Here is a 271,341-nt window from a genome sequence, read left to right as displayed (position 1 = left end):
CCGTCTGCTCCGCTACAGCCTGCCCTTCCTTCTGGGTGCCTCCAGACACCGTTCCCGTGCTGTTTTGTGGTACCTTGCTGGTCTTAGGCGGTCCACGGCTCATGTTGCCACCTCCGGCCTTCTGTGCGTAGGTGGCAGCCCCTCGTCTTGGGCAGGCCTTGGACATGTGGCCCGCCTCTCCGCACAGATTACAGTTCTTGGCCTCCTTACAGTCCTTGGTCGGGTGGCCTTCCTGCTTGCAGTTTCGGCAGACGGTCACCTTACAATCCGCCATGTGACCTGACCTCCCACAGGTTCGGCACACTTTTGGCTGCCCTGTGTATGTCAGGTAACCTCTGCTCCCTCCGATGGCAAAGCTGGAGGGTGGGTGGAGGATGTTCCCACTGGCATCGGCCCTCAGGGTTACCCTGACCTGTCGTTTGCTGGTCCAGATCCCGAAAGGATCGATCACATCGGTACTCTCTCTCCCTCGACCTGGACGTATCTTCTCAAGAAGGTCAGGACATCTGCTGCTGGGACGTGAGGGTTGTACATCTGGATTGTAACAACCCGACTCCTCTGCGCAGGAAGCACACACAACGGGACCGCCGACAAGATGGAGAACAGAGGTTCCCCTTCCTTCTCCTTGAAGACCTTCAGGAGCTGCTCGCAATTCTTCACGCTCCTGATGGTCACATCGAAATAGCCTGCCGCAGGGAAATCCTGCAGGCAGTACACGTCCACTGCTTCAAACCCACAGCACTCCAGCAAAATCTTCTTCACAAACACCGTCCGATCGACTGGTGTGTGCTCCTCCACCTTCTTCACAGTCACCCTGACTGTGAGAGTTTGCAATACAGTGTCAGGTTAGATACGGATGCTGGATCAGTGGTGCTGGAAGAGCACAGCAATTCAGGCAGCATCCGAGGACAGGCAAAATCGACGTTTCGGGCAAAAGCCCTTCACCAGGAATAAAGGCAGAGAGCCTGAAGCATGGAGAGATAAGCTAGAGGAGGGTGGGGGTGGGGAGAGAGTAGCATAGAGTACAATAGGTCAGTGGGGAAGGAGATGAAGGTGATAGGTCAGGGAAGAGAGGGTGGAGTGGATAGGTGGAAAAGGAGCTGGGCAGGTCGGACAAGTCCGGACAAGTCGAGTTGCTGGAGGTTAGAAACTAGGATGAGGTGGGGGAAGGGGAAATGAGGAAACTGTTGAAATCCACATTGATGCCCTGGGGTTGAAGTGTTCCGAGGCGGAAGATGAGGCGTTCTTCCTCCAGGCGTCTGGTGGTGAGGGAGCGGCGGTGGAGGAGGCCCAGGACCTCCATATCCTCGGCAGAGTGGGAGGGGGAGTTGAAATGTTGAGCCACTGGGCGATTTGGTTGATTGATGCGGGTGTCTCTGAGATGTTCCCTAAAGCGCTCTGCTAGGAGGCGCCCAGTCTCCCCAATGTAGAGGAGACCGCATCGGGAGCAACGGATACAATAGATGATATTAGTGGATGTGCAGGTAAAACTTTGATGGATGTGGAAGGCTCCTTTAGGGCCTTGGATGGAGGTGAGGGAGGAGGTGTGGGCACAGGTTTTACAGTTCCTGCGGTGGCAGGGTACGGATGCTCAATTCTGTGTGAAATCTGAGCTGAGAAGGATTCTGAGTGTAGCTTCCACCCAGAACTATTTAAGTATTGGTTACAAAACACACATTGGGTTGAAGCTTTTCATCATATGCTCTTCAGGATATTTGCAAGAATACCAACATAAAACAGAACAACAATTTTATACTGTATGAGAAGAGCCTGCTGATCGGTTGGCAAATGGATGCTGATTGGTTGAAATGTTACCATAGAGAATTTACAAGTTCAATGATGACTGATAGTCAACTGATGAGTTTTGTTTAATTGCAAAACAGGCAGATTGAGTCTGACTGGTCAAGGTAATATCCTGAGAAATGCACCAGACAATGGCAGCCATCTATTTTTTGAGTTTAAATAGGTGCAGTTTGTGCATATATATGCAAAGGAAAAGGCCCCATGTGTTAATAGATGTAACCTTCTTTATGCACAGGTGTGCCACACTGAAAAACCCAACTGACAATCTTAAGAGTGCAAGGCAAAAAAGCCTTCAACAAAACGTATCTTTTTGTCATCAATACTCAAGTTACATACTAATAAGTGATTATGTGCAATTTAATTTTATTATAATGTTGACATTGCATTAAATGGTATCCACTGACTGGGCAACAGCATGTATTCATCATATAAATCATGGATGCTGCATGTGATGAGCTTTATTTTAAATTTAGGATAATGCTGGCAGTCGTGTGGAAAATGTTCCATTTCTCAGAAAAAACATGTCTCATCTTGACAAGATTGGAAGATAATTGAAATGCACTGCTTGAGAGGATGGTAAAAGCAAATTTAGCTGTAATTATCTAAATAGAATTGTTTAAATTCTGAGGGTTAAATATTTCAAGGCAATAGGAAAGAACAGAGAAAGATATAAACAACTAACTGGAAAGGTCTTTCAAAAAGCAAGCCCAGGCAGATTGAGCCAAATTGCCTCATGTGTTGTATGATTCTATAATCATGAAGAAAGGATAAGGTAGCCGATTTGTCTCATATATATTACAATTGCTACAATGCTGAAGGAAGTCATTGAATCTGTGCTGGCTCTTTGAATGAGCAACACAGTTACACCTGTTCCTCATAATACTACACATTCTTCTGATTAGATTCCCTACAGTATGGAGACAGGCCCTTCAGTCCAACAAGTCAACACCAAAGAGTAACCTACCCAGACCCATTCATTTACTCCTGACTAATGCACCTAACACTATAAGCAATTTAGCATGGCCAATTCAACTAGCCTGCACAACTTTGGATTGCGGGAGGAAATCCAAGCAGACATGAGGAGAATGTGCAAACTCCACACAGACAGTCGCCCGAAGCAGGAATCAAACCTGGTGCTGTGAGGCAGCAGTGCTAACCACTGAGCCACTGTGCCACCCTTTTGCAAATAACCATTTTACTGCCTTTTAATACTTCAGTTATGCCTGCCTCCATCACAGTCTCAGACAACACATTCTAAGCATTAATAACTCACTGTGGAAGTTTGTCTCATCATCACTTATTCTGTCAATTATTTTCAATCTGAAATGGACCGAGGTGTGGCAGATGGAGTTTAATTTAGATAAATGGGAGGTGCTGCAATTTGGAAAAGCAAATCAGAGCAGGACATATACATTTATACACATATCCCTCCAAACCCTTCCTGTTCATTTACCCATCCAGATGCCTTTTAAATGTTGCAATTGTACCAGCCTCCACCACTTCCTCTGGCAGCTCATTCCATACACGTACCACCCTCTGCATGAAAATGTTGCCCTTAGGTCTCTTTTATATCTTTCCCCTCTCACCCTAAACCTTTGCCCTCTAGTTATGGACTCCCCCACCCCAGGGAAAAAACTTTGTCTATTTACTGTATCCATGCCCCTCATGATTTTGTAAACCTCTATAAGGTCACCCCTCAGCCTCCGAAGCTCCAGGGAAAACAGCCACAGCCTGTTCAGCCTCGCCCCGTAGCTCAGATCCTCCAACCCTGGCAATATCCTTGTAAATCTTTTCTGAACACTTTCAAGTTTCACAACATCTTTCCAATAAGCAGGAGACCAGAATTGCACACAATATTCCAACAGTGGCCTAACCAATGTCCTGTTCAGCCGCAACATTACCTCCCAAATCCTGGACTCAATACTCTGACCAATAAAGGAAAGCATGCCAAACACCTTCTTCACTATCCTATCTGCCTGCAACTCTATTTTCGAGGAGCTTGAGCTTGCACTCCAAGGTCTCTTTGTTCCGGAACACTCCCCAGGAACTTACCATTAAGTGTATAAGTCCTGCTCTGATTTGCTTTTCCAAAATGCAGCACCTCACTTTTATCTAAATTAAACTCCATCTGCCACACCTCGGCCCATTTCATATTGAAAATAATTGACGGAATAAGTGATTCTGATCAATAAAGGAAAGCATACCAAACACCTTCTTCACTATCCTATCTGCCTGCAACTCCACTTTCAAGGAGCTATGAACCTGCACTCCAAGGTCTCTAGGACCTTACCATTAAGTGTATAAGTCCTGCTAAGATTTACTTTCCCAAAATTCAGACCTCTCATTTATCTGCCACTTCTCAGCCCATTGGCCTATCTGATCAAGATCCTGTTGTAATCTGAGGTAACTTTCTTCGCTGTCCACTACACCTTCAATTTTGGTGTCATCTGCAAACTTACTAAATATTCCTCTTATGCTCACATCCAAATCATTTATATAAATGACAAAAGGTAGTGGATCCAGCACAGATTCTTGTGGCACTCCACTGGTCACAGGCCTCCAATCTGAAAAACAACCCTCCACCACCACCATACCTTTGAGCCAGTTCTGTATCCAAATGGCTAGTTCTCTCTATATTCCGTGAGATCTAGCCTTGCTAACCAGTCTCCCATGGGGAACCTTGTCAAACACCTTACTGAAGTCCATATAGATCACATTTACCGTTCTGCCCTCATCAATCCTCTTTGTAACTTTTTCAAAAAAGTCAGTCAAATTTGTGAGACATGATTTCCCACACACAAAGACATGCTGACTATCCCTAATCAGTCCTTGCCTTACCAAATACTTGTACATCCTGTCCCTCAGGATTCCCTCCAACAACTTGCCCACCACCGACATCAGGCTCACCGGTCTATAGTTCCCTGGCTTGTCCTTACCACCATTCTTAAACAATTGCACCACGTTAGCCAGCCCCTAGTCTTCCGGCACCTCACCTGTGTCTATCGATGATACAAATATCCCAGCAAGAGGCCCAGCAATCACTTTCCTAGTTTCCCACAGAGTTCTAGGGTACACCTGATCAGGTCATAGAGTCATAGAGATGTACAGCATGGAAGCACTTCCTCCTCTGAAATATGGACATTTTTCACAATGTTACCATCTATTTCCCTACATTCTATATCTTCCATGTCCTTTCCACAGTAAATACTGATGCAAAATACTCATTTAGTACCTCCCCCATTTTCTGCAACTCCACACAAAGGTCTCCTTGCTGATCTTTGAGAGGGCCTACTCTCTCCCTTGTTACCCTTTTGCCCTTAATGTATTTGTAAAAACCCTTTGGATTCTCCTTAACCCTATTTGCCAAAGCTATCTCATGTCCCCTTTTTGCCCTCCTGATTTCCCTCTTAAGTATATATCCGCAACTACACTGGCCCCACCCCCCATCTTTTTCTTCGCTACATTGATGACTGTATCGGCGCTACCTCGTGCTCCCACGAGGAGGTTGAACAGTTCATCCACTACACTAACACCTTCCACCCCGACCTCAAATTCACCTGGACAGTCTCGGACTCCTCCCTCCCCTTCCTAGACCTTTCTGTTTCTATCTCAGGCGACCGAATCAACACGGACATCTACTACAAACCTACCGACTCCCACAGCTACCTGGACTACACCTCCTCCCATCCTGCCCCCTGTAAAAACGCCATCCCATTCTCCCAATTCCTTCGTCTCCGCCGCATCTGCTCCCAGGAGGACCAGTTCAAAATACGTACAACACAGATGGCCTCCTTCTTCAAGGACCGCAATTTCCCCCCCGACGTGGTCGACGGTGCCCTCCACCGCATCTCCTCCACTTCCCGCTCCTCCGCCCTTGAGCCCCGCCCCTCCAACCGCCACCAGGACAGAACCCCACTGGTCCTCACCTACCACCCCACCAATCTCCATGTACAGCGCATCATCCGCCGTCACTTCCGCCACCTCCAAACAGACCCCAGCACCAAGGATATATTTCCCTCCCCTCCCCTATCAGCTTTCCGTAGAGACCACTCCCTCCGCGACTCCCTTGTCAGATCCACACCCCCCACCGACCCAACCACCACTCCCGGCACCTTCCCTTGCAACCGCAGGAGGTGCAACACTTGCGCCCACACCTCCCCCCTCACTTCTCTCCAAGGCCCCAAGGGAAACTTCCATATCCGCCACAGATTCACCTGCACCTCCACCCACATCATCTACTGCATCCGCTGCAGCCGGTGTGGCCTCCTCTATATTGGGGAGACAGGCCGCCTACTTGCGGAGCGATTCAGAGAGCACCTCTGGGCCACCCGGACGAACCAACCCAACCAACCTGTGGCACAGCATTTCAACTCCCCCTCCCACTCCACCGAGGATATGCAGGTCATTGGACTCATCCACCGCCAAACCACAACAACCCGACGGTCGGAGGAGGAGCGTCTTATCTTCCGACTGGGAACCCTCCAACCGCAGGGGATGAACTTGGACTTCACCAGTTTCTTCATCCCCCCTCCCCCCACCTTGTCTCAGCCGGATCCCTCCAGCCCGGCACCGCCTTCCTGACCTGCAGTCTTCTTCTTGACCTCTCCGCCTCCATCCTACTCCGACCTATCACCCTCACCTTGACCTCTTTCCACCTATCACATTTCCAACTCCCCTCCTCCAAGTCCCTCCTCCCTACCTTTTATCTTCTCCTGCTGAACACTCTCTGCTCATTCCTGAAGAAGGGCCTGTGCCCGAAACGTCGAATCTCCTGTTCCCTGGATGCTGCCTGACCTGCTGTGCTGTTCCAGCAATAAAGTTTCAACTTTGATCTCCAGCATCTGCAGACCTCACTTTCTCCTCCTATATACTCCTACTGCCTTTATACTCTTCTAAGGATTCACTTGACATATCCTGTCTATACCTGACATATGCTTCCTTCTTTTTCTTAACCAAACCCTCAATTTCTTTAGTCATCCCCAGTATTCCCTATACGTAGCAGCCTTTCCTTTCACCCTGTCAGGAATATACTTTCTCTGGATTCTCGTTATCTCATTTCTGAAGGCTTCCCATTTTCCAGCTGTCCCTGTACCTGCGAACATCTGCCTCCTCAACCAGCTTTTGAAAGTTCTTGCCTAATACCGTCAAAATTGGCCTTTCTCCAATTTACAACTTCAGCTTTTAGATCTGGTCTATCCTTTTCCATCAGTATTTTAAATCTAATACAATTATGGTCGCTGGCCCCAAAATGGATTAGAAAGAGTGGAAGTTGTTTCCGTTCGGTGGGGAAACTAGGCCCCTTGGGTTCAGCCTTAAAATTACAGGGAGTCAATTTAGAACGGAAATGAGAAGACATTTCTTCAGCCACAGAGTGATGGCCTGTGGAATTCATTGCCATGGAACGCAATGAAGGCTGGGAAGTAAAATATCTTCAATGCAGAGATTAATAAAGTTGTGATCTCACAAGGAATTAAGGGCTACGGGGAGAGTGCAGGTAAGTGGGGTTGAAATGCCCATCAGCCATGATTAAATGGCAGAGTGGACTCGATGGGCCGAATGGCCTTACTTCCTTTTCTGTGTTTTATGGCCTTATGGCTGCCTGACTATGAAGCTAAAGTCGCCATTGCCTTCGCGGACTAAGCTGCTTTCTGATGAGGGTGAAACACAGCTGGTGTTGGTGTAACCTGAGGGTCACCACGCCTCAGGCGTCCAGACAACTGAGCTAACCGCCCCCAGATGATAGAATGGATTAATGGAATAATTGATTGAAAAATTTCCGGATAGCAGAAACTATAATTTACAGTACTGATCTACAGTACCCTTTCCCCAGCTCCCCACCTCACATTCGGCTCCCGCAGTTGTTATTGTGACATTGGTTAACATACAATTAAACCGATCATATGTCTCCAACCGGTCTAAACTGTCAGCCAGTGCTTGAGAATTGAAAAGATTGAAAGGGAAAACTTCAAATCTGAACAACAGAGCAGCAGAAAATGTCGAAAGAAATAGAACGAAAACCGCTGGAAACACGTTATTATGTAAACGGTCAAAATCCTCAGCTGAAGCTAAAAGGACAGAATCGGAACTGTTTAAGCTGGAAGAAGGGTTATAGAAGGTAAGAGATTATTTTGTTTGCATTTATACATTTAATGAAAAAATTGTAAAATTAAAGGACCAAAATATACGCCCAACGTGGGGCTCGAACCCACGACCCTGGGATTAAGAGTCCCATGCTCTACCGACTGAGCTAGCCGGGCTGCTAAATGTTAGTGCCATCCATTCTGGTTGGTAAATGGCTTCCTATGTGTTTAGTATGTTTTCTGTAGATATTGCTGTGAGAGGGGAGTCAGAAACACAGGTTTAATTTCCCCTCCCGAGCCCAGTTTCCGAGTTTCCCGCGCTCGCACTTCCGCCTGTCTGCTCACGTGACTCGAAATGTAACAATGCAATGTAACAACAGGGGCTGCGCGCGCAGCAGGCGGTGCTCGACCGAACGTGAAGGAATGGACTTCGAAAATACAACCACAAAGTACTGGGGGAACTCAAGTTCCGAAGAAGACTCGTAAATACAAGATTGTAGCTGCTTGTGGGACCAGCATTTGTAACAAGGTGCAAGGGCAATACAAGAGACTGATAATGCAAAGAGCCATTACAGCCACGATGGGCCAAATGGCCTTCTTCTGGATCAGTGGTGCTGGAAGAGCACAGCAATTCAGGCAGCATCCGAGGACAGGCAAAATCGACGTTTCGGGCAAAAGCCCTCGGATGCTGCCTGAATTGATGTGCTCTTCCAGCACCACTGATCCAGAATCTGGTTTCCAGCATCTGCAGTCATTGTTTTTACCAAATGGCCTTCTTATTGCAATGTAACGCTTGTATTTTTCTAGCACTCTTTCTTTTAAATTTCAGGTCATCAGCATCCACAATATTGAACAAAGTGAGAACTTTTAAAATATATTTTTATTGAGAAAATGATTTTTTTTGTTTAGAATATTACAGCAAATACAAAACCAAACAATTTAAAGCAATATTTTAAAAAACAAACCCACTAATTACATAAATAAATAATAACTAAGCTAAAAAAGGAGAATCTTAATAATAATGACGATAAAAGCGAGAACTTTAAGAGATGCTGTTTCTGATGTTGTTTCTGACCCGCGAGAGAAGGAAAATCCAATATTCCGGTATTACTCACGCCAAAAGACTCCGCAATCAGAAAAATATTGGTACAACTGTCTAACCTCATCCTCAATTGAAAGCCTTCCACCCCATTTTTGAAATAAAAAATCGATATTTACTTCAAAGACTTCAGTTCAGTTAAGTTACTTTTTTTTACTCTGTATGCCGCATAGCAACAGGGTTACATCTACTTACAAAGCGTGTCCACGCCCTCAAGTGTTCATTTTATTAGGGGATATTTGGAGATTTCTTGTGGGTCCGTACCTCTGAGCCAGGAGTGCGGGGGCTCAAGTCCCACCTGTCTCAGAGCTCTGCATCTACACATGTTGTCGAGAAAATATCGTGACGTGGAGCACCCCCTCCACCCCGGACAGCGCAAACGGGACTGAATGAAACACACGGTCAGTTAGTTTATATTGGTGGCCAGGCCTCGCTGCTGTCGTTTCCACTTTGCTGAGGGCAGTGTGGTAATTTCTTGCTTAATATTGAGTTCTAACTGTTAATCAAGCAGAAGTAGCCCCAAGACGCTGTAACCATTCCTTATTGATGTTGGGGGCAGGGACTAGATTACATACAGTTAATTGAATTAAAATGCTTTTGTAAGAATCGATCATGGTGCGTTTCCACCTCAGGAAGGATCGCACTGTAAGTTTGAACTAAGGATGTTGACATTGAGGAAATTGTATAAAACTACATTTATTTATCTGTCCCGAGGCCAAACGTTTTGTTTCATTGACCAGTTGTCTCTTTGCCTCTCTGCTGCAACTAGCAATCTTTGATCTAGTCAGGAGGCTGTGGGTTCAGGACCATACATTATTTTTCTTCAATAAGATGTGGGTGTTGGTGGTAGGGCTATCATTTTTTGCCCATCCCTAATTGTCCAGAGGGACAGACTTCCTGCCCTACGCAATGTGGTTAACTCTTAACTGTTCCCTGAAATGACTTCGCACCAGATCTATAAGCATCCACCACCGACCCTCAGTAGCAGCAAGGTGTACCATCTACGATATTCACTGCAGAAATTCACCAAAGATCCTTAGACAGCAGCCCCCAAAAACTGCAACCATTACCATTGAGAAGGACAAGGGCAGCAGAGACAAAGGAAGACCACCCTGGGCAAGTTCCCTTCCAAGTCACTCACCATCCTGACCTGGAAATATATCATAATGTGGAGGAGCCAGTGGGGTGGACAAAGTTAAAAATCAGAGCTTAAAAATGTGTTGCTGGAAAAGCGCAGCAGGTCAGGCAGCATCCAAGGAGAAGGAGAATCGACGTTTCGGGCATAAGCCCTTAATCTTCTGAAGAAGGGCTTATGCCCGAAACGTCGATTCTCCTGTTCCTTTGATGCTGCCTGACCTGCTGCGCTTTTCCAGCAACACATTTTTAAGCTCTGATCTCCAGCATCTGCCGTCCTCACTTTCTCAAAGATAAAAATCACACACCAGGTTCTAGTCCAACATAGTTATTTCCTGTTGGACTATAACCGGGTGTTGTGTGATTTTTAACTTTCGAAATATATCACCATCCTTTCAGTCTTGCTCACATCCATGAATTACTTTTTTTTTAAAAAAAACACCATTCAGTTCAAGGAATGGGTAACAAATGCTGATCTTGCCAACAACACCCGCATCCTATTGAAGATTAAGGAGAACAGGAATAAAGGCGAAGGGTTGAAGTCTCCTGATGGATGAGGATGCTGGAAGAGAGCTGTTGTTCCGCCAGAGGGCTCTGAACGGGCGGCCTTCAATCCCAGCCTGCAGTCCCACTGTCCGAAAATAAAGTCACTTTGCACACAGCGAGTGGAAAAATTGAGTATTTTCCTGAAAGTTCACGACAATTAAAACAAAATCTATTCACATACAGAATTGTGACTTTTTTGTTGGAAAGGCTGAAAGAATCCTAAACAAAAACAGAGGTTGCTGAAAAAGCTCAGCAGATTGGCAGCACAGTGCAGAGAAATCAGAGTTAACGTTTTGGGTCCAGTGACCCCTTCTCATTCTGGCTCAAAAGTCAAATATTTTGAACTCCGAGAATTGTGGTTACACTGGGGTTTAAAAAAATCCAGAGTTCTCAACAGAGCGAAAATGCTGAGAGTGATTTCTTTATCTACTGAAAATTTAGCTTTGCAGAATGGTAAAGCACAGCAGCGGTAGGGCTGTCGTCAGTTGTTTCATTTTATTCTTTAATATTAAAAAAGGGGATTGTCACAATCGATTTCTTTCGGCGCATTCTCAATGAAAAAGTGTGTTCATGAAGTTACATGAAGTACATCCACCTTAACACACAGTTAGACATACATCAGAAACCGTGACTGTCAATAACGGAAATGTACAAGAGGTAGCGCCACGTCGGCCAAGTCCTTAAATATTCCACAATTACTTTCTTAAACTCGACAACGAATTCCAAAGCAAATCGTTCAGTTTCTAAACATCATACAGTTAATTCCACAGCCGCTTTTGGCGAATCAGTTGCTTAACATAAGAAATTCGAAATGTTGCCACAGGAATGGGAGAAATGAATAGTCCGAGAGTTTTTACAGCACGGCAGGAGGCCATTCGGCCCCTCATGTCCGCTCCAGCCATCAGACATTCAGCTCCTCTGATCCCACTCATTGGGGAGAAAGTGAGGTCTGCAGATGCTGGAGATCAAAGTTGAAACTTTATTGCTGGAACAGCACAGCAGGTCAGGCAGCATCCAGGGAACAGGAGATTCGACGTTTCGGGCACAGGCCCTTCTTCAGGAATGATCCCACTCATTGTCATCCAGATCATTAGAAAGAAACTCTGAGGCAGAGGATGATGATTGCCCGCCGGGTAATGGCTGGAGTAAAAGGTCACGCGATGGAAGCTCCCCTTTCTATCCCGGGTATTTAAATCCACCATCAACCAGATCAACCCGCCCCTCCCCCACCTCCAGGGAGGCTGGGTTTGATAATCAGGGAACGACCTGCTAATGAAAGCCCGCTGCCCGATAAAGACTCATCAAATCCTTCCAAACAAAACGGGAGAAACGATTCGTGGTCAATGCTGGAAAGGCGAGTGATCCCTGCTTCGGGGGGAGCTCAGCTGAGCCGGTGCTTTGTGAAGTTGTGTCTCTTTCTGACTGCCTCAGGGACACAGTTATTCCCTGACCCTAACGCCCGTACAGGGGCAGACCCAACACACACACACCCACCACCCACACACACACACACACCCACACACAGAGACACACATACACACCCATACACACACACACAGACCCACACACAGCGACACCGACGCTTACCCACACACAGACACACACCCACACACAGACAGACTCAGACACAGGCACACCCATACACACACAGACACACATACACACCCACTCACAGCGACACACACTCACACCCCCACACACAGAGAGACCCACACACAGCGACACACACACACACCCACACACCCACACACAGACAGACTCAGACACACACACACCCATAAACACACAGACACACACACTCACACAGACACACATACAGACGCACGCATACACACACACCCACACCCACTCACACCCACACCCACACACACACACACACAGAGCGCAAGTTTACTTGGAGTTTTCCTGGAGGCTACACTTGGACACAGCGCCGCCCCCCTGCCTGGTACACTGGGAGGCTGACTGACAGCGCTCTCCATCCCTGGTGTTTAGAGGGATTCCCACCGGCAGCTCGGCTTTGAAAGGGCCCGAGTAAGGTCGGATGGCGCAGGCGTGGCTCAGGCCGGGTGAAGATATCTTCCAGAATATCTCCCTCAGGGACTGGCGGAAATCTCTCCTCAGTAAGCAATACAGCACCGGGTTCAGGCAACTGTTGGTGTGTGCCAAGCAGACAGTGACTGGGAACACATAGGCGTGTAAGGTGTAGTAGGTTTTGTCCCAAGGCACCGCGTTGAGTTTAACCAGGACCCCCCAGAGGGTGATAACGTGGTTGGGAAGCCAACACAGAAAGAAAGCCAGCATGAGCACGGTGATGGACCTGGTGACTCGGGACTTTCTCTTCGGGTTGTTGGTGCTGATGTGGTGCTGAGCCAGGATTCGGAGGAGGAGAAGATAACAGACTGTCAGCGTGATCATGGGCAGGACAAACGCCAGCGTGATCTTCTGGATGTGGTACAGCGCAAGCCAATACTGGCCATCGTCAGGAAAATTCAGCAGGCACAGCTTCTCGCCGTTCAGGGACTTGGTGCTGGCAAACACGGCGGTGGGCAGAGTGGCCACACTGGCCGCCAGCCAAAGCAGCAAGCTGACCCATCTGACCGAGCACCGCAGCCGGCTTTTCCGAGATCTGAGAGCCGAGGCCACCGACCAGTAACGGGCCATGGCCATGGCGGTGAGGAAGAAGACGCTGGCATACATGTTCATCACGGTGACCGACAGGATGATCTTACACATGGCGTCTCCGAAGGGCCAGCTAAAGTCCAGAGCCGTGTCCACCGCCCAGAACGGCAAGGTCAGCACGAACTGGAAGTCCGTCACCGCCAGGTTGAGGACGAAGAAGTTGATGGTGCAGTTCTTGCGCCCTTGCTTCGCCCTCATCAGGAAGAAAACCAGCAAGTTGCCCACCAAGCCAATGGCACACACGATGGAGTAGGTGATGGAGATGCTGATTCTCAAAGCCGGGGAGCCGTTCCCGGAGACTTCATCCTCCAAAACACTGGAGTTCCGTGGCCCCAGCATCATGCTTGAGTTGGGAATCCTTGCAGCTGTAGCATTGGTCCCGGCTCCATCCATCACCTACTGCTCTGGCTGAACGCAGTGGTACCCTGCAGAGACCATGCCACTGCCGGGAAAGTTCCCCAACTAAAGCCGGACCCCGTCCACCTCCCTCCACCACCCCCTCCCCCCCCCGCTCCCCTCCCCTCCAGCTCTCAGCCCCTGGTGTGAGTTGAGTTGACCCAGATTGACCCTCCCTCTGGATGGAGATACCTGGCACCCGGGCTGCCTCCTGCTTTCTCTGCTTTGAACAACCCAGCGGCCGCGGTTCGAATGAACCAAACTGGCTGGCCCGCCCCCTCCAGCCTCCCATTGGCCTGCCCCCGGTCGTCCCTCCTGCTCCAATGGTCGCTGAGCATGTCAATCATAGGACACGGCGCAGCCCCACCCAGTGTGCGCCTGCGCACACCTGCTGTCCAAGGTGCTGAAACAGAAGGTGCCTTTGAGCGAGGAAAATGTGAAAGGACACGTTCATCAAAGCGCATTGTGGCTGGGTTGGACGTACCCCGTGTATTTATTCTCACTGATTTGTATAGTGGGCCAGCCATTAGTGAGATCATTATGATTGTGAGATGAGTTGAAAGGCAGCTCATGCTGGAGATGGAAGTGTAAAATGTTCTGGTAGTGGTGGTGGTGCCTCCAACAGCTCTGCAGTTCACCCCCTCCACCAAACCCTCCAACTTTTTGTCCCATATTTGCCCCCGGAAGACAGTCCTAAAACTCAGCTGTCTGATCAAGACCACGGTCCTCTTTGTTTGACTAGTTTTGTAATGCCTCCGCTGGATATTTGGGGTGTTTTATTACGTTATAGGCGTTATATAAATGTATTGTTGTTGACATTTGATTTCCGTGCGTAAGGATGGAACCACGAAATATAAATATTGCGTGTTCGTGAATAGACTGCCTGTGGTGGATAAGATTGGTGAGCTACGGAAGCAGATAGCCACATGGAAATATCAGGTTGTGGTGATAACAGAGACCGAGATCAAATATGAAGGAACGACGTTTTAAATACTCCTGCTTACAAAGAAAAATTAGGAGGGGCAGGAAGGAGGAGAGATGACAGTATTTAATAAGGAGAACATCACAGTACTGGTGAGGATGTCCCAGAGAGACCAAGGAAAGAATCTATTTGCCTAGAACAAACATAGGTGCAATCACATTGTTCATCGTTATCTGTGGCCCACCAGCTAGGGGGGGGGGGGGGGGGGGGGGGAATGTAGAGGGCAAACATGTAAGAAAACTTCAGAAATACAATATTGCAGTGTAGTTATAGTGGGGGACTTCAATTATCAGGATACAGTCTGCGATGGCAGTAATACAAATAACAGAGGAGCGAGTATTCCTCAAGTAGTTCAAGAACATTTTCTACAGCAGCACATTTCCAGTCCAGTAAGAAAGGACGGACTGCTACACCAAGTTCTTGGGAATGAGGCGAACCAAGTGTTAGTGGAAGAACGCCATTGCATCATAAAGTTTATGCTGGCAATGGCAAAGGATGAGGAGCAATTCAGATGAAGTATGATGCATTGGGAGCAAGACAATTTCAATGAGGTAATAATAAATCTGACAAAGATTCAAAGATTAGCAAATCTGCAACTCAACTCAACTATGGCTGCTTTTAAATAAGACAGTGTTCAAGTCCATTCAAGGTATGTTCCCACAAAGGAAAACACTAGAGCAAACAAACTATCCCAGAGTTCCCTGAATGGCAAAGGGGAGAAAAGTCAAAATGGAGCAGAAGATGTGTTCTCATGACAAATATTAGGTGAATACAGCAATTATGAACCAGGCTGAACATAGAAGAGAAGAATTGAAAAGCAGGTGAATTCCTCCTTCAGTGGATGAGCACAGATGGAAAAAATTGAGCTCCTTCTGCTCTGTAACCATCTATGAACTTAACCTTACATCCCAATGTGGTGGTTGCCTGTGGGTTGTATTACACAGGTCCAGATATATTCTTAATTAGGGCATTCACTATCAACCAGATACCAGAATCATATATTTTAATTAGTCTGCTCAGACATGCTATGACATACTTCTGGAGTAGATGAGATATAAGTTGGGTGTTCAGGCTCAGAGGTAGGGATTCTACAACTGTACCATAAGTGTCCTCTATACTAGAATTATTTTCACACCCACTTCCTCCTCAATTATCAAATAGCTGGAATGAAAGGTTTAAGTAGGGAATTTTCCTTTTGAATTAAATAATCAGGAAGATTCTGTATGCAGATGACTGGTTCTTAGCTGCCCATAACAAAGAAAACATCCAACCTAAAAGAAATTTTCAATTGCGACCAAGCTGCTTGTTCTTCAAATCAGTGACTCCAAATCTGAGATTATCACTGAGCCATCACAAAACATGTGCTTTGATGTATTAGACAAAAAAACTTGTTTGGAAATAAGTACAAATGGTTTTATGCTTGTATATGCCATTTTCGTTCATTATACATTCATGGAATATTGGTGTTGTTGGCAAGGTCATAATTTGTTTTCATCTTTAATTTCCCTTGAATCAAGAGCTGGCTAAGTCATACCAAAAGTCAGTTGAAAATCAGCCACGCTGCTAAAGGTCTGGAATCGCATGTAGATGGATTGGATAAGGGTGGCAGATTCCCTTCCATAAAAGGGAATTTGGTAAATCAGATGGGCTCTTAAAACAATCAATACGATTTGTCACAACATCATTAGCTTTGAATTTTATTAATTGCCTTCAAATTCCATTCACTGCAATACTTGTCCATATTACCAGTCCAGTAGTAATGCCACTATGCACCATTATCTGAACACTGATGGGAGGGAGGTGATATTTTATTTTGCCTGCTGTGTTTTTAACTTCTGAATTTGTAACTCATTAGATTATGTAAGGTGAGGTAAAATAACAATTAAAAAGGCTACAGTCTACAAGGTAAGGCACCAATGAAAGAAAGATTCTGCTCGTAGTGGGCATTTCAGCAAAATGTAGGGAAAGAGCAGCATGAGCAATAGGAAATCTGTTCATCTGTAGTTCGCAATTAATTTTATCTTAATTTAGTAGTAGCCATAACGAAGATTTGTACAAAACTGTACTACATTTCCTTTTACGGTTAGGATATTGTCTTATGGAAAAATTATTCCATTAATAATCTTGTTTTTATATCTTTATTCATTCTTGGAATATGGATATTGTTGGCAAGACCAGCATTTATTTCCCATCCCTAATTGCCCTCGAACTTAGTGGCTTACTCAGGCATTTTAGAGGACAGTTGCTTGCTGTGGGTCTGAAGTCATGTGTATGTTAATCTTAGTAAGGATGGGAGATTTCCTTCCCTAAAGGATATTAGCAAGCCAGATGGGTTTTTATGATAGTTTATGATAGTTGTCATGGCCATCATTACTGAGACTATCTTTACATTCCAGGTTTATTAATTAAATCTAAATTCCACCAGTTCTTTAAATTGTAACGGCCATAATGGGATTTGAAACTTACTCCTGAGGATAACAAATAATAACTCATCTGCTTCCCTAAAGCCTGTCCACCATCTACAAGGTCCATATCAGGAGACACTGTGCAGTAGCCACTTATCAGCACATCCACCATCTTCAACATTCACTCCCTGCACTACCATAGTGATGTCCAGGAGCAACAGTGTGTACCATTTACACAGTCAACAAGGTTCTTGAAGCAGTGTCACCTAAATCTACAACCACTACCACCTAGAGGATAAGTGCAGCAAATGCATGGGAACAACACCACATGCAATTCCCTACAAACCAGGTACCATCTTGATTTGGAACTATATCACTGTGTCAAAATCCTGAACTCCTTTTCTAATGGCACTGTAAGAGTCACTACACCTCAATGACAGCAGCAGTTCAAGAACCACAACTTATCTCCTGGGCAATTTGAAACTGGCAATATATGTAAGCCAGTGATACCCACACCCCATGATTGAATAAAAATAAATTAACTGGGCATCTGGATCAAGAATCCAGAACATTATCACAAAGCCACCATGTCTCCCCTTAATTCATTTGTAATGTTGCAAGTTTCACCCTGCAGCACTAAATAAGACAAGAAGCAAGAAATAAATGCCTTTCACAAAATCAGCCTATTGCTCAGAAACTTGTTTACTTGAACATCCCCTAGAACAGAGAAGGAATTCAGTTTCAGTGTGTGTTGCATCCTTTGTATATTCGTAACCATGGATATCATTTTCAATTGAATCACAATTCAGATTTTGACTTATAAGTGACTGCTCAGATGATAAACAGAAAATAATTGGCAGGATAAAATTCCTGGAACTCCCACCCTAACAGCATTGTGGTTCAACCTACAGCACATGGACTGCAGCGAACATAGAACATTACAGCGTAGTACAGGCCCTTCAACCCTCGATGTTGCGCTGACCTGAGAAACCAATCTGAAGCCCATCTAACTTACACTATTCCATTTTCAACCGTATGCCTATCAAATGACCATTAAAAGCCCTTAAAGTTGGCGAGTCTACTGCTGTTGCAGGCAGCACATTCCATGCCCCTACTACTCTCTGAGTAAAGAAACTACATCTGACATTGGTCCTATATCTGTCATTCCTCAATTTAAAGCTATGTCCCCTCGTGCTAGCCATCACCATCCGAAGAAAAAGGCTCTCACTGTCCACCCTATCTAACGCTCTGATACGTCTCAATTAAGTCACCTCTCAACTTACTACTCTAACAAAAACAGCCTCAAGTCCCTCAGCCTTTCCTCAAAAGACCTTCCCTTCATACCAGGCAATATCCTAGTAAATCTCCTCTGAACCCTTTCCAAAGCTTCCACATCTTTCCTATAATGCAGTGACCAGAACTATACGCAATACTCCAAGTGCAGTCGCACCAGAGTTTTGTACAGCTGTAGCATGGCCTCATGGTTTCAAAATGCAATCCCTCTACGAATAAAAGCTAACACGCCATATTCCTTCTTAACAACCCTATCAACCCAGATGGCAACTTGCAGGGAACTATGTACATGGACACCGATATCTTTCTGTTCAAGAATCATACCATTAGCCCAGTACTCTCCATTCCTGTTGCTCCTTCCAAAGTGAATCACCTCACACTTTCCACACTATGCCGACCAGGTATCCTGAATAGTACTTGGCCCCCCATACCACTATAACCCTTCCTATTCATATACCCATACAGTTGCATTTTAAATGCTGTAATTGTACCAGGCACCACTCTTTCCTCTGGTGGTTCATTCCATTACATCACCCTCTGTGTGAAAATGTTCCTTCTAGGCCCCTTTTAAACCTTTTCCAGTCAGCTTAAACCTATGCTCTCTAGCTTTGGACTCTGCTACCCTGAGGAAAAGACCTTGTCTATTCACCATATCCATGCCCCTCAAAACTTTATGAAACTTTATAAGGTATTCCTCCACCTCCAAAGGTTCAGGGAAAAACGCCCCAGCCTGTTCAGCCTCTCCCTGTAACTCAAATCCTCCAACCCTGGCAACATCCTTGAAAGTCTTCTTCAAACCCTTTCAAGTTCCACAACATCCTTCCTACAGCGGGGAGACCAGAATTTAGTGCAGAATTCCAAAAGTGGCCTAACCAGTGTCATGTACAGCCTCAACATGATCTCCCAACTCCTATATTCAATGCACTGACCAATAAAAGAAAGCAAACCAAATGCTCTCCTGTCCATCTGTGACTCCACTTTCAAGGAACTAAAAGCTTGTTTTCAAAAAAAGCGTCAGAATTTTTAGTCTCAATAGGACAGCATTTTATTTTTGTTCTCTCAAGGGATGTGGGTGTTGCTGACAGTACCTGATTTCATTGCTCATTCTGAATTATCCCTTGAACTCAATAGTTGGTTAGGCCATTTCAAAGGACAGAGAGTCAACAAAATCACTGTTACAGGTAAATAAATCACAGCCAGACTAGGGAAGGATGATCTAAAGAATCTTAGAGAACCAGAAAGGCTTCTATAACAACCTAATGTTAAGTTTCACAATTACCATTGCTGATAGCTAACTTTCAACTCCAGATTTTATGAGTTATTTCACCACAGGGTCAGCGTCCCTATAGCAATGCCCTGGGCCTCACGATACTGGTGACATTGGCAATGCACAACTATCTCCCCATTGATGATCTGCTATTTAATATATTGAATATTGTGACTACATTATTTCCTATTCCCACTCTGAGAATTTTCATTATTTTTACATAAATCATGCTTACTAATGTTCTTCCTACATCTACGTCAATATAAAATACTTGAGAGTTAGAATTTTTGCTATACAGATGAATAGATATTTATTATGAGTGGATTAAGGAGCTTGAAATTACATTCATGCCACACAAGTGGGTATGTATTAAGTTGTATGTTATTTAATAGTTTATGCATCACTATCTGTTGGCTATCAATATAATTAAGCTGCAGCTTTCCATTTCATAAGGCAATGGTTTGCACTGAGTGTGTTACACACCACTTTGTGTGCTTCAGGAGCTTCACTCCAGCATGGCAATCTCTGGTGTATTCACAACACAGAGAGGCAGTGTTCTAAGGGGCATCGATATACAAATAAGTATGGAAGAATAAGAGGAATTTAGAAGGTGTAATTTTAGAAGTCATGAAATATGGCAGTGATATAGCCTTTGACTTAGTGCTAACATTGTCATTTCTGGAGTGGAAGCTGCACTCAAGATGGTCTGGTGCCTGGAGGCAGGAACTCCAGCTTGGAGTTCTGTGATAATATGCAGCAGATACTCACGTATGATATATCCCCCACCTCTTCAATACATGGGCTGGGAAAACCTCCTGCCATTGAGGACAGCCATCCCCCACTCTTAACTGTTATAGAGATGGTTCCAGCAGTGGGAATACTATTCACTACTTGTCAAATTTTATAATCAGGCCGAAAATCCCTCCACTCCTTTAAAATGTGTCTTCAGGAGGAAATACAATGTTAGCAAGAAGCATGGCATTGACTTGATGTCTTTCTGGTGACAGTGTGACTTATATCTCAGGATGAATTCACAAATCCAACTGGAAGTTATATTGGAAAGTAGTCTGACTCCAATAACAGTCTGTACAATATTTATATCAAAATCTTTGTTTTGTTGTGTTTCAAGTGCAACTTCCTCACTGAGTTTGCAGGATTGGAAAATTTATTGCAGAGACTGAGGGATTTCTGGAAATTCCACCAGTTTCCAATATCATCAACTATGGCACAGAGGAATTGCACCAAGCAAACTTTAGCACCTTTCTCCTAAAGGAGGCAGCTAAACCTTGTGATCCCACGTGCAACGGAAGTCCTCTTCAAGTGCATTGTTACATTCCATACAGCGTGGGGGTAGGCCTTTCAGCCCAACAAGTCCACACTGACCCTCCAACCAGTAACCTACCCCTGACTAATGCAACTAACACTATGGGCAACTTAGCATGGCCAATTCACCTGACCTGCACATCTTTTGGAATGTGAGAGCAAACCCACACAGACACAGGGAGATTACGCAAACTCCATACAGACAATTCCCTGAGGTGGGAATCAAACCTGAGTCCCTGGCACTGTGAGGCAGCAGTGCTAAAACCACTGAGCCACGGTGTCACCTTGCCACCCGACAGGAATGCTACTTTTCATTAAGCCCAAGAGGCCTGTGAATAAAATGCAATTGATTCAGATCCTAATCCCACCTTGCCAGCTGACTGCTATAAAAGTGCAGTGTTCTGCCACATTCAACGCTATATTTCATGAACAGAGGTTTAAAACATTCTAAACAGATACTCAAGAATTGGACTGAATGCTTGGGAGTGATTCCATTCTTTAATTTAATCAAACGGTTCAGATGGTTTGCATTTAACAATGGATATTTGGCAGCAAATGCCAGGTAGTAATCTGATCATATTTAACATCACATCTATCCTATCCCTATTTCAACCAGATATTTATCCATCATCTTTCTCTAACACTGTCTGATTATTTCAGATGTGTGCCTTTTCAGCATGTCCATTTTCTTTGGGGGGGGGGAAGGATATTTCTTCTACACTTTCGTCCATCTGTAGTCCACTAGTTCTTGGCCCGAGGTGTAAAGTTACCAAACATTAGGAAAGATTTTTTTATTAGCTACCAGGTGTGAGTTTGCATTATACCAGTGAGAACCAGAGTCCAATAGGTATGGATCTCTGTTATATATCTGTTGGGTATTATATAAAGAGAAGAGATAAAGAGAAGAGAGGGAGAAATTTAGAAGGTTAATCATGTATGTATGACAACATCATAAACCATGGCAATAGCTGTGTTATTTACAAAAGATATTACATCCCTAAAGTTCAGTGATTGCCTGCTGAAGATGTTATTTTCTGTAACAATCACTCTACAAAATGTCCTGCTGCCACTCTTTAAGGGATTGGCTTTTTGCTGGACTGTGATTTCAGGGAGACACCTCAGAGATACCACAGTCTGGGCATAGCTCCTCATTGTATCCATTGGTTGTATTCTTACCCAGCATGAGAGGTGAGAGGAAATTTGAAAGAAAAGGTGAATTTCAAGGACATGAAAGTAAAGGATGCTTGCAGGCACTGTGGGGCAACAGAGTATTTTAGCCCGGTTAATCTTACTCGATCCAAGGAGCGAAACTTACTTAATTCTAGCTCAGAGGTGTGTTCAGCTTTGTGACTTAGTTTGCCACACAAAAATCTCACTTTTTAAATATAAAATACAAATCAATATTGCAAGTAGTTTGTACACATCTCAATTTCCAATACTCATGTTTCATGTCTCTCCTTTAGAGAGATCTATCTCTCAAACACAAATTAATTGTTTTCTTTCCCTAACATATCCATCTTGATAAAGTCCAGAATATTCCCTCTCTGGCTAAACAAGCTCTTCCCAACAACCATAAAATAGAACAACTCAGAAGGAGTCATTGGGCTCATCAAATTAGTGAGGTAAAAACAATGACTGCAGATGCTGGAAACCAGATTCTGGATTAGTGGTGCTGGAAGAGCACAGCAGTTCAGGCAGCATCCAAGGAGCTTCGAAATCGACGTTTCGGGCAAAAGCCCTTCATCAGGAATAAAGGCAGTGAGCCTGGAGCGTGGAGAGATAAGCTAGAGGAGGATGGGGGTGGGGAGAAAGTAGCATAGAGTACAATAGGTGAGTGAGAGAGGGGATGAAGGTGATAGGTCAGGGAGGAGAGGGTGGAGTGGATAGGTGGAAAAGGAGATAGGTAGGTAGGACAAGTCATGGGGACAGTGCTGAGCTGGAAGTTTAGAACTCGGGTGAGGTGGGGGAAGGGGAAATGAGGAAACTGTTGAAGTCCACATTGATGCCCTGGGGTTGAAGTGTTCCGAGGCGGAAGATGAGACGTTCTTCCTCCAGGCGTCTGGTGGTGAGGGAGTGGCGGTGAAGGAGGCCCAGGACCTCCATGTCCTCGGCAGAGTGGGAGGGGGAGTTGAAATGTTGGGCCACGGGGCGGTGTGGTTGATTGGTGCGGGTGTTCCAGAGATGTTCCCAAAAGCGCTCTGCTAGGAGGCGTCCAGTCTCCCCAATGTAGAGAATTAGTGCTGCCCCTTCTGAGCAGCCATCTTGGACTGAGTATGTGTTTGCTGGGTAAGAAAGTGTAAACCTTTAATTTATTTGTACTTTAGTTTATAGTTGGAATTAAACTGAAGTCTGCAGTTTAATTTGTGAAAGTGGGAGTTTGGGCAGTTTATTTTTCACCCAGACAAAGAAAGAGCAGATTAATTAAGAACCAGCTGAAGTTGGACGCTCATTAAGTGACTCAGGTCACTTTTTGTTGGGAGTGGAGAGAAGGAGCGAACTTAGTTTGACTTAGTACTTGAGTTCTGAAGTTGAAAGTCTCAGGGAGTTAAACAGAGGAAGAGAATGAGGTGTTTGGTTGCTTTTGCCTGAACAAAGCAGCTGAATGGTGAGTAGGATTGATGATTCTTTCTGGATTTAAAGTGAACAGAAATTCCTCAGTTTGACTCCAGTCTTTTGTTTCGTATTTTCTTAAAAAAAAGCTTATTAAGTATAAGATCGATACTGGATTCAAAAAAACAATAATGGGTAAAGTACAGGAATCCTCGAGAGATATATTAAATAAAATATGATCCATATGCCTGGTCAGATAATGTGTTGCTGCTGCAGCATGTTGGTGCTGCTGGACACCAAGGGCGAACACTCGTGTAGTAAATGTTTGCAGCTGAAGTAATCCTTCAGATCCAAGTCCAAGCTGCAGACTGTGCCCCATGTCATGGACGGGACAAGTTACCTGGATGCTTTGCTCTAGGAGCTGGCCACACCTCTTGGATGAGGTACAGATTTGGTCAGCAATCAGGGACAGGAGCGAGTGTTTGCAGGTAAGGCAGGTATGAGCACCCAAAGGGTTAGCTTTCAAGAAGCTTCAGTCCCTGCCATTACCAGCAGTTATAAGTCTTGCAAGCTCATAACTGCAGGTGGACAAGAATGGAGAGTGCAGGGAGGAAACGCAAACTGACCACAGCACAAGGTACAAGGAACCACTTAAGTTTGGGGAGGCTTTAAGAATGTAGTTGTAGTCAGGGTATAGTATAATTAGGGAGATGGATACTGTTCTCTGCAGCTGTGAACAGGAGTCCTGAAGCCTGCCCAGTGCCAGGGTTAGAACAACTCGACAAGGTTGGAGAGGATCATGGAGAGAAAGAGGAGGATCAAATTGTTGTCCAATGACATTATTTAAGATTAGAACTGAGGTTCTATTGAAAGATTTTGAATGGTTAGGAGCTAAATTATAAAGCAGAACATCCAAGGTAATGAGGTTGGGATTACTACCTGAGCCACAGGTAAACTACTGGCATGTGGCAAATAAAGTCAAGGAATTAAATGCTTGGCTTGAAGGCTGGTGTAGGAGGAATGGATTTCAGTTCATATTGTACTGGCACCAATACTGGAGTAAGAGGCTTCACTTGAACCGTGCTGGGGCCAGTGTCCTGGTGAATTGAATAACCAGGGCTTTAAAGAAAGCTTTAAATTAAATAAAGAGGGGAAGGGTTCTGGAGAGACAATGCATTGGCTGAAATAGCAAGAAGATATTGCAGCATTAAAGGGTAACTAACCTGGTAACCAGAATAGGACAGGAAGGGGGAAAATCTACAAACGTACAATTTCAGCTGCAAATAGGGTGAAAGGGGGAAAATGACAGGAAAGCAAAATTAATGACTTACTTAAATCCCTGCAGTATTCAGAACTCAATAAATGAATTGACAGTATTAGTATAGGGTAAAGAGTATGTTCTTAGAGCCATTGTGGAGAAATGATTACAAAGAAATTAAAGATGGGAACTAAATGTTCAAGGAAATGTCATTTGTCAAATTTGAGACTGAGGTGAGGAGGAATTTGTTCTGTCACAGAGTAATTAATCTGTGGAACTCTTTACTCCACAGAGCTGTCAAAACTGGGTTGTCAACTATCTTCAAGACTGAGACAGACAGATTTTTAATCAGTAAGGGGAATCAAGGGTTATTTGGAAAAGGCAGAAAAGTGAGGATTATCAGATCAGCCATGATCTCATTAAACGGCAGAGCAGACTCAATGGGCTGAATGGCCTAATTTTGCTCTGACCTATGGTTTTATCCCGCACTCACTATTTCCACATGTCTCTATCTCTCTCTTCTCCCTTAAAACCTACATATTTGATGAATTTATTGGTCGCCAGTCCTCATATCTTGCACAGCGTAGTATCAAAAGTTTTGTCTGACTGCGCTTCTATAAGTATCTTGGGATGTTTTGCTATGTTAAAGGTGCTATATAAATGTAAGTTGCTGTCATTCTCTGATCAGCTGGCCCAGATCATCTGTAATTGAAAAGGACAAGAACTGAACAAATTGATACTTGTGCCTGAACATTTTCATTGTGCAGGAGGATGGTTATGCATTGACTCTAAGTAAAATAAGGTTGTATTTTGTCAAGTGCCATATCTACATGCTGTCTGTTCACATCCGAAAAATGTGGGGAACAGAATGGCTCCAGACACTTTTTTTGTTATTTACACGCTGCATCATAATTCAGTTTAGGCTGTGTGTGGGTTTCAGAGAGAGGGAAAGAGCGCGTGAGAGAGGAAGTTAAACACATAATAAAATATTAAAATAATGTCGCACAGCAACGATGTACTACAGCAAACAACAGATGTGTTGGAAAGCTACAAATTTCTAACATAAGCAGGAAGCTTCAAATTACCTCCTAAAACTGTAAAAGTGCAAGTCCTTGTGGAACCCAATCTGAACTCTTTGACTGTGTCACACCATAACTCACTCTGTGAACCTCTTCCCATCATGTGGATAATTTATTAAAAAGTGTGTTTTGACTATGATGAATGATGAGGTGGTTGGTTAAGGAGAGGGAAAGGCACATTTCCAACATTAGACTCAGTGTCGAATCAGTAGAACACACGTTATAGAGTCATAGAGTCATGGTAACAGACCTTTTGGCCCAACCTGTCCATGCTGACCAGTTATCCTAAATTAATCTAGTCCAATTTGCTAGCACTTAGCCCATATCCCTCTAAACCCTTCCTATTCATATACCCATCCAGATGCCTTTTAAATGTTGTAATTGTACCAGTCTCTACTACTTCCTCTGGCAGCTCATTCCATACCCACACCACCCTCTGTATCAAAAAGTTGTCCTTTAGGTCTCTTTTAAATCTTTCCCCTCTCACCTTAAACCTATGCCCTCTAGTTCTGGCTCCCCCACCCCAGGGAACAGACCTTGGCTATTTACCCTATCTATGTCCCTCATCCTTTTATAAACTTCTATAAAGTCACCCCTCAGTCTCCGATGCTCCAGGGCAAACAACCTCAGCCTATTCAGCCTCTCCCTATAGCTGAAACCCTCCAATCCTGACAATATCTTTGGAAATCATTTATGAACTCTTTTGAGTTTTACAACATCCTTCCTGTAGGAGGGAAACCAGAACTCCTGACAATATTCCAAAAGTGGCCTTTTAGACACAAAAACAGAGAAAATGGTAAAAGAGGGGGCAGTGTGGCATTGTTGGTCAAGGACAGTATTGCAGTTGCAGAAAGGATGTTTGGGGACTCGTCAACAGAGGTAGTATGGGCTGAGGTTAGAAACAAGAAAGGAGAGGTCACCCTGTTGGGAGTTTTCTATAGGCCTCCGAATAGTTCCAGGGATGTAGAGGAAAGGATAGCAAAGATGATTCTCGATAGGAGTGAGAGAGACAGAGTAGTTGTCATGGGGGACTTCAACTTTCCAAATATTGTCTGGGAACACTATAGTACGAGTAGTATAGATAGGTCAGTGTTTGTCCAGTGTGTGCAGGAGGGCTTCCTGACACAGTATGTAGACAGGTCAACAAGGGGCGAAGCCACATTAGATTTGGTACTGGGTAATGAGCCCGGCCAGGTGTTAGACTTGGAAGTAGGTGAGCACTTTGGTGATAGCGATCACAATTCTGTTATGTTTACTTTAGTGATAGAAAGGGATAGGTGTATACCACTGGGCAAGAGATACAGCTGGGGGAAAGGCAATTACAATGCAATTAGGCAAGATTTAGGAAGCATTGGATGGGGAAGGAAACTGCAGGGGATGGGCACATTAGAAATGTGGAGCTTTTATTCAAGGAAAAGCTCCTGTGTGTCCTAGATAAAAATGTACCTGTCAGGCAGGGAGGAAGCTGTAGAGCGCGGGAGCCGTGGTTTATGAAGGAAGTGGAATCTCTGGTCAAGAGGAAGAAGAAGGCTTATGTTAGGATGAGATGTGAAGGCTCAGTTAGGGCGTTTGAGGGTTACAAGGTAGCCAGGAAAGACCTAAAGAGAGCACAGAAGAGCCAGGAGGAGACATGAGAAGTTGTTGGCGGATAGGATCAGGGTAAACCCTAAAGCTTTCTTATAGATATTTAAGGAATGCCCCAATATGTGGGTGTAATAAAGATAATGGATTTGAACATAAATACATAATTTGCCGAGAACAACAATGCTCTCACCCTCTATCCTCTCTGAAACCTCTCTTATCAAGATTTATCAGTTGTAAGTCCACTGGAAAATCTCATCAATACAAGTGAAAAGCCCCCAAAAGAAGAATGTAAATCTACACAACTGTTTCCATAAAATTAAATTCAGCAAGTCATAGCTGATCCAGGAAGACCCACCAGTGCCAACAACTTGTGTGCAAAGTGACTTTGGTTACAGGCCTACTTTTGGACAATCTGTGAATACTTCTTTTACTAAATGAACTGTTACTGGGTCAAAGTACTTTTAAGGCATTTTTGCCAGATTTGGAGGTTGTGTGTAGGTCTCTGTGTGTTAGTTTTCAAGAAGGATAGTTGTATATATTTTAACAGTTTAAACCTTTTTACTAATAATCTTTAGATCTTTGTTTGAATATATTTTATTTGTAATAAATAAACTCTTTATTTGTTACATAAGATATCTGGATGTCGGTTTGAGCTTTCCAAACATATAAATAGAAAGCAGGCTACACCACCAGTGCTTCATCCAGAGGCTCACTAAAGATGTTACCTAGTATGGTGACGAAACATCTGAAAACAAACCTTCCAGCTCAGCGAGCAAACCTACATCCAGAACCTCAACCTGAGCTACAAATCTTCTCAAAACTTGCTCACATAAGATATCCAGTTGACTTGATGCTGAAACTGAGCTTTATACTGTATGATACTGTATAATATATTTGTCAAGTTGACAATATCACCTTCCATTTTTAAATTCAAGCTTTGTTCTGACCAGTAAAAGAGTGGAACAAGGAAATGGAAATGATTCATCCCTCCTAAGACTGTGATAACATCATCATGTACCACCATTCACTGCCATCATACATTCTATGACAGGAGTATCTCTGACAATGCATTAAACATTAGGATTAGTCAGACATTCATAGATCTTACCAACACTACAAGGAATATGCTAATATATCTTCATTGTTAATACCTTGAATATGTGAACAGCTCTATATAAATGCAGGTTGTTGTAACAGCGTTCATCTGGGCTGCTACCTTCCAAAGTGAATTAGTTTCCTCTCTACCTGTGATGTGGGTGAATGTGGGATCCAGGAATTGGTAGCTCAATGCTTGTCATAATTCCTTTTTAAAAATCGAATCAAGGGATGTGGGCATTGCTGGCTAGGGCAGCATTTACACCAGTTTGACATCCCTTGTGCCACAATCTGCAGGTACTCCTCACATTGCAGATACACAGACTGAACTCATTCCCATGGTGTCTTAGTGGTGCTGGTTAGATTAAAGTAATAAAAGATCACAAGAACCTCAGTGTGAATTGCAAAGAAGATGAGAAGTAGTGTTTTTAACAAAAGATTAATAACTATCTAAATTATTTACCGGTATTTTAATTTTCTAAGTCCTATCCATGATTTCTAAAAGTTTTCTATTATCTAGCAATCCTGGCTGCTTGTTTAGAATAGGGATCCTTTTTTAACGAACTGGAGGCACCAGTATTATGCCCTAGCATTTCCAAATTAATTATGAACAAAAATTAAATGCTGACCTTTTACGAATCAGACACGTACATCAGGGTGTGTAGCAGTGGCAAGTCTTCACTGTATTTCTGAATGTGGATGCTACAATATGTTGAACGTTTGGGCAGTAATGAATGGACAAAGAAAACCTGTCCTGAGTGATAATAAGATTTTACTGGTGGTTAATGTCAAATTGAACTGGTGAAGAATAGAATATTGGAGCCTAGACTTTATTCATTCCAAGCCATTATTTACAGAGACACATGTTGCATACCTTGTCCTGTAAGGAAAAAAATCCCTTTCAACCTGCTCCTCTCCCCTCTCAACCTGTGCCTCTATTGGGCTGTCACAGTGGCTCAGTGATTAGGACTGCTGCCTCACAGTGCCAGGGACCCGGATTCAATTCCACCTTTGGCCACCTGTCTGTGTGGAGTTTGCACATTCTCCCTGTGTCTGCATAGAGTTTCCTTTGGGTGCTCCGGTTTCCTCCCATGATCCAAGGATGTGCAGGTTAGGTGGATTGGCCATGCTAAATTACCCCATAGAGTCCAGGGATGTACAGACTAGGTGTGTTAGCCATGGCATTGGGATGGAGTGGGTCTGGATGGGATGTCCTTCAGATGGTTGGTCTGGACTTGATAGGCTGAATGGCCTGTTTCCACACTGTAGGGATTCTGTGATTCCTATGCATGTATTATATGTGTATATACAGATGTAAGTGAATCCACAGTTATTACTCACTATCTGAGTACAATGCATTGCAGCAACTCACCTCGGGTTGTAAAACAGCACCTTCCAAACTCATTACCTGTACCATCCAGAAGGACAGAGGAAGCAGATGTGTGGAAATGGCAGCACGTACAGAGTTCCAAGACACACATAACACTGACTTGGAATTATTTTCATTGTTTCTTCATTGATGTTGGATCAAAATGCATTGCACTCCTTTCCTAACACCACCAAAGGTTTACATATACCACATGGACTGCACCAGTTCAAGAAGGCAGTTCAACATCACCTTCTCTAAGGCAGTTAGGTAAAGGGCAATAAATGCTGGTCTGGCCAATGATGTCCACATCCCATGAGCAAGTAAACAAAAAGTGAATATACCAAATTGATGCACAAATAACAGTTCGTGCTGAATGCTATCCAACTGGACAGCGTTCTGATCTAGATTAGGGTCCCATACCAGCACTTTGGGTGCTCTCTGTGATACTGCGCGACACTGCTGTCCAACATTCACCCCTCAGGCAGGTGATCACCAATGGAACTATTGAGAAATAAGAAGCAAGAGTAAAGGATATCACTGGGAAAATATTGAAGGGGAGAACATTTGCCAGTCTAAGCGAAGGAACAGAGAAGTAAATTTAATTAAATAGTTTTTTTCAAAAAGCTGTCACTTTTCTTTGGTCAATTCTTGACATGATGGTCAACTAAAATTTTTTTTAATGGTTTGACATGAAATTTGACATACATGACAACAATTTAAATATAAAACAGCCTTTATAGAATGGATGTCCTGGACAGCTTGTCTGTTTTTTAACAATAGATATATGAATGAGCAGTCACAATTTGTGCAACACCTCTGTAAGGAACCTCTAGCCTTATTAAACTCTGCACAAATCTATCAGTTTAGCAAGACCCTAATGATATCCTACACCATTCCCAGGAAGTCTCTCAGCTAACCCAAATGTCTGACCATAGCAGTCTGATGATACATTCTATATTTACATGTTATTACAATCACAAATCTTGTATGGATCCACAAATAATCATGTTAACAAAAAATGTGTATAATTAACTCAAACATTCTTTGTCTTCATTAATAAAATGCCATTTTGGAATACTTATTGGCTTATTTATTATGTTTAAAAAAACTTATGTCTACACATGCAGCCTCTCAATTTTTCCAAAAATGATTCCTATGTCTACATTGATGTTAGAAATTATGTCTATAAACATGACACGTCGTAATAATACACTCCCACCAGCAGGGGTGTTGCAGTCTCTGTTTTCTTTCGAGAAACCACATTTGCAAAACACCACTGAACTTGGACAGAGAACATTTGAGACTGAAGCAAATAGGAAATTGGTGATTGTTCAATGAAAAGATTGAGTTTTGAAATTCTGTACCCTGTAGGGGACAAGGAAGACTTATGGAAGTTCTGTAGCTATGAAATCCTTGAGTCAGAATAGAAGATGATGTGATGTGTCATAATTTCATCACAGGGAGCATACAGAAGGGATAGTTGGAGATTAGAGAAATATCCAAAGGATATCTGACTGTGTGTATGATGAGAATAAAAGTGTTAGGATACAGCAACATAAAGAGAGAGGTTGGAAGCTGAATGTTGTATCGAAAAGGATTATTTGTTAAATAGTATGGGTTTTTGTTTGATCCTGTACGAGTGTGTAAGAAAACTGCAAGCGAAGAAACATACAAATGTAGCCTGGAGTCAATTCAGTCTTGCTGGAGAGTTATAAATTACTTAGGGGAGGTGATATTGGTGGTATTATCACTGGACTGTTAATCCAGAGATCCAGGTCATGTTCTGATGAACTGGGATCAAACCTGCCACAGCAGAAGTTGGAATTTGAATTCAATAAAAATCTGGAATTAAGAATCTACTGTTGACAATGAAACCAAGATGGGATTGTTGGAAAAACCCATCTTGTTCACCAATATCCTTAGGTAAGGATAATATTATCCCTGCTGAAAATGTGTTGCTGGAAAAGCGCAGCAGGTCAGGCAGCATCCAGGGAACAGGAGAATCGACGTTTCGGGCATAAGCCCTTCTTCAGGAAGGGCTTATGCCCGTTCCTGAAGAAGGGCTTATGCCCGAAACGTCGATTCTCCTGTTCCCTGGTTGCTGCCTGACCTGCTGCGCTTTTCCAGCAACACATTTTCAGCTCTGATCTCCAGCATCTGCAGACCTCACTTTCTCCTCTAATATTATCCTTGCCTGGTCTGGACTACATGTGACTCCAGACCCATAATAATGTGGTTGACTCTTAGCTTCTCTCTAGAATGGACAATAAATGTAGAATGGTCAATAAATGTTGGTCCAACCAGCGATGTCCCCATCCTGTGAATGAATAAAAAAAGACTTATTCTGTTTGTCTGCAATGTAGAATCACATTGTAGAAATGTGTAGAACACGTTTCCCCCCAAAATGCATTGAGCCTGAGGTCAATTGAAAATTTAAAACTAAGATGTTCGGATTTTCATTAAGCATGAAAGGAAGGTGAGTATTTTAAGAGACAGTCAGTCATGAATGAGATAACAGACTGAAGAGGCTGAATGGCTTCTTCCTGTTTCCATGTTCTTACACTCTTAGGAAAATCAATGTCATCAAGCCATTCTTACATAAGCAAAATGAAATGCTGCAACCTCAAGAGCATGGAATAATCTTTGTACTGACAAGTTCTCATATGTAAGATTATGATTCTTATAAACTTCTAACTAGCTTGCTTAACATAGCAATCTGGGCTCTTTACATCCAATTAATTATTCAACTAACAACTCAATTTAAAGAAAGAGGCGGAGGTGCATATCAAAAAATGTCTAATTCCTAGGAAGAGGTGAAGTCTTGTTAAAATCTCCACAGCAGATCCAACATAACGCTCAGACAGAGCACTGAAAGCAAAATGGCAACATTGTAACCAGGCTCTTGGTCTTCAATGATTTTCAAGTGTTTTCTCCGTCAGGAATGGAGGTTACAAGGGCACAACACAGGGGCAGAATTACAGTCTGGTATTTGCAGTGTTCCAGGACTACGTCAGGCTTGAAAGTTAGGTATTGTCAGTTCTGTGATGGGGTTGTAGGGGAGAGGGAAGGTGGTCAGGGAGGGCTAGCAGAGAAAGATGTACATTTACATAAAATCTTTACAATCACCAGACATCCCCAAGTGAATTTATGATCAAATAAGTACCTTTGAATTTTTAGATTAGATTACATTACAGTGTGGAAACAGGCCCTTCGGCCCAACAAGTCCACACCGACCCGCCGAAGCGCAACCCACCCATACCCCTACATTTATCCCTTACCTAACACTAGGGGAAATTTAGCATGGCCAATTCACCTGACCTGCACATCTTTGGACTGCGGGAGCACCCGGAGGAAACCCACGCAGACACGGGGAGAATGTGCAAACTCCACACAGTCAGTCGCCTGAGGCAGGAATTGAACCCGGGTCTCTGGCGCTGTGAGGCAGCAGTGCTAACCACTGTGCCACCGTGCCACCCATAAAGCAAGGAGCAATCTGACAGACCCGTTTTACCACAGAATGAAAGATTTATTTCCTCAATTTATCCCAGTGCCTTACCTTTAAAAGGCTGTTTACAAACCACAACACTGCAATGGCCAGGAATCGAACCCGGATCAACTGCTTGGAAGGCAGCTATGCTCACCACTATACCACCATCACCCTAATGTTGTAATGTAGGAAACAGGGTAGACAATGCACAGTAAGATCCCACAAACAGCGATGTAATAATGACCACATAATCTGTTTTTGTGATTGGGTTGAAGGATAATTAATGTCACACCATCAACACCAGGTCCAAAAGATCCTCTGTCTCAACTAGAAGGGCAGTCCTAGCATTGTCAGGGACCCCTCACAAACAGAGCCCACAGTCAATGAGACCACAGCTCTGTTGAGATGGTTGTGTAGCTTGGATGTCAGATACCCAGCTTTCAAAGCAGCTTCACTTATCGCAGCACAAGCAGGGCAGAAATACCAGAGCAAGAGAGAAGAACGTGCTGAAAGCTAATATGAAGAAATATAATATTGACGCCAATTCCTGGGAGAATATTGCTGTAGACTGAACCAGGTGAAGGCGAAGTAGATGCCAGCATTTTGAGATGATAAAATGAAGTGAAAAAGTGAGAACAGTAAAAAGAGCAAGCCTTGACAACATCAACTAAAAATACACAGCCAGGCATCTTACGTGGCAGCATATGTCTGTTAAGCTATGGCGTCTGCAGATCCCAAACTAGTCTCAATCACAGTCACCTCAAGACTCATCAAGACAATTATCCTCACCTGCAAAGGAGAGCCAACAATGATTTCTCTGCACACAGAGGAAGATGGCCATGCTCATCATCAAAATAGTCCCATTGGATCTTTTACCTTCTTGTTCTTTCCCACAACAAATAGTTTATTCATAAAATGAGTAAAAGTACAAGACAAAATATTTTGGCTTGGACATTACAGAATTTTATTTGTCTCCAAAAAACAGGTTGGACTCCAACTACTAAAATCGAAAAAATTGCAGATGCTGTAAATCAGAAACAAAAACAGAAATTGCTGGAAAAGCTCAGCAAGTTGGCAGCATCTGTGGAGAGAGATCAATGTTATCATTTCAGGTTGAAATGTTAACTCTGCTTTCTCTCCACAGGTGCTGCTAGACTTGCTGAGCTTTTCCAATAATTTCTGTCTTTGCACTCTAACTGCTGTTATACTACAACTATAACAGTCTTTATATTTACAACACACAGTCCCTGACAAGCAGACAACCTGATAGCAGACACTTTGACATACCTTAGCATATTTTAATATTCTTGGTGTTCACATAGCACATTGTAAAGCAAACAGCAAACAGAGTTCTACGTTTCGCAGCCCCTCAGTGTACTATGGATGAAAGGTCAGAGAGAGTTACCTTTCCCCATCAGGCACCACAGCAGTTGCCCCAGTCACCAGTGCGTCCATCAAAGCACTGAGTACTTGACCTTAGAATGAGCCAGTCTGCAACACTCAGTGCATAACTAAGTCAAGCAACTCTTTGCATTGGAAAGCCATCAGTCAGCCCAAAGAGCACCTTTCACTGAGTCGATGGCCCCCCAAATGAAGTTGCTGCTTGTCTCTGTGTGTATTCCTGGGAATAGCCCGTGGAGCACAGTGCCCTGAATCTCAATGGAAGCAGCTATAACTCTGCCAGACCTTCTTCACATGTTACCTAGAGCTGGAGGGCAATCGCTTTCCCAGCACAGCTACCTTGAGGGCAATGTGTGACAGGGTGAGGGGTTCAAGACTTTGCGTGTGTCAGAGGAATCTAACAGGAAGGGCTTTTCTCATCACGAACCCCTTTTACCTCCACTTTCTTCCCCAAAACATATTTTATTCACAATGTTTGTAAACAAAAACGCCACACAAACATGTCAATTTGAACAGTACAGGATTTGTAAACAAACTCAGTATATACAATTGTAATTATCTTCATATCTGCAGCTGAGAGAGCAGGCAGGACCTCAGTTTAACACCTCAATTAAAAGATAACGTTAAAAATTACACAACACCAGGTTATCGTCCAACAGCTACTCTGAAAGCTAGTAATTCCAAATAAACCTGTTGGACTATAACCTGGTGTTGTGTGATTTTTAACTCTGTCCACCCCAGTCCAACACCAGCACCCTCCTCATCACAGCTAAAGGATAGCAGCTCCCACACTGCAGCACTCCCTCAGTGCCACACTGCAGCACTCCCTCAGTGCCACACTGCGACACTCCCTCAGTGCCACACTGCGACACTCCCTCAGTACCACACTGCAGCACTCCCTCAGTGCCACACTGCAGCACTCCCTCAGTGCCACACAGTGGCACTCCCTCAGTGCCACACTGCAGCACTCCCTTAGTGCCACACTGCAGCACTCCCTCAGTGTCATACTGCGACACTCCCTCAGTGCAACACTGCAGCACTCCCTCAGTGCCACACTGCAGCACTCAGTGCCACACTGCGACACTCCCTCAGTGCCACACTGCAGCACTCCCTCAGTGCCACACTGCAGCACTCTCTCAGTGCCACACAGAGGCACTCCCTCAGTGCCATACTGTGACATTCCCTCAGTGCCACACAGAGGCACTCCCTCAGTGCCACACTGCAACACTCAGTGCCACACTGCAGCATACCCTCAGTGCCACACTGCGGCACTCCCTCAGTGCCCCACACTGCGGCACTCCCTCAGTGCCACACAGAGGCACTCCCTCAGTGCCACACTGCAACACTCAGTGCCACACTGCGGCACACCCTCAGTGCCACACTGCGGCACTCCCTCAGTGCCCCACACAGCGACACTCCCTCAGTGCCACACAGAGGCACTCCCTCAGTGCCACACAGTGGCACTCCCTCAGTGCCACACTGCGGCACTCCCTCAGTGCCCCACACTGCGGCACTCCCTCAGTGCCACACAGAGGCACTCCCTCAGTGCCACACTGCAACACTCAGTGCCACACTGCAGCATACCCTCAGTGCCACACTGCAGCACTCCCTCAGTGCCACACTGCAGCACTCCCTCAGTGCCACACTGCAGCATTCCCTCAGTGCCACACAGAGGCACTCCCTCAGTGCCACACTGCAGCACTCCCTCAGTGCCACACTGTAGCACTCCCTCAGTGCCACACAGCAGCACTCCCTCAGTGCCACACTGCAGCACTCCCTCAGTGCCACACTGCAGCACTCCCTCAGTGCCACACAGTGGCACTCCCTCAGTGCCACACTGCAGCACTCCCTCAGTGCCACACTGCAGCACTCCCTCAGTGCCACACTGCAGCACTCCCTCAGTGCCACACAGTGGCACTCCCTCAGTGCCACACTGCAGGCTCAAGCTATATTTTGTGCCGAATAAATGTTTGTACATTTTGCTGAAAGAGGATCAGAGACATAATCTTCAACAATTCTCGAAAACTTGGCACAAAGTCAATCGGTCTTCACCACATCCCATTCCTTAAATGCCCCCCACGGGATTCCGCTCTCGCAGCGTGTGTGTGTGTGTGGGGGGGGGGGGGGTTGGGGGTGTCTATCGTTATCTGCAGTCTCTCTCTCTCTCATTCTCTGTTGTTCTGGTATTAACCGCTATGTGGCCCCAGAACACAAGCCGAAAGAGCGGATTCTGCGCTTGTCCAGACCCTCCCTCAGGACTTGGCGAAAAAACCGCACGTTTCAAACATCTTTGTAGCAGCCACGACATTAACTTTGCGTCCAATTTTATCTGATTTACGTTAAAAGCCGCGTTAAAGAGTACGGGCGTGCTTCTTTATTCCAGAGGCAGGGAGTGAGGGAATAAAGCTGGGGCTGGGATAGAGGGACTGGGGATAGAGGAATTGGGATAAGAGAGACTGGGATAAGAGGGACTGGGATAAAAGGGATTGGGATTAGAGGCACTGGGATAGAGCGACTGGGATAAAAGGGACAGGGATATGGGATTGGAAGACTTGGAATAGGATAACACGGACTGGGAGGATAGAAATGGGGATAGTGGGGACTGGGATAATGGGGGCTGGGAGAGTCGGACGTGGATAACACGGACTGGGATAGTGAAGATTGAGATAACAGGAACTGGGAGGATGGGGGTGGGGATGGGGATAGAGAGGACTGGGATAACGGGGATTGGGATAACAGGGAGTGGTGTCCTGAATTCTTGGTTCAGTTTGGGTCTTGCTTGGTTCCTGCCTGTTTACACAGAGAGAGAAAAGCCCATTTAAACATGTCTGGGAGCAAGGAGACAATTAGCACTAACACTGTGTCTGTGCTTGAGTGTCCAAGTGTGTCATAGAGTTGTACAACAAGGAAACAGACCGTTCGGTCCAACTCGTCCATACCGACCAGATATCCTAAATTAATCTAGTCCCATTTGCCAGCACTTGGCCCATATCCCTCTAAACCCTTCCTATTCATATACCCATCCAGATGCCTTTTAAATGTTGTAATTATACCAGCCTCCACCACTTCCTCTGGCAGCTCATTCCATACACGCTGTTGTCTGATATTTGAGTGTGTTTCTTTGAGTTTATCTGGGTGTCTGTGAGTGTGTCTCTGTGCTCCTATCTGAAAAAAAGTGTGTGAATTTCTCTGTGAGTGCCGGTGTGTCTGTAAATGTGTGTGTCTCTGTGACGGTTGCTAAGGCTGTGTGATTTCTCTCTCCCTGTGTCTCTGGGAGTGTTTGTGTCCCTGTGATAGAGGGAGGGAGGGATGTGTGGGCAGGAGCTGTATGCAAATAGATGGAGCTGAATCCAGCAGATGAGAGAAGCGGAGCAGCCCAGTCTGTGTGTTTGTGTGTGAGTGGGGATTGTGCAGGACCAGCGGCTCAGCCCAGACAGAGACAGAGTTCCTGGGGCAGGATTTTGCCAGCTCCCGTCCCTGCTGCGCCGTTCCAGCGGCACTGAGTTTATTTTGAGAGCCGGGACATGTTGCAGGATCCGGGCTCACAGCATCGCGGGGAACTTTTTAAACACAGACGGTCTCCAGAGCAGCGGAAAGATGCAGAGCCCGTGGAGCGGGAACGCTAGCAACTTTCTGCAGACTTTGACAACTTTGATTGTCTTTGTACTAACGGAGGGATTCACTGAGGTTCAGGGTAAGGGGCAGAAGCGGTTTAACCTCCAAGGTAAGTGCGTTCTGGGAACATAACCCCAACCCAAAACCCTAACCCCAACCTTAAACCCTAACCCCTAACCCAAACCCTAAACCCTAACCCCAACCCAAAACCCTAACCCCAACCTTAAATCCTAACCCCTAACCCAAACCCTAAACCCTAACCCCAAACTTAAACCCTAAACCCTAACCCCAATCCTGACCCCTAACCCCAACCCTAAACCCAACCTTAAACCCTAACCCCAAACTTAACCCCAACCCTAATCCTAACCCAACCCCAACCCTAAACCCTCACCACTAATCCTAACCCTAAATCATAATCCTAAACCCTAACCCCAACCCTAAACCCTCAACACTAACCTTAACCTTTAACCCTAAATCCTAACCCTAACCCCTAACTCGAGGTAAGTAAGCTCTGGGAGCCTAACCCTTAACCCTCGACCCAAACCCAGGTAAGTCTGCTCTGGGAGCTGAAACTTAACTCTAAACGCTAACCCCTAACCCTTAACCCTAATTCTAAACCCTAACCCTTAATCCTAACCTAAGGCAAGTCTGCTCTGGGAGCCTAACCCTAACTCGAACCTGAAACCTTAACCCTTAACGCTAACCCTAGCATTAAACCCTAGCCATAAATCATAACCCTAAACCCTAACTCTAACCCTAACCCTAACCCTGACACAGAGAGGCAGATGCTGTCAGTTCCTGCAGATTGGAACAGACAGGTAACAGACAGGTAACAGTGAATTAACTTTTGGGGAATAGTCAGAGGACGAGGAGTCTCCACATGTCCCCTTTCTCTATAAGTTGCATTGGGTTAGTTTATGTTAAAGGGGCGAATGGCCGCTGGTCCAAATGGTTGGGAATGATCCCTCTCTCTCTCCCAGTGTATGAGGGAGGCTGTCCCTGAGGAAGACTCCATGGGGATGGATCTGTGGAACTTGCTGCAGCGTTTGGGACATTTCTCCAAGATCTGGGGCTGTTGCACTCACTGATGGATTGGGGGTTTGGGGAGAGACTGTGGGTTTTGTGCCCCTGGAAGCTTTCTGACACCTTCCTTGTTCCCTCCGCAGAGCTGCGGGCCCTGCCTGAGCTGGAGCTGGAGCTGGTGCACCCGGTCAGAGTGGATCCCCTGGGCCGATTCCTATCTCACCAGCTCTCTCAGCGCCTGAGGAAGCGGTCCCGCCGCCAACTGGAGCCTGAACCTGAGCCTGAGGCCGTCCACTACCTCCTGTCCCTCCGGGGCCACCTGCTCCACTTCAACCTCACCATCAACCGGCCCCTGCTAGCCCCCGGATTCCTGGCCGAGCGGCGCTATGGGGGGGTGAAGGGAGCTGCCATCAGCCGGGCCCAGACCAACCGCTGCCACTTTGTGGGCACAGTCCAAGCTGGCAGTAGCGGGATGGCAGCTATCAGCACCTGCCAGGGCCTGGTAAGCACCATCTGGCAAGCGGCTACATTTCCAGCACTGCCCAGAATGGCCACCGCTTTCCTCACATCTTACTCTGTCTTGTTTGCTCTACATCAAACACAATCATTGTGGACCACAATCATAGAATCTGCACAGTGTGGAAGCAGGCTATTCAGCCCATTGCCCTCCAAAGAGCATCTCACCTAGAAAGACCCTATCCCTGTAACCCTGCATTTCCCATGGCTCACCCACCCAGCCTGCATATCCCTGGACACTATGGGCAATTTCCCATGTCTAATCCACCTTAGCCTGCAGATCTTTGGATTGTGGGAGGAAACCGGAGCACCCGGAAGAAACGGAAGACACGAGCAAACTCCACACAGACACCTGAGGCTGGAATTGAATCCAGGTCCCTGGCACTGTGTGAAGCAGCAGAGCTAACCACTGAGCCACAGTGCCACATTAATTACATCTTCTCCAGATTATGGGACCCACTGCATCCCCCTCCCCATTCAACACTGCAATGCGTTTATGAGCCCAGCAAAGACCCTGTTCCACCTCTGTTACCTCACCTGTCTCACCCCCTCTGGCAGCCCAGTTAAACATAGAATGATGGAAGAGCACAGAATGAAGCCATTGGGCCCATTGTGTCTTTACCAGTCAAAAGAAAAGCCCTAGTCTAATTTCATTTCGAGCTCTTAGTCAGTAGCCTTCAGTTCCTCAAATATATACCTAAGTCCCTTGTAAATGCAGTGAGAGGCTTCTGTCTCAATCCTTCTCTCAGACAATGAGTTCCAGATTCCATCTTCCCTCACACCACCCCTTTAATCTTTCCAATTTAAATATATGCCTCCAGTTACTGACCTCTCCACTTCTGTGAATAGATCTTTCTGATTCATTCTTGGCCATTCACAATTTTTACACCTCAATTAAATCTCTCCTGTGCTGAGGAGAGGAGAGAGTGTATGCTGAGGAAAATAACCCCAGACTGTCCAGTCTTAGCTAAATTCTCCATTTTTAGTTGTGATTTTGTCAATGTCTTCTAAATACTCTTGAGGGTGATCATTCCCTCCCTCCAATACAGTGAGCAGAATTTGTTCCATGGCATTGAGGCTCATTCCTGATGAAGGGCTTTTGCCCGAAATGTCAATTTTCCTACTTCTCGCATTCTGCCTGACCTATTGTGCATTTACAGCACTGCACTAATCTTGATTCTAATCACCAACATCTGCAGTACCCACTTTCGCCTCTTCCAAAATGTTGCTCCATGGACTGTATGCTGCACAAAGTTCCAATCACTGTTCGCTCCTCTCATTGCTGACCTCCACTATATTCCAGTTCCCCCAGAATCCCAGCTGTAAAATTCCCATCCTTGTGTTTAAATTCACTCATCATCTCATCAGTCCCTATCTCTCCCAGCCTAACAATATTAACTCCAATCTCTCAAGCTCTGGTTCCACAAGGTTCGTTATATCGGCTTTCTCTTCACCTCACCACGGATTGTTATACCTTCAGTTAATAGACACCAGAACCCGGGATTCCCTCCCTGAAACTCTCTAAGTTTCCAGCGATTACTTAAGGCTACCTCTTGAACCAAGCTTTGGTCATCTTTGCTAACTGTTCCTTTTTTGATCAGTGCCCATTTCTCCTTACTGTTCTAGGACACATTTCTAAGCTAAAGGTGTTATCAGGAAGCATGCATCACTTGCATGGGTACAATAGTGTGACCATTTGTGCTACAGGACCAGCAACCCAGAGAACAGAAGTTCAAATCCCATCATGGCAATTTAAAACTGAAAATCTGTAAAAGTCATGTCCATATTATAACAGGTTCACCACTATCCTTTAGAGACTGGAATCAGACATCCTTACCTGTCTGATATATTCTGGTAATTTCAATCCCATATTAATATCCCTCAGCTGCTCTCTGCAGTGGTTTAGCAAACCAGCTGTAGAAAGAATAATTTGATGTCCTCAACATGTGTTTAAATATTAACTGGCAGATCTCACCTCATTAGTAGCCACAAATACCCCTATTTCTCACATGCAGCAGTGTTTAATCTGCTGTTACCTTTAAAGCTATCTGCAATGGAGGAAAGTGATCTACTCCATTCTTCAATAAGATTGGCACAAATTTTCAGGGAATGTTTGGTAGATTACTGCTGTTTTTAAGTCTCTTAGAAATAAGTAAAGTTATCAATGTAGGATATAATTGGCTTTCTTTTAGTGTTTGACACTGAAATATGATTTCTGATTTGTAATAAACCGAGAAATTCATATATATGTAGATTTGCCTTTCTGCTTTTCAGTTTTTATTGTTAATCTTTTCACATGATTATTGTTTTTGAACCAAATTCAATTATTTATTGTTCCTTCGTTTATTCAAATAAGGTCAAAGCTCACAAAAACTGGTGTCTGAAATTTATCAACCAGTGGCACTACTCTTAATAAGCACCGAGATCATGAGACTGAGAGCCAATATTATAGATAGGTATCTTAACGCAGTGTCACATTGCAGATTGGATTTCCAATCCCATTTTAAGGCATTGGAACTCAGAGATACAGTGAGTTAAATACTATTTAGATAATTGCACCTACAAATAAACCTAGTCTATAGTTGTGTTATATTTCCTGTACTTATATGCTAATTTTATTACTGGCTGCAACATGATTCAACAAGTCACTTGGTTTATTTTCTGTAAAGGACCAAAGTGCTTTCTTAAAGTTGACATTTATAATCTCAGCTGCAACAAAAAATTAATTTCAAAAGCAATTTGTTTGGAATACTGCAACATTAACGTCATAGCTGAGAGAAAGAACGTGAAAAATATTGGAAAGTGGGATTAGAATGAGCAGCCAGTTTATTCAGCGAACGAAGAAATGATGGGCTGAGCGGCCTGTTTCTATTGTCTTTCTACAGTTCTGTGATGAGCAGAGGTCTGTCCTTAAATAGTAGCTTTCAATCTGGACTACAGACATAAATTCACTTGGTAGCTTATGCTAATTATAGTTGGGAAGTTGATAGAAAAATATGGAGAAAGCCCCACAGGATTTAATGAAAGAAATGGGCCTGTGATAGCAGAGGGGCTGTTACTATCAGAAAGCTGAACAAGCTTGGGCACTTATCTCCAGACAAGCGAAGGCTGAGGGGTGACCTGTTCGAGGTCTTTATGATTGCAAATGTGTTTTATCGGACAGAAATAGAGAAGATGTTGTCACTCCTGTGTGAAACCAGATTTACGGGCCATAAATATAGGATAATCTCTAAAGCATCCAACAGGGAGTTGAGCCAGAAAGTGTCTAGCGTATGGAATGTACCACCCATAGAGTTGGGTGAGACAAATGGTACTGATGCATTAAATGGGAAGCTAGATAAACACATGACAGAATGGAGGGATATGTTGTTGGCGTTATATATAGAAAGTGGGAGGAAGATTGTGTGGAATATAGACAATGGTCTGGAACTGTGTCTTGCTGTAAATAATTGAATTGAATTAGGTTTATTGTCACATGTACACATGAGGACAGTGAAAGGTTTGCAAGTTGCCACTTTCGGTGCCATTTAGCAACAAAGCAAAAAAGTAAAGAAAACAAAGTTAAAAGGTAAACAAATAGCAATATCATCTAATACTGGGTATACTGTCCAGCACTTCTCATCTCTTTTGTTTTAGTATTTAAAACCCTGTTCCGGTATTGAAATCATGGATGGTTTTGATAGAGCAAATAAAGTGAAACATTCACTGGTGCAGCAAGGTCAGTAACTTAGAATCATAGAGATGTATAGCAAGGAAACAGACCGTTCGGTCCAACCCGTCCATGCCGACCAGATATCCCAACTCAATCTAGTCCCACCTGCCACCCAGCCCATATCCCTCCAAACCCTTCCTATTCATATACTCATCCAAATGCCTTTCAAATGTTGCAATTGTACCAGCCTCCACCACTTCCTCTGGCACCTCATTCTATACACATACCACCCTCTGAGTGAAAAAGTTGCCCCTTAGGTCTCTTTTATATCTTTCCCCTCTCACCCTAAATCTATGCACTCTAGTTCTGGACCCCTCAGAGGGACATTATTTAAGGTGATTGGTAAAAAAGACAAGAGATGCCTTGAATAAATATTTTCAATATAGTAAGCTCTTGAGACTTGGAATGCATTTGTTGAAAAGCTATTAGAGCAAATTAAATGTAAATTTTAAAAGGAAATTGGATACAGATTTGAAAGGGAAATATTTACAAGGCTGTGAAGAAACATTGCATTATTTATTTGGAGAATGACTGCAGAAAGCTACAGAACAGAGGGATTTGGGAGTCCTCTTCCATGAATCACATAAAACTAGCATCCAAGTTCAATGGGTAATATGGAAGGCAAAAGGAATACTGGCGCTTATTTAAAAGGGAATGGAGTATAAATGTAGGGAGAGTTTGCTAAATTTATACAAGGTACATTTCAGCTGCAATACTCTGTAATTTTGAGAACCTTATCAATGGAAAAGTATACTGATATTGAAATCAGTCCAGAGAAAGTTCTTTAGTGTGATACTAGCTATGAAGGGACTGACTTCTGAGTAGAGGTTGAGTAGATTGGGCTTATTCTCATTGGAATATAGAAGAATGAGAGGCAATTTTATTGAAACATGCAAGATTGTTAGGGGACTTGACAGAGTGGATGCAGAAAGATTGTGGGAGAGTCTAGAATGAGAGGGCTTAACCTTGGACTGAGGGGTCACATGTTTAGGATAAAGATGGAGGAAGACGGTTGTGGTTGTTGGAAGTCACTCATTTCAGCTGCAGGACATCTCTGCAGGAGTTCCTCAGGGTCCTGTCCCAGACCCAACCATTTTCAGCTGTTTCATTCCATCATAAGGTCTGAAGTGGGGACCTTTACTGATGATTGCACAAAGTTCAGCACCATTTGGAACTCATCCAAAACTGTAGCAGTTCATGTACAAATGCAATAGCATCTGGACAATATACAGGCTTGGGCTGACAAGTGGTAACTCACAGAAATGCCAAGCATTGACCGTCTGCAATAAAATGCAATGTAACCATCACTGAATCCTCCACTATGAACATCCTGAGGGTGACCATTGACCAGAAACTCAACTGGACTCGGCACATAAACCCAGCAGTTACAACAGCAGGTCAGAGGCTCGGAATACTGTGACGAGTAACTCACCTCCTGATTCCTTAAAGCCTGTCCACTGTCTACAAGGGACAACTCAGACGTGTGATGCAATATTCCCCATTTGTCTGGTTGAATGCAGCTTTAAACAACTCTCAAGAAGCTCAACATCATCCAGGGACAAAGCAGTTGGTTTGATTGGTATCACATCCACAAACATCCAATCCCCCCACCACTGATGCTCAGTAGCAGCAGTGTGCACTATCGACAGGATACACTGCAGAAATTCATTGAAGATTCTTAGACTGCACCTTCCAAACCAACAGCAATTCTATCTGGAAGAACAAAGGGCAATAGATACGTGAGATGTCCATCACCTCCAAGTTCCCTCCAAGCTATGCATCCTGCTGACTTCACTCTCACTGAGTCAAGATCCTGGAACCTGCCCAAAGGGCATTTTGGGTCTATCCACAGCACATGGACTGCAGCGGTTCAAGAAGGCAGCTTACCCCCACCTTCTGAAGGGGCAACTAGGGACGGGCAATAAATGCTGGCCCTGTAAGTGATCACTGCGTCCCATGAACGGATAAAAAAAACTCTTCACTTGGAGAGTGAATTCTTTACAGCAAAGTATTGTTGGGCCCATTAAGTATTGCTCAAGGCTAAGATTGACAGACATTTAATCAGTAAAGGAATCAAAGGTTGTGGGGAAAAATGGAATTGAAGACCATGAGATTTGCCATGATCTCTTTGAATGGTAGAGCAGGCTTAATGGGACGAATGGCCTAATTCTGCTCCTGTGGCCTTACAAGGTAACAGGATATTAGGATTCATTGTACATCTATATTAAACAGCTGACACAGTCTTGATTGGTTCAATGGCCTCATCATCTGGTAAAACGACCAGCTGTCTCGTGGTGTCCCTGGACTTCACACTATGAACAGGAGTAACAGGAGCCCAACTTACAAAACATTATCCCACTAGGTTTTCCAGGATTTTCAAAGCTTTATTTTTTAAAATTAAGATTAATCTTCTCACTGCAGCTGTGATAAACCGCAAGAAAAGAATGATAGAGGCATCAACATTGTGCATCATCTTCATTTTTTGCACACCACTTTTATTTCTTAGTTATAAAAATGATTGGAGATGGGGGAATAACAACAGTTCATATGATGCTAACATTTGCAAATTATGTCATAAAAATTGGGCATGTCGAAGGAAAATCTATTGAATAGCTTCAGGAAGAATTGGACGACGCATTGGGAATTGCAGGGTCCTTTAGGATGAGTGAAATAGTGTAAGCTCAGTGATCTTTCTCATTCATAGCTATCGTAGCTGTGGCCTCGATGGAAAACACTCACGTGTTATTCTCGAAGTAGGAACAAATGATTGCAGATGCTGGAATCTGTACTGAAAACAACCAGTGCTGGAGATCACAGCGGGTCAGGCAGCATCCACGGAGAAAAAGCGAGCTAATGTTTCGAGTCCTAATGATTCTTCATCAGCACTGAAGGGTCATCGAGGCTTGAAATGTCAGCTTGCTGTCTCTTCATGGATGTTGCCTGACTCGCTGTGATCGCCAGCATTTGTTGTTTTCAATTTTATTCTTTTCAATTCCTGCTCTAGAGGTTTCAATTCCATTATTCTGATGGATATTCCTGTTCCAATAATGAGGGAGGGCTGGACTATTACAAGTGTTGTTCTTAGGCCTTTAACTTTTATGTATTAGATGTTAAGCCAAGGCTGTGATTTCCTTCTTTGACTCCCTGTTATTATAGTACTGCCAGTGGAAGGCTCTTGCTGTGAATAAATTGGTTGCCATGTTTTCTACATTACATTCGTATTTCCGATGTCCTTCATTGGCCTGAGATTGGACGGCCTTTCTTTCCTTAAGATCCTTTGGGAGATAATCAGCAAGTTGCTCACTCCTGACTTGTAATTCTCCCAGTCCTGTACTGAGGTTCCTGTACTCCCCCAGATCCTTTGTCCTGTAATGAGGCTCCTGCCCCCCCATCCTGTCCTGTAATGAGGTTCCTGCTCCCTCATCCTCTGTCCTGTAATGAGATTCCTGCTTCCTCATCCTCTGTCCGGTAATGAGATTCCTGCCCTCCATCCTCTGTCTTGTAATGAGGTTCCTGCACTCTCCATCCTCTGTCCTGTAATAAGGTTCCAGACCCTCCATCCTCTGTCCTGTAATGAGGCTCCTGCCCCTCCACCCACTGTCCTGTAATGAGGTTTGTATACTACCCCATCCTCTTTCCTGTAATGACATTCCTGCCCCCCCATCCTCTGTCCTGTAATGAGGTTTGTACACTCCCCCATCCTCTGTCCTGTAATGAGGTTCCTGCTCCCTCATCCTGTCCTGTAACGAGATTGCTGCACCACCCATCCTCTGTTCTATAATGAGATTCCTGCCCCTCCATCCTCTGTCCTGTAATGAGGTTCCTGCACCCCCATCCTCTGTTCTATAATGAGGTTCCTGCTCCCTCCCCATCCTCTGTCCTGTAACGAGGTTCCTGCTCCCTCCCATCCTCTGTCCTGTAATGAGGTTCCTGCACCCCCATCCTCTGTCCTGTAATGAGGTTTCTACACCCCCATCCTCTGTTCTGTAACGAGGTTCCTGCTCCCTCCCCATCCTCTGTTCTATAACGAGGTTCCTGCTCCCTCCCCAACCTCTGTCCTGTAACGAGGTTCCTGCACCCCCATCCTCTGTCCTGTAACAAGGTTCCTGCACCCCCATCATTTGTTCTGTAACAAGGTTCCTGCCCCTCCATCCTCTGTCCTGTAGTGAGGTTCCTGTTTCTAGTCCACCTCTAATGAGGAGTTACCACAGAGAGTCTTCTTCTTTCTCAATTGCTGGTGTATTTGTAAAGCTTCCAATTTTTATTTCAGGTTTGTAGTTGTGTTTAGCTTCCTTTTATGTGTTTCTGTTGGAAACAGATGTTGGTTTCTGCACTGGACCAATAAAGTTTAGTGAAGATTATATTGCTTGGCATTACAATAACGTGCACAGTGTGCAGTTCTGAACTCAATCAAGGCTGAATCCTCTCCAGGCTTCAGTCACTGATCCAATTATGGCTTCAACAGAAATCTTGGAACATTGTTGAACTGGCTCCAACTCAGTAAAATGTGTCTCTCGAGCCAATAAAGCTTGCGTTGTTTTTCGAGTAGAAGTCAGGATGACACCTAGCCCACTTCCTGTGAGTCTAACAAACTGTGATTGGATGTGACTCGATGTGCAAGAAAATCATTTAAAGTGACACTGACCATTAAGCCATTTTCTGGGCCAAAAAGAGAGAAAAAACATGTGTTGGTTTTGGGTTTTCTGCAGCCTTGACATGCCTCAAAGTGTTTTATTAAAAGTTATGTACTTTTTGAAGTGTACCCATTTCTTTACCAAGGGAATGGCAGGAGTCATTTTGTGCACAGAAAGTTCCCACAAAAACAGTATGGAGACAATGATCAGATGATCCTGTGATGATGGTTGAGACAGCAAAGTTTAGATGACCTTATATTTACTGAAAATGTGAAGCAGGAGGCTGATCCATAGTCTTTGACGAGACATGTCTGAAAGTAATGAAGGCATGCTTGAAGACTTAACATAGAATGGTCAATGAACAGAGTAAGACCTTAATTTGTAATAAAAACTGAAAACTCTGGAAATAATCAGCGGATTAAACATCCTCAGCAGTTTGCTTTTGATCTTTATTTATAAACTTGGCTTTACATTATCATTTCCCTTTAGAGAAGTGAAGTTGAGAGAAGATTAGGTAGCAGTGTTTGAAATCAAGAGCAGCCGAGATAGAGTAGGTAAAGAAACATTGTTGCCGTTGGCGGTAGCATCAAGAGCCAGAGGACACCAATTTAAGGCAAAAGAAACAACAGTGAAATTTCGAAGGACATTTCCATGCAGCAAGGGGTTCAGGTCTAGAACACAGTGTCTCATTATTACAATGTCACCTTTTGAGCTGGAGGAGATTACAGAGATAGGCAGGGGCAGAGCCATGGAATGATATGGAAAAAAAAGATGAAAGTTTTAAACTTGAGGCACTGTCGGCCTGTCGCCAATATGAGTCATCAAGCATAGGATGGGCTGGTGGATGGATAAATTGATGTGAATCTCAAAAGTAACAGATCAACCAATAAAACCTGCCATGTCTGTCCCTAAAGTCTCCTGGTGTCCCTCACCCATCATTTATTCCTCAATCACAGCCAAAAGAAGATTAAATGCTTGTTGCTTTATGGGATGCTTCTGTGTATATTATTTACATCATATCAGCATGTGCACTTTATTCCAGTCCTCTGACAAGATGCCTCATAACGGAGAAAAAAATTAACTGAATCTCTTGATTTGCTCTTTCAGAAAGGTGTATTCCGATTGTCAGATGAAGATTACTTCATCGAACCTTTGGAGGGATATTCCTGGGATGAAGATAGAGCACAGCCTCATGTTGTTTACAAACGGCACGCTCCAGAAACAAAAGGGTTGGAGCCTCACTGGTTGGATGAATTGATGGAAAGGCCGATTAACAAGGGTCCTGAAGAAAATAGAGTGTGTGGTGTGTCAGGTAAGTTCAACAATAGATTTCTGCAGTGCAAAGAGTTCCTCAAGTCTCTGTTAACCGTGAGAGACAGGTATCCAGTGTGAAGGTCAGATGTTGGAAATGTCGCTGTTGTTTGTTTCTATTGGGTACTCTTTGAGAAGTTGCAGCTGACAGCAATACAGACTTTCCTGCTCTCAACTGCACTCTTGAACATAAACCATTAAGTTTCTAAGAATGAGGGTCCATCTTTTTATAATGTGCTCAATTTCCAAACCCCTTAAATCTAAACACTGTCCTGACTTGGAAATATATCACTATTACTTCACTGTCACTGGGTCAAAAACCTGGAATTCCCTCCCAAGGATCAAAAGCACATAGTCTGCAACAGTTCAAGAAGGCAGCTTACTAGCACCTCCTACAGGGCAACTAGGGATGGTCAATAAATACTGGCCCCTCAAGTGAACAAGTGAGAAAAGACTGATTGCCTCAACCAGCCAGTAACTACATTATTGTTGTATAATGTGACTACCAGGATAACAGAAGGCAAATTCGATCAGAATTAGGACGCTGATCTTTTTATTTCCAGCAATTCTTATTTTTTAAATGCATTCAAGAGATTTGTTTGTCCTTCTGAGCCAGATTACCTCTTGCCCGTCCCCAGTTGCCCTTGAGAAGGTGTTGGTAAGCTGCCTTCTTGAACAATTATAATCCATGTCATGTATGTATGCCCACAATGCTTCTAGAGTGGGAATGCCATAATTTTGGCATTAGCACAGTCTACTACTTGAGGCAATGTATTTGTTTATTCTGAATTTCACAGCAATAAAGCTCCAGTTACAAACCTGCTCCCTTCTACCCACTCCACACAGCTGTCTCCCACTAACACTTACCTCCAATCCTCCACCTCCCACCCAATCCCTCCAACCTTCTCCAACCGGCCCTCTTCCTTCCACCTTCCCCTTAAAACTCTATTTCCCCTTCCCTCAACGTGCTCCCTCAGACCCATTTGTCTCAGCCAGTCCCCCTCTCACCCTCTCACCCTCACTCTTACTCTCTGTGCCTGTTTCTTTAATTCTGTGCAACTCGTCAAGATGAGAAAATTGCATTTCCTTTGTTCACTTCTCATGTTTTATACTTCCTTACCTGCTAGCACTTGCCTGTGTTTAATCCCCTACATTCTTACTGGAGATACCAGTAAACCTAGCTCTAACATGAACTTACTTCAGAAAACTGAGCCAAACTTTAATGAGTCGGGATGCAAACCTCATTTCAACTGAATACGAATGTTATTTGTTGTTAAAGTAAGTGTACAGTCTCCTCCTCTTGTATTTGAATCATACTACCTTCTTGTAATTATGTTAGATAAACAGAGACAGGAGTAGGCCATTCAACTCCTCTATCTAATTCCATCATGTAGCAGAGAGTTGAGGACATCACAGCATTCAATCTATTCATTTACTCTGCTACTGGTCCCTACCTCACACCAAGACCAGTTCATCCATCACACCCTGAGCTTTGACCTTTCCTAGATCCTTTTCAACAGATCCTTTTCACACAGAACATCTAATTTAATTGGGACTGATCTGTACCATGACCCCAAATACCTCAGCCTATCAAAAATCAGTCAATCCCAGCTTTGAAATTTTCATAAATGTCAGCAAGTATTTTGGGAGTGAGAGCTCCAGATTTCCAGAACCCCTTGTATGAAGGTATGCTCCTCTGGTGGCCTGGACACTTTCACATTTAATACTTCCATCACTCCCCTATTGGTGGTCTGTCATTAGAGCTTTAAGCTCTGGAATTCACTTTTTTTCTCTGACTATCTACTTCTGTCTCTGGCTTTAAAATACTTATAGGCTGCATCACTGGCCAAATCTTTGCTCATCTGCCCCTGTTTTGCCTTGTCGTAGAATTCCTACAGTGTGGAAGCAGGCCATTTGACCCATTGAGTCCACACCCACTCTTCGAAGAGTATCCCATCCAATCCTCCTAGCCTGCATGTCCCTGGACGCTATGGGAAATTTCCCATGGCCAGTCCACCTAACCTGTGCATCTTTGGATTGTGGGAGAAAAACCCATGCAGACACAAGAAGAATGTGCAAACTCCACACAGACAGTCACTCGAGGCTGGAATCGTACCCAGATCCCTGGCACCGCAGGGCAGCATTGCTAACCACTGAGCCACCGTGCCACTCCAGCTTAATGTCAAAGTTTATAAAGTGTCTAAGGATGTTTTGATGCATTAAGGAGGTATATACAGGCACTTTGTTGCTATTATTGTTGAGGTTGTTGTTGAAAGAGGAGGAAAGAAAATCAGGGGTACACCAGAGGCCAGAATCAGCCATGTGCAGAGATTGCAGAGGGTTGTGAAGTTTGAAGCTAGGACGGGTGAGGCCATAGGATGATTAAATTAGACATTCTGGTGAAAAGGATCCAGGAAAGATCAAAGCTCATGGATGAACTGGTCTTGGTGTGAGGTAGGGTACTAGTAGCAGAGTAAATCAATAGATTGAATGCTGTGATGCCCTCAGTTCCCTGCTACATGACAGCATATATTCTGGATTAGGGAATACGCTTACAACTTCACTTCTTGTATTTGTGGTACATGTGCCACCTCCTCCCTCTCACTCTCATTGCAAGAGTGAACAACAAACACAAAGACGATGTAAAATCGAGAATCTGTGGCATGTGACCCAGTCAGTACTCGTCATCCTGGAGTGTACAAGAAGGAAATGACAGCTGTGTTCTGATCCCGCTGCTATCATCAAGATAGGAAAGCAAAGAAAATGTTCAAAATCATTTTATAAAGATGTTAATAAATTAAATTAAAATGATTTTTCATTAGTTTGGCACAAGGCACAGTCAATGATCAGATTGAATGCTCAACCGGCCTATCTGACCAGTCTGCCTTTAATACCTTCAAGCTCATAGATCCACCATCTGAGTTCAGAAAGAGAGAAAGAGCTGATTATCTCGCCAGCCAGCTTTTCATTGCAGAGGTTGCTGAAGGGTCATGGTGTGACTAGCTGCGGTGTGACCAGATAGTGCTATCAGCCTGAAACAGAAAATTCAAAGATGACCCTGGAGGTTTAAGTTTGAACTCCTGCCTGTCTCCCTGGATCAGTTTTGGTTGCTATCATTCAGCTGAGGTATAAACCTGAAGCTCTGGCCAATATCTCTCAGAGGGATGTCAAAGATTCACGGCCCTCAGCAGTTATCCCTTGGCCAATGCCAAGAACAGATGCTATGGTTGTCTATGTGTGGGAGCCTGCTGTGTGTGAATTAGCTGCCACATTTCCTATGTCACAGCCAATGATTACACACTTCAAATGTCAACCATTGGCTGTAAAGCCTTTGGGGTGTCTTAAGATCATGACCATAAAGATTGATGTGTTATCCCGCCACACTGACATTGTGCATGTGTAATCTCCTGGGTGAGTCAGAGAAACACAGAGCCAAAATGGGGGAAAGGAAATGCTTTGGGGAAATGGTTTCTGACCCCTCTCCTCAGGAGATTGAAATCGAGGCAATCACACAGACCAAGTGTTACCTATAAAAATACACTCACCTTCTATGTGATGCAATCTCCATTCCAGTCAGGAACTGGAGTTTAGATCCGAGGAGCAGAATGCTGCCTGACCTGCAGTGCTTTTCCAGCACCACTCTAATCTAAACTCTGGTTTCCAGCATCTGCAGTCCTCACTTTTGTCCAGTCAGGAACTGGTCAAAGTCCCTCTGGAACTGACCAATAGCACATTCCAGAGGCTGATGACTCTCTGGGGCTGCGAAGATCATGTTCTCACTTTTCCAGAGTTGAACCTCATGCTTCCTGGACCTCTTTCATCATTTACACTGTAATGATCTATCAATAGGGATGCTATCTAACACTTTAATGATTTGTAGACCATCTTTTCATTCAGTAATTTTAGCAAAACAAACGTCACTTGTAGAAATAGATCTCACCCTCCTCTGATGGAGACAAAATTGGAGATTTCAGGAGGTGGGGATTTGTTCTTTCAAACATCGCTAACTGTGCAAGAGGGAAAACAGTGCCTTTGGAAAATATTAATGATTCTCTTCAAATTAAAAAAAAACTTGCCTCAGAGAAACAACAAAGCTACAATATGTGTATCGAGTTGTAATTTACGTGTCAGCTTCTTTGCTTCTCTAGCACGTTACTCTTACAGGAGATACAAAGACAGAAGTTGGAAGGAGTTCAGCCAACTAGCAGCTGTTCCTATTTTCCATGGATAGGGCTACACCCAGAATAGATCTCCAGATATCATCTCATTTCTTAACCCTATTAATGCTGAGGCTAATCGAGTTGGAGAACACATTGTAATCAGTCACTCTCCCTAATGGGATGCACCAACAGGGTTTAGCACCAACCTTTCCCCTCTCTTTACCTCTTTTTCCACCTTTTGTGATCTGCATGGCCATTAACAAGCTTTACATGTAAATTAATCTGTTGGAAAACACAACTGATTTACTGGTGATGGTTAATAGATGAAACACAGGTAATTTGGTGATGGTGATGAGAAAAGCATTCAGTTGTGTGCAAGAGCAGTTCTGGATGTAAGAAAAGACACTGCTAATAGGTTACTTTTTGTGGCACAGTGATCATACCCTGACCAGGACACCCATGTTCAAGTGACACCTGATCCAGAAGTGTGTCATAATATCCCTGAATAGGTTGGTTAGAAAATATCTTTATTACTAACAGTAATGAACAGCTTATTTCTGTGCTGTAAACTCCATTAATCCGGATTTATAGTCAGATACTTTGAGAGACAAAGGCATTTATTTGTCTATCTATTGGTGTTTTATTTTCTTGGTGAGCAAGTGTACCCACAGTTAGTGTTGTTATTTGTATAATGGTTATATTCATTACCTCCCTGCAAATATTACTGTACCATACATGGAAAAAAATAACATTTTTGGAGAGTCTCAATTCTCCGCGACTTGCCATTATCCAGGATGGCCCCCTCCGTTACCGAGGATAATGGACTCTCTGTGTACTTAAAATAATAACAACCTGCATTTACAAAGAACCTTTAATGTAGCAAAACATCCCAAGGCACCTCACAGAAATATTATCAGAACATGAATTTGACACTGAGCCATGTAAGGCAATACTCATACAGATGGTTGAAAGTTTGGTGAAAAAGGAAAGTTTGAAGGAGTGTCTTTTAAATGAAGATCAAGGTGGAGAGGTTTATAGACAATAGGTGCAGGAGTAGGCCATTCTGCCCTTCGAGCCTGCACCACGATTCAATATGATCATGGCTGATCATCCTTAATCAGTATCCTGTTCCTGCCTTATCTCCATAACCCTTGATTTCACTATCCTTGAGAGCTCTATCCAACTCTTTCTTAAATGAATCCAGAGACTCTGGGGCAGAGCATTCCACACAGCCACCACTCTCTGGGTGAAGATGTTTCTCCTCATCTCTGTCCTAAATGGCCTACCCCTTATTTTTAAGCTGTGTCCTCTGGTGCGGCACTCACCCATCAGTGGAAACATGTTTCCTGCCTCCAGAGTGTCCAATCCTTTAATAATCTTATACGTCTCAATCAGATCCCCTCTCAGTCTTCCAAACTCAAGAGTATACAAGCCTAATAGCTCCAGTCTTTCAGCGTAAGGTACTCCCGCCATTCCAGGAATTGACCTCGTGAACCTACGCTGCACTCCCTCAATAGCCAGAATGTCTTTCCTCAAATTTGGAGACCAGAACTGCACACAATACACCAGGTGTGGTCTCACCAGGGCCCTGTACAGCGGCAGAAGCACCTCTTTGCTTCTATACTCAATCCCTCTGTTATGAAGGCCAGCATGCTATTAGCCTTCTTCACTACCTGCTGTACCTGCATGCTTACCTTCATTGACTGGTGTACAAGAACACCCAGATCTCTCTGTACTGCCCCTTTACCTAAATTGATTCCATGTCGGTAGTAATCTGCCTTCCTGTTCTTGCCACCAAAGTGGATAACCATACATTTATCCACATTAAACTGCATCTGCCATGCATCTGCCCACTCACCTAACCTGTCCAGGTCATCCTGTATTCTCCTAACATCCTCCTCACATTTCACCCTGCCACCCAGCTTAGTATCATCAGCAAATTTGCTAATGTTATTACTAATACCATCTTCTATATCATTAATATAGAGGGACTTCTATAACTTCGGGCTGGTTGTGAAGTGATTAACATTCGGCCTCTGCAAGAGGCCAGAGTTGGAAAGACTTTGGGAGGGTTAAAAGAACTGGAGGAAGGGATGGTGAGGAGAGGGGCCACAAAAGGGAATTGAAAGCAAAAAAAAGTAAAGATGTTGCTGGATTGGAACTGATGCTAATTCAGTAACTACAGGGGTGATGGGTGAAAGGGAATCTTTGTGCCTTGTGGACTCACTGGACTAGTGATGAAGAGGGTCAGGTGAATGTATTGGGGCCACGTGTTCACATCTCAGTGTAGTTATTAAATCTGGAGTTGAAAGCTATATTATAAATCAAAAAAAAAATTAATTATTGTTCAAAAACCCATATAGTTCATGCATACCCTTACCTGGTCTGGCCTACACGTGACAACCATCTGATGAAGGAGCAGCACTTCCAATTATACCGGTTGGACTATAACCTGGTATTGTGTGATTTTTAACTTTGTACAGCCCAGTCCAACACCAGCATCTCCAAATCAGACCTCAGCAATATTGTTGACTTGCTTAACTGCCCTCTGAAATGGCTGAGCAAGCAAGTTCAAGGGCAATTAGGAATGGCAGCAAATGCTGCCCCTCAATGGAATAGCTGAGTCTCCAGCTTTGACAGAAGCAAATATGTGCACAAGTGCCAATCGGACTGAGCACGCTCTGTGTCTGAATAAAATATGTTCTTCCTGTCAGCTGTTTACAATACACACAGGGATGCAACCACACCGAGTTTCTATTGTAATGCGGAATGTCATCTTCCTGCTGTGGGATGTGGCTAAATTCCCAGGAGGAAATCTCTGAAAGGTAGAGAAACCACTTGAGAAAATGACTGAGACTATCTGTGAGTTTACTGACCAATGATCAACATGAAAAAAATCGTATCTCAGAAATATTTGGCTCATTTCATTGTCCAAATATCATCTGGCATAAGATTTAACACAAAAACAGAACTTGCATTTATATATCACCTTTTCCGTCCTCAGAATATTACAAAGTACTTTATAGCCAATTAGATTTCTTTGAAATGTGGAGAATGCTGTGATGTAATAAACAACAATTTAAGCATAGCAAGTTCCTATACCAGCAACTTGATAATGATCAGATAATCTTTTTGTTAAGTGATGTCGATTGAGGATTAAATATTGGCTGGAGACCAAGGTAAAATTTATTGCTCCCTGAATACTGTATGTGCCATGGCAACTTCTAGATTCACCCGAGAGAGCAGAGGGGGCCTCCGTTTAATACCTGACGGGACTAGTCAGTGCAAGTGTGGCGTTAATTTTGATTCTTGTAATTGTTGTAGCCACTTCTATTTATGAAGCTTGTTTGTGAATGACCAAAAGTAAGAACTGAAGGAACTGTTTAATCTTTTGTGCCTGTAAGGGTCAGAATACTTTACAAAGGTTCCCAATCCTCCAGAATGGAGTCTCCAGGAATTAAACAGAATACAGTAATTTAAAAGAAAATCTTCAACAGCATTTAAAAAAAAGTATGATCTTATAAAATCTCTTTCCTTGAATGCTTTTTGTTTATTAATTATGGAAGTAGAGGTTTGAAGAGGGGGAGAGGAAGGGATGTTTGACAACTTGATTCGCCGAATTGAGTGATGCAGAGCCAGCTCATTTTCCTGTTGGCTGCAGGAGGCTGTTGTATCATGAGGATAGACACAATGGCCAATCAATGGCAGAATGGGAGGAGGGCAGTGATTGGACGGTGGGGATCACCCCAGTGCCAGATTTGGCAGCACAGAGTTCATTAGAATGAACGATCTTCGCCTTATCCCAAAACCTGCTCAAAGTTAGTCAAACACAATGGAACATATCATCCCTGTTTGTTGCTGTTTTTTTCATGACCTTTAAGCCTAAATGTCAGCTTCCAGCTGCAGGACTGCAATATCCAACTGGGCAAAGAGCCCAGGAAGGGAGGGATTTAATCACAGCTTCAGCAAGCTGAACAAATAAAGTTGCGTATCATTGTCTGTTTCTGGTCCTTCAGTATGTCTCCTGTATCCAATCTCCTCTGACCTCTTGTGACCTCTCTTTGGCCTCGTGACAAACTCCTCCTATAGAACAAGGGACGATGAAAGAGGAGCCCATTCAGTCCCTGTTCTGACATTCATTGGTTGATCTGTTTCCATTTCCCTCAAGTACTCTTGTCTAACAAGAATTTACTAATCACTTTCCAGGTGGTTGTGTTGTATTCCTTTTCTTCTTTGAAGGGTTAATCAGCTCCCATTAAAAATAAAGCGATAACTTTAGGGCAGAGTGATGGAATATTTGCAAACAAGAGCTCAAGATGTTTATAGAGTTTTACAGCATGGAAACAAGCCCTTTAGCCTATCGTGTCCATACGAGTCAAAGAACATCTGTCCATTCTGATCCCATTTCCCAGCACTTGTCCCACAGCCTTGTGCGCTATGGAGTTTCAAATGTTCATTTAAGCATTTCCTAAATGTCTTAAATGTTCCTGTCTTTACCATCCTCACAGGCAGTGAACTCCACATACCCACTGACCTCGGAGTGAAAAAGGTTTTCCTCAAATCCCCTCCAAATCGCCTGCTTCTTCCCTTAGCACTGTGCCCGATGGTTATTGACCCATCAAAGGTTTCTCCCTCTCTAAGCCCCACATAGCAGTGTAGACCTCAAGCAGATCTTCCCCTTCAGCCTTCACTGCTCTAAGGAAGAGAACTCCAGCCTATCCAGTCCCTCTTCATAGCTGAATCACTCCAGCACAGGCAATATCTTGGTGAATGCCCTCTACACCCTTTCCAGTTCAATGACATCCCTCCTACAGTGTGGAGACCAGAGTGATCCAGCTGAATTTAGCCAAACACAGGTTAGAGATATCATTCCAGCTCTGTGACTGACATCAATATATTCCAACGCGTACAAGTTTTCACTGCTCATCTGTCTATAAACCTTTGGGGTTTAAAGAACCTGATTCTGCTTTAGATTCAAAAGACAATTCAATGACAGCATCTCCTGAAACTGCAACCGTTACCATCTAGAAGGTCAAGAGCAGCAGGTACATGGGAACACCACCCCTTGCAAGTTTCAAGTCTTAGCGAGTTTTGAGAAGATTTGTACCTCAGGTTGAGGTTCTGGATGTAGGTATCTTCGCTCAAGGCCCACTGAAGATGTTACCTAGTATGGTGATGAAATGTCTGGAAATGAACCTCCCAGCTCAGCGAGCAAACCTACATCCAAGTTTCAAGTCACTCACTATCCTGATTTGGGACTACATCACCATTTGTTCACTGTGGCTGCGTCAAAATCCTGAAATTACGCCTCTCCCACCACCACCGAACAACATTGTGGATTAACCCACAGCACATGGGCTACAATGATTCAATAGGGCAGCTCACCACCACCTTCTCCAGAGCATTTTGAGATTGGCATTTGATTAAAACCCTATGTTTGGCCTTGGCCGGTGAGAGTTAGTGGACTGCAAATTGGGCTTGTGAGTGTCTATGTATTCAGGAAAGATAGGAGAATATTAGAGGGATTGTGGACAATCTCAGGACAATTATTTTCACAATTTGAGGGAAAAAACCCACCAAAATGACACTCAGCCTAAGGGCTTGTTTGGATTCCAAGATTGGTGCAAGACACAAAACTGGGGCTAAAAGGTGAAAGGGCAGGTTTCATAGCGAGGATTGTATCCCCTTCAGCATCTAACATAAAGAGTGATCTAATTGAAATGCTGACAGTGATTAAACAATTCGAAAGGGTAGATAGAGAGAAACAGGTTAATGCGGGGGAAGGGAGGATGGAGTTCTGAAAAAGGGGGCAGAAATCAGAGTAAGGGTTTTTAGGATGAAATCTGGAGGCACTTTATATAAAAGATCATGGAAATATGGAACTCTGTTCCCCCACAAAGTTGTTGATGCTGGGGATGAGTTGATTGTTTCAGAGCTGTGAATTTATTTTTGGCAAGGACATTAACCAATACAGTGGAGAGGGGGGATGCGAATGGAAGGGGTGGGGGGCTAAATGTGCTAAAAGGCATATCGGCCATGACTTAATTGAGAGTTGAATAAGGCGGAAGGGGCTGAATTGCCTCCAGATAATGGGAGGTTTCTCTCCCAGAGCAGCGAGAGAAGCACAGAGCACCACAATGATCAGTGAGTGACTGCAGCAATGGTGCTGCTGCTTGTTGTGTTCCTTTAACTTAAATCTGGGTGGTTCCCTCTGTGATCAGGTTACATAACAAATTTGAAAGCCAGTTTGTAAATGTTCTTGGAATAAATACCCTTCATGCCAAGGGGCTGTGCATACGAGTGGAACAAATGAACATTGAAGCCATCGTGAGGATGCCAAACCATTCTGCTTTCCTATTGGAGCATTTTTCAGGCATGATGTCAATGACATGCCTCACAAATGTTAACCGTCCATTGATGCCAGATTCCAATTACAGTATGAAGCTGGTTCAAGCAGAATTGAAAACAGAAAACACTGGAAACACTCAGGGGATCAGGCAGCCTCTTGCAGCGTTGACCTGATGAATTTACTCTTTTTCTCTCTTCGCAGACACTGCCAGGTTGACTGAGTATTTCCAACGTCCCTCTCTTTGTTTCAGATTTCCAGCATCTGCCATAATTTACTCTGGGGTTGATTGGAGCTGTGTCAGTTACAAACATCAAGAAGGAAACAGAAATAGGGGCAACACAGCGGCTCAGTAGTTAGCACTGCTGCCTTACAGCAGCAGGGACCTGGGTTCGATTCCAGCCTTGGGCGACTGTCTGTGTGGAGTTTGTACATTCTTCCCATGTCTGTGTGGGTTTCCTCTCATGATCCAAAGATGCGCAGGTTGGGGTGGGTTGGCCATGGGAAATTGCTTATAATGTTAGTGCATTATTCAGAGGTAAATGGGTCTGGGTGGGTCACTCTTCAGAAGGTTGGTGTGGACCTGTTGGGCCGAAGGGCCTGTTTCCACACTGTAGGAAATCTAAAACAAATGTTTTTGGCTCAGTGGCAGTTGGTTTGAGATTGGTGGATGGTTATTTACCACAAGACCCCAAGTGAGATTTCACGCTGTAGCTTATCAATCCCACCTCATTAACTACCTAGCCCACATTTTGGCATCCACTTCATCCCATTCTATTCCCATCTTACCACATGCCATTCCTGGATCATCTCTCTATTGCTGGGATATCATGGAATTGACCAGGCACCTTAAAAGCCAGTTGTGCACACCTACAAACACAGTCAGTCCGGGGCTGCCCTGCCTGGTTTGGTGCCCCTCTGTGTGGTCAGGGAGCTGGAGCTCCAGCTGGGATGAGGGTGGGGCTGATCTGGGATGTTCTCCTCCCCCAGGGACCAGCAGGGGAGATCCCAACACCAGGCCATGCCCAGCCCTGAGGTTCCCTCCCCCCTGCACGAACAGTAACAGCTGTGCCACCCCGTTTCCATCTCCATTAATACCCACTTCTTTCTTATTCCAGGGGCAAACCAGCTCCAAAAGGGCAGGAAGAGCCCCGCTGGGTAGTGGTTGGCACATATCAGATGCCAGTGTCCAAGGACATGGGGGTGTGTGGCCAGTGCTCATAGATCATGCCGTGAGAAGTTGGTGCCCAGTGCCCACCATGGAGATTGGCTAACCTTATGAAGAGAGGTTGACTAAACTCGAACTTTTCTCTCTGGAGAGAAGGAGGAAGAGAGGTGACCTGATTGAGGTATACAAGGTAGTGAGAGGCATGGATAGAGTCAATAGCCAGAGACATTTCCCCAAGGCAGGATTGGCTGGCACAAGGGGTCATAGTTTTAAGATATTAGGAGGAAGATATAGAGGAGACAGACGTCAGAGGTAGGTTCTTTACGCAGAGAGTTGTGAATGCATGGAATGCGTTGCCAGCGGTGATGGTGGAAGCAGAGTCATTCGGGACATTTAAGTGACTGCTGAACATGTACATGGATAGCAGTGAGTTGAAGAGTGCGTAGGTTAGGTTATTTTATTTTACATTAGGATTAATCCTCGGCACAACATTCTGTGCTGTACTTTTCTATGTTCTACGTTCTATGGAAGTTTTTTGGAACAAGTGGTGAGCTGAAGATTCCAGGTCCCTGGTCTGAATTCCATGTCAAGCTGCTTCTTCCGGTTTGGTTAGGGAGGGAAGCTGAACATTAAAGATGGGAGTTAGGCTGTTAACTTGGTGTTTAACAAGCTTTAATTCCCCCTTTAATTGGCAACTCACTGCTCTCTGTGCCCCTCTGCAGATATATGAAAAATGGAGTGAGGTACTCCTGAGATTGAGATGGATGTCTTGTCTCATTCTGCCACAAATCTTGCCCACACCTCTCAGACCTCTGGAGGATTCTAGCCTTTGTTTTATGCACAGCTTTTCTAATCTCTGCAAGTCCCAAAGTGTTTTGCAGCCAATGAGGTACCTGCTGGAGTGCACCCAGCAGGATGTTCACCTCTGCCAACAATTCCCTGGTACAGAGCCTGCGTCCCATAAATGCCAGCAGTACCTGGCACTGATGTTACTGAATCTGTGACATTCTGACTCCAACAACACACAGGAATCGGAGCAGGTGCCAACTGCTTTGTCCTCCTGAGTTTTCTCCGCTGCTCACAACGATGCGGTCCGAGCCTGTACCAACTCCAGCTTCCTGCACTATCTCTGTGTCCCTCAATTTCCTTAGCACACAACAATCTATCAATCTCTGACTTGAACATCCTCTCTGACTAAGCACCGACAGCTCTCTGACGTGTACAATTCCAGAGGTTCACAACCCCAGGAGGGAAGCAATTTCTCCTTGTCTCAGTGTGTTATTCCGAGTCAATGAAATGGCCTCTGAGCAGCTGCCAAGAGAAGTTGGTGCTACTTGTTGTGTGATGGCACTGGGGAGGTGGAGGAAGGCTGTGCTGAAACCCTTCTCACCCACACGATGGTGATTTTGATTTTAAACATTTAATGAAACATGTTTTAGACTGACAACCAGCTAAAGTAAGCTGAGACTTTTGGCAAAGTCAATGTGTTTGTCTTTCTCAGCCCCATACAGTCCGATCTCTGATTTAAACAGAATTCAAGTGGATATTGGGGTCGGTTTAAGATCCTTGCAAGGCAATGACTGTGTCAAACTTTCCCCAACATTGGAGGGTATGCATTCTGACTTTATAATTCCAGTTAACACGGTCAACTCTCCCTGACTCAGTAACAAAATAAATTGCTTCTGGTCAGGAAACCCAATACTTGCTGAGAGGTGATAGTGAGTGTGGAAATCTCAGCTGCCGGGGAGATTTGCTGCTGTGCACTCCCCTCCTTTCAGAGATTCATTGTATTTTATGTTGAATGTCTAGACTGGCTTCTAAATATTCTCCGTCCTCTCTTGAAAGGGTTAGAACCTGGGGTTATAGGTCAGTGGAACAATTACCATTTAATAAACAGCTGTCATTTGTGTCTGGGCCTGGACTGCGTTGCATGGCACTTTGACAATGGGAGCATCACTGTTGAGTTTGATGGAGTGCTTTGGCATCTAACTTCACACTTCACCCTGTGGAGGCAGGAGCTATAACTTCAGCAAAGTTTACACACACTCCTCCAGCAGCTCTTGCAAATCCAGCTATAACCAGTTCACTGAGCAGAGACTGTAACTCGAACCCAGCATTGATAGGATTAAAGAGCAGTTGCTAAGCAAGGTAGGGGGTTGGGGGTCAGCAGTTGTGTGATTGTATCCATTCCCTATTTGCCTATGCTGTAAATGGTGCATTTGTCCTCTGAGAAAGAGGCTCAAGCTGTGAGCAGAGAGAACTTTCAGCACCAGCTCACATGGGCAAATGCCACACCAGATAACATATCCCATGTCATTCTTCATTGCTGCAACATTGTGTGAGACTGATGCCTGGTGCTTCACAGGCCTCCATCTCTGAGCTTCTTGTTCAACTTTTATCTTACATTTCCCAGCACACTCACACTGAGGTCACAAACTATCAATTATTTTCCCTGTGTCTCTCACTCTTTTAAATGCACTCAGCTCTTCTTCCTAATGTATCTCAATGATAATTTATAGAGTCATAGAATCATACAGTGCAGACTTGGTGGTACAGAATTAAACAGTACTATAAAGAGACATGAAATTAAAGCTTTTTGTCTTACATTCGTCAGGACTAGAACACAAGAAACTGATCCTAGAAAGGGAACTATGTTGTTGCACAAGTTGGTGTTTTCTTTCAATTTTGGACTTTTGCTTGCCAATCCTGATTAACAAAGAGGTGATGTGGAGTACCGGTGTTGGACTGGGGTGGACAAAGTTAAAAATAACACAACATCAGATTATAGTCCAGCAGGTTTATTTGGAAGCACTAGCTTTTGGAGCATGCTCCTTCATTAGGTACATGTGGGGCAGGATCATAAGACACAGAATTTGCAGCAAAATATTACAGTTTCACGCAACTCAAATGATATATTGAACAAACCTAGATTGCTGTTAAGTCTTTCATCTTTTAGAATAGGTTACGGGTTACGGTTCATTAATATGTAAATCCCAGAATTTCATTTAAGTCACATTCTCGAGATATGTTAAGGTTTGATTAAAAAAAGGTGACAACTCAGCTCAGACAATGCATTAAAGGTTTGAGGTTAGAGTCTGTCTGTGTCCCAATCTTGAGTCAGACTGGTTCTATTTACAAAGTAGGACTTTATAAAATGCGAGATGGATTGACTGCCTGTAGGTTGTATGCCAGTAGAATGTATCAGCAAATACAATTCTGCAAATGCAAATACACTCCATTGACCTATATGTGTGTGTGTGTGTGTGTATATGCATGAGAGAAAGTGTGTGTGTGTGCATGTGAGTGTCAGTGCGCATGAGAGAATGTGTGTTTGCATATGTGTGTGATTGGTAGATTGTGTGCATAAGTGTGATAGAGTATAAGCCTGAGAGGGTGTGTGTCTGAGTATGTGTGTGTGTTTCTGTGCGTGTGTATGTGCGTGTTTGCGCGAGAGTGTATACAAGCACACACACGTACTCTTAAATACTCACACACTCACACAGACCATTTCTCATACACACACACATACAACCCCACACACACACTCAGGCTTATACCCGATTACGCTCATGCACACATTCTACCAAGCACGCACACATGCAAACTTGTGCACTCACACTTACACGCACGCACTCACAAAAACACACACTCTCTCTCTCATGCACACACACACACATATAGTTCAATGGGATGCATTTGCATTTGCAGAATTGTATTTGCTGATACATTCTACTGGCATACAACCTACAGGCAGTCAATCCATCTCGCATTTTATAAAGTCCTACTTTGTAAATAGAACCAGTCTGACTCAAGATTGGAATACAGACAGACTCTAACCTCACACCTTTAATGCATTGTCTGAGCTGAATTGTTACCTTTTTTTATAAAACCTTAAGTTATTGTGAGAATGTGACTGAAAAGAAGTTCTGGGATTTATATGTTAGCGAACCAAAAAAATGAAAAACTTAACAGCAATCTAGGTTTGTTCAATATATCATTTCAGTTGCGTGAAACTGTAATATTTTGCTGTAAATTCTGTGTCTTATGACTCTGCTCCACAACTACCTGAGCAATGAAGGAGCAATGCTCCAAAAGCTAGTACTTCCAAATAAACCAGTTGGACTATAACCTGGTGTTGTGTGATTTTTAATTTTGGTTAACAAAAGAAAAGAAGTTTTGAATTCTAGGCTCTTTTCAGCAATGTTGAATTTCCAATGTATCCTTCAATTGAATGGAGGTCTTGCTCATACCTCACCTGGAGTATTGCACTATAATTGGATTCCAAATCCCATGAGAGAGAGAGAGAGAACATGTATATTCATCAGAACGATGCAGATAAAACATGCAAAAGTGGAACTGAAGATGAGATAAACCTGGGGATGGCATTGTGGAGAAACATACATGTGGGGAACGTGGCTTTTTGCATGTCGACCATTGCAGTACTGATGGCGGAAGTGAGGACTGCAGATGCTGGAGATTAGAGTCGAAAATGTGGTGCTGGAAAAGCACAGCAGGTCAGGCAGCATCCGAGGAGCAGGAGAATCGACATTTCACGCAAAAGCCCTTCATCATGAAAGGACTTTTGCCCAAAAGGCCGATTTTCCATTGCAGTACTGATGTCTATCTTTAAATGTCACCACCGCATTGAGTGGGTAATTTTAACTTGTCATAACCGGTGAGGAATTGGGGGAGGTGGTGCTCAGATCCCAGCCCACATTTAAAACTAGGTGCCAACTGGGTCCCATTGGGTTGCTTCCAGGCAATTTGTTTAAAGTGAAGCCCTCACTGCACCAACTCACATCCCAGTGATGTCACCATATGGTGCAAACTGACCCTGCAGTGGCAAAGTGGCAGTCTCCTAATTGTATGCAGGGAGTTAAGTGGATTTAGTATCAGAGGTTTAAAAGTGATTTAATCATTTTTGACTGTAGTCTACAATTCACAAGTGATGCTCCTCTCACCCCCTCCAGACCCTTTGTGGTTTTGAACAGTGATGTGAATTTCTGTTAAGTCTATGACTTTAATAAGATAGTTACAGAAGCTGATAGTGACTCTAGGGAACTGCAAACTGAGGGGTGTGAGATCAGATTGAATTTCACTAGCTTTCCTTTTCCATTTATTTGAGGCCAGACTTTGTAACCTCTAAATGTAGTTCCAGATGGAATATTGTGACACCAGCTTTAATATGCCAATCCTAGCATCGTGGGATTAGTGCACTTTCATTTTAATGTGAATAAGTAATGGTTAGGGGAGATGATAGAGGACTGAAGAATTGCAAACAATACACCTTTCTTTAAATAAAAGTGTGTAATTATCAACCCAAAACTACAAATTCCATGGCAAGAAAACATTTAGAAAACATAATCTCCAACAAAATGAACAGTCACTTGGACAAGTATATGTGGAATATATGAGTAAAACCAGAATGGATTTCATAAACACAAATTATGTGGAACTAATATGTTGTGTTTATACTGTCGTACAGTCATACAGCATGGAAATAGACCCTTTGGTCCAACTAGTCTATGCCAAACATAATTCCAAACTAAACTAGTCCCTCTTGCCTGCTCCTGGCCCATGTCTCTCCAAACTTTTCCTATTCATGTACTTATCCAAGTGTCTTTTAAATGTTGTAATGGTACCCACATCCACCACTTCCTCAGGAAGTTGATTCAACACACAAACCACCGTCTGCGTAAAACATTTACCCCTCATGTCTTTTTAAAATCTTTCTCTTCTCACATTAAAATGTGCCCCCTAGTAATTTGATAGTTTTCTTTGATGAGCTAACAACATGATGCAGGTGCTGGAGTTGATGTAGTGCAGGTGATGTGATGAGTTTCATGAAGAGCCGCATCATGGATTTATCAGTGAAGTAAAGCCTATGGAATAAAAGGAACAAGGGCAGTGGGGATACAAAGTCTGCTTCATATTGGTGAGTCGTTAAAGCCTGTGTTTGAGACTGGAGGAAGATTTACAGTGGAATTCTTCAGGAATTAATACCAGGACTACTGGTTTTCTTCATATCTTCAAGCTTTCTTCAAGCTTTTTGAGCGCTGCTCTGTCATCAGGTGAAGGATATGACCTTCAAATAAACCTGTTGGACTATAACTTGGTGTCATGTGACTTCTGACTTGGTCCACCCCAGTCCAACACCAGCACCTCCACATTATGAAAACATAAGCACACAGTTTTAGCAATAAAGCAGAGGTTTCTTGCACAAAAGAAATGAAGAATAAAATCGAATAAACCAAACTATTTACATAAAATTTTCAAAACACATGGTAAAATACAATCCCATTAATCCTTACATCATTCTTTTACAGTATTCAAACTCCACAAAGATGATTCCCTTCTGTATCACAGATAGAGTTTGATTTAGCTGTGGCCTCAATCCCCTCATCTTGAAAATCTATTTCCCTCTTCCTGGAATCTTCGTAACAACGGAGCTTAGATTTTCTCAGCTTCAGATACTTTAACTCAATACCTTTTTGAAGAAGTAACAAAAAGGATTGTTGAGGGCTAAGCGTGGATGTGATCTATATGGATTTCAGTAAGGTGTTTGACAAGGTTCCTCATGGGAGACAGGTTAGCAAGTTAAGATCTCATGGAATACAGGGAGAACTAGCTGTTTGGATACAGAACTGGCTTGAAGGTAGAAGACAGAGAGTGATGGTGGAGGGTTGCTTTTCGGACTGGACGCCTGTGACCAGTGGTGTGCAACATGGATTGGTGCTGGGTCCACTACTTTTCATCATTTATATAAATGATTTGGATCTGAACGTAGGAGGTATGCAGGTAAGTTTGCAGATGACACCAAAATTGGAGGTGTTGTGGACAGCAAAGAAAGTTATCTCAGAAGACAATGGGATCTTGATCAGAGGGGCCAATGAGCTGAAGAGTGGCAGATGGAGTTTAATTTAGATAAATGCAAGGTGCTGCATTTTGGAAAGGCAAATCAGGGCAGGACTTATACACTTAATGGTGAGGCCCTGTAGAGTGTTGCTGAACAAACAGACCTTGGAGTGCAGGTTCACAGGTCCTTGAAAGTGGAGTCGCAGGTAGATAGGATAGTGAAGAAGGCATTTGATACGCTTTCCTTTATTGGTCAGAGCATTGAGTATAGGAGTTGGGAGGTCATGTTGCGGCTGTACAGGACATTGGTTAGGCCACTTTTCAAATATTGTGTGCAATTCTGGTCTCCCTCCTATCGAAAGGATGTTGTGAAACTTGAAAGGGTTCAGAAAAGATTTACAAGGATGTTGTCAGGGTTGGAGAGTTTAAGCTACAGGGAGAGGCTGAATAGGCTGGGGCTGTTTTCCCTGGAGTGTCGGAGATTGAGTCCCTTATGACCTTATAGAGGTTTATAAAATCATGAGGGGCATGGATAGGGTAAATAGACAAAGTCTTTCCCTGGAGTGGGGAGAGAGCAGAACTACAGGGCATATGTTTAGGGTGAGAGGGGAAAGAAAAAGTCACCTAAGAGGCCAACTTTTTCACGCAGAGGGTGATGTGTGTATGGAATGAGCTGCAAGAGGAGGTAGTGGAGGATGGTACAATTACAGCATTTAAAAGGCATTTGGATGGATATATGAATAGGAAGGGTTTGGAGGGATATGGGCCGGGTGCTGGCAGGTGAGACTAGATTGGATTGGGATATCTGGTCGGCATGGATGAGTTGGACCGAAGGGTCTGTTTCTGTGCTGTACATCTCTATGACTCTATGATCTCTGGTCTGAATAAAAAACAAATGAACTGCAGATGATGTAAATCAGGTACAAAAATAGGAATTGCTGGAAAAGCTCAGTAGGTTGACCCAAAATGTTAACTTTGATTTCTCTCCACAGATGCTGCCAGACCTCTGCTCTAAAACTCTAAAACTCTAAAACTAACTTCTTTGCAATGGGGTAATTGAATTCTTAACACTTATAAACCATCTCCTTTCTTTAGGAACAACTATTTCACACGTCCAGCTGCAGCCAAGACTCGTGCAAAACTGCCAAACTGAAATCCTAATTTTTTTTTAATTCCCTTTCACTCTCAAGCCTTGATGTAGACATTGTGGGGGGGGGGGTGAAGTATGTAAGTTTGCTCGTTGAGTTGAAAGGTTTGTTTTCAGATGTTTTGTCACCATACTGGGTAACATCATCAGTGAGGGTGTCTGGTGAAGCACTGGTGGCAGGTCCTGGTTTCTTAAGGTGGGTAATGTCATTTCAGGTTCTTTTTTTCTAGGGAAGGTAGATGGGATCTAAATTGATGTGTTGGAAGGGAAAACAAAATTCAAACCCTACAACTCCTCAAAATGAGATGACTAAAATAATGCTGATGTTTGGTAGGTACAAGGGTCATACACACAAGCTCTGTTGTTGATGCTTCTTACCAGGGGCATGTGAGACCCAAATGTTCTTCATTTTCCTTCTGAAATTGCTTTGGGAAAGCAAAAATGGTCAGAGATCTCTGCCAGGCTGCATTAGAAATAGTAACTGAGCAGTTATGAATGACTCTGTGTTAACATGTTGGGATACAATGCAACACTGTTTTAAATGCAATCAGGAATTATGTTCACTACTTAAAGGCGTCTGACCTCCAAACAAAAGGGGGGTTCTCAAGGCCTTGTTAATTCCTGACTTTATATTAATGGTGACTGACCTTCACATTGTTTCGGTGGAGTCCAACTCAAATCTTCATGGAGGTTCCCAATGGACATGGTACTGAGGATAGTTTATCCCTGGCTTATTGTCTGGTCAAATGTTTACATCTTTATTTAAATTAGACTGAATTAGCGTTATATCAATGGCTGCAGTTTACTAATTGGAGGCTGCACTTCCAAGCTATTGGTCTTCCCACTGATCTACAGAGTGTTGTTTGAATGTAGTTCATGGTTTTGTTCAAGCACAGTGATCAGAGTTAGATTTTAAGACAAGAAAATTAGTCAAGTAATGTCAACCACACGTTAGTGAGTACACACACTCACTTTTGTTCTCTCACACACAAAACACGTACACACTCATTCTCTTATTTAAACACATTGCGGCAAATTTTTGTGTCAAATTGGAAAATGGGTGAGAGGGGGTGGGATACCTGTTTTACATTTCATTATTTTGAATGCCCCCACCAATCTACTTTCATTCTCCCTTACATTCCAGCTAAGGTAATCTCACATTCTTTCTGAACTCTCTTTGTGTGTGCACTGTCCCAGACACACACACCCTCTTACATCTGGTGCTGGTACGCACACTCTCACATTGCCCTTTACTTTCCATTGTGAATGGGCTCACACGTGGCCTCACATAAACAGTCTCACATGTAATCCCTTGAACACAACCATTTTGACTTTCCTATGGGCATTCTGTCAATCCTCTGACAGACATAGGCACCAGATATAAAACACATGCTCAGTCCCACACCCACAAGCACATGCAGTTCAATTGGGCACAAACATATTCATAAACACATTGAAATACTTAAAGATAGTCAAACAGAATCACGGAATTGAGCATCTCACTTTAGTTCCATTTTCTTGTCAACTTCCTGTAACTCTGTACATTCTTCTTGTCAAACCAGTCAGACTGCCAATTGAAAGCCTCCAGTGTACCTGCCCTCCATCACCCTCTCTGGCACCACAGTCACTCGCTGCAAGAACTAACTGTTCCTCATATCACTTCTATTTCTTCTGTTTTAACCTCTGCCCTCTCATTCTCATTCATTCTGATGAAGAGTCACCGGATCCGAAACATTAACTCTGCTTTCTTCCCACAGATGCTGCCAGACCTGCTGAGTTCCCCCAGCAGCTTTTATAATAAAAGTAGGCTATTCAGCCCATCCATGTCTACTCTGCTACTCATTGAGATCATGGTTAGAAGGGTTACACCCAAACCGTTGACTTCTCCACCTCCTGATGCTGCCTGGATGCTGTGTTCTTCCAGCCTCCTGCCTGTCTACATTCAATGAGATCATGGCTGATCTGGTAACCCTCAACTCCACTTTCCTGCCTTTCCATTGCTTCTATTACTGATTAAAAATCTTCTTATCTTAGTCTTTATTATCTTTAATGACCCAGCCTTGATAACCTTCTGTGGTACAGAATTACTCTCTTGGAGAAGAAAATTTAATCATTAATTCAAATATCTAAAATTATTTGGGAAGTCATGTTGAGGTTGTACAGGACATTGGTGAGGCCTCTTCTGGAATACTATTTGCAGTTCTGGTCGCCCTGCTGTAAGAAGGATATTAATAAATTGGAGAAGGTTCAGATGTTGCCAGGAATGGAGGGTTTGAGTTATAACAATAGACTGGATAAGCTGGGACCTTTTTCATTGGAAGGTAGGAGATTGAGGGGTTAACTTATTAGGTTAATAAATGGGGCATAGATAAGTTGAATAGCAAGAGTCTTTTCCCTAGGAAGCATATTTTTAAGGTGAGAGAGGAAACATTTAAAAAGGACATGAAGGGCAACATTTTTTATACAGAAAGTAGTTAGTGTCTGGAATGAATTGCACAGAGGAAGTGATGAATGCAAGAACAGTTACAATGTCTAAAAGACATTTGGTAAGTACATGAATAAGAGATGGAAATGTGTTGCTGGAGAAGCGCAGCAGGTCAGGCAGCATCTAGGGAACAGGAGAATCGACGTTTCGGGCATTAGCTCTTCTTCAGGAATCCTGAAGAATCATTCCTGAAGAAGGGCTAATGCCCGAAACGTCGATTCTCTGTTCCCTAGATGCTGCCTGACCTGCTGCGCTTCTCCAGCAACACATTTCCATCTCTGATCTCCAGCATCTGCAGACCTCATTTTCTCTTCAAGTACATGAATAAGAAAGGTTTGGAGGGGTATGAGTCAACTGCAGACAAGTGGGATTAGTTTAGTTTGGGACAAAGGTCGGGGTGGACTAGTTGGACCGAAGGGTCTGTTTCCATGATGTATGACTCTATGATTCTATATTGTTAGTTGCATTAGAGCTGTAATGAATGTCAAGAATTGTCACACAATTAATTCACCAAAATTTATTCTTGAACTCGTGAGGAGTACAAGTTTGGTGATCCTGCAATCTTGTTGGGTCTTGGAGTGAGATAGGATTTGTAACCTTGAATCCCTGTCCCTCTCAGAGTGCTGCATCTGCAGATTTGCTGTATAAGTTTTACTGGTGTGAATTACTCCTGGTGTCACAGTTTAGCAAACCAGAGATCACGTGAAGTGGCTGGAGTCATTACAGTTGGCCTCAGGGTTGCTGATGGAAGGAGGAAGGCAGAAGAGATGTCACCTGAGGTTCCTGATACCGAATGTTGTCGCTGCTTGAAAGTTGTGCACAGATTTACTGACTCTCCTTCTTTGCTGTGGAATAGTTTCTCGACATTCACAGTTGTGAAGATTGAGCAGCAATTGCGGGAAGCACCAATGAACAGCTGGTACCTGTGGTACAGACTTTCAGGAATTGATTAGATTAGATTCCATACAGTGTGGAAACAGGCCCTTCGGCCCAACAAGTCCACACCAACCCTCCGAAGAGCAACCCACCCAGAACCATTCCCCTACATTTACCCCTGACTAATGCACCTAACACTACAGGCAATTTGTCATGGCCATTCACCTAACCTGCACATCATTGGACTGTGGGAGGAAACCGGAGAAAACCACGCAGACACGGGGAGAATGTGCAAACTCCACACAGACAGTTGCCCGAAGCTGGAATCGAACCTGGGACTCCTGTACTGTGAGGCAGCAGTGCTAACCATCGTGCCACCAATTATTGGAAGAATGAAGCACAGAAGGAAGCCATGCAGCCCATTGTTGCAGTCCTGACTCCTTGAAAGTGTTATGTGTTCAGTCCTAGACAGTGCATTCCACATCACAATTCACTGCATCACTTTCTCTCCTTCAAACCCCTTTGCTTCTTTGCCAGTCTCCTTTAATCAGCATTGCCCTCGTTATCGATATTTCTGCCCTTGGGAAAAGTCCTCCTTCTTTAACTCAATCAAACTCTTCATGACTTCAGCACAGCTATCAAATTTTCCCTCCAACATTTCTGTTTCTCCATGTAGCCGATGGCCCTTATCCCTGGTACCAATCTGATGAATGTCCTCAGAACTATCTAGAAGGAGTTTTTTGCCCCTTCATGTGTATGATGCCCCAGAATTGGACAGCATATTCTAGCAAGGACTAAGCCAGGCTCAGAGACAAGCAGAGGGTCAGATTTTTTTAACAGAAATATTAAATACAACATTCGAAAAGGAGATCTAGTAAATTGCCAGTTTTTACAAGCTGTTTCCCTGAATTAAGTTTTTACGTTAAATTTTTCTCTTTGCTTTCTGTGAAAGCACCAAGGCTGTGACACTACACACTGGGGGAGGGATAAGGGTCATGTATTTTCAAAGGAGGAGCTAATCTGAATTAAAATAAATAGCCTGGAAGAGTTGAAAGAATTTTCAGGCAAAGTCATTAAATATTAATGACCTGAGTACCCCACTGTCTCACGTCAAAGCCTGAAGCTGCTGATGCTTTCGGAGACTAAAGCAGAAAGGAATGTTACACCAGAAATGTGAAATGAGTCAAGTGCAGGTCAATGACCTGGCCAGAGTCAGTGAGTAAATTTGAAAAAGCACTTCATCAAATGGGCCTGAGTATTAACGCTTTGAGAGCTGGAAAGCACAGCATATGATTTGCAGTGATGCTGGTTGTTTTTTCAATATATTTTGGTCCACAAGACATTTCTGTAGGGACTAACTGTTTAAAAGGTTATGATATCTCAGACTTTTTGCAAGCAGTCTGGGTTCTGTAGTTACTGATGTTACAGCACATTACACAGCAATGGCTAACTGACTGAAGGTACAAACCTGACTCCACGGCATTGGGACAGTGACTACAGACAAGGATGGCACTTTTATAACAGAATGCTGCGGTGTCACATTACTCTGTTAAAGGGGCGGGCCAGTTTCAGGGTCTGGAATCTAAACCATAATATAACATATGCTGTCTTCATTCTCAATTGTTCAGCCTGTTCTCTCTGAGCGGAATTTTAACTTGACATAAGGGAAATGGTTTTGTGTGAGTTTTTCTCTGTCTGTCTTTGCCTGCTCCTCTTTGTCGCTCTCTGTCTCTGTCTTTCTCTCTGATTTCTCTCAGTGTCTATCTTCTGTCTCTGTCTTTCTCTTTCTCTGTCTGTGTCTCTGTCATTGTTGTGCTGTGATTGCTCCCCATGGTCAGATTTTACACTTAAACAAACTTAAAATATTTTTAAGTGACATACATTTTGCAGATATACGATATATGCCTGTTAACTGTGTAGACAACTTGAGGGAGTGTGGAGTTGATGTGTGGGTGACTTGATATGGGAAATTCTTTGTTTTTATATCTCTATTTTAAATTTCTAAAAGTCCATATGGGAAATGGAAACTGTTGAATGTAAACTTGTCACACTGCATTTACAGCCTCCTGCCAGTAGTGGTGCTGCAATGCCTCCTCACAATAATTACTATGTGACATATTTACATGGGGATTTCCCATTTTAAAGGTGAGCATAGGAATTGCGCACAGAGGTAAGTTTTTTTTAAACTAACTTACATACATAGAGTGAGATGGGGTTCCTCCTTTGTTTTGATCTAATTAAGTAAAACTATTCTTGTGTTTTCAGAAAAGTTGAAGATTTAGGACTAACTTAATCGACATTTTTAAGGATTCTGAAAGGAATTGATATGGTACAGTGAGAGATAATTTTTTTTCCTACTACTGAAGAATTGAGAGCAGGGAATTTCGTAGTCTTAAAGTGAGAATGATACCATTTAGGAAAAGATTTGGGAAAAAGGCCTTCACACCAAACATGGTAGCAGTGTAGAAATTCCTCCCACAACAATCATCAATGGTAATTCAATGTATCATTTTAAATGTGTGATTGATTGTTTTAATATGAAATGGGGAATTAAGGGAGATGAAGCCAAGGAGCAAATCAACTGCCCCCTTTAAGGATGAGATCACATTGTTATGGACTAGGCCAGACCACTCAAAACATTCTTAAGCAGGCAGCCCAGACCATAACTTTGCGATTTGTTTTGGTAAGTGTACAGTGAAAATTACCCGGAGTAAGTTAGCAAGGTTGACTATGAGATTTTTAAAACAGACAAAATCTATTCACAAAATTACAGAATGAAACACAAAGAACAGAGTAAAGCACACCTACAGAACTCAGTCTATCCAAACTAAACTTGATTATGCTGTTTCGAATGTACACAACAGCCCCAATGAGCAAACCCCCTTAAAAACAGTAAAAATGGAACAAAGGCTTACAGGTCAAAGTTAGAAGGGCAGAAGGAGAGACAGTCCAGCAGCCTGTTTCCACACAACACCAGGTTATAGCCCAGCAGGTTTAATTGGAAGCACTAGGTTTCGGAGTGCTGCTCCTTCATCAGGTGGTTGTGGAGTCTAAGATTGTAAGACACAGAATTTATAACAAAAGTTTACAGTGTGATGTAAACCTGTTGGACTATAACCTGGTTGTGTGACTTTTAACTTTGTACACCCCAATCCAAAACCAGCATCTCCAAATTATGTTTCCACATAGCCCATTGCTGAACTGCTAACTCAAGTTCTGAACTAAACTGCTCAAATGGCCACACCCCCTTGACATATACAGGTTACTTCTAAAAACATAAAAGTTTTCGCCTGAAGTCTCATCTGTTTACGTGTAAACAAAAAGGCCTCCAATACCCCTTTTGTCTCTGTACCAAACCCAGCCATTTCGGAACCTGAAATGTTTCAGGACCCCTCTGAAAGACAACCAAGGACTCAGTATCCTTGAGAAAAGGAACAACTTTTAGAAAAAAAGGAACCAGATTTGTGACAACACCTCCAAACTTGTGCTCAGCTTCAGAGTTCCCTTACTGAAGCAAGGATGTAAATGCATTGGAAGTGGTTAAGGGGATGTTTCCAGGATTGATACCTGGAATGAGTGGGTTGTTTTCTGAGGAAAGGTTGGACAAACTGAGTTTGTTTCCACTGGAGTTCAGGAGAGTGAGAGGTCAACTGATTGAACTGAATAAGATCCTGAATGGTCTTATCAAGGTGGATGGGGAAAGGATGTTTCCTCTTGAGGATGGATGTTTATAAAGATTAAGGTAAAGATGAAGATGAAGAGTCTCTCATGTAAGACAGAGATGAGGGATTTATATTTTCCTTGAGGAATGCATGAATTGTGAAAGAACTCTGCCTCAGAAGATGTCAGTGGTGAAGCCACTGAGGTAAATATTTTTAAGGCAAAGGAATCAGAGGTTCTCAGGAGAAGATGGGAACAGGAAGCTGATACAATATTATTAAATGGTGGAACAGACTCAAGGAGATGAATAGCCTCCTGCTCTGTGCCTTGATTAACTCCATTCCTACTGAGGAACAGAGAGGAGTAGCTTTGGCTCCACTAAAATTCTCTTCCTTTTCATCCAATGTTTAGATTCCATGAAGAACCTGCAGTACTTGGAAAAGAAACGGGAAAAGTGGGAAAAAAAGAAACAGCGAAGGAGACGCATCAAACAGCGCTCGATCAGCAAGGAGAAATGGGTGGAGACTCTGGTGGTGGCCGATTCTAAAATGGTGGAGCACCACGGCAGTGAGAACATTGAAGCATATGTTCTCACCGTGATGAACATGGTAAGCAACTCATATTTATTCAACTCCTCCATTTGGTGTCATTCTGTTTAGCACTGCTGCCTCCCAGTACCAGGGACCTAAGTTTGATTCCAGCCTTGGGTGACTGTTTGTGTGGAAGTTGCACATTCTCCCTGTCTCTCTCGGGTGCTCTGGTTTCCTCCCACAGTCCAGGGATGTGCAGATTGTGGGTGGATTGGCCATGGGAAATTGCCCATAGTGTCCAGGGATGTGCAGGCTAGGCGGACTTGCCATGGAAATTACAGGGATGGGTGGGTCTGAGTGGGATACTCTTTGAATGGTCAGTGCAGACTGAATGGGCTGAATGGCCTCTGCCAACACTGCAGGGATTCAATGATTCTAAAGCTTCCACAAACAGCAGTGCAATCAATCCCCAGATAATTTATTTTGATGATACAACTTGAGAGCTAAGTATTCTGTAGGATTCCCCAGATCCACTTTGAATTGTGCCAAGCAAAGATTTTACATTATCTGAGAGGACAAACAAGAGCTGGTTTTAACAGCTTAGTTTGAAAGCTGTGCCCCAGACAACACCATACTCCCTCTATACTGCATTCAGAATGTAGCCTGGATTACACATTCCAGTCACAGGAGTGGGAACTGAATCAATAGCCTTCTGGCCCTGACCTGAGGATACTACCAACTGAGTTACACCAAATTCCTATTCTGCTATTGGAAATTGAATAACATTTATCTTTTCTCATCACTTGGAAATCAAAACCCTAATATTAGCTGTCATATATTTATCAAGAAACACTCTAACCCGTGAGCTCAGTCCCACAGGCTTTGGGCAGCTGAGTGTTGCTGTGACAGCACATAATAATTCAGGAGATATTTGCAACAAAAGCAATTTAAAGCATCAACTGGACATTTTGGGATTTATGGCCCACACACTATGTTTGGCTTATTGCTGAGTTATCAGTTTTCTAATGAAAGTTAGTTCAGTCAAGAGAGAGCTAAAAGGACTGTGAGGAAACTGCTCCTCAGCACAGTCCAACAATATTTTCTACATCTACCTGAGTAAAGTCTCTTCCAAAACACGGTCTTCCAACAGTGCAGCACTCCCTCAGTGGAAACATCAGCCTGGACAACTCTCTGCAAACCTCTGATTAAGAGCTTAGAGTTCTACCAACTAAACCACGACAGATGCCCATTGTCTAATTTGGAAATTTTGTGTTAAAGTGTCATCATATTGCTGTTTGTGGGAGCTAGCTGTGCATAAATTGATTGCTGATTTTCCCATGTTACAACAGTGACAACAGTTCAAAAGTATTCAGTGGGTGTAAAGCACTTTGAGATGCTCTCCAGACATAAAAGAGGCAATCTAAAGAAAGGATTTTCTTTACCTAGTGACAGAATGAAGCACTGCTAGGGAACAGATACACAGCAAGGCTCCCTGTACCTTATTCCCAACAAAAAGGCCCATCTGCATGCTCGGAAGAGTATTGACTACGTATCAGTGTATCAGCTCCGTTTTACAGCGCGCAGCTCTTCTCTCTTGTTTCTATTGACACCAATCCCAATCCTTTCCCATGCACCATTCCTCTCCTATGAGCCTTGACAATGAGTGTCTCCAGGACATTTGAACATGAGTGGCAGTATTGTTCCTGTCCTTCACTGATGTTTCAGCAAGGTGCAGCTTTCAATGTTATTTGTTCCCATCACTGACCCTGAGTGAGAATCACAAACACGTTGTTTATCAGCTCAACCACTGACACTCATGAAAGCTTCCACCTTAGAAGGAGGCCATTTCAATCCATTTGTGCTGGCCTTTTGAAAGATGTGGTCATGTTGCGGCTGTACAGGACATTGGTTAGGCCACTGTTGGAATATTGTGTGCAATTCTGGTCTCCTTCCTATCGGAAAGATGTTGTGAAACTTGAAAGGGTTCAGAAAAGGTTTACAAGGATGTTGCCAGGGTTGGAGGATTTGAGCTACAGGGAGAAGCTGAACAGAGCTGTTTTCCCTGGAGCGTTGGAGGCTGAGGGGTGACCTGATAGAGGTTTACAAAATTATGAGGGGCATAGATAGGATAAATAGACAAAGTCTTTTCCCTGGGGTGGGGAGTCCAGAACTAGAGGGCATAGGTTTAGGGTGAGAGGGGAAATATATTAAAGAGACCTAAGGGGCAACTTTTTCACACAGAGGGTGGTACGAGTATGGAATGAGCTGCCAGAGGAAGTGGTGGAGGCTGGTACAATTGCAACATTTAAGAGGCATTTGGATGGGTATATAAATAGGAAGGGTTTGGAGGGATATGGGCCGGGTGCTGGCAGGTGGGACTAGATTGGGTTGGGATATCTGGTCAGCGTGGACAGGTAGGACCAAAGGGTCTGTTTCCATGCTGTACATCTCTATGACTCTATGACTCTATAACTCCATGCCCTGGCTCTTTCCCCAAAACACTACAAAATGTTCTTTTTCAATATTTATTCAGTTCCCTGTCAAAAGTCACCAAGGCATTTCCTTCCACAGTGAATTCAGGATTCTAACAACTTGCTGAAGAAAATGCATTCTCTTTATCTCCGCCATTTTTCTTTCAGCCACTTTTCCTGACTCGGTGTCTGCCGCTTACTGATCCTTCTGCTGCTGGATACCTTCTCCTTGCTTATGCCATCAAAAACCCTTTGTAATTTGGAATGCTTCCATTAAACCTTCCCCTGAACCTTCAAATCTCTGTGCCTCAAGTCTCTCTAAGGAACTGAAGTCCCTTGTCCATGGTATCGTTCTAGTGAAAATGATATTCCATTGGTGGCATGGTGGCTCAGTGGTTAGCACTGCTGCATCACAGCGCCAGGGACCTGGGTTCGATTCCAGCCTCGGGTGACTGTCTGTGTGGAGTCTGCATGTTGTCTGCACCGCTTTCTTCAGGGTGCTCCGGTTTCCTCCCACAGTTCAAAGATGTGCAGTTTAGGGTGGATTGACCATGCTGAATTTCATACTGTGTCCAGGGATGTGCAAGCGAGGAGGGTTAGTCATGAGGAATACAAGAATCTAGTGGTTCTGGGTGGGATGCTCTTAGGAAGGTCAGTGTGGACTCAACGGGCTGAATGGCCTGCTTCCACACTGTACAGATTCTATTATTCTAACTCTCTTCTACACTGTCTCCAAGGTGAGGAATCAACATCGACAACTGCCAAATTAAAGCAGAATTCTGAGCAATGGTCAAAACCAGCTAATATTGTGTCACCCGTCTTTGTTGCAAAGCTGGAAAAATATCTCAGAAGAAATAGCTTTGAAGGATACATAGAGCCAGAGGTAACCAAGTGTTCTAGGAAGCCAGATGTTTCCTGTTGTTCTGAGAACAGATAAAGCAGCAGTCTGAATTTGAATACTGAGATGGTCAGAGTCAGGGTAGGTATTTGGTAACTGACATGAGCGATTATGAAGATCTTTGTTATTCCATCTCTCAGGGAACTGAGGAATGAGATTGGCTGTGCAAAAGGCCCGAGTCAAGTTTAAGTCATAGAGTCATAGAGATGTACAGCATGGAAACAGACCCTTCAGCCCAACTCGTCCGTGCCATCCAGATATCCCAACCTAATCTAGTCCCACTTGCCAGTATCCGGCCCATATCCCTCCAAGCCATTCCTATGTATATACCCATCCAGATACCTTTTAAATGTTGCAATTGTACCAGCCTCCACCACTTCCTCTGGCAGCTCATTCCAGCCACATACCATCCTCTGAATGAAAAAGGTGCCCCTCAGGTCTCTTTTATGTCTTTCCCCTCTCGCCTTAATCCTATGCCCTCTAGTTCTGAACTCCCCCAACCCAGGGAAGAACCTTTGTCTATTTATCCTATCCATGCCCCATATGATTTTATAAACCTCTATAAGGTCACCCCTCAGCCTCCGATGCTCCAGGGAAAACAGCCCCAGCCTGTTCAGTCTCTCCCTACAGCTCAAATCCTCCAACCCTGGCAACATCCTTGTAAATGTTTTCACCTGCACTTTTATCCCGATAAGGAAACTGAATTGCCACTTAATGACAGTGTTACCTGCGATTGTGAAAGAGTAACGTTGCCTTTCCATTGTCTCCATCCCAATCTGCTGATTGGCTGCTTCCAACCCAATACCCGAGGAGATGGGAGTTCTAATGAGGTCATCCAAATTTTACTATCAATTTAGATATGGAGCTGGAAACTCAACTCTCTGGCCATTTTTGTTTCTAAATTTGTTCACTAGTCTTTACTGCACATCCCACTGTGAGGTTGAGGAGGTGATGCTCAGTCTGGCTCCTGAATCGATGGTATTCCTTTGATGGTCTTCATTTTTTCCATCCCTAAACTCTGGAATTCCCTCACTAGGCCTCTCCGTGTAGCTCTCTATGTAAGACGCTCCTTAAAGCTCATCTCATTCGCCAAGCTTTTAAAATCTCCTTTTTATTTTCTCATTAATATCTCCTTTTGACTGGATTTTATGCTCTTCTCACTAGCGGTGTCTTGTAAAGTCTGACAAGTGATCTCCCCAGCCCTGACTCTGGTAAAATCCCTCCCAATTAGCTTTATGCCTGATTCCCAGTGATAATCTCCATTGGGCACTGCCTGTAGTTCCAACATTGGCCACCGCTCCTCCCAGGTGCTGTCAGCAGAAACCCTGCCTCTGGCAAATTAATAGCCAAATGATTTGAGAGGGGCAGCCATTCCTCCTTGGGAGGTATCCTTGACTATCTTTTGAAGGTGGGGAGAATCAGGCAATATTACATCCTGAAAAACCCAATCATTTATGTGACTCAGTCCCAAGCTTTGTCTGATAACACTCTGGTGAAGTAACTTTGGGTATCTCACTCCAATAAAGCTGCTATATTAATGTAAATTTTTCTTGTTATAGAGGTTAGCTCATTGTAGACATTGGTCAGCTCAGTTGACTGGATAGCTGATTTACAATGTAGAGTGACGCTAATACTGTGGGTTCAATTCCTGCATAGCTGAGGCTATCATGAAGGATTTATCTTCTCAACTACTCTACTCACCTGAGCTGTGGTGATCCTTGAGTTAAACCATCACCACACCCCTCTGTATCTCATGAGAGAGCAGCTCTGTGGCAACATTACTTTTGTAGAAATGCCACATGTTTCTGCTTACTCCTCCCACCAGCTCAATATTTGCATTTATTTCTGCAGGTTGCGGGGCTGTTCCGTGATGCCAGTATTGGGAACTCTGTGAACATTGTCATCGTTCGTCTTGTGCTGTTGGAGGAAGATGAGGTGAGAATCAACATTGGATTGAATCAGGGGAACAGTCCTCAGAATTGTTCCAGTGCAGATGGAGGCCATTCATCCCATCATCACTGCACCAACTCTCCAAATGTGCCATTCCCTGTCATCTTCCTGAAACCATACAATTTGTTCCTTTTCAAATAATCATCCAATTCCCTTTTGACTTGCTCTATTGAACCTACGATCTCAGACAGTGTGATCTGGAGCCCATCACTCATTGTGTCAAAAAGGATACTACCCTTTTCACTTTTGGTATTTTTTACTAACTACTCAAAATCTCTCATTCCTGATCCTTTTCGAATGGGAATATTTTGTCTCTATTTACTGTGTCCGTACCCCTCATGGTTTTGAATATGTTAATCAGATCTCCTCTAAGTTTCATCCTTACCGATCTATTCTCAGACAGGAAGTTCCTCGTCCTGGGACTTGTTCTTGTGTTTCTCTCTGGTGCAGGGTCAATGGGCTGAGGAGTGGCAGATGGAGTCTAATTTGAATAAATGCAGGTGTTGCAATTTGATAAACTAAACCAGGGCAGGACATTCAATTAATGGTAGGGCGCTGGGTAGTGTTGTAGAACAGAGAGACTTGGGGGTTCGGCTACATAAATCTTTGAAGTTTGCGTCTCATGTAGACAGAATTAAGAAGGTGTCCAGCGCACTTTCCTTCATTGCTCAGAGCTGGGATGTCATGTTGAGGTTGTGTGGGACATTGGTGAGGTCTGTTCTGGAGTACTGTGTCCAGTTCTGGGCGCCCTGTTATAGGACGGATGTTATTAAATTGGGGAGAGTTCAGAAAAGGTTTACCAGGATGCTGCTGGGAATGGAAGGTTTGAGTCACAAGGAGAGGCTGGAAAAGCTGGGACTTTTTTCACTGGAGGTTGAAGGGTGACTTTACAGTGATTTATAAAATCATGAGGAGCATAGATAAGATGAATAGAAAAGGCCTTTTGCCTAGGATGGATGAGTTGAAAACAAAGGGGCATAGTTTTAAGGTCAGAGGAGAAAGATTTAGGAAGGACACGAGGTTCATGTGTGGAATGAACTGTCAGATGAAGTACAGTTACAACATTTAAAAGACATTTGAATAAGTTCATGAATTGGAAAGGCTTGGAGGGATGTGGGCCAAATGTAGGCAAGTGGGACTAGTTTAGTTTGGGAAACTTGGTTGGCAGGGATGAGTTGGACTGAAGGGTCTGTTTCTGTGCTTTATGATTCAATGGCTCAATGGCTTTCATACCCTTCCTGAAGTGCACACCCAGAACTGGACATAATCCTCCAGCTGAGGCTGACTCATTGTTTTGTACAAGTTCAGTATAACTTCTGAAAACAAACACAGAGAATGCTGGAGAAACTCAGCAGGTCTGGCAGCATCTGTGCAGAGAGAGGAATAGCGTTGATGTTTCAAGTTGGGAATGGAAGATTCTGAAGTAGACTCATACTGACTCGAAATGTTACATCTGTTTCCCTCTCTGTTAGATACCATCAGAGCTGCTGAGTTTCTTCAGCATTCTCTGTGTTTGTTTCAGATTTCTAGCATCTGCAATATTTTATATTTCTTAAAGGAATTGATGTTTGTCTTTAAATATGCAGCTCAGTTGAATATTCAGATAGTCACCGCTGGCAACATGTTGCATGAGCTTACAGTGCCAACAGCTGATTGGGAAGATTACTGACATCATTCCCTTATTCTGGCTAGGTCCACAGGGTCTCTTTGGTCTGAAGTGTTAAGGAGAATTCACCTGATGCTCTAACGAAAAGAGGTTCTTGTCTTAAACAAGTTGTACTTTATTGCACAATTGTATCAGATGCAAGATAAAAGAGTAACTTTGTCTCTCAGGACAAAGCAGCCTGCTTGAATGGCACTTTGTCTGCCACCTTCAGCATGCACTCCCTCCACCACAGATGTTCAGTCACAGCAGCATGTACAATCTACAAGACGCTCTGCAGAAATTCACCAAGGCTCCTTTGAGAACATTACCTCAACCTCCTAAAAGGACAAAGGCAGTGGATGTATTGGAACACCCCTGCTAGCAAGGTCCCTCCATGTCACACAGCAACCTGCACAAGTACATGAGGAAAAGGAACAGGAATAGGCCATTGGCCCTTCAAGCATGCCCCACTATGTAACAAGATCATGGCTGATCTGCCCCTTTTTAATGCAGGTTCCTCTTGGCTCTCAGGTCCATGATATTTCAATAACCTATCGACTCTCTCTTTAAATACTTTCAGTAATCTATTCTCCATCATTCTCTGAGGTGAAATATCCAAACGTTCACTGACTTCTGAGAGAAGAATTACCTTAGCCTCTCAGTTTGAAATGAAAGTCCCCTTAAGAACTTTATCAGCCGTTCCTTCACAGTAACTGGGTCAAAATCCTGGAATTCTCTACCTAGTGGTATTGTGGGTCAACCCACAGCACACTGACTGCAGCTGTTCACCCCCACCTTCTCCAGGTTAACTAGGGATGGGCAATAAACGCTAGTCAAGCAAGCAACACCCATGTCTCATGAATGAATAATGTAAAAAGCTAAGGTAGATGTTGTTACAAAGGCTTTGAGGAGGCCAAGGTGACAAGGGTGGCTTTCTCGAGATTAGAAGTTGTTCAGCCTTTTCCCAACCAACTCCCTAACGACACTATCAGTGTGGGTGGAGTTTAATGCGGTCTTCAACATTAACCCTTTCAGAACCATTATGTTATGCAACAGAGTTTTGATGAGAGTCATTGATCTCGATGAATTGAGGGTGATATTAATCTTAGCAGCTCTGGCAGGATTTTGGTGTAATTGCTGTTTTAATCCCACTCAATATTAACCTCAATGAAGAATAAAACTCAGCCAGGGCGTGAAGCCATATTGCTCCTGATCCTGTCAGTTCCTTACAGCAATGTCCTCATTCACAGCAACTCTCACTGACCCACAGTGGTTCTTAGTCAAGCAGAACTTTGATTTTAAAGTTCTTTTCCTTGTTTTCAGATCCCTGAATGACTTCCTTTCTGCTGTCCCTATAACCTCCTATAGCCCGTTAGCCTTCCACGATCTACACACTCCTTCAACTTTGGCTTCATGCACATTCCTGGTTTAATGCATCATTGGAAGCCATGCCTTGAGTTGCCTAGAAACATGCTGGAGGCAGGTTCAATTGAGGCATTCAAGACGTCAGTTGGATAAAAATAATGTACAAGGGTATGGGGGAAACAGCAGGAAATTGGCACTAGATGCTAGTGCTTATTTAAAGAGGTTGTGCAGGCGTGATGGGCTGAATGGCCTCTTTTTGCACTGTATTCCATGATTCAATAATTCTGTCTGGGCCTGAAGCTCTGTGATGACCTCCCTTCACCTCTTCCTTCCTTTGGGTCACTCCTTAAAACCCTGCCCTTGACCGATATTTGGCCATCAGTCCTGATAACTGTTAATGTGGCTTTACTGCCAAATGCTGTTTAATAAAATGCTTGTGAGTCATCTTCAGATGTTTCCCTGTCCAAAAGCTGTGGTATCAATGGAAACAGTTCCTTTGTGTTTGTTGCAAACATTCAAGGCACTTTGTTCACCCTTACTGCAAGGCTTGACATTCAAAGGAGGCCATTTATTCATTTTTGCTTTTCCCCTCTTCAAATTAATATGAAAGCACTTGGATACAGTATTGAAGATAAAAGTAACATGTTGGCAAACAGGAGGCAAAGGCCAGTAGTTTCTAAAGCTTTGCTGGAGACCGTTCAGTACGACTTCAAAGTGAAGTTCCAAAGGCCTTTGTTAATTGTTGCAATTTATTTCAGAGATTGTCACAGATTCGATGATCTCTGTCTCTAGGACACTGCAAGTGTCATGGTCAGTTTAATGGGTTCATTGTCATCTAGTTGACATTGTTACTGGGGCTTCAGGGAGGTCACACAACTGTAAGCTACTGGACACGACTGTGTAGAAACTCTCAGCTGTGGTGCCTCACATGGCCTAGCCAGACTGACTCGCATAGGTGATCTGTAAGGGATATATTCTGATCCTCCTGGATCCTGTGTAAATCCGAACACCAACCACCTCCCCACTCCCCCACTCCCCACTCTCCCCTCAGCGACCCCAGTAAATACCAACACACTGCTGAGAGGGAAAGGGTCTGTAAATCCTAGGTCATGTGAAGGGACCCCTGCTATATACTGACTTCTTGTATCCACTGACACTCTCCCAGCGATGACGTGTAGCTACGATCTTCCAGATTATAGTAACATATTTCTTTGAAAAAATATTTCCTCATCTCCCTTCTGGCTCTTTTGCCAGATGACTTAAATTTGTTTCCCCTGGTTACTGACCCTGCAGCTAGTGAAAATAATTTCTCCCTCAAAACTCTCGTTAAAATTCCTCTGATTTTCAACACCTCTATGAAATATCCCCATAACCTTCTCTGCTCAAAGAACAAATCCAGCCTTTCCAGTCTCTTGAGGCAGAGTGACTTTCAGAAGCGGATGTTAACACTGATCCTGGAATCGATTGTGGCCAGTGGCCTTGTCACATTTGGACATTAAAGCTTTTTAATTACTGTCTCAGGAGGACCTCAAGATAACGCATCACGCTGACAACACGCTGATGAACTTCTGCAAGTGGCAAAAGAAGATCAACACAAAGGGGGACAATCACCCCATCCACCACGATGTGGCGCTTCTCCTGACCCGGTAAGGAGATAGAGCTCGATTTACAGTGTACTGCACTGACAATTACACTCGTTTTTCCTTATCTTTCTGCCTTTCCAGCTCTAACCTGGTGTGATCTGTGTAAGTTGTTACCTGTGCTGATTTTTTTACACTGTCCAGAACTTGCCCTGCAGATAATATTTCACACAAATCTCTATTTATTGTACTTTTTCTTTTTGACATTCTTAACAGTGTCTTAACATTTTCTTCCAGGTGGTAGTTAGCAGTGACAATATGTTGAATAAAATAAATAATCTTTAGAAGAGCTGTGATACCAAAAGAGATTTTCATCGCTAATCCCCACACTGGAAATGTTGCTGAACCAGTTACATCTCAGACAGTGAGATGGTGGTTGCTGCTGGGTGAGCCTGGCTCAGGGACTGATTTCTGTCTCTGAGACTACACTGTTGCTTCTGCACTCCACTCTGTCAGACATAGCAAGTGAACCAGAACATGAGCCTAGGATACTGGATCCAGCTCCATGAATCCGATGGGTTTGATTATTCTTTTGCCTCCTTCATCCACATATTCCAGTCCCTTCCTAACTCTTTATAACCTCCACCCTGAAAGGTAGGTGTTGAGGGATAACTGATGGTGCAGTGGTGCTGTCACAGGATCAGTAATCTAGAAAGGAGAGCTAATGCTCTGGGAACATGGGTTCAAATCCCATCAGAATAGATGGTGAAATTTGAATTCTTTTTAAAAAATGAATTGGAGGAGTGGGGTGAGGGGAGAAAAATTAATTAGCCTGAAACCCGAGTCCCAGAGCAACGCAACTTACCTTGGTGCAGCTGAGTGCTGGTGTGTAGCGGACTGGAGGCTGGAACAGAGCAGGACAGTGTTGGACTGGGGCCTGTTGCAGGCAGTCAGACCACATGCTGAGCTGCTGCTATTTGAAACTCTTTACCTGATTGTAATGTCAATCCTTTAACTATGTTATAACTACCTTAGTTCTAACTTATTTTTTGAGAAACTGTAAGTGGTGCTACTACTTTTCCTTTTATTCCTCTTTTGTATCCAAGATTTGGACCTAGGTATTTTCAACTAAGATGGCGCCATTAGAGGCAGCTGTAGTAAAAACTTTTCACTGTACTCCTGTGCTGGAGTACACATGACAATAAAGGATATTCTATACCATAGTCTGATTGCTGCAAAATCCTAAATGCTTCACTGATACCCTTCAGGGACGACAATCTGCTATCTTTAACTAGTCTAACCTACATGTGACTCCAGACCCACCTGGTCAGATCCACGTCCCCCTACAACCCACCCTCCCATCCTGGCACCTACCCCTGCCGCCGCAGGAACCGTAAAACCTGCGCCCACACCTCCTCCCTCACCTCTATCCAAGGCCCTAAAGGAGCCTTCCACATCCATCAAAGTTTTACCTGCACATCCACCAATATCATTTATTGTATCTGTTGCTCCCGATGCGGTCTCCTCTACATTAGGGAGACTGGGCGCCTCTTAGCAGAGCGCTTTAGGGAACATCTCCGGGACACCCGCACCAATCAACCCCACCGCCCCATGGCCCAACATTTCAACTCCCCCTCCCACTCTGCCGAGGACATGGAGGCCCTGGGCCTCCTTCACCGCCGCTCCCTCACCACCAGACGCCTGGAGGAAGAACGCCTCATCTTCCGCCTCAGAACACTTCAACCCCAGGGCATCAATGTGGACTTCAACAGTTTCCTCATTTCCCCCTCCCCCACCTCACCCTAGTTCCAAACATCCAGCTCAGCACTGTCCCCATGACTTGTCCGGACTTATCCTACCTGCCTATTTCCTTTTCCACCTATCCACTCCACCCTCTCCTCCCTGACCTATCACCTTCATCCCCTCCCCCACTCACTTATTGTACTCTATGCTACTTTCTCCCCACCCCCACCCTCCTCTGGCTTATCTCTCCACGCCTCAGGCTCTCTGCCTGTATTCCTGATGAAGGGCTTTTGCCTGAAACGTCGATTTTGCTGCTCGTCGGATGCCGCCTGAACTGCTGTGCTCTTCCAGCACCACTAATCCAGAATCTGGTTTCCAGCATCTGCAGTCATTGTTTTTACCAAAGCAATACAGTTCACTCTTGGTAATGGACAATAAATGCTGACATAGCCAATGACACTCATATCCAATGGATGAATTAAAAAAAATACTGGTAGAGCAATGGGCTTATTTGTCGATAGCCCTTATCTCCTGTGGTGCAGTGATTATGTCCCTGCCTCTGGACCAGGAGATCCAGGTTCAATACTCACTTGCTCCAGAATGCATCTGAACAGATTGATTAGAAAGTCTCTCACCTTTCAGTGCCAGGCTCTGTCAGCTTTGTTGATATTGTGGGTGTAGCAAGCATTCTTCAGCAGCAACATCAGTATTGCTCTTTCAACAAATTCAGCGTCGATTTGCCGAGAATACCAAAAACAGATTATTAAAGCTGTGGGCAGGTAACAATCGTTCAATGCACAATCCGTTTTAATCATTTATTCAACAATCCAATCCCAATGAGAAATCTTGAGGCTAAGGATAAATACACAAAATTTGGTTGGGTGTTTAAATCATCGTGCTCTCTCAAAATACTGTTGACAGAATCTGCATCATATTTCAACTATTCAGCATTAAAAATACTAATGCTTTGATTCAGAACCCAGTGCAGAAGCAGTCTCTCTAATATATACTGGGCTTTAGGAAAACAGGAATTCTATCAAACTAAGAGTGATGAGTGAAAGTCAAAACCATGGGAATTTTGTCCAGTGGGAGTTAATAGGAAAGGGTTGATCCACTGGAATTATTGACCAAGGAATTAATTAATGCCTGAAGCAGATGATCAAAATGTATAGAAAGCTCACAGTTATTTTTGAGAGGTTTTATCACTTTTTTTGTTTCTGTGTTCCAATAATCTGCTGGGACATTATAGCTACATTCCATAAAGCGTCCCATATGTAGAAATATGCCCTGAAGCACTTTATAGGGGCGATGTCTGAAATAGGAATTAGTAGAGGAAGCAGCTGAAGTTAGTTTAAAACAAATCCCGCCGTCTACATCCAACAACTCTACGACACTGTGAATGTGCCACTTTCCCAACGATTGCAACATAGTGCTCACATAGTGAAGGTTGTAGAGATTACTGGTGGAATTTATTTGCATTACGGAATTATTGTTTTAAATTTTTAAATGTTAGAAGTTGTTTTTGGTTCTAATGTGTATTGAAATACATGACAGAGATTGAGCAGGATAAGTGTCCAGTGTACACTGAGATACTTTTACAGTGAGACATGGTTTGTGAGTGATGATAGGGAATCTTGGCTCTTTAGGCTCATGGTTTATGGGTCACATTACAAAGAAGCCTCGCTGGTGGGTACTCGAGACCTGCTGCTTAATTGTTGACAGAAGAGCAGGATTGGAGATGAGGGTTGATGAGTTGGTGCAAAATAAGGGAATCCTTTTCTGATTGAATCTGTTGTTCAAGTCACTTCAGTCTGAGCTTCTGTAGTGCTCACCCCTACATGAAGCATGGTTTCAATGTTGTTTCTTTTGTGTTGACAAGGAAGGATATCTGTGCTGGAATGAACCGTCCGTGTGAGACTCTGGGATTGTCGCATGTTTCCGGGATGTGTCAGCCCCACAGGAGCTGCAGTATCAGCGAGGATTCAGGACTCCCGCTTGCGTTCACCATTGCACATGAGCTCGGGCATAAGTAAGTCTGACACCACTCTCTCGTAGCTCACATAGAGTCATAGAGATGTACAGCATGGAAACAGACCTTTCGGTCCAACCCGTCCATGCCGACCAGATAACCCAACCCAATCTAGTCCCACCTGCCAGCACCCGGCTCATATCCCTCCAAACCCTTCCTATTCATATACCCATCCAAATGCCTTTTAAATGTTGCAATTGTACCAGCCTCCACCACTTCCTCTGGCAGCTCATTCCATACACACACCACCCTCTGTGTGAAAAAATTGCCCCTTAGGTCTCTTTTATATCTTTCCCCTCTCACCCTAAACCTATGCCGTCTAGTTCTGGACTCCCCGACCCCAGGGAAAATACCTTATCTATTTACCCTATCCATGCCCCTCATAATTTTGTAAACCTCTATAAGATCACCCCTTAGCCTTGGAAACTCCAGGGAAAACAGCCCCGGCCTATTCAGCCTCTCCCTATGGCTCAAACCCTCCAACCCTGGCAACATCCTTGTAAATCTTTTCTGAACACTTTCAAGTTTCACAACATCTTTCCGATAGGAAGGAGACCAGAATTGCACGCAATATTCCAACAGTGGCCTAACCAATATCCTGTACAGCTGCAACATGACCTCCCAACTCCTGTACTTAATACTCTGACCAATAAAGGAAAGCATACCAAACGCCTTCTTCACTATCCTGTCTACCTGTGACTCCACTTTCAAGGAGCTATGAACCTGCACTCCCACTCAGCAACACTCCCTAGGACCTTACCATTAAGTGTATAAGTCCTGCTAAGATTTGCTTTCCCAAAATGCAGCACCTCGTATTTATCTGAATTAAACTCCATCTGCCACTTCTCGGCCAATTGGCCCATCTTGTCCAGATCCTGTTGTAATCTGAGATAACCTTCTTTGATGTCCACTACACCTCCAATTTTGGTGTCATCTGCAAACTTACTAACTATACTTCTTATGCTCGCATCCAAATCATTTATGTAAATGATGAAAAGTAGAGGACCCAGCACCGATCCTTGTGGCACTCCACTGGTCACAGGCCTCCAGTCTGAAAAACAACCCTCCACCACCACCCTCTGTCTTCTACCTTTGAGCCAGTTCTGTATCCAAATGGCTAGTTCTCCTTGTATCCCGTGAGACCTAACCTTGCTAACCAGTCTCCCATGGGGAACCTTGTCGAACGCCTTACTGAAGTCCATCTTGCTATTCACAGCAGCATATGGTCAGGAGGTGAGCATGTGCATGGTGAGCTCATGGCTCAGTGGTTCATGTTAAACCTTGGACAGACTGGTGGGGGGGGACCAAAAATCAATCTTTACTCAAATTCATTCACAAAGTCAACATTACAAATAGCTCCTTAATTTTGCACGCCTTCCCATTAGTGTCCTTAAGTGTGTCTAAAAATGATTTATTTTTATTCAACATGTTCTGGCAAATCTCGGAGCAGTAGGACCTGAACCCATTCCTTCTGGCCTCGAGATAGCGATACCACCACTGCACTTCATGGTTCCCAGCAAGTGCCTCAATATCTGCCTTGTTATTTTTCTATGCCAGACTGTTCAGGGATGTGATTACACACCTCTAGAATAGGAGGGACTTAAACCCAGATCTCCTCGGTCAGAGGTGGGGACACTGCTGCTACAAGAAACCTAAATATGTGTACAAATGATTATTCAATAACTCCCTCTCCCCATACCCTGTATGCACCTAACTTTGAAACAATTAGCAGTTGATACTCTTGACTTTAATCCCAGAGGCTGCCCCCCACATCAGATACTCACTGCACTTTTGGAGGTGCCTTCTTTTGGACAGAAACATTACGCTGGATCAATCCCATGTTTGCCCCTGAACAGACAGCACAAAAACATCTCATTGATGTTTGTGGGATCTTGCTGTGCACCACCCATTTCTTGCCTTACACCAGCGACTCTTCCTCAAAACAATTGAATTGATGATAAAACGTTTTGGGAGCTCTTGGGGATGTGAAGGTTCTGGAAATGTACAAGTCTTTCCCCACATTTTTAACCAGTTGGGCAGCTGTTTAAGCCAGGCAGTGATGAAGTTGTACAAAGGAGGAGTTAAGGCCTGGAGCATGTCATCCATGGTCTTATTGAATGCAGGGCTTGAGGGGCCAAATGGCTTATGCCTGCTCCTATTTCTTACGCTCTAGGGCAGCAAAGAAATGTGAATTGCTTCTGCTACAACTCAGCACCAAAACACATGTACCCTAGCTTCAGTTTAAAGTTACACTCTCTTAAGCCCCATGGGAACTGGGCCCTGTAATAACTTTGAGAAAATGGAGCCAAAACTCACAATAAAATTCCAACTTAAAATTGAAAATAAATCTACAGATATCTTAAATATTAAAACAAAATTGGCAGTTTGGAATAATTCCAACAAAAGTTTAGATTAAATTGAGAAAAAGCACCCTGTCTTAGCTGACAGTTTGCAGTGTAATCAAAACCTCCTGGCATGATATTCCATTCTCAGAAGCTCGGTATCATGTGATTAACGTATCACAATTACTAAATTAAACTCCATCCTGTAATCACTCTTGAGTGTCCAGTATTTACAGCCTGTGACCAATGAAATCCTTTGGTCAGAATCCGTCCAATTCCTCTCATTTCTTTTGATAAAAAGGAAGACTTGCATTTACATAAGAACATGTACAACCCCAGGACATCCCAGATCATTTCACAACCAATGAGGTAGTTTTGAAGGACAGGCACGGTTGTAAATCCAGGAAATGCAGCAGCCAATTAGCACAAAGTAAGCTCCCACATACATTAATGTAATAATATTTTGTTTTCTTGTCAATTTCATTTCACGACTCTTGAACTTAGTCCTGTCAAAACCAACTTAAACATGTTCTCAGGTCTGGCAAATCCTTCTCCCAGCCTCTGCCTTTAACATTATGTCAACAGTTGGCCACATTACAATTTAAAAAGCATCTGGAGGGCATATGAATAGGAAGGGTTTAGAGGGATATGGGCCACATGCTGGCAGGTGGGACTAGATTGGGTTGGGATATCTGGTTGACATGGACAAGTTGGACCGAAGGGTCTGTTTCCGTGCTGTACATCTCTTTGACTCTATGATTCTAATTACAAATAGCCCCTTTGCAGTGCCCTTAACACATCAAAATGTCCAAAAGGCCATTCACATTGATGTAAAACAAAATCTGACACCAAGCCGCGTGAGAGAGTTTTAGGACTGGCAAGGTAGGTTCTCTTCAGGGGTGAAACAGAGGCCATGAGGATTAAAGAGGGAACTCTAGAGGCTAAGATTGCATTATTATTGTGCTGCTAACCAGGGGTTAATGTAGGTCAGGGAGCCATGGGAAGACCTTGCCTTCACTTCTTCAGAATAGTGCTGATGGGATCCTTTATTTACTTGTAAAGTCCATTAATTGCTTTGGGGAATCCTGTGGATGTGAAAGGCACTATTTAAATAAGTAACCCCCGACTATTGAAATCCCTTATCTCGATTCTAGCCTATCACTCTGCCTTAGAGTGACCACTACATTTGAGCCATTATTTAACATATAAACTGTTTAAACCTGTTCCATTATGTTGCAACCTGAATTGCTTTGAAATATTCATATTAGCTACCATAACAATCTGAATTCCTGGATTTTATTATCATGCTGCACCTAGCATGAGATAGTAATTATTTCCTTTTCTTAAAAATTATTAATATAAAGACACAGTTGAGATGTTTTAAATGTTTAAAATTACACCTTTACCTTTAATGATCTGTGATGTTTCCTCATTAGATTGCATTGAGGGAGGAACATTAATGCTGCAGCATTGAAGTATGATCAGGAATTTATCTTCGTACATTAAATGTAAAACTCTCTCTCTCCACATCCAGCTCAGTGTTCCAGTGTCTGCAGTCTGCACTTATATCATCTTCAAAAAAATAATGTATGGTGGTTCATGCAACTTATTGTCCTGTGTCTCTTGATAAAAGATCATGTTATAACCATTTTTGCATATTTCATCGAACTGTATAATTCTCTGTTGGAAAGACAATGACTGGTTTTGAAATATAAACTGAATTGATTTTATTCATTCTTGGGATATGGACTTAACTCACAAAGCCCAACTCTAATTGGGCTTTGGGGTGTGGGGACACCCTACTGCCTGGCTTAAACAGCTGCCCAACTGGTTAAAGAATATGGGACAAGTCTTGTACATTTCCATAACCTTCACATCCCCAAGACCTCCCAAAATGTTTTATCATCGATTCAATTGTTTTGAGGAAGAGTCACTGGTGTAAGGCAAGAAATTGGGCATTTGAGTGGTGCACAGCAAGATCCCACAAACATCAACAAGATGTACAACCTGTTTTTGTTCCAACTGTCCAAAAGGAGGCACCTCCAAAAGTGCAGCAAGTATCTGATGTGGGGGGCAGCCTCTGGGATTAAAGTCAAGAGTATCAACTGCTAATTGTTTCAAAGTTAGGTGCATACGGGGTATGGGAGGAGGGAGCTATTGAATAAGGGGTGTAGGGACATCCTCAATGATTTTCAGGAGGGAGTTTCAGGATTTTGAATGAGCGACACTGATGGAACATGATATCATTTCAAATCAGGATTGCCTTGGAGGGGAACGTACCAGGCATGATGTTCCCACATATCTGCTGCCTGAGTCATTCTAGATGTAGAAATTGCAGCTTTGGAAAGTGTTGTTGTAGTTTTCTTCTTGAGTTGCTGCAGTGCATCTTGTAAACAGTACACACTGCTGCTACTGAGCGTTGGTGGTGGATAGAGTGAGTATTTGTGGATGTGGTGCCAATCAAGTGGGGGCTGCTTTGTCCTGGATGGGTGTTGAGCTGCTTGAGTGTTTATGTCTCCACGAGTCTCCACAGCCCTCAGGGCAGAGAATTCCAAAGATTCATCATCCTCTGGGTGACAAAATTCCTCTCTGTCCTAAATGGTTTGCCCCTAATTTTGACACTATGCCCCATGGATCTGGCAATATAATATGCGACACCAGGTTAGAGTCCAGCAGCTAGTGCCTGAGGAAGGACTGGGGGCTCCGAAAGCTTGCAGTTTCAAATAAACCTGTTGGACTATAACCCGGTGTCATGTGATTTTTGACTTTGTCCACCGCAATCCAACACCGACACCTCCATATCATGAATATAATATGCAAAATAGAAGAAGAAACACTCACCCATCTAAGCAATTTTTCCAAGTCTTTCATCCATTTACTTACTGCACCTGGAACTAATAGTCCTGTTGAACATTGTTGTTTAATCTGCTGCTCGATGATCCCTCCCTAATAGCACTGTGGCTCTACCAACAGAACGTGGACTGCAACAGTTCCAGAGGGCAGCTCTCCACCATCTTCTCGAGGGCAATTAGGGATTAGCAACAAACACCCAAATCCTCTGAGCCACAAAAGATTAAGTTTCAGAAAGAGGTCCAGGTGGTTTAAAGCACTGTGTGTCCTCAGTCTGTACTGTTTCTAGCTCTGGTGTTATTTTCAGCAACGAATGACTGTCCTTTCCTATTCTGTGTGACATGTGTTCTTATGCTTCAGCTTTGGGATACAACATGATGGGACTGGCAATGACTGTGAGCCTATTGGGAAAAGGCCTTTCATCATGTCTCCACAGCTCCTGTATGATACCAGCCCTTTAACCTGGTCTCGCTGCAGCAGGGAATACATCACCCGCTTTCTTGAGTAAGTGTCTCTTGCTTCGCGTCTTATACAGTGTTGAGAATTGGTGAAGGACCCTCTCATTGTTTTGCTATTTGAGAAATGAAGCATTTAAGGAGCTTTCTTGATGAGTTGCTACAAACTCCTGAGATTAGTTGAAGCTGTGTTTCCATGACCTCAAAAAACATTATGCAATCACTCATGGGGCAGGGAACTACAGAGGCGACAGTGAGAAATTGTCTGTTAGGCTCTAGTAATGAATGTCCTTTCAGGTACTTATCACTCTAGGACAGCCTCAGCTCAGCTTGCTAATCTGTAACAATTTGGCTGATCCCTGTTGAGGGGATGCTGGAGGATTGGGGAACTAGATTGCGAAGTTACAATTATTGGCCTCCTTGTTCATGGAACCATTTAGGGTTCCTATTCCTGACCCCTTGCTGGAGGCTGTTTGGGCATTTGCAGAGATTAGGCTCAGTTGTAAGGCCTATCAACGTTGGATAGCCTGCTGATCATCCCAACCTAATCTTCTGCACAAGGAGTAGCCCCCATGATTGGCTACATTGGTGACCTCAGTGAAGGTGAGATGAAAGTTGGACACATTTGGTACGACAAGAATGAGAGGTTTATCTCGGCTTATTTTTAAATCATCAGTAAAGTGTTCCCCTATCCTTTTTTTGGTTTTGTCTATTCTTTCATGGGATGTAGGCTTTGCTGACCAGGTCAACATTGGGACTCATCCCTAATTGCCCTTGAACTGTATGGCTTGTCAGACCACTTCAGAGCGCAGCTGGGGAGTCAACAACTTGACTGACCTCTAGGCCAGGTCAGAACAGGAGGTCAGATGCTTAGCTCTAAAGAATAACAGTGATCCAAATGGGTTTTTGTGTCAGTCATTGATAGTTTCAAAGTGACCAACAAGAGTCGTTTCCAATTGCAAACTTATTGATTAGATTTAAATTCCATCAGGCAAGTCAAACCCAAGGAATTTGAAACTGAGTCCTCAGGACCATGCCCTGGCCCTCGGGATTACTAATACTGTGATATTAACGTGGTATCACTGTTTGGTGACAGTGTATTGATGCGTGTTTTTTGTCTGATTGTGGTTTGTAGCCGTGGATGGGGTCTGTGCCTGGATGATGTGCCGAGTAAGGAGGTGATTGATTTGCCCTCAGTGGCACCGGGAGTTTTGTACGACGTCAATCATCAGTGCCGGCTGCAGTACGGAGCCCGATCAGTCTTCTGTGACAACATGGATGTACGATAGACCTTGTACTTTCACAAATCACAATCTGAACTTGTCTCTGGATACAAGTGGTTAGTCCCAGTCAAAGAGGCACTGAGCTCTGTGTGTCTCTGAACCCCATAGAACATAAAGGAAAGGTTTTCAGTGACGCAGCCTTCCCCTGCTTTGGTTTTGTACATTTATATAGTTCCACAACACTTTCCCACCAATGAAGTACTCTTGATGTGAAGTCGCTGTTGGAATATAGGGAGGTGCATCTGTTTATTTTATGATGTCACGTGAGGGACGGATGTTGGCCCGGAGAGCCTCAGGGAGATTCTCTCTTGCTCGTTGCAATTGGGCCTTGGCATCTCTGAGGGAACACACAGGCCTATGGTCTTATCTGATCTATGGTGCCTCTGACAATGCAGCATTCCCTTAGTGCTGCATCACAGAGTCAACGTGCTTTCTGCTTCGTATTGGTCCCATTTGAGGAACTCAAATCTAGTCCAAAGATTCTGGGAGTTTGATGTTGGAGCGGGGTGGTTGCTGGTGAACATGCATGTGAGACTCACTGCCCTACTATCTGAACACATAAAGCAAGCATCCTAATGTGGACCCTCCTGGAGTGAATTGTGAGTTATTGCTTTGAGTCTAACCATTCCCATCTCTCCCTGACAGAGTGTCTGTAATACCCTATGGTGTACCGTGGGAAACACCTGTCACTCCAAGCTGGATGCTGCTGTAGATGGTACAAAATGTGGAGAGAACAAGGTAATGTCTGCAACTAAGTCACCATTAAATTTCTCATCAGTTCGCACCATTTAGTCCAATCAAGAGGATGAGAAATTAATGAGCTGCTCTTGAGGTGATTGGCCAAATGTGGCACACAGTGTGAACGCATTCAGACCTGTCTATCTGTTTCCACGCAGAATTAGTGAGGGAAGTTAAGACTATAACAACATTAATAAGAGCAAGAGTAGGTCTTTCAGTCCCTCAAACCTGCTCTACCAACCAATAAGAGTTTGGTCATCTGTCCTATTGTAATCATCCAATTCCTGAGACCCAGAGAAACTAATGGATCCATTAATTGAGTGTTGATTGGGTTTGAATTTGTTATATAAAGATGGGAAGCTCGTAATCAGTGAGTGAGAGTTCTTTGGAGTGTGATTTACTGCAAATGAAGTTCTTGTATAAATGTGAGGACTTAAATTCTTTTTAAAGACTGTTAACCTTTGGAGTATATCACTAGTATCTCCTTAATGTGCCTTGGCGTCACGCTCACTTTGATAATACTCTAGTGAAGCACATTAGGTTTTTTTGACTTGAGTAAAAGTACTATATAAATGCAATTTTGTTATTGCATCTGAATTGTGAGTCTGTCATGCCAGCAATGAGGACAGCAAAACATTTCTTGTTCTAACAATTCCTGCTTCTTATTTCGCTGAATCGGAAATGTATGAATGACAATATTCTCACCATTCCCCAACAGTGGTGCTTTGATGGAGACTGCATATCCACAGACCAGCGCCCTGAGAGGACAAATGGAAACTGGGGAGCCTGGGGTTCGTGGTCTTCCTGTAGTCGCACTTGCAGTGCAGGAATACAAAGTGCTGAGCGACACTGTAACAATCCAACGTAAGCTATTTCCATTTCTCCTGGATATATTAGCTCAAGCAGATCAGTTAATGCACTCTCGAACAGTGTTCCAATATTGAGTTCAGTTAACAGTCAATGGCACAAGAATGGATGTTGATGTGGATTGTTCCCTTAACAGCAGAGGGCTGAGATGTGAGAGAAAATTGGAGTAGAGCTCAGATTCCTTAAACTCAAAAAGGGACAAATGAGATAGAAAACGTAACGGAGTGATGAATATGGAGCATTGCTTCAATAACCAGAACACAACTCGAGCACAAATGCAAGACTACCTAAAGGCTAATGTCAAGAGGTATTTTACACAAAGAATAATCAGCACATGCATGGGTACAGCTCTAGAATAATTTAAGGATTAATTAGATGCTGTTGTAAGAGCATTGTAGGTTCTGTACACAGTCTGAAGGGGCATGCAACACTCTACATACCTTTCTGAATGTGAAGGTGCGAGCTTGTCTCCTTGTTCTGGCTCAGTCAGGAGTCCACTTGTTTCTTAAGACAAAAGGTAATGGAGAAGGTGATTAAACCTTAGGCCACACTGCTCCCTCAGATTGACATGAATAATTTTATGGCTTTATTGGAAGATATTTATCTTTTAACCAGCATAAACAAAATCAGATTATCTGGTTGTTATTACACTGATATTTGTGGGAATGTGCTGTGTTCAAATGGGCTGTCTGTGTTTCCTTTGGAAATTTGCAATGTGCAACTTACAGTAACTGTGCTTCAAAAGAGTTCATTGACTGTGAAGCCTTTGGGATCTGCTGAGGATGTGAATGGTGCTATGGGAATGAAGGCTATCTCTCCTTTTCTTGTTTCTCAGTTTAGTTTTCAATCAGAGTAGGATCAGCTGAGCAGATTTCAGGGAAATGGCACAGAAGTGAAACGAGATTATTTGACACTGTGAGTTGTTGGAAGGGCCATATGAGTGGGTGTTGATTCAATGATAACTTTCAAAAGAAAACTGGATAAATATTTGATGTGTAAAGAATCAGAGTACCGCGAAGAAAGATCAGGGGAATGGGGCTCATTGGAAAACTCTTATCAAAGAGCCATCCAAAGCTGAATGTGTGCTCAATGACCTTCTGCGTTCCGTAAGAGTCTGAAATTCTATGAAAACTCCTTCTGCTTTTTGCATTTCTTCAGTGTTTTTGTTTAGACTGAGTGACTGAGCCTTCGTTTAAATGGGCTGTGGGATTAAGATTGGCGGGTGTTTTTTTATCTGAAGTTTATAAAATGACTGATCTAAACCTCACTCTTGTCCAACCATAACACTTCATGGGTGATTACTTTTGCATTTAACAGTGCTGTTGCCTCATCAACAAAGAATCACTAGATCTTGGGGGTCTCCTTCATTTCTTCTGCTCAAAAAAATCTAAGCCGTTTACTCACTTATCCGTTTATTTGACCTTATGGTTTCATTTATAACCCTTGACAGAGTCTCGTGTGGCAAAGTTAGCAGCTGTGTTTTTGTACTATGGCAACAGCAATTGCCATTGACACTGGTCTGGTTTCTAAGGGAACAGAGGGAAACCAAATATGTGACTTTTTCTTTCCCATTCAAGGTAATTCTAGTAAACGATCATAAACAAAATCTGGGCAGATGGTGCTGGAGGATGCATTGAAAGGCTATTATATTTACAAGCGCCTTGACTCTGCTGTTTAAGAGTCATTACCATGGAATGAGGTACAGCAATATGGACAAACTTTTTGATTGTCTTCATCTAATATTCTTTCCATTTACTACTTGATTATTCAGTAAGATCATCTCTGAGCTGCTTTATAGCTTTCCATGTAATTTCCAACAAGGACTTTCAATGATGCTTTCACCATCATTCCGTGTAATAACAATTTCCCTGAAACATCCCCCTTCTTACAGTGAAATGGAACTGTGGTACTCAGTATCATTGTTTTGATTAAAATGCCATCTCAAACCATCAAAACATTATCGCTCTTTTCCATTCTCTCACAATTTATTTTTGCTAGGCTGCTATTGAATTAATTCCCAGTTTGTCTATTAACTTTCCCAGTTTAATGCATTAAATCTTAACCCTCGGGTTAATATATTTTGTGTACGATCATGTAGATGCATTGCTTGTAACCCATTATAACTCTCAGAATACATTGAATACAAAACCACTCCCCTCAGAACCAGCTTGAGGTAACAATGAATTACCTTGAAGAGTAATACCTGTTCTTGAATGGGAACAGTAATGACTAATTACAGTAATCTGTTGTTATTACCTTTGATTGAAGGAGGAGTCTTGCCAATGTGTTGGGCAGTCTTGGCTTTTCCTCAAAAGTGCACAAGATCCTTAACGTACTTCGGAATCACAGAGATAGGCGGAAGAATGTTCAGTTTAATGTCTCATCCAAAGACTGACCCCCCCCCCCCCCCCCGACACTGCAGCATTCCCAGGGAATCCAATTCTGGAGTGAATCCCTACCATGCTCTGTTGAAAGCACTGCTGATTGGGCCAGGCAATGGTTTAACCATAAGGATTAAAGACATCTGCTCTAGACATGAAAAGTAAAATGGTAAAATTAAGCACAGATGTAAAAGATTTGGGTGGTCAATAGTTTGTACTGGAAGAGAAGATGATACAACATGATTTAATCCTGCAAAAAAAAAGTTACTTATGTTTCTTGGCATTGCACAGAGCAAGGTCTGCTTAACTGTCTGAAGGTAACAGTTATATTTTAATAAAGCGTGTAGCTGAACCTCTGTCCCAGGCACTTGCCTTTTTCAGTATAAATCCTCTCAAAGACCCAGTCATTGTGGATTTAACTCCATCAAGCATCTAAGCTGGAGACCTGTGAGCCCAAAATGTACTTCCACTATAGTTTAGTACACCGAATGAGTTCAGTATGGAATGAGCAGACAGTTATCATATATCCTCTGAATTAAGAGATGGAGAGTTAAAAATAGAGACAAAGGAAAAGGTTTTTAACAATCTAAAACCGGAAAGACTGAGGCTCCACATTTATAACTGTTCACTTTCTGAACATGATCAATGATTGCTTAACATGGAAACCCAGTAAAACTATGGCACTCAGGTGGAGGTTAAGTGAAAAAGATCATTTTTGTAAAGTGAGTGATGGAGCAGCACAAATTTTTGGAAAAGATTTACAAGGATGTTGCTGGGATTGGAGAGTTTGAGCTATAAGGAGAAGTTGAATAGGCGGGGGCTAATTTCCCTAGTGCAGGGGAGACTGAGAGGTGATCTTCTAGAAGTTTATAAAATCAAAAGGGGCATGAATAGGGTGAGTAGCCCAAGGAATTTTTCCCAGGGTAGGGGACTCCAAAACTAGAGGGCATAGGTTTAAGATGAAAGGGGAAAGATTTAAAAGGAACCCAAAGGACAACTTTTTCATGCAGAGGGTAGTATGGAATGAGCTGCCAGAGGAAGTGGTGGAGGCTGGTACAATTACAACATTTAAAAGGCATCTGGATGGGGATATGAATAGGAAGGGTTAGGAGGGATATGGGCCAAGTGCTGGAAAATGGGCCTAGATTAATGTAGACCATCTGGTCAGCAAGGACAGGTTGGACCAAAGGGTCTGTTTCTGTGCAGTACATCTCTATGACTCTAAATAATAGTTTGTAGAAATTTGTGATTTGCTGGTTATTGCTTCCTCGCCACATGAATAATAGCAAGAATCATTCAAACTTTGTTTAATTTTTCAGTGGAATGTGAATTAATATTTTCAGTATATCAATAGATTGTTCTGCCTCATACCTTCAAATCCACGAGAGCTAACTGCCAATTTCATTTTGAACTTAATGAACGAGTGCCAGCTCCATTGAGTTTCTCCACTTGTTTAAATTCACTCACAGAACATGGGCATCATTGGCTGAGCCAGCCTTTATTGCCTGTCCCTAATTGTCCTGAAGATGGTGATGTTGAACCACCTTCTTGAACCGCTGCAGTCCATGTGTTGTAGGTAGACCCAGGATAATGACCCAGCGACAGTGAAGGAGCGGTGATATTTCCAGGTCAGGATGGTGAATGTCTTGGAGAGGGTGGTGTTCACATGTATCTGGTGCCCTTGTCCCTCTAGATGGTGGAGGTTGTAGGTTTGAAGGTGTTGTATGGAGTCATACTGAGTGCATCTGTAGATGGTACATACTGCAACTGCAGAGTGTTGGTGGTCGAAGAAGTGGATGCTTGTGGATGTGATGCCAATCAAGCGGGCTGCTTTGTTCTGGGTAGTATTAAGCTTCGTGAGTGTTCTTGGAGCTGCACCCATCCAGGCAAGTGGGAAGTATTCCATTACACTCCTGACTTGTGCCTTCTTGATGGTGAGACACTTTGAGGAGTCAGGAGGTGAGTTATTTGTGGCAAGGTTTGTAGCCTCAACCTGCTTTTAGAATCCTTACAGTGTGGAAGCAGACGATTCAGCCCATTATGTCCACATAGAGCCTCCAAAGAGCATCCCACCCAGCATTCCTCATGGCTAGCCCACCTGACCTGCACATTCCTGGACTGTGGAAGAAACCAGAGCACCCGGAAGATACCCATGTAGACACAGGGAGAATGTGCAAACTCCACACAGACAGTCGCCCGAGGCTGGAATCGAACCTGGGTCCATGGTGTCGTGAGGCTTGTGGCCACAACATTTCAATGTATAGACCATATCAGTTTCTGGTTAATGGTAACCCCCAGGATATTGATAGTAGGAGATTCAGGCTGAAATGCCATTGAATATCAAAGGGTTATATTTAGATTCTCCCTCCTTCCACTGCCACCCAGCCCAGTCAACAAGGAAGAGTATGTGTGAGTAAATCATCTATTCAAATGCAAAATCATTAATTTCTCTCAACTAACATTAACACATTAATTGTTGTAGCTCTACAGATTGCTACAGTGTCAGGTTCACTGGGCAAACATGATGGCACAAGATTCCTGAACAATATATTTACTCTGGGTAATTTGTCATATTCTGTTTGTCTCTTAAGAAACTGATTTATTTTTGCTATGTATTAATAACATTCATCCATCTTCCATGAGCCCAATTGCTGCAGTGAGGCACTTAATGACACAGGCTATTTTCAATGTGATCTACTTATTTTGTAATTCAAATGTTAAGGTAACAAATGATTTGAAAACCTTATCATTGTCATTTTAAAAGCATCGACATTTTTAACAGAAGAGACTCAGTAAACTGCAAAGTGAGATGAATCTGACAATTCCAGTGCAGACCTGACCGGGGTGGTGCTGAGAAAGTGTTTCCCTGATCGGAAAATCCAGAACACAGGGTCATTTAGGACTGAGATGAGGAGAAATTTCCTTCGCTCTGAGGGCTGAAAGTCTAGTATTCTCTACCTCAGAGAGCAGTGGGTGAATATAAGAAATGGGTCCATGGACCAGTACTTACTAAGGGAATTAAAGAATGGGAGGTGGTGGAAGTACACAATCAGCCATGATCTTACTGAATGGTTGAACAGGTTCTTAAGGGCCCAGTGGTCAATAGAAAATAGACAATAGACAATAGGTGCAGGAGTAGGCCATTCAGCCCTTCGAGCCTGCACCGCCATTCAATATAATCATGGCTGATCATTCCTAATCAGTATCCTGTTCCTGCCTTATCTCCATAACCCTTGATTCCACTATCTTTGAGAGCTCTATCCAACTCTTTCTTAAATGAATCCAGAGACTGGGCCTTCACTGCCTTCTGGGGCAGAGCATTCCACACAGCCACCACTCTCTGGGTGAAGAAGTTTCTCCTGAGCTCTGTCCTAAATGGTTTACCCCGTATTTTTAAGCTGTGTCCTCTGGTTCGGCACTCACCCATCAGTGGAAATATGTTTCCTACTGCCAGAGTGTCCAATCCTTTCATAATCTTATACGTCTCAATCAGATTCTTTCTCAATCTTCGAAACTCAAGGGTATACAAGCCCAGTCGCTTCAGTCTTTCAGTGTAAGGTAATCCTGCCATTCCAGGAATTGACCTCGTGAACCTACGCTGCACTCCCTCAATAGCCAGAATGTCTTTTCTCAAATTTGGAGACCAGAACTGCACACAGTACTCCAGGTGTGGTCTCACCAGGGCCCTGTACAGCTGCAGAAGCACCTCTTTGCTTCTATACTCAATTCCTCTTGTTATGAAGGCCAGTATGCTATTAGCCTTCTTCACTACCTGCTGTACCTGCATGCTTGCCTTCATTGACTGGTGTACAAGAACACCCAGATCTCTCTGTACTGCCCCTTTACATAAATTGATTCCATTGAGGTAGTAATCTGCCTTCCTGTTCTTGCTACCAAAGTGGATAACCATACATTTATCCACATTAAACTGCATCTGCTATGCATCTGCCCACTCACCTAACTTGTCCAGGTCACCCTGTAATCTCCTAACATCCTCATCACATTTCACCCTGCCACCCAGCTTTGTATCATCAGCAAATTTGCTAATGTTATTGCTGATACCATCTTCTATATCATTAATATATATTGTAAAAAGCTGCGGTCCCAGCACGGATCCCTGCGGTACCCCACTGGTCACTGCCTGCCATTCCGAAATGGAGCCGTTTATCACTACCCTTTGTTTCCTGTCAGCCAACCAATTTTCAATCCAATCTAGTACTTTGCCCCCAATACCATGCGCCCTAATTTTACTCACTAACCTCCTGTGTGGGACTTTATCAAAAGCTTTCTGAAAGTCCAGGTACACTACATCTACTGGATTTCCCCCGTCCAACTTCATAGTTACATCCTCAAAAAATTCCAGAAGATTAGTCAAGCATGATTTCCCCTTCATAAATCCATGCTGACTCTCTCCTATCCTGTTACTACTATCCAGATGTGCAGTAATTTCATCCTTTATAATAGACTCCAGCATCTTTCCCACCACTGAGGTCAGACTAACTGGTCTATAATTTCCTGCTTTCTCTCGACCACCTTTCTTAAAAAGTGGTATAACATTAGCCACCCTCCAATCCTCAGGAACCGACCCCGAATCTATTGAACTCTGGAAAATAATCACCAACGCAGCCACAATTTCCCGAGCCACCTCCTTCAGTACCCTGGGATGCAGACCATCAGGCCCCGGAGACTTATCAACCTTCAGACCTAACAGTCTCTCCAACACCAAATCCTGGCAAATATAAATTCCCTTAAGTTCTGGTCCTTCAGCCACTGTTACCTCAGGGAGATTGCTTGTGTCTTCCCCAGTGAACACAGATCTGAAGTACCCATTTAATTCCTCTGCCATTTTCCTTTGTTCCTAGTAATATATTCCCCTGTTTCTGTCTTCAAGGGCCCAATTTTTGTCCAAACCATTTTTTTGCCTTGCACATACCTAAAAAAGGTCATGTTCAATCCTAATGTGGAGGTGCTGGTCGTGGACTGGGGTGGACAAAGTCAGAAGTAAAACGGCACCAAGTTATTGTCCAACAGGTTTATTTGAAATTGCAAGCTTTCAGAGCACTGCGCCTTAGTCAGGTGAAGTGGAGGGAAACGCACAATGGCAAGATAATTCCAAGTAATTAAGAATGTCAACTGATAAGTACTAATAGTATGCATAGAGTGTCAGCAGCTGAATAACAAGTGAAGGGATGACTAATGTAGAGAGATAATTACAAATAATCTAAAATAAGATGGTGCCAGAGACAAGCCAAAAGGCTGGGATAACATGAATGGGTATCAGAGTCGCATGATGAGAGCCTAACCTCAGGAACAAGTAATCAAAAATATACAAACTAATTAAGGTAATTACTTGTGATTATCTCTCTACCTCCAAAAATTTGTGATTTTAAATAAACCTGTTGGATTATAACCTGGTGTCGCGTGACTTCTGACAATGTTCAATCCTGACTTATTTTGTTGTGATGTATGAAAAGTTTGGTATGTTTTGGGTGGTAGGCAGACCAGTGTTACATTCTGTAAAAGAGAAAGGTTTTTTAATTGTAGAAAGTGATAAAGCAGAAATCTAGTGTAACATAAAATCCGGTGCTCATCAATCAAAATGTTGATGTTTCACTGCTGGAGTATTCTATTTCCTCAGCTCCAAGTTTCCTTGCTGAGCTGTTGCTGGGTCAGCTGATAAATTCAGATAAACAACTTCACTTTGTGTTAGGGAGAGTTTAACAAGATGTAGCATCTGATTTCTACTTAGAACTGTTATTGTATGGTTTTAATAAATTAACCAGGGACTTCCAAGACATATGATGCTATCTCTTCTCTGAATAAAAGGCAGTGGTTAACCGTCTGAATGACATTTCGACAGTAACTGCAAACTTTCTGAATTCAAAGGAAACATTCCCCTTTATAGACTTAGTAAAAGGCTAAAGCCTTCAGTATTACTGAAAAAAAGACACATTTTGTCAAAGCTTTTTATTTTATACTTACCAGGATATTTCACAACAATACAAATGCAAGGCAAATAACACCATTGTCTGATTGGCAAATGAACCCTGATTAGCAGTAGCAATTCCATGGTGTTCACCATTAACAGGATGCTGCCTTCAAGCCCATCACACAAATGAGTAATGTTGTCTCTGAATTCCAGTGCCAGTGTAATAGCAGGTGTATAAGTCCCAAAGACTGGCAGATTGTCTCAAATATCCGAGGAGCAGGAGAGTTGAAGTTTTGAGCATAAGCTCTTCATCAGGAATTATCACAATGTCGACTCTCCTGCTCCTCAGATGATGCCTGACCAGCTGTGCTTTTCCAGCACCACACTTTTCGACTCTGATCTCCTGCATCTGCAGTCCTCACTTTCTCCTTCCAGATTGTATCAAATAGTAAGATACTGATCATGCCCGACCAGACAGCTTGCAAAACATGTGACACAGTGCCCAATACTCAATGTGCATCTGCAATTGGACAACAATTGCTAGACAAACCTGAATGTGTGCGGAATTGCATTGACAAATAACTTAGTTTGTCAGTTGAGCTCACAAAGTGCTGCTGCACTTTAGTGTAATGGAAGCTGTATAAAATAATACACGGGGCCCTGTCCTTTTCAGGTAGACAGAACATGTCCATGCACTGTGCTGGTCTCAGCAACACAACTGACAATCATTCGCTGGCTTAATTTCAGGGCAACGCTCTGACCAATCAGAGTCGACCTACCTGCAAGCCTTACTCAAAGACTGGCTGCCCCCAATCAGCATTAACAGATGCAATCACCATGGCAACATATCTACCAGCATCCACTTACTTTTGGAAATGCATCCACTTACTTTTCCCATTGTATGTTGGTGTCCTAGACCAATATCATTAAAACAAATTATTTGATCATTACCTCCATTGCTGATTGTGGGAGCCTGCTGTACAAAAATGTCTGATATGTTTCCTACATCATGACAGGGACAGCACTTTAAAAGTACTCCATTGGTTCTAAAATACTTTAGAATATCCTGAAGTGACAAAGGCATTGTAAATGTAAGAGTTTTCTTACTTTAAAACTTTAAATGGTAATAGCAGGTTGAGTCGCGTAGTTAGGAAGAGAAATACAATGTTGGCATTTATCTTGAGAGGACCAGAATGTAAAAGCAGAATGTCAAAGCAGCGATATATTTACAGGGCTCTGGTCAGACCATGAATATTATGGTCTGCATTAAAATATTGTGAGCAATTTTGGGCCCCAAACCTCAGGGAGGGGTGATGTACTGGGCCTGAAGTGGATCCAGGGGAAGTTCATGAGAATGGTTCCAGGAATGAAAGGCTTAACATATGAGGAATGTTTGAGGACTCTCAGTCTATACTTGATGGAGTTTAGAGGGATAAGTGGGGGGAGTCTCATTGAAATTTACAGAATACTAAACAGCCTTGTCTGGGTGGACATTGGGAAGATGTTTCCATTGGAAGGAGAGACAAGGACCCAAAGGCATAGCCTTACAGTAAAAGGAGATGAGGAGAAACTTCTTCAGCCAGAGAGCGATGAATCTATGGAATTTATTGCCACAAAAGGCTGTGGAGGCCAGGTCATTGAGTATATTTAAAACGGAGATAGATAGGTTCTTGAGTATCCGGGGGATCAAGGGTTACAAGGAGAAAATGGGAGAATGCGTTTGAAAAGTGTATCAGCCATGATTGAGTGGCAGAGCAGACTTGATAGGCTGAAGGGCCTAATTTCTGCTGCTGTGTGTTATGAACTTATGATTAGATGCAACAGTAACATGATTCCCTGTAAGTACATAAATTACAAGGAGACGTTGTGTGTATGTATGTGTATGTATGTATGTATGTATGTATGTGTGTGTATGTGTAGAGTAAATATAAACCCAGAAGCAGTAAATGGCTTCAGCCTTCCTCAGCTCACTGACCTCGAATGGCTCCATGCCGTCAAATGTTTTTAAACCCCTTCTGCTGTCTGCAACCAACTCTTTTTCTAAAAACCTTTCAATTTTTTGAGTGCCTCCAATTTTGACCTCTTGCTCACTCTAGATTTCCATCGCTCCATTATTGGGGGCCACACTTTCATCTGCCTGGGTCCTGTGTTCTGGAATCCTTCCACAAACCTCTCTCTCTCACACACTCTCTCGCACACATTAAAATTCTTACAAAAGCTAACCTCTGTGATCCAGCTTTTGGTCACATCACCTAACGTTCCCTTGTGTTGCTCAGTGTCAAATTTTGATTGATAACACTTCTGCAAAATGCCTTGGAATTTTTTACTGCATTAAACGTGCTATGTAAATGCAATTTGTTGGTAATGATGAAAAATAAGGAAAGAAGGACATAAAGCGGGAACAAAAGTCCTGGTTTATTTTGAAATCTGTTCATTTCCAGGTTTCAGTGATTCCAGCTGGGGGTGGCTGTTGAATTAAATGTCCAGATAAGAGATGATGAAATATGAAATATCATTAAAAGTCTGGAATTAAAAACTAGCGTAATGTAATCACAGTCAATTGTCAGAAAAATCCACTGGGCCATCAGGTTAACGTACTGATATAGTTGATGATTCTTACAGTACAGAAGGTTCTGGCTCAGATCCTCCATTGGCCCTGGCACAGTTGTTTGTCGCTGTTTTTAACTAATCTGTTTGGACATGTTATGCCTCCCCGCCAGGTAGTCCCTCTGGTGTAAGTGAGGACTGTAGATGCTGGAGATCAGAGTCTAGATTAGAGTGTGCTGAAAAAGCACAGCAGGTCAGGCAGCATCCAAGGAGCAGGAAAATTGATGTTTCAGGCAAAAGCCCTTCATCAGGAATGCTTTTGCCCAAAATATCGATTTTCCTGCTCCTCGGATGCTGCCTGGCCTGCTGTGCTTTTCCAGCACCACTCTGATCTAGTCCCTCTGGTGTGCCAGTCTTGGCTATGGGTCACGTGGATTGTTCAGTGATGTGTTTCACTTTGCAGGCCCAAGTATGGAGGCTCGTACTGTCTGGGAGAGAGGAAGCGATTCCGGGTCTGCAACATCAAAGCTTGTATCTCCGAGCTGCCGACCTTCCGTCAGATACAGTGCAGCCAGTTTGATTCGATGCCTTACAAAGGGAAGCTGCACAAGTGGATTCCTGTGCTCAGCCAAGGTAAGTCCATTATTTGATTGGTATTAACTTGCATTTCTTTCTTACCTGACTACTGGATTACTAATTGATTCTATATTAGACTATTCTAACAAAGGTCTAGCACACACATGAAGGGTCAAATGGCCTCTTTCAGTGTCACTCAAATCTCAATATCTTTAAGTTACCTTTATGCCATGTTTAAAACCCTGTAAAAGAAGATCTAGAATTATTAATTCTTGTGTTGTTTGTTCTTGAGATGCTTAAAGATTTATTGAAACAATTATTTTCAAAATTGAAACCTCAGTGTATGGTTTCTTTTGAAAAGGGGATTGGTTTTAAATCAGGACCAAACTGCTCAGTGAAATCTGGATTCATACTGATATCATTACAAAGTATTCACTGTGGGGAGACAGGCCATTCAGTCCAATTGATCTGTGCAAGCTCTGCATGAGCTTCCTCCTACCCTCCTGCATGTATCACATTACTGTATCGTTCATTCCTCTCCATCATGTTTATCCAGCTTTCCCTTAAACATATCTGCTGCTATAGCCTCTCCCTCTTATAGTGGAGCGAGGGGTAGGCAGGAAAATGGAGCTGAGGCCTCCTAGCCCCCTTGGGCCACCCCCTCATTCCTGATGAAAAGCTTATGCTCAAAACATTGAATCTCCTGCTCCTCGGATGCTGCCCGAGCAGCTGTGCTTTTCCAGCACACACTCTTTAGCCACAATCAGATCAGCCGTTATTGATGATGGAGGGGCCAAATGGACTACTACTGCTCTTACTTCCTATATTCACATGTAGTCTGTGAGTTAGGAGGTTTCTTCTGAATTCCCGACTGGAATTGTTAATGATTACGCTCATCAATTCTGCTTATATTCCAGTCGGCAAATAGAAATATTTTCTCTCTGTAGCCACAGGTGGGAAACAGGAGGTTGAACCTGCATGTTACAGTAATGTGCTGTCCCCTTCCTCAACCATCAAATCTATCATCACACAAACATCTCCCACCCCGATCCTCTATTTGTTCATTCTTCAGTCTACTGTTTTTTATATCTTCACCTTTTTGACATCTTCTCTGGTGTTCTTTATGTATTAGACAAGACATGAACTAGCACTGCGTACAGTATAGCAGCAGTGATCTAATTGAGGTTTTGTGCAAGTTTCACAATGTTGTCCTTCAAGCTCCTGTCTCCCTGTCAGTCCCCCTGTGTGTCGGTCCCGCTGTGTGTCGGTCTCCGTGTCAGTCCCCCTGTGTGTCGGTCTCCCTGTCGGTCCCCCTGTGTGTCGGTCCCCCTGTCGGTCCCCCTGTCGGTCCCCCTGTCGGTCCCCCTGTCAGTCCCCCTGTGTGTCAGTCTCCCTGTGTGTCGGTCTCCCTGTCAGTCCCCCTGTGTGTCAGTCTCCCTGTGTGTCGGTCTCCCTGTCAGTCCCCCTGTGTGTCGGTCCCCCTGTGTGTCGGTCCCCCTGTGTGTCGGTCCCCCTGTGTGTCGGTCCCCCTGTGTGTCGGTCTCCCTGTCAGTCCATCTCCCTGTCAGTCCCCCTGTGTGTCGGTCCCCCTGTGTGTCGGTCCCCCTGTGTGTCGGTCTCCCTGTGTGTCGGTCCCCCTGTGTGTCGGTCTCCCTGTCGGTCCCCCTGTGTGTCGGTCTCCCTGTCGGTCCCCCTGTGTGTTGGTCTCCCTGTCGGTCCCCCTGTGTGTTGGTCTCCCTGTGTGTCGGTCTCCCTGTCAGTCCCCCTGTGTGTCGGTCTCCCTGTGTGTCGGTCCCCCTGTGTGTCGGTCTCCCTGTCAGTCCCCCTCTGTGTCGGTCCCCCTGTGTGTCGGTCTCCCTGTCAGTCCCCCTGTGTGTCGGTCCCCCTGTGTTTCAGTCTCCCTGTCAGTCTCCCTATGTGGGCAGCACGGTGGCACAGTGGTTAGCACTGCTGCCTCACAGCGCCAGAGACCCGGGTTCAATTCCCGCCTCAAGCGACTGACTGTGTGGAGTTTGCACGTTCTCCCCGTGTCTGCGTGGGTATCCTCCGGGTGCTCCGGTTTCCTCCCACAGTCCAAAGATGTGCAGGGTCAGGTGAATTGGCTGTAGTGTTAGGTAAGGGTAAATGTAGGGGTATGGGTGGGTTTCGCTTCGGCGGGTCGGTGTGGACTTGTTGGGCCGAAGGGCCTGTTTCCACACTGTAATCTAATCTAATCTAATGTGTCGGTCCCCCTGTGTGTCGGTCCCCCTGTGTGTCGGTCCCCCTGTGTGTCGGTCCCCCTGTGTGTCGGTCTCCCTGTGTGTCGGTCTCCCTGTGTGTCGGTCCCCCTGTCAGTCCCCCTGTGTGTCAGTCTCCCTGTGTGTCGGTCTCCCTGTCAGTCCCCCTGTGTGTCAGTCTCCCTGTGTGTCGGTCTCCCTGTCAGTCCCCCTGTGTGTCGGTCTCCCTGTGTGTCGGTCCCCCTGTGTGTCGGTCCCCCTGTGTGTCGGTCCCCCTGTGTGTCGGTCTCCCTGTGTGTCGGTCGCCCTGTGTGTCGGTCCCCCTGTCAGTCTCCCTGTCAGTCAGTCTCCCTGTCAGTCAGTCTCCCTGTGTGTCGGTTTCCCTGTCAGTCCCCCTGTGTGTCGGTCCCCCTGTGTGTCGGTCTCCCTGTCAGTCCCCCTGTGTGTCGGTCCCCCTGTGTGTCGGTCTCCCTGTCAGTCCCCCTGTGTGTCGGTCCCCCTGTGTGTCGGTCCCCCTGTGTGTCGGTCTCCCTGTCGGTCCCCCTGTGTGTCGGTTCCCCCTGTGTGTCGGTCTCCCTGTCGGTCCCCCTGTGTGTCGGTCTCCCTGTCAGTCTCTCTGTCGATCTGTTTGGTCCAGAGCCAAACTCACTGTGGTTGGTGACACAAACAAACCACAGTTTGCAATTGGAATCAGAGTTAATGCTGGGATTTTATCGTTGGTGAATTTGTGTAATTTTACTCATGGTATATCTCGCCCTCAGTTAATCCTTGTGAGCTACACTGCCGTCCCATAGATGGTTACTTTTCAGAGAAAATGTTGGATGCCGTGATTGATGGGACACCTTGTTTTGAGGGAAACACCAGCAGGGATATGTGCATCAACGGAATCTGTAAGGTATAGAGTGATCTGAAACAATGAGAGTGAGTGGGAGCTACCTTCTATCTGCATTTGGGTGTGAAACAATGTGTTTACTTATTTAATGATTGCTAACCCCCAGAGTCCAGTATCATTTCCTCGTTTGCTGGGTTTCAGAGGATTAGTCAGTCTGCAGAGGTGTAACGTGCAGTATTGTCTGTGTCTCTCCTCAGGAGAGTTCATTAGGAGTTTGTACTGAGGTCCCAGGGCTGGCAGTGGGCTGTTCAGGGATCCGAACTTGTCCTGAGCCTGTTTCATTTGGCAGGTGGGATTTGTCAGAAGGAGTGTATATTCCTGTGTCTCCTGAACTCTTCATCTGAAGGTGTCTCCTTATGAATTGTGCTCAGGAAGTTTTCTCTCTGTGCAGTGTTGGAATGGGAGGTGGACATGACAATGAATTATAGAAAGAGCGAGTGAGATGTAGCATGAATGGTGAAAACAAATCAATACTCACACGCCTAATAGCGTGAGGGCTAATTTTACTGTATCGATTCTGGTTCCACCAAAAGCACCGATTGCCAAGGATGAAATGGAAATGCCCGTGAGCACTCTGTATTTCGGATCTCAATGAGTGTCACTCGCCATTTGTACTTCTGTATGGCTGAGCCTCCATTCCAGGTATGAATTGGCAGGTCGAGTCTGTCTGGGACTGACAGTTGCCCATTGAGCTGCTCTCAGTCAGACACAAGCATAATTCCTTGGAGACAAAGCAGAAGGAATGTTTCGGAACCCATGACCCTTCTTTAGAACAGAGATCTGAAGAAGGGTCACTGGGGCCAAAACATTAACTCTTCTTTCTCTCTCCACAGATGCTGCCAGACCTGCTGAGTTTTTCCAGCAATTTCTGTTTTTGATTCTGATTTCTAGCACCAGCGGCTCTTTGATTTTCTTTTTGATGTGGAGGAGCCAGTGTTGGACTGGCGTGGACAAAGTCGAAACTCACACGAAACTGGGTTATAGTCCAACAGCTGCCTGACGAAGGAGCAGCACTCCAAAAGTTGGTGGACTATAGCCAGAGCTGGAAATGTGCTGCTGGAAAAGCGCAGCAGGTCAGGCAGCATCCAAGGAGCAGGAGAATCGACGTTTCGGGCATGAGCCCTTCTTCAGGAATCTTCCTGAAGAAGGGCTCATGCCCGAAACGTCGATTCTCCTGCTCCTTGGATGCTGCCTGACCTGCTGCGCTTTTCCAGCAACACATTTTCAGCTCTGATCTCCAGCATCTGCAGTCCTCACTTTCTCCTCGGGCTATAACCAGAGTCAGGTGATTTTTGACTTTATTTGACATTTTGTCCTTGAAGGCAGCCCAACACAGGTGCATTGGTCTGGAAATCTGGGCCGGGGGGGTGGTAACTGGGGGGAGGGGAAGGTGCATTTTGTCTGCCTTTAAAAAACAATTTCATGTCCAAGGTGCCTATGAGGTGGTAATCACTATCACTGAAGCTAAACAATTCAGGATCTTGCTGACACATTTTCTGGAATTCTTTTCAAATCCACCATCAACCAGTTCAATTCGTGAATAAGGGGCGAGCTGAGTTGAAATTCCCAGGACCTCTGTGCTCCAGAGGTTACAACATCCTTTGAGTTTTAGAAATGTGCAGACGAGATAACGGCAGCAATCCTGTGAGAACAAGCTCCTGTTAGAAACTTGTTTAAGCTGGAAGATTGTCCCCATTGTCCACTTATTTCGTTGACACTAGTCATTCAGATATTTATGGGTCAGATGTATAATCCCGAATGAGCAGAGGTAGCCCCTACTCTCTGCGCTCTCCAGCCTGACGGAGTGAGAGAGCTCTTTCATGCTGTTCTTGCTGCACATTAAGCGATACTTTTCAATAATTGCAGGAGAGCTTTACAAAGTGGATCATATCAACAGAACAAAGGAAATCAAAACAGAGCATGAATGGATGAACTGAAGTGGAAAGCTTGTTATAACAAACTGTTCAGTCAGAGAGATTACCGTATCTGTAAACAAAAAAGTCCAAGGATGCTGCCTGACCCGCTGTGATCCCCAGCATTTTTTGTTTTTGTTTCAGATTTCAGCAACTGCAGTAATTTGCAGATTATCATATGCTCAGTTTATGGTAACACGATACCCAGCATATTTATAATGTAATCATCTTCAGTGCCTACTTGACAATGCTTTGCCATTCATTATTGCAGAAATTAAAAAAGACTGATCATATTTTTTGTGAACTGTCTGCTTTTGTGCTTTTCACTGACTTTGATTATTTCAGTGTCTGACCCATTAAATGGACCCAAAATTCAAAATCTATGCCTTTTTTGCTTTGTAGTATTCTTGGAATTGCAAACTGTTTTTAAGAAATGATTGATATGTGTATGAGGATTGAATTTGACTTCCAACCTGAACAGTAAGCTGCTGTATCTCTTCAAACAATTATTTAGGAAAGTTAGCGTAAAGTAAAGATAAAATAATGTCTCTTATGCCATGCATTTGTGTATCAGTTTGCCATATTAAAGCTCTGTGGTATTTAGCAGACATCCTGAGGAGTTATCACAAGGTGTGTTTTTGGGAGAAATTATGACAGTCACTGACCTTGTAACTAAAATTTCCAAGTAACTAACAGCTGCCCTCTAAATGACCTTCACAGCGAACAAGCATTCCGTAAGTAACTGCACGCGTTAATTTAAACCACTTTCCCGTGGGAGTACTTGAACAAAAACCTCAAACGGGCCAGTCAGATGAGAAAAGCTGGATGGAATGACAGTACCGAAGCCCCCAGTCCAACTTCGAAATGTGTAACGGTGTTCCTGCTCAGAACACCAGTTGAAGCAATAGTGTTTTTCCCCATCAGCTGGAGAGCTAATGGAACCTCTCGTCAACTCCTTTTGGGAAGATCTTGCTGGTATTAATGGACCCTGAGGGTGATAAGTTCACCCCTTCAGAGATACTGGGCATTTAGGAGCTGAGAGCTATCCACGGCTTCCCTTCCATTGCAGAGTCCCTCAATCAGGCACTGAGACTTGATCAGAGCCGTGAAGGGAGTGGGAGATTCACCCAGAACCCTCCAATCTCCAACCATGATTGAAGAGGCATCAAATTCTATCCGAGATGACACAGATCCAAAATAATCGTGAATAAGGTCACGTTCACCATTAGTGTGGAGCTTGTCATTTACAAATAACTATGAATGAGTGGGCCACTCACCCCCTCAAGCCTCAGTAAGATCATGGCAGACCAATAAATGCACTTTACTTCCTTTCTATATATATGTTTGGGTTTCTTTGGGGTAGTGATGTTATTTTCTGTGGTGAAGTCACTTCCTGTTCCTTTTCTCAGGGGGTGGTAGATGGTACTACCCTCTGAGAAAAGGAACAGGAAGTGACTTCACCACATGAAATGAGATCACCAACCCAAAGAAACCCGTATATTAATAAATAGAAAGCAGGAATTTTCAGCAGTGCTTCGCCCGGAGGCCCACTGAAGATGTTACCTAGTAGGGTGGAAATATCTGGAAATGAACCTTCAAGCTCAGCAAGCAAACCTACATCCAAAGCCTCAATCTAAGCTACAAATCTTCTGAAAACTCGTTAAGTCCAACATGTTTATTTGGAAGCACTAGCTTCCCTTTCAGTTACATCACACTGGAAACGTTTGCTATAAATTCTGTGTCTTACAATCTTATTATCCACAATCACCTGATGAAGGAGCAGCGCTCTGAAAGCTAGTGCTTCCAAATAATCCTGTTGGACTATAACCTGATGTTGTGTGATTTTTAACTTTGGTAAGATCAGCATTTATTCTCCACCCCAATTCATTTCGAGAGGGTAGCGATGAGCTTTACTTTCTCAAATTCCTGCAGTTCAGTGAGGAGTGGGGATGTCAGGCAGAGAAATACATACATCCACTGTACTGTTAGTGAAGAAACAGCAGGACGTGGAATATTTAGTCATGGGAGCTCAGTGAGTCAATCAGTTGATTCTACCTCTTCAGAATTTCATCAAAAAAGAATGTACAATTGTACCAGAATTTGGATTCTAATCAGGGAGCAAAGAGGGCTAGTTAGGACAGAGATGAAGAGGAATTTCTTCTCAGAGAGTCATGAATCTGTGGGATTCTTTATTGCCAGGAGCTTTCAAGACTGGGTCATTCAGTATATTCAAGACTGAAGCAGATGGATTTTTGATCAGTCAGGGAATCAAGGATTATGGCGAAGAGGCAGGAAAGTGGAGTTGAGGATTTTCAGATCACTGAATGGCAGAACAGACACAATGGGCTGAATGACCTACTCTGCACTTACATTTTAGAGTCTTATAGCCGTTCACACCTTAAAGTTTCTAATGGTCTGACTGATGAAAATTGTGAACCCTGTGTCCCAAATCTTTGTGTAGAATTAATGGGAAAATAAATAAAATCGAATGTAATGATACAATCTAGTAAGGTTTGCTGTACTTTAGATCCAAATTACTTCGATTTGATCAAAACAGCAAGCGCAAAGAGATGAGGTGTCTTTAATAAGAAATTTGCCGATATCCAAGAGATGTGCAAGCTAGGTGGATTGGCCATACTAAATTGCCCCTAGTGTTCAGGGTTTGGTAGATGGTGTGTTAGCCATGGGAATGCAGGGTTACAGGGAAAGGGTGGGGTACGATTCTGGGTGGGATGCTCTTCAGAGGGCTGGTGTGGACTTGTTGGGCTGAATGGCCTGTTTCCACGCTGTAGGGATTCTGTGGATAAACTTTAATAGACTGTGGTACCCCAGGACAGTTGCTGATTTGGACTTCTTGTTTCAGAATGTAGGTTGCGATTATGAAATTGACTCCAACGCGTTGGAAGATCGTTGTGGAGTCTGCCATGGAAATGGATCCACCTGTGAGACAGTAAAGAAGACATTTGATAAAACAGAAGGACTGGGTAAGACAATTCAGTGCTTTGACAAACATTGATTTTTAGATAGTCAGTGCTCACTCCCCTGGTTAAACATCCCAACTCCATTCAAACCAAAATTAACATTGAGTCCCATAAGGAGATACTAGAAATTATGATGCAATGCTTGAGCAGAGAGCTGGGTTTAGCAAGTGTCTTCAAGGAAGAGAGAGAGGTATAGAGGTGTAACCTAGAAACATAGAGAGCAGGAAATGGGAGAAAATATTCTGGAGTTTAGGACCCAGATGGCTGAAGGCACAGGCCAGCAGTCACGGAGTGATTAAACAAAGTAACAGAGTCTCAGAGGCTACAACTGGTGCAGTGCTAGTGTCTTGTCAATCTGTAGGAGCTGGAGGAGGTTACTGAATTGGGAGGGGTGAGGACATGGAGGAATTTGAACACATAGATGATAATTTATGAAGTGAGGCATTCAGGAACTGGGAGTCAGTGTGAGGCAGTGAGCACAGTGGGTTAGGGCAATGGGACTTGGTGCAAGTTAGAAGACAGTTAACAGAGTTTTAATTTCCCTAAACCATGTGATAATCTATTCTTGATGTTGTGCTAAATCTCAGTGAGACCCATTCATCTGTATAAAAGCACACAGCTGTTGACCTTCTCAAATTCAGGTTTTAATGTCTTCCCATTGGAACTAGCTGATTATAGCCTTAAAGGAATAGCAAAGCTAATCATATCTGTAACTGACAATGAAACTCTGATGCACACTCTAGTTATCAGATTACTAGGACATTAGCAGCTCTTCATGGGGTGGAGGTCCGATGTGGATAATATCTGTACATAACTTGGCTGGTATTCTCTGCAATCTAGGTTTAAAGTGCGATTTGTAATTCAATGGGATTCCAATTTTAATCAGTGCTTGACAAAAATCTGAAGTATTTCGTAATCTGCCTGATGAGAATAATGTGGAATGTGTAAATTGGAAACATTACAATTTAAATGAAATTAATGTCAGCCATATAATCTAGTACAGGTTGTTATACAATTAGAATGATGAATGCAGTGAATAGAATAAACCTGGCCTTAGATTATTACCTGGTTATGGCAATAAAGGCCAGCTCCTCCAAAGAAGGGAATATTAGTTCCAGTTAACCTTTTGGAAATGTGTGGCCAACACTAAAACAGGGCAGAGCAAATTCCAGCTCAGTTTACATTTTTTTCTAATATCCTTCTCAATTGATATTCATTCATTTCCAAGACCAATTCTATTTCCATTTGTATTTTGATTCAAATGTGAAGAATGACGGTGGGTGACAGCATCAGAGGGAATTATGTAATGAAATCATTTCTGGTAGAAATCAGTGAATAATTGGTGTTTGTGTGACTTGCAAAAACAGTGACATTTCCTCAATCGTGATATTTTAAGAATGAATTTATTTTTTAACTTACTTGTGGGATGTGAATGACCTGCATTTAATCCCCATCCCTGGTTGCCCTTGAGGAGGTGGTGGTGAGCTGTCTTCTTGAACTACTGCATCCTCCTGCTGTGGGTTGACCTGCAATGCCCTGAGGAAAGGAATTCCAGGATTTTGACCCAGTGACAGTGAGGGAACAGTTATATGTTTCCAAGTCAGGATGGTGAATGGCTTGGAGGGGATCTTGTAGACGTTGGTGTTCCCATTTATCTGCTACCCTTATCCTTTTGGATGGAAGTGGCTGTGCTGTCTGAGAATCCTTGGTGAATTTCTGCTATGCATCTTGTAGGTAGTACACATTGCTGCTACTGAACATTGGTGGTGGAGGGAGTGGATGCTTGTGGATGTTGTGCCAATTAAGTGGACTGCTTTGATAATGTCAAGTTTCTTGAGTGTTGTTGCAGCTATACTCATCCAGGCAACTAAGATAGATCAAGTTTTACTGGTGGTCTGGGGTGAGCTACTGTAATTCTGAAAGTCACAATGTTAGAAACAATAGTCACGTCGCTAACCTGTGTAAGGTCTAAGGGGTGGCACAGTGGCTCAGTGGTTAGCACTGCTGCCCCTCAGCGCCAGGGACCTGGGTTCAATTCCCGCCTCAGGCAACTGTCTATGTGGAGTTTGCACATTCGCCTCATATCTGCGTAGGTTTCGTCCAGATGCTCTGGTTTCCTCCCACAATCCAAAAGATGCGCAGGTTCTGTGAATTGGTCATGCTAAACTGTACCTAGTGTTAGGTGCATTAGTTAGAAGTAAATATAGGGTGGGGGAATGCATCTGGGTGGGTTACTCTTCAGAGGGTCGGTGTGGACTTGTTGGGCCAAATGGCCTGTTTCCATACTGTAGAGAATCTAATCCAATCCTGTAGGTGAAGCATATTGTAATAAAGTGGAATGTGCATATTTGTCAAGGGACTGGGTAACACATGGCACAGTGTACCATTTGGGTGAAAATTGTCTTGGGTAGAATGTAAAGAAGATAGATAAAGAAGAGAGAGGAAAATGAGATAACTAATTGGTCTTGAATAAGACCAGCTACTAATTCGCAATTGTCTGTCTTGTTCTCTCACCAAAGACCTATTTCATCCACAATGTTCCAGTTTGTATCCACTTCAAACATATTCTGATTAATATGGAAGAAGCATTGCTGTGATAACGCCCATTTCAGAGTCGCTTAGGTCAGTTTGATGAAGCTAATTCCATAATAGGGCGGCACAGTGACTCAGTGGTTAGCACTGCTGTCTCACAGCACCAGGGTCACAGGTACGATTCCAGCCTCGATATGTATGGAGTTTGCACATTCTCCCTGTGTGGGTTTCCTCCGGGTGCTCCGGTTTCCTCCCAAAAGTCCAAAGATGTGCAGGTTAGGGGAATTGGCCATGGTAAATTGTCTTAGTCAGAGGGAAATGGGACTGGGTGGGTTACTCTTCGGAGGGTTGGTGTGGACTAGTTGGGCCAAAGGGCCTGTTTCCACACTGTAGGGAATCTTGTAAAATAGAGAGGCCATGTTAGCTCACCCATTGGTATATCACCATGCTGCCGTGTAGGTTAGTCATGGCTCACATGAACACTGATTGGTTTGTTTCTTTATGCATTAATTAGTGCAGATGCATCTTCACAAATCCATCGCGCACTGTCAGAGCTGCACTCTTACAGACAGCATGATGATGATGCAAAGTTAAACTCTCACTATTCAGTCTTATCAGCTGTATCTCAATTCTAACCTTGGAAAAACATAAATCCAGTGTCAGAATCTGAATATTATGCTAAATGTAGCCATTTAAAAGGTTAAGATTACCACTTAGATAGTTTGGTTTGTGAGTATCAACTTAAACACAAATTGATCATGTATGTTGCCCAGTCAAAATTGGAAAGAAAGTACTTCTCAAATTAAATTTACATCTCCAAAGCTTTAGTCGCCACCTCTGCTTTAGTTTGCTGTAAATTGCATCATAGATTTGTCTGCTTTCTGAAGATCTGAATGGTTTGCTCTTAAATATGTTGATTCTGATTAGAAGTGTTAATTTCCCATTCAACTGAACAGATGGAGAGGTAATTATGTTTGCATATTTCAGGTTCATCTCTAAACAATTTTCACAGAAATACTTAATTGAGTTGGTACCTGAGAGGTGACATTTAAATAAAATTTGAATAATCACAACAGGAAGAAAATATTCTTTTCACAAGCAAGTAGGAAATGCGTTTCTAAACATAGCTCAACATCTTTTTTGGTCAGTGCATTGAGTATAGAAGTTAGTATATCATGTTGCGGCAGTACAGGACATTGGTTAGGCCACTTTTGGAAAACTGAGTTCAATCTGGTCTCCCTGTTATACGAAAACTTTGATAAACTTGAAAGGGTTCAGAAAAGATTTACAAGGATGTTGCCAGGATTGGAGAGTTTGAGCTATAGGGAGAGGCTGAATAGGCTGGGGGTATTTTCCCTGGAGCATTGGAGGTTGAGGAGTAACCATATAGAGGTTTATAAAATCATGAGGGGCATGGATAGGGTAAATAGTCAAAGTATTTTCCCCAGGGTAATGGAATCCAAGACCAGAGGTCATAGAATTGAGAGGGGAAAGATTTTCAAGGGACCTAAAGGGCAACTGTTTCACACAGAGTGTGGTGTGTATGGAATGAGTGGCCAAAGGAAGTGGTGGAGTCTGATTCATTTACAACATTTAAAAGGCATCAGGATGGGTATATGAACAAAAAGGGTTAAGTGGGATATGGGCCAAGTGCTGGCAAATGGGTCCAGATCTATTTAGGATATCAGGTCAGTATGGGCACGTTGTACCGAAGGGTCTGTTTCTGTGCTGTACATCTCTATGACTCTGTCTGCTTGTCTGCTTTGAACCCAGTAGTTGGTTTTCCTGAAACCGTGTCAATAACAAGCCCAGACTAATGTAAGTGTCAGTATCTTATATGAAAAGAATTTGTCTGTTTCTACGTCATCATCATATGAACAAAAGAGGATTTATTTTGTATTGGATATTGCCCCAGCTCTTCTACAATATCAATCAGCTTCTTCGAACACTGAGGACAACCATTCAGAAATTAATTAAATATGTGGGATATGCATTTGAGCATATTCTTTAACATTATGTATTCTTATAGTAATCTCAAATTAACATTATCTTAAAATACTGTTTGCAGCTTCACACATGGAGTGTAAGTTGGGCATTCTCATACCTTTCATTTCTACATTTGATATTTAGATTTATTGAATCTCCCACATTCCAATTCACCTCACAGTTTATTATTTTTTAGTTGTCACTAACATATTGAGCTAAAAGGTAAATGTCACTATTATCGGGAGGTGGTAGGGTCCTCCACATTACTACTGACTCTGTTTATCATTTTAGATGGAAGTTAGAGAGATGGTGAAAAACTAAATGGTACAATTTTAAAGTGGTGTGGGCCAAAGAAATCTGAGCACCCACTTTATATAAACCTTTGACAGTAGCTGGACAACTGGAAATTTCTTTGTTTGACAGGATCGAGTTGGTAAATTGTTTTAATTGTTGGTTTACTGTCAAACTGTCCCAGTTATCTTCCTCTGGTATACTTCAGCTCCCGGCCAGACCTGTTTTCCTATTTCAGAACTAGTACATGTGTGCCATGTGGCCACAATATGTCCTCAACTTTGAAGTATTCTGCAAAAGAGCACAAACATCTTAAACTCCAACAAATGTAAGTTGCATTCCAAAGAAATCCACACAACAAAAGTTAAGTATTTTGGCTTTAATTAATAATTTTGCTGATAAATTAAGTCAATATGTTTAAGAATTGAGTAACAACACAGAAAGTGGCCACTTGTTCTATTGTCTCACTCCTAGCTTTTTTATAGATCTATCCATTGGTCTTATTCCATATCCTTTCTGCTCCAAATGTTTATCGAATTCCTTATTGAAAAATATTAATACATCTGCTTCCACCACCCTTTCAGGCAATGCATTCCAGATCACAACAATTAGTTTTGCAAATTCAATTATTGTGATTTCCCCCCAACTCTTTTGCCAATTGCCTTATACTGTACCTGTAACCTCTGTAATGTGGTTCTTCAGGAGTTTGTATCATCTTATTTCACTCATTATTTAGAGTTCCAATACTTGCTCAAGAGCTTATCAATAATGAATGCATTATCATTCATTATAAAAACAAAGTGAGATCTGCTGAAGAATCCTGAGGAATAGATTTGTACTTTTTGTTAGTTTTATAGCTATCTATATAATATAATGTAATAAAACCATTATACCCAAACACGTTATCTTATATTTTTATAAATTCCTATATCCATATTTATAAATGTCGACTGTCGATGTTTGTGTGTCCTACATTAGCTACACCCTTTGTCCATTAGAGGCAGTGCTATACCAACAGTGACGGGAGTGTCGAATGACATTGTGATGAGTTTATATAGGCCATTCCTTTGTAAATATGGACACAGGTTTTGGCGATGAAAAATTAAAAACAAATTTAGAATGTGTGGCTTTGAGATGAGGACTAAATTACCTCTGTGTGTTTGGGTGCAATCCTGTTTCACCCGAAAGTTACATATGGTCTTGACTCCATATTTGTAACTGCCAAGAACACAAACAAAATCCTGCATGTCATTCAATGTAGCCAGTGACTTACCACACTGTTAGGTTTAGAGCAAGTGTTGTCTCTGGGAAATTTTATATAAACCTGTTGCATTCAGGGAACAGTTAAACATCATGCGATGTGTGTGGGAATGCGTGTTAGCTGAGGGATACCTTACCAACGACTGACTCTAAATAAGATTTAAAATCCATATAGGGTTTGGGAGATAAGATAACCCACAGAAATTGGAAAAGGCAAAATCATCATCATCATCATCAACAACTTGCTCAGCTGTAACATCCTTTTTTTTGTAAATATATTTATTAACAAAAAAAACTTATTTTGATTTTACAAAAATATAAAGTTATTGAAAAGATAACAAATGGCAGTATAATAATTTTAAAATGCAAATTACAATACAACTACTGTATACTGACTACTAACCTACCCTATAATATGAAACAAAACCAAACACTGTGCTAAACAACACCAATAAATAGGTAAGGTGACTAATAAAACAAAAAAAAACCCAAAAGAACACACAAGAAAACAAAATAACAATGCTCGGCGCAAAGCTTCCAAACAAAAGATTTGGAGTGTTGTATATATACCCATATTAACTCAGGAGTTCCCCTCCAGGACCCAACTATAACATCCTTACTGTCGTAAAACATGCCAAGGTGCATCTCAGCAGTGATTATCAGATAGAAATTGACATCCAGCCCGAGAAGGAAACATTTGGGAGGGTAATGCAGACAGTGGTAGAATTTCTGGAACTCATCTCCTGATAGGGTAGTCATGGCAGAGACCCTCAACTCATATAAAAAGCTGTCAAAAGTCCCGAAACCTCCAGGGATACAGACCAAATGCAGGAAAGTGGAATTAGGCTGTATGGCCCAATGACGTTAAGTTGTGTCGCAAGTAGACAGAGTGGTTAAGAAGGCATTAAGCATGCTTGCCTTCATTGTTCAGACCATTGAGTAAAGGAGTTGCATTGTTATGTTGAGAATACTGTGTACAGATAGGTTCGCCCTGATATAGGAAGGATATTATTAAATTGGAGAGAGTTCAGAAAAGATTTACCAGGATGAGGCCAGATGAGAGGGTTCGAGTTATAAGCCGAGAGTGTGGTGCTGGAAAAGCACAGCAGTTCAGGCAGCATTTGAGGAGCAGGAAAATCGATGTTTCAGGCAAAAGCCCTTCATCAGTTTCCTGCTCCTCAGATGCTGCCTGACTCGCTGTGCTTTTCCAGCACTACACTCTGCTCTAATCTCCAGCATCTGCAGTCCTCATTTTCGCCGGTTTGAGTTATAAGGAGAGGCTGGATAGGCTGGGACTTCTTTCAGTGGAGCGTAAGAGGTTGAGGGGTGACTTTATGAGGTTTATAAAATGATGAGGGGCATAGATAAGGTGAATAGCCAAGGTCATTTCCCCAAGGTAGAAGAGTTCAAAAATAGGGGGCATATTTTTAAGGTGAGAGGAGAAAAATTTAAAAGGGCCCGAGGGGTAAATCTCTCACACTGCCAGTGTGTGGAAAGAAATGACAGAGGAAGTGGTAGATGCAAGTACAGTTACAATATTTAAAAGACATTTGGACAGCTACATGAATAGGAAAGGTTTAGAGGGATATGGGCCAAATGCAGGCAAATGGGACTAGTTTAGTTTGGGAAAATGGTGGGCATGGAGCATGTTGTATGACTCTTTGACTCTGTCAGCTGTTGAAGACGCAATGGATTGAGTGATCTCCGCCAGAGTGTGCTGTTCTGGAAACTTCCTCTGGTTTCTATGGTTAAATAGCTAAATTTTACGAAGAGTTGTTGAGTGACAGGTTTAGGGGCAGAATTCCAGAGCTTGGGATATACATATCCAAAAGCCATGTTTAGTGAGGAAATGAAGCAGGGGATGGACAGGGAAATGGACCTGGAGCAATGCACTAAACCTAACTTCATGAACAATTAGCTCACAGGGAATGGCTTATTGGAGCAGTAAATAATGTTTGATTCACTCATAACTCTGATAACCAGTGTTGCAAGGGTCAGGGGTTGAGGAAGAACATGGGTGGAATCCGTGATCAGCTCCCAATGCTGTGGATAGTGCAATGAGGTGGGAGTAACATTGTCAATCCAAGAATTGAAAATTAATCTCTAGGGCTTTGCATTGGGCAACACAGAAGAAGATCCCCAGGGTATTAAACAACAATAGTGTGTCTGACTTCTGTTTTGTATAAAGGCTAAGAGGGGATTTGATAGAGACATACAAGGTGATACAAGATTGGGTACACAGTGAAAATCTTTTTCCTAGCATGATGATGTCAGTGTGTACGAGGGGGCATAACTACAAATTGAGAGGTGATAGATTTAAGACAGATGTCAGAGGCAGGTTCTTTACACAGAGAGTGGTAAGGGCGTGGAATGCCGTACCTGCCAATGTAGTTAACTCAGCCACATTAGGGAGATTTAAACAATCCTTAGATAAGCACATGGATGATTTTGGGATAGTGTAGGGGGACGAGCTGAGAATAGATCACAGGTCGGCGCAACGTCGAGGGCCAAAGGGCCTGTTCTGTGCTGTATTGTTCAATGTTCTGTGTTCTTCTGTTTATTAGTTACAGAAATGCTGGAACTTGGGAAAGCTATTTGACTCCTGTTGGAGGCAAGAAATTACAATGAAACCTCCAGGACTATGTCCAGTCAGAGTTGAGAACGTGGTTGCATAAACAGGTTGACTCCGCATTTTGATTTATTTCAGGTTACGTGGATATTGGGCTGATTCCTGAAGGTGCCCGTGAGATTCGAATTGAGGAGGTCGCAGAAGCTGGGAACTTCCTGGCCTTGCGGAGTGATGATCCCGAGAAGTATTTCTTAAATGGTGGCTGGATAATTCAGTGGAATGGGGACTACAAAGTGGCTGGGACAACGTTCACCTATGAAAGGACTGGGAACCTGGAAAATCTCACATCACCTGGTCCTACCAAGGAGCCAGTGTGGATTCAGGTAGGTTTGCATTTCATTTAGGATTTACAGCTATCAAATATCCTTTTAGCCATCCCTGCTCCACAGAGAACCATTTGCGTTCCTCCAATTTCTCGTCATTAGTATGAACTTGTATCCCCTGAAACCATTCTAATAAACCTCATCTGTGCTGTTTCCAAAGCCTTCATTTCCTTTCTGAAGTCTGGTGGCCAGAGTTAGACTCAATATTCCAGCTGGGACTAAGCTCGTGTTTTATGTTGATTCAGCATAATTTCCTGGCTTTTACACGCAATGCCTTTAATTATAATTAAGTCCAGGGTCCCTTTTGCTTCATGAATCGTAGGGCCAGGCATCGACAGCAGAGAAAGAGGGAAAGAATAAATTGAACTGGTTGGTTTTGCATCTGTGTTAAACAGCTGCCACTTTTATCTATTGAGCAATGTTCAAGTAGCTCAGTGCATGTCAAAAGCTTTGAGATGTTCCTGAAAGATTAATAACCTAATCTTCTTTCTTTGCAATTAAGAATCTTGTCCTTGAGGTTTTGTTGATGTAAATGTTGATGCAAAGGAAGCTGGGGAGAGGATGTTTGGAACGGATAGTACAAAACACAAGAGATTAAACAACAGCAAATGCTGTTGATTATGAGAAAGCATCAGTGTAGGTGAGAAGACCTTGTAGTCTTGGATAAGCAGCGGTACTGAATGCATAATCATTTTCCAAGCTGAGGCCTCAGAAACCCTGAGCAGTTTGGAACATGATGTTTTAATTGAAACTGCAATAGTTTGTAAACTTCTAAAAAATTGAAAAATGAGAAATTATGACCCTGAAGAAATTGAGTCTTTGCTTATATTTGTTTCCAAAGGCTGTCAGACAGTCTCTGACAGCTCACCGAGTCTCCATGCCTCCTGTGGGAGCCAGTGTGCTCTTTGACTGTGAGACATCACAACAAAACCTAACCTCTGTTTTGTCTGGTATTAGCACAGTTGCACTTCTGTCAGTGGTCGATGAATGGCAATCAGAGCAGAATTGAACCACAAAAATGGTTTTGTATAAAAAGATCGATGATGTTGTTGCAGTCAGAGCAGCAAATGCACTTCTTCTTGTAATTTGTGGATTTCTAGTAACATTGGTCAGGAAAAATCAGGACAAAAATGAGCTTGCATCAGGATGATGAGGTTTAAACTACATTCTTTGGAACTTATGAAGTTTCATCTGTGGGTGAAGTGTTCAGCTACGGGCAGCATGATGAACACATTTAATATATTACCAGTCAATTTCCCATGCTGCACTACCTAAATTAAGATCACATGTCATTTTCATTGTAGTATTGCTGGTGACTGAAAGATAATCTCAGTGCCTGAAGTTGAGTGCTTAGTTTAAAATCATACATCTTTAATGTTTAGATTAGAAATTTCTGTTTCACCAGTTCTAATGGAAACTGGTGATCAGACTGTGCTTCTAATGGTGAGAGTGCGTAACCATGGTGTGACTGGTTTACATAGGCCATTGGTTTTTAATTAATTCATAGGACATGGACGTTGCTTGTCAGGTCAGTATTTATTGTCCATTCCCTAATTGCCCAGAGGGCAGTTGAGAATCAACCACATTGCTGTGGGTCTGGAGTCACATGTAGGCCCAGACCAGATTTCCTTCCTGAAAGGAAATTTGTGAACCTGATGGATTTTTCATTCAATCACAGATTTTCTTTTGTTTTATTCAGTTCAAAATCCACCATCTGCCATGACAGGATTTGAACCTGGGTCCCCAGAACATTGCAGAATGATATTTTTTACATTTAGGGACAGCACGGGTGGCTCAGTGACTAGCACTGCTGCCTCACAGCACTAGGGACCTGGGTTTGATTCCAGCCTTGGGCAACTCTCTGTGTGCAATTTGCACATTCTCCCCTCGTCTGTGTGGGTTTCCTTTGGATGCTCCGGTTTCTTCCCACAATCGAAAGATGTGCAGATTGGGTGAATTTGCCATGCCAAATTGCCATAGTGTCCAGGGATGTGGAGGTTAGGTGCATTAGTCGGGGGTAAATGTAGACTAATAGTTAATGGTTCTGGGTGGGTTACTCGTCGGAGGGTCGGTGTGGATTTGTTGGGAAAATTTGTTGCCTGTTTCTACACTGTAGGGATTCAATGATTACCTGAGTCTCTGGATGAATAGTCTAATGATAATACCATGAAGTCATTGCCTCCCCATTAATTTGTATTGTAAACATAGACAGCAAAATTTATAATGGAAACAAAAGTTATTAGTTTAAAAACATATTAGTGATACATATTCTTTGAATATCAAAGTGCGCCAATTAAGAAGTTAGAATAATCATATTTCCCAGTTAGTTAGTTTCCTAGTTAGTTACACAGATTGTAGATGGACAGTGGTGATCTGCTGTTTAAGGAACACGAGGAGGCCATTCTGTTTCTTAATCTGTTCTGCTATTCAAGTTGATCTGTATTTGAATTCTATCTCGTCACCTTATCCCTTAATAGCTGAGTTAGTTGGTCAGTTGGTTTGTGATGCAGAGTGTTGCCAACAGGCAGGTTGAATTCTGTACTGGCTAAGATCACCATGAAGTTTCTACCTTCACAACATTGCCTGAAGGCTGGTGACCCTCAGGTTAAATTCACCCTGTTGTCTCTCTCACATGAGAGAGCAGGCGTATAGTCTGCAAGGACAGGGGTATGTTACCCCTTGCCTGAGGAAAAATCCATCTACCTCACTTTCGAAAATATTAATTGACCCACTCACCCCCAACCTCAATAACCTTTTGTGGAGGTGCTAATGTTAGACCTAGGTGAACCAAGTCAAAAATCACACAACACCAACAGGCTTATTTGAAATCACAGACTTTCGGTTTTTGGGGAGAGAATTCAGGAACTCCTTCCTAACAGCATGACTGATCCCTTATTTTAAACTTTTATAGAACAAAGAACAAAGAAAATTTACAGCCCAGGAACAGGCCCTTCTGCCCTCCAAGCCTGAGCTGATCCAAATCCACTGTCTAAACCTGTCGCCCAGTTCCTAAGCATCTGTATCCCTCTGCACCCCACCTACTCGTGCATCTATCCAGATACACCTTAAATAAATCTACCATGCCTGCCTCTACTACCTCTGCTGGGAATGCGTACCAGGCACCTACCACCCTCTGTGTAAAGTATTTTCCGTGTGTATCCCCCTTAAACGTTTCACCTCTCGCTTTGAAAGCATGACCTCTCATTATTGAATCCTTCACTCTGGGAAAAAGCTTATCTCTATCCACCCGTCTCTACCCTTCATGATTTTGTAGACCTCAATCAGGTCCCTCCTCAATCTCTTTTTTTTCTATTGGAAACAATCCTAACCTACTCCTAACCTTTCTTCATAGCTAGCACCTTCCTTACCAGGCAACATCCTCATAAACCTTCTCTGCACTCTCTCCAAAGCGTCCACATCCTTTTGGTAATGTGGCGACCAGAACTGTACACAGTATTCTAAATGTGGCTGAACCAATGTCTTGTACAATTTTAACATGACCTGCCATTTTTTATACTCAATACCCTGTCCAATGAAGGCAAGCATACCATATGCCTTCTTGACCACTCTATCCACCTATGCAGCCACCTTCAGCGTACAATGGACCTGAACTCCCAGATCTCTCTGCTCGTCAACTTTACCCAAGGCTCTTTCGTTTAAGTATAGTTGGCTCTAGAATTATTCCTAAATGCATCACCTCACATTTGCCTGGATTGAACTCCATCTGCCACTTCTCTGTCCAATCTATCGAGGCAGAAGTGAGGACTGCAGATGCTGGAAACCAGAGTTTAGATTAGAGTGGTGCTGGAAAAGCACAGCAGGTCAGGCAGCATCCAAGGAGCAGGAAAATCGACGTTTCAGCCAAAAGCCCTTCATCAGGAAAGTCGAAAGTCGAAACGTCGATTTTTCTGCTCCTCGGTTGCTGCCTGACTCTCCAATCTATGTATATTCTCCTATATTCTTTGACAGTCCCTATGCTTTCTGCTACTCCACCAATCTTCGTGTCATCTGCACACTTATTGATCAGACTAAACAATGCCCTCTTCCAGATCATTTATGTATTATACAAACAACAGTGACCCCAGCACTGATCCCTGTGGAACACCAGTGGTCAACTTTCTCCATTTTGAGAAACTCTCTTCAACTACTACTCTCTGTCTCCTGTTGCTCAACCAGTTCTTTATCCACCTAGCTAGAACACCCTGCACACCATGTGACTCCACTTTCTCCATTAGTCTACAATGGGGAACCTTATCGAATGCCTTACTAAAGTCCATGTATATGACATCTACAGCCCTTCCTTCATTTATCAACTTGGTCACTTCCTCAAAGATCTCTATTAAGTTGGTAGGGCACGATCTCCCCCGCACAAAAGCCATGTTGCACATTCTTTTACAAATATAAATAGATTTTATCCCTCTGTACCTTCTCCAGCAACTTTCCCACCACTGATGTCAGGCTCACTGGTCTGTAGTTACCTGGAATATCCCTACTGCCCTTCTTGTACAGGAGGACAACATAAGCAACCCTCCAGTCCTCTGGCACTTCACCCATGTTTGAGAATGCTACAAAGATATCTGTCAGGGTCCCAGCCCTCTCTCAGTAACCTGGGATAGATCCCATCTGATCCTGCGAATTTGACCACCTTAATATTCTTTAGCCTACCCAACACATCCTCCCTCCTTATGTTAACGTGATCTAGAGTAAACAAACTTCTATGTCTAATCTCAACATTCATCATGTCCTTCTCCTCAATGAACACTGATGCAAAGTAATCATTGAGACTCTCACCCATTTTCTCAGGTTCGACACACAACCTTCCTTTCTTATCCTTTAGTGGACCAACCCTTTCTCTAGGTAGCCTCTTGCTTCTTATGTGGTCTGTTGTTCTCGACACCCTCACCAGAGGAAATAGATACTTTTCATCTACCCTATCAATACTTTTAATCATCTTAAACACCACAATTAGATCACCCCTAATCTTCAATAGTTGAGGGAATAGAATCTGTGTGACCTGTCCTCCTAAGTTAAGGTTTAAATGAACTAAAAAAAGCTAAGAATCAACAAGTGTGGTGCTGGAAACGCACAGCAGGTTATGCAGCATCCAAGGAGCAGAAGAATCGACATTTTGGGCATAAGCTCTTCATCAGGAATGTGGATGCTAAGGGACACTGGTGTTAATCAACAGAAGCTTGCCTGCTTTGATATAAGCTCAATGTATCAGTTAGCATTCTCTGAAAAAGCCCTGTCCCTTTGGAAATTAGGACAGGGCATGAAGATAAGGGCAAGCTTCAGGATCAGCTTGGATTTTATTGAATTGTGGAACAGGCTCAAGGAGTCACATGTTCTAGCTTGCTCCTATTTCTTCTATAATGTTGTGTCCCTTGTATGAATGCACATTCTGCCACATGAGTGATTGTAGTTGGACAGTAGTGAGGTCAGTTCTTTGCTCCTTGTATTTTAATATGACTGAGAGAGTAAAACAGCATGTGCTCTTAGTTGTTGCCAAGTTTTATGGAAATGCAAACTGCTGTGGCTGATTTATAGCTAGTCTGCTTGTTCTCTGTGCTGTTTGTAAATCATCATTCAATGTGTTGTTTGAAAATATTAAAGACCTTTGTATTCTGGCCCAACTTGCTTTCTTTCTCTCTCAGTTTTTTTCTTGCCATCTCACTGTTGCTGTCTCTCACTCACCCTCTCTCTTTGTTTCTTGCTCTCTGTCTCACTTAGTTTCTCACACTCTTTCTCTCTCTTGAAGTCACCAATCTGTATTTGGCTATGAGTTTCACAGCTTTCCTAACTTGACAGACAAGTCGTCATATGTGACCTGCCCAATCTGCCCTACACAGACAATGAGTCTATTCAACCACAGAAAGCATCATCTTTGACTGAATTCTTTCCAGAAGAAAATTCACAACATGGGACTGGGTCACAGGACACCAGTTTGGAGACGGAAATGTTTTACTTGTCTTTCTCTCTTAGCCAAAGAACATGAAAGAAAGTGGTAAGGATCCAACTCGCAGCTGAGGTTATTTATCTACAGGCAAGCCAGGAAATGTATCATTGACCTCCTGGTGTATTTTTTAGACTTTGAATCCATTGAATTGATCCCAAGTTCCAAATCAGCACAGACTGAATGAAGAGGCAAATGGTAAATCTACAGATACACATCAACCAACAAGAAACTTGTATTTGGTTAAGGAACTTTAGTAAGGTCCCTGAAAACAGTAATTCCGACAAGAGAATTTGTTTCAGTAATGTCTGTTGAGCGATAAATATTAATCAGGACACTGGGAAAGCTCCTTTTGCTCTTCTTCAAAATCGTGTTGCACAATCTTTAACATCCAGCTAAAAGGACAGACCAAGTCCAACGTCTCATCCACAGGACAGTGCCTCTAACCATATAGCACTCCCTCAGTATCAGTCGAGAGTGTTACATTCCAAGGGTCCATCGCCTTCAGCAGCAAGACAGTTATCCATTGAACCACACAAATCCCTCTGGTGTTGGTTCTAATTGATTTTTTTGTTATCTATTCATGTGATGTGGATATAAGAGCATTTGTTGCCCATCTCTAATTTCCCAGAGGGCAGTTCAGCATCAACAATATTGCTGTGCGTTTGGAGTCACGTGTAGACCAGACCAGGTTGAGATGGCAGTTTCCTTCCCTGAAGGACATTAGTGACACAGATGGAGGTTTTACAACAATTGACAGTCGTTACATGGTCTAATATATATATAATATATATAATTTGACTATATATCTGACAAATCAATACTTAATGCTTTCAAAGGAATGTCCAGAAATTCATGGGTTCCAGCAGATGCCTGGTTAACAGCACAAGTTACACCAAAAATCACTAAGTTTCCCCGTTCCAGTTCATTAATTTACACATTAAAAAACACAAATTTTCTATTAATTTATTAACAGCTGCTGTTTCAGGAGACAAACCCTGGGGTGCGTTTTGAATACACCGTTCGACGTGATCTGGATCATGAGAATGAAATTCAGCTGCCGGACTTTTTCTGGCGATACGGCTTGTGGACGGAGTGCAGTGCAACCTGTGGTGGTGGTAAGGACCTCAACATTTCCCCAAAATCAGCCAAGGCCAATTCCCACATTTTGTGAAATGGGAAAGACTTGCATTTGTGTAGTGCCTTTCAGCACTAAAGTATTGCATTTTGGTATTACATGCAAGGGCAGAACTTATACTATTAATGAGGAAAAAAGTGAAGACTGCAGATGCTGGAGCTCAAAGCCGAGTGGGTGGTTGCTGGAGCCAAGAGTATGGGTGCTGGAAAAGCACAGCAGGCCAGGCAGCATCTGAGGAACAGGAGAATCAACGTTTCGGGCAAGATTCCTGATGAAGGGCTCTTTCCCAAAGCATCGATTCTCCTGCTCCTCGGGTGCTGCCTAACCTGCTGTGCTTTTCCAGCACTACACTCTCAACATTTATACAATTAATGATAGGGCGCTGGGTAATGTTGAAGAGAGACCTAGGGGTTAAGGTACATAATTCTCTGAAATTTACGTCACAGGTAGGCAGGGTGGTTAAGAAGATGTTTAGCACACTCACCTTCATTGCTCACAGCTTTGAGTATAGGAGTTAGGATGTCATGTTGAGATTGTACATGACCTTACTAAGGCCTCTTCTGGAATACTGTGTGCAGTCTGGTCGCCCCGTTTTAGGAAGGATATTATTAAACTGGAGAGGGCTCAGAAGAGATTTACCAGGATGTTGCCAGGAATGGAGGGTTTGAATTATTAAAATAGATGAAAAAACACTGGGACCTTTTCTACTGGGGTGTAGGAGGCTGAGGTGTGACCTTATTGAGGTTTATAAAACCATGAGGGACATAGATAAGTTGATCTTTTCACTAAAGTGGGGGAATTCAAAACTAGGGGCCATATCTTTAAGGTGAGAGGAGAAAGATTTTAAAAAGGACATGAGGGGCAACATTTTTTCCCAGACAGTAGTCCGTATGTGGAATGAACTTCCAGAGGAAGTGGTAGATGCAGGTACAGTTACAACACTTAAAAAAACATTTGGATAAGTTCATGAATAGGAAAGGTTTGGAGGGATATGGGCCGAGCGCAGACAGGGCAAAGCATAGTCAGCATGGACTAGTTGGACTGAGTGGTCTGTTACCATGTTGTATGACTATATGAGTCTAACCAATCGAAATGGCCACACACCGAGTTCAGTATTGTTCAACAAATGTGAGTGAACATGCAACTTCAATCCCTCTCACAATCAATCCCCTCAGGCTGTTGGTTTGGTTTTGCTGATCCTTAGACCTGGGATTTCAGGCATCATTCCACATGCATAACAGCTTTATTTAGGTAAAGACCTGAAAGCTCCGGTTCCACAGGAGTTGTTGGTATAAAGGGTTACATACTATGAAGGTGGGTAGTAGACTATGTCGTGTCTATCACCTTTTCTTGTCAAGATTGGTGAGTGCTGTAAGGAAATACAACTCACTTATACAATGCAAAACTAGGATTGACCTAAACTGGTAATGACTCTGATTAACACCCAGTGAGAAATGAAGTGAAGAAATTCTGCCTTAGAAGTGGCTCCAACATTCATGTGTGGCTCAGTTGCCCTAACAAGGTGATACTATACTGTGCTGTCCATAAGGAGAAGTTTAACCACTCAACTCAGCAGTGTAGGAGAGCAAATATCACTTTTTCAATACATTCAGTCACTACAACTTGTGTGGATGCAGCATCTTTTACATGGTAAAACATCCTGTGGTATTTTGTGGAATTTACTTGAATGTAACAATCTGTGTTTCTGCAGCTCTCGAGTCATGTACATTTTCCCTGAATCAGCACAACCTAGCTGAGCTGACAAAGTGTTAAGTCTGGCTCTCCCACTAACTCTTAGCTGATAGTCTGTTTTCAAACATTCTTTCTTTCAAACTCTCAGCTCTGTTCAATGATTTATTTTAATGGTTTGTAAAATAAGTGCTGCCTAGTGTACTTTGGGTGACTCCCAGCCCAAGTAGTGCCCTAACTCCAGTCTGTATAAGGAGGCAGTGTGTGGGGAGCCTACAGCTCAGCGCTAAGATCCAGGGTCAGGTCGGGAGCAGTATGCTATCCAATCCTAAGCTCCCTCCCATCTCCAATAGCTGTCGGTGAGCTACCTCAAGCTATGTTTTGCCTCTGGTGCAAAGTTGATACTTCTTGGATCCCAGAAACACATTTGGATGTTTACTGAGCCAGGAACTGATTGATTGCAGGTTAAGGAGAGAGAAATTATGGAGTGAATTAGGGATCTCTTTTTTTTTCAGAGTCACGTAATAGCTCGTGCACTCTTAGTCCTTTTTTGTTATTCCATCTGCAGCCAAGACCCAGAATTTGAATTTATTATAACTACTGTCACATGTAGCTAAGGTGTAGTGGAATAGTGCCTTGTCCCGCTGATGAACCTCAGCTCCCTCAGACTCTGAAACCATTGCTAAGATGATCAATTGGGTCAATGGACTGAAAAATGGCAGATGGAGTTCAATCTGAATAAGTGAGAGGTATTGCATTTTGATACAACTAACAAGGGTAGGGCTTATCCAATTAATGGCAGGGCATTGGGTAGCGTTGTAGGACAGAAGGACCTAGGGGTGCAGGTACATAATTCTTTGAAGTTTGAGTCACATAGAGTCAGGGCAGTTAAAAATGTGTTTGGCACCCTTGCCTTCATTATTCAGACCTTTGAGTATGAGTTGGGAAGTCATGTTGAAGTTGTACAGGACATTGGTGAGACCTCTTCTGGAGTACTGTATGCAGTTCTGGTCGTCTAGCCAAAGGAAGAATATTATCAATCTAGAGAGGGTTCAGAAGAGATTTACCAGAATCGGGTGTGAAAGGTTTGTGTTATAAAGAAAGGCTGGGACTTTTTTCACTGGAGTATCGGAGGTTGAGAGGCAACCTGGCAGATATTTGTAAAATAATGAGGGGTATAGATAGAGTGAATGGTAGCTGTCTTTTCCATAGGATGGGGGATTTCTAGACGAGGGGGGGCACGTTTTTAAGAGTACAATAGGTGGGTGGGGGTGGGGATGAAGATGATAGGTCAGAGAGGAGGGTGGAGTGGATAGGTGGAAAGGAAGATTGGCATGTAGGACAGGTCATGAGGATGGTGCTGAGCTGCAAGGTTGGAACTGGGGTAAGGTTCCAACCTTCCAACTCAGCACCATCCTTATGACCTGTCCTAATTGCCAATCTTCCTTCCCACCTATCCGCTCATCTCAGACCTATCACCTACATCCCCACCCCCACGCACCTACTGTACTCTTTGCTACCTTTTCCCCAGCCCCCACTCCCCCATTATCTCTCCATCCCGGAGGCTCCCTGCCTCTATTCCCGATGAAGGGCATTTTCCCAAAACGTCAATTTTCCTGCTCCTTGGATGCTGCCTGACCTGCTGTGCTTTTCCAGCACCATTGTAATCTAGACTTTGATTTCCAGCAACTGTAGTCCTCACTTTTGACTGGCACATTTTTAAGTGAGAGGAGAGAGGTTTAAAAAAGACACAAGGGGCAATTTTTTTACACAGAGGATGGTTCGCATGTGGAATGAACTTCCTGAGGAAGTGGTGGATGTGGATATAATTACGAAGTTTAAGACATTTGGATAGGTACATGAATAGGAAATGTTTGGAGGGATATGGCTCAGGAGCAGACAGGTGGGACGAGTTTAGTTTGGGATTATATTTGGCACGGACTGGTTGGTCCGAAGTGTTTGTTTCCATGCTGTGTGACTCTGTGACTCTATGAATTTCTGGCATAGTTCACATTTCATTAACAATGCAGCCCTCCCAAGGACATGTGATCACTGGCCACTTTCAGAGAGAAGGAGGGGAGTTCTCCCCAGTTCCTGAGCTAACATTTATCACCCACTCAACTTCACGAAAGCAATTGATTTGGTCAATACCTCTTTGCTATTTACGGAATCTTGCTGTGTACAAATTTCTTACATTATAGCAATTCCTACTCTTCAAGCATACATGATATCATTGGCATCAAGCAGTGTGAGATTTGGTGAAAACAACAGGAGAGGTGAATGTTGTTGTTTGGTCCATATTACAGGACAGAGCTTGGCACTGTTCACCTTAAATTTGATTATCTCTATTATAGAAACCACAGGGATGTCTGGGTAACTTACTTTCATTCTGCTGCCATTGGGGTACATACAAATATATCAATTAGGAGCAGGAGGAAGCCATTCAGCCCCTCAAGCATGTTCCACCATTCAATATGACATTGGCTGATCTGACCGTAGCCTCAGCTACAACCATTGACTCCATTGTTAATGAAGAACCATACGTTAGCCTTAAAAATATTTCACCAGCCTAGTTACATACTAGAGAAACACTGAAATCACTTCCTAACCTAAAAGGATTTGTTTTAATTCACAGCACTTTAATGAAGAAAAGATATTTACCCACCACAAACAAACACACGCACACCCTCTCTCTTTCTCTCTCACACACACACACACTCACTCTCACACACACACTCACTCTCTCACACACACACATTCACACTCACACTCACACACACACTCACTCTCACACACACACATACACACACAGTCTCACACACTGTCTCTCAGACACACACACAGTCTCACACAGAGATCCCCAAACACGCACATATTCACACACACACACTCTCTCTCTCACACATACATACAATCACTCACACACACACACACTCATTCTCACTTACACACAAACACTTACACACTCTCACACACACATACAACTCTAACACGCACCCACATATCCACATACACACACTGTCTCACTCTCTCTCTCTCACACTCTCTCTCTCTCTCACACACACACACACACACACACACACACATTCACTCTCACACAAACTCAGACATAAACATACATACATACATACACAATGTGTCAAACATGTGGTGCTGGAAAAGCACAGCTTGTGAGGCAGCATCCAAGGAGCAGGCGAGCCGAGGTTTCGAACATGACTCTTCATCAGGAATATGGGGTGGCCCAAGGGGGCTGAGAGATAAATGGGAGGGGGGGATGGGGCTGGGGGCAGGTAGCTGGCAATGCGATAGGTAGATGGAGGTGGGGGGTGATGGCGATAGGTTGGAGCAGAGGGTGGAGTGGATCGGTGGGAAAGAAGATGGACAGGAGGGACAGTTCAAGAGGGCAGTGCCGGGTTGGAGGGTTGGATCTGGGACAAGGTCAGGCGAGGGGAGATGAGAAAACTGGTGAAATCGATATTGATACCATGTGGCCTGTGCGTCCCAAGGTGGAAGATGAGGTGTTCTTCCTTCAGGCGTCCGGTGGCTAGGATTTGGCGGTGGAGGGGGCCCAGGACTTGCATGTCCTTGGCGGAGTGGGAGGGGGAGTTGAAGTGTTGGCCACAGGGCAATGGAGTTGTTTAGTGCATGTTTCTCAGAAATGTTCTCTGAAACAGTCCATTAGTTGGCATCCTGTCTGCACACGGATAGTCACCCCACCCGGGTGACTATCCGTGTGCAGTTTGCACATTCTCGTCTGCGTGGGTTTTCTCCGAGTACTCCAGTTTCTTCCCACAATCTAAAGATGTGCTGGTCAGGTGAATTGGCCATGCTAAATTGCCCATAGTGTTAAGTCCATTAGTCTGGGGTAAATATAGGGTTGGGGAATGGATCAGGATGGGTTACTCTTTGGAGGATCAGTGTGGACTTGGTGGGTCGAATAGCCTGTTTCCATAATGTGGGGAATCTAATCTACTCGCACATTCACTGTGCACACACATGCACAAACAAAATTTGAGATATTTTACTTCACTAACTTTGTATATCACTATGGAGATGGTTGTAAAACTGTCCTGACTCCAAGTGGAGTGCATAACCTTGAAATGGTTCCTCACAATAGTGAGATGACAACCAAGGCAGCTCCCTGAGGATGAAGGTTTGGAATGAGAGGCAATATAGTGCCTTCTCACCCATCTCTTCCTGTCCCCTTCCGAGGACAGACTGTCCAGAACTCATTTGCCCACTAGAAAGCCTCCTCCAGTCCTTCCACCCTCTGAAGTGTATATCAGGGCACAAGGAAGAAGAGAGCTGTGGACAAAGCCTTCCAGTCTTCCCTGAGGAGTCAGGAAAGTGATAAAGCAGGCTGTGAGAACAGAAAGCAAGATTGTGATTAACTGGCTTCAACTCCATTGACAAAGTGAAGGTTCTAACTGTTCTTCTGGAATGAACATTGAGGAAAGACAGTGATCTAAACATCTCACCAGAGAGTGTTCAGAATGTGGAACCTGCTACTACAATATTATGAATGTGTTTAAGGAGAAGATAGACAAACAGGTGGAGGGGGAAAGAAATTGAAGGATATGCTGATGGGGTGATATAGGAGGAGATACATGCAGAGCATGGTTTAAGGATACAGGGTGGGCCATTTAAGACTAAGATGTGGAGAAGTCTTCACCTAGTGAGTGGTGAGCCTGTGGAATTCTCTACCACAGAAAACAACTGAGGCTGAAACATTGAATGTTTTCAAGAAGGAGTTACAGTTCTTTGGACTAAAGGAATTAGAGGGTAATGGGAGAACAGGGGAATGGGGGACTGAATTGAATGGGAGAAAGTGAGGACTGTAGATGCTGGAGATCAGAGTCGAAAGTGGAGTGCTGGAAAAGCGCAGCAGGTCAGGCAGCATCCGAGGAGCAGGAGAATCAACATTTCAAGCAAGAACCCTTCATTAGGATTGAGATGAAGGGCTCTTGCCCAAAATGTCGATTCTCCTTCTCTTTGGATGCTGCCTGACCTGCTGTGCTTTTCCAGCACCACACTCTCGACTGAGTTAAATAGCCAACCATGACCATGTTAAATAGCGGAGCAGGCTTGAAGGGCTGAATGGCCTACTCCTGCTCCTAGTTTCAATATGTTGATGTTTATAAACAAGAGCATGGAGCAGTTGGGCCGAATGGCCTTTGGCTCTGCTATAATTGAACAAGTTGAAGAAACCACAACTGCAATAGAAATATAGAGGTATTCACATTTTGAAAATGATGTGGAGGTGCTGGTGTTGGACTGGGGTGGACAAAGTTAAAAATCACCCAATACCAGGTTATAGTCCAGGAGGTTTATTGGAAGCACTAGCTTTCGGAGCACTGCTCCTTCATCAGGACCTTATAATCCTGCTCCACAGCTACCTGATGAAGGAGCAGCGCTCCGAAAGCTAGTACTTCCAAATAAACCCATTGGACTATAACCTGGTGCATGATCTTTTCTTATAATATATTTTTATTAAGAAAAAATAGAATTTTAAATATTACAACAAACACAAAACAATGCAATTCAAAACAGTACAAAAACAGTACAAAACTAAACCAAATAATAAAAAAAATTCCCCAACCCACCCTCCTATACGAATGTATAAACATATATAGAGAAGTATAAAATTAAAAAAAAACCTAAACTGGTTATTTAACTAACTAAATAAATACCTAACAACAAACAAATAAATAGTAATAACTCAGCCCAGCCAAACAAAACACTCATACATTCATAGTTCCTCCTCCCTGGATATTGGACTCATGATGGGCGGCATGGTGGCACAGTGGTTAGCACTGCTGCCTCACAGCACCGGAGACCCGGGTTCAATTCCCACCTCAGGCGACTGACTGTGTGGAGTTTGCACATTCTCCCCGTGTCTGCGTGGGTTTGCTCCGGTTTCCTCCCACAGTCCAAAGATGTGCAGGTCAGGTGAATTGGCCATGCTAAATTGCCTGTAGAATTAGGTAAGGAGTAAATGTAGGGGTATGGGTGGGTTGTACTTCAGTGGGTCGGTGTGGACTTGTTGGGCCGAAGGGCCTGTTTCCACACTGTAAGTAATCTAATCTAATAAAGAAACACAATTGTTACGACTATATAAAAGCCCTTGTCAGTGTGGCAGATAAATCTGTGTCCAGGTATTTCAAAAAGGGTTGCCATGTCTTGTAAAAATTCTCAGTTTTGTGGTGTACCATATTTGAGAGAAAATCCAGGGGAATATGCTCTGATATTTAACAATCTTCCGCCAACCCGACAGGCCTGGGGGGTTTTCTGATATCCAACCTAGCAAGATATTCTTCCTTGCACAGAATGTAAGAATATTAAAGAGTTTTGCCTTATGCGAGTCTGGAGGAAATACAATGGGTAGGCCCAAAAGGAGAGAAATAGAGTCCTTCTTCACCCCTATACCTAAAATCCTCTCCATTGCACCCACCACAGCACTCCAATATGTTTGAAGCCTGTCACAAGACCAAAGATAATGGGTAAGAGTACCTGTACAGACCTTGCACTTGGGACATGCTGAAGATACCCCTGGTTTAAATTTTGACAAACGGTCTGGGGCTAGGTGGACCCTGTGGAGAATCTTCAACTGTAAAGCATGGGTCCTATTGAAAATTGATATCTTCCTTGCATTCTCCCAAATATCCTCCCATGCCTCTGAAGAAACTTCAACACCCAGCTCTCTTTCCCACATCTTGCAGAGTCGATCAGACTCATCTGAGGTGGCACCCCTCAATTGGTGATACAGAGTACTGACAGAGAGTGTACTCTGAGCCCTTAGTACCCCTCTTTCTATGTCAGATTTGTAGGGATCAGTCAAAAGTGTGGTCGTTTTTTGAATAAAATCCCTAACTTGAAAAAAACGAAAGAGGTCTCTATTAGGTAACTCGTACTTCCATACTAACTGATCGAAGGACATCATTACATCTCCCTCAAATAAATCACCCATGCAAGATATACCCCTAGCTGCCCAACATTTAAATCCTGAATCTGTCATACCTGGTTGAAAACTCGGCATACCCACTAAAGGTGTAAACAAAGATGTTTTGCCAATATTACCTTCCCTCTGCCGAATTGCCCTCCATGCTTTAACAGTATTGATGACTATTGGGTTATGGCAATATTCCCGAACTGTCCTTACCTTGTCCAAAAACAGCAAACTGGTAAGGGGGCACATTGCCTGGGAGACTTCGATATCTAGCCATATTGAAAGAGGGTCCCCACAAACCCAATCACTTACGTAGGTCAAAAGCGAGCTTAATTGGTAATTTTTAATGTCTGGAAGGTCTACTCCCCCAATCTGTGAGGCAATTGCAGTTTGGCTAATTTAATGAGGGGCCATTTATGGTGCCAGATAAAGGAGCTGAACCAACCATTCAGTCTGCTGAGTGTTTGTTTATTGAAAATCAGGGGGAGCGTCCATATAGGGTATAGCAAACGAGGGAGAATATTCATCTTAATAAGTACTATCCGACCCAACTACGAGACTGGAAGTGCCTCCCATCTTTGGAGATCTTGTTTAATTTTTTCAAATAATTGAGTAAAATTGGCTTTGAACAGCCAATCCAGAACTGAAGTAATGAATGTGCCCAAATACACAAAACCCCTCTGTGACCACCTAAATGGGAATCTATAGTCACTCTCAAGAGCCAACTCTTTCATAAGACCACCCATAGGCATAGCCTCTGATTTAGGAAAATTAATCTTATACCCTGAAAAAGTGCCAAACGCGTGAATGCATTGTATCAGGCAAGGCACTGAGACTGCTGGATTTTTCAAGAAAATTAGAACATCATCTGCATACAGCGAGATCTTATGTAATTTTGACCCCATTTCTGGAGCTGATATATTGAGATCCCCATGAATGGCCTCTGCCAACGGTTTAATCACCAACGTAAAAAGTAATGGTGAAAGGGGACAGCCCTGCCGGCTACCCCTAGAAATATTAAAATTGCTTGACCGTACCCCATTGGTAATGACTGCAGCGAGAGGTACACTGTAGAGAACCTTTACCCATCTTATGAAAACTTCGCCCAGACCAAACCGGTCTAGAGTATAGAAAAGGTACGGCCACTCAACTCGGTCAAATGCCTTCTCTGCATCTAAAGAAATCACCAATCCCTGTATTGACTGCTGTTGGCAGGCTTGAATTACGTTAAGCAGCCTCCTAACGTTATTGGAGGATCTGCGACCCTTTATGAAGCCCGTCTGATCCTCTTTAATAATAGAGGGTAACACAGTTTCCAGCCTTAACGCAAGAGCCTTAGAGAGGATCTTAAAGTCCACATTTAAGAGCGAGATGGGCCTGTATGAAGCACAGTCTTCCGGATCCTTCCCTTTTTTAAGGATAAGTGAAATATTGGCCTCTCTCAGAGATGGTGGGAGACAAACATGACTGTATGAATTATTAAACATATTCAGCATTGGGCCTGACAGTATACTTATAAATTCTATACTTATAGAATTCACTGGGAAGTCCATCTGGACCGGGCGCCTTTCCACTCTGAAGCTGCCTCACAGCTTCCTGCACTTCTTGCTCTGATAATGGGCCTTTGAGAAAGGACTGTTGTTTGGGAGTTATACCCGGGAGCTTCAGATCTCTAAAAAAGGATTCCATTTTGGCCTGCCCCTCCTCACAATTCTCAGACTGGCATAATTTAGAGTAGAATCTATGGAACGCCACATTAATCTTTTTAGAATCATGTGTTAGGTTCCCAGACCCTTCCCTAATCGCTGTAATGGTTTGTGGGGCACTTCTCTTTCTGGCAAGGTATGCTAAGTATTTGCCTGGCTTGTCACCATGCTCGTATAGCCTTTGCTTTGCAAACGCCAGCTCCTTCTTTGCCGTCTGCCTGAGCACGGAATTTAGTGCAGACCGCAGTGCCGTAATCCTCTGTAGTTTGACCAACGAGGGTCTGTCAAAATAGGCCTTCTCGGCTGCCTTCAACCGTGCTTCAAGGAGACGTTGCTGCTCACCCTTCTGCCGCTTCCTACTGGTGGAATATGAAATAACTAACCCTCTGGTATAAGCTTTGGCAGTTTCCCAGAGAACTGATGAACTATCAGCCGAGCCTATGTTGATGTCTAAGAATGCCCAAAATTCCCTAGAGAAATACTCCACAAACTTGCTGTCCATGAGCATAAAGGGGTCCATTCACCAGTACCTTAAATCCACTGTAACGTCCTTAATTTTAACTATGAGGTACACTGGAGCATGATCAGAGATGGCAATATTACCAATCGTACAGGATGCCACAAGATCCAGGGTTACCGTAGGGGTCAGAAAAAAAATCAATCCTCGTGTGACATCTGTGCGGATTGGAGAAAAACGTGAAATCCCTATCTGTAGGGTGGAGACACCTCCAGACGTCCACCAATCCTAATTCCCCACACAAACCCAATAACTGTTTAGTTTGTGCAGAGGGTATCGAGGGACCTTTAGGCAACCTGTCTACTGTGGGGTCCATGAGGCAGTTAAAATCTCCCCCTATAATGATGTGCCGAGACTTGAGACTTATCAATTTAGAAAAAGCATCTACCAAGAATTTAAGAGGATGAGCTGGGGGACAATAAACATTTAAAATGCCATATTCTTCCCCATTTATCAAGGCTTTAAGAATTACAAACCTACCGTATGTGTCTTTAACATTCCAACAATTTAAATGAGAGATTTTTCCTAACCAATATAGCTACTCCCCTACTTCTGGTATTAAATGATGAAAAATAAACTCGGTCAAAGCCATTCTGCTGTAATTTTAGATGCTCCTTGTCATCCAAATGTGTCTCCTGTAACAAAGCAATATCCACCTCCTTTCTAAGACTCAAGAGTACCTTCATCCTCTTAATTGGTGAGTGACTTCCCTTGATATTCCAGGTACACCATTTAATCAAATCATTAGCCATTATCTTCTGCAATTACATTTAAATTCCAGAGAGGAGGAACCCGAACCACAAATTGCTGAGCCTTAGTGTCGCATGGTCCACCAAATATAAAAACTACATAAACTAAAACCACTACATTTAACAAACATACAAAATTATTAAAAATAAAAAGCAACAAAAACCAGAAAACAAACCAAAATATAAAGCGCCAATAGCCCTGAGTAGGGGAACTCACCCCCTGCCCGGAGGGGGCAACTACCCATCCCGAACTGCCCATAAATAGGCATCTAACCATCTCAACCACCTTCGCTTCTCCCAGCTAGAGCCGCACCGCAAGCACAAGCTAAAAAGAATAAACACCCCATAGAATATCAATATGAATAAAAAAACATTCTTTTCTAAACAAAAGGGGGAATAAATACCCCAACCACCCTTTGGTATGTCCTAACTTAGAAATTTAAAATGTACATCTTAACCACCGCCAGACATAGTTTGAACCAAATTATTATCAATAGAGGAAAAAAAGGGGAAAAACAAAACTCCAATCGGATTTCCTCCATTTCTTTTACAGAATGATAAACACATACCCAAGCAACAATATTTATACATACTACAATTGTTTAAATTAGGTTAGTTTGTCCACAAAGTCTCTTGCCTTCTCCAATGTGTCAAAGAGATGCCTGGATCCATCTAAGGTGATCTGAAGCACTGCCGGATATCTCAGGGAGTACTGAATCCCAAGCTCCTTCAATCTTCTCTTGACACCATCATACGATTTTCGTTTCTGGATCACCGCCGCTGAAAAGTCCTGAAAAAACATGATCTTGGACCCTTCGTAAATTAGGGCCTTTGGATCCTTCCCCTGGAGTCTGGAAGCCTCCATGACTCTCTCCTTATCCCGGTAATGATGGAACCGCACCAGGAAAGGACGAGGGCGTTGAACCCAGACCTGACCTCCGCGCTGTGACCCGGTGAGCCCTCTCTATCTTCAATCTTCTCATGCCAGTCTCCAAGTCAAGGAATTTCGGAAGCCAATCTTCAACAAATTCCGCAGGCTGCTCACCTTCCTTACCCTCAGGCAGACTGATGATCTGAATGTTTTTTCTCCTGCCCCTGTTTTCAAGATCATCCAATTGGTCACGTAAATTACGAACCTGCGTCTTCAGGGCTTGGGATCTCTTCCTTGAATGAACTGGCATCAGCTTCCACCACTGTGACCCTGTGCTCCACCTCATCCATCCTCTTCTCCAGGTCTCCCAGCTGCTGCTCATGCTTCTGCAGCATGAGAGCGATTGGAGCCAGCTTCTCTTCAATCTGTTTCCCCAACATCTCGCGAGATTTCGAGAGCTGGTTCACCAGGTCCTGGAGAGTAATCGGCTCCGAGGCTGCTGCAGGCTGAGCTGCAAGCCCAGCCTCAGATGCTCCTCCTCCCTTTTTAGGCATTTCTGAACAGCTGAAAATACAGGTAAATCAATTTTTAAATGTTTCTTGGGGCTCCACAATCTTTCCAACGCCCCAAGAAATCCTGATGACCTGGGTTGGGTGGGTTAAAGGACTGTCCTGCTCCTGCTGCGATGCGAAGTTCTGCAGTGTGATCTTCTCAGATCGCCGCCATCTTAGATCCTTGGTGCATGATTCTTAACTACATTTTGAAAAGATGTTCTTCAACATAGGAACAAGTAATTCTGAAGATTTGGCCTGCATAAATCCCAAGGGATGAGGTTTACTGAGTCATTGTTCATTCATTGAAAGCAATGACACACTGGAGTGGCACTGAGCAACTGGATGCCATATCTCAGAACCATTTCAGCTGTTGTTGAATACCTGTTAAAACATGAGCTTCATTTCCAATCTGGTGCTGTACTGTCTGGGATGGATGGTTTCCATTGCCTTCTGTTCCTCTCCTGAAGCTGTCAGAAACATCTGCTCAGCAAGAAGAGCACCCTCCCTCAGCCCACTCCTCCTCCCCCCCCCGAGGGTAAAGCTGGGAGATCCTTCAGCTTTATCTTTCCTGCACTGTCTGAGCCAGACCACAGAAACCTGGCTTCTAGCATTGTCAATATCCCTCAGCAATTGCTAAATGTGGTTCCATGTGCTTTGTTATCTGGACATTTTGCCAGACTTTAATATTATTGAAATTGATTAACATTTACATTTGAAGAGTGGAGTGAGTTGTATTTTTATAGTGCCTGTTGCATCCCTCAGGCTATCCTAAATAACTTCACAACCAATGATGAATTCATTTGAAATGCAGCCAGGTGTAGATAATAGATGCCCAGCGAGCTTCCCCTACCAAAACATGAATCAATGACCCAGATGGTTAGGCTGAAGGGGGAAGTGCTAGGACCCAGGAAGGATTTAACTGCTGTCTGACTCATGACATTAAACTTGAAAGCATGCAGAAAAGATTTACAAGGATGTCGCCAGGGCTTGAGGTTTTGAGCTATAGGGAGAGGCTAAATAGGCTGGGGCTGTTTTCCCTGGAGCGTCAGAGGCTGAGGAGTGACCTTATAGAAGTCTATAAAGTCATGAGGGCATGGATAGGGTAGTTAGACAAAGTCTTTTCCTTGGGGTGGGAGAGTCCAGAACTAGAGGGCATATAGGTGTAGGGTGAGGGTTAAAATTATAAAAGGGAGTAAGGGGCATCTCCTTCATGTAGTAGGTGGAACAAGCTGCCAGAAGACGTGATGGAGACATGGTACACTTACAACATTTAAAGGCATGGATGGGTATATGAATAGGAAGGGTTTAGAGCGATATGGGTCAAATGCTGACAAATGGGACTAGATTAATTTAGGATATCTGGTTGGTATGAACGAGTTGGACCGAAGGGCCTGTTTCCATGCTGTACAACTCTTTAGAATTTTTTTACACCATCACAGAGGGCTGAGGATTTTGCAACCTTCATGCTTACTTTGTTAGTGAACAGAGGGCTAGGGCACAAAAAATTGGCAGTGCCATTCAGAGAAGTCGGAAGGGTTTTTGGCGGCAGAATTTGGTTTAATCCAGCAGTGGTGCAATAGAGGCACGTGTCTGGGACATTATTGATTGAATTGTAATTGCTTGATGCACTAGGAGTCCTCTGCCAGTAAATTATATTCCAAAGCAGCTGTCCTCTCTTTGTCAGCCACTTGTAGACTGGTAACTGGAGCAGGGAAGTGTTTTCAGCTCAGCATTTCAATGCTTGTAGCAATTAAAATCATTATTAGTATTGACATATTAGAAAAAACGGTTTTTCTTGCTGTTGACCCTGATATGACTTTGGTTTTTTGAATAGAGTCCAATTCAAGGTGAATGGATTAGATAAATTGCTTTAAAGGCATTATTTTAATTCTGTACATCAGTAGCCCACATCTATCACCTGCCTTCCACCTCCTGCAACACTCTAAGATTTCAGTGCTCTGCTAATTCCAGCCTTTTACACATCCCCAATTTCATCAGCTCACCATCAGTAGTTGTTTTTTTTTACTGCAGCCTGGACTCTGTGCTTTGGAGCTCTCTCCCTAAACACCTCCTTCTGCCTCTCCTTCCTCTTCCTTTAAGGCAATGTCCAGATTACAGAGAAGGAGGTGATGGATGTCTTAAAACACATAAAGGTGAATAAATCCCTGGGACCTGATCAGGTGTACCCATGAACTCTGTGGGAAGCTAGGAAAGTGTTAGCTGGTGCCTTGCTGAGATATTTCTATCATCAATAGCCATGGGTGAGCAAACTTGGGGCGCATGGTATTGGGGGCAAAGTACTAACTTGGATTGAAAGTTGGTTGGCTGATAGGAAACAAAGAGTAGTGATAAACGACTCCATTTCGGAATGGCAGGCAGTGACCAGTGGGGTACCGCAGGGATCAGTGCTGGGACCGCAGCTTTTTACAACATATATTAATGATATAGAAGATAGTATTAGTAATAACATTAGCAAATTTGCTGATGATACTAAGCTGGGTGGCAGGGTGAAATGTGAGGAGGATGTTAGGAGATTACAGGGTGACCTGGACAAGTTAGGTGAGTGGTCAGATGCATGGCAGATGCAGTTTAATGTGGATAAATGTATGGTTATCCACTTTGGTGGCAAGAACAGGAAGGCAGATTACTACCGACATGGAATCAATTTAGGTAAAGGGGCAGTACAGAGAGATCTGGGTGTTCTTGTACACCAGTCAATGAAGGTAAGCATGCAGGTACAGCAGGTAGTGAAGAAGGCTAATAGCATGCTGGCCTTCATAACAGAGGGATTGAGTATAGAAGCAAAGACGTTCTTCTGCAGCCGTACATGGCCCTGGTGAGACCACACCTGGAGTACTGTGTGCAGTTCAGGTCTCCAAATTTGAGGAAAGGCATTCTGGCTATTGAGGGAGTGCAGCGTAGGTTCACGAGGTCAATTCCTGGGATGGCGGGATTACCTTACGCTGAAAGACTGGAGCGACTGGGCTTGTATACCCTTGAGTTTAGAAGACTGAGAGGGGAACTGATTGAGACATATAAGATTATTAAAGGATTGGACACTCTGGAGGCAGGAAACATGTTTCCACTGATGGGTGAGTGCCGAACCAGAGGACACAGCTTAAAAATACAGGGTAGACCTTTTAGGACAGAGATGAGAAGAAACTTCTTCACCCAGAGAGTGGTGGCTGTGTGGAATGCTCTGCCCCAGAAGGCAGTGGAGGCCCAGTCTCTGGATTCATTTAAGAAAGAGTTGGATAGAGCTCTCAAGGATTGTGGAATCAAGGGTTTTGGAGATAAGACAGGAACAGGATACTGATTAAGGATGATCAGCCATGATCATATTGAATGGTGATGCAGGCTTGAAGGGCAGAATGGCCTACTCCTGCACCTATTGTCTATTGTCTATTGTGAGGTGCTGGAAGTCTGGAATTTGACTAATGTGGTGCCATTATTTAAGAAAGGCAGTAAGGAAAAGCCAGGGAACTATAGACCAGTAAACCTGACAACAGTGGTGGGCAAGATATTAGAAGGGATCCTGAGGGACAAGATTTACATGTATTTGGAAAGGCAAGGACTGATTACGGATAGTCAACATGGCTTTGTGCCTGGGAAATCATGTCTCACCAATCTGATTGAGTTTTTTTGAAGAAGTAACAAAGAAGATTGATGAGGCCAGAGCGGTGAACATGATCTATATAGGCTTCAATAAGGCGTTCGACAAGGTTCCCCATGGGAGACTGGTTTGTAAGGTTAGATCTCATGGAATACAGGGAGAACTAGCCATTTGGATACAGAACTGGCTCAAAGGTAGAAGACAGAGGATGGTGGTGGATGGTTGTTTTTCAGACTGGAGGCCTGTGACCAGTGGAGTGCCATAAGGATCGGTGCTGGGTCAACTACTTTTCGTCATTTACATAAATGATTTGGATGCGAGCATAAGAGGTATAGTTAGTAAGTTTGCAGATGACACCAAAATTGGAGGTGTAGTGGACAGCGAAGAGGGTTACCTTGGAGTACAACTGGATCTTGATCAGATGGGCCAATGGGTTGAGAACTGGCAGATGGAGTTTAATTCAGATAAATGCAAGGTGCTGCATTTTGGGAAAGCAAATCTTAGCAGGACTTATACACTTAATGGTACGGTCCTAGGGAGTGTTGCTGAACAAAGAGACCTTGGAGTGCAGGTTCATAGCTCCTTGAAAGTGGAGTCGCAGATAGATAGGATAGTGAAGAAGGCATTAGATATGCTTTCTTTTATTGGTCAGTGCGTTGAGTTTAGGAGTTGGGAGGTCATGTTGCGACTGTACAAGACATTGGTTAGGCCACTTTTGGAATATTGCGTGCAATTCTGGTCTCCTTCCAATTGGAAAGATGTTGTGGAACTTGAAAGGGTTCAGAAAAGATTTACAAGCATGTTGCCAGGGTTGGAGGATTTGAGATATAGGGAGAGGCTGAACAGGCTGGGGCTGTTTTCCTGGAGCGTCAGAGGCTGAGGGATGACCTTATAGAGGTTTATAAAATCATGAGTGGCATGGATAGGATAAATAGGCAAGGTCTTTTCCCCAGGGTGGGGGAGTCCAAAACTAGAGGGCAAAGGTTTAGGGTGAGAGGGGAGAGATATAAAAGGGACCTAAGGGGCAACTTTTTCACACAGAAGGTGGTATGTGTATGGAATGAACTGCCAAAGGAAGTGGTGGAGGCTGATACAATTGCAACATTTAAAATAATTTTGGATGGGTATATGAATAGGAAGGTTTTAGCGGCGATATGGGCCAACTGCTGGCAAATGGGACTAAATTAATTTAGGGTATCTGGTCGGCATGGACGAGTTGCACCGAAGGGTCTGTTTCCGTGCTGTACATCTCTGTGACTCTATGACTCTAATTCTTAGCTACCTTCCCCCCCGACCCTCATTCCCACTCTCCTATTTATCTCTCAGCCCCCTTCCTCCCCCATCCCCTCCAAACATTCCTGATGAAAGGCTTATGTCTGAAACATCGTCTGTCCTGTTCCTTGAATGCGGCCTGACCTGCTCTGCTTTTCCAGCACCACATTTTTAGACTCTAATTCTATAGTGGGAATGCTACTGGCCTGGTAATTCAGAATCCCAAGTTCTATAGTGGACTGAGGACATGGATTCAAGCTCCCCCATTGCAGCTGGTGGGGGTGGGGGTGGTGGTGGGGAGCATTTCGTTCGGTTAATCGAATGCCAGACAATCGAGGTTCCTCTGTAATGAGATCAGCCGTGATCTATTGGATAGTGAAGGAGGCTGAGAGGCAAAATGACCTATGTATCTGAACTATATGGCTGTAATTAATAAATCTGAAGTTCAAGGATACACTCTCAGTAAAGGTACAGTTCTTGTAGTGCAATGGTAGTGTCTCTACCTCTGAGCCAAGAGACCGGGTCCATGTCCCACCTTCTCTGGAGATGTGTCATAACATCTCTGAACAGGTTGATTTGAATAAAAGACATTTTCAGTGAAGGTGACCATGACGAATTGCTGTAAAATTCACACACATGTCCTGTAGGGAGGGAAATCTGTTTTCCTGACCTGGTCTGGACTCCATGTGACTCCAGGCACACACCATGATTGATTCTTGACTGCCCCCTAAATAATTAGGGATAGACAACAAATACTGGCTTAGCCAGTCACATCACATCCATTGAACAAATAATTTAAAAGGTGTTCCATATAACCTACCACTTGACTTTGTTTGCCTATGCCTGTGTTACATTTGATTTGATAAAACTGCTGTAAAACATTTTATTTGGTTTTATAACTTAGTAGCTTAATTTCATAGTTCCCTTTTTCCATTCCTGTTTTCATTTCTCTCATGATACTAGATTAGATTAGATTAGATTACCTACATTGTGGAAACAGGCCCTTCGGCCTAACCATTCCACACCAAACCTCCGAAGAGTAGCCCACCCAGACCCACTTCCCACTGACTGATGCACCTAACACTATGGGCAATTTAGCGTGGCCAATTCACCTGACCCGCACATCTTTGGACTGTGGGAGGAGACCAGAGTACCTGAAGGAAACCCTCGTAGCAGACGGAAGGCCACAGTCTGTCCAGCAGACGGCAGGGCCAGTCCGTCCAGCAGACGGAAAGCCACAGTCCGTCCAGCAGATGCCAAGCCACAGTCCGTCCAGCAGTCGGCAGGGCCAGTCCATCCAGCAGACGGAAGGCCACAGTCCGTCCAACAGACAGCAGGCCCAGTCTGTCCAGCAGACGGCAGGGCCAGTCCATCCAGCAGACGGAAGGCCGCAGTCCATCCAGCAGATGGCAAGCCCAGTCCGCCCAGCAGACGGCAGGGCAAGTCCGTCCAGCAGAAGGAAACCACACCCAGCAGACGCCAGGCCCACTCCATCCAGCAGATGGAAAACCAGAGTCCATCCACAAACAACAAAAGCAAACTGCTGCAGATGCTGGGAAGCTGGTAAAAAGGACAATAGCAGAAAACTCTCAGCAGCAGTGACAGTGTCTGTGGAAAGTGAAATAGAGTTCATGTTTCAGGCCAGTGACTGCTCACAGCATTGATAAACGTGTCAGATTAAACAACATTTAATTAAGGACGGAGGTAGGGAAAGGGCTGAGGTCATTCTCACTTTGTTGTTTATGGGATCATGCTGTACACAAATTGGCTACCATATTTCCTTCATTGTGGCAATAATTACATTTCATAAAGTATTTAATTGGATGTAAATTCCTTTGGGATTTTCCAAGGTTGTGAAAGGTGCTATATCAATGCAGATTATTTTCCTATTGCCCAGCATCCTTTCCTTCTGCTCTATAATCAGCAGGTACATTTCTGGTTGATACCAATTCCTTCTTCAAACCAAACTCTTTGCGTAAACATCTCTGCTTACAAACACACCCTCTAATTGCACCCTCCGTAACATCCTTTCAGCCTCTTAAATGTCAATGGGTTTTATCTCCACTTCACTGAGTCACAGTAGAATCATGAGCTGCTGCTTCTGAAACTGCAGGAACAATGGCTGGTCCCTCCCAACGGCTGATGGAGATCAGCCAAGCTGCAGGTTTCTGAAAATCAGAAATGAGAAGGATTGGACTCTGAAAAGCCTGTTCTGGATCAGTGGTGCTGGAAGAGCACAGCAATTCAGGCAGCATCCGACGAGCAGCAAAATCGACATTTTTTACAAACCCACCAACTCCCACAGCTGCCTGGATTACACCTCTTCCCACCCTATCTCTTGCAAAAATGCCATCCCATATTCCCAATTCCTCCGCCTCCGCCGTATCTGCTCCCAGGAGGACCAGTTCCACCACAGAACACACCAGATGGCCTCCTTCTTTAGAGACCGCAATTTCCCTTCCCACATGGTTAAAGATGCCCTCCAACGCATCTCGTCCACATCCCGCACCTCCACCCTCAGACCCCACCCCTCCAACTGTAACAAGGACAGAACGCCCCTGGTGCTCACCTTCCACCCGACAAACCTCAGCATAAACCAAATCATCCGCCGACATTTCCGCCACCTCCAAAAAGACCCCACCACCAGGGATATATTTCCCTCCCCACCCCTTTCCGCCTTCCGCAAAGACCGTTCCCTCCGTGACTACCTGGTCAGGTCCACGCCCCCCTACGACCCACCCTCCCATCCTGGCACTTTCCCCTGCCACCGCAGGAACTGTAAAACCTGTGCCCACACCTCCTCCCTCACCTCTATCCAAGGCCCTAAATGAGCCTTCCACATCCGTCAAAGTTTTACCTGCACATCCACTAATATCATTTATTGTATCCGTTGCTCCCGATGCGGTCTCCTCTACATTGGGGAGACTGGGCGCCTCCTAGCAGAGCGCTTTAGGGAACATCTCCGAGACACCCGCACCAATCAACCAAACCGCCCCGTGGCCCAACATTTCAACTCCCCCTCCCACTCTGCCGAGGACATGGAGGTCCTGGGCCTCCTTCACCGCCGCTCCCTCACCACCAGACGCCTGGAGGAAGAACGCCTCATCTTCCGCCTCGGAACACTTCAACCCCAGGGCATCAATGTGGACTTCAACAGCTTCCTCATTTCCCCTTCCCCCACCTCATCCTAGTTTCAAACTTCCAGTTCCGCACTGTCCCCATGACTTGTCCGGACATGTCCGACCTGCCTAGCTCCTTTTCCACCTATCCACTCCACCCTCTCCTCCCTGACCTATCACCTTCATCTCCTCCCCCACTCACCTATTGTACTCTATGCTACTTTCTCCCCACCCCCACCCTCCTCTAGCTTATCTCTCCACGCTTCAGGCTCTCTGCCTTTATTCCTGATGAAGGGCTTTTGCCCAAAACGTCGATTTTGCTGCTCGTCGGATGCTGCCTGAATTGCTGTGCTCTTCCAGCACCACTGATCCAGAATCTGGTTTCCAGCATCTGCAGTCATTGTTTTTACCTCTTAAAAGCCTGTGTTAGCCCAAGATTCTAGAGCAATGGCTGAATGTGTGTCTGGGTGTAGGTGTGGATTGTGTAGGTGTAGCTGGGTGTTGGATTGCATCTGGGCGTAGGTAGAGGTGTATGTAGATGTGTATAGGTGTGTTTGGCTGTAGGTGTAGGTGTGTACATATGTTTGGGTGTAGATGTGTCAGATTAAACACTATTGAGGGTTGGTAAATGGTTAATGGAGCTGATGAAAAGGTCAGCATAGCTCCAGGAGAACCACAATGGACTTGTCAACAGGAGGCGTCTTGAGTTTATGAGAAGGGATTTATTGGCAGGCCCAGGTTTCAGCTGGGAATGTTGGACTTAGGGTGTCCTGAACCTCTGAACGAACTTCCCATTGCTCAGGAACATTAGTCCCTGAACACACTGCTATGGGATGGGGATATTTACTGCTCAGTTAAGACTTCAGCACGGAATTACTCACTGTGCAAATTCATTCCTAACACTAACCTCTACAAATCTGAGCTAATTCGAAACGTGCTGTCACTATCCTAATTCGATCTAGTCCCAGTCACCCATTCCTCCCTGCCTTCACCATCCACACTCACTGACCTCCCCGGCTCACTATCTGGCAGCACCTCCATTTTAAATGTCTCATCCTTGTGTCATTGGAATAAGATTGGAGGGAGAGATTATGGTCGTTATTGATCCCAATGCTGAGTTGAGTAGAGGCAGAGTTGAAAGGGACGGTGTTACATCTTTCTACAGCTTTCTACCATATAAGGAAGTTCAACAATGTTTGACCATGACTCTGCTTCCATCTTGCTCTACATGTTTTGGTTCCTTCCTCCTTTGTTTGGTTTTTATCACGTTTCCTTCTTTATCCCTACACGTTGCATTCTCATGGACCCGGTGGCAATTCACATCCCAACTGGACACAATCTTCCATTACCCCTCGTGAAGTCTGTTGCAGCATGAAATCTTTTGTTGTTTATCTGTTGTGATTTCATTGAATGGTGGTCAGACTTGTTGGGCTGAATGGCCTACCATCACTCCTACACTGAATGATCTTAATTGTTCCTGCCCCACACTCTTATCACAGCCTTTCTGCTTTGATCTTCCTGCCCCTTCCCCATTTCACCAGCTTAAAAACTCTTTAATTTCAACTTCTCTTTAATTCTGATTAACAATTATTGTCCTGAAATGATCATTCTGTTCCTCTCTCCCTAGAACTCTATCCAGTTGTTTTGCAAAATCTCAATTTAAATTTCCAACATCTGCAGCATTTTACTGCTCTATCAATTGCTTTCCTTTAATTCATTCATGGGATATAGGTGTCGCTGGCTGGGCCCAGCATTTATTGCCCATCCCTAGTTGCCCCTTGAGGAGGAGGTGGGGGTGAGTTGCCTTCTTGAACCTCTGCAATCTGTTTAGTGAGTACCCCCCCCCCACTCTGTTAGGAGGGAGATCCAGGATTTTCACCCACAGTCACTGGAGGAACATTCAAATTTGATGTTCTTGCACTTGTCCTGATGATTGAGAGACAAAATATTTTCATACACACGTAGAATAAATGCCCAGGTGGGGATTCTCTGGTCAATAAACTCGATACAGAGAATAGCTTTCACCAGCTGTGATTGACTTGAGATCACGTGTCTGCCATACTTTTGGTTTAGTTCCTGATGCACAGATTGTGGAAAAGCTTTTATCTTTTCCTGACATTAATGATATTTTCTTTGGCATTCTGTTTTTTAAAATCCATCAACAAACCTTCAAACTCCACAGCCCCAGGCACTTTCATTGGTAAGATTTTATGTGTCAGAGGTCACAAGTGATGGAATTTCTTCAGTTGACACATTGCCAGTTTGGGTTGGAATCACGGATCTCAGAGCACTCTGATTTACCTGGGTCACACATGATGTGTTGACACGCATCATTTATGGTGTTTTATGATTGGTGTTTTATGATTGAACCTTCACCCTTTACAGTTAGAGATAGACCCTGGAAGGGTGACATCATGCGACCAAAGCAGATCGTTGAGATTGTTAGCAAACCAGGATCTAAAGCAAAGGAATTCCTTTTATTTTCACACACAATCCCCCCATTGTTTGGACATCAGGGAGTGACTGTTTTGGTGTAATTGCAATTCATGATCTGATTCTTTTAACTGAGGGAGCTCAGAGGCCGTGGGTGTTTCAGTAAGAAAATTTACCCTCTTCACTTAGAATTGTTCATGTGTAGGAAGAGCAAGCTTTAAACAAAGCATCTCAGAAATGTTACAGTGCCCAGGGAGGCCATTCGGCCCAGTGTGTCTGTACCAATTCTATTGCGCCAAATCTCCTGCCTCCTCCCCACATCCTGCACACCACTTCCATCCAGTTACCCGAATGTACTCTCTTGAATGTCTCAATCGACCCTGCTTGCCCCACATTTCCAGGCAGTGCATTCTCAACCCTCATTACGGGCTGAGTGAAAAAACTATTGCCTCACTTCATCTTTGAATCTTTTGCACATCACTTTAAGTCTAAGCCACTTGTTCTTTTTTCTTTAACAAACAGAAAATGGTTGTGCTTACCTATTAAATCTAGCCACAGTTGATTTTGAAAACCTCCATCAAACCTCCTGTCAGCCATTCCCCTTTTGTTTTCCACATTGGGCTTTACAGCACTAGGGGAAGCCATTCATTCCATTGAGCTGGTACTGGCTCCTGGAAAGGATTAATAAATGAAGTGCTCTTTTTCTTTTCCCATAGCCATGTGAACGTTTTTTTAATCAATGATTCAAGAGTTTATCTACTTTCCTTTTGGAAGTTACAATTGTGTCTGCTTCCAGTGGCACTGACAGACAGATCAAGAATGAGAGAGGGCACAGGTTTAAGTTCATTGACACTAGAAGCAATGGTGTGTTGAGGAGAAACATTTCCACGCTCTGGGTGGTTAGGATCTGGAATACATTGCCTGAACTTGTGGTGGTAAGAGGGTCAGTGAGGCTTATTGGATCCTTATCTGTAAAGAAGAAAATGGCAGGGTCATGGCAGAGAAAGAATAGGAGTGGCACACACAGTGAATTGCTGCAATAGAGGGCCAGCATGGTTATGATGGGCAAATGGCCTACTTCAGTGCTGTAAAAATTCTGTAAACAACACATTCCAGATCACAACAACTCGCTGTGTGAAAAAAATAATTCGCTTTATCTTCCCCCGCCAGTTCTTAGGTGAAATATTTTAAATTTGTATCATCCAGTCACTCCCTGGCAGTGTATTACAGACCCCCACCACCTTCTGGGTAAAAGAGGTTTTCCTCAAATCTCCTCTAAATCTCCTGCCTTTCACTTTAAAATTATGCCTCTTTTTACTGACCCTTTGAGAACAGCTGTTTTCTATCCTCCCTCACAATCTGATACACATCAACTGGGTCCCTCTTCCGACTTCTCAGCTCTAAAGAAAACACCCTGGCTTAATGGCTGAACTGCTCCAATCCAGGCTACACCCTGGTGAATCCCCTCACCCTTCATCTACTGTCCTCCTGCAAACTGTTTCACCTCATTTAGTCTATCAAAGCAATTCATCATTTGGATAATAACCTCTCCTTTAAGGCGACCAGTCTCAGCCTCTCCAGAATCACCACAATAATTGCAGTCCCTCATCATTGGTACCATTCCTGTAAATCCCCTCTGCAACCTCTCTCTATCGGAGTTTTAATTATGACTAATTCTGGGCAGCATACCTTCACAGCAAAGTATTTGTTTCTCCAGTGTATCGTTGTAATCCTGTTTTCTGGCAATTGATTCTAATCTGTCCCAGATCCTAAGAGCCTCCTGTTATGTCCTAGTGTCCACAAATGGGCACCCTAATCAGGATTTACTCATTCAGGAAGTATTGAAAGTTTTAAGTCAGTCACAGGATGAGATTCACATGGAACAAGATAGGAGCAAATAATAAATCACAACGATCACTCTGGTAGTTAGTTGGCGATTCCTGATGGCTGCTTTGCAGGAATGTTAATATTTGCACAATAAGACTGAAGTGTATTCAGCCCTGGAGGCAGGAATTGAAGCCGGCCACCTGGATTTATTCATTGAAGCTTTCAATTTGACCTAACCCTGTTTGTTTGCTCTGTTCTCTCTCCACTGCCTCCTTTGTTGTCTAGCTGTCTCCTTGAAGAATATCACTGTGGTCATGGTTGATTTGAACTTCTCTCCCTCGTTTCTCTTAAACTCCAAAGGTGTTCCCCACAGCCTGCAGCCGGTCCTGATTTTGTGTTAATGCTACTCTGTCAGTGTAAGTAGTGGATGGGTCAGAGGAATGAAACAACTCCTGTTGTCAGTGTAAACAGCTAATTGCAGCTGCCTAAGGACCTTGCCTTGTCAGGAATAGGTGGGGTTTTCAATCCAGTAAGTACCGATGCTGTTCAAAACGGTTAGCATGTTGAAGATATTTTAAAAGAAAAAGACAAGACTTACATTTATATGACACCCATCTCAACTTCCAGATGCTCCACAGAGCTTTATTGCCAAAATGTTACCACAATAATGTAAGAAATCAAACAAAAAAAATTGCACACAGCAAACGTCCACTGCAACAATATGATAATGGTGTTGACTGAGATTGAAATGCTGTTCAGGGCACACGGGGATTCTCCCTTCTTCCCTCTGAGGATAGCAGTGTGGGATTCTTTACTTTCACGTGGGAGCTGATAGTGCAGCACATCCTCCATTACTGCACTGGAAGTCTCTGGCTTGGGGTTTAAACCCTCAACCTTCTGACTCAAAGGTGAGAGGCTTTTTCTTAAATGGGAGTCGAATGTTACTGACAAGGCCAATATTTCTTGCTCATCCCTAATTGCCCCTTGACAAGGTGGTGGTGAGTCACCTTCTCCAAACTGCTGCAGTCCAGATGATGTAGGGACATCACAGTGCTTGTTGGGAGGGTATTCTGGGAATTTTACTCAGTAACAGTGAAACCTCATTAATACTTTTCCAAATTAAGATAGTGTCTGGCTTGGGGAGAACTTTCAGGGGGTGGTGTTCCCGAGCATTTGCTGCCCTTGTCCTTCCTATTTAAAGAAAATGGTGTGTTTGGAAAATACTGTTGGAGGAGTCTTGGTGAGTTCCTGCTGCTCTTCATGCAGAGGGTATACCATGCTGTTACTGTGTTGGTGGTGGATGGGGTACCATTCAAATGGGTAGCTTTGTCCTGGATGGTATCAAACCTCTTGAGTGTTGTTGGAGCCACAGACATCAGACAACGGGGAGTATTCCATCACACTGCTGACTTGTGCCTTGTAGATAGTGGACAGGATCTGGTGAGAGAGGTGGTGAGTTACACACCAGTGAATTTACAACTTCTGAACTGCTCTTGTAGACATTATCTTCATATGGCTGGTCGATTTCAGGTTCTGGTCAATGGTAATCCCCAGGATGTTGCTGGGGAATTCAGTGATAGTCATGCTCCTGACTAATAAGGGGCGTTAGTTCAACGCTGTCTTGTTGTAGATGGCCATTGTCTGGAACTTGTGAATCGTGAATGTGACCTGGCACTTCCCAGCTCAGTCTAATTGAGGCTGCTAGCTCCTGAGCCATCACTGACACCAAGCAGCTCCTTTTAACTGGAACTTTTGGTGATGAGAAATGGCTGTGCTATAGGTTGACTGTGTGTGTTAAATGCAGGTATATGAGTGGCATAATATCATCTTACCTTTTCTTCGTCTTTCTTGCAAATTATTTTACTGAAATCCAAAGCTGTCCATGTTTACCCCATTCTTATCCTGGACATTATCAATGGGATTAGAATAAAGAACAAAGAAAATTTACAGCCCAGGAATGGAGCCTTTGGCCCTCCAAGCCTGAGCCGATCCAAATTTATTGTCTAAACCTGACGGTCAATTCCTAAGCATCTGTATCCCTCTACTCCCCACCTACTCATGCAATTATCCAGATGCATCTTTTTTTTTATATAGATATTTTTATTAGAAATTTAACATTTTTACAAGTTTACAAAAATAAACAAAACTCTCAGGTATAAACATTGATATACAATTAGCTCAAATATACAATAGCCAAAATTTGACAAAAAAAAACAAAACAACAAAAAAAAACCGAAAAGAAAAAAAAACAAACAAACAAAACTCAACTATCTACTAATCTAACCTTCCAGATGCATCTTAAATGAATCTACCGTGTCTGCCTCTACCACCTCTGCTGGCAACGTTTTCCAAACGCCGACCACCCTCTGTGTGAAGTACTTGCCGTGTGTATTCCCCTTAAACTTTCCACCTCTCACCTTGAAAGCATGACCTCTCGTTATTGAATCCTTCACCCTGGGAAAAAGCTTGTCTCTATCCACCCTGCCTATACCCTCCATATTTTATAAACCTCAATCAGGTCCCCCCTCAATCTCCTTTTTTCTAATGAAAACAATCCTAACCTACTCAACCTCTCTTCATAGCTAGCACCTTCCATACCAGGCAACATCCTCGTAAACCTTCTCTGCACCCTCTCCAAAGCGTCCACATCCTTTTGGTAATGTGGCGACCAGAACTGTACACAGTATTCTAAATGAGGCCGAAGCAATGTCTTGTACAATGTTAACATGACTTGCCAGCTCTTATACTCAATAACCCGTCCAATGAAGGCAAGCATATGATATGCCTTCTTGACCACTCTATCCACCTGTACAGCAACCTTTAGGGTACAATGGACCTGCACTCCCAGATCTCTCTGCCCATCAACGTTTTCCAAGGCTCTTCCCAAGACTGGCTTATACATAATGGGCTGAAGGGCCTCTTTGCTGTAAATATGCTTTGTCTCTGTCCTCACCTCTCTGTCTTTTGAGCTCCTGCTATCTGTAATTGTGTGCACTTTCCTGTCTTAACTGGAAATCTACAAAGGCCTTGAAAAGGTAGCAATCAGCTTAAACACTGGATTGTCTATTGCACATGTGCTATCCACAGGATAGTGTACGAAAAACCCCAAGCCTGTGAACACCAGCATTTTGACTGACAGAGCAGGAGGTGCTGATGAGCACCATCAGTTCCAATATTCTCTCTTCCCCTTGAAATCACACACTGGTAATGTACAGCTGTGCCTCAGAGATTCCTGTCTCATTCCTGATCCCCTCCAGCAGTTGGGGTAGTTTGTAGTTTAGCCTTGATTGTGGTGTAACAGCCTCAAAAGGCAGAATAATCTCTTCCTGCTTCTAAATGCTTATCCTAAAATCCTTGGCTGAATTGGATGAGCTGTGACAAGTGGAAACACTCCAGGAATATACAGTATCACATCCAAAATATTACTTGCAAGTTCTTTTCTAAGCTACAAGGATTTACACTTGCTCTTGTTTAATTTTACTTTATACTCGGTAACCTTTCACTCTGTTACAAATCTGGCCAGCAAGGAGATTGGGGATTCCAATGTCACACATGACAGAAGCAGTTTTTGTTGTCTAAATCTAGTACACATTGCCTCCCAGTATAGTTTCATGTTTATAATCATGTTTAAGTTCATTCAAATAGTTTTTATTTATTCTTTCATGGGATGTGGGCACTGATGTCACGACCATAATTGCCTTTGAATAGCATGACTTGCTTGGCAATTTCAGAGAACATTTCAGAATCAAAAACATTGCTGTGAGTCTGAAGTCACATGTAGGTCAGGTCGAATAAGGATGGTCAATTTCTTGCCTCAAAGGGCATGAGTGAATTTTACTCCAATTGATTATTATTGCAATAGTCCCCTTTACTGAGATGAAAGCTTTCAATTTCAGGTGATTAATTACAGGCAGAGGGGCCAGCTGCAGGGTTAGGCCATTCAGCCCCTCCAACCTGCTGTGCTGTTCAATATAATCACGGCTGATCTGACTGTAACCTCAGATCGACATTCCCACCTGCCCATAAATTTCCATTGCTTTGCTCACTCAGCCAGTTCAAAGGACTCCAAGATCTGGAGTCACATGTAGGCCAGACAGAGTAAGGATGGCAGATTTTCTTCTCTAATAGATTCCAGGTAATTAGTGGGAGGTTTAGAGGGGGTGTGTGGCAGAATATTTTCACCCAGAAGCTCATGGGAATCTAACACTAATCTGTAAGGGTTTGAGAGGCAGAAACCCTCGTCACATTGAGGAAGTATTTAGATGTGCGCTTGCAATGCCAAGGCAAACAAGGCCATTGGCCAACTGCTAGGAAATGGGATTAGAATAGTGAGGTGGTTGTTTTAGACTGACACAGACTTAGTGGGCTGAAGGGCCTTTATCTGTGCTATAGACCTCCATGACTCCACTAGCTACCAAGCTGGGGTTTGAACCCTCATCTCTCGAGTATTAGTTTGATCCTTTGGGTTACTAGCCTAGTAATATTAGCATTATACCACTGGTTCCCCAGTCATATACATTATGTGACAGTGCCACATGTAAAGTATAGCTCAGTAATGGTTCAAGAATTCTGGGATTTACCCAAACATACTGATGGATATACTAACAGACAATAGCAAGCATCATCTCTCTCTCTCTCTCTCTGTTCCTACATGCTTGTGCCCTCTGAGGTGAGACAGAATGCACTATCGTTCCTGTCTGTCTGTCATCAGCCTCCAGCCACCCAAGTAAAAATTTCCACATGGCTTTACAGGACCCCTGGGAAGTCTCCAAGGAGACCATCAGTGATGTAAAACAGAGTAATCAATAGCTTAACTCACTCTGGGTCAGAACAACTCTATTGAGTTAGCCAGCAATGTCTGTAACACCCTGAGGCTAGTGGAGGGTGGGGATGGTTCAGATCCACTGGGAACGGATTGTTCTGCTGTTCCGACAGCGCAGTCCAGCTGGCTAATTGCAGGTATCCCTCCGAGTGATTTGCTCAGGTGTACAGTGGTTTGCAAATGCTCTGTGTCTAGTGGACTGAGACCCATTTCTTCAAGAGTGACCTTTGTCTTGTTTGTGCCATTGCTCCCAGGGGTGCAGAGGCAGATTGTGCACTGTTTGGAGAAGATTGCAGGAATCGTCCAAGAGCAATACTGTGAGCTCCTCCCTCGACCCGACGACAAGCAGAGGAGCTGCCACCCAGAGCCATGCCCAGCTCGGTCAGTATCCACCCACAGAGGGCAACACTTCCTGAAAACTGTGTTCTCTTGACTATTACTCCATTAAGCCCCATGCTGCTGTAAACTTGCTCCTAGACTGAAGTTATAAAATGCAATTTTTTTTTGTTGTCAGATCACTCCCTGGCCACACTTGCCCTATTTCAGTAACCTCCTCCAGTCGTAACAACTCTGAGATCTCCATCCTCCAACCAGTTTGATGTTTCCAGTGTAATTTCCTGCTCTGTTAACAGCTGTGCCTTAATCGACCTGGGTCCTGAGCTAAAGAGGATCCTCCCTGAAACTCACCATCCCTCCAAACCTGGCTTTCCTCCTTAGAGATGCTCTTTAAAAACCTACCTCTTTGACCATAACAGTATGGCCACCTGACCTAACAGCCTGGATTTGCATCCTCAAGAGAGGCAGTGGGAGTCGGGAAAGCTCCCAGTTTGCCTATCCTCAGGGGAAAGTCCCCACAGAGCTGGGGTTTTCACTGCTGGGAGGTGGGTGCTGCCTGATGTCAGGTCTGTCATTCCAGCAAAGTGCTTGGGGGCAGCCTCAGGAACTGGCCAATGTGAAGGTGGGCTGCCTTAGTTCCTGGGAACCTGAATCCAGTTACAACTGGAAAGCCCTGAGGCCCTCACTCCTCGGCCCTCCCAAACACTCCCTCTACCTCCACCTACCCACTAATACCTCATGCCAGGGTATGCCCTACCACATCCTCAATGTCCTTATAGCCTCATGCCCGGCTGGTACACTTCAATGCCAATCACTTACTATGAATGGTTTAGAAACAATGGATGCTTTAGTGAAAGTAAGATGCGTGAGAGAAACATCATTCATTCATGACAACCCCGTGACCTCAAAAAGTTTTCTCTTTTGCTACAGCTCCATTGAAATGTCAATTATCTTTAAAGTATCAGTCGGTGAAACTGCAAGAGCTTGGAACCTTGCATAAATAAACATTGGGAAATTGAAAGCAGAGATCTGAGAGCCAAAGCTGTCCACCAAAGTGTCAGGTACTTCAACAGAGTAAAGGATGTATGAGCTCTCAGCACTGTACTGGTTTCCTTAGACTCATTCAGAGGATCTTATAGCCCATTCCACTTGAGCGGTTTCTTTGTCCAATGTAGCCTCTCCAAGGCCCATAAACAAAATTGAGCAGAAAACTTCAGGAGATGCCCTCCCTTCCATCACATGGAGCTGGTTGGAGATAGCACTGTACAGAGCTTGGAGCATTCCTTCCTGGAATGACAATCAGCATTCCATTTATCACCCCGGGACCTCAATGTAAAGCATACCCAGGCCTGATGGAGGAAGGGTACCTCTGAGCCTGAGAAGGAGCAGCATGGCTGTGAAGAGGGCCGGTGAGGCATTAGACCCCAGCTTGAGGCCATTAGCATCGAGTGAGGGTGCTTGAAGGTAACACCAAGCCCTTGAACCTCCCCACGTTCCTGTACTCAGTGTCAGTCCAGATTCTGTACATGATTGAAGGGTGTGGGATTTAAACCCAGCACTGACTGACTCGATCGACAGAACCTCTACAGGAACAAGATTGGTGCTACTCACAAACAGTGTGCAGACTGTGCAGCTGTGTCTCGAGTCCGAGCTCCCCAGGGTGAAGTTCATTGAAATAATAGGAATCTTGACCCTCATTCTGGTCATAGCCTGTAAACAATAAGGAGCAAGTGTCAGCTGCTATCTAGGCAGGGTTTCTGTCGGCTGCCTCTCACCAGGGAAGTCTGTCTATGTTTACACAGATGGTGGGTTGGTGATTGGCAGGTGTGCTCCTCATCCTGCGGAGAATTGGGAACCATGAAGAGGACGGTGCTCTGTATCCAGAGTGTGGGGCTGGATGAGCAGCGGGCATTACAACCCTCCGACTGTCAACACCTGCCCAGGCCTGAGACCACCAGCCCCTGTAACAGGGAGATTCCCTGCCCTTCAGACTGGAGTACGGGCAACTGGTCAGAGGTGAGAGCATCGAGGGTTAAATGTCAGGGCAATTGCGCGAAGGCAGGAGGCTTTCTACATGCACAGAGATAATGATTGACAGCCAATAAGGTCAACAAGGAAATATCTGTCTTGAGCTCCTTAAGTCTGGTTTCACTTAGCTCCATCTTGCTGACCTGACCCTTTAAGCTAAGACGTTGTAAATGTTGTGCTTGTGAAACTTTAGAAGCTCTTGTTGCCTTTTTCTTAAAGGGACAGTCTCACTGGATACCAGGTAAAAACAAGGACTGCAGATGCTGAAACTAGAGTGGTGCAGAAAAGCACAGCAGTTCAGGCAGCATCCGAGGAGCAGGAAAATCGACGTTTCGGGCAAAAGCCCTTCATCTATTCCTAATGAAGGGCTTTTGCCCGAAACATCGATTTTCCTGCTCCTCGGATGCTGCCTGAACTGCTGTGCTTTTCCAGCATCACTCTATTCACTGGATGCCATCCAGAAGCCATCAAACTATAATAAAGAACCTTGATGCTCTGTAGATTGTTTGATTGTATTTACCCATTCTCAGGATATGGGCATTGCTAGCAAGGCTGGCATTTATGGTCCCCATGACTTGTCCGGACTTGTCCTACCTGCCTATCTCCTTTTCCACCTATCCACTCCACCCTCTCCTCCCTGACCTATCACCTTCATCCCCTCCCCCACTCACCCATTGTACTCTATGCTACTTTCTCCCCACCCCCACCCTCCTCTAGCTTATCTCTCCCCGCTCCAGGCTCACTGCCTTTATTCCTGATGAAGGGCTTTTGCCCAAAACGTCGATTTCGAAGCTCCTTGGATGCTGCCTGAACTGCTGTGCTCTTCCAGCACCACTGATCCAGATTTATGGTACATTGTCTACTCAGTCAGTGGTGTTTGCAGTTTGCTGCAGTCCGTGAGGTGGAGGTGTTTGCACAGCACTGCGATGCCCCACAGCGAGCACTTGAGATTCAACCACCCTGGTGTGGGGCGAGAGGCCCCAATCCAGTAAGGATATCAGATGCAGTTCCCGAAAGGGACGCTGCTAACCCAGTTAGGTTTTTAATGATAATCTGACACTGCCATGGCCATTTTTACCAATAACAACACTGTATTGCCAGCTGTGTATAACTGAACTCTGATGTTCAAATTACTTTTGGTAGGATTGAAGCCAGTCTCCTCAGTGCTGTATGGTCTAGGGTGTGATTACTGGAGCAGGAACAGAATCCCTATACTGCTCCAGCCCTTTCAGAAAGCCTGTAAATGTGTTATAACTTTAGCTGATTCTAATTTCAGGTGAAACCTATTACAGGTGTCCTCAACTTGTAAATGTCCAACTTCTGAATGCTTGTACTTAGAAACACAATTCCATACAGGGTATAATTTTAAAGACTCTACCTATGAACATTTCTTGTACTTACAGACAGCCACTTTACATTGTCCTGTATTGTGTTCCGACTTGCGTAGAAATTGACTTGCAAATGGACTCAAGGACAGAACCCATTCACAACCCAGGGAGTGCTTATATTTGGGAAATATAGTTCAGAGCACTGCTCCTTCATCAGGCTCTAAAAGCTAATGCTTCCAAATAAATCTGTTGGACTATAACCTGGTGTTGTGTAATTTTTAACTTCGTACACCCCAGTCCAACACCAGCTCCTCCACATCTTGGGAAGTATAGAACTGTCAGAGTATCAGAAGATGTTCATTGTGATTCTGGGACACGTGACCTCACTGCAAGTTAGTAATGCCCTCACTGCTGGTGGGGGAAAGATTTACAATATCACCTCCTATTGGTTGACTAAAAGGGTTACAGAAATTGCTGGAGAAACTCAGCAGGTCTGATAGCATCTGTCAGTCACCCGAGACTCGAAATGTTCAACTCTGTTTCACTCTGCACAGATGCTGCTAGACTTGCTGAGTCTCACCAACATTGTTACAAACTCTATTCACCAAATGATTGGTGTTGAATGTAGGCTTGAAGGAAGTAGAATAATAGAATAATTTACTGCACGGGGGAGGCCATTCAGCCCACCGTGATCCTTTGAAATGGCTCATTCTATTGTTCTGTCAGGTCTCTGAGCACTTTGGTATCTTTGTTTACAGAGATTTACAGATTTCCACACAAATGACAAACAAGAATATTGTTGTGCAATCACTCTCAGTGAATCCTTTGAACTTGGTTGTTTTGCTTCCAGAACTTTGTCTTCCTTAGCTTTTCCTTCTGTGAATTTAACTGTAAAATGATGACCGTTGCTGAAGGATTTATGTCTCAGTTTTAACATTTGTTTTTTTTTCCCCAGTGCTCTGTGACCTGTGGGGAGGGATTGAGGAGGCGCAGTGTCCTGTGTCTAAACAATACCAACATGACGTGCAGCTTTCAGATGAAGCCAGCTACCAAAAGCCAGTGCCAGCTGAAGCCTTGCCCCCCGCACAGAACGGGTTTCACACCCCATGATTGGTCGGGCAGTGGGGCATCCAGTAAAGAACTCTACAATGAAGTGGCTTTCAATGTGAACTTTGGCCCCAGCAGGTCAGGTCAGGAAGACAATTCAAACCAAATTATTAACATCGCCAATCCTCATCTGTCTGATCTCGATACACCCGTGCCACTCCCATCAGAAGATAACAAGATAAATAACCATATCCTTGAAGATGATTTCACTGTCCACAGCAGCCAGGCTGAGAATTCTGAAAAAACCAATGTCTTTGTAGATGACTTCTATTATGATTATAACTTCATAAACTTCCATGAAGACCTTAACTATGATCCAGAAGACAGGCTCGAAGAGGAAGAGTGGACAGGTGAGGACATTAAACATGACAAAGAGCATCTGGAGATAAATAATATATCAAACAATGTTTGGGAGAGAATACCTGATGAAAGCCATGATATTACTGTCGATGATACAGGGTCAGAGGGGTTGGAGAATGTTGTGTCAACACCCACAACAAATGGAAAGCCAGGCAGTCAAGACGAAATAGAAACAGTACCTAATCCAATTGTAACTTCTGCTTCAGGAGCAAACACAGCAGATGTTGAGTTGAGTGAACTTCCGACAGAGTACCTCAGAGTGACAGATAGTAGTCCAATTACATTGTATGACATAAACAGTGAAGATGATGAGGAAGAATTGTTTGAGGAAGATGAATTGCTGCCCATTCGAAACGCAACAAAGCATGGTGTTAAGGAAATTTTATCTCCAGGTTTTCCAACAACCAATGATGCGATGAGCATTGATCACATGATCAGAACCCACAGTCCTCATCATGACAGCCCCCCATCAATTGCAATGGCTACCTCATCACCAAATAATGATGTAAACATTCCCAATGCTTCCAAGACCTGGCAGCAAGACTATCCTGAAGACAAGCAGAATATTACTGACCACAACATGAGTCATCGTCTTTCCAGTACAACTGAGCTGGGGGATCAATTTGATATCAAAGCGGCAGGTTATACACATCCTTCAGACAGGAAAGAACAAGGAAAAGGTCGAGAATCAAAGGGGCCCATAGGTAATATGAAAGGAAATCCATTGGAGGGAGAAGAGACAGTTGAGAAAGATGAGCAGGAGATTGTAAATGAGAAAGCCCACTTCCCCAGCAGCACATGGGGCATTAGCCATTATCCAGGTGATGTGGTCCATGTGGATGACAGTCAATATCTACAGCATGACATCAATGATCAAAACATGGATGTTATTAATAAAAACCTTCACTCCTGGGAAAGCCTTGGTGGTTTCACCTCTGTCACTGAAACATTAACTACAACACCGTCATTCTTCGTTGATCCAAATGACGTTCCCATTTCAGAACTATTACGTCAGTCGGTTCACCAAAAACAAACTGAAGCTAACTCACCAGGATGGCATCATGTGGGCAGTTCTTCATGGTCACCAGGAAAGGTGATGAAACCAGGCGATTCTGAGTATGATCACACCCCAGCAAATGTGCATCCCCACCGTCATTCTATCCCAACACAAGCTCTGCCTCTGTTGACTCCAGTATTAGCTACATCATCCCCAGTGTTCTCAGAAACAACAGGTGTGTCAACAACTCCAGTGGCTTTGCCAGGTCAGCCAAATCTGGATCATCCACTAAAAACTCAGAGTACGAGTGACAGAACCCAATCACACTATTTGCCGCCAATTGAGATCACCCAATCTGGTCGTTCATTTGTTCACACAGTGACACCACAGTCTAGGCTGTCAACAAAATCATCATTGACACCAGCAAGTCTACATCAACAGGGGACACAACTGGGGAAAACTCCATCATCAAGATCTATAGCAGGGAGCTCCACACGAACTACTACGTCTTCAGGTAAAGGTATCTCCAGACCTAAGCTGTCAGCAGCTACATCACCAAGCCCTACCTCACCTTTAGGTACATCACTGATATTAGCAAAGAAGACTCAACAATCAGTCACTGCTCTACCTGTGGCCATTCCTCAAGCTTCCATCTCTGTCCCATCTGTGATAGTTTCAACAACTACTCATTCCAAAGTAAACTCAAAGGAAGAAACTCTGGTGGATTTGACAACCCTGGTGAATTCTGAGAACAGAACTGATGAAGACAATGTGGAAGTTGGTGAAATTGATCAAGGGGTTGCTGAGTCAGATTACAGCAATGGCTCCCTTCCAGCCACCGTGGCAACCCCTGAAATCCATCCCTCGACAGTCTCCAGCCATAAACCTTTCTCAAAGAATACAACGGAAATTCATGCAACTTCAACAATCTCACTGATAGAAACAGCCACCAATCCAATCTCTGGAGTAAATACAGAATCCACTGCTTACTGGGTGGTTGGAAACTGGAGTGAGGCAAGTATCAGAGTTGATCCACAAGTCAACAATATCCAAAATGTTCTTTTGATTGAAGGAGTGAACATAGAACAAAGGAGCCGAGGAGGTCATTCAACTCTTTGAGACCACTCTACTGTTCAATTGGATTATGATTAGCTCAATCCAGCTACCCTTGCTCCATTTCCCTCAATATAACACGTGTTTTGTTAATGTAAATTGGCTGTAATGTGATTGATGAATTGTAGACATGGTTTCTAAAGCCTGAACTTTAAAGCGTGTATTGGCTATAATGCAATTCCAGTCCCACTAGTTAAACTGGTGCTGGTGTTACACGATTTTCTTATAACACAGGATTGCACAAGAATGGAACTGTCGCGTTATAGCAGAACCGACTGTACCCATGTCAAGCAAAATAAGGATATTGGTCTTAGATTTAAAATGATTAATTAACCGTCTGTATCTAGTGCTTTCTATGGGAGACACTTGTTTAAAGAAGTTTTTTTTCTAATTTCACCCTAACTCTAGTTAGAGTTTTCTCTAACTTCCCTCAATGGCCTGTTTTTAAAATTTGTTCTTGAGATCTGGCCGTCACTGGCCAGAATGCCCATCCTAAATTGTCCCGCCCTGGAAGAAATAGTGGTGAGCTGCCTGCTCAATTTGCTCTAGTCCTTGGGTTTAGGAACATCCACAATGTTATTAGGGAGGGAGCTCCAGAATTCTGACCCAGCGACAGTGAAGGAACGGCGATGTATTTCCAATGTCATGTGACTCAGAGGAGAACTTACAGGTGGTGACATTATGTCCTGTTGCTCTACCTCACTGGTGCAAAACTAACTATTGTCTTTCAAATCCTAAAAGTCTCAATCTAATCACTCCTTCATTTACTAATTTCCAGGCTCAGTTTCATGAACACTGTCTTCGTCTCTTCTATAAACCATGGGTGGCACGGTGGCACAGTGGTTAGCACTGTTGCCTCACAGCGCCAGAGACCCGGGTTCAATTCCCGCCTCAGGCGACTGACTGTGTGGAGTTTGCACATTCTCCCCGTGTCTGTGTGGGTTTCCTCCGGGTGCTCCGGTTTCCTCCCACAGTCCAAAAATGTGCAGGTCAGGTGAATTGGCTGGGCTAAATTGCCCGTAGTGTTAGGTGCAGGGGTAAATGTAGAGGAATGGGTCTGGGTGGGTTGCGCTTCGGTGAGTTGGTGTGGACTTGTTGGGCCGAAGGGCCTGTTTCCACACTGTAAGTAATCTAATCTAAAACACGCTGTTTATTTCATTCACATTTAAATAACACCCTTCCATTCTCTTTGTCCTCCATTTCTGAACTGTAGTAGTTTCAAATCTGCCCACCATTGTGTCAGTTTTGTCTCCTCAAACTACCCTGAGTACGGATAGCTCAAGGGGTAGGCAATGAAACTGAGGTTCAGACCATGGTATGGGCCAGGGCTTTCTATAGTCTGACTATCATGGTCCAACCAACGTCCGCCTTCACTCCAAACGTATGGATCTGTCAGTGGTTCATGCAAAGTTTTGGAAAGACGGAGATGGGTTCTCACAGCCAACTAAATAAAACAAAATGTGCCTTCACACCTATGAACACTGGGTTGATTGTTGGCCTGAAACAATTCTTTTTTTTGTCTTAACAAACAAGATTGATGACTCTTGTTAGCCTTCCTTTAAATGGGGATTTCTGGAGGAGGGAGTTCAGGATGAGGAGCCAAAATATTAATGGAGAGCCGGCTCATTAAAAATTAAATTTGGAAACAATGTTTCTGCTGTAAGGATAGTGGAAGGTTGTAAGTTACTTTTTGAAATGGTGTTTGATGTCTGGTCAATTAACACATTTAAAACTAAGATCAATAGATTTTGTTAATCAAAGGGATTCAAACAGTGGGTTTAAGGAGTTCAGCCACAGATCAGTAATGATCTAATTGAATGATTGTACAAACTGGAAGAACTGAAAGGCCTCCTCCTGTTCCTATGCTCATTTTTTTTTGGAAAAATTGAGTTTTCTCTCTGTCTCAACACAAGCATGTGATTTCACTGGTTTACTGCTTCAGCAAGTTCCCAGCAACATCATGAACTTTCTTTTCTGATTGGTTGAGAGTTTCCAGTATCTCAAATATTTTTTGGTAAACACTTACTGGTCCTTCCAGCGATTTGAGAATGTGTTTTCTGAAGGTGCTTTTGGAACAGCCTGAGCTAGCAGCAAAATCTTTAAATCATTGATCTCTGCAAACTCTTCAAACTTGTAAAATAAACTCAGTGGTAGAAGGACTGGGGAAATAAAGCCGAGCCCATAAGGAGCAGTAGTTTAAGCCTACGGGCTGGTGTGTGGTAATGTGAATAGAGTCCAGTAACTGGTTTGCTCTGTTGTGCAGTGCTCGACTACGTGTGGATTGGGAGCAATATGGAGGACAGTACATTGCAGTACAGGCTCCAACAATGACTGCAACACGACCAAGAGGCCAGTTCCAGCTCGAAGATGTTACATCCGACCCTGCTCGGCATGGCGTGTGGGCAACTGGAGCAAAGTAAGTCTCTCATTTCCCTCCAGTGCCTCCAATCTCCTGCAGAGTGAAACATGATATCATTCATGTGATGGACCTACCAACATCCTTTGAAATAATCCAGCATCACAACTCCATTAGGGCAAACTTCCTGCTTTACTGGAGCAGCTGGTTTTCAAAACTCTGTAGGACTGTGGGTCCTAACATATTAAATTTTGGTATATCGTACTGCAGTATAGCTGAATAAAGATACAATTTGGCAAAACCTTTTGCACTTGTAAGTACAAATCACAGGAATTCCAATTCTTCAGAAAAAATACAGTTATGCCACATGAGTACCAATTGGTTGATGAGTGGCCATTGATTGCATGAATCATTGCTGTATGAAAGTAGTAATTAGTGATGATTGACAGTTCACTGCCAGGCATGTTTAAACATTAACCAGGCAAGTTGCCTCTGATTGGTCAGCTAATTTGTTATGTTGAAACAGGCACAGTGTGTGCATGTATTCTTTCTGTCTGCAAGAACACAGTGCTGCATATTAATATAAGTAGTTTAAAATTCATGCAAGTGTGACACCTTAAAATCCCAATCAATGATCCGAAAATGATTGTATGTACTTTTTTGCACACTCAGAATTATCCATCAAGCATTGTCCAATTGCAGAATCACCTGTAATATTGGAGCCTGTTTCAAGCTTCAGTTGTTTGGATATAGGGAATACTCTGTTTGCTGCACACAGCTGAAGGGATGTGCTGGAAAAGCACAGCCAGTCAGGCAGCATCCAAGGAGCAGGAAAATCGATGTTTCAGGCATAAATCCTTCATCAGGATTCCTGAAGGGCTAAGCCTGAAACATCAATTCTCCTGCTTCTCGGATGCTGCCTGACCAGCTGTACTTTTCCAGCATTACACTCTCAACTCTGATCTTCAGCAACTGCAGTCCTCACTTTCTCCTGAAGGGATGTGCTGTTTGATATAATCTGCCAGCCTTTGGGATATAAGACCTATATACCTGGCATCACACTGCCACCCAGACCCAGCATGCATTGTTTGAGCAACTGTAATTCAGCAAGGGTGTCACAAGATGCTGAATCCAAGTGAGGCTTCTCCCTTAAAAACATGAGGTTGTATCAAGTTAAGTCATTGTCTCTGAATTTGCAGAATGCAAATTTAAAACTGATCCTTCTCAAGGAAAAATGACTTTGCAGCTGCTGTTGCTTTGATATAAATTGTCAGATATGCAAAATTCCAGCCTTCTAGCTCCCTGTACTGCTCTTCACTGGCTTTGTTTTCCAATCTGAAAGTACACTTCAGCATTTTTTAAAACTTAAATCAATCTTCAAACATTATTTTGGTTTGAGATAATTCTAATCAAAATAAATTACTTGTCTTTTTTACGTGATTAATGCCCTATTTATAACGTCATCCTGATTAAGGGTGAGGAATTGGACAATTTGAACAAAGCTGTTGTCTGGTTGGTCTTCAATTAGTTTTCCAGATATCTACCACCATGATATTGGAGTCTTTTATAGATGGCTACTGTTGCTTCCACCCTGTGAGTTTGCCACCAACAGGGAGTTTTACCAGATCTGGTAATACTTAGATTATCTCTCATAATATAGAAAAAAGGGTGTGGATATTGTTGTATTTAATCCCACCAAGATTTATTTCAACTATTGTGTGCTAACATTACATTTTTAAGACACATGTGGTTTAATATAAAGGGCTATTATGATAGAACAGCAGTACACTCTACTGCTTCCAGTAGAGTGTACTGCTTCCAGTAGAGTGTACTGCTTCCAGTAGAGTGTACTGCTTCAGGTAATATGCTTTGAGATAACGATGATATCATGAGCATGTCTCTTAAGGTAAACTGGCATATTGGCAGTGAAACTTAACACATAAACAAAGACCCTCTGTGATACACCATACAATTCTCCATCACACTATAACACCCTCCATTACACTGTAACACTGTACAATGTAACACCCTCCATTAGACTAGGTCAACCTACATTCCATGATAGCATCCTCCATTATACTGTAACAACTTCCACTACTTGATGGTATCTACCATTACACCGTGATTACACCGTAATGCCTTCTGCAGCATTGTAAGACCCTCCATGACAATGTCACAATCTTCACTGCACTTATATTATTCCTGACTGAACAGGACAATCCTCCATGCACTGTAAGCACCTTAGCTCCCTGCTGTATTGTAACACACATTGTAGAGAGAAGATTTGTATTCCCATGCATATAAAAGGTAAGTGATATCTTTAAGATCATTAAAGGGTTCGATGGGAAGAAATTATTTTATTTTGATCACGGGGATGTAAGTGGGTAGAGTCTAGGAAAGAAGTGCATCACCTTAAAGTTAGAAAGGCTATTTTAGGGTGGTAAAAACAATGACTGCAGATGCTGGAAACCAGATTCTGGATTAGTGGTGCTGGAAGAGCACAGCAATTCAGACAGCATCCAACGAGCAGCAAAATCGACGTTTCGGGCAAAAGCCCTTCATCAGGAAGCAGTATCCCATTCAGTAGGCATGGAAATCTGAAACTGTTTCACCCCCAGCAAGATGTTGAGGCTACTGGTCAGTTAAACTTTAAGGTATTAGGTTTATGAACCAAGTGGAAGTGAGGTTCAGATCATTTTGACCTTCCACAATACTGCACTCTCACCACCTTACCTTCCCTAGGGTTTCATAAGATTTCACAGATAATTTCTAGCAATCTGTGCTTGTTTACTTCAGATTGTAAGCTGAGGAGATGACAGCTGTCTCTGGCAGGGCATTCTGTTTCTCACTACCAAATGGAAAGGTTAATGAGCTGTCAGGTTTGCCCGCATCAGCTCCTCACCTGTCCCTCAGGAGCAGCTGTAACTCACACTCATCAAACTTGTTCCTGATCCCTCGGCTGTCCAGCTTCAGGTCCTTGAATATTCTAATCATGCTCAAGTTATTTTGTGAGTTTTAAAAGTCTGTGGTCTTTTTACCACCTTCATCTCCAGACTCTTGCAGAGGTTCAGAAAGATGGAGGTTACCACTTTGGTCCAAAATAAGGAGGCTTTCCTTTCCTCAGAGAGTTCTAGAAGCTCAATCATTGAGTCTGTTTGAGTGAGAGAGTGATCAATTTCTGATTCCCATTGGTGTACAGGATTATGGGATGGGGTGAGTAAAAGACATTGAAGTGTTTGATCAGCTATGATCATATTTAATAGCAGCACAGGCTCGATGGGCTGATTGGCTTGCTCCAGTTCCTGTGTTTCGATGTAGGAGACTTCCAGAACCTCACTCAAGTAGTTAGTCTTCATCTTCAAGTCTCCATTGTCCATTTGACCAACATCCTAACCCATGCCCTCATCCTTCACAAGAGGCAGATGGAGAGGGGCTTATTTTTATTCACATGTGGATTGTGGGTGTTGCTGACTGGGCCAGCGTTTATTGCTCTGTCCTTAGTTGCCCCTTGAGAAGGTGGGGGTGAACTGCCTTCTCGAAGCACTGCAGTCCATGTGCGGCATGTAGACCCACAATGCTGCTAAGGAGAGAGTTCCAGGATTCTGACCCAGTGACAGTGAAGGAACGGTGATATATTTCCAAGTCAGGGTGGTTAGTGGCTCAGAGGGGAACTTGCAGGAGTTGGTGTTCTCATGGCTGTACTGGCCTGGTCCTGGGTGGTAGAGGTGGTGGGTTTGGAAGTTGCTGTCAAAGCGTTGTGAGCTGCCTTTGTGTATCAATGCTGCCGAGAGTAAATGTTTCATTTGGATTTGGTGCTACTTTTACAAGATTTAGAGGAATGGTGTTAGGGATGAGAAACTTTGGTTATCAAGATAGATTAAATAATTTGGGACTGTTCTCCTTTCTGAGAAGAAAGCTAAGAGGAGAGCTGATGGTGGTTTCTGGTTGGCTGGACAGGAGGAGATAGGGAGAAGCTAGTCCCACTCATTGAAGAGAAGTGAAGGAGAGTACATAGATTTAACGTGATGTGCAAATGAAGCAAGGGTGATGTGAGGAAATGATTTCTCACATTGTGGGTAGTTTGGGTCTGGGATTACACTGCCTGAAAATGTAATGGATGCAGGCTGAATTGGGGCATTCAAAAGGGCATTGAATGATTTTTTTGGATTGAAATAGTTTACAGGGACATGGGGAAAAGGCAGGAGATTGGCACGAGAGAATAGAACTGGGGTAGGCACAATGAGCTGAATGACTTCCTTCAGCACCCTAACAGTTCTGTGATTCTGTGATTACATCTGGTTGCATATGATCTTTTCTCTATCTATAATCTGGAGATTTCAGTCCGAGGAAGAAAGCTAAACTGCTGAATGCCATTCAACATTGAACAAATATCCAAAAGTACAGCAGATGCTAGAAAACAGAAATTGCTGGAAAAGCTCACAGGTCTAGCAACATCTGAGGAGAGAAAGCAGAGTTTAAACGTTTAACATACCATTGAACATTTCACCATCAGGATAGTTCAATCGCAGACACCCTCCCTCCAACCATTTGTTCCTTTTCCTTTACTCCTTCGGTTCTCTGTCCTAATAGCAGTGCAGGCTGTTAGTTGCTCTCTAATGACGCAGTCTGCAGCACCAGAGGATGCTGGAATTATCTGTTTTCTCCTAGTTTTCTAACTGTACTCTGGAATGATACATATTCCTTTATTTAGCCCCTTCCTGACTGAGCAGAGTACAACTTCAAACCCTTGCAATGAACCAAATTTCTTCCCAATTATTCCTATTCGGATCCTGTAAGTGAAGACAGTTTTACTATGAAAGAACAAAATGTGTAAGCACAGGCTTGAAGGTTCGAAGGGCCTGTTCCTCCGCTGTATTATCCTTTATTCTTTGATTATGTAAAATTGCAATGGATCAAACTCCATCCCAGTCACTTGTATTGAATTTTTGATCTAAGCATTTAGATAAAGGTAAACACTAATCTTCATCCTTCAAGCACAAGCTATTCCCTAACTATTCATTCAAAACATTTAATGTAGTAAATTTTGTCAACTTCCGCCAAATCTAATTATAGTTGTTTGAAAAGTTACAATGTCTTGTTTTCTAATTTCAATGGAACACCCAGATTAATAATGGCATGGATGTGTGAACGAGAGCTGAATATTGGCTGCTCCTATTCCAGTGACAGAGATCCTGATCCAAGAAGGCTCTTTCCCAGGGGATTCATTATGTGTCTGTTTGGATTTATATCTTATAATTTTTGGCACAATGTTGGTTGTGGTGAATTGTAGTATTCTGCAGTTGCTGCTCGCAGCTTGCTCCAAAAGGAAGTTTTATTTATTTTGATCACATCACACATTTCCCTAACTAGTTTTAGACATTGTCCTATTGTGTACCATTCCCAGGACAGGGGAGTTCTGTAATAAATCACTAGTTACTCTTCAGGTGGAGAATTGTGTCTAATTTTGGACATTGCTGTGAGGAAGGGTGTGACGGCCTTGGAGAGAGCGCGGAGGAGTTTAATCCGGAACAGTATGAGGGACCTTGGATCTTTGATTATGTGGAGAGGTTGCGATTATTCATCTTGCAGCAGAGAAGGTGAAGGAGAGATTTAATAGAAATGTTCGAAATCATGTGAAGTTTCACTTGTGTGAGCAGATTCCTCTGGCATAGGGATCGGTAACTGAAAGACACAGGTTTAAGGTGATTTGTTATAGAGCAGAAAGCAAGATGAAAAGAATTTAATTTACCCAGTGTGATGTAATAATTAATAATGCATTTCTTGAGAGAGTGGTTGAAGCAGATATAATGGTAATTTAAGGGCATTGGAAATATATTTATATGCACATACATGATATATGGGATGTCAGTTTGCGAGGTAAGTGTATGGTGCAGAGTAAAGCTAAGAGCACGGGTTCAATCCCTGCCATGACTGCATTAACTCATGGAGACCCTGCCTGCCCCTGTTTGTGCAGTAGTTCCCTCACTCCTTGTGTTAGTTCCATTTGTCTCTGTCTAATGGAGGGAGACGCCTGTGGTCCTTTGTGGCTCCTTACCTATCTATCTTATTCCTATAATTAGACTTGCAGGGCTGTGGGGAAAGTGCAAGGAATGGAAATATATAAGATGCTGAGGGGGGAATGAATTGTTCCTTTTTTGGGAGAATCCAGAACTAGGGGTCAGTGCTTCCAAACAACGGGTCACCCATTTAGAACAGAGCTGAGAAGACATTTTTCTCTGAGAGTCTTGAGTCTTTGGAACTCTCATCCTCGAAAGGTGGCAGAAGCAGAGTCTTTGCCTAATTTTAAGGCAGAGACAGATAGATCCTTGATAAGCAAAGGGGATGTAAGGATATAGGGGATAGGCCGGAACTGATCACATCTGCTCTGACCTTAGAGAATGATGGAGCAGGCTCAAAGAACCAAGTGGGCTACTCCTGCTCCTGATCTGTATGTATGTATAGGTCAGTGGGACCCATTGGACAGCTCTTTCAAAGAGCCAGCACAGGTATGATAGGCCAAATGGCCTCCCCTTCACACTGCACACTTTTGATACACTGATACTTCACGCTGTTGGTCTGCTTCAAACTCATTCACTCTGAACGTGGCATTGACGGTGATGTTTTGCGAGTCCTTTTCTGATCTCCATGTTGACAGGTTGTTAATTACATCCCTCAGTGCTCCAGGAACTGTGGAGGTGGTGTGAAGAACCGTGAAGTCCAGTGCATTGACATCAGGGAGAGAAGACATTTGAGACCTTTCCACTGCCAATCTGTCCTCAACAAGCCCCCAACCAGCCTCGCCTGCAATTCCAAGCCTTGTATGGACTGGTACATCTCAGCCTGGGGAGAAGTAAGTCAACAGCAAGCCAGCACTAAGAAAAGAAAGAATTACATTTCAGTAGCACCTTTTGCAACCACACAATGTTCCAAAACATATAACAGTCAATTAAATAGCTTTTGAAATGTAATGCAGGCCACACAGTAGGTACCTTCCAGCAGCAAAATGATAATGGTAATAATAATAAATACTATCTGACAGTTTTGTTTAATGATGTTAGGAAGATGGGTAACATACAGCAAACTTTGTTTTAATCAGCACCTTATGAATTGGCACTCTTGATAAACCAGCAGAAAAAAAACCTCAAATATTGTGATCCATGGCAATGTTAGAGTACTTATGCTGTAAATAAAGTATAACAGTGAAGTGTATACACTCTGCATTACATTTCTATTACTATGTGTTTTTACATTGATTTTTGGAGGTGTGTTGATGAGTTTACATCGATTTTTTGAGGGATGTTGATGTCTTGAAGTTTCGCTTGCTCAGGGTTTACTGCAGTTATACGTGCTCTCAATAATCCAGAATATTCGATCAGTCAGCACACTCTTGGTGACGTAGGGACTGGGTAATAAAACAGTAACTGTAGCTGGAATGCAGATCTGCCGAGATAGAAATTAATGGTGGAGAAGGTTCAAAGGGCAGACTGACCTTCTCCCATTCCTGATGTTCCTGTGACCCAGGAAGTATTTATAAAGCAAAGGTTTGCAATTTGATATTAAAATGGCAGCATCTAAGGGATTGTTTGGAATGTCTGGAGGTTGCATTGAGATGCAGGAGGAGAGATTCCCTGAGGGTAGAGTTCAGGAACAGGTTTGAGGATAATGTAAAAATGAAAACAGCACACTTTGCTTGTGTGTGTTATTTTGGTTCAAATGCCTTTGTGGATTTTTTTATAGTGCTCCAAAGCCTGTGATGGAGGACAGCAAGAGAGACTTGTCATGTGCCCAGGACATGGCCGCTGTGATGAAACGATACGGCTGAACAGTACCAGGATGTGCAATGTCCACCCCTGTACCAAATGGATGAAGGGCTCGTGGGGACGGGTGAGTTCAGGAGCTCACACAGGCTGACGTAGAAATAACCCCCCTCCTCAGGATCCCTGTAAATACTGATCCACTGCTCCTCCCCAGGATCCCTGTAAATACTGATCCACTGCCCCTCCCCAGGATCCCTGTAAATACCGACACACTCCCCCCAGAGACCCCCTGTAAATACTGACACACTCCCCCAGAGACCCCTGTCAATACTGTCACACTCCCCCCAGAGACCCCCTGTAAATACTGACACACTCCCCCAGAGACCCCTGTCAATACTGTCACACTCCCCCCAGAGACCTCCTGTAAATACTGACACACTCCCCCAGAGACCCCTGTAAATACTGACACACTCCCCCCAGAGACCTCACCCCCATAAATACTGACACACTCCCCCAGAGACCCCTGTCAATACTGACACACTCCCCCCAGAGACCTCACCCCCATAAATACTGACACACTCCCCCAGAGACCCCCTGTAAATACTGACACACTCCCCCCAGAGACCTCACCCCCATAAATACTGACACACTCCCCCAGAGACTCCCTGTAAATACTGACATACTCCCCCAAGGGACCCCCTGTATACACTGACAGACTCCCTCCAAGTTGGGGACCCCCTGTAAATACTAACACACACCCCCAGAGACCCCCACCCCAAAAATACTGACACACTCACCACAGGGACCCCCAGTAAACACTGACAACACCTCCCCCCCCCATCCCTCCACCTAGGACCCCCCTGTAAATACTGACACTCTCCCCACGGAGACCCCCTGTAAACATTGCCACAATCGCCCTGGGTTTGGCCTGATTAAATAATTGGAAGTTTGCACTGAGTTGCCTTATCCCATATTGTTGTTGCTGTTGTGATTTAAATAGTGCACAGTCCGCTGTGGTGGAGGGATACAGCGTCGTCTGGTGAAGTGTGTAAACACGGTGACAGGAGAGGCAGAGGAAGACAGCAGCCGCTGTGACCACGAGCCCTGGCCTGAGAACACCCAGAAGTGTAACGTGCAGGAGTGTGACACCAGTGATCAGAGTGAGTCTTTACGGAGAGTGGAAAGCACCTGAGTATCTGTCACACTTTTCCAAACCTGAACACCGCCAAAGCACCTTTCACCCAATGTAGCATGTAGGTAGAGTTAGGGAATACTATTGCTAGTTTCTTCATAACAAGCTCGTACAAGTAAGAATGAGAGAAAGGAGCATCTCATTTGATTCTAGTGATATTAGAGATTAACCCAGGATACCAGGGAGTATTCCCCTTCTCCTCTTTGAGTGAGCGCGGTTAGTTTCTTCTTATCCAGCTGAGAGGATAGACAGTGCCTCTGTCAATAATGTCTCATTGAAAAGGTGATAGCTTTGACAGTGCTGCACTCTCTCAGTACTGTGCTGGCATTATCAGCCTCGATTATGTGCTCAATTGTTTCAACCAGGGATCACTCAGGCAAGGGCTTATAAAATGAAATATGACCAAAATCAGTAATGTAAGTACCTCATAGCTCAGTGAACCTTACTTTTGTCAAACCAGGTAACAGGGAGGCGATGGTCTAGTGGGATTATTGCTTGATTGTTACCCCAGAAACCCACGCAATGTCCTGGTGGCCTGGATTTGAATCCCACCATGGCAGATTATGGCATTTAAATTCAGTACAAAATCTGGAATTAAGGACCTAATGTAACTATGAAACCACTGCCAATTGTTGGAAACACCCAGCTGGTTACTAATGCCCTTTGGGGAAGGAAAGTGGAGTGTATGACAGAGACAAACTGCAATATGTAGACAATGTGTCACAGAGATATATACAAGTGGACAACTCTGTATGTAGTTGGAGAGACTGGGGCCTTGGATGGAGGTGTGAGGGTAGCTCTGTATGCAGGCCTGGGACAACAAGGATGAGGCTGTATCAAACCTCATTTAATTCACCCTCCTTCCAAATCCATGGCCATTTCCATCGAGAAGGACAAGGGCAGCGGGTACATGGGAACACCACCCCCTGGAAGTTCCCCTCCCAGTCACTCACCATCCTGACTTGGAAATATATCGCCATTTCTTCAAAGTCACTGGGTCAGAATCCTGGAATTCCCTCCCTAAGGACATTGTGGGTCAACCCACAGCAGCAGTCCAAGAGAGCAGCTCACCATCACCTGCACATAACACTTCAGGTTTGGCCTCACAAGAGCCCTGAACAATTCTTTCACAATTCATTCACAGGATGTGATGTCACTGACTAGGCCAGCATATATTCTCCATCCCTAATTGCCCAGAGGGCAGTTAACAGGTGACCACATGACTGTGGGTCTGGAGTCACTGTAACACAGACTGGGTAAGGACGGCAGATTTCCTTCCCTAAAAAATTAGTTGAATCAGATGGGATCTTCTCCAGCAATCAGCAATGGTTTCATCGTCATCATTACACTCTTAAATCCTGATTTTTATTGAATTGAGATTCATCTGCCATGGTGGGATTTAAACCAAGGTCTGGGTTTCTGGATTAACAGTCTAGCGATCATACCCCTCAGCCATTGCCTCCCCAAATTGCAGCAAGGCTTCCCTGCTCCTGTACTCACATCCCCTCACTTCGAAGGCCAGCAGACCATTTCCCTTCGTCATCGCCTGCTGAGCCTGTGTGTAACTGGTGAAACAAGGACACCCAGATCTTGTTGTACCTCTCCCTTTCCCAATCTATTGCCATTCAGATAATAATCTGCCTTCCTGTTTATGCTGACAAAGTGGCTAACCTCGTATTTTTCCACATTATCCTTCATCTGCCATATAGTTACCCACCCACTAAGCCTGTACAAGTCACATTGAAATATCTCTGCCTCGACCTCACAGCTCACCCTCCCGCCCAGCTTTGTGTCATCTGCAAATTTAAATGAAAATCTCTAACAGCAGGAGCAAATGCCTTGATTTAAAATGGAGATTGAATGAGATTTGCATCCCCCAGTCAAATAATTTCAGGGCTTACTTTGCTTGGAAATTAAATTTGAGTTCCTACATAAACCCACAGTACTGTTCAAATGTTTATTAATTGCCATGAGTTAGAATGTTGGTTATTCTGTGCTTTCAACACCTAGCAACTGTGGCTTCAGGCTGGGCAAAATTATTCTAAACTATAACTGACAACTAATTGATTAATTTTTGCGATTTAAAATCTGACTGCAAAGATCTCTGAGGTGCTTGTGGTCAACCAAGCGTTGTAGCTGGTCTTGTCACATCGAGTGCTTGGAGTGTAAATGACAGGATAGCTTCAGACCCCCAGGACACTGTAATGGAGAGCTGACATTACTGAGTACTTGCCCTGCAGCTGGTAAACATCACGTTACTGTACCAATTGTAAATTCAGATTGTGAAGTTATAGAAACAGGAAAGATTCTGGGTAGTTTTGCAAACAATTGTCTTTCCCATTAGTTTGGTTTCAAGGCAAAAATAAGGAGGAGGTCTTCTAAGGAAACTGTGTGCTTTAACCAGAACTGTTTAAGTGTTGGTGGTTAGTATTTTATCACAGGCATTTCATTTCAGATCTCCATTGGCAGTGTACTGAGTTCCACTTGGAAAATCTGCACTGAGGTTTAGTGAGCTCTCAATGTTTCTACTGACATGCGATCAGCACTCTCTTCATGATTACTTTATTATTTAGTTGTAATTTTCCAAAACTTTCATCATTGTTAATTAGTACAATTAATCACAGACCCAGAGACTTTCATTACAAGTTAACTTTGTAAATTTTACAAGCTGATCCACGCACATACACACACAGGTCTCTTTTGGTATTTCTTAGAACGCGGGGGTCAGAATTGTCAAGATAATGCTTGAAGTTTGTAAATAATTATTTAAATTGGAATTACATAAACAAGCTGTTGTCTGTCCCTTGAAAACCAGCCATGTCCATATCTAATCCCAGAGGACGCTCTTGCTCACGCAGTCAATTATAAATCAGACTGAGGAGCATCGATTAAAGGATTGAGTCAACGCAGCCTACAAGACAATGGGAGTTTTTGTGTGAGTAAAGCATTCAAAGCCAATGCAAATATCGCAGTTTGGTCACCTGACTTTCCTGTTGCTGATTGCTACGAAGAATTATTTCAATTTACTTATGACGGAGCAACTAGGATCAGCAGAAGACAGCAGAGATCAGTGTGACAGGTCAACAAACTCTGTACATCCAGAATGAAACAGTACAGCTGGAGCCTTGGACAGATAACAGCGAGAGAAAGGGGGTGGTGAGAGTTGGTGCAATCACTCAGTTTCACCAGACTAGCTGGTAAATACAAGCATTTATATCGATACAGAGGCAGAAGAGTTCTTGAGGGGATTTAGTTAAAATTTATAAAATCATCAAAGGTTTAGATAGAGTAAATCACAAGGAACTCCTTCCATTAGATGAAGAATTAATAACCAGAGGACAGAGACTGCAAGAGTTTGGCAGAGGCAGCACGTGAAACAGGATGTGGAATGCACTGCCTGGGAGAAGGATGGATTCAGATTCAATATTACATTCCAAAGGGAATTGGAGAAATATGTGAAAGTGAAGATTTCATAAATATAGGAAAGAGCAGCAGATGGAATGACCCAGAATGATCTTTGAAAGAAGCAGTGCAGAATTGATGGGCTGAGCAGCCTTCTGTGCTGCATGATCTAGGGGATAGCAACTTTCCTGGCCTCAAGTCAACCTAAAGCACACTCCAGCCAATGAATCAGCAATGAAATGAAACACCAGTGGGGCAATGCATCTTTCAGTCACCCCCCATTTCCTGAGACAATGGTTTGTGCCGTGGTGTTCATCTCTGTATTAGCTATTGCCTGGTGTGCTCAGGAGCCACAGTCTGACCCAGCCAATCCTGCCACAGATACTGCAGAGGAAGGCAGTGGGACTGAGGAAGTGCACAATTCACTGGCCTCTATCCTCTCTCAAGATAAATACCAGAGGTCAGGATGCTGGTTAGACAGAGTCCTGTCATATACTTCACGACTCAAGAGTTTTATTTCAGCTCACACAGCACATTCTCCATTCCTGTCGATTACTTGTTCTCCTTTTATCGTCCTATTCAGGGTCTTTCCTCTGGAGCATCTGGGACTTGAACCCGGGTCTTTGGGCCCAGTGGCAGGAAGTTTAGAGGGGAGTTGAGGGAAGATTTTTTTTTCACCCAGAACGTGGTGGGAATCTGGGATGCTGTGTTTGGGAGGATCGGTGAGGCAGGAACCTCACAACCTTTAAACTGTACTTGGCTGAGCTCTTGAAATGTGATAACATTCAAGGCTGTGGGCCCACTGTGGGAACGTGGGACTAGTGTAGAATTTGCATAGTTTTGGCAGAACAGACTTGATGGGCGAAAGGGCCTCTTTTGTCTTGTATAGTTCTATGATTACCACTGCACAACAGGAGCCTTGGTCTCCTTATGTATACCCAAAGTCCAGTCCTCACTCAATGATCACGAACATATGACCATCACTTGTTTCCTATTTCCATTCAGTCATTGGTTTCCATGTTAAACCCTACTTCGTAATAACATTCTCAACCACCAGAGCTTTCTGTTTCTACTGACCTCTTCCAATGCCTCACAAGACAGCTTCAAGATGTCATGGTCATCAGTGACTGTCTCCCAGTTGTTAGGGAATGAGCTGCCAGAGGAAGTGGTGGAGGTTGGTACAATTGCAACATTTAAAAGATATCTGGATGGGTATATGAACTGGCTCAAAGGTAGAAGACAGAGACAATAGACAATAGGTGCAGGAGTAGGCCATTCTGCCCTTCGAGCCTGCACCACCATTCAATATAATCATGGCTGATCATCCTTAATCAGTATCCTGTTCCTGTCTTATCTCCATAACCCTTGATTCCACTATCCTTGAGAGCTCTATCCAACTCTTTCTTAAATGAATCCAGAGACTGGGCCTCCACTGCCCTCTGGGGCAGAGCATTCCACACAGCCACCACTCTCTGGGTGAAGACATTTCTCCTCATCTCTGTCCTAAATGCTCTACCCCATATTTTTAAGCTGTATCCTCTGGTTCGGCACTCACCCATCAGCGGAAACATGTTTCCTGCCTCCAGAGTGTCCAATCCTTTAATAATCTTATATGTCTCAATCAGACCCCCTCTCAGTCTTCTAAACTCAAGGGAAGACAAGCCCAGTCACTCCAGTCTTTCAGCGTAAGGTAGTCCTGCCATTCCAGGAATTGACCTCATGAACCTATGCTGCACTCCCCCAATAGCCAGAATGTCTTTCCTCAAATTTGGAGACCAGAACTGCACACAATACTCCAGGTGTGGTCTCACCAGGGCCCTGTATGGCTGCAGAAGAACGTCTTTGCTTCTATACTCAGTCCCTCTGTTATGAAGGCCAGCATGCTATTAGCCTTCTTCACTACCTGCTGTACCTGCATGCTTACCTTCATTGACTGGTGTACAAGAACACCCAGATCTCTTTGTACTGCCCCTTTACCTAAATTGATTCCATTGAGGTAGTAATCTGCCTTCCTGTTCTTGCCACCAAAGTGGATAACCATACATTTATCCACATTAAACTGCATCTGCCATGCATCTGACCACTCACTTAACCTGTCCAGGTCACCCTGTAATCTCCTAACATCCTCCTCACATTTCACCCTGCCACCCAGTTAGTATCATCAGCAAATTTGCTAATGTTATTACTAATACTATCTTCTATATCATTAATATATATTGTAAAAAGCTGCGGTCCCAGCACTGATCCCTGCAGTACCCCACTGATCACTGCCTGCCATTCCGAAATGGAGCCGTTTATCACTACTCTTTGTTTCCTGTCAGCCAACCAACTTTCAATCCAAGTTAGTATTTGCCCCCAATACCATGCGCCCTAATTTTGCTCACTGTCCTCCTATTTGGGACTTTATCAAAAGCTTTCTGAAAGTTCAGGTACACTACATCTACTGGATCTCCCTCGTCCATCTTCAGAGTTACATCCTCAAAAAATTCCAGAAGATTAGTCAAGCATGATTCCCCCTTCATAAATCCATGCTGACTCTGACCTATCCTGTTACTACTATCCAGATGTGTCGTAATTTCATCCTTTATAATAGACTCCAGCATCTTTCCCACCACTGAGGTCAGACTAACTGGTCTATAATTTCCTGCTTTCTCTCTCCCACCTTTCTTAAAAAGTGGTACAACATTAGTCACCCTCCAATCTGCAGGAACTGATCCCGAATCTATCGAACTCTGGAAAATAATCATCAGCACATCCACAATTTCTCGAGCCACCTCCTTCAGTACCCTGGGATGTAGACCATTAGGCCCCGGGGACTTATCAACCTTCAGACCTAACAGTTTCTCCAACACCAATTCCTGGCAAATATAAATTCCCTTCAGTTCAGGTCCTTCAGCCACTGTTACCTCAGGGAGATTGCTTGTGTCTTCTCCAGTGAACACAGATCTGAAGTACCAATTCAACTCTTCTGCCATTTCTTTGTTCCCCGTAATATATTCCCCTGTTTCTGTCTTCAAGGGCCCAATTTTAGTCTTAACCATTTTTTTGCCTTTCACATACCTAAAAAAGCTTTTACTATCCTCCTTTATATTTTTGGCCAGTTTACCTTCGTACCTCATTTTTTCTCTGCGTATTTCCTTCTTTGTAATCCTCTGTTGTTCTTTAAAAGCTTCCCAGTCCTCCGTTTTCCCACTAATCTTTGCTATGTTATACTTTTTCTATTTTAACTTTATATGTTTCTTAACTTCTCTCGACAGCCATGGCCACCCATGCCTCCTCCTAGGATCTTTCTTCCTTTTTGGAATGAACTGATCCTGCATCTTCTGCATTATACACAGAAATATCTGCCATTGTTCCTCCACTGTCATCCCTGCTAAGATATTGCACCATTGAACTTTGGCCAGCTCCTCCCTCATAGCTTCATAGTTCCCTTTATTCAACTGAAATATTGTCACTTCCGATTGTACCCTCTCCCTCTCAAATTGCAGATTGAAGCTTATTGTATTATGGTCACTACTTCCCAATGGCTCCTTCACTTCGAGGTCCCTGATCAATTCTGGTTCATTTCACAATACCAGATCCAGAATTGCCTTCTCCCTGGTAGGCTCCAGCACCAGCTGTTCTAAGAATCCATCTCTGAGGCACTCCACAAAGTCTGTTTCTTGAGGTCCAATACCATCCTGATTCTCACAGTCTACCTGCATGTTGAAATCCCCCATAACAACTGTAGTAACATCTTTGCGACAGGCCAATTTCAGCTCCTGATTCAACTTACATACGACATCCAGACTACTGTTTGGGGGACTGTAGATAACTCCCAAGAGGGTCTTTTTACCCTTAGAATTTCTCAGGTCTATCCATACTGACTCTACATCCCCTGATTCTAGATTCCCCCGCGCAAGGGACTGAACATCATCCCTTAACAACATGGCCACCCCACTCCCTCTGCCCGTCAGTCTGTCCTTACTATAGCACGTGTATCCTTGAATATTCATTTCCCAGGCCCTGTCCACTTGAAGCCACGTCTCAGTTATCCCCACAATATCGTATCTGCCAATTTCCAAAAGAGCCTCAAGCTCATCCATCTTATTTCTAATGCTTCGTGCATTCATATATAGTCTTTTTAATTTGTTACGGCCCTCACCCTTCCCACCAACTCCTATTTCACTCAACCTTACAGCATGATCCCTTTTTAAGTTTTCTGCTTCATTGATACAGTTGTCTTTCTTGACATCCCTTGTTCTAATTTTCCCTTCAATTTCCTTCTTAAACATCCAGTTTGTCCCCTCCCCCCCGCTACTTAGTTTAAACGTAGCTGTGTTGCAGTAGCAAACCTGCCTGCCAGAATGCTGGTCCCCAACCTATTAAGGTGCAAACCGTCTCTCTTGTATAATTTATGCTTACCACAAAACATACCCCAGTGATCCAACAATTTAAATCCTTGCTTCCTGCACCAGTTCCCCAGCTACACGTTCAAATCCATTATTTCCCTGTTTCTGGCCTCTCCAGCCCGAGGAACTGGAAGCAAACCGGAGATAACCACCTTGGACGTCCTGCTTTTCAACCTTCTTCCTAGTTCTCCGAAGTCCCGTTGTAGTATGTTCCTCCTCTTCTTCCCGACATCATTTGTGCCGACGTGTACCACCACCTCTGGCTCTTCACCTTCGTCCTTGAGGATTTCCTGCACTCTGTCTGTGATGTCTTTAACCCTGGCACCAGGAAGGCAACACACCATCCTTAAGTCCCATCTGCTGCCACAAAAACCCCGGTCAGTTCCTCTCACGATGGAGTCCCCTAATACCACGGCTCTGTGCGATGTCCGACTCTTCCGCTCTGCCTCCACGCCAACTTTTGATTGACAGACCTGACAGTGTCATCTGTCTCTACTGTTTCCAAAAGGTTCAACTCGTTCCTGACAGGTGCTTCCCCCGGATCTCTTGCACCTGTCTCCTCTCTGCCTTCCTCATCGTCTGCTCTCTTTTGCTCTCTTCTGGTATGGTCGGTGTAATTACCTCGCTGAAGGTCTTGTCCAGAAAGATCTCGTTCTCTTGGATAAGCCTAAGGTCCTCGAGTTCTTTCATCAGTGCTGCAATATGCTCTGTCAGTAGCTGAATGTGCACACACTTTCCACACTAAAATGAGCCAGACACACCAGAGTCGTTGACCTCCCACATCAAGCACGTAGCGCACTGAACCAGCTTGGCAGTCATGTCTTCACCCTCTTCAACTGTGGCGTAATCACTTCACTCAACCTCCTTGTCAAAGACTCCTGAGCTAAAGCCTCACTCTTCATTCCACAGGAACTTCCTTGGACCCTCTTTTTGGGGCAGGTCCGTGGACTTTTAATTTAGGTTAGAGGAGGAGGGTGGCAGGGAGGCCCTACTTTGTAGGACCTGGGGTATGGAACACACCCACTCAAATAACAATCACTTACCTTCCCGACCGGTTTTGCGCTCCGACTTCACTTCTGCCCAACTCCCACCGCTCTCTGCTGCAAAAAGACTGTTGGCGTCGAGGTAAGTTCTTAAATAACAATCACTTACCTTCCCGACCGGCTTTGCGCTCCGACTTCACTTCCGCCCAGCACCTATCATTCTCTGCTGGAAAAAAAAGGTACTTCGTTCATTGTAAATCACTGAGGTGAAGAAACGCACTCTATAAAAGCAGGTTTTCTTTTAGTGATCTTAGCTGAGTGTGTTAAATATTGGCCAGGTACCTGGGAGAGTGTCCCTTCTTCCCTCTTCAATCTAAAACCACACAGTCTTTCAAGTACACCTGTGTGGCTGGGCAGGGACTCTGTTAAACATATCATCTGGAAAATAGGACCTCCAAAAGTGCAGCACTCCCTCAGTACTGCTCCTCTGACAGTGCAGCACTCCCTCAGTACTGACCCTCCGATAGTGCAGTACTCCCTCAGTACTGACCTTCCAACAGTGCAGCACTCCCTCAGTACTGATCCTCTGACAGTGCAGCACTCCCTCAGTACTGACCCTCCGATAGTGCAGTACTCCCTCAGTACTGACCTTCCAACAGTGCAGCACTCCCTCAGTACTGATCCTCTGACAGTGCAGCACTCCCTCAGTACTGATCCTCTGACAGAGCAGCACTCCCTCAGTACTGACCCTCCGACAGTGCAGCACTCCCTCAGTACTGACCCTTTGTCAGAGCAGCACTCCCTCAGTACTGACCCTCCGACAGTGTAGCACTCTCTCAGTACTGACCCTCTGACAGTGCAGCACTCCCTCAGTACTGACCCTCCGACAGAGCAGCACTCCCTCAGTACTGACCCTCCGACAGTGTAGCACTCTCTTAGTACTGACCCTCCGATAGAGCAGCACTCCCTCAGTACTGACCCTCTGACAGTGCAGCACTCCCTCAGTATTGACCCTCTGACAGTGCAGCACTCTCTCAGTACTGACCCTCCAACAGTGCAGCACTCCCTCAGTACTGACCCTCCGACAGTGCAGCACTCCCTCAGTACTGACCCTCTGACAGTGTAGCACTCCCTCAGTACTGACCCTCCGACAGTGCAGCGCTCCGTCAGTACTCACCCTCCGACAGTGTAGCACTCCCTCAGCACTGACCCTCCGACAGTGTAGCACTCCCTCAGTACTGACCCTCCGACAGTGCAGCGCTCCGTCAGTACTGACCCTCCGACAGTGTAGCACTCCCTCAGTACTGACCCTCTGACAGTGCAACGCTCCGTCAGTACTGACCCTCCGACAGTGTAGCACTCTCTCAGTACTGACCCTCTGACAGTGCAGCACTCCCTCAGTACTGACCCTCCGACAGAGCAGCACTCCCTCAGTACTGACCCTCCGACAGTGTAGCACTCTCTTAGTACTGACCCTCTGATAGAGCAGCACTCCCTCAGTACTGACCCTCCGACAGTGCAGCACTCCCTCAGTACTGACCCTCTGACAGTGCAGCACTCTCTCAGTACTGACCCTCCAACAGTGCAGCTCTCCCTCAGAACTGACCCTCCGACAGTGCAGCACTCCCTCAGTACTGACCCTCCAACAGTGTAGCACTCCCTCAGTACTGACCCTCCGACAGTGCAGCGCTCCGTCAGTACTCACCCTCCGACAGTGTAGCGCTCCCTCAGCACTGACCCTCCGACAGTGCAGCACTCTCTCAGTACTGACCCTCCGACAGTGCAGCGCTCCGTCAGTACTGACCCTCCGACAGTGTAGCACTCCCTCAGTACTGACCCTCCGACAGAGCAGCACTTCCTCAGTACTGAACGACTGTGAGTGAGTGTGTGTGTGTAAGTAATTGAAAGATAATATAGATATGTCAATCAAGTGACAATGATCAAAACAATAGAAACAGAATTAGTCTGAAAACACCAGAACAGAGAGTATACACATGAGCTTTAGTATTGCTGTGAGAGATTGGATGGATGTAATTCCTCTTTCATGATAAGGTTACCCTCAGTTTCCTAGCCTTGCCACAGGCACAACAAGCAGCACTTACAAAGATCACCAGAATGTCTAGTCTATACTCTGAATCCTTGAGTTTTATACAGAGTAGGAGGCTGCAGATTTTGGAAAGTTTTACGATTATTTTGCTGAGACAATGCATTGAGTAATGAATGGCAATTGGAATTGTTGGAACTGGAGGAAGGCTGCCATATCCCAGATCTGAAGTGCAGATCTCAAGTGTAATAATTCTGTATTGCAGAGAGGAATGTATTGGCCAGGTGTCCCACCTGTGTACACTATGTTAGAGAATCATATACACGCTGCACACGCTGCTTTTGTTACAGAGCTTAGCAAATTAGAATATGTTGAACTGAGACAGGAGAAGTAGCTTTCAAAGGAGAAGCTGAAAAGTAAATGACTGCTTGACCTTGGCCACAGCTTAAGGTAACATTCACACCCACTCCACTCTGCTCCCTGCCTCCTGCACTCACTCCCACACCCCAGACTTCACTTGGCTAACTCCACACTTCCCTCAATCACATTATCTTTTTCTCATGTTTACTGACCTGTTACTATACTCAATGTGAAGCATTTGGATGGCATCAGCGGCAGGTTATGCCAACGGTGACTCATGGTGGGAGGAGAGCCGAACCAGTTGGAGGTGGTGGGGAGGGGAGGGAACACAGTCCAGGGAGAGACTGAGCACAGTGCAGGGAGAGAGAGAGCTCAGTGCAAGGGGAGAGAGAGCCCAGTGCAGGGGGGGAGAATGAGCGCAGTGCAGGGGGAGAGAGAACTCAGTACAGGGGGAGAGAGAGTGAGCCCATTGCATGGGAGAGTGAGCCCATTGCATGGGGAGAGTGAGTGAGCCCAGTGCAGGGAAAGAGTGAGTGAGCCCAGTGCAGGGAGAGAGAGAACTCAGTACAGGGGGAGAGTGAGTGAGCCCAGTGCAGGGAAAGAGTGAGTGAGCCCAGTGCAGGGAGAGAGAGAGCGCAGTGCAGGGGGAGAATGAGCTCAGTGCAGGGGGAGAGAGAGTGAGCCCAGTGCAGGGGGAGAGAGAGTGAGCCCAGTGCAGGGGGGGGGGGTGGGAGAGGGAGTGAGCCCAGTGCAGGGAGAGAGAGGGAGTGAGCCCAGTGTAGGGGGGGGAGGGAGAGAGGGAGTGAGCCTAGTGCAGGGAGAGAGAGCGAGACCAGTGCAGGGGGAGAGAGGGAGTGAGCCCAGTGCAGGGGGAGAGGAGGTGAGCCCAATGCAGGGGGGGGGGGGGGGGGGAGAGAGGGAGTGAGCCTAGTGCAGGGAGAGAGAGCGAGTCCAGTGCAGGGGGAGAGAGAGTGAGCCCAGTGCAGGGGGAGAGGGAGTGAGCCCAGTGCAGGGAGAGAGAGGGAGTGAGCCCAGTGTAGGGGGGGGAGGGAGAGAGGGAGTGAGCCTAGTGCAGGGAGAGAGAGCGAGACCAGTGCAGGGGGAGAGAGGGAGTGAGCCTAGTGCAGGGAGAGAGAGCGAGTCCAGTGCAGGGGGAGAGAGAGTGAGCCCAGTGCAGGGGGAGAGGGAGTGAGCCCAGTGCAGGGGGAGAGGGAGTGAGCCCAGTGCAGGGGGGGAGAAAGAGCCCAGTGCAGGGGAGAATGAGCGCATTGTGGGGGAAGAAAACAGCACATACATATCAATCTGCACAGCATGTACCTAACTCTGCACAGCTCAGCACACAGACCTCACTCTGCACAGCACACACCTCACTCTGCACAGCACACACTCCTCACTCTGCACAGCACACACTCCTCACTCTGCACATCACACACTCCTCACTCTGCACAGCACACACACCTCACTCTGCACAGCACACACACCTCACTCTGCACAGCATACACACCTCACTCTGCACAGCTCAGCACACAGACCTCACTCTGCACAGCACACACCTCACTCTGCACAGCACACACTCCTCACTCTGCACATCACACACTCCTCACTCTGCACAGCACACACACCTCACTCTGCACAGCACACACACCTCACTCTGCACAGCATACACACCTCACTCTGCACAGCTCGCACTCCTCACTCTGCACAGCTCAGCACACACTCCTCACTCTGCACAGCACACACATCTCACTCTGCACAGCACACACTCCTCACTCTGCACAGCACACACATCTCACTCTGCACAGCACACACTCCTCACTCTGCACAGCACACACCTCACTCTGCCCAGCACACACCTCACTCTGCACAGCACACACTCCTCACTCTGCACAGCACACACCTCACTCTGCCCAGCACACACTCCTCACTCTGCACAGCACACACCTCACTCTGCACAGCACACACTCCTCACTCTGCACAGCACACACCTCACTCTGCCCAGCACACACCTCACTCTGCACAGCACACACACCTCACTCTGCACAGCACGCACCTCACTCTGCACAGCACACACTCCTCACTCTGCACAGCACACACCTCACTCTGCCCAGCACACACCTCACTCTGCACAGCACACACTCCTCACTCTGCACAGCACACTCCTCACTCTGCACAGCACACACTCCTCACTCTGCACATCACACACCTCACTCTGCACAGCACACACATTTCACTCTGCACAGCACACTCCTCACTCTGCACAGCACACACATTTCACTCTGCACAGCACACACACCTCACTCTGCACATCACACACCTCACTCTGCACAGCACACACATCTCACTCTGCACAGCACACACTCCTCACTCTGCACAGCACACACCTCACTCTGCACAGCACACACACCTCACTCTGCACAGCACACACACCTCACTCTGCACAGCACACACACCTCATTCTGCACAGCACACACTCCTCACTCTGCACAGCACACACACCTCACTCTGCACAGCACACACTCCTCACTCTGCACAGCACACACACCTCACTCTGCACAGCACACACACCTCACTCTGCACAGCACACACACCTCACTCTGCACAGCACACACCTCACTCTGCACAGCACACACACCTCACTCTGCACAGCGCACACACCTCACTCTGCACAGCGCACACTCCTCACTCTGCACAGCACACACTCCTCACTCTGCACAGCACACACTCCTCACTCTGCACAGTACGTACACCTCACTCTGCACAGCACACACTCCTCACTCTGCACAGTACGTACACCTCACTCTGCACAGCACACACCTCACTCTGCACAGCACACACTCCTCACTCTGCACAGCACACACCTCACTCTGCACAGCACACACATCTCACTCTGCACAGCACACACTCCTCACTCTGCACAGCACACACCTCACTCTGCACAGCACACACCTCACTCTGCACAGCACACACACCTCACTCTGCACAGCACACACACCTCACTCTGCACAGCACACACTCCTCACTCTGCACAGCACACACTCCTCACTCTGCACAGCACACACTCCTCACTCTGCACAGCACACACCTCACTCTGCACAGCACACACTCCTCACTCTGCACAGCACACACTCCTCACTCTGCACAGCACACACCTCACTCTGCACAGCACACACATCTCACTCTGCACAGCACACACACCTCACTCTGCACAGCACACACTCCTCACTCTGCACAGCACACACTCCTCACTCTGCACAGCACACACACCTCACTCTGCACAGCACACACTCCTCACTCTGCACAGCACACACATCTCACTCTGCACAGCACACACTCCTCACTTTGCACAGCACACACTCCTCACTCTGCACAGCATACACTCCTCACTCTGCACAGCACACACACCTCACTCTGCACAGCACACACACCTCACTCTGCACAGCACACACTCCTCACTTTGCACAGCACACACACCTCACTCTGCACAGCACACACTCCTCACTCTGCACAGCACACACTCCTCACTCTGCACAGCACACACTCCTCACTCTGCACAGCATACACACCTCACTCTGCACAGCACACACTCCTCACTCTGCACAGCACACACTCCTCACTCTGCACAGCACACACTCCTCACTCTGAACAGCACACACTCCTCACTTTGCACAGCATACACACCTCACTCTGCACAGCACACACTCCTCACTCTGCACAGCACACACTCCTCACTCTGCACAGCACACACTCCTCACTCTGCACAGTACGTACACCTCACTCTGCACAGCACACACTCCTCACTCTGCACAGTACGTACACCTCACTCTGCACAGCACACACCTCACTCTGCACAGCACACACTCCTCACTCTGCACAGCACACACCTCACTCTGCACAGCACACACATCTCACTCTGCACAGCACACACTCCTCACTCTGCACAGCACACACCTCACTCTGCACAGCACACACCTCACTCTGCACAGCACACACCCCTCACTCTGCACAGCATACACTCCTCACTCTGCACAGCACACACACCTCACTCTGCACAGCACACACTCCTCACTCTGCACAGCACACACTCCTCACTCTGCACAGCACACACTCCTCACTCTGCACAGCACACACACCTCACTCTGCACAGCACACACTCCTCACTCTGCACAGCACACACATCTCACTCTGCACAGCACACACACCTCACTCTGCACAGCATACACTCCTCACTCTGCACAGCACACACACCTCACTCTGCACAGCACACACACCTCACTCTGCACAGCACACACTCCTCACTCTGCACAGCATACACACCTCACTCTGCACAGCACACACTCCTCACTTTGCACAGCACACACTCCTCACTCTGCACAGCACACACTCCTCACTCTGCACAGCACACACTCCTCACTCTGCACAGCACACACATCTCACTCTGCACAGCATACACTCCTCACTCTGCACAGCACACACACCTCACTCTGCACAGCACACACTCCTCACTCTGCACAGCACACACTCCTCACTCTGCACAGCACACACTCCTCACTTTGCACAGCATACACACCTCACTCTGCACAGCACACACTCCTCACTCTGCACAGCACACACTCCTCACTCTGCACAGCATACACTCCTCACTCTGCACAGCACACACTCCTCACTCTGCACAGCACACACTCCTCACTCTGCACAGCACACACACCTCACTCTGCACAGCACACAGTCCTCACTCTGCACAGCACACACCTCACTCTGCACAGCACACACTCCTCACTCTGCACAGCACACACCTCACTCTGCACAGCACACACTCCTCACTCTGCACAGCACACACTCCTCACTCTGCACAGCACACACTCCTCACTCTGCACAGCACACACACCTCACTCTGCACAGCACACAGTCCTCACTCTGCACAGCACACACCTCACTCTGCACAGCACACACTCCTCACTCTGCACAGCACACACCTCACTCTGCACAGCGCACACTCCTCACTCTGCACAGCACACACTCCTCACTCTGCACAGCACACACTCCTCACTCTGCACAGCACACACTCCTCACTCTGCACAGCACACACACCTCACTCTGCACAGCACACACACCTCACTCTGCACGGCACACACTCCTCACTCTGCACAGCACACACTCCTCACTCTGCACAGCACACACACCTCACTCTGCACAGCACACACTCCTCACTCTGCACAGCACACACTCCTCACTCTGCACAGCATACACTCCTCACTCTGCACAGCACACACTCCTCACTCTGCACAGCACACACTCCTCACTCTGCACAGCATACACTCCTCACTCTGCACAGCACACACTCCTCACTCTGCACAGCACACACTCCTCACTCTGCACAGCACACACTCCTCACTTTGCACAGCACACACTCCTCACTCTGCACAGCACACACTCCTCACTCTGCACAGCACACACACCTCACTCTGCACAGCACACACTCCTCACTCTGCACAGCACACACACCTCACTCTGCACAGCACACACTCCTCACTCTGCACAGCACACACTCCTCACTCTGCACAGCATACACACCTCACTCTGCACAGCACACACTCCTCACTCTGCACAGCACACACTCCTCACTCTGCACAGCACACACACCTCACTCTGCACAGCACACACTCCTCACTCTGCACAGCACACACTCCTCACTCTGCACAGCATACACTCCTCACTCTGCACAGCACACACTCCTCACTCTGCACAGCACACACTCCTCACTCTGCACAGCATACACTCCTCACTTTGCACAGCATACACTCCTCACTCTGCACAGCACACACTCCTCACTCTGCACAGCACACACACCTCACTCTGCACAGCACACACTCCTCACTCTGCACAGCACACACTCCTCACTCTGCACAGCACACACACCTCACTCTGCACAGCACACACTCCTCACTCTGCACAGCATACACTCCTCACTCTGCACAGCACACACTCCTCACTCTGCACAGCATACACACCTCACTCTGCACAGCATACACTCCTCACTCTGCACAGCACACACACCTCACTCTGCACAGCATACACTCCTCACTCTGCACAGCATACACACCTCACTCTGCACAGCACACACTCCTCACTTTGCACAGCATACACACCTCACTCTGCACAGCATACACTCCTCACTCTGCACAGCATACACTCCTCACTCTGCACAGCACACACTCCTCACTTTGCACAGCACACACACCTCACTCTGCACAGCATACACTCCTCACTCTGCACAGCATACACTCCTCACTCTGCACAGCATACACTCCTCACTCTGCACAGCACACACTCCTCACTTTGCACAGCACACACACCTCACTCTGCACAGCATACACTCCTCACTCTGCACAGCATACACACCTCACTCTGCACAGCACACACTCCTCACTCTGCACAGCACACACTCCTCACTCTGCACAGCACACACTCCTCACTCTGCACAGCACACACACCTCACTCTGCACAGCATACACTCCTCACTCTGCACAGCATACACTCCTCACTCTGCACAGCATACACTCCTCACTCTGCACAGCACACACTCCTCACTTTGCACAGCACACACACCTCACTCTGCACAGCATACACTCCTCACTCTGCACAGCATACACACCTCACTCTGCACAGCACACACTCCTCACTCTGCACAGCACACACTCCTCACTCTGCACAGCACACACTCCTCACTCTGCACAGCACACACACCTCACTCTGCACAGCACACACACCTCACTCTGCACAGCTCAGCACACAGACCTCACTCTGCACAGCACACACCTCACTCTGCACAGCACACACTCCTCACTCTGCACATCACACACTCCTCACTCTGCACAGCACACACACCTCACTCTGCACAGCACACACACCTCACTCTGCACAGCATACACACCTCACTCTGCACAGCTCGCACTCCTCACTCTGCACAGCTCAGCACACACTCCTCACTCTGCACAGCACACACATCTCACTCTGCACAGCACACACTCCTCACTCTGCACAGCACACACATCTCACTCTGCACAGCACACACTCCTCACTCTGCACAGCACACACCTCACTCTGCCCAGCACACACCTCACTCTGCACAGCACACACTCCTCACTCTGCACAGCACACACCTCACTCTGCCCAGCACACACCTCACTCTGCACAGCACACACTCCTCACTCTGCACAGCACACACCTCACTCTGCCCAGCACACACCTCACTCTGCACAGCACACACTCCTCACTCTGCACAGCACACTCCTCACTCTGCACAGCACACACTCCTCACTCTGCACATCACACACCTCACTCTGCACAGCACACACATTTCACTCTGCACAGCACACTCCTCACTCTGCACAGCACACACATTTCACTCTGCACAGCACACACACCTCACTCTGCACATCACACACCTCACTCTGCACAGCACACACATCTCACTCTGCACAGCACACACTCCTCACTCTGCACAGCACACACCTCACTCTGCACAGCACACACACCTCACTCTGCACAGCACACACACCTCACTCTGCACAGCACACACACCTCATTCTGCACAGCACACACTCCTCACTCTGCACAGCACACACACCTCACTCTGCACAGCACACACTCCTCACTCTGCACAGCACACACACCTCACTCTGCACAGCACACACACCTCACTCTGCACAGCACACACACCTCACTCTGCACAGCACACACCTCACTCTGCACAGCACACACACCTCACTCTGCACAGCGCACACACCTCACTCTGCACAGCGCACACTCCTCACTCTGCACAGCACACACTCCTCACTCTGCACAGCACACACTCCTCACTCTGCACAGTACGTACACCTCACTCTGCACAGCACACACTCCTCACTCTGCACAGTACGTACACCTCACTCTGCACAGCACACACTCCTCACTCTGCACAGCATACACACCTCACTCTGCACAGCACACACTCCTCACTTTGCACAGCACACACACCTCACTCTGCACAGCACACACTCCTCACTCTGCACAGCACACACTCCTCACTCTGCACAGCACACACTCCTCACTCTGCACAGCATACACACCTCACTCTGCACAGCACACACTCCTCACTCTGCACAGCACACACTCCTCACTCTGCACAGCACACACTCCTCACTCTGAACAGCACACACTCCTCACTTTGCACAGCATACACACCTCACTCTGCACAGCACACACTCCTCACTCTGCACAGCACACACTCCTCACTCTGCACAGCACACACTCCTCACTCTGCACAGTACGTACACCTCACTCTGCACAGCACACACTCCTCACTCTGCACAGTACGTACACCTCACTCTGCACAGCACACACCTCACTTTGCACAGCACACACTCCTCACTCTGCACAGCACACACCTCACTCTGCACAGCACACACATCTCACTCTGCACAGCACACACTCCTCACTCTGCACAGCACACACCTCACTCTGCACAGCACACACCTCACTCTGCACAGCACACACACCTCACTCTGCACAGCATACACTCCTCACTCTGCACAGCACACACACCTCACTCTGCACAGCACACACTCCTCACTCTGCACAGCACACACTCCTCACTCTGCACAGCACACACTCCTCACTCTGCACAGCACACACACCTCACTCTGCACAGCACACACTCCTCACTCTGCACAGCACACACATCTCACTCTGCACAGCACACACACCTCACTCTGCACAGCATACACTCCTCACTCTGCACAGCACACACACCTCACTCTGCACAGCACACACACCTCACTCTGCACAGCACACACTCCTCACTCTGCACAGCATACACACCTCACTCTGCACAGCACACACTCCTCACTTTGCACAGCACACACTCCTCACTCTGCACAGCACACACTCCTCACTCTGCACAGCACACACTCCTCACTCTGCACAGCACACACATCTCACTCTGCACAGCATACACTCCTCACTCTGCACAGCACACACACCTCACTCTGCACAGCACACACTCCTCACTCTGCACAGCACACACTCCTCACTCTGCACAGCACACACTCCTCACTCTGCACAGCACACACTCCTCACTTTGCACAGCATACACACCTCACTCTGCACAGCACACACTCCTCACTCTGCACAGCACACACTCCTCACTCTGCACAGCATACACTCCTCACTCTGCACAGCACACACTCCTCACTCTGCACAGCACACACTCCTCACTCTGCACAGCACACACACCTCACTCTGCACAGCACACAGTCCTCACTCTGCACAGCACACACCTCACTCTGCACAGCACACACTCCTCACTCTGCACAGCACACACCTCACTCTGCACAGCACACACTCCTCACTCTGCACAGCACACACTCCTCACTCTGCACAGCACACACTCCTCACTCTGCACAGCACACACACCTCACTCTGCACAGCACACAGTCCTCACTCTGCACAGCACACACCTCACTCTGCACAGCACACACTCCTCACTCTGCACAGCACACACCTCACTCTGCACAGCGCACACTCCTCACTCTGCACAGCACACACTCCTCACTCTGCACAGCACACACTCCTCACTCTGCACAGCACACACTCCTCACTCTGCACAGCACACACACCTCACTCTGCACAGCACACACACCTCACTCTGCACGGCACACACTCCTCACTCTGCACAGCACACACTCCTCACTCTGCACAGCACACACACCTCACTCTGCACAGCACACACTCCTCACTCTGCACAGCACACACTCCTCACTCTGCACAGCATACACTCCTCACTCTGCACAGCACACACTCCTCACTCTGCACAGCACACACTCCTCACTCTGCACAGCATACACTCCTCACTCTGCACAGCACACACTCCTCACTCTGCACAGCACACACTCCTCACTCTGCACAGCACACACTCCTCACTTTGCACAGCACACACTCCTCACTCTGCACAGCACACACTCCTCACTCTGCACAGCACACACACCTCACTCTGCACAGCACACACTCCTCACTCTGCACAGCACACACACCTCACTCTGCACAGCACACACTCCTCACTCTGCACAGCACACACTCCTCACTCTGCACAGCATACACACCTCACTCTGCACAGCACACACTCCTCACTCTGCACAGCACACACTCCTCACTCTGCACAGCACACACACCTCACTCTGCACAGCACACACTCCTCACTCTGCACAGCACACACTCCTCACTCTGCACAGCATACACTCCTCACTCTGCACAGCACACACTCCTCACTCTGCACAGCACACACTCCTCACTCTGCACAGCATACACTCCTCACTTTGCACAGCATACACTCCTCACTCTGCACAGCACACACTCCTCACTCTGCACAGCACACACACCTCACTCTGCACAGCACACACTCCTCACTCTGCACAGCACACACTCCTCACTCTGCACAGCACACACACCTCACTCTGCACAGCACACACTCCTCACTCTGCACAGCATACACTCCTCACTCTGCACAGCACACACTCCTCACTCTGCACAGCATACACACCTCACTCTGCACAGCATACACTCCTCACTCTGCACAGCACACACACCTCACTCTGCACAGCATACACTCCTCACTCTGCACAGCATACACACCTCACTCTGCACAGCACACACTCCTCACTTTGCACAGCATACACACCTCACTCTGCACAGCATACACTCCTCACTCTGCACAGCATACACTCCTCACTCTGCACAGCACACACTCCTCACTTTGCACAGCACACACACCTCACTCTGCACAGCATACACTCCTCACTCTGCACAGCATACACTCCTCACTCTGCACAGCATACACTCCTCACTCTGCACAGCACACACTCCTCACTTTGCACAGCACACACACCTCACTCTGCACAGCATACACTCCTCACTCTGCACAGCATACACTCCTCACTCTGCACAGCATACACACCTCACTCTGCACAGCACACACTCCTCACTCTGCACAGCACACACTCCTCACTTTGCACAGCATACACACCTCACTCTGCACAGCACACACTCCTCACTCTGCACAGCACACACTCCTCACTCTGCACAGCACATACACCTCACTCTGCACAGCACACACTCCTCACTCTGCACAGCATACACTCCTCACTCTTCACAGCACACACTCCTCACTCTGCACAGCACACACTCCTCACTTTGCACAGCACACACTCCTCACTCTGCACAACACACACCTCACTCTGCACAGCACACACTCCTCACTCTGCACAGCACACACTCCTCACTCTTCACAGCATACACTCCTCACTCTGCACAGCACACACACCTCACTCTGCACAGCACACACTCCTCACTCTGCACAGCATACACTCCTCACTCTTCACAGCATACACTCCTCACTCTGCACAGCACACGCTCCTCACTTTGCACAGCACACACTCCTCACTCTGCACAACACACACCTCACTCTGCACAGCACACACTCCTCACTCTGCACAGCACACACTCCTCACTCTTCACAGCATACACTCCTCACTCTGCACAGCACACACACCTCACTCTGCACAGCACACACTCCTCACTCTGCACAGCACACACTCCTCACTCTGCACAGCACACACTCCTCACTCTGCACAGCACATACACCTCACTCTGCACAGCACATAAGACCATAAGACATAGGAGTGGAAGTAAGGCCATTCGGCCCATCGAGTCCACTCCGCCATTCAATCATGGCTGATGCGCATTTCAGCTCCACTTACCAGCGTTCTCCCCGTAGCCCTTAATTCCTCTAGACAACAAGAATCTATCAATCTCGGCCTTGAAGACATTTCGCGTCCCGGCTTCCACTGCACTCCATGGCAATGAATTCCACAGCTGAAACTTTATTGCTGGAACAGCACAGCAGGTCAGGCAGCATCTAGGGAACAGAAGATTCGACGTTTCGGGCACACGCCCTTCTTCAGGAAGAAGGGCATGTGCCCGAAACGTCGAATCTTCTGTTCCCTAGATGCTGCCTGACCTGCTGTGCTGTTCCAGCAATAAAGTTTCAGCTTTGATCTCCAGCGTCTGCAGACCTCACTTTCTCCTCAATGAATTCCACAGGCCCACCACTCTCTGGCTGAAGAAATGTCTCCGCATTTCTGTTCTGAAATGACCCCCTCTAATTCTAAGGCTGTGTCCACGGGTCCTAGTCTCCTCGTTTAACTGAAACAATTTCCTAGCATCCACCTTTTCCAAGCCATGTATTATTTTGTACGTCTCTATTAAGTCTCCCCTTAATCTTCTAAACTCCAACGAATACAATCCCAGTATCCTCAGCCGTTCCTCATATGTTAGACCTGTCATTCCAGGGATCATCCGTGTGAATCTCGGCTGGACACGTTCCAGTGCCAGTATGTCCTTCCTGAGGTGTGGGGACCAAAACTGGACACAGTACTCCAAATGGGGCCTAACCAGAGCTTTATCAAGTCTTACATACACCTCACTCTGCACAGCACATACACCTCACTCTGCACAGCACGCACAGCTCACTCTGCACAGCATGTACCTCACTCTGCACAGCACACACCTCACTCTGCATAGCTCATACACCTCACTCTGCACAGCACACACCTCACTCTGCATAGCATGTGCACCTCACTCTGCACAGCACATACACATCAATCTGCACAGCATATACCTCACTCTGCAGAGCTCGCACTCCTCACTCTGCACAGCTCAGCACACATCAGTCTGTGCAGCACACACTCCTCACTCTGCACAGTACGTACACCTCATTCTGCACAGCACACACACCTCACTCTGCACAGCACACACTCCTCACTCTGCACAGCATGCACACCTCACTCTGCACAGCATGTACCTCACTCTGCACAGCACACACATCTCACTCTGCACAGCATTTACATCTCACTCTGCACAGATACACACCTCATTCTGCACAGCATGCACACCTCATTCTGCACAGCACACACACCTTATTCTGCACAGCATACACACCTCACTCTGCACAGCACACACAAATCAGTCTGCCCAGCACACACACCTCACTCTGCACCGCACACACACCTCACTCTGCACCGCACACACACCTCACTCTGCACAGCACACACACCTCACTCTGCACAGCACACACATCAGTCTGCACCGCACACACACCTCACTCTGCCCAGCACACACACCTCACTCTGCCCAGCACACACACCTCACTCTGCCCAGCACACACACCTCACTCTGCACAGCACACACACCTCACTCTGTACACCATATTACTTTAGTTGGGGATGTATCAGAACATTATTGACTGGTGTGGAGAGGTGGCGGCTTAGTAGTGTAACGAGAATGGGTTATTGTCTTAAACAAACTAGCAACCAGGTCCAAGCCCTGGTCTGACAGTGTCTGGTTCCAATTTCACCAGAACCTGGCCAAGTGTCAGTTTTGGCAAGCCTTTTGGGAGCATCTCTCTCTGTCAGCCCTCTGTGAGATTTCTCAAAGAACAAAGAAAATTTACATCCCAGGAACAGGTCCCTTGGCCCTCCAAGACTGAGCTGATTCAAATCCACTGTCTAAACCTGTCACCAAATTTCTAAGCATCTGTATCCCTCTGCTCCCCACCTACTCATGGATCTGTGCAGATGCACCTTAAATGAATCTACCATGCCTGCCTCTACTACCTCTGCTGGCAACGCGTTCCAGGCATCTACCACCCTCTGTGTAAAGTACTTGCAACGTATATCCCCCTTAAACTTTTCATCTCTCATCTTGAAAGTGTGACCTCTTGTTATTGAATCCCTCACCCTGGAAAAAAACCTAATCTCTATCCACCCTGTCTATACCCTTCATGATTTTGTAAACCTCAATCAGGTCCCCCCTCAACCTCCTTTTTTCTAATGAAAACAATCCTAACCTACTTAACCTCTCTTCATAACTGGCACCTTCCATACAAGGCAGCATCCACATAAACCTTCTCTGCACTCTCTCCAAAGCGTCGACATCCTTTGGGTAATGTGGCGACCAGAACTGTACACAGTAATCTAAATGTGGCCAAACCAAAGTCTTGTACAAATCTCTGTGAGATTTCTCCAAAACAAGTCTTATTTCTGACACACCATTCCCCTCTGGTACCTGCTCATCCTAATCTCTATCTCCAGAGGTGGAAATAATCACCACTAAAGGAATCTTGTGGGGTTTCCGGCATCAGTGCCAAATTTAAGGCCCAGTGGTACCACGTCAAACACTGCCAACTCGGAGGAGCTACCCTTCACAGCGCACGTGGTGGGAGGGGAACCCAGGAACCAATACCTCTCAGGGCACACATCTGACACAGCTGACCCTTCATTCCAAGTACACATGCTCATTCATAAATATATTGCTGGTTAAGAATTGATTTACACAGGTTACCCATCCTTAGCCTCATCCTGACTCAGAATCTTGCCTAACGCAATGCTACTCATTCCCCAGTGCCCAGTCCAGCCTGAGAGCTTAGTCCTGCCAAACATTGAGCTGCACTGTTTCCCCACTGAAGTCAGAGCGGCTATGACAGCTGATGCTCCTTTCCTCCCATGGTGACCTTTGGACTTCAGTGCGCTTTCATGTCTCCCTATTATACATTGATTGTGCTCCTTTCCTCTCTGAATCCCAGCTTCAAATCCCACAGCTGACCTGCCCCAAACTGGCTATTACAGCAATGGCCTGTGATATCTCCGGCCTGGTTGGCACTGAGCTAACCACCAGCCGTGGCTGTGGCCCAACCCTGTGCCCAACATGGACCAACAGCCCCACTAGGTCCGAACAGACCCTGGAGTGATCTGTGTGCAGCTCCTCAACTAATTAAGCACAGCATTCCTGACAGATTACACTGCACCTGCAAGATTGACCACGTGCCACATCCCAGCATATTGGGGTATGGAACCCCACTCATCCCCTCCCCATCCATGATCCTGACAGCCTCATACAGCTGACTGACCGTGCCCAAGCCCCTAGACTGATAGTAAGTGATACCCTTGACATTCTGTACTGGGACGCCCTGACTGAAAGCTGATTTGGTCTGACTGAGGACTATTCACTCACCATACATTTGGCATTGTGGCTGTTTGGTGGATACACAGCGTGTTTGTTATATACGTGGCGGGAAAATGCTGCAGGGGAGGGATTGACAGAGCACAGTGTCACACAACAGCATGTCCAGCCCCTTGACCGGTCACTGCTTTTGTCTCATTGATAAACATCAAGGCAAGACCGAGAGATCCGAGCCTCTAAGCTCTGGCTAAGAGGAGAGAGAATAAAAAAGGCAAGGCAGTAAGGTTCCTCCACAATCCCCCAGCCCTCTCCTGGTGCTGACACTCTGCAAGCATGCTGCTATCTTGAGAGAAATGAGATAAAGGGGTCAATTCCCTCCAGGAAAAGTCCTACATAAAAAGATAGACAGTTCATTAGCAGTGACTGAAGCCTCCAACACATTGATTTTATCCAGACTTTCAAGTATAATGCTCAGCCCTGTGTTGATAAGGGTGAATGAGCCTTTGAACCATTAGTTACTCTTAATATTCACCAGTTTATTTCAAAGAAACAGTTCCTTCTTTGTTGTTGTCCTCACTGAGACTGATATCAGAAGCTGGATCTACTCAGCAGTACCTATTGTCTTTCACAGACCGCTCCCAGCATTCTCAGTAAGGCTTTAATCAGAGACAGATTTACCCAGAGCGAGGGCTGGCCACTGTTTTGTCCCAACTGTTGTGTAATTTTAGACGATTCAGTATCTTAATTGAAATTTAAAGTGTTTCTCTGTGACAAACAAGCCATGTAATAAATCAACCAACTGACCAAATGGCACGACAGCTGACAGACATCCTCATCTTGTGTGGTTTCACTCTCTTTATCGATGAAGGGACACTTTCTTCCCTCACAGGTTACCACAGTTGAGTCTTTGGGCAGGAATTAGAAAGGAGAGGAGAATTCATCAGAGTTTCTCAAAAAGGCTGATGGTTTCTGTTGCCAAAGCTCATCTGCTGCTGAAATCTTCATCCTGTATTTATCTCCAAAGTCAGCCCTTCGCAACTTTTCACCTTCCGGAAACCTGAGCTCATCCAAAGCTCTGCTGCCCATATCCTAGAAACATTGAAAGCAGGAGCAGGAGTAGGCCATTTGGCCCCTTAGGCCTGCTGCCCCATTCAATGCCATCGCAGCTGATCATCCAACCCAGTTCCCTGTCCCTGCTTTCTCCCTGTATCCTTTGATCCCTTTAGCCCTGAGAGCTGTATCTAATTTCATCTTGAAAACATTCAATGTTTTGGCTTGACTGCTTTCTGTGACAGAGAGTTCCACAGGCTCCCCACAGAAACTGAGGGGGTTTGGATCCAGAGGCTGTTTTAAACCTGGGATCACAGGATAAATGGCAGAGGAACAGGCCATTCAGCCCAACCAGTCCAAGCCCGTGATTATTCTCTAACTTGAGGCTCCTCTCACCCGTCTCCTTCCTCCTCATTTATCTAGTTGTTCCTTAAAAGCATCCAAATTCATCTCTTGTTGGGAGGAGGTTCACTCGTCTATGGGGTAAGGCGTTTTTCCCTGACTTGCAATGTTTGATTTCTCAGGGACTCTATCACATCGATGGCCTCTAGTTTTGCTCTTTCCCACAAGTGGGAGCTTCCTTTCAAACAATCCCAATGTTAATGTTGTGGAAGTGAACAAATCAAAATGTCACCCATTGCATCTGTTCCTAACAAACCCTTTATAATTTGAAAGGCCTGTATTGGGTTATCCCTCTGCATTCTCTATTCAAGAGAAAATAAATCCGAACTGTGATTTCTTCCCTGCCTCCACGCGTTACTCTTGCAGACATTCCTCCATCAGTTCCACTGATTCTATATGTATTTTGTATCATGCCAGCATTGTGGTGAGTAGGTAGTAACATTGACCATAGTGTACACTGGGAAACAAAAACAGACACTCCAAAGATGTGCAGGTCAGGTGAATTGGCCGTGCTAAATTGCTAAAGTGTTAGGTGCATTAGTCAGAGGGAAATGGGTCTGGGTGGGTTACTCTTCGGAGGGTCAGTGTGGACTTGTTGGGCCGAAAGGCCTGTTTCCACACTGTAGGGAATCTAATCTAGAAATTGCTGGAGAAACTCAGCAGGTCTGGCAGCATCTGTGGAGAGGGAAATCAAAGTTGACGTTTTGGGTCGAGTGACCTTTCTTCAGAACTGAAGATTAATTCAGTTTCCCAGTATCTGCAGTTCTTTGTTTTAGTTTAGTGTAAGCTGGGAGCCAGTTTAATCTTCTTGATTTTATAATTTGTGATTTCTGTGAAAATTTGTAGCTCAGGTTGTGGTTCAGATTTGTAAGTTTGCCTGCTGAGCTGGAAGGTTTGTTCTCCGATGTTTTGTCACTGTGCTAGGTAACATCAGTGAGCCTCCAGTGAGCTGGTGTACTGTCCCATTTTCTATTTGTGTGTCTTGGCCTGTTGTGGTGGGTGACATCACTTCTGGTTCTTTTTCTGAGAGGTTGGTACATGGGGTCCAAATCAAAGTGTTTGTTAATGCAGTTCTGGTTTGATGCCAGGCCTCAAGGAATTCCCGTGCATGTCTTTGCTTAGCCTGTCCCAGGATGGATGTGTTGTCCCAGTTGAACTGGTGTCCCTCGTTGTCTGTGTGTAAGGATACTAGTGTCTTTTTGTTGTGTCTTTTGGTGGCTAGTTTGTCTTCATGTATCCTGGTGGCTAGTTTCCAGCCAGTTTGCCCAATGTAATGTTTGTTGCAGTCCTTGCAGGGTATTTTGTATATAACATTCGTTCTGCTGGCTGTTGTGGAATCAAGAGCTGATTCAGTGCGTGGTGTAAGTTTGTGTGCTACCATGATGCCTAGGGGCTGGAGTAGTCTGGTCATCTTTGAGATGTCTTTAATGTATGGTAGTGTGGCTAGAGTTTCTGGGCATATTGTGTCTTCTTGTTTGGATTTGTTGTTTAAGAATTGACGGACTGTGCTTATCGGATACCCATTGCTCCTGAATACATTATATAGGCTTTTTCTCTCGGCTTCTCGTAGTTCCTGGGCGCTGCAATGTGTTTAAATTATGTCCTGATGCAGCTCCATTTGTGGGTGTTGGGATGATTGCTCCTGTAGTTGAGTATCTGGGCAGTGTATGTGGCTTTCCTGTAGACGCTGGTCTGCAGCTCTCCAATGGCATTTTGTTCTACTGTGGCATCTAGGAAGGGGAGTCTGCTGTTGCTCTCTTCCTCTTTGGTGAAATTTATACCGGTGCGGATGTTGTTTATGTGTTTGTGGGTTTCTTCTGGTTTGTTCTGTTTCATGATGACAAAGGTGTCATCCACACAGAGGACCCAAAGCTTGGGCTAGAATAAGGGCTGCTCATTCCAAACTCTGCATAACTGCTTCTGCTAAGAATGCTGATATTGGTGATCCCATGGGTGTCCCATTGATTTGTTTGTAGGTCTTGTCGTTGAAGGTGAAGTGGGTTGTGAGGCACAGGTCTACTAGCTTGAGGATGCTGTCCTTGTTGATGGAGTTGGTGCTGTCTGGTGTTTGTGTCCTTGGTTTGTCTAGCAGTGAGGCGAGTGTTTCTTTGGCCAGGCTGATGTTTCTTGATGTGAACAGGGCCATCACATCAAAGGAAACCATGACCTCGTCGTCCTCTACCTTGGTGTCTTTGATGATATTCAGAAATTCCTGGGTGGAGTGGATGGAGTGGCATAAACTGGTATTTCAGTTTATGATGAAGTTCCTTTGCGAGTCTGTCTGTCAGTGTGCCAGGGAGTGAGACTATGGGTGTGAGGGGGGGCCCTGGTTTGTGTACCTTTGGTAATCTGTAGAAACAGGGTGTGTTGGATCCTTCAGGTTTCATTTTTTGGAGATCTGTCTTGTGAATTTAACCTAATTTGTGGAATTTCTTCAGTTATGCTGAAATACTGTTTTCTCACTGTGGAGTCTGGTCCATCGCCACCTGTAGGTAGGTGTTGGCATCTGCAAGTAGTGTGTTGTTTTTTCAATCTACTGTGTTCTGACAGTCATGTGCCCTTTGTCTGCCAGTAGGATCTCAACATTTCTGTCTTGTCTGAGTCCTTCCAGGACTTTCCTTACCTGTGCGTTGAAGAGTGTTCCCTTCTTTCTTTCTGCTTAGTGTTGGTGCTACTGTCTGTCTGATGGCCTGCTGGATTTCTTCTGTAAGCCTGTTGTCTTTCAGGGTGGATTCCAGTGCTGCTAGAAAGTCCTTTTTGTCCACATCCTTGTGGTTGAAGTTCATCCCTTGAACTAGGATGGCTTTTTCTGTGTCTGTGCGTGGTCCGTCCAACAGGTTGTTTATCCAAGTCGCTGAATTGTCTATGTTATTGCTGTGCATGAGCTTGGCCAGTTTTCTTATAGGGCTAGTCTCTCCTTTGTCTTGGTTCAATGTTGTTTCGTGTTGATGGTTTGTTCTAGCATACTTGTCCATTCCTGGTCCCGGAGATGACGACCAGGCTACTCCGGTCCCTTGGCATCATAGTAGCCCACAAACCTACCAACACACTGAAACAACTCTTGATGAATCTAAAGGATCCTGTACCAACAGCCAGCAGAATGAACATTATATACAAAATACCCTGCAAGGACTGCAACAAACATTACATCAGACAGATGAGCAGGAAACGAGCCACCAGGATATATGATCACCAACTAGCCACCAAAAGACGTGACCAACCATTGCTAGTATCCTTACACACAGCCAATGAGGGACACCAGTTTGACTGGGACAATACATCCATCCTGGGGCAGGCTAAACAAAGACACGCATGGGAATTCCTAGAGGCCTGGCATTCAAACCGGAATTCCATCAATAAACACATTGATTTGGACCCCACTTACCAACCTCTCAGAAAAAGAACTGGAAGTGACATCACCTACCGTAACAGACCAAGACACTCAAATAGAAAGTGGGTCAGAACACCAACGCTTCACCGGAGGCTCACTGATGATGTTACCCAGCATGGTAATGAAATGTCTGAGAAGAAACCTTCCAGCTCAGCGAGCTAACTTACAACCTGATATTCTGGTGGCTAACCCTGGTGTGTATACCGTTTGCATTCTTGCAGCCTCTATCGCACCCATTTAATTTTCTGAATGGAATGTTTGTATAATTTCTCCCTGGTTCCCCAATTCTCCCGAAAGTTGATCTGTTGTAGCTTGTTGTGACCATCCCCGGTGTACCTTTCTAGCACAGCCTCAGAAAACCATCTTGGCCTTGGAATATTGTGATCACCTCAGTCTGCTCACAACTCCAGAATCTGCCCATTCATAAATCTGTCCGGTTATGACTGACACCCTGTGCCAATGGCTCACTCCATTTTGATGCTGCAACTTCCTGCTGCTAGAGTCACAGAGTCAGACAGCACAGAAACAGGCCCTTTGGCCCAATTCATCCATGCTGACCAAGTTTCCTTGATGGAATTAGTCCCATATCCCTCTAGACTTTTCCTATCCATGTACCTCCATAACTGCCTTTTAATTGTTATAATTGTACTCACCTCTATCACTTCCTCTGGCTGCTCATTCCATACACACACCACCCTCTGTGTGAAAATGTTACCCCCCCCCCCCACCACCACCCCCGCCCCCGCCCCCGCCCAGGTACCTTTTAAATCTTTCTCCTCTCAACTTAAACCTATACCCTTTAGCTTTGGACTCCCTTACACTGGGGAAAAGACCTTGTCTATTCACTCTATCCAGGCTCCTCATGATTTTATAAACCTTTATAAGGTCACCCCTCAGCGTCTTACCCTCCAGCAACAAAGTCCCAGCCTATCCAATCTCTCCTCATAACTCAAACCCTCCAGTCTTGGGAACTTCCTCGCAGATCATTTTTTGCATTCTTTCCAGTGTTTGTTTGATTTGATTTATTATTGTCACATGTACCTACGTACTGTGAAAAGGTTTGTTTTGCATGTAGTACAGACAGATCATACCATACAAATGTATTAGGGTAATAGATCAAAGTGAGGAATACAATGTTACGGCTGCAGGGAAAGTGCACAAAAAGCAAGATCAACATTAAATTTAAAATTTGAGAGTTCCATTCAGAAGTCTAATAACAGCAGGGAAGAAGCTGTTCTTGAATCTGTTGGAACATGTGTTTCAGTTTTTGTATTTTCTACCTGATGAAAGAGGTGGGAAGAGATTATAATCGGGACGGGAAGGGTCTTTGATTAAATTGGGTGCCTTCACAAGGCAGTGAGAAGTGTAGATGGAGTCAGTGGAAGGAAGGCTGGTTTGTGTGATGGTCTGGGCTGTGTTCATAACACTCTCTAGTTCCTTATGGCCCTGGGCAGAGGAATTACTGTACCAATCCATGATGCATCTGGAGAGAATGTTTTCTATGGTGCTTCTATGAAAATTGGGAAGAGTCTTAAATAACATGCTGAATTTCTTGAATCTCCTGAGGAAGCAGAGATGTTGTTGTGATTTCTTGACATCAATGTGGGTGGCCCAGGACAGATTGTTGGTGATCATCGCTCCTACGAGCCTAATATTCTCGACCATCTCCACCTCAGCTCCGTTGATGTAGATAGTGCCCTCCTCTCTTTGCTTCCTGAAGTCAATGACCAGCTCCTGTTTCTGCTGACATTGAGGGAGAGATTGTTATCTTTGCACCACTCCACCAAGCACTCTATCTCTTTCCTGTATTCTGTCTCGTCATTGTTTGAGATCCGGCCTACAACAGTGGTGGTGTCAACAAACTTGTAGATGGAGTTAGGATGGAACTTGGCCACACAGTCGCGAGTGTACAGGGAGTATAGTAAGGGGCTGAGTACACAGCCTTACGGAGCACTGGTGTTGAGGATAGTGGTGGAGGATCATGCTGTTGCCTATTCTCACTGACTGCAGTCTGAGGATCCAGTTACAGAGAGTGGAGCAGAGACCTAGGTCTTGGAGTTTGGAGATTAGTTGAGTTGGAATATGATTTAATAACATCCTTCCTATAGCAGGGTGAGTAGAAATGTACACAGTACTCCAAATGTAGCCTCACCAATGTCCCGTACAGCTGTAACATGACATTCCAACTCCTGTACTCAGTGCTGTAACCAATGAAGGCAAACGCCTTCACCACCCTGTCTACCTGTGACACCACTTTTAGTGAACTATGTACTTAAACCCTTAGGTCTTTCTGTTTGACAACACTTCCCAGGGCCAAACAATATCTGTGTAAAGATGTTTTCTGTTGCTATGATAATGCAGGGATTATGGTCCTGTTATTTATCAATCAGAGACCTTGGGTACATGTGCAGTATGTTTAAATGCTTCTCTTTACATCCATATACATAGAATTCATACACCAATCATGAGTCAGTAAGTAAACTGTGAGGTAACAGACTGAAAATGCAGAAGCAAATTAATAACCATAGAGAAATTAGAGTTTCCTGGCAGGATTACAGATCCAAAAACATTAGTGTAAAGTATAGAGTGCAAGAAGTGAATTGTGAAGTTAAAAATATCTTAACAGCCAGATGTGGGAGGGTTTTTCCTCTTGTGGGAGAGGATAGGACCAAAGGGCATCATCTCAGAAGAGGTCATCTTTAAGACAGAGACGAGGAGGAATTTCTTCTGGAATCCCTACAATGCGGAAAGAGGCCATTCCATCCATCACATCTGCAACAACCCTCTGAAGAGCATCCCACCCAAACCCATGTCTTGATCCTATCCCTGCATTTCCCATGGCCAATCCACCCTGACCTGCACATCTTTGGACTGTGGGAAGAAACTGGAGCAACCAGAGGAACCCCATGCAGACATGGGAAGAATGTGCAAACTCCACACAGACAGTCACCTGAGAGTGGAATCAAACCTGGTTCCCTGGTGCTGTGAAGCAGCAGTGCTAACCACTTAGCCACCATGCCTCCCATTCTCCCAGAGGGGTGTGAATCTGTGGGATCTTTCCTACAGAGAGTTGTTGAGGCTAGATCATTAAGTACATTCAAACCTGAGATAGACAGATTTTTAATCATAATAACCAAAGGTTATGGGGAGATGGTCAGAAAGTGGGGTTGAGGTTTATCAGACCAGCCATGATCTCACTGAACAGCAAAGCAGACTCGATGGGCTGAATGGCTACTTCTGCTCCTACATTTAATGTTCAGTGTTTTCACTTAGATATTGATGGTGAGGGAACTAATTGCTTCTGGTGTCTGTAGCTGTGTTAAGCAAAACAGAATTGAATTGCTTGCTGGCTATGTGACTGCACAGGCAGCCTATTGGAATATGAATGGAGATGAGAGTTGCTGAGCTACTGTGAGAAGGGCGATCACACTGTGCCATCTTAAAAACAAGATGATTCCAACCAAGCTCACTTGGATAAAATTGGAGTCAGGTTGGAGAGGAAAGAATGTTTTAAATTGCCTTTCAATTTGAAGTAATTGAGTTGGAAGCTGTTTAATACAGAACACTGGGGAGCAGGTAATTAAAGTGATTGGAAAACCCTCTCATTTTAGTTTCCCTGGTTTACTGTTTGTCTCCAACACAGATGGCATCATTTATTTGTAGTAATCAGCAGGAAGGAAGAAAGCAAACATAAGCTGAGGCCTTGTGTTCCCGTAGCCAACCTAAATGCATCAATGGCCTCTTTCTGAGTCTATGATTGAACTACATTGGGAGTGAGGACCTGTACTCAATGGAAGGTCCCTCCATCCACTAACTGGGGCTCTTTGAAACTCAACCCATGCTTTCAGCTTGCTAGCAACCCAATCCCTCCACGGCCACACTCTGTCTTCCCTGAACCCCCACCGCCCTCCCACTTTGGCCCTGACTCATAGCAGAGCTGCCAAGCCTCCACGATGACCTGTTGGATTCTCTGGGAACTAAAGATGAATCTCCTGAAATCTCCTGTGAGCAGGAAAGCCTGGGGGAGAAATCCTTAGCATTCAAAGTAAAATTGTACAGGGTTTTCAGTTTCCTTTGAGGAGTTTTGTTTGCTCTAAAATGGTTGGTGGTTGGGGGACACAGGAAAGCTGTTAGGCCAGGAGGGGTGGTTAGCAATGGGACCTCATGTGGTGAAAACTCCAGGGATGGGTCCAGTCAGAATTGGCAACCCTATTTACTCCTCCTCCTAATAAGTCAGCTCTGTTCTGTGTGAATGATCACGTTCACTATCAACGTTTATTTAAAACAAAGTGGGTCCTTCCCAAAAGTCCCAGGGGAGGTAATGGCCTAGTGGTATTTTCACTAAGCCTATTAATCCAGAAACCTTGGTAATGCTCTAGGGGCTCAGGTTTAAATCCTGCCATGAGACATGTGGAATTTAAATTTTAAAAAAATCTGGAATTAGGAGTCTAATGAGGACTATGAATCCATTATATTTGTTGGAGAAAAGCCCACCTGATTCTCTAATCTCCTTCAGTCTGGCCTATACTTGACTCCAGACCCACAGCCAATGTGGTTGACTCTTAACTGCCCTCTGGGCAATTAGGGATGGGCAATAAATGCTGGTCTGGACAGTGCCCTCATCCTGTGAATGAATAAAACTCATATTAGAATTAAGAATGTAATGATAACTGAGAATCCATTGTTGGAAAAACCTATCTGGTTCACTAATGTCCTTTAGGGAAGGAATCTGCCATCCTCACCTGGTCTAACCTACATGTGACTCCACAGCAATGGGAGTTAACTGTCCTCTGGGCAATTAGGGATGGGCAATAAATAAATGCTGGCTTAGTCAGTGACACCCTCATCCTGTGAATGAATTAAGAAAAAAGGTTTCCAACAAAAAGAGACTGCTTGGTCACTGTAACTGTGCTAGTTCTTTGCTCAAGCAGAAAGCACTAAACCCTATCCAGTGCCCTTCTTATTTTGCAATTATTTATCCAATTTACATTTAGCATTATCGGTGGCCTGTGTCTTAAACCTCTGCGCAACTTCAACCTGCCCCAATTTCCCTCTGCTTGACTTTGCCTGCATCAGTTTAGCTGCTGCTGATATCCTCATCAATGCTAAAGTTACCTCTAGACTTGACTATTCTAATGCACTCCTGTTAGTAAAGTATGTAGGCTTCATGAATCGGATCAGAGAGTACAAAGCCAAGGAGGTTATGGTAAACGTACGTAAGTGACTAGTTAGCCCTCAGCTGGTGGATTGTGTACAGTTCAGGGCAACACACTTTAAGAAGGATAAGAATGAGTTAGAGAGAGTGCAGAAATGATTGATGAATTTGGTTCCAGGAATGAGTCACTCCAGTTACAGGAATAGATTAGGACTGTTTCCCTTTGATGGGAGAAGGCTGAGATGAGATCTGATAAAAGTTTTCAAAAGCAGGAGGGGCCGAGACAGAGTGGATATGGAGCAACTCTTCGCATTTGTAAATGGATTGAGGACCAGAGGGGACAGTATTAAAATGATTTGCAAAAGAAGCAAATGCAAGTTAAGGAAGTCCTTTACTGCAGAATGAGGAGTTAGGGTGTGGAATGCAGAGCTTGGGAGTGTGCTGGAGGGCCAGCCAATTGCAGTATTCTGGAGGGTATTGGATGATTATTTAGAGACACAATGTGCAGGATTATGCAGGAGATCAGCACTAAGTTAAAATACTCAGAATCCCAGTGAAGTGTCAATGGGCCAAATGGCCTCCTTCTGCACCATAAACATTGTGTGATTCCGTGAAGGATTTAACAGCCCTCACTAACTCCTGCTATCCTCATTTCCTGCGTTACAATTTGGAGAATGCAACTGACTGCTCCACTTGATAAAAGACGATGTGTTGGACTGGGGTGGACAAAGTTAAAAATCACACAACACCAGGTTATAATCCAGCAGGTGGTTCCTGTTGGACTATAACCTGGTGTCGTGTGATTTTTAACTTTGATAAAAGATAGGGCCATTTTCTTTTTTAAAAGTTGGAGAAGCATGCAGGCTGTGAAGGGAAAGAGAACTGTTTCAAGTTTGTGCAATGTGGAATTTACTTTGAGTGATTTAAGACAAGTTAGATGGACTGGGTCCTCCACTATTGCCATGGTGACAGTAAAAATAATAAACTGCTCTGCTTGCTGTTGATTCACTTTGTGTTTGGATTATTGTAGCTGTCAGGATGGCTTTTTAAATTAGAGAACTGGAAAGAGATTGGATGTTTCCTGTCAGGAGCCAGTAGCCGATACCCTTGGGATCTCTCACATCAGCAACTGGAGCAGGACAGACCTCACTTAGTTTGCCCCGACATCCCCAAACCCCATACCCCGCTGAAAGCCACTGATTCCTGAGAGAATTTGGCTTCAAAAATCAGTCCCATGTGGAATTGGTAAATCAGACTCTGTTCTGTTAGTGCAATCACACACCACTCTGCAACCACACGGAAGGAAAACGCTGAACACCACGCTGTGCGGCATTAGGCAGAAATATTGCTCAATCATTTTCTTACTTCCCATTTCTCTCCCTTCTTTTCCAGCTTTGTTTTGGTTCCCTTTCCAACAGAATCTTGACCAAGTCCCTGTTGTTGTCTCAGACACTAGGAGCAGGATGTTGTGTTCTGGATTGGGACCCCCCCCCCTCCCATCAACCCAACCCAACCCAGCTAGCATTGAGTGGACACTCCCAGCCCCGTGCTGTACACACAGCAGGCACCCAGCAGGTATTTGTGCCTGACGCAGCCAATTAATGGTGAGAGGCCAGACCTCCTGCTTCATTGAGGAGGTCTTTGTAAGGAAGGATCACCCACTGCCCATGAAGTGCCTGCTTTCGAACAGTGTGTTTAACATGATATGGCAATGCTTATAGAAGTAGGGAGGTTACACCAACACTATACAAAGCATAAGTCGGACCACAGCAAGAATACTGTGAATAGTTCTGACCTCTCATATAAGGAAAAATATATTGGCATTGGAGACAGTCCAGAGAAGGTTCACTAGATTCATAGATTCTGATAGGCTGTTACCAGATCCAGAGGGACTGTCTCATGAGAGAGGTTGAGTCAGTCAGTCTCATTAGAGTTTAGAAGAATGAGAAGTGACCTCACTGGAACATACAAGATTCTTGGGGAGTTTGACAAGGAAGAAGCAGAGAGGTTGTCCCCCTTGTGGGAGAATCTGGGACCCGAAAGCATCATCTCAGAATAAGGGCTCACGCACTGAAAATAGAGATGAGGAGGAATTTCTTCTCTTAGAGGGTTGTGAATCTGTGGAATTCTTTACAGCAGAGGGCTGTCGAGGCTGGGTCTTTACGGGTGAGATAGACAAGGGAATCAAGGGTTACAGGGAAAAGGAGGAAAGTGGAGTTGAGGGTTATCAGTTCAGCAACGATCTCACTGAATGGCAGAGCAGACTCCAAGGGCTGAATGACCTACTTCTGCTGCTACATTTTATAGTCTTATGGTCTCTCGTAACATAAAGAAACTTGGACATGAATATCATGGTAATGAAAAGTGAAATAGGCACTTACCATATTTAACTATTATGTTTAAATACTATATTCCTCAAACAAACAACAGCTAATATTAAGCTGTTAGTTTGCAACAGAGGAACATACTTCCAGTAGAATGCCATGCTTCAAATAATCTGAGGTAAGATGGAGCCTGAGACCTTTCTACCCTCAGGTCACATGCTCTCATACAATGATGGCATCATGAGGTTGCCTCTTCAGAGCATGTAGACGTATGGAGCATGAGCTGTAACACAACAGTTGCAAGGAATGGAGAGAGGGAACACCTCCATCTGAGAAATGTCCTCTTAGTAACTTCAAAAGCAAAACACGGCCACATCTGTAAGACCAGCACAGTGGAAGGGGGCCCCATTAAGGGGTGTTTTGTGGCTATAACTACAAGCGGGTAAGCCTCAGAGCCTGCCTGGGAGTTCTGTTTCTTCCTCTCCTTGTCTGTCAGTAGGAGACCATCTCCAGACAGCTGCCATTTACCTCATGTCATGGGGCAGGGGCCTGGATGGAAATGGACGGAATTGTTTTTTTCCGTTAGCCTTGAAAGTAAACACCTCCAGGAATTGGGAGGTGTTCTCCCCCAATCTGGCCTCAACCAAATTGACTCTGGTTTGGGATGGTTTCAGCAGATTACATACCTGTCTGCCTGCTTCCTTTCCTACCACCTCCTGCCCTTCCGACTGGGACAGAAATACATCTTGTGGTCTCAGTGAGCTGTGCAACTATGAAAGCCATCACCTGACCACCCATCCAAATCTAATCCTTGCCCCTTTCCAATAGGCATCGCTCGGTTAGCGGTTAAGAAGAGAAATCCTTTCCCACTCCCATCCTCCAGTGTTTCTATCTTCGGAGGTTATTTTCCATGATCGCTATGACCTGGGAAGAGGTTAAATAAATATGGAGGGGACACATCTATTCTGATGAGCTGTTCCTCTCTCTATCGATGTGTGCTGTTGAGGGATTGGGTTTGTGTAACCCAAACTGATCACTGTGATGATAGGAGAAACATCTGGACCCCCCAGCAAGGCCGTGCTCACATTAACTGCTTCATAAAGTGCAGCGAAATCTATTAGGAGTCAGATTCCATGGGAAACCTTGAGGTCCCTTGGGAGAATCCAAGCACAACAAATTAATTCCGAGAGGCTGTACAGATTTGTGACCTTTTGCTTCCCTGTAGAGGTCATTGTGGTTCAGTTGCTGAGGTGAAAGTTTTTGGCTGTGGTCAACTCCAGACATTCTCCCGAGGTCAGCAGTCTCTGTTCCTGATAATCTTAAACGAGAATGTAACTATCTCCACACAGCCCTGGATGGGTCACATTCTGGGCACCATCCTTTAGAAAGGCTTCACTTACTTTAGAAGGCTACTGAGCACATTCACCAGATCATTACCAGGGCACCAAGGGTTAAATTGATAGAGAGTTATGTAAATGAGGTTTGTTTTCCTGAAATGTAGAAACTGAAGAGGTCATTTGGTTGAAAATCTTAGGATTTTGAAAGAAATTAATGAGTTAGTACCAATGAGAAACCCTTTCAAATGATCTGAGAGTCTCAAGGGAACACGACCTTAGGATCAAAGCCAGGGCCATTGCCTCCCTGTTAAATAATAAATAAATGAGGGATAATAAATGAATAAATTACAGGTTAAATAATAAAGACTGTCCTTGTCATTGGCCCTCATATCCCAGGAACAAATGAAATCAGTTCCCTGCCTGTTTCAAAGATCTATCAGTCGTAGGAGAGAGTTTAGGAAACAGATTAGGAAATAGTTTAGGGAACACAAGAATGGACAAAGGGTAGAACACTGTCCCTCAACAAGGAGCAGTTGCTGCAGCTAATGAATTGTGAATGAATTATTGGATTGAGAGATTTTTGTGAGACAGCATATTAAGAGATGTGAAGCAATACAGTGGATCAAATCAGGACACAGGGCAGACAACTATTTTCATTTGTTCCTGGGAATATGATCACCACTGACAGGGCCAGCCTGTGTTATTTAATCCGTATTTATTTATTATTGAACCTGGGGTGACCATGACCCTGTAGCTCCATGACTCCACTATTAATTCCCAGGCCCAGGTAATGTTCTAGGGACTCTGGTTCAAATCTTACCGTGGCAGATGGCGGAGTTTGAATTAATTAAAAAAGAATCTGGTTTAATGATGACCCTGAAACCATTGTTGATTGTCGAAAAATCTGGCTCACTAATGTCTGTCTTACATGTGACTCCAGACCCACAGCAATGTGGTTGACTGTCAACAGCCCTCTGGGCAATTAGGGATGGGCAATTAGTGCTGGCCCAGCCAGTGATGCTCTCATCATGTAAATGAATTAAAGAAAAAGTTACCCTTGTGAAGATAATGGTGGGAGACTCCATCTGAAACTGCTGCAGACCATGTGATGAAGTTACACCCAGCCACAGAGTGGGAATCCTAAGATTTTGACCCAGCCATGATACCATTAGATGGTAGAACCAGATAGATGGGCTGAACGGCTTCCTTCTGTTTCTGTCAGCAGAAGTAATAGATGTGAAAAATCAATCTTGGAGAAACTGTTCCTGATGACCAATCTATTGATGAGGTTATTTTTCAGATGAACTGTTTACTTTGAGGTGGGCATGACAGGCTGACCAAAGGGGAATCTGTTGCTGTACACAATGGTAGTTTGCATTTATATAGCACTTTCAACAGAGCAAACAGTCCAACATGGTTCACATGAGCTCCATTGAACAAGTTCAGGCATTATGCTATTTAAGGAGATAGCAGGACAGATCAGTAAAAGCTTAACCAAAGAGGTAGGTTTTTCAGAATGTATCAAAGGAAGGGAGAGATGCCGAGAGCTTTATGGAGAAAGTTCCAGAGTGTAGGGCCCAGCACAGCAGTCAGTGGGCGATGGGAACCAGGGATACATATAGGCTGGAATTGGAGGAGAGGTGAGATCTCAGCGCATTGTGCAGCTGGAAGGGATTATAGACAGTGGGGAAGGGGTAAGCCTCTGAATATGTCATAGAACAAGAATACACTTTAAAATCAAAATGTTGGGACAACCAGGGACCAACACAGGTCAGCAGATATCGGGGTGGGGGCGTGGGGAGTGGGGAGTGGGGAGCAGGAGTAGTGAATGCAGTCAGCATGATTATTTATCTTATTCATCTTGGGATTGTGGGCATCACTGGCAGGATCAGCATTTATTGTCCATCCCTAGTTGTCCTTTGACAAGATGGTGGTGAGCTGTCTTCTTGAATGATTGAAGTCTATGTGCTGTAGGCTGACCCACAATGCTGTTAGGGAGGGAATTCCAGGATTCTGACCCAGTGACACTGAAGGAACGGTGATATATTTCCATGTCAGGATGGTGAGTGGCTTGGAGGGAGTAGTGTTCCCATGTATCTGCGGCTCTTGTCCTTCTAGATGGTTGGCGTCATAGGTTTGGAAGATGTTAAGGAGTCTTAGTGAACTTCTGCAGTGCATCTTGTCGATAGTGCACACTGCTGCTTACTAGTTGTCAGTGGTAGAGGGCATGAATGTTTGTAGATGTGATGCCAATCAAGTGGTCTGCTTTGACCAGGGTGATGTCAAGCTTCTTGAGTGTTGTCGGAGCTGCACCCGTTCAGGCAAGTGGGGGGAGTATTCCATCACACTCCTGACTTGTGCCCTGTAGATGGTGGACAGGCTTTGGGGAGTCAGGAGGTGAGTTACTTACTGTGAGTTATTTATTCCTAACCTGCTCTTGTAGCACAGTATTTAAATGGCTAATTTTAAAGGCAGACAGCAGAGATTTGATGAGCTCATGTTTAAGATGGATGGAAGATAGGGGGCAGTTACAGCAATGCAGCATTCAATACCAGCCGTAAAAATAGCATTGACAGTGGTTCCTGCAAGAGTCATGCTGAGACAGAGCCGTCATGTGCAGTGTGCAGTGTACACTGAGGTGGAGTTTCCCAATAGTCCATCGCCTGTTTGTCTGAAGTCAGCCAGTGAGGATTGCAGTGTGACTGGAAAGTGAAGCCTGGAGCAGAAAGCAGTGTTCCCATCAGCTGCTTAAGAGGGCCATGTGCAATTGGTCTTAACGACATGACATGTACGTGAACTTGGAATTAATCTGTAATCAAAATTGTAAAACAAGCTAAACGGAGATAATTAAAATTAATTTGGAGCAATTCCATGTTTTGACTTATTCCAGGCAAAACTACTTTTAGAAAATAATTCTCCCTTTATTCAAACGACTGAATGTTATGTTGTTTTGGCAAAGTGCGAACAGTGTCATTTTTTTTGGAGGAATTCTCATGTGAGGCCCAGCAGGATCTGACCAAACCCATCTTGTTAACGACCTACCCCACTCCTGTAGTATCTCTCACATCCTACTCTGTCCCCATCATACCAAGTACCATTCCCAGAACAACTCGCCACTCCATTGATATCTGGCAAAAATCTGGTATTCCTGCTCCTTTGTTGAGAGATGGCTGTGCACCTGAACACTGTTGGCAATCCAGCAATCACACTCTCACACACGCACAGCACCCTATTCTCAGCCAGTCGCTGCTTAACCACCAGCACACACAGGTTAGTTGTCCTTATATACATCACGTCCAAACGTGTGAGGTGATTCACTCTGGAAGGAGTAACAGGAATGCAGAGTACTGGGCTAATGGTAAGATTCTTGATCGTGTGGATGAGTGGAAATATCTCAGTGTCCATGTACACCGATCCTTAAAAGTTGCCACCCAGGTTGATAGGGTTGTTAAGAAGGCATACGGTGTGTTAGCTTTTATTGGTAGAGGAATTGAGTTCAGAGCCATGAGGTCATGCTGCTGCTTTACAAAACTCTGGTGCAGCCGCACTTGGAGTATTGCATATAGTTCTGGTAATCGCCTTATAGGAAGGATTGGAAGCTTTAGGAAGGATTCAGAGGTGATTTACTAAGATGTTGCCTGGTGTGGAGGAAAGGTCTTATGAGGAAAGGCTGAGGGACTTGAGGTTGTTTTCATTAGAGAGAAGGAGGTTGAGAGGTGACTTAATTGAGACATATAAGATAATCAGAGGGTTAGATAGGGTGGACAGTGAGACCCTTTTTCCTTGGATGGTGATGGCTAGCACGAGGAGACATAGCTTTAAATTAAGGGGTGATAGATATAGGACAGATGTCAGAGGTAGTTTCTTTACTCAGAGAGTAATATGGGCATGGAACGCACTGCTTGCAACAGTAGTAGACGTGCCAACTTTAAGGGCATTTAAATGTTCATTGGATAGATGTATGGATGATAATGGAATAGTGTAGGTTAGTGGAGCTTCAGATTGGTTCCACCGGTTGACACAACATCAAGGGCTGAAAGGCTGTAGTGTTCTATGGTCTATGGTCAATGCTGTCTAGTTCCCTCTACTGCTTCCCCACTGCCCAGAGACCACCCACAGCTTGCTTTTGTCCAGTCAGGGGGGCTTCATGCATCAGCAAGAAATTAGTCAGTTCCAAATATGAGCTTTTATTGACAGCCATCAAACAAGGAACACAAAGTAAATGAAAACAAATCTAACCAAATGCTGTCAACCTGCCCTTGACAGTCTCTGATTGCTGCTGTCCACAGCCTGGAGTCTGGCTGTCAGTCAGCTCCAGTCTGGCAGGTAGAGCTCCGTGCAACTAACTTTGTTATCCACACAGACAGCATCCTCCAGCTCAGTGTCCTCATCCCTCCTCCTGATCAGTTACTCCCATTCCCTGGCTTCTCAGCGTCTTATCATATCACCTTGTTGCCTACTCCACCTGTGCTGAGCACAGCATGTGATGATAGGTCCATCAGGGCAGAAGTAGGCCTTTTTTTTAATTTACTCAAGGGATGTTGCTTTTCTGGCTGGGCCAGCATTTATTGCCCATCCCAAGTTGTCCTTCAAGTCTGATCCACCATTCAATGAGACAATGACTGATCTGATAAACCATGCCTCCACTTTCCTGACTTTTCCCCATAACCATTACTGATCAGAAACATCTGTCCCTTTTAGCCTTGAATACATGTAATCACCACCCCAGTGGCAATCTGTGGTAAAGATTCCACACGTGATCCTAGAGCACTCTAAGGATTATGGTCTGCTCCATATGCCCCTGAGCACAGTATGTGCCTTAAATTCGTGAAAGTGTCTCTTCAGCTGAGTGACCAACACATTACCCCAGAAAGGGTGTAGCTGCTATACTCTGATCCCCTTCCCATCCCTAGACCATCCTCAACCATTCCATATTCCATTGGAATCGTTAGAGTCTATCATCATCCCTACATCACTTATGATGCAGCCCTTGGAAGTTCCCCAAATGAACCAGGGCATAGTTGGTCAGCATTCACAATACGTTGCTGCAGATCCAGTTCCAAGTGGGTATTTATAGATCATTCTTCTAAAAATCCAGAAAATATAGATGCTATCTATTTGATTTCTCCGCATAGGTCACCCTTCTCAGACCAGAAATCAATCTCTGAAACCTGTGTTCCCACTTTTAAATTGATTGTATTCATCCTTGGGTAAGGAAAGGGATTGTAGTTACGTTGATATCAAGAAACAGTTTGACATTGGTAAACAAGGTTCCAAAGAACTCTGTCCCCACACCTCACTGGGAGAAAATGCTGGAAATTGAGCCCCACTACTCCCAGAGCTGTAAGAAAATTTAAAGATTTTAAAATAAATACACAATGTTTACTAGTTTATTTGATCTTCAGGCCCAGGTTGATAGAAAGCAGGACCAGGTTTCTGTACTGGACAAGAATTACTATTTATTACAAGTAATTAGACTCTAGCTACAGGTGAACAGTTATAAACCAAAGATTTACCAGGATGTTGCTGATAATGGAGAGTTTGCATTATAAGGAGAAGCTGGACAGGCTGAGACTTTTTTTTCACTGGAGCTTAGGAAGTTGACCTTATAAAGATTTATAAAAGCATGAGGGGCATAGATAAGATAGGGGTGTTCAAAGCCGGGGGCATATTTTTAATCTGAGAGGAGAAAGATTTAAAAAGGATATGGGGGGCAACTTTTTTACACAGAGTGAAGTGGTGGATGCGGGTACAGTTACAACATTTAGAAAACATTTGGATACGTTAATGAAAAGGAAAGGTTTAGAGGGATATGGGCCGAGCACAGGCAAGTGGGACTAGTTTAGTTTGGCAACATCGTGGGTGTGGACTAGCTGGACCGAAGCATCTATTTCTGTGCTGTATGACTCTATGAATACAAATTAAAAGTCTAATCCTCTTATAAACTCCCCTTACACACACAGACAGACAATCACATAGTTGTTGCTAGACAAATGATCTCTATTATCAATAACTGGTCATTAGTCCATAGACCAACAACTTCATGTTGCCAGCAAACACTCCACCTGTATGTCTCTTGGCTTCAAATCATCTGTAACGTATGTGTCAGTTACAGCTTGTTCACACAGTTGTTTACATGATATATACAATGAGGCTCAGGCTGCCTGCTTTCAAAACACACGGCCATCCTCTCATTGTAGACCCCAACTTCTTAAAAAGCATCTTAAAAAAAGCTACAAAATTCCAACAGGACTAGACAGGGTAAAGACAGGAACAGTGTTCCCAATGACCGGGAAGTGCAGAATTAGGGTTCACAGTCAAATGGTGCGGGATAGACCATTTATGATCAAGATGAGGAGAAATGTCTTCACCCAGTCAGTAGTGAGCCTGTGAGATTCTCTGCCAGAGAAGGCAACTGAGACCAAAACATTGAATGTTTTCTGGAAGGCATAGACATAGATCTTCAGGCTAAAGGGATCAAATAGTATGGGGAGAAAGTGGAAATACAGGACTGGGTTGATGGATCAACCATGATCCATGGCATAGCAGGTGCGAAGGGCTGAAGGACCCACTCCTGCTCTAATTTTCTATTTCTCAGCCCAAAATTACAACACAAATTTTTTGGAGATTTTGGATAGAGAACAGTTAAAAATTACTTATTCTGTCTCTGTAGTTACTAAGACAGCATCGGCTGACCTTTCGGAAAAGCTGTTTTTATTTTGGGTACAAGTGAACTATTGAATGTTTTTGTCAGCGCCCAATGTGTCTTGTGTGCCCTGTAATAAATACATCCTTTTGAAACACTCTTGGTTTGTTCAGTTGCCTGTGACAGATTAAAGGGAAGTCACCCATAGCTCTCGCAGTGGCTTTTTCTCAGTAATTTGGCAGTGCCAGGATTGCAACACATTAAAGCATTCCTCATTGTCTCACTCCTCATGATCTGGAGGATTTATTTCCTCTCACCTTCATGCTTTCTGCAGTAATTTGGCCTCTTGTCACATTTGGCTCATTAACAGCTTCTTGTTTTCCACTGCCAACCTTTTAAAGGGAATCTGCAGACCCCTGGACATGTCAGTGGAAATGATTCACCTCCAAACCTATTTGCCAGCTGTTCTGAACAACATAATGCCACAATTCCCCTAAAATAAAGAAGATACGGGGATGGAATTTGTTGGAGTGAGGCATCATGTCATTAGACTTTCTCTACACAATTCAGCTCCAAAACCCGTCTTGAGGTCATAGGGTTCTTGTTGGACAATGCATTTAGATCCAACCAATCTCCTGATACCTCATATATTAAGCTGGGCTAAGGCCCAACACCTTTGGATCTTGTGGAGCGCAAGCCTAAACCCATAGCTCTCTGATTGTTCCTGATTAACCTTCCAATCCAGTGTGTGTTCACACAGTTGTTTACACGATGCATACAATGGGGCTCAGGCTGCCTGCTTTCAAAACACATAGCCGCCCTTTCAAACATCGGTTTTAAAACAACACTCTCTCATTGTAGACCCCAACTTCTTAAAAAGCGTCTTAAAAATAACCTACAAGATTCTAACAGGACTAGACAATTAAGTACAGCATGATGGTTAGCACCGCTGCCTCATCGCAGCAGGGACCCAGGTTTGATTCCACCCTCAGGTGACAGTCTGTGTGGAGTTTGCACATTCTCTCCGTGTCTGCATGGGTTTCCTTCCACAGTCCAAAGATGTGCAGGTTAGGTGGATTGACCATGGTAAATGTGGGGTGTGGGTGGGATGCTCTTCAAACAGTTGGTAGAGACATGATGGGCCAAATGGTCTCTATCTGCACTGTTTCCACAGATATCCCTTTATACTTAGAGAGTTGAACTAAACTATTGTGGAAGTTTTTGGAATGAAGATTCCTTCCTCTGGTAGAGGCTGGATGAGCTGCATTGTGGAGCCAATCCCTGATGGGAATGTAACTGGCCATTAATACTGTGCAGCGTTCTTAGTGAGTTTTGTTACCTAGTATGGTGACAAAACATCTGAAAACGGACCTTCTGGCTCAGCAAACAAACTTACACCCAGCGTTCTTAATGTATAAACCAGCCAGCTGTGAGTTGGGAATCTCCAAATCTTGCAGATTGATTTAACTCTCTCCGCTGTTCACTAATATCCCAGATAACTTATTGCACTTGGTCACCAGATCCAAAATGTTAACTGATTTCTCTCCAAAGATGTTGCCAGACCTGCTGAGCTTTTCCAGCAATTTCTGTTTTTGTACTCACTATGCTGCTATCAGCTCTTACTTCTGGAAAATTCTTGTGATACTTATCGACAAAAGATGCTGCTACCAGTTCCTTAGACACAGGCAAAACAAAAGTTTAGTTCAACTTTCTGAGTCTAAAGGGACATCTGCAGAAATAAATCCAGTTTGATTACATCTTCTACAGTGTGTGTTCCACAAGAGGGAAAGAAATCAAACCTACAGTGGATTTATACACTGTGCAGCAGCAAATAATTCCCAAATTTATGAGTAAATGCGAATCCATATTCAGACATAAGTATTGTGAGGTCACAATTGCTTTGTCAGCTTGTGATATAATCATTGTAGGATCAGGAACCAAGGATTGCAGAAACAAAATCAGAAATTGCTGGAAAAGCTCAGGAGGTCTGGTAGCATCTATGGAGAGAAATCAAAGTTAACATTTCGGGTCCAGTAACCCTTACTCATAACTTCCAATATGGTCCTGAGATGTTAACTCTTGATTTCTCTCCACTGATACTACCAGACCTGCTGAGCTTTTCCAGTAATTTCTGTTTCTTTGTTTCTGATTTAGAGCATCTGCAGTTCTTTCAGTTTTTACCAAGGATTCCAGTCTCAGGGTAAAGCTTTGGTCCAATAGCTTTGGGATCAGGATAAATATTTTCATGCAGAAGATTGTGAAATTCTGGAATTCTCTTCACCAGAGAGCTGTGGATGTTCAGTCATTGAACATTTTCATCGTTTAAATTATTGCATATTAAAGCAAATAACATATTGTGCGACACATCGTGCTACTGCTGTTCTGATGAAGGGTCACTGGACCTGAAACTTTAATTCTATTTCTCTCTAGGCAGAAACTGCCAGACCTGCTGATTTAATCCAGCATTTTCTATTTTTGTTTCAGATTTGCAAGAACCGCAGTTCTTGGTTTTACTAACATAGTTGGGTTTTTTTGGGAAATTGGAGTTGAGTTAGAAGTTCAGCCTTCTTCTGTTAAAATGATGGAGCAGTATTGAAGGGCTGAATGGTCTATTTGTGCTGTTCTTTATGTTTTTATGTTCTTCATTTGCCATCAAAATAACTAGCTGCACCCAATGTGTTGTGTTATCAATGTGTCTTTCTGTGGATGAGAGATAGAAATGGAAATGAAGCCAGCCTCCCCCATCCTTTGGACGAGTCCACCATTTTGGACTGTCTAGACACAACCGAGACAATAGGATAATGGGCAGGTCAGAGGGGAATGGGTAAGGCCTCAGCCCAGCAAGAATCAAGAGAGGAAAGAAGATTGAAGTGTTTCAGGGGGGTAATAGAGAACTTCATCAATCCTGTCTGCACAAGATTATTTCCTCCCAAGTTTCTCACTTTGACCTCTCTAACTCTTTTTGGGAATTATTTAAAATTATTTGTTCATGAGGGCTTTGATGGTATTTGTTACCCACAAGTGGGGGCAGTGGAGGGGCACCTACATTGCTGTTAGGGAGGGGGTGCCTGTGTATAGACCCAGTGACAATGAAGGAATGGTGATATACTTTCAAGTCAGGTTGGTGAGTGGCTTGGAGAGGAATATCCCTCTAGCTGGTAGAGGTTGTTGGTTTGGATTATGCTGAGGAAGGAGTCTTAGTGAGCTCTTATAGTGCATCTTACATACAGTACACACATGCTGCCACTATGCTTTGGTGGTAGAGGGAGTGAATATTGAAAGCAGTGGATGGGGTGTCAATCAAGCGGGCTGCGTTGTCTGGATGGTACAAAAACAAAACCAGAAATTGATGGAAAACTCCATTGGTCTGGCAGCATCTGTGAAGAGAAATCAGAGATAACATTTCGGGTCCAGCAAACCAACTCCCGAACTGTTGGTAGCTCAGAGAAACGTTGATGTTTATGCAGAAGATGGGGTGGAGAAAGGAGTGACAGTAAATGGTAGGTGTAGATAGAGCCCAAAGAGAGAGAAAATGAGCTGGATAGACAAAACAGTGGGTAAAGGTCAGCCTGGGAGAATGGATAGCAGCTGCTGGAGACTATTAGTAGCTGATAATGGTTGAAGAGTCCAGAAGGTGGCAGGGTTCCCAAGTGGAAAATGACATGCTATTCTCATGCTGAGCTTTGCTGGAGCACTGCAGCAAGCCTGAGACAAGAGATGTTGGCCAGGAAACAGGCTGGGGTGTTGAACTGACAAGCAATGAATCTCAGGGTCTCCTTCGTGGAAAAAAGTAGATGGGCTGTGAAGCGTTTACCCAGTCTATGTTTCGTGTCCTCAGTGTAGAGGAGACCGCACCGTGAGCAGTGAATGCAGTAGACTAGATTGTGTGAAGGTGTGCCTGGGGCCTTGGGTAGTGAGGAGGGAAGAGGTAAAGGATGGTTTGAGCTTCTTGAGTGTTGTTGGAGTTGCACTCATTCAGGCAATTGGGGATTATTCCATCAAACTTCTTGACATATCTCTTGTGGACAAGGAGACAGGAAATAGTTAGTTGCCTCAGATTTCCCAGCCTCTGAGTCATCAGTAACCACAATGTATTTGGCCAGTCCAGTGATGTTTCTGGTTCATGGTGATCTCAAAGATGTTGATTCTGACAATTAAATGTCAAAGGATGGTCATTAAACTTTCTCTTATTGGATATTTGTCTGACATTTGAATGACATAGCTATGACATTTTACTGATAAGACCAAGTATGAATCATGTCCGGATGTTGCAGGATATGCTTCAGTATCTGAAGAGTGCCGAATGGTGCTGAACATTCTGCAGTCATCGGCAAATATCCCTAATTCTGACCTTGTGATGGAAGGAAGTTCCTGAGGATAGCTTAGACCCAGAGTACCATCCTGAGGAAATTCCATCTACTCCCTGAAACTCTCTCCTAAATCCTTGAAACTGATTTTGTCATTCTTGAAACTCATTCCCTAATCCTTTGTGATGTTTTAGTTCTATCTAAATTGTTGCTTTTGCCCTTTTTTTTACAAAAGGAACAAGAGAAGACTAGCAGGTGACCGTGAGGGGATTAAGAGTAGCCGAACAGACTCAGTATTTTGTCAAAGAGATTGCTAAGGGACTGGCTGCCCATTAAGACTCCTTGATGTATTTATAAATTGTGCCCCAAAAAATCCAGTTCCATTTAAGAAGGAGGTAGTGGATAAATTGGTTGTTGTTATCATCGAATGAAAATAACCCTCCTCTTCTTGTGCCATCTGTTAAATAAATAGGAGAAAGATGAAAAAGCCACATTTTTTTCAGGAAGTGTGATACTTGGTGAAAATTCTTCAGAGATTAAAACACTCTCCAGCCGTTGAAACACAAGTGTGTCAACTTAATTCATTTCTGCAGAAAGCTTTAAATCAACGAAAGAATTCCAATTGCATTGTTACAGAATCATAACTTAGAGTCAGCACCTACTACCAACTGACAATGTTTATTTATTTGACACCCCCCCAGTTCAAAACAGAGGTGCACCAAAGGCAAAAAAAATCAGAATAGAGATCAAGGAGGAACAAGCAGGTGGTGCCCAAGAGCATTTCAACGATTTCCATGTCATCTTTTGATGTGACTTTAGATGGGGGTGGATATGTTTCAAAAGTAAGATTGGTTAGCTGTATATTTAAATGAATCACTGGTGTCTGTGACAAGGAGATTTTACCAGAACAGAGACATCACAGAAACCAACTCTTTCGGGCCTCACAGGCTAATGCTGGTTTCTGGTTTCCTCACCAATATTTATCCCTTAGCAATGAAAACAGATGTCAGGCCAACATCAAGTTGTTTTTGTGTGGGCATGCTGTGCAAATCGCTGTATTTCCAACATTACAAACAATGACTAACTTCACAATTATTACATTGGCCATGAAGCCCTTTAAGACGTCATGAAAGAACAAATATGAGGTTTTTTTCCCCTTCTCTGGGGTAATAATGAGTTATTATAGAATCTTGTATTCCCAAAAGAGGCTATTCTGTCCATCACACCAATGCCACCCTCTTTATGAAAGCAAACCAATAGCTCCACTCTCTGCTCTGTTCCCAAAGCCCTTCAATTTTCTCCCCTCCAAGTACTCATCCAACTTTTTAAAAAGGTTTCTATTGAATCTGGTTCCACTGTGTTCTTAGACATCGCATTCCACACCACAACTCAGAATGTGAACAAAAAGCTGCTCCTCATCTTCCTTCCAACTCCCTCGCCACTTTCTGTATCTCTCTGTCCTCTGGTTCGCTGACTCTCATGCCTGAGGAGTTAGTTTCTCCTTATGCAAGTTATCAGAACTCTTCATGTGGTTTTCACAATAGGGATTGGTTAGCTCAGTTGGCTAGACTGCTGCAGAGTGACAGCAACAGTGTGGACTCATGGAGTAGATGGAATTATACCTTTACTCTATAAATACTAAGCACCTGTGAAAGGAGCTATGTTGTGTGACACCAGATCACGTGGAACTTGACCCTGGGTCTAAGTTATGTCCTTGTTTATCATTGTCTGTACACAGTTATATTCAAGAAGGCCTGTTGTTGTTCATTTTCAAGAGTGTGGGTCACATCTTACTACAGGTTCCATCACTGTACTGACTGTGCTAGGTCATGGAGACTTGCCTCCATCTCTTGTGATCCACCTCAATCACTTGTTTCAGTCATTTGCCAGAGGGAGATTTGGTCCCTTATGGATTAGGGCTAATTACCTTAGTCTCATGAAACACGACAGCCCCCTGGGTGGGCTACTGACTGGTAATAGAATAACAAAGCAGAGGAAGGAGAGTGAGAGGAGAAGAGCTGGGACTGGCGGCTTCACACTAACTGATGTACATGTGTTCCTGCTTTTCCTTTCCTTTAGGTTACATCTGTGAACGGGATCGGTTGACGTTTGCCTTCTGCCAGACCCTTAAGCTGCTGGGCCGGTGCTACCTTCAAACAGTGCGGGCACAGTGCTGCCAAACCTGTCAGTCACATGGGGTACGAGACCGTGGCAATGAACGCGTCTCAAGGAGATGAGAAACCAACGCCGACTCCACAAGAAAAACTTCTAAAAAATGCAAGAAAATAAAGAGATTACAGGGACTGAAAGGCACAAAAGCAATTCAGGAAAAAGAGAGATTTGTAAGAAGTCACTTGCTCTCTCTCTTTCTCTCTCTCTCTATACATATATATATATACGTATATATAAGGAAGAATCTTTCTTTCAGTATTCTTGTTTATGCAACCATTTTGACAGGACAACAATCCTAACTGCTGACTGCAGCCAGAATAAGGCATAACAGTGTCAGGATTGCTCCACATGGTCTGAGGCCTAGCGGTTGCTATAGATACATACCGTATTCTCAAATAAGTGGTGCTCCTAATATTTAAGAAAGACACCTCTCCCATTAACAACACAGCCATGTGTCTTCTGAAAGTGGTTCTGCAAGTTCCATTTTTGCGAGTTTTCTTAAAAATTGGAAAAGCTGTATTTAATGGCACAAATGGTGAGAAGGCAGAAGATGCCAATGTGGTGCTGCAGTGTTGGACCAGCATCCTTTAACCTTTCCCTGGGTGTTGCTGCAGGGCAGCACAGAACCTTTATGTACTTGAATTTTTTTAAATCCTATTTTATTTTCGAGTTTCAAAAGTAAAGTTTAGGTGAGAATCATGTGTCATTCTGACTAATGTACAATGAAGACGGGCTGGAGTCATGGTGCTAAAAATCATTAAAAACAGCTGCACAGCAAATTGTAAGGTGCTGCCTAATAATACAGTACAATACACGCAGATCTGTGCTATTCCTTCTACTGAATATTTGTATGGATGTAGCAATGGTAATAGTAAGTGAAATGCTTTGTAAATGAGTCACATATAACAACTATTGGTGTCATTTAAGCCTCTATTATGGATTCTCTCCAGGATTGTACAAAATGACATTTTTCTCCAAATATTATGTCAGCTGACCATCTCATTCCTTGGTTTCAGTCTCTCTGTTACATCCTATGATGCCTTCCACATTGGAAATTGCCACTGCCTGAGTTTGCCTCTCTTAGATTTTTGTTTCCCCTAGAGTAATTTAATTGCTGTTTGACATTGTCTGCCTCCTCTCCCATATCTCACTGTGTCACAGGGAGTGTTCTGAGCTCAGCAACCAGCTGTGTTTTCAGAATGGAGTCTTTACTAAAATGTGTCTCAGAGGCTGCCTCTAGAATCTGTGCCCCGTGGTAGAGGTCAGATGGCTATGGCAGATCAGGAAGGACATTTGTGCTTGCTTGTGTTTCAGTCCAAACAGAGATAACAGCAGAGAGGCTCCTTCAGATGCACCTTCCACCATCTTGAGAGTAGAGTGGAAAGAAGTGAAGCTACCTACTTTGGAAGAACAAACAGAGTATTTCTGAAACGGTGGGAGTTTGAGAAGTATTGAGGTCTGAAAGCACCTGGGTGTCATTGCTCCTGAGTCACTGAAAGCCAGTGCATAGTTGCAGTAAGCAATTCACAGAGCAAATGCTGGGTTGGCCAGACATCACAAAACGAAGTGAGTATAGGAGTAAGGGTTAGAGCTGTATGGAACCTCGATGAGACCACACCAGGAGGACTGTGTACTGTTTTGGCCATCTTCCCTAGGGACAGATATTCTTGCCATCGAGGGAGTGCAGTAGTTCCTGGATTAACGGGATTGTTCTATGAGGAAGGATTGAAAAGACTGGGCCTGTATTCTCTCGAGTTTAGAAGAATGAGAGGTGATCTTACAGAAATGTGTAAAATTCTAAACAGTGCTCAATGGGTAGAAGCAGGAAGGAAGTGTCCCTTTGCTGGTGTGAGTTCCAGAATCACAGGCGTGGTCTCAGAATAACGGCTAAGCATGAGGATTAAGATGTGGAGTTGTTTCTAAACTCAGAAAGCAGTGAATCTTTGGAATTCTCTACCTCAGGAGGCTCAGTCATTCAGTGTGTCCAAGAAGAAATCAATTGGTGTTTGGATGTTAAAGCCATCAAAGATATCTGGTGATGGGTAGGAAAGTGGCATGGAGGTAGAAGAACAGCCATGATCTTGTTGAATAGCAGTGCCGGCTTGATGGACCGACCGACCTGTTCACTCTTCCTGCATTGCTACGACCCGATCTATCCTGTGCTTCAGGTGTTGTCCCCTTGGTTTCCTCTCACACACTACAGGATGTTTCTACGCACGAATGCTAACTCAGAGTTTACCTCATGCGTATAATCTGCTCATCCTTGTCCCGCAGTCAGGTCCCTATCATTACACACTCCCAAGTATTTTCATGGACCCCTCAAGAGTGAAACACACTGAAAGGTCCTTTGTGTTTGAAGCTCCTGTTCAGCGACAACTCCACAAGGCTGAGGGGATGTGCCTGTGGCCCACTGTCTTCTCACTCCATACTCCCCTTTATCAAAGTTTCAGCCGTTCAGGCTGTCTTTAACAGATCAAAGGCTAGGGGCATTCCCGGGTTTGGACAGGGCATGATGGAAATTCAATCAGCCACATCTGGATGGCTGACTAACTCTGATTATTGAAAAGCTGCCCACTGCTTATTCTGCAAGTAATTACTCTCTCTTTCCATTGATTGTTGTCACCCTGTGTATCACAATAGTGCCAGCTTGCTCTGATTTTGTTTTGTGTAAACCTTTGACTTTAGCTAAATTAAAACCTGCATTGCACTCCCGAAAATTTCTGAGGTATCACATAGTATGTCTGACATACTGAATGCTCAGAAACTGCACATCTCAGGACAGAGTGGTATTCATTTTGGATCAGATAAAAAATCTCGCAACACCAGGATATAGATCAACAGGTTTAATTGAAAGAACTAGCTTTCAGAACGCTGCTTCTTCATCAGGTAGCTGGGAACAGGACCATAAGACACAGACTTTATAGCATAAGAATACAGTGTCATGCAACTGAAATGATATATTGAACAAACCTAGATTGCTGTTTGGTCTTTCATCTTTTAGAATGGTTTGCAGGTTTTGGTTCATTAATATATAAATTCCAGAATTTCTTTTAAGTCACATTCCTGAGATAACTTAAGGTTTTATAGTTACAGTGCTTCCAAATAAGCCTGTTGGACTATAACCTGGTGTAGTGTGATTTTTAACTTTGTACACCCCAGTCCAACACCGGCTCCTGCACATCATGGATCAGGTTAGTGCAACATGTCATTCACAGCAAAGATTGTGATAATTCAAATTGTGTGCAGAAGGGACAGCTATTAGCAAGCGCAGAGGAGCTGGGAGTATGTTCCAGTGTTTGAACCTCAACTGGGTTAAGACAAAAGGTATCATTGTCCTGGTCAGTGAGACCGGTGAAATCATAAGCAGCTGTTACTCCCTGTGAGATGTGACTGTGCTTCCAGTGCGAAGTCTCACCTCAGTAATCATTGAGTATGTGGCTGTCATGGTCTATTAAGTCACAGCATTAACACAAGGATAAAAGACATGGACCATAGATTATAATCTGAACAATGAAACATTCTCAAGCATGGAGACAATCTGTCGCTGTAATTAAAAAAGACTTCTCTCCTTTCTCCAGTACAATTAAACTGAACTCTATCACTTGTGGCTCCTTATTCCAAAGTCAGATCTGATTAATGAGGTGAAGTGTCCAATCTGCATTCTCTTTCTGCTCCATTGTCTCTCTCTCTCTCTCTTCCTCTCTCTCCCTCTCCCCCTCTCTCTCTCCCTCTCTCTCTATCCCTCTATAACTCTCTCTCCCTCTGTCTCCCCCCCTCTCCCTTTCTATCTCTCTCTCTCTTTACCTCTCTCTCTCCCTCTCTCTCTGTTGCATAACTCCTAATTGAGATGAATTCAGAAACAAATACAATCCCAGTTTTCAGGGGAACAAGCTGATTGAGCAGACTGCCCCAAAGTGAGCAGTGGCTGCAGACTCAACTAGAGAGCCCACAAGCCTGGCCTCTGTGTGAAATCGGAGAGTGTTTCTCTTGAGATTTGTGTTTAAGATGCAGGGTGTAAGAAGAGGAGATGGTCCTGTGCTCTACCTGATCGGAAATATTCGATGCTGGCACTGAATGTAAAATTAGAAAGACCAGAGATTTCTTTCTCCCCTGCACTGAGCGCTGCATGAAAACAAACACAAGTCTCTTCAAACCCCAGAATAAATCCATCACAGTCCGTTCTGTCGTTACTGTTAGTATTTGGAAAGAAGTTTCCCATTTGGGTTACTGTGATGTTACTCTGAAGGAAGTGCAGGCTTGGCTGTGCAAGTTCATGTTAGGCTCAGCTGAAAAGTTCAATGTTCCAGGCAAATTTTCTATGTTTATGGTATTTTTATTAAACGTGTATTTATCAAATGCTCTGACTGCAATATTTTATTCAGATGATGGCAGGATTTTATGGAAAGGGTTTCTGGTTTCTTCCCCATTTTGATAATTAATCTTGATTGCTGTAAAAAAATGTATCCAGTTCGTTGTAGGCAAAATCCTGCAGGTGCTGGAAACGTGTCATAGACACAGAGAATGATGGAGAAACTCAGCAGCTCTGGCAGTGTCTGCGGAGAGAAACAGAGTTAACACTCAGAGTCTTCTGAAGTGGAATCATATCTGACTTGAAACGTTAGCTCTGTTTCTCTCTCTCTGCAGATGTTGCCAGACCTGCTGTGTTTCTCCAGCAATTGTGGGTGGCACGGTGGCACAGTGGTTAGCACTGCTGCCTCACAGCGCCAGAGACCCGGGTTCAATTCCCACCTCAGGCGACTGACTGTGTGGAGTTTGCACATTCTCCCCGTGTCTGCGTGGGTTTCCTCCAGGTGCCCCGGTTTCCTCCCACAGTACAAAGATGTGCAGGTGAGGTGAATTGGCCATGCTAAATTGTCCGTAGTGTTAGGTAAGGGGTATGGGTGGATTGTGCTTCGGCAGGGTGGTGTGGACTTGTTGGGCCAAAGGGCCTGTTTCCACACTGTAAGTAATCTAATCTAATCTAATTCTCTGTGTTTGTTATGTTCAGTTCATGAAAATCCTTCAAGACAGGAGATCTGCCATCCTTACCCAGTCTGAGCTCCATGTCACTCCACACTCTCAGAACTATAGTTGACTCTGAACTACCTGCTGAAATGCCGAGCAAGCCACTCAGTTCAGGGGGCAGTTAGGGACGGCAAACACACTCAGAACAAATGAAAGAGAGGGATAGCACCATTATTGAACCAATGACCTACCGACACTCATTTGATCCCAAATTAGGACAGCTGGAAGATTGTCAATTTTCTTCAGAGCACATTATTCAGTAATTGTTTAGATTACTTACAGTGTGGAAACAGGCCCTCGGCCCAACAAGTCCACACCGCCCCGCCGAAGCGCAACCCTACCCATACCCCGACGTTTACCCCTTACCTAACACTACGGGCAATTTAGCATAGCCAATTCACCTGACCTACACATCTTTGGACTGTGGGAGGAAACCGGAGCACCCGGAGGAAACCCACGCAGACACGGGGAGAACGTGCAAACTCCACACAGTCACCCTGTTGTTTTATTCTCTCCTTCAGTTACAACATCAGAGGTTCTGTGACTAATATAAAACATCCTAATGGCTTCATGACAGCAGTTCATGTAATTGAACACTGAGTAGGTTTTCAGATATAAAGGAGCTTCTTCAAAATGGAGAGAGAAATTGAGAAGTGGAGAGACATACAGGCATGATCCAGAGGACTGCAGAAGGGTACAGGAGAATTTCCCAAGTAGTGGAGTGACATACCAGGAGAATTCCAAGAATGTGGAGAGGCGTACAGAGAGAGTTCCAGAACGGAGGAGAAGGGAGAGGCTTACAGAGAGAGTTCCAGAGCGGAGGAGAAGGGAGAGGCTTACAGAGAGAGTTCCAGAGGGGAGGAGAAGGGAGAGGCTTACAGAGAGAGTTCCAGAGGGGAGGAGAAGGGAGAGGCGTACAGAGAGAGTTCCAGAGCGGAGGAGAAGGGAGAGGCGTACAGAGAGAGTTCCAGAGCGGAGGAGAGGTATACAGGGAGGTTTCTAGAGGAGGAGAGGTGTACAGGGAGAATAGGAGAGTGTCTGGACCCAAGTGATGGCCAGCACAAAACCTCAGTGTTGGAGAGTGCAGAGATCTCAAGGGGGTGGTCAAGCTGCAGAAGGCGAGCAGGGGGTGGTGGGTCGAGGACCTGGAAAGATTTAAAATCTCACTATTAAAGCATTGTTAAACCTGGAACATATGCAGACCAGAGTGAGCAGAAAACCTACTGCAGTGGCCAGGGAGAGCACTGTGTCATCACGTCCTCAGCTGTATGTTTCTGGAAAACCAGCCAGGGTGTTGGCAACCAATGGCCCGAGGAGACCATTTCAGAGAAGTGTTTTTCTTTATAACCTAACTAAAGGCTGGCGCTGGTTACAAAATGTCTTTTCTTCATTTCATTTCCCTCCCTCTGAGCAGACTGCACGGAAGCAGGGAGACAACTTCACACACAACCTCCAAACAGATCTGGCAGGACGTCAAACTATTTCCAACTAAACCCGAAGTTAAAGTGTTTTAACAGGGAAGCAGAATTGATAAACATATAAATAAAGGTGGATAATTAAATTCCTCCCATCACAATGAAGACAATAGAAAAAGAGATAAAGAGAAAAAAGCAATTATAAAAATATTTTAAAAGAAATAGAAGTCATAATTAATTTTGCAGAAATGTGAAAGTGCAGCTGCCTGTGAAGTCCATACTGTATCCTCACAGCCGTCTAGACATGGAAACTGTCTGAAATTGTTCAAGAGGAGAGACTTTAACTGATGCAGGTGGCAAGTTGAGCTGACTGGAAATAAGATTGGTAAGTGAGAACCTCATCTTTAAAGGTGTTAAGAGTGTGTCTGCGTATATCTGTGTCCGTGTATTTCTTTGTGCATGTCTGCGTCTGTGCAGGTTGATGGGTGTGTATAAAGTCATGAAGCTCACAATATTGACCCATGTTCATAATGTGACCTCCATTCTGAGTAGTGTGTGTGTGTTAGAGTACAGGTGTGTGCATTTACAAACCAGAGTGCCGCTAACCTGAGGACTGATGTGGACTAGACACCAGTGTGTACTTGTGAGTGTGTGAGATTGAGAGTGAGTGTGCGTATCTGTGTGTGTATGTAATTGTGTGAGAGTGTGTGTGTGTGTGAGAATGTGTGAGAGTGTGTGAGTGTGCGTGGGAGTGTGTAAGAGACTGTGTAAGTGTAAGTGTGAGTGTGTGACTGTATGAATATAAATGATTGCGAGTGAGAGTGGCTTCAAATTTTGAAACAATCCTGTGAATCCTAATCAGACACCTCCTTGGAGCTAAGTTGCTTTATGAGGAGATAAATGAGGGAAAGAGAACTGTCTTATATCTGCTCCCAGCTTTTATAAGCTCATGCCTGTTTTCAAGTTCCTCCATAGCTTTGGTCCTTTTTCTCACTGTAATATCCTCCAGCTCCACAATGCTCCGAGATCGCTGTGCTTCCTGAACTCGGCTGTATTGTGCTTCTCCTCTCTTTACTCCACTATTGACCTTATTCCCACCCAGCCCTGTCTGCTGCCATACCTTTCACCCAGAGCGTTCACTCTGAACTGTGTGGTTACACAGCTGCTTCAACTTTCTGTACACATTGGGTCAAAATCCTGGAATTCCTTCCCTCAGGGACATTGTGGGTCAACCTACAGCACATGGACTGCAGCGGTTCAAGAAGGCAGCTCACCTCCACCTTCTCAAGGGGCAACTTGGATGGGCAATAAATACTGGCCCAGCCAGCAGTGCCCATATCCCACGAGTGAATTTGATGTGCTGACAAATGAGTATCAAGGTCTGTGCAGCAGAAAACAAACATTGTGGGGAATGTAGCTTTGCACGTCTTCTGGGCATTTTCTACAAAGCACCTCCGTGACTTAACAATTTGCTCACATGGCCTACAATCTCTTTAAGTGGCTCAAAGTCAAATGTTGGCTCTTAACACACTCCTATGAAACCCCTCAGGGCATCCTACTATATTTCAGAAGATAAGGAAGAGTTTAGAGGGATATGGGCCAAGTGCTGGCAAATGTTAGGTTAGATATCTGGTCAACATGGATGAGTTTGACTGAAGGGTCTGTTTCTGTAATGACTCTAAATATAAATTCAGTAAGTTGTTGTTATGGAGAGGGAGCAGAGTTTACCTGAGGGTCTTTACTGAAAGAAAAAGTGAAGGGTAAAAAAGTACATTTTCCACCATTCTGTGTGTCTCTCTAAAAACAAAAACTGGCAACACATTTCTCAAAAGATTTTATTCTAAAGATCAGGAAAAAGAGAAACTTAATCAATATTCGAGTTGTTCTGATACACTTACAATAAGCAATTGTCATTTAGAAAACTCTGCCCAGTCTTTCTTTGCAGGTGAAAGTTAACAAAGAGGTTGCGACCAGTTTGAAAGATGGGAACCTGTGAGTTCTTACTGAACCTACTGAGTGACAAACAGCAGAAATCTAACCTTTCACCCACCACTAGTGTGCAGCAAATCAGTCATCTTTTCAGAACACCATCAACCCAAAGGAATACAATACAAACAGAGAAAGAAAAGTTATACATAAAATGTTGACTTCTCCACCTCCTGATGCTGCCTGGCTTGCTGTGTTCTTCCAGCTTCCTATTTGTCTACTAAACAAAGAATACAGCAGCTGGGAGCCAAATGCTCCTTACTTAAGATTTAATTCTTAATAAAATGCTTTCTCGATTGGCAAATTCTTCTGATGACCTGAAAGGACCATGTAGAATTGGCTCTGGCACCTCCCAGGACCCTGCTGTGCACAAACCCAAAGAAAAATTACAGCAACTTTAAAATAGTTTTTTTTTGCTGTTTTCTTGAAACTGTTTATCAAGAAGTGATGAAAATGGAGGAGGAGGCAGTTTGGCTAATAGTGAACAGCTAACTGTCCAATTGGATATTAGAAACTGAAGTGACTCCATTTCCTGTAGAAGGCAGTATTTCAGAAGGATGGGTGTATTGGCCAATTAAAGGCCAGAGTGGGAGGACACATCATGTGATGAAACCTCCAGTAATATAATTAATCAGAGTTGGCAACTCTAATGACAGGCGAAGTGCTAAAGCTATGACAATCTTCCTTAAATATGGCCTTCTGTGTGATGGGAGTATATCGTGCATCGCAGTTTATAATTTAATCCAAACTCTCAACTGCCCAGCTGCTTTCCTATTTAAATCCTAACCTTTCTTATTTACATCACAACTGAAGGACTTTGAATAAAGCAGAAAGCTGGCCTTGCCCAATGCTGAATGGAGGGGCCGGGAATTGGTTAATTGCTGTTTTGTGAAATTGAAGGTGTGTTTCAGTTTCAACTGAGAGTGAAAGGATCGCATGAGAAAGCCATCGAGTAGTTCCCTCGCCTCTTCATGAAATCCAAACACTATGTCTTAGCCATAAAAAGGGGTTTCCTCCACCATTAATTAAGGCATACACAGAAAGTGCACTTTGTTGAAATTGAACTAAATCGTGTCTGACAAAGAAACAAAATACTAGTGAACTTACTGCATTCATGATTATTGTTCTCTCTCCGATGGTGTCCTTTGGCTCCCCTCCCCCTTCAGCTTTTAATATTCTTTTGTTATGAGGTGGAAGTCTGTGTCTCTCAGTCCTCAGCTCACCATATGGTCAAACCAGCTGCAGAATCCAGCTAACCTTCGCAGGATCACTCCATTTTACTGTGATTGCAAAATCCAGGATGGAGGTTAATGTTGGGTTAATCTTAACTTCCTAAGAATTGGAATCGTTGTCTCTTCTGTCTTGATCAATACTTATCCCAAAACGAATATCATTTTCTGGTCATCTAACTCATTCCTGCTTGTGGGACCTTGCTGCACACAACTGGCTGCTGCATCTCTTGCATTACAACAGCAAAATCAAATTTCTATCAAAAATATACTTTGTTGGCTGTAAAGTGCTTTGGGATGCTCTGATGTGACAGGCGCTATGGAAATGGAAATTTTTCAAATGAAATGCCTATAGCGTGGAAGCAGGGCATTTGGTTCATTGAGTCTACAGCAACCCTCTAAAACGCATCCCACCCATCCCCATACCCCATTCCTGTAACACTGCATTTCTTGTGGCCAGTCTACCTAACTGCACATAGAGTCATAGAGTCCTACAGCACGGAGACAGGCCCTTTGGCCCAAACTGGTCCATGCCGACCAAACTGTCTGCCCACGCTAACCCCATTTCCTTGCATTTGGCCCATATCCTTCTAAATCTTTCCTTTCCATGTATTTGTCCAAATGCCTTTTAAATGTTGTTAATGTACCCACCTCAACCACTTCCACTGGCAGCTCATTCCATATGCCTACCATCCTCTGTATAAAAAAGTTTCCCCTCAGGTTCCCTTTTATTCTTTACCCTCTAACCTCAAACTGATGTCCTCTAGTCCTCGATTCCTCAACCCTGGGAAAAAGATGGAGTCCATTCACCCTATGCCTGCCTCTCATGATCTTATACACCTCTATAAGTCTCCCTTCAGGTTCCTACCCCAAAAGAAATAAAGTCCAGCTTGTCCAACCTCTCCCTGTAACTCAGACCATTGAGCCCAGGCAATATCCTTGTAAATTTATACTGCACTCTTTCCAGTTTAATAACATCCTTTCTATAACAAGGTGACCAAAACTGAACACAATGCTCCAAGTGCAGCCTCACCAACGTCCTGTATAACTGCAACATGACTTCCCAACATCTATACTCAGTGCCCTGACTGATGAAGGCCAGTGTGCCAAAAGCCTTCTTCACTGCCCTGTCTACCTGGGACTCCACTTTCAGAGAACTGTGCACCTGAACTCCAAAGTGCCTCTGTTCCACTACACTCCTTAAGGCCCTACCATTCACCATGAAACTCCTACCTTGATTTGACTTTCCAAAATGCAAGACCTCACACTTATCTATATTAAGCTCCATTTGCCATTTCTCGGCCCACTTCCCAGCTGATCAAGGTCCTGCTGCAATTTCTGACAACCTTCCTCGCTGTTCACGATATTGCCGATTTTAATGTCAAAGTTAAAAATCACACAACACCAGGTTAAAGTCCAACAAGTTTATTTGGAATCACTGGCTTTCAGAGCGTTGCTCCTTCATCAGGTGGTTATGGAGCAGGACCGTAAGACACAGAATTTATAGCAAAAAGTTACAGTGTCGTTCGGCCAAAATATATTAAACAAACTTAGATTAAGTCTTTCATCTTTTAGAATGGTTTTGCTAGTTTTGGTTCGTTAATATGTAAATCCCAGAATCCTTTTAAGTCAAATTCTCAAGATAGCATCAGGTTTTCTAACAAAATGTGTCATCTCAGCTCAGACATTGCACCAAAGGTGTGAGGTTAAAGTCTGTCTGTGTCCTCATTTTGAGTCAGACTGGTTCTAATTATATAAAATATAATTCTGCATATGCAGATTCACCCCAAAAACTTATATGTGTGTGCATGCAGGAGAGACAATGTGAGTGTGTGTATGTCTCCTTACTATCAGAAAGATGTTGTGAAACTTGAAAGTGTTCAGAAAAGATTTACAAGGATGTTGCCAGGGTTGGAGGATCTGAGCTACAGGGAGAGGCTGAACAGGTTGGGACTGTTTTCCCTGGAGCGTCGGAGGCTGAGGGGTGAGCTAAAAGAGGTTTATAAAATTATGAGGGGCATGGATAGGATAAATAGGCAAAGTCTTTTCCCTGGGGTCGGGGAGTCCAGAACTAGAAGGTTTAGGGTGAGAGGGGAAAGATATAAAAGAGACCTAAGGGGCAACTTTTTCATGCAGAGGGTGGTACATGTATGGAATGAGCTGCCAGAGGATGTGGTACAATTGCAACATTTAAGAGGCATTTGGATGAGTATATAAATGGGAAGTGTTTGGAGGGATATGGGCCAGGCGCTGGCAGGTGGGACTAGATTGGGTTGGGATATCTGGTCAGCATGGATGGGTTGGACCAAAGGGTCTGTTTCCATGCTGTACATCTCTATGACTCTATGTGAGTGTGTGCATGTGGGTGTGAGTGTATGTGAGAGTGTATGTGTATGTGTGTGTATAAGCTTGGTAAAGTGTGTGTCAGTGTGATGGGGTATAAGTCTGTGAGAGGGTGCGTGCGTTGATGTGAGTGTGGGGGGTGTATGTGTGTGCGTATGAGAGAGGGTCTGTGTTAGTGTGTGAGTAATATACCCCCATGGGTATTTTAGTGTCATCAGCAAACTTACTAATCATGCCTTGTACGCGCTCATCCAAATAATTGATATAGATTCCCGCCTCAGGTGACTGTCTGTGCGGAGTTTGCACATTCTCCCCGTGTCTGCGTGGGTTTCCTCCGGGCGCTCCGGTTTCCTCCCACAGTCCAAAGATGTGCAGGTCAGGTGAATTGGCCATGCTAAATTGCCCGTAGTGTTAGGTGAAGGGGTAAATGTAGGGGTATGGGTGGGTTGCACTTTGGCGGGTCGGTGTGGACTTGTTGGGCCGAAGGGCCTGTTTCCACACTGTAGGTAATCTAATCATAACAAACAGTAATGGGCCCAGCACTGAACCTGAGAAACTCCACTAGTTACAGGCCTCCAGTCAGACAAGCAACCTTCCACTGTCACCCTCTGCTTCCTATCATCAAGCCAATTGTGTATTCACTTTGTCAGTTCCCCCTGGATTCCATGTGACCTAACCTCCAGAGCAGCCTACCATGTGGAACCTTATCTAAGGCCTTACTGAAATACATATAGACCGTGTCTACTGCCCTGGCCTCATCAACCTTCCTGGTCACTTCATCAAAAAATCTAACAAATTTGTGATTTCCCACTCACAAAGCCATGCTGCCAATCCTAATCAAATCCTGTCTTTCCAAATGCATGTGTATCTTATCTCTCAGAATCTTCTCAAGTAACTTACCCACCACAGATGTTAGATCTACTGGTCTTTAGTTACCAGGCTTTTCTTTGCAGTCCTTCTTGAATAAGGGCACAACATTTGTTACCCTCCAGTCTTCTGGGACCTCTCCCGTGGCTAGCGATGATACAAAAATATCAGCCAGGGCCTCTGCAATTTCTGCCACCCCGCACTATTCACATCATTATCATCACAAACCAGCTAACACCGAGCCCCAAGTAGCACAGAGTTGGCTGCTAGCTTCAGGATCAATAACTTGCAGATAGAAAATGAAGCCACCTCCCAACTTTACAATAAGATCATGACAACGAATTGTCAGCAATGAAATAGGTCATTCAGTCAAACTGCCTCATGATGGCGTTCACTGGCCTCCTCCGACTCTATCAACATCCTCACACTCTTGAGTCAAAGAGAGTTCTCCTAAAATGGCCCATTGGATTTATCAGGGACAGTCTGAGAATCCATGGATTGAATTCCCCTTCACCAAATGGAAACATTTCTTTGTAACCACCCTAACAATAACTTTGCAATTTTAGCAACCTCTACCAGGTTACATTAGGCCAGTCAACTACAAAGCTGGGATATGACTCTGAGTAGCCCTGCATGACAATTCCAAATGGTTTCTCCTCTTCCCAAAGGGGTGGAGCTGTTTGTTGCCTGCTTTTACACAAAGAATTCCCTCGATGCAGAGAGTATGCCAAAGTACAGAGAGTGTTTAAGGCTGCAGCAAGTAATCACAGCTGAGCCACGAATAATCCCAGGCACTGTCAGTGAGGAATGATCCAAGGGACATCAATCACTGAGCTCCAAGCTCCTGCTCAAAGGCATTTTGTCGAGCAGTAATTGTTTGCTGCGTGCTCCATTAGGGTTCAATCACGACCCCCTAGAGTCTCGCTCGATTGGTTTTTGAAATTAACAAGAAGTTTTGCAAAGTTTTTATTTCCTGAAATTGGCCCAGAGGCTCCTTCAGTCTGACCTCATGCCTCCCGTGAGTGGGAGGGTACAGAGGAAGACGCTGGTGGGAAATTATTCTCATATGTTCATTTGACCTCTCTGTTACGGAGAGGATAGATTTGTGACTGGCTCACGTGATATTTCCTGTTCCTCCTGGATTGGAAAATGGGAACAGGAGGGGGCCATTTGACCCCTGAAGCCTGTCCTATCTTTCAGTTACACCTTGGCTGGTTTGCACCTCCACATTTACCCCATATCCCCTACTCAGCAAAAGTCCATCTATCTCAGTCTTTCATTTAAGATAATCTTTCATATTTCAGTAGTATCAAGTCTCTGACTCACTGCAGGACTCAGTAACACCTCAGATAGACAGATTTTAACCTCGCCAACAGTTTAAAACTTCTGACAATAGCAAAATACCGCAGATGCTGCAAACACAAAATAAAAGCAGAAAGTGCTGGGAGTATTTGACATTGTGAAGAACAGTCATTGACCTTAAACAGTAACTCTTTCACTTTTCACTGATTCTGTATAACCTGCTGGGAATGACCCAAATTTTCTGTTCTTATTATAACGTTTAACTTACAAATCTGACCCTTTTTTTGCCAATTTTGATCTTATTCTGTTCAGCAGTTGAAAGTGTCTATGGTAATGTGACAAGACCTGAAAGATCCAGGCCCCATCCTCCTTCCGTGTGCTGTTAACCCAGTCCGTATCGGTAACCCAGCCCATATCGGTAACCCAGCCCATATCGGTAACCCAGTCCGTATCGGTAACCCAGCCCATATCGCTAAACCAGCCCGTATCGGTAACCCAGCCCATATCGCTAAACCAGCCCGTATCGGTAACCCAGCCCATATCGGTAACCCAGTCCGTACTGGTAACCCAGTCCGTATCGGTAACCCAGTCCGTATCGGTAACCCAGCCCGTATCGGTAACCCAGCCCATATCGGTAACCCAGTCCGTACTGGTAACCCAGTCCGTATTGGTAACCCAGCCCGTATCGGTAACCCAGCCTGTATCGGTAACCCAGTCCGTATCGGTAACCCAGCCCATATCGGTAACCCAGTCCGTACTGGTAACCCAGCCCGTATCGGTAACCCAGTCCGTATCGGTAACCCACCCCGTATCGGTAACCCAGTCCGTATCGGTAACCCAGCCCATATCGGTAACCCAGTCCGTACTGGTAACCCAGCCCGTATCGGTAACCCAGTCCGTATCGGTAACCCACCCCGTATCGGTAACCCAGTCCGTATCGGTAACCCAGCCCGTATCGGTAACCCGACCCATATCGCTAAACCAGCCTGTATCGGTAACTCAGTCCGTATTGGTAACCCAGCCCATATCGGTAACCCAGTCCGTATCGGTAACCCAGCCCGTATCGGTAACCCGGCCCGTATCGGTAACCCGGCCTGTATCGGTAACCCGACCCATATCGGTAACCCAGCCTGTATCGGTAACCCAGCCTGTATTGGTATCAGAACAGTGATTAGCAATATTTCCAGTTGTAAATGCTGTAAAAGCACTTTAGGACCCTAAATTAACCTTGCAATGATGTCACAGAGCTGCTTCTCACTGGGCACAAATAGTAGAGTATAGGTGGAGCTAAGCAGAAAGGAAGAAGAGGGAGGAAAAGCATGGAAAGTAGAGAGACTAGAATTGGGGGTCGAGTTGATGGACTGAGGTTAGATTCCGGTATACTCCTGATTACTTTGTATTGTAGAATTTAGTCTGAGCACATAATAAACAGTGTTTGATAGAAGCCCAAGTCTGAAGACAGTTTTTGACCTTGCCATCTCCTTCATCAGTCTGTCCTGGATCCAATCTCAAGAACAATGACCTGAAGATACCATGGGGTTTACTCTGGGTTGGATATCACACAGGCCAGTTTCCCAACACCACATCACCCTTTATCCCTGATTATAGTACTAGGAGAAAGTGAGGGCTACAGATGCTGGAGATCTGAGTTGAGAGTGTGGTGCTAGAAAAGCACAGCAGGCCAGGCAGCACCTGAGGAGCAGGAGAATCGATGATTTGGGCATAAGCCCTTCATGGAATGAAGCTTGTGGGCCGGGGGAGCTGAGAGATAAGTGGGAGGGGACAAGGTAGCTGGGACTGCAATAGGTAGATGAAGGTGAGGGAGTAGGTGATGGGTTTGAGAGGACGGTGGGGGAGCGGACAGGTCAGGAGGGCGGTGCCGATTGAAGGCTTGGGACTGGGATAATGTGGGGTAAGGGGAAATGAGGAAACTGGTGAAATCCTCATTGATCCCGTGTGGTTGGAGGGTCCCAAGGTGGAATATGAGACGTTCTTCCTTCAGTCGTCGGGTGGTAAGGGTTTGGCGATGGAGGAGGCCCAGGACTTGCATGTCCTTGGCGGAGTGGGAGGGGGAGTTGAAGTGTTCATCCACGGGCGGTGGGGTTGGTTGGTGCAGCTGTCCCAGAGATGTTCTCTGAAACGATCCGCAAGTTGGCGTCCTGTCTCCCCAATGTAAAGGAGACCACTTCGGGTGCAATGATACAGTAGATGACATTGGTGGTGGTATAGGTAAATTTCTGTTGGATGTGGAAGTATTCTTGGGGGCCTTGGACAGAGATGAGGGGGGAGGTGTGGGCACAGATTTTGCGCTTCCTGCAGTGGCAGGTGAGGTGCTGGGTGTGGGGTGTGGGCTGGTAGGGGGACGTGGACCTGATGAGGGACCCATGGTAGGAATGGCCTCTCTGGAACGTTGATGGGGTGGGGAGGGAAATATATCTCTGGTGGTTGGGTCCGTGTCTGGGTGGCGGAGGATGATATGATGTATGCGGAGGTTGGTGGGGTGGAAGGTGAGGACCAGGGAGGTTCTGTCCTTGTTGTGTTGGGAGCAGTAGAGTTCAAGAGCAGTGGTGTGGGAAGTGGAGGAGATATGCTGGAGGGCATTGTTGACCATGTGCTCTTGGAAAAAGGATACCGTCTGGGATTTTCTCAGGTGGAATTGGTCAACCTTGGAACAGATGCAGCAGAGGAGGAAGAATTGGGAATAAAGGATGGCGTTTTTACAGGAGGGAGGGTGGGAGGAGGTGTAGTGCAGGTAGTTGTGGGAGTTGGTTGGTTTGTAGTAGATGTCTGTGGTTAATTGGTCGCCAGAGATGGAGATGGAGAGGTCCAGGAAGGGGAGGGAGGTGTCCGAGATGGTCCGGGTGACTTTGAGGTTGGGGTGAAAGGTTTTGGTAAAGTTGATGAACTGTTCAACCTCCTCGTGGGAGCATAAGGTAGCGTGACATTGAACATTTCTTCCACCGCCTCCACCTCTGTGCCCTCTTTTTCAATCAAGACTCTCACTCACCCAACGAGGACCCCTTCTCTCATCTTTAACACACTCCATCCACCTGGACACCCCGTGCTAGCCTGTTATCCGCCCTTGATCTTTTCATTTCTAACTGCCATCATGATATCAACCGCCTTAACCTGTCCACCCCTCTCAACCACTCCAACGTCTCACTCTCACAATGCGCAGCTCTCCACTTAAACTGCAACCTCACCATCAAACCTGCAGACTGGGGGTGGGGGGGGGGGGGGGGGGTGAGTGCGTAGTAGTAGTGTGGCGCACTGACCTCTACACCGTTGAAGCCAGGCACCAATTTGCAGACTGCCCTCTCGACCACAACCTTACCTTCCACCACCAACCATCATGTCCCAGACCATCCACAGCCTCATCACCTCTGGAGATCTCCCATCCACAGCCTCCAACCTCATAGTCCGTGAGCCCCACACCGCCTGAGTCTACCTCCTATCCAAGATTCCCCAATCGATTCATTGTCTAAGCCTGCTCCTGTCCCACTGAACTCATCTCTGCATACCTTGACACCAACCTGTCCCCCTTAGTCCAGGGACTCCTCACTGACATTCGGGACATCATCTGCACTGTTTACCTCCTCCAAGATTTTCGTTTCCCTGGCCCCCAGTGCTTCATCTTCACCCTGGACATCCAGTCCCTGTACACATCCATCCACCATGGCAAAGGTCTCTGAGCCCTCCATTTCTTCCTCTCACACCAACCCAACCATACCCTTCCACCGACACCCTCATCTGCCAGGCTGAACTGGTCCTCACCCTTAACAACTTCTCCTTCCAACCCTCCCAATTCTTCCAAACCAAAGGGGTAGCCATGGGCACCCGCATGGGTCCCAGCTATGCCTGCCTCTGTCGGGTACGTGGAACAGTCCATCTTCCACAGTTACACTGGCACCACCTGTTCCGCTGATACATCGATGACTGTAATGGCGCTACCTCATGCTCCCACGAGAAGGTTGAACAGTTCATCAACTTCGCCAAAACCTTTCACCCTGACTTTAAATTCACCTGGACCATTTTGGCAACCTCCCTCCCCTTCCTGGACCTCTCCATCTCCATCTCCAGCAACCGACTAACCACGGACATCTACTACAAACCCACCGACTCCCACAGCTATCTAGACTATACCTCCTCCCACCCTACCCCCTGTAAAAACGCCATCCTTTATTCCCAATTCATCTGCCTCTGCCGCATCTATTCCCAGGATCACCAATTCCGCCTTAGAAAATCCCAGTTGGCCTCCTTCTTCCATGATTGCAATTTCCCTTCCCACCTGGTCAATGATGCCCTCCAGCATGTCTCCTCCACTTCCCACACCACTGCCCTTGAACCCTACTCCTCCCAACGCAACTGGGACAGAACCTGCCAGTCCTCACCTTCCACCCCATCAACCTCCACATACATCGCATCATCCTCCGCCATTTCCACCACCTACAAACGAATCCCACCACCAGAGATATATTTCCCTCCCCACCCCTATCAGCATTCCAGACAGACCATTCCAACTGTGACTCCCTCCTCAGGTCCATTCCCCCCACCAGCCCACACCCCTTTCTCGGCACCTTCCCCTGCCACCGCAGGAAGTGCAAAACCTGCAACCACACCTCTCCCTCTCACCTCCATCCAAGGCCCCAAAGGATCCTTCTACGTCCAACCAAAATTTACCTGTACCTCCGCCAATGTCAATGTCTTCTACTCTATCTGTTGCACCCAATGTGGTCTCCTTTACATTGGGGAGACAGGACACCAACTTGTGGATCGTTAGGAGAACATTTCTGGGGCACATATACCAACCAACCCTACCGCCCCGTGACTGAACACTTCAACTCCCCCTCCCACTCCACCAAGGACATGCTGGTCCTGGGCCTCCTCCATCGCCAAACCCTTACCACCCGACACTTGGAGGAGGAATGCCTCACATTCCACCTTGGGACGCTGTAACCACACGGGATCAATGTGGATTTTACCAGTTTCCTCCTTTCCCCTCCCCTCACATTATCCCAATCCTAAGCCACCAACTTGGCAACGCCTCCTGACCTGTCCATCACCTTTCCCATCTATCCACTCCACCTCCTCTTAAACCTATCAACTACTCCTGCACCTTCATCTACCTATTGCATTCCCAGCTACCTTCTCGCCAACCCCACCCCCCTCCCATTTATCTATCAGGCCCCCCGGCCCACACATGATTGCACTGGATTAAGAGGCCCAGTCAAGGAGCTCACATTCTATGATCTGGTTGACCTGGTTACAGTCACTACACTGGGTGTCACTGGGTAAGACCAACATTTGTTGCCCGTCCCCCATTTCCCTTGAACTGGGTGGCTTTCTCAGTAAGTCCAGAGGCGAGTTAGGGGCTATCCACATTGTTGTTGACCTGAAGTCACGTGTAGGCCAGGCCAGGGAAGCAGATTTAGGGGAGTCAATGGTCTAGTAGTATTTTCACTAGACTATTTATCTGGAGACCTGGGTAAGGTTCTGGGAACCTGGATTTGAATTCTGCCATGGCAGATGATGGAATTTGAATAAAAAAATCTAGGATTAACAGTCTAATGAAATTGGAAGCACACCTAGTGTGCTTCCAATTAAACCTGTTGGACTATAACCTGGTGTGTGATTTTTAATAATGAAATCAAAGTAGCTACTGTCCTTTGTCAAGAAAAACCCATGTGGGACATTAATATCTGTCAAAGATGGAAACCTGCCATCCTTACCTGGTCTGGCCTACGTGTGACTCCAGACTCACAGCAATGTGGTTGACTCTTAACTGCCCTCTGGGAATTAGAGAATAGGCAATAAATACTGGTCTAGCCAGAGATGGCCTCAACCTGCCAATAAAGTTTTTAAAATCCTTCCCTAAAGGACATTTGGGAACCAGATGGGGTTTTAAATTGTTGATGATCGTTGTCATGGTCACTATCACTCAGCTAATTGGAAGATGAGGAAGGCTGGGAGGAAGTCAAAGTGGGACACAAACACTGACCACTCAGAGTGGCTGATTGTGTTCTGTAAGATCGATTTCATTCTGAGAAATATATGGTGTCCAGATTGAGATGTGATAGAACAGACAATTTAAAATAAAAGTGGAAATGTATACACACTCAGAGGCAGTTTGTCAGCGATGCTGAAAGCTTATTCCCCTATTACTGAACGATCTCGCGTTTTAGACACAGTCTTAGTAAAGAATTAGGACGGTGAGAAAGAGGAATTTCTCTACCCAAAGTCTCTGGGTCATACAGTACAGACACAGACTCTTCGGTCCAACTTATCAATGCCGACCGAGTTTCCTAAATTAATCTAGTTCCATTTGCCTTCGTTTTGCCCATATCCCTCAGGTACCTGTTGAAATGTCTTTTAAATGTTGCAACTGTACCTGGCTCTACCACTTCCTCTGGTAGTTCATTCCACACATTAACCACTCTGTGTGAAAAGGTTGTTCCTCACATTGCTTTTAAATCTTTCTCCTGTCACCTTGAATTTATGCCTCCTGGTTAGGTTGTGAATCATCAGAATTCTCAACACCGCATCATTCTGGATGCTCCGTCAGATATATTTTTGATGCTAGCTCTTTGAATGTTGAGACAATGGGGGAATGTGGAGATCGGGTGGAACATTAATCTGAATAGAAGATCAACTATGATCCAGAGAAACAAGCTAGAGGGGCTGAGTGGTCTTCTTCTGCTCCCATGTTGTTGTATTGTTACACTCGAGGCTGAGTGAGCTCTCACCCTGAAGGAGAAGCTCATTTCATCTCTTTTCATGTGCAATGGCACCAGAAGGGAAGGACTGTTGTTCTCAGACAGTTCCGCCTGCAAGGATGACAGAATGATGATGGAACCTTGTGCTGGATGAAGGTATGGGTTGTCCATTATCTGAGCAGAACTTTAATTTGACTGCAGTCAAACAGGAAATCCCCTCATCATTCTCACTGAAGTAATGGCTTTAACAGAAGATCAGAAGTTAGATTATTTAAAAACTCTCTCTGTGATGATCTTTTTAGCATGGGGAAAGATAGGTAGTTTGCTCCTATGGGGAACATCATAACTAGAGATCACCAATATAAGATATACAGCAAGAACTACTAGAATCATTGAATCACTACAGTGCAGAAAGAGGCTATTTGACCAATTGAGTCTGCACTGACCCTCTGAACAGCACCCCACCCAAACCTAGACCCCCCCACCCTATTCTGTATGTTTCCATGACTAACCCATCTAACCTGGACATCCCTGAACACTATGGGAAATTTGGCATGGCCAATCCACCTAACCTGCACATCTTTGGACTGTGGGAGGAAACCCATGCAGACACAGGGTAAACGTGCAAACTCCACACAGTTTCTCCAGAGAGATAAAAATGTAGAACTTGCTAACCCAGACAGTTGCTGGGTAGTTTTAATTAACCCATTCAGCAATGCTGTGACACATCTCTGGAGTAGGTGGGGTTTGGGATTTTGAACTCAGGCTTCCTGGCTTAAAGGTGGGGACATTATCAACTGCACCACAAGAGTCCTTTAGACAGTTGTCAATGCAAATAGTCAAGTAGAGCACAAATATTAACATGGTACGGTTGGGCTGAATGGTCTGTTTTTGCACCATATACCCAACGTAATCATCAGCATGTTTCATCTCCCTGCTCTGACTATCGTTTGTGTGTCACAGGAGTTGACAGCCATCTGATACCCTACCCATGTAACGTCTTCCTCCATTTCATGTCGCTTTTGAAAGTTGCCCCAATCCTCCAACAGTGCAGCACTCTCTCAGTACTGCACCAGAGTGCTCAACTAGGTCAAGAAAGTATTGCACATTCGGATAGCACCTTTTTCAACATCAGGGCATCCCAAACACTACAGTCATACAATAACATACTTTGCTGTTGTTATGTTGGAAATGCAGCAGTCAATTTGAATTCTGATAAAAAGCAGGACAAAGGGCTATGGGGAGCAGGCAGGAAAATGGAGTTAAGACCAGGATAAGATCAGCCATGATCATGTTAAATGGTGGAGTGGGCTCAAAGGGCTGAATTGCCTACTCCCGCTCCTAATTCCCATGCTCATAATCAACAGAATAAATGACCAGGTCATCTGTTTTCGAGATTGAGTCACAATAGGTATTAACCAGAACCCTGTTGGATTAAGGTAATGGTACTGAAAGGGTTAATATTGGAGGCTCCATTAAGTTCTACCCAATCTAATGATAGCAGACAACTTGTGTGGTGATAAGGCAGATTTGAGGGTCACAGGAAGTGTAGCCCTTATTTCCAGAACTGGTTCAGTGGATTTTGCAAATATTTTTAACAAGCGATGTTGTTACACACCTCTCGATGTTGTTACACAGGTGGGACTTAAACCCAGTCCTCCTGGTTTGGGGTAGGGACACTACCACTGCACACAAGGGCCCACATAATCTAATGTAACTTGTATCTGATTGCTATAAATTGCATGTTGTTAAGCCCCAAGTCTCCTTTTTCTTGACTGGAGGTTGATCCTGTATTATTGTAAAAAAACACTTCAGTCCCAGCCAGAAAATTAGTGGCAGGATTGTTCTACCATAACTAAGACAGACCCTAGTGAGTGGTACCCTGCTCTTCTGAGACTAAGACGACTGACAGACTCACTGTGTATGAACACAGAGGTACCAGCCTAGATTTTGTGCTTCAGTTGGAGCTGAAATCGTTTGACTGAAGAGAAATTGCCAATTGTACATCCAAGCCTGACATCGAATTGTTCCCTGACACTGAAATGTTCCATTGTACTGATTGCCTGCAGTAACAGAGGCTGTGAAACATGGGCGGGTTGTGGCATCATGTCATGCCCTACTGAGTGACTGGACTGGCTGCTTCTTTCAGAAAAACTGCATCATGTATCTGCTTGAGGGGATAAAGAGCCGAGATTTCTGACTGAATCACATGTCCAAACATGTGTTAATCAAAAGCAGCAGGATGCAGATCAGCAGTCAATCTCCTCCACAGACATTTCTGTTGAACTTGAGTATTTCAAGATCCACCCAGTCTCAGGCTCCCTTTATCACTCGAATTGTTCTGAAACTTTACCATTAAAAGATAAACAGCATTTACACTCAACTAAGAGCCACATCCTGAGCCTGTAACCTGAGTCACACTGAGACACATTCAACCGTAACAAACAATGAACATTTGCCTAACCTACGATGAATGGCTGAGGATCCTGGGATTGTATTCATTAGAGTTTAGAAGGTTGAGGGGAGATCTAATAGAAACTTACGAGATAAAGCATGGCTTACAAAGGGTGGACGCTGGGAACTTGTTTCTGTCAGGCAGGGAGACTAGGACCCATGGGCACAGCCTTAGAATTAGAGAGGGCCAATTTAGAATGGAAATAAGGAGACATTTCTTCAGCCAGAGAGGGTGGTCGGTCTGTGGAATTCATTGCCACGGAGCGCAGTGGAGGCTGAGAGGTTAAATGTCTTCAAGGCAGAGATTGATAAATTCTTGATCTCACAAGGAATTAACGGTTACAGAGAGAGTGCGGGTAAGTGGAGTTGAAATGCCCATCAGCCATGATTAAATGGCGAAGTGGACTCGATGGATTTAATGGCCTTAACCCCCCTCCGACGTCTTATGGTCTTACAAGCTCCTCGATCTGTGCATCCAAATCTCTCTGTGGCCTCGCCCTCCCGCTCTCAGCTTGACAATCTCTTGACAGTTCTACACTCTCCAATTCTGCCTTGTGCCTCCTCCCCAGTATGAATCAGTCCAGCCCTGGTGGCCATGCCTTCAGGGGCCTGGGTCCGAATTTCTGAAATTCCCTCTTGAAGCCTCTTGGTCTCTCTGTCTGATCTCCCTCATTTAGGACCCTTCTCAAAATCTACCTCTTCAGCCAATATTTATTTTGTGATCTGACCCAGTCATCCCCTCATGTGGTTCAGTGTTGCATTTTGTTTTGAATATTCCTTGTGGAGTTTTATTTCATCAAAGGGCTCGTTCATTAACTATATTCAAGGCTGAGACAGACAGATCTTTAATCAGTGAGGGGTATCGACGGTTATGGGGTAAAAGACAGGAAAGTAGAGTTGAGGATTATCAGATCGGCCATGCTCCCATTGAATGGCAGAGCAGACTTGATGAGCTGAATGGCCTACTTCGGCTCCTATGTGTTTCATCACCTTAGGTTGCTATATCAATGTAGGTTGTTGTTGTGTCTGTTCTTCCTGCTGGCACTGACCTCTGGGTGATGGCCATTGCCTCTCCATCCACCTGGAAACCCCAGGTTAAAGTAAAAGATCCCAGGGCAGTATTTCACAGAAAAACAGGGGAGTTCTCCCCGGCCCCAGACAATATTTAACCCTTGGCCAACCTCACTAGGTCAAACCTAATTGCTGGGCGTGGGAGCTTGCTGTGCGTGAATTTCATTTATGAAACAGCTACCACACTTGTGAAGAAAAAGGCTCTATTTTGTCTGTCAAGTCTTGTGGCCTGTTTTAAGCAGCTAAATACATGCAAGGCCCTGCCTTCACTTTACCTCCAAGTCCTTCTTTCCTGTGATGCACCCAAGGGGGATCCTTGGAAATTATGAAACAATTCTCAAAAACAGAGCAACGTTTCCAGGGATTGTAGGGAAACGGCAGAGCTGGCTGCCTCTGGCTGAGAGCAGACTCAATGCCTTGGCACCAGTGATCCTGAGCAGATGTGCTGAAAGGGGATCCCTGGCCTGAGCTCATCTTCTCCTGTGGTCTGTGTCTGCTCCAGAACTCACCAACACACAAGTGGCCAACTAGTACCGCTCAGAACCGAAAGGTTTGCTGTAAAATCTGTGCTGTAACCTCTGAGGGGTGAGGTGTAGACTAGCGGTGGTAACGTTTGTCTCAAAAAATAATTGATTCCATGAGCAAAAGGTTGCTGGGAGTACTTTAGATTGCAAGTGTGCCAATATGTTTCTGTATGGCTCTCTACTGCCCCCTCCTGTTAGGTTCCATTCTCTGCCAGCAGTTGGACATGAAACCAGACATTGCAAAAGAAGACCTTTTCAGGCCATCTTGCCTTGCAATCTGGGAGCAAATTACTGCAGATGCTGAAATCTGTACTGGAAACAAAAAAAAATACTGACGATGACAGCAGGTCAGGAAGAATCCATGAAGAGAAAGCAAGCTAACATGTCGACTCCAAATGCCTCTGATGAAGAATCATCTAGACTCAAAACGTTAGCTTGCTTTCTTTCCATGGATGCTGCCTGACCCGCTATGATTTCCATACCTCGCCAGCGCTTTAAAAGGTATTTTAGTTCCACTCCTTCCCCATGATCCTGCACTGTTTAAAATCCTTTAGACGTGGAATCTATTTTCCATGGAAAGTTGAGTATTCGACCGTCTGATTGTTTCAGGAGCCACAATTACACACAGCCTGGATCCCCTGCAGGAGGCGCTGTGATGGATCAGACAGCTAACGACATGACAGGAAGTTGTCACTCAGAAAGCCACCCAATGTTGCAGGTTAATTGATGTTTCGAGCATAAGCCCTTCATCAGGAATGACAGCCTGCTGCCTGATCTGCTGTGCTTTTCCAGCACCACACTCTCGACTCTGATCTCTGGCATCTGCAGTCCTCACTTACTCCCAATGTTGCAGGTGTCTGTCACAATCGCACACAGCAAACAGCACTCCTAATGCTCTTCACCGTTAATTCAGGACATGGGTTTGGACATTAGCAGGAGTAAGGATCAATTTTGTTCAGAACTGGAGGACTTCTTCAGATCTGAAGAGATTGTATTAGACTCGAAACCTTAACTCTGTTTCAGTCTCTGCTGAGTTTTTCCAGTACTTGCTGTTTTTATTTCAGATTTACCATATCTGTGGTGTTTAATTTCTGCTGCATTCTGAGAGATCCCTCTGGAATAGGAAACCAAGACAAAAGGTGATGGAAAAAGAAATGATGATAGCAAAATCTGTTCTCAGGAATTTTCTGAAAGAGTCCGTGGAAACCGCAGCTGGGAATGAATCTATTGTCATCAAGTGAAGGCACAGAAATCAATCTGACAGACACCGGGGTCATCTGGAGTCACCTAAAGAAAACCTTATTTGTTGCCTTTGGTGTTCGGAATCATTGAGTTTCTTCCCATCATCCCCAACCCCAACCCCAGCCCCTGCTCTAAAAACAGAACTGAGGGAGCTCATTCATTATATTGTCAGAGGAAATCTTCATCTGAAGATTTAACTTTACATAAAGTGTCAGTTTTACTGGTCCCAGATTTGAAACCTTCGGATAATGATCGAATAAGAGACATAACCCATCACTTGTCAGCTGGTCAGGATAAACCTGATTTAGTTTTTGGATTTCCCTGTTATCATCAACCCCACAGTAGATCCTGTAGATTACCAGTGATCACAGCTCTGGGGAAATCTACTCCCCAACACTCTATTTCCCCATTTCTATGAGAATCCAGAAACCCCCTGCAGCAGGAACCAATGACCATCCGGAAACAAGTATAATTTCTTGAATCTTGCTGAAAAGAGTGACATGTTGCTGAAGGTTCCATCTTGCTCTCATCAGTACAACAACATGAATGTCAAAGTCCATTCTACAAACAAAAGGGATATACTCAAGACCTACTCATTTTTAATTACCCCCAGAACTTGGGGAGCCTGTTGTTTCTTGTTGTTTTCACCATGGCAACACCTCAGCCATTGGGATTTGACTTGTCAACCAACGAGGACCTTATATTCCAGTAATATACATTATTCTAATCGTTTGACAGAATTTTCACTCTTGTAAATTGCCCTGATGAGGCCTTGATGTAATTGCTTTGCCAACACATTTATTCTAATTGCTCTTTTGCATTTTTTTCAGAGACGTTCTGCTTGCTGTAAATATTAAGCGTGTTAGAGAGGCCCGAAGTATTTGGAAAGGAAATGTTTGCAGGTTTATTGGACAGAGTAGGAGTGTGAAACTAACTGGGTAATTCTACGACCACCTCCTGTGCTGTAAGATACACAAACGCCACAGTGGAAATATGGAAACAGCGGTGCAACTGACTCAGGAAGCATTGCTTTGCAAAGTGACTCATTTTATCTCCAGGTGAAAACATTTGACTGATTCTCAAGAGAACTGCTGAACCCGTTAGCAAATAGGCATTCATTTAAGCTCAAATGAGCTCTTCTGAATGGTCCCAAAAATCTATTTGGAAAAAGGCTTTTCAACCTGTGGAAAGAATGAGACAATAACATGTAAAAATAATGAAAATTAATATAATCATGAAAAGTATCAAATGATGAGAATTAAATGCCAGATTTCTAATTACACCTTATTTAATTCGCTACAATGTTATAGGATGGTAGTACAGTGTTTACTTTCCTGTTCCATAGGACATGAAGTTTGCTGGAAATACATTAGTTATTCATCTCTAATCGCCTGTGAACTGAGTGCCTTTCAAAGCACATTTCAGGGGACAGTGAGAGTCAAACCTATTACTAAAGGCCTGCAGTTACATCTATCGACAGATCGGGTTGGAAAGGCAGATTTCCTTCCCTAAAGGACATTAGTGAACCTTGTGCTTGTAATTTTTAAAAAGATGATCATCCAGAAGTAAATTTAATTTCTTGAATCTTGCTGGAAAGAGTGACATGTTGCTGAAGGTTCCATCTTGCTCTCATCAGTATAAACACAAGAATGTCAAAGTTCATTCTGCAAACAAAAGGGATATATTCAAGACTAAATCATTTGTAATTGAAGATGAAGCTTGTGAGAAATGGACATCCTAAGACTGAATAATTGTGAAGTGTGATGGGTGGTGTCTGTTGAAGTGAACATAAGAGCATTAAAATCAGGATAGTTGTTATGGACCAGGTTAAACCCCCTTCAAATATATCGGGGAGATAGCCTTTATCTAACCTTTATCTTATTTAAAGGCAAGTATAACGTGCTGCGTTCCAGATGTAATTCGATTGGTTACCCTACGTGGCTTTAAGCAAAACACACTTCAATCTTACTCCCAGTTAAAATACAAACAGAAGAAAGAAGAATTAGTTTAACTTTAACTTTGTTGGAAAACTTAATAGACTAATGGATTATTTAACGACTAAATGCCAATTTGTTCTAACATAGCATATTCCCATAAACGCACCTTTGGCAAAGGCATATTCAGTAAAAACAGATTGTCTCATGTGATTCTGGCTGTAGAGAGAACCTAAGCTCTCAGCTGTAAGAGAGAGAGAGAGAGATGTAGCACATTGACAACCAGATTCAAAACACCCAGCAACTGCTGAAAACTAAACTAAATCCCTGGTTCTGTGGGAGCCGCCCCCCCCCCCCCCCCCCATTCATGCTGCTTCTGTTGTTCCAATATATAAAAACATTTCCAAAGCCTCACAGGCTATTTACTGGCTTTGACTCAAAACCACTCCAGACAAATCCCAGGACAAATACACCTCTTAAAGCTATCATATCGTCACAATGATAAAGGTGGAAAGATATTTTGCACTGTCATCAAGAAAAGGCAAAAGGTCGATTGCCCATATTTTAAGGCATGGAACTTATTGAAGGATAATTGCAGAGAAATTAAAGGAACGTAGAGCAAGAGGGAAAAAGAGAGTGATGGCATTAGGCAATATGAAAGTGAAAATGAATAATTGAAGAGGGAGATAAAGTCAGGAAGATGTGGAGAAATGAGCAGGGAATCTGTCCTTTGCCTGATCACTGTTGTTGACCTATGGAGATAACCCAGGTCACAAAGGCCCAAATGGCTTTCTCCAGCTCTGTATTGATCCATGATTTTCAAGAAACCATAAATCTGGTTCAAAATACGAATACTTTATTTGCCCGTTTTGTCTCACAACCTTCCCCAGACTAGTTCAGTGTTGTTTGCTGTTAATACGATTTCTGAGGGAGACTTTCAGTTGAGTAAATAATATGGAAATACAAACTTCCTAAAAACCCTCCAATTGGTCCCTTCCATAACACATGCAAGGACCAGTAGCTGAGCCTAGGTGGAGGCACAAGAATACATGGATTTATATAATGCCTTTCATGTCCTCAGATTACATCTAATTACCTCTGATCTGGAGGTGCTGGTGTTGGTCTGGGATGGACAAAGTTAAAAATCACAGAAGACCAGGTTATTGTCCAACAGGTTTATTTGAAGGCACCAGCTTTCGAAGCGCTGCTTCTTCATCAGGTGGTTGTGAAGCAGGACCATAAGACACAGAAGATTACAGTGATACAATGATATATTGAACAAACCTAGATTTTAGATTTGCTGGTTTCAGTTATTGAAAATGTAAATCCCAGAACTTCTTTTAAGTCACATTCTCAAGATAATTTAAGGTTTTATAACAAAAGGTGACATCTCAGCTCAGACAATGCCTTAAAGGTGTGAGTCAGACCAATCTTGAGTCAGACTGGTTCTATTTCCAAAGTGGAACTTAGTATATGGATTCACTGCCTGCATTGACAGTTTGAAGGTTCTGCATTTTTTGAGCAAAACAGAATGTATCTGCTACTATCATTCTGCAAATACAAATTCACCCCATAAACGTATATGTGTGTGTGCTCATGCAGGAGAGGGAGTGAGAGAGAGAGAGATAGAGAAAGAGAGAGTGTAAATGTGAACGTGTGTGTGTGTGTGAGTGTAAGTGCACGTGAAAGATTGTGTATTTGAATGTGTGCAAGCTTGATAAAGTATATGTGTGAATGTGATGGGGCCTAAGGTTGTGAGAGGGTGCGTGCGTGGGTGTGTGTGAATGATGTATGTGTGTGTGTATATAAGAGAGAGTGTGTGTAGGACAGAGGGTCTGCGTGTGTGTGTGTGTAGTGCAGTGAGGTTTACCTGTAGTGTGACATGAACCCAAGGTCCCAGTTGAGGCCATCCCCATGGGTACCAAACTTGGTTATCAGCCTCTGCTCAGCCACTCTGCGTTGTTGCCTATCCCAAAGTCTGTCTTGGAGGATGGTCACCTGACTGTCTGAGACCAAATGTCCCGGACTGCTGACATTTTCTCCAACTGGGAGAGAACGCTCCTAGTTGGTGATTGTTGCGTGGTGTCCATTCATCCGTTGTTGTAGCGTCTGCTTGGTCTCACCAATGTACTACGCCTTGGGGCATCCTTGCCTGCAGCATCTGGGACTCACATGAATACCTGCCTTGTACATGGTGGATGGTGTCAACATAGATACCATTACACATGGGGACCCCACCCACCATGTACACAGCAGGTACACATGTAACTCAGCTTACCTTGTCTGTCCCAGATGCTGCAGGCAAGGATGCCTGAGGCATGGTGCATTGGTAAGACCGAGCAGAGACTACAACAACAGATGAATGGACACAGCGCATCAATCACCAGACAGGAGTGTTCCCTCTTAGTCAGGGAACACTTCAGCAGTCCGGAACATTCGACTTCGGATCTTCGGGTCACCATCCTCCAAGGTGGACTTCGAGATACACAACAACGCAGAGTGACCGAGCAGAGGCTGATAGCCAAGTTTGGTACCCATGGGGATGGCCTCAACCGGGACCTTGGGTTCATGTCACACTACAGGTGACCATACTGCACTATACACTCTCTCTCTCTCTCCCCCCCCCACACACACACACACAAATACTCACTTATATATTTACACACTCACGCAGAACCTCTGTCCTACACATGCTCTCTCTCATACACACACAGGTACATCTCCCACGCTCACACACACACTCTCACAAGCTTAGGCCCCATCACATTCACACACACACTTTACCAAGCTTGCACACATGCAATTACACACTCTCTCAAGAGCACTTACACTCACACACTCTCTCCTGCATGCACTTAATCTAGTTACCTACTTTAGCCATGTAGTCATTGTAGTAATGTAGGAAAAAGATCCTGCAAACTACAAAAGGACCAAGTGACCAGTTTGAGTAGTTGTGTGATAAGTGTTAGCCAGGAAACCAGGAGGAAACCTCTTCTTTGAACCATGCAATAGGACATCTTCAGGCTGAAAGGGCTAAGGGTCCTCAGTTTAACTCTCAATATGGCATCTTGCAGCTCCCCAGTTTTAATTGCTTGCCAATTGGCAACCAAGCCATCAGCTGTTTAGACCTAAAGATCAGTAATTTTCTCACCTCTCTGTCCTCTTTAATATATTCTGCAAAACCTACTTTTGTGATGAAACATCTGATTATCTGGCTTGATAGCTTCCTCCACGACTAAATATTGATTTTGTTATTGTTAACACTTTTGTCAAGCATCTTGTAATCCTTCACTATGTTTAAAGGTGTTATGTAAAAGCATGTTGTGGTTCCATTCAGAATCCAGCACACCTCTGATAGTGCAGCACTCCCTCAGGTCTGCACTGAGAGACTCAGCATAAAACATTATACTTAAGTCTGTGGTACAGGATCTGAACTAAGAGTTGAGAAGCTTTTACTGAGTCAGAAGCCCAAAATCCACAGCCTTTTCTTTTTTAGTGCATATGCAGACTGCAATAGTGCAGCTGGTTGATTGTCACAAATTAACTGGGTATAGTATTTCATCTTACATTGCTCACAAGATGGTGAAAAATCACCATCTTCCAATAAAGCAGTTTCCAGTGAGTCTCCGATGCTAACAGTGCTCCGTGTTAATGCATTTGGTATGTGTTCTTTATCAGAGTTAATTGCTTTGTGTTTATCCTTGAGGGACATTCGATTGATCATTAGTCTGCTCCACTGAGACTGAACACTGAGCCACAGCTGTCATTGAAACTCATCAATCCCAGTCCGAACAAAAGCCAATGAATTAACCAACTCACTAAAGTGTGTCAGTAACACAGAGGTGATTATCATCTAAGGTCACTGTAAGTCACATGGGAGATATCTGATCACACACAAGATAGTGGACAGTTTCATTAGGAAGATGATTGACATCAGGGACACGTGTAACATTGCTCAATCAGGTCAGTGTAAATTATACAGTCACCCACTCTCCTGTTTAATGTCGGCAGAGCCACATTATCAATCATATTCTCAGCTTCACTGCTGTCAGCTCTCCCATTGACCTTGAGGATGAAGGCACTGACTATGCAAGACTGAGCCATCTGGACCAGAAAAGTCAGTCTAGACTCAAACTCGGTCCAGTGTCATGTTAACTGAGCCCACCCCAGACTGAGGTGCAACAATCGATCTTCATCTCCTCGAGTTTGGGAAGACAAAATTCAACCAACTCATGACCTCTTTGCTGGTTTCATCCATTGTAAAGCATGTGCAGCAACAATGTGCATTTACTGCAGCCAAAAAATGCCAAGATTGGAAAGTTATTAAACAGCATTAAACAAGCAACTGCAAAAGGAGACATTAAGGCAGGATTGAGTTGTAATGCTCCCCTCCCACCCCCATGTTGGACAACTGTGGAGACTTGCTGTCCAGATTCACAGGTAAAGATTGGTGTGTTTGTGAAATTACTGGAAGGCTGTTCAGGCACTACGACTGATTGCTGAAACACAACTCCGAGATCACTGCTTTTCTCTCACTTTAACCTCTTGCACATTCCCAGTCTCCATTGTTTCTCCAGGATGGTCATACTTTCAGTTGCCTTAACCCTATGCACTGGCATGTTCTCACAAATTCTCTCTGCAGTGTGGATACCTTGCTGTGCTCACATTGCTGCATTAACACAAACTGTTTATTAGTGAACTGGGAGCAACAAAACTCCACAAATTTAAAGTTAAAATCGCTGTTATCCAATCAGAGATTATAACTGTATTATGCTTCATAGGAGATATGTGATATATCTTTAAAGGACATAGTGATGATGTCTCTGTTGTATCATGACATGTGACCTGATGGTATAGAGCTGTCAGTCTCCACCTTGCTGAACTCTATCCTCTTGGCAGTATGTCAAACTGCAGTAAACTCGAATTGTTTAGCTTGAGCCTAGGCACACACATGCCTGTGATTGTTATGTATGTGTATACACACACCAGGTGCTGAACTGTTCAGTACCATGTGACCTACATCTCGTTCTTCTGTTGTGGGAATTAAGAATCACAATGAAATAGTAGTCACAGCATGTCATGGTGATACCTCACAGCAGCTATGTCTAAATGACAGCCAGGAGATGGTGTTAGGAATATCTTAGTGAATGACCTCCAAACTGCAGATTAAAGGACCATGCACCAGAGGACAGATGAAGCTCATAATACTGACTGTAGCTGTTATCCATCGAGAGAAAGTGACGGCTGCAGATGCTGGAGATGAGAGCTGAAAATGTGTTGCTGGAAAAGCGCAGCAGGTCAGGCAGTATCCAAGGAACAGGAGAATCCGTACAACCCAGATGGACTCCTTCTTCAAGGACCGCAATTTCCCGCCAGACATAGTCGACGATGCCCTCCACCGCATCTCTTCCACTTCCCGCTCCTCCACCCTTGAGCCCTGCCCCTCCAACCGCCACCAGGACAGAACCCCACTGGTCCTCACCTACCACCTCACCAACCTCCATGTACAACGTATCATCCGCCGCCATTTCCGCCACCTCCAAACGGACCCCACCACCAGTGATATATTTCCCTCCCTTCCCCTATCAGCGTTCCGAAAAGACCACTCCCTCCGTGACTCTCTCGTCAGGTCCACACCCCCCACCAACCCAACCTCCACTCCCGGCACCTTCCCCTGCAACCGCAAGAAATGCAAAACTTGCGCCCACACCTCCCCCCTTACTTCCCTTCAAGGCCCCAAGGGATCCTTCCATATCCGCCACAAATTCACCTGCACCTCCACACACACATCATCTATTGCATCCACTGCACCCGATGTGGCCTCCTCTATATTGGGGAGACAGGCCGCCTACTTGCGGAACGTTTCAGAGAACACCTCTGGGACACCCGGACCAATCAACCCAACCACCCCGTAGTCCAACACTTTAACTCCCCCTCCCACTCCACCAAGGACATGCAGGTCCTTGGAGTCCTCCTTCGCCAGACCATGGCAACACGACGGTTGGAGGAAGAGCGCCTCATCTTCTGCCTGGGAACCCTCCAACCACAAGGGATGAACTCGGATTTCTCCAGTTTCCTCATTTCCCCTCCCTCCACCTTGTCTCAGTCAAATCCCTTGAACTCAGCACCGCCTTCCTAACCTGCAATCATCTTCCTGACCTCTCCGCCCCCACCCCCACTCCGGCCTATCACCCTCACCTTGACCTCCCTCCACCTAACGCATTTCCAAAGCCCCTCCCCCAAGTCCCTCCTCCCTACCTTTTATCTTAGCCTGCTGCACAAACTTTCCTCATTCCTGAAGAAGGGCTTATGCCCGTAACGTCGATTCTCCTGTTCCTTGGATGCTGTCTGACCTGCTGCGCTTTTCCAGCAACACATTTTCAGTAGCTGTTATCCATCCAAAGACTGTTCCACGATTGGGGTGTATGTGTTTAAAGCCTTTATACAAACAGCTCCAAACATGTTGTTTTAATCATTCTGAAACAGCTGTTCCTGCCACAATGACCCCTGACCAATTCCTCAGCTGTGGAACACTGAGTCTTCAAGGATATCTCTACACCCACTGCTTTCCCACCTAGAGTTGGTAATGAACGATGATGTGCCAAAAGACCTCAGATGTGGACTTGCTCACTCAGTGAAACAACTGGAAAAATAGCTGGAGCATAAATAATGGGAAATAGATACTTGCACAAAAGATAATTGTTCATTGACACTAAAAAGAAAATTGGTACTTCCTTTAGTCTTAGAATGTGAACAGTAAGTTTTGTTAAAGAGTCGACCAGTTGATGTACAGTCCAGCATGTACTCAGAACACAGGGCTAGAACAAATTGAAGTATTTTGAGTTTTTTTAAACAACAATAGGTGATCAGTCTAACTTACAAATTTTATATATGTCTC

The 271,341-nt window shown here is 44.5% G+C and overlaps 2 protein-coding genes and 1 non-coding gene across 3 annotated transcripts; 1 reads left to right on the top strand and 2 right to left on the bottom strand.

Annotated features, from left to right (window-relative positions):
* Positions 1-7,987: 7,987 nt before the first annotated feature.
* trnak-cuu (transfer RNA lysine (anticodon CUU)) lies at positions 7,988-8,060 on the bottom strand. The gene has a single exon. It is a non-coding gene; the product is annotated as a tRNA-Lys (tRNA).
* Positions 8,061-10,402: 2,342 nt separating this feature from the next.
* On the bottom strand, positions 10,403-13,752 carry LOC122540806 (relaxin-3 receptor 1). The gene has a single exon (XM_043677009.2). The coding sequence runs from the start codon at positions 13,732-13,734 to the stop codon at positions 12,553-12,555; it is 1,182 nt and encodes a 393-aa protein (XP_043532944.2). The 5' UTR covers positions 13,735-13,752; the 3' UTR covers positions 10,403-12,552.
* A 24,261-nt stretch (positions 13,753-38,013) lies between these two features.
* Positions 38,014-237,340, top strand: adamts7 (ADAM metallopeptidase with thrombospondin type 1 motif 7). Its single transcript, XM_043677125.2, has 24 exons — positions 38,014-38,554; positions 39,612-39,970; positions 49,438-49,642; positions 76,750-76,946; positions 82,089-82,172; positions 86,719-86,843; positions 90,400-90,549; positions 96,102-96,245; positions 97,332-97,476; positions 98,125-98,217; positions 98,936-99,081; positions 110,405-110,574; positions 113,495-113,628; positions 118,402-118,522; positions 127,296-127,540; positions 134,470-134,611; positions 165,004-165,130; positions 166,888-167,101; positions 169,397-171,919; positions 174,282-174,434; positions 181,051-181,224; positions 182,112-182,258; positions 183,132-183,291; positions 236,246-237,340. Exons 1-24 carry the CDS (start codon positions 38,428-38,430, stop codon positions 236,401-236,403), a joined length of 6,243 nt encoding a protein of 2,080 aa, XP_043533060.2. The 5' UTR covers positions 38,014-38,427; the 3' UTR covers positions 236,404-237,340.
* Positions 237,341-271,341: the final 34,001 nt, after the last annotated feature.

Source organism: Chiloscyllium plagiosum, unplaced genomic scaffold (assembly GCF_037043375.1).
Source record: "Chiloscyllium plagiosum isolate Xiang-an unplaced genomic scaffold, Cpla_swu_hap1 HiC_scaffold_39, whole genome shotgun sequence".
NCBI classification, from domain to species: domain Eukaryota; kingdom Metazoa; phylum Chordata; class Chondrichthyes; order Orectolobiformes; family Hemiscylliidae; genus Chiloscyllium; species Chiloscyllium plagiosum.
The sequence above is the reverse complement of the archived record's forward strand: the minus strand, read 5'-3'. Positions and strand labels throughout refer to the sequence as shown.

Excerpts from the sequence above, each read along its gene's own strand:
- LOC122540806 (XM_043677009.2), bottom strand. The coding sequence starts at position 13,734 with ATGGATGGAGCCGGGACCAATGCTACAGCTGCAAGGATTCCCAACTCA.
- adamts7 (XM_043677125.2), top strand. The coding sequence starts at position 38,428 with ATGCAGAGCCCGTGGAGCGGGAACGCTAGCAACTTTCTGCAGACTTTG. Across the intron at positions 127,541-134,469 it reads AGGAGCCAGTGTGGATTCAG|CTGCTGTTTCAGGAGACAAA; the intron begins GTAGGTTTGCAT and ends ATTTATTAACAG. Across the intron at positions 167,102-169,396 it reads GTACGGGCAACTGGTCAGAG|TGCTCTGTGACCTGTGGGGA; the intron begins GTGAGAGCATCG and ends TTTTTTCCCCAG.